The sequence below is a fragment of the Eleginops maclovinus genome, chromosome 15 (genome assembly GCF_036324505.1).
Source record: "Eleginops maclovinus isolate JMC-PN-2008 ecotype Puerto Natales chromosome 15, JC_Emac_rtc_rv5, whole genome shotgun sequence".
Taxonomy (NCBI): Eukaryota; Metazoa; Chordata; class Actinopteri; order Perciformes; family Eleginopidae; genus Eleginops; species Eleginops maclovinus.
The window spans coordinates 10,023,176-10,311,533 of NC_086363.1; the positions used below are offsets into that span (position 1 = coordinate 10,023,176).

Here is a 288,358-nt window from a genome sequence, read left to right on the forward strand (position 1 = left end):
GTATTTTATTTCTCACCACTAACTTATACTAAATTCATTGGATTTCTTCTAAACAGGCAAACAAAAAGGAACTGCATTCATTTAACAAATTAAATCTGTTAAAAAAATGTAATCCTTCAGATAAATGAAGATGAGTTATCGATGAATCTAAATCGATGAATCAAATAAATTGAAGTTTGATTAACAGTATCCTTATATTAAGAATTTTCTGAACAGGATGCATATGTGCTTCAGCCTCTTTGAACTGGGCAAGGGTAATCTGCACTCTGGACATCCATGGGATCAGGATGCTGTTATTGGATGCTCATTTGCCAATACCTGCCTGCAACTCCAGATCCCTAATGGCCCCAATTCACCCTCGAGTGACCACTCATCTTTGGACCAAACCCCTATACATTTCACAATCCTGACGTCCCGCTGACAGGGTCCAAACCTCTCTGTTGCCAGATGTATTGACAGCCATCAATGTTAGACTTGATCAAATGCTACCGCACCAGTCAGAGGCCATCAATGGTCAAGGCATCCTCATCGGCAGGATCTATCGTCTCTGTTTACACAGTCCATCCTCTTTAAACTGTGCTATTGATCTTGGCCTAGGTCACGGAGGTCTGGCATCAAGGTAGTGGAGAGGTGGAGGGGTGGTGGATGGGAGAGTAAGGACAGAGCAGGAGGAAAATAAGGACACAGAGAAAGAGGTTTCCCCTGGGTGTCTCCTGTGCCAGTTTTTTCTTATTTAGCATTTGACCCTGCTCTTGGCTTTACTGCTCAATGCGGCTGCCTTATTTTCAGCATATAGTCAATGGCTGCCAATATTTAGAATGAAGACTTGTCAGTGCTCTTCTACAAAAGCTTAAAAATACTCTACACAAATAGACTTGATGTATCTGAGGTCAAAGGTTTCATTTCATTTCCCTCCAAACTCCTATTCTGTATTGTTGTCAGGTAAATATCTGAGTGAAAGACAATATCAGATACAAGATATATTGCTTTTCACAGTGTGACAGGTGCTGTGTACACTTACTGCTCAGTTATGGGCATTTGTCGTGGTCGCCTGTTGCTGTCATTATTTTACTGCTCCGCCGCGCTCCAGTCCATTAGCAACACCGCTGCCAGAGAGAGCCGATAAACCATCTGGCCAGGCTCCTGAAACAGATAGCAGCCTCTTAATGGAGTGAAAAAGTAAAAGCAATTAATGTCACATTAGCACATCACTAATAAGGCCTGCCCTACAGAATGCTGCGGAGAGAATAATCGGTTGGTTCAGAACGAGATGCATCCCAAAAACCTGTCACTGTTAGCACTGGAACGGACTCATGAGCAAGGCCATGATAGAAAAAGTAATTCCACAAACAAATTAAACACTTTAAGGTGAGCTGATCCCACAATTGAAACAATGTAAACAATATTATTTAAAATTAAGATGTACTTATTTTGGCCACTTTGGGGCTGTGCAAAAAGCACTTATCTGATCTCTTCATAAAGCTGGGGCTGATCCAATGGTTGCAAAAAGTAGTTTGATTGTATAGAAGTCTATGAAAAAATGATTGTGGCAGCGGGGTGTGGTTAGGGTGCCGGCTACTGGAGTGGCAGGAGTGGCTCAGCCGGAGGCCAGACAGCTGATCAGAATCAGGTAATGAGGGGCGGATTAAAATCATGGTCGTAACCTGGTTCTGGGCTCTTTTGCAGTAGACGGGGGCCTGAGTGAGGACTGTTTCCCCTCGCCCGCAGGACGAGAGCCACTAACCGCCAGTACCATCGTTAAAGTACTGTTCCAGAATAAAGATTTCATTTTGTTTCAAAGTACCGAGTGGTCCTTCCATCATTGGGAATGTAGGTGTGAGACCGAAAGCTCACAATGATCATACCATACTAATGACATGTTTAACGCCTGATGTTCACTAGCCAAAATTAGCATCCTAATAACTATCACAATCAACAATAATTACAGATGCACATTGCTGACCAAGCTAGCTCTGTGCCAGTGTTTGTTATGCTAACAGTATCTGCCCCAGCTAGGATTCTCATTCTAAGCTCCGACCTCAAATGGTCACCTTTGGCTCCAAAAAACAAAATGTTGAAAGCCAAAATGCCAAACCAGGAGCTTCAAAACAGTTGTTCACAAATTACTGAAGATGGCCAGGTCCATTTTGTTTATACATTTGATGATTCGCACTTATGGGTCTGACCACATGACATATGTAAGTCCAACATTCAACTCCCTTGAATCCCTGTTTTTGTTCACCAACAACTGCTTAGGGAAATATTTGTCTCTTTTCCTGCTAAATGCTTCACTATGTTCACCAGCTAACTGCTCTTGGTATGTCTGCTGCTGTGTATGAGTTTTGCAGCCTCCGTGATTCTGTCACATTGTTGTCATGACCTCCCTCACTTTCAGCTCTTGTCTTTGAACTGTAATTCAAACTTCCGACAAACAGCGTCTCAAGAGCTTTTGCAAAAACAATGTATGTCCTCTCCGGCTTAAATCAGGCTGGGGTATTAAGATCTGGCTTTAATTGTTGTTTTTTCCCTGTGTTTAATTATGAAAAGACCAAAGCACTGTCATTGCTGCTCTCTAATTCCACCATGTTCCGCTAATTATGTTGTGTAAGAGGTTTTTTTGTTACTGTGTCACACTCATTAACTTAGCCATGCGCTGCCCTTAATTGGATAAGAGGCCATTAAGTCAATTTGCTTTGATAACAATTATTTCTTCCTTATAAACATCAACCATGAACCATGTAACAACACAACACATAGCTTTCACCACAGCCTGTATAACAATGCTAAAGTTGTGTTGCTTCTTCCTTTCTTAAAAGAAAATGCAAATGTATCGCATTTCTAAATGTAACATCACAGTTTTAAGTCTACATTAGAACATTTTCTCCTCACATCTGCACATAAAAACCCAAAGAAATGTGCACACATGGACTTCTTCTAAATCAGGAGGAGATGTGTCACTTGCTGCTGCATCCTCTGGTTGCAGATACAGTACAACGCAGCTCTATGGGTTTAATAAGGGTCAGTCTTGAAAGAGAAGCTCTACAAAACTCCAAAATGTCAGACACTGCAGTATCATCACTCACAGTAAATGGGCTTCTTTTCCCAGCATCTCCCTTTTGTCTTTTTCTTTGTGATCCTCCTGGGTCCGGTGCATGGCGGGGATGCTGTGAACTGATATGCAATTATTTAAAGCAGCATGTAAAATACAAAGTTTGAGGTCGACTGATGAAGCAACACAGTGTCGTGTCAGTGATGCATTTAATTTATGTAGAATTCAAGTTGTCCTACTTAAGACTAAAGCAAAACTCACTGCCATGTTCGTATTACATTGCCTTCCACCGTGTTTTAACATCTCAGAGTTAATATCAAGCAGACCTCCATTTAACACAAGGCCCGGTATAGACAGAAAACACACTGACACCAGCACTGCTTTCCAATCCCCAGTACCCCTGTTCCCATACCCACACATGCCCTCAATTACCCTATGAGCACCACATGTGCAACATCATTAATAAGATTCACTAATAATGGTGGCGAGCTCCATTGGCTGTGAGTGAGATTTGACTAATTACTGTAATTGTATTGGAGTCATGCTCATTAAATATGAAAATTGTGTTCTATGAAATGAATGGGTTTTCATGATCACTCTTGTATGGACAGGCAAGAAATAAATTAGAGAACAGTTTCTCGTTGCGCAATTAACTACAGCACACACAGCTATCTGCCACACCCCACGGTCTGCTAATATAATGTGTTTGTGTGTGTGTGTGTATTTTGAGGATGTTTTGCCATTACTTGTTGCTTATGATTTTCTTTACACACACTGTACGCATGACCTGCTTGCCCATGAAACGTTGAAATGTTAATATTGCTCAGAGCATATAATTGCAATTGTAATGATGTTTTTCTTTATCTTTTAAAGAGAAGTTTATAGAGTTTTTTTGATTTGATTTCATATTACATGTATTTTATATCAAGTGTTTTCTCTTTTTCTGGTATGGTTGTACAAATGTATTAAGGAGAGTAAGAAATGACAAACATTTTCATCGACTTAAATGCCCTGAACACAATTTGTATCTTTTATTTTTCAACCACATTTGTAAACCTTGAACTGCTGAATGTTTAACCAAAATGTATGATAACTGCCATACATGAATAAAAGCAATGTACTATCTCACACATAAAATCCATGTTGTATAGGGATTTCAAGACATTTATTGCCATAAGCAATTAGTTGGGAAAAAATGTTCCTATCCAAACACAACAGGATGTGCCGGTGACTCTTCACTGTAATTTTTGTTCATACTTCTTTCGATCATCTCTGGGGATTTCAGCAGCTGTCAGGACTCGAGAGCCTAGACGATAGTGTCTGGGAGTGGCTACGTCCCAAAGGAGCAGAGAATCTTTTTTCCCCCTCCCTTGTTTCTGCATGCTCAAGTTGTTTGAGAAATCTTGCAATGCAAATGTGGTGCTTACCTTTACCGCCCAGTAACAAAACTGTGTCACACTCTCAGTGTTCTGTGAAAGCCCTGATTTTGTCTAAGGAGATATAGAGGTGAGGAGAGGCAGGTAAACAAAGCATAATGTGGAGGTCAAATGCTAATGAGCGCTCCATTTGTTACATCTGGCTCCCTGCAAAGGCAAAGTAACAACGTCAGAGGCGCCCAGACATAATAAATCATCCCAATAAATAATAAACTTTAAGATTCATAGAAGACTTCATGGTATTCATAGTGCCACCTCGAATTAATTTACAACCAAGCGCTGATTTTTCTCGTGTGTCCATATTTAAATTGTCCCATTTTGAACCACATGCTTAAAACAGCAAGATGCTTGCAAGTCCATTTTGAGGCCCAACACCCTACCATATAATTTCCATCTGCTCACTGGTTAATAGGGTAAGACCAGAGAGAACCCCACTCTGAACTGTAATGTAACTTGCTTTACTTGAGATACAGGCCATAATGCTGCAAGACTTGAACAGATGCAATGCCATGCGGGGTTTGCAGCTGTTGCGAGGCCTTAGAAAAACCCACAGCTGTCCCCTAACTGTCTGAGTCCCCAAAGTGAAAGGAGACTAAAATACATACGTGACTGATGAGGTGATGAAAAAAACAAAGAGGCAGGTGGATATTGAGTATAACAGGTAGTAAAGCGCACCATTTGAAAGCATATTTTCCCCTTCACCATCTGAACAGCAGAGGTACTGTCACTCAGTCAATGTGGCTGCCTATAGATGGCGCTCAACTCATTTTGAAAACAACAGCCTTTTCTCAGGGATGTCCATCACAAAGTGCCACAGACTGCACGATAGTGGGGATGAGCTGCGGAGAAAGGCACCCTTACCTGTCCTTGAGCCAGGCGACAGAGGGAGAGAAAAAAAAAAGGAGATTCAGCATGTATAGATGCTGTAGCCGGCAGCCATAAATCATGACCTTCTTCAATTTACACAGGGAGCATATTGATGGTTTCCTATCTCCTTCACTCACTTTCAGCTAGTTACATTGTCTAAGACAACACCACTCCGGGTAACCATGACTGACACTCTACAGCCTATTCTCAGTGGACTCTCACCTCCGCCACTGAATAATCCTCACAAGGCAAAAGGAAAGAGTGTAGGTGTACGGTGGTGGTGACAGTACAAGGTTGCACTAACAGTGTGATCATAGATTTTCTGAAAGAGGAAGGCAACAAGGTTGGCTGATTAACAGACCGCAGGGTGACAGTGTCAATGCCCTTTCTTAAGCACAGGCAGGCCTTACGACTGGTGACGATTTAAGGAGAATAAAACATGGTTTACAAGATGGAAAGTCACTCTGAGGACAGTGGGCCATGCCCTAATTCCCTCCAACAAGACGGAAAACAGAGAAAAAATGCTCACAATTCTGAGAGGGTGGAGCTGCGAATATGAGAAGATCAGTGACCAGTGTTTTCTTTAAGTGTTTTTTCTATTTCAGTTAAACCACAAGTTAATACACAATTGTTATTTTCAGCAATAACATGGAGTGGCGGGCGTATCCGCGCCAAGAGAATGAATAAAAAAGGAAAAAGTGACAATCCCATTTATTTGTTTAATTCAATCTTCTGTTGAGAGATCTTTTGCTGGACATCGTAGCTGATTCTGTTTAAGGGAATGGTTTGTGGCAGGCTGATTAAACACAGACCTACTCCCCCAACCCCCATATTGGCTGAAGTTGAAAGCCCAGTAAATGAAATGACTTCCACAGGATTGCACCACAAAGGAAGGGAGTGTGTCAGATGTGCATTCAGCCAGTGTTGTAGCCAACGCAAGGTCAAACGGGACATTGTGTAGACAGCTAACCAACTGACAGTCGGGGCAGGAGGATGCCGTTACACCCCAAGGCACCGTCTCGCTAAATGTACAAGTACACAGACAGATGCGCACACACATGAGGGGTCAGGTTAGGCACCGTTTGACTGTACATTACTTACGCTGATATCAGGACGATGCTGTACTCTAGCACTCAATAAATATGTCTGATAAAAGCATTATATCAGTAGTCACTATTATTTTGTTGATGAAAATGTTTGCCAGAAAATGTAGATGATCTGGAGTACCTAAAAGCAACAACGCATTACAGGAAACAATTTAAAAGTATCTTTATATAACATAAAGCCTGTGCTGCTTTGAAGGAACCTTGATTGTATACAGACATTTTATTATTTAGTTTTATTTCTTTGTTGAGGTGTTCATGTGTGTGTAAGTGTGACTGAAAATGTAATGTTGTAATGTTATAGCCTTTCCTATTTTAATATGTTGGGAGAAACTAGTAATGCTAAAGCAGCAAAAACTATATATTCTACATTGTGTAGTGGTAGTAAAATCATTACTGTAGGAGGAAAGGATGTATCTTTTAATTGTATCTATTTGTTAAATACTGAAACCAGCACTATTGCTCTTTAAAATATTCCTAATTCCAGCTATGGTAGTGACAATCAGCACAAAAAACACAAACATTTTTATACAAATGCAACATACACGGCCGGTCTAGAAACATGGTTTCTTCTTTCTCCGTTTTAAGGGTATCGATAAAGGACTTCATAACCTCAAAAATGATATTAAGGGAACCCTGTCGGCAAATATGTTACAAATTTGTTTTAGAAAATTATTCTCTTCCCATGTCCATCACCTAGTAAGAAATAATTTGCAGTGATTACATAAACCATGTGATTTTATTGTCACTGTACATTCAGTGCAGTTAGATCTGACTCACTCCAAAAAAAGCATATATTTACACATGGGTACATTAGGCATGAACACAACAAACAAAACACAAAAGAATGCCACACAATACTGTCCAGTAAAACCCAGCTGTGGTTGACTTTTTGCTTCTTCATCCCAACATTGTTTTTGTCTCCAGGACTCTGTGTGTGCATAGTTACCCTGTCTTTTTCCAAACATAGGGTACATTTATAATTACAATGAACCACAGCTCCCTTTTAACTTGATTCATATATCACAATTGCTAACATATTGCTTTTGAGGGGAGTAAACCTCTTGGGTAATCATATGTCTACGGTACACACACCTAAGCAGGGTCCTTTTATACACCGCGGAGAAGAACGGCCAGGGAGGTTCCTCCATGTTTTATGCAAATCTCGTCATCTCAGAGTGCATGGAGATACGATAAGTCCGCAAATGGAACAGCGAATAAGCAGCTTTCTCCTCCGAGGAATGTGTTCCCCAATTGCAGCAGGTTCATCTACATTTTTTTTAATACCCAGTCAGTGATGTCACTTTATTTCTGTGCCACTGATTCCCAGGAGAAACCCATGGCCCGCTTCCAAGCCCAGTGTAATTTTCAAAATATGAATTGAGGTATAGGGTCTAGACTACTACTTCACTCGCTATACGTCCTGCTGTGCTCAGAAACAAAACGGACGGCAATACAGAGTGTTTGTTTCAGCTTTGAGAGACACCAAGACACAGAAAAGAAAAAAAACATCCCACCTTAGACCAAAATAACAGACATACATGACTCAATACAGTGATTTATAGTACACAGCTATTCAGGTGGGCTCTTAATGTGTGTGGAAGTTGCTGATACATTTTGAAAGATTCATTAAATGGGCAAATGAATAAACAATCATGGTAATATCAATGCACAGCAGCTACAGTATAGTATGGTGAAATATGCACAATACATTTCGGCGTACAGCTCTGTACAGTATGCCCACGTTGTAAACAAAGCACAGCTAAATGTCCGTCTGATGCTACACAACACAAGGGAACTTAGGTGGCCATATTTGCCTTGCATAGCCCAGTGATCGCTCTGTTATGAAACTATTACAGACACCCATGAAATCGCCTTTGTAAAGGTTTAGACAAACCCTCCCCGCCGTCAACCGAAATAAAACGTCTCTCGTCCCCAAGGTAGAGCCAAAGCAGAAATTTAATTGCTCCATTTCTATTGAGAATTTCAGCTTAGGAGACAATTAGAATTAATTGGATGTAGTAGAACCGTTTTAGAACTCTGAAAATAAATTAGGCATTTTTCTTTTATTTTCTCGTGTTAATTTGACAAGAAGGGAAAGTTAGGAAACAATTATCTGTCTTGCAAGTGCAAAGAGGAGGTACGTGAAGAAGAGGAGAGAAGGTCAGTTAGGCCAGAAACAGTCTCCTTTAACCATGGTAACATGAAAACATCACTTTTTCACGGTAGTTTCATCTCTTACTTCTTCACACAAGTGACAGATGTTTAATCAATGCATATAAAGAATGAACAAAAAAGAAAAAAGGTTTTCAGCTTGTTTAGCGGTTATCAACACCATCGCAGGTTTAAAGGATGGTACAGAAAATAACAGACGCACAGCTGGATGATAAGCAGAATGAAGGTACAGTACGACCATTATTATACTGTAAATAACCACAATGGTCACTGGCTGGCTCAAAATGCAGTTTTACAATTTGTTTCACTAAGATATTTAAGCTTTGGTTTGCTACTGTACAGCAGAGACTCATCCCTCACTTTATTTGGGGAGGAATTAGAGGGTTACTCATTAGGGAAGTGCATCGTGGGAATGGTATTCTCTACTGTATTGGGTTATATTTATCTATGCATCACATTACAGTGAATCAATATGGTCTGTTCCTATGGGGATCATTTTGAGTGTAGAAAGTGGCGAACGTCTAATTTACTTGGCTTTATGTTTTTCTTCTTGTTTGGGCGGAAGCTAATGGCACTTTAAAACACTTTAGATAAACGACTGCTTCAAAGTGTTCATAAGGGACAATATCTGTTTCACTAAAGTCCTAAAGCAGCTGACTACTGTAATATTTAGATCTTATGATAATAGGTTTATAGCTATCACTTAATTCTGATTGCTTTCTTTTAATAATTTGGCAACTGGATTAAAATTGATATAGTTTACCCTGTGTCAGTGTTTGTAGAAATGAACATAGAGTGCCCATCTGAATGATGAGCACAATCATTTTTTAAGACACCGAATGACAAAGAGCTGTAATCTGAGAGCTGATAAACCTTTAAAAAAAAATGTTTTCAACAGTAATTCAAGTTATTCTCAGTGTCACAAGTATCATTATATTACTTAACAGGCTGCCAGCTTAGATTTTAACAAACAATGAGACAAAGGCCTCAAAACACTCAGGTGATCTTGCCACTCTTAATATAGCTCGAAATTATGAGATAATATAAATGATCTGTAAAGCTTAAGCTATGACAACTGTGTGAAGTTTCACACCAAAACATCTCTATTGAAAGCTTATGTATGGGTGCGTTTGAGCGTCTTTAATATAGATTAAAAAAGTTGTTTCAAATTTGGCATTTGTCATGAAAGGAGAAAGATCATGCCAAATATTTTCCTAGCCTTCATGAAGAAATTATGGTTTTGTCATATTTCAAAGTTTTCACACTCAGGGGCCACAATATTTGACCTATAGTTCACACCAAGAACAAAAATGCAGGATCAAAAATATGTTTTGAAGTTTAGATGAAGCTAACAAGTCGACTTTGGTATCACACGGGACTTTGACTTAAAATGAACAAAACATAACCTATAAAACTAACACCATCAATATAGTGACATTTGTTGTTTGCGCATACAACCTAAACAAAGTGCAAAAGCAAAACCTATACAATATAATGCAATCTAATACCGCCACAAACTACAGCCTCTAAAATTGAGTTGAATCAGCACCTATGTGACACAGAATGAACATTAAATAAACTTCCCAAAGGTAGTATTTATTGCAGGGCTATCAGGTTTCATGACAGAGCGTTTTAGATTGCATTGAATTGCATAGATGTTTCTGTATTTGATTTAAATTAAATACACTTTTCTTTAACAAGCCGTACGGTTTAAAAGCTCTCGGCACAAATATAGCTTATCATGTGTTTTTTTCACAGTATGCTTAGTTTCCAATATTAATGTAGGGCACTGAACACAGAGAATTGAGAAGGGAGTTTAGGGTTAATAAGAAAAAAAACATCGACTGAGGCTGGAGCTTGCTAGTACCCATTATTGCCATTTATTCACTGATGCTCAGTGCAAACTCTTTGTGAACTGTGATCACCGGCCAACCATTGTCCCTCTGAAAGCACCAAGTTGACTAAAACTGCTGAGTCGATGAAGCTACTACGAGGTAAATATATTAGGAGGAAATCGAGAATCCCACAGACCCGTGGTGGGTACCGCTTTCTTTGATGACGAATATAAGAATATGTCTAACAATTCTCGCCCTTGCCCAGTGCAATTTCACACAATATACAGTACACATATTATATGTAGACCAGTTAGAGACTATTGCTTTAACAGCTGAGATTCAAAAATATGAAAGAAACAAAACAAAAACACGTGATGTGGCTACGTGGCCGTACAGTTCTTTAGGACATTTATATTAACACACTTTGTTTTGAGATGAAAATAAGATAAGAAACAAATTCACAGAAGCTTCAGGTGATATAGAGCAACGGGCCTCTGGTTATAACAAGACCTCAGTTGCCTGATTTCTGTACAGAACGTCTTTATATACATCCTCATGATCCCATGTCAATCAAGTTGATATTCACCCCTTTTAAAACCATTTCTAGTCCCTTCTTCTTTAATGTTTATTACCATTTAAAAGTGTTAAAATGACTCAGTAGTCCAAGCTTCATCCTCTCTCTATTGGCACACCACCTTTACATTTTTTATGGACTGTCCCTCGCCTCCCGTTGAGTGATGCAGCTGTCTGTCAAACATCTGGCCTGGGTGTCAAGCCTTGGCCTCCAACATCTCAAGGAATAGTTTGTGCATGGGGACTTTGCCCTGCATTTTGATGCTGTAGAAGTGCTGGACGGCCTTGGTGGCGGTCTGACGGAGCAGCGGCAGGGTCATCAGCAGCTTGCCTGCCCGCCTTGGGTCCTCTGGATGCTGGCCCTCAAAGTCCTGCAGAGCCTCGTGGAGAGAATCCTGGAGCCTTTGGACGGCCTCGATGTTCTCTATGTGCATGGAGTCTGGAGAATGAAACAAGAGAGGACATTTAGTCATCATATTAAAAGCTTTATATTAATAGACAAACAAATGAACATTTTCTATTGACCTGTAGTATGAAGAATGCAACAACAACTTGGTGTTGTGCAGCAGCATCGGCCGGTTTTAAATTCTGCAGCTTGTCTTTGCAAACAAGTAATTTTGGAGAGAGGTTTTCTCTTGGTAGTAGTTAATGACGCTCCTTAAATAAATGCCTACGCGTGGCCAGGACTCTGGGGAGAGAGAGGTAGTGTAGGTCCGTATAAATATACGGCGGGGACAGGAAAAAGATTCATTTCTTTTGGTATCATGGACCACATACATCCCCCCCTGCTAATGAATTCAGATGGCTGCATTACTGGGATATCGTTCAGCTGAATGATGGCGGCAGATGGCCTTCATTTCCATAAGAAAGAGCAGTTGGCCCCCTTATGTATAGGCTCTAAAATAAAACGAGTTGAGACTTATTAAAAACTGCTCCCCATGTATAAGTCTACAAGTCAGGGGAAGGAAAAAAAAAACAGACTTGTCCTCCAAAGGACAGACTGAGAGAGAGCGTTTTAATGGACAAGCAGAAGTATGCTTTCAGCCAATTTCAATGCACAGTCTTCTATCAGGTCTAATCTGTGTATGTATCATATCCACATTTCATGAACTGATACAATTGTGCACAACACAATGGACATTTAATTCAGTATTATAATCATTCGAAAAACATCTCATCTTGGTCTATCTAACAGAATAAGAGTGTCTCGTCTCCTACTAAACACACAGTATCACTGAATTTAAAGTGAACGTGGCTGCTGATTGAAGTGTGTGAGTGAATTAGATCGCCTCAGCTATGTGTCATGAAAGTTGTGGAGTGAAGTAAGACCGTGTATAAACATGTAAATGAGGCATAAAAAAGGAAAGTACAAGGCTAATTATGTTCCTAACTGACTGATTAAGTCTCTTTTACCAGTCGCCTTCTGTGTAAATTGCGTTTCTATCTTGGGAAATTAACTAGGCTATGTGGACCGCACATGTGTTCCAGCTCTCTTCATTTGAAACCTTCATGTTAACACTGATCTGATCCTCGTTTGGCTGTGTGAGCAGATGTGTGTGTGTGTGACTCAGAGAGAGAGGAGGGGAAGAGGGAATATGCTTTTCAAATGTGTGTCAGTGCGTGTAAATGCACAGCGTTTTCACATGTGTTGAAGGAGGTTACGGGCGGAATGCAAAACTAACTTTGAAGAAACAATTTGCATGTAATCCGTCAGCAGCCTGGCGTCAATCCCGTCGATACTCCGCTAATTACAAAATCAATGGCCATGAATTTCCACAGCTGTCACACCCACAGGACCCCTGCCGCCGAAGCTCTCCGAGAACTGTGTTCAAACGAGCCGAAGTTGCCCTCTCGCCCTCCCTGAGCCTCCCTCTCAACCCCTGCCTTCCTCTCTCACACTTCTCCCTTACCTTTACACCCCTGTCTTTCCATCGCCCCCACCCCCCTTTTCCATCAGCTCTCCCCATCCATTTATTCTCCCCTCCCTCCACCCTCCCATGGAGAGTTTGTCATCAGAAGACTAAAGCTCTGGGCTCAGCATTTTTCATTTTTCAGTCAGGCAGGAGAAAAGACTCCTAACAGGCATTGATTAGTGGGGGGACAGGCCCGGCCTCATGAAAAGCAAACTGTCGATACGGGCGCAGCATCTTCACATTGGAACAAACGAGGCCCGTCGCTCCCCAACGCTCATTCCACTCCACTTAACACATTTTATTGACAGCCCCTGTTTTCCTAATGAAATGCTAAATATATCTCCCTCGGCTGTGGCACGCTGGCAGCCACTGTTATGGAGATGGAGAGAATGAGAGCGCAATGTGACAGTCTCTTACACACACACACCCATGTATGTGCACGCAAATAAAAAAATAGATGCACACACACACATTCGCACACATAGAGTGTTGCATTAAGCAAACACGCTGCTGACCTTTTTGTCCCCTCTTATCAGGTACCCTTCAACGAGGAAGTGATCGGCTCACCAGATATAACCAATCACTTGACATTTTTTTGGTTTATTTCATTGTTTGCTTTAATTGAATGCCGACTATCTAGATTTATCAAAGATTTCACATAGAGATGTACCTTCCTGTCAAACTCATCAAGTCTTCTTTTTTGTAAATCAAAATAAGAAGGACATTAGGATACAATTATTTTATATTGAGCTATTTCTTGATGCTACCAAATAAAAAGCTTTTGGTAAATCTGGTGCCTAAACCAAAAGTAACCTAATGTACCTAATGTAATGTCTTTTTTTACAATGAAAGCCCTGCAATATATTTTTTGTGTGTTTCCTCTAATTGCCACCCTTGAAAAAAACAACAAGGTATTCTTGATGTCTTCCCGTATTTTCCAAAAAACAGCCCTGCTAAAACGCATTCATTTGTATGTTTGGAAGTCTCCACTAGAATGTAAAATAAAATGATGTGGGTTTAAATAAATGTTTGGCTGCACTGCATCAGTTGACAGACAGTGGTTTTGAGGAGGTAAACTGTACCTGAGTTGGCGAGTGCGATGGCTTTCAGGGTGACAAACTCCTCTTTCTCCATGCGCAGCTTCTTGTAGCGTCGCACCAGCGGCAGGATGGCGACGTGCAGGTCCAGCAGCCCTGAAATCCTCGCCTGCTCCTCGTCCACCACGTAGTCCTCTGCATACACGATCTCGTCCTCGCAGGGCAGCGAGCGAAACACGATGCTCAGCACCAGGATCTCCATCCAGGCGCTCTGCAGTAGACTCATCTGGTCAGCCAGCGAGAGAGTGGAAAAACCTGCAGAAACAAAAAGAAAATAATGTTATTTTTGGGAGATATTCTTTCCATGTAACTGCTGCACTCTCATGACAAAGCGTGAGATCAACCCATTAACCTCACTGTACTGTAATCGGCCGACTCTAGTCCTCAATGTGTTTTATGGGCTGTGTATACAACCCTGTATAATCCCCGCAGAAGTCCAACATGAAACAGAGGCCAATGGCTGTATGTGGTGGCTTAAGGGAAGAATATAAATCAGTCAAGTATGGACGCCTTTGAAACATGAGCCAGCGCTGCTTCTACCATTAACCGTCCACAGTCAGCCCTCTGCACTCCACCACATACACACGACACACCGCTTAGTGAGGACCACCCTTAAACCTAGTCACCTCTTACTCTCGTCATGGTATAGAAGAGAGAGAACTGAATTAGTTATTCATAGCCAAATATTATGTCTGGATTTCAATATCAACTAAATTAATGGTCTAAAATAAATGTGTTGTCATGAAATCCATCCATCAACAAGTTGCAAGAATATTTTCATTTCTTTCATTTCTCAAATGTTTTGTGACTATAATCAGATTTGTTTAATTATATGACATGAATCAAGTAGTCATATCATTTTCAAAGAGTTTGGGATTCAGGAGAAAGCTCTTTGAGTTTAGTGGATCTTCTTTGTTCTTAAAACTCAAAGGAGAGTTGCAACAACATGATGAAGGCAAGTTGGCGGATTACTTTGGGGAATACAGGTACAGTTTTGGATATTAAGTCCACACTGATCTGTATCTTGTATGTCAGCTCTGAGAGTCATATCAGTCAAAAACATACCTAATGGAAATGTTCTGTAAAATACTCAAGTTTTCATTAACACTTGGTGTCATAATGGTATTCTAATGGGAACGGTTTTCAAACTAAGTGCTGAGACAAAACCAAAACGTGATCGACACCTTCTTGAGCCTTTTGTCTCTCGTGTTCAACCTTCTGCACTCGAGGTAACAATCCATCCAGGATCTCGAGGTCGACCCATCAACTATCTTTGCGACATTCACACCACATCAAACAGACAGACATCTGAAAGGACCTCAAGCGCCACAATACCTTTCACTTCTCTATAGTGAATAGGAAGGTGATTGGGGGTATTGACCAGGGCCTTGAACCCAGCACTCTGCTTACTTAAATCTGCAGTTGTATGGATGGGAATGGGGCAGGTTGACTTAAAAGGAATTCCTCCCGATGGTTCTTATCAAGCAAATAGAGAAACGACAGAGGGAGAGAGAATGAGGGAGAGAGAAAAGAGTGCTGGGGGTGTCATTGATTAGTAGATTGTAATCAGTCCACCAAATGCGAAAGGGGGATCGATCCAAGCCTCAGATCTGACAAACAGACAGTTGATGGAGGACATCCGGTACACGTTTAGTGGGGGTAAAGGAGGGACTACGGGATCCCTGAATGGAGAGACTGCATCAGGAATTCATGAATTTACTTTCCATCCCCAAAGAAAAGCAAATGAATGGCTTCAATCCCATAAGGTGTATTTGGAATAATAAAGGAGGATCAATGACTAACATGTGTGTACAAAGCGAGTTCATAAAAACCATCATAATATATCAAACCTTCCACTTGGTTGTATTCAACTTTTCTTTCTACATTTTCCCCCCTTTTTGAGAGAGTAGTGTCACAATCCTCGGCTGTCTCAATCTTTTTTTCCAGAGTCTATGTTTTTATTCCCTTTCCACTCAATTTACTGAAGCGATGGAGCGACTTCCTGGCTCCCTGGAGGTCGCCCCGGAGCTTCAGGTGAGCCGCCTGGAGGTGGCTGAGTTAAGTGTCGCTGTGGAGGGTGATTCCCCATGATGAAATATCAATATTTTGCCCTACAGATTTACTGCCGTTTGACCAAACATGACACAGTATCGAGCAAGCTGGGAAATGTCTCCGTCTCTGCAGTTTTATCCTCTTGTGATGACAAAAAGAATGAACTGAGACAAGGGATGCCCCAGGTTTCCATAGTTTTAAGAGAAAAATCTATTATTATATATTAATCTACACTACAAAGGAAGAGGGCAGTAAGGGAGAAATGAAAGAAAAATCAAAGGTTTACAGCCTGGCAGGCAAACTGCATATTGAGCGTTGTAATGCGTTCATTTGATATCTTTTAAAGCTAATTATTATACCCAATTATACCCCTTTTAAATAAAGAGTACCCAAAATTCAGATATTTCAGTCTAATCAAACTAAATATACAGATAAATGTACGGTTTTAAATTCAACTTTATTACTCTAAGCCAGATTATGCTAGTTGGTTAGATGTAGCTACTGCCTTTTATTTTGGAGTACAAACTGTCTAGTTGAACGCTCGTAGATAAAGAAGCAAGAGATATATTTTAATTTGGAATAAAAGCATTTTCAATCTAATGAATAAATGTTGTTAATGTACATGTCCCCCAGTTGGCAAATAATACATCATAAATTATTTTAGCTGTTGTAATGATTAGGCACTTAAAGATCTATGGGGAGTAAGGGAAAGATAATGGTCTTGTTTGAATATTGAAAAAGTCAACATTTATATTAAAGCATGAGGCACAACAGTTCTTCAACATTTTTTATCAAAATAACCATCGCCCCCTAACTTTAACCTAAGTGTTCATGTAGCCTAAACCAAACTACATGAGGGACTCGAGACGCTAACGTTGTGCGTTTTCAAAGACTATTTGATCCTTGTAACACGAGATTAAATAATGATGAAACAAGTTTTGGATTCAATTCTGTTTACTAGACAGTACATCTTTAACACCCAATGGTGCTACAGGTCAAACTGAACCACTGTACCATCTGGTTTGAACAGTTTGCAAATCCCCATCATTGTGTAGGATAATTGTTTGCTGAAAAGAAGAGTGCTCTGGCTATGCAACAGTACAGTACAGGGACAAATCAGATAAGTAATTGAATCCCTATTCAGTACACTGAAGAGAGTGAGTGGTTGGCAGTGAAGCTTGAAGCTGTCATTGAGAGCTGGGTCTAAAACAGACAGCAGTTCACTCTCTATTCATTTAGTATCATTACAGGCCTCCTAAGAGCCCTAATGGGCCTAATAAAAAGACAGAGGTAATAATGAGACTAGAGGGCCATATATGAGCCGCAGGAGTAGGAGGGGGAGAGCCATGGGAACGAGAGAACAAGGAAGCCAAAGAGAGTGTGTGAGAGATACGATGGTGTGTGAGAGAGTTAAGGAGAGAAAGAGGGGAAAGAAGAAAGCGATGCTGAGCTGAGAGAAATACCACAGGGCGCTGAATGCAGTTGACTGGAATATAAATCTTCACATGTTGTGCACACTTACATGTCGGAGATGGTGTCTGTGTGTTAACAGCTGCACAAATTAGTGGCCACCCCTGACCCCGTGACAACCGAGTGGTGATTTTGTTTCCATTTTCATGACAGTGTGTTTAACATCCAATCAGTGGATGCCTCATGAGGAGTTACAGCTTTCCATTCAAACACGTTTATTAACTTATGGTATAAAACTCAAAGAAAACCATTTCTCCAAACAGTTTTGTTCTCAAAGGCAAAATATGTTTTGTTTTGAAGTTTACAGTGAGCTTGGCAGCCATTTACCACAAATAATCAAACAAAATGTCAGCATGTAACAGAAAACCTTTCCTGCGCATGTTGTCACCCAGGTCTCTACATCTGGATGTTGAAGGACTTTTACATTAATGGAGCGATCTGCAGTAATCACTCTTATTACCTCATCGTTAAGGCCATTTGCGCAGTGGGCTATGAGTGTAATGGTGGGAGTGGACTGTTAAACTGTAGGGACCCCTTTTGTCTTAATCGTTACTTGGTGACACTCTGACCCAGTGGCCCCGGGTAAAGTGTCCCCAGGGTGTCGCATGGCCCTTTAATAACTCTGTCAGGTATGCATTTAGATCTACATAGCATGCAAGATCAATAGTTATACATAGAAATGCAACAGAGATTGACGATCAAAAATTTGGCGTTATTTCTGTACCCACATTTTAGGAATGTGTGCTTCACTCTCTGATAAATAAACATGATGTGATTTTAAAACTATGAGAGTTCTTAGATGTCTTTTCATTTTTTGGAGCACTCTTTAGATAAAGATTCTGGAATATGAGGAGTTTTTCTTTATTTTATATAAATTATATATCTTGTATTGTTAGCGGGAAGAAGATATTTTGCGCTCTGAGAAATCGCGTTGGTTATTTTATTGATAAATAAAGTAAATGTTAGCCACTAAATTAATAATAAAACGTAATAACTAAAACTATAAAATACATGTGCAATCTTGCACGTACTATACAGTACACCATTGGATCAATAGCATGAATTTACTTTGAATCCAATCTGTGCTCCCTTTAAACACAACGTGTCTGTTTGAACTAAAAGAGATAACAAGAAAAACTGATCCCAGGATATTTGCATAACAAGTTTTATTTAAGAATTTGTCAACAAGGGTCGGGGAAATCCATCAGTATTTCCCTAAATAAATCAATTTTACTGTGTAGTCTCCTTAAGTAAGTAAGAGGATTGCTTTCTTTAAGTCTGGGATTGAAATGGAATACATTGACATAGGGGCGTATCCCCCCCAACAGACTCTCCCACTCCACCCAGTCAAATCAAAGGTTTCAGCTGCTCTTTATTGATTAGATTTTAGAATATGGGACTAGCTTTTCCCTTAGGTGCAGATGAGTAGCAGATGTTAATTATCCTGTGTCTGTCAGTGTGTGTTTGTGGAGGGGGGTTTGTGTGTGCAACAGTCACTGAACTACTTCAGTAATCGCATACTGTATCGTTCCAACAAATTAAAATACTTGCTTGCTTTACCAACAGTATATCAAACCCTAAAAATTAGAATTAGATTTTTATTTAATTCGATGAACCGAAACATCTGATGACATAATCCTAGTTGTATATTTTGTGTTATTTGTCTTTCAATTGGACCTTCCGCAATATTGTTTTGTTTACAGATTTTTTGCCAAAGAAAGACATAAGTATCCAACTTGAAATAGTTAAATAAGGAAATGAATATCATCTTTTAAAAGCATGCCAGACAGCACAGTCATTCATTAGCAGTCATGTCTCTCTACCTGGGATATGTTTGGCCCAGCCGATGATGACCACCAGTTCGCGGTCGGCCAGGTCGCACAGCGTGGTCAGGGCCTTGATGTCTCCGTCGGGCATGGTGGGGTCGGGCATGGCATAGATCTTCTCCGGCTCCACCACCAACAGATGGGAAACGATCTTCGTCACTGAGAAAAAGGAGGACAGACGCAGAGATGAAGAGAGAACAGAGAGGTGCCTTTATTAGACAATTTTAGGTGACAAAACAGTATTCGTTTGAGAAAAAAAAGGAAAAAATTAAGAAAATAAAGAAATAAAACATGTTGGTTGGATTATAGTGGAACACAGGAAATAAAATAAATCATTTCAAAATCAATACAATTAATACATTTATAATAATACTATAAATAAATTCTATAAAGACCCCAAGTTGTGAAATTGTGCTTTGATATAAAAGCAAAATGAAGCCTCTCCATAACACTGAGGTGTCAAACAAGTCTGCTAAATTCAGCTGAGTCAGATAGAAACATCAACAACTGTAACTCACATGGCTTTTTGGCAGGAGGGGGGATGCTGAGGCCGAGGTAGGCGCTGTTCTCTGCGTCCAACCTCCGTTTGTACTTCTGTCTCCCCCCTCTCACCCGGTCCAGACGTACGCCTGCAAAAAAAAATATCAAATATGTATAAATGTAAGCAAACTTTATGCAATAACAGCTACATCTATAGCTATGACTGTGTGATAGAAGATTATTCACAAATGTTTTGATGAGTCATAGATCTCAATCTCAGATTCCTCAGTTTTTATTATTATTACATTCATGACCGATTGATTATCATCAGATCCTGCATACACAATATGCACAGCACAAACAAGCTCAGAGGGCACAATTATTTAGAAAAATAAAATCAACATTTTTGGTCATAGTTGGTGCACCAAAACATTTCAAGATTTTGAACAGAAATTCAAGAGAAACACGAACGATATCATGAATTTTCATAATTCCCTCAACCGGTTCTTCTCCCTGAGATGTCATTTATTTTTGCTGTTTTGTCTTTAATCAACAGACCAGTCATAAAGAGAAACGGGTAAAGACTGATGATTTTTTAAGTCTCATATAAATAACATCATAAACATATTGCTGACTGGAACAACAACACATTTAAGAAATATTATTTTAGTAAGTTATTCCTGTATGAGTAGTTATTCATGCATATTCCACAGTTCGAGAATTCTGAGTTTCTTTCTTTTATATTTGACCTTCAACTGAAAGAGTTAAATACCTCCGTGTTGCAGATGGACCACTGTAAGAATCTAGTTAGTATACAAGCTGACATATCAGGGATTATCTTGAAAGCCATCTCAGAGGACATCAGATGCACCTTATGTGCTGGATTTACACGCTTGTATTAAAAGTTGTTTGAGCATTGAGGGAGAGCAAACAGATTTTACATGGTCAAGTGGAATTGAGTCGTGTGAGATTTCCCAGTGACTCGTATAAATTCCTTTGATTCCCCTGGAAACAAAAGAATCCGATTAGGATGGTCTTTCAATTTCCTGACACCGACTATCCACTAACCTAATTACCCGGCGTGCCCAGAGGGAGCTCATTCTTCCCAGCAAACACAGTGAGATCATTTTATGCCTGGCAGATTGAAGCTAAATCGAGAGCCCCTCTCCTAACACAGCTTTCCATTTGTACGCCTTAAAGTAATCAATAATGCTTGCAAATAGACTTCTTGTTCTTTGAACACATGTGGATGCGGTTTTAATTAGTCAGTTAGGCAGCTAGAAACTGGGTTTGCGATAGATGGAGCTTTTGTTGTAGTTTCTGCCATTACTCTTGGTTAAGGTGAATTTAAAATTATAAATTGTGCTTCAGGAAACCATGCGCATGTACTCCAGATATTCAAATTCAACATCTTCTGTCTATTTAATGATACACATAGGCCTAATGAAGGGATATTGGTTAGTAAAGGCTTTCAAAACAACAGGAATGTGTAATGCAGAAACTTAATAAGCGGGCTAAATATATGTTGACTCGTCAGACTAAGTGACACAAGTTATTGCTGCTTTTGTCCCTGACATCTACCACCATCCTCGCATACACACTCACACAATAGCACACACATGCACAGTGTTCCTGCTGCAGGGTCATGTGGCTGCAACAAGCGACAAGTGACCAAAACAGCCGGAGTTAAAATTCCAAGATCTGCGGGGGCCGTTTGAACTGGAACATCCAACTGGCCCATAATTAATAGACGCTGACAAGAATTAAGAGCTCATCGCTAACCAGTTTCAGTTTACAGCTTAGCGGCACTGCAAACGGCAGAGAACCAAGGCAGGAGGTCAGAGCGAATAACAGAGAGGGGAAAAAAAGGGGAGGATAATGTTGAAGAATGGGAGGGGAGGGGAATAAGACAGAACAAGCTGCTGTTTTTGGCCGTATGTATCAGTTTTCTGCAAGATCTCTGTTTTTCTTTCCCTTCTGTCTGTCTCTTTTTTCACTCTCCCTTTCAGCATCGAGTTCACATCTCCGTCCCTGACAGCCCTGCCTGTCCCGGCCAGCGCTTGATCCGACCAGTGCGGGATTATCTCCTCCCCATGTGATACAGAAGAGTACTGAGAATCTGACCACAACAGGACAGCTGGATGAGGCCCCCTTGTCGAGGGCTTGGGAAGGTGGGGGGGTTCGTGTCATCGTCAGCCGCACATTCAACACCTCGGGCCCAAAACCGCAGCAGCCTTCACGCTTCAGGACAATTGGGACCAGAGCTTGTGTCTCAGCACTGAGAGAGCCTGTGACATGGGTGCCACAGATCATCTTAAAAGCATCCAGATCCATTTTTTACGGTTGCTAAAGTATGGAAGCAGGGGCGAGGCTGCCAGAAGTGTGTGTGCAGAATGTTATGAGCTCGGTAAGATCATACAGTGCAGTATGCTCATAACTTAGACGGCCTGAGACACAAAGATACTGGCTGACAGTCCATCCTCGCTCTGTGTGCGTGAGTGTGTGTGTGCATACACATGTGTATGGAAAGACGATGAGGCATGTTTGCATAGCAGCAATCTTTACGGCCACCTGACCATGGCTTCCCTTTCACATTCAATATCTTTATTGACCAACCTTAAAGCACATTCCCGATTGAAGCGGCTGTTTTCCTTTATGTGGCCGTCGCTGTGAGTATGTATGTGTCAGGTGAATTTATTTCTTTCATTGTGTTTATTTTTATTGGATTCCTATTAATTTCAACACAGCAGTTGCTAGTCCTTTCTTCAATGTCCACATAAAAAAATATTTAAAAATCACACAGCCAGTTTTTCGGTATTCAATTAATTCCCACTGAGCCAAAAATAATGTCATGAGGAATAAGCCACTAAATAGTTGTAACTACTCGGACTTGCATGTTTTATTTATTCTGTTAACTGTGATTACATTTTCTATAAATCCCCCCAAAAAGACACAAATTAATCCAAGGAAATTCTGGTTGGGAAAAAAGGAATCCTTTATCTTCTGGTTGTTTTATTCTAACCTACTGGAATAACCCAATAAAATATCCACCTTGTATAAATGAAAACGTAACATAAAGCTGACTGAATATGTATGCATATTGAAATTGCAAGTAATATAAAACCTAAGTTTAAAGAGAATGATATCCACCTTGTGTAAGGGTTTACAGCATGTATTTCCCCACTGTTGTTAAATTCAAAAAGTACAAACAATATATCTTCAGTTTTCCCGATGTCTACGGGCCTGCACACTAGAAAGATATAAAACAAATCAAACAAAACTAAATTACCTGGAAACTAACCAATTTCTGTCCAGTGCGAAAAAAAAGGTTTTAAAAAAGATTAAAATGAATCAAAATAAAAAAGTATTAAAAGAATATCTGTGTGAGATCTATTCATAATGTGCAGTAGGAAAGTCTATAGAGAGAATCACACCAGCGTTCACGTGGCTCATACAGTGTGTATCAAGCTGTTACTATCTGAACATGTGTGTGTATCCCGTGCAACTATTTTCAGCCGCTCACCTGTCAGAGGCGCTTCTTTCTAGAGAATGTGTCAGAATTGGCTGGCTGGCTAACGCTGCCAAAAGGAGATTAGGAGCTCCCTATTTTAGCTGGGAAAAATCAGAGGGATGCAGGGAGCGCCCCCTCCTACTGTCCCTCAGCCTTTACACGGCACAGGGACCTTGCCCTACAGAGCCGGTTCTGAGGGTCGAGCCTGTGAAGATCTGAAGACATCGGACAGCTTTTGTTTGATAGTTGAGAAAGAGGGAGGGGTAGAGGAAAGAGGGTACGCTACAAGGGGAGGAGGGGGGTGTATCATGATGGTGTCCCACCTGCTCTATCCCCAGACAAAGCAGGAGTTGTTCTCCCATAGCTGTGAACATTGGCATCACTCTCTTTATTATGTTTTACACATTTCATAAATCTGAGTCGGCGTGTCCACAAGGGTATGACTGTGTGTGTTACAGAGCCGCGCTGACCACAAATGTGCCTGTAATCGAAAAAAACCTGCAAGGCTGGAGATGGTCGGGTCGATTCAGGATCCCTGGTCTGTGGTGTTTGCACAAATTGTTGCGTGGAGAGGGTGAAAGAGACAAAAGACATAGAAGGAGAAGAGTGCCAGCGGGAAACACGGACCTCAAGGTCTGATCCCATGTCACTTGTCAGGGGTGATATACATTTGGCATGTCTGTAAATGAATGTGTGCTGTGAGTAGAGTGTGTGTGTGTGTGTGTCGGAGGGTTGTTAAGAGGTCAGCACTTCGCTAAATCCCCTTCTTCAGGGGAACACGTGTTAGCCTCCGTGTCTGATCTATCACCTGCCAGACAGTGAGGACAGGCCAATGCAAAGCCTGTGGGTGGGCGCTCTGCTGAAGCCTGACACCCTAAAAAGCAAACACGGCCCAGTACATATGCTATTAGATAGACAAGTTTGCGGAACAAGAAAAATCAAGTGACAAGGGGTCAAAGGGCAAAACAGAATCTGGCTTTGTATGGGACTTTAAAGGCATCGATACAGTATAGACTTTTGCGATATCTTTATTTTGATGAAGTAATCTTAGTGTATGGATTGGTTTCTGATCTAAGGCTATTGATTGTAAAGCGACCTGACAGTCTGTGATATTGGATATGGCTTTACTAATCTTTTGTGTATGTGGCCGGAGGAAAATAAGGCTGTAATGTTACCCCGGTAGCCACGTTCGCTCAGGAAAGACTGCTGATCCCTATCTGTGGTCGGGAGAGGACGAGACAGTGGTGTAGGTTGCCAAAATAGTCTGGCAGCTTGTATTTATCCGCCACATTACAGCGGTGTCAGAAAATCAAGCAAAAAAGCACCAGAAACACTGAGCTGACACCAAATCTGGCAAGTGTCGACTTCTAAAGGGCCTTTTCATTGTAATTGGTAAAAATGTGCACTCAAGACAGTAGTCCTACAGGGGTTGTACACTTGTGTTTTATTAAGATATATTTTCAAACACACTGATTTGCTAACATGAGGCTGTGTACTGTACTTGATATGCAGCTCTAAAACTACAGGAGGCTAAAAAATAAACCCTCCATCTTCAGCACAAAAAAAACAGGAGTGACTCAAATCCTAACGTCAAGAAGTTCTCATTCAGTCCAGAGAGTTTTGCATCATTTATCACCGTACAGTAATGCTACGTGGTTATTAGCGCTGCTATTAGCTGCAGGCAATGAACCCTGGCAGTAGTGACTGACACCATACCTTCCGCGAGTTGTAATTACGTGAGAATTTTTCCACTGAACCTGTGACCTTTTGTCAGCCTCAGCTGGACATTTAAGGGGTCACTGAGCGAGGCCGGTTCCCTCGAACAGACGCCTGCCGCTACCTTCCAGCCTGATCATCCTGCGCTCTGCTGAGGCACGGCAGTAAAGCCGGGTCTGGAAACAAGCCTGTCACCAACAATATGTTTCCCAAGAATCTTTTTGATATCCCTTCCAGATAGGTCAATTAATTCCTCGATTTCTGGCTACTACAAACTTGTGTATAGGCATACAAACAGAAATCATATAACAGTAAGACCCTCCTCACATTAAGACATTCACATCTGTATGTTTGAGTTACATAAACACATAAATATCTCTGTATTTTTCAAGGAAATCTGTTTATTACTTTATCACTTAATAAAATATCTATCTTAGAAATTGCACCATACTTATATTTAAATTCTGATATTTTATACTATTTCTATAATAAAGTTTTTTATTGAAATGTTCTTCTTGAAAGCCTTTATTTTTATTGTATATGTATTGTACATATTATATATTTTCTTTTTCCATGTTATATTATGTCATATATTTTTGGTTTGTAATTACATTTCCTCTGTGGTTATATTATGGACTGGTTCAACAAAGCTATTCCTTTTATATCAAAACCTTCTTGGCATAAAAAAGATTTTGAATCTTTTTCTAAAGTACTGACTTATTTTCCTCGACTTAATCTTTCCTAAAATATGTTGAGTTACTAAAACTTGAGTGGTTTGGATCTTGAAAGGAATCCGAACACGCATGACGCCACCGGCTGGCCTGAGCACTGAGAGTCAGCTGATGAGCGGCAGGTGTTGCAGGCAGGAGGGGCTTCCCCTGCCCACCGATGGTGGCGGCCTATAACTGTGGCAGCTGGCACTTTATAATTCAGGATGGCATGCTTAGAACGGAGCTTAGAGGCTCCTGGTGGAAATATTAAGACACTTTTAGAACGACTGATCACATAAGTTCTCTCAACATCTTCTGAAGAGCAAAGCATGTCTTATGATACCGCCACAGAGTAACATGCAACAACTTCTGTATTGGGATAATAGCGAGAGATGGTAACGTGTGCAATAGATATAATAATTCAAAAGGGAATTACACCAAAATACCAATATTTTGGTCCTTTTTGTATGCCTATAGCTGTGGAATGGAAAGTTTTAGAATAGAAAAACTGGTTCAAAGGCAACATGTGATGCTAATGGAATGCATATCTTCTTACATGACACCTACATTTATATTAGACTATGCGATTATTCCTTTTCCATGACCAGCTCTTACCCACTTGTTACATGGTGATCTCATTACATGAAGTAGGGCAAGCGGCTGTCCCCCACTGATTTCACGTTCAAAGCCCCCCCACGTTTGTAAGAGGCCATGCCACGGGACTATGCCACGATTAAATCTCCTTTTTCCCTTTAATTGAATACCATCACTTTCAGAGAATCACCTACTGTGCCACATGTCGTGGTGGCTGTGATGCTGCGTCTCAGGACCAGCAGGCGGTGGAGGCTACAGATTCCCCCTCTCTCTCACACACACACACACACAACCCACTGACTGTCCACATCAACGGCTTAGCTCGGACCGCCACAGACAATACCCCACCGTTTTTCCTCTAAGCATGCGCTAATAGCTTCAGCTTTATTTCTGAAGCAACGCTGTTTATTCTGGCTGAGAGTCAAAGCCTCGGTGTGAGATTTTTGTACCAGGATGAAGACATCAAGAGTGGGTGCACGTAAAAATAGCATTGTTATGGCAATACAATGGCCGATCGTTCATTCTGACATGAAGAAACACAGCTACATCAGAGCTGTATTAGTGGAAGTGAACCAAAAGCCTGACATACAATCGGGTGTTACCATGTTAACTACTGCTGGCTTTCATAAGGAGTTGTGTTTGGTGCTGGCAGAACACAACGAGACCGTGTTACCGTGGTTTATTTTAGGACGTTTACGACCGATGTCTCTAACATGAGTCTATAAACACATTCTTTAAACACTCCATTTCATTTTAGGATTTATCTCATACTATAAGTGCAGATGGCAATGGGCTAAAGTCCAGAACTTAACCTGCATTAATTTGTGTTTAAACTGGGATACAACTTTTAAGTAAGTGGAGTCTAAGGCTGGTCCAGCCATTGTTCAGGGATGTAAATGTTAGGCAATAAAAACACACACAGACTACGCCATCATTTGTCAACTACACTATAAACTGATTGCTGGTTAGTTGGATCCAAAGCAGTGATCTACAAAGTCTGACTCTGTGGGAATTCAACAAATAAATTACCCATAATTCACCCATGTTTGTCCTAAACATCTGCATTAGTGCTTAAACTGCCATAATTGAAAAGTGTGCATAGTGTATAAAAAAAGCCCAACTTTTTCTGCGATAAAAGTCTAAACATTATTGACTTTTAACCCAGAACCAATCGAACACAGCAAATGGAAATATATTCTTGATTTATTATAATATTATACTATGATAATTGAATAATCAACTATACCAGAAAACAACAACGTTTTCTTAGTTTTTGTAATTCTGTGAAACTATTCTGTCTCTGTTGTTTCTAACAAAACAAATTAAATCTGTACAAAATTGTTGACTGTCAGTGGGAGCTTATTTTTTAATATATTTGGTGTAAGAGAAAAAATCCTAGATAAAAAGGGGTCCCATTTTCTTCCGCATTTTTAAGAATAACCTCCAATCAACTGTCTGAAAAGGTGTACTGTGAAGTCTCAATTTAGCACCAGGTGTTATACCACTCTCAAAAGCATAACTTAGAACTAAACTCCCATCAGTATGAAATAGCTCTTCTAGCTAAACACACATATGCAAAAAACAAACACAGACTAAAAAACCTCTTTCCTTGGAGAAAAAAAGAAAAATCTATCGGCTAGATTTTCCCTCTGTAATCCCAAAGGTCTTTCTCTGGAGGAGAAACAACACATGCAGGAAGTGAGCTGGGATGTTCGGAAAGCATTTAGCGGATCAATACGCCAGGCAAGAGAGGGGAAGGGAGGCAGACAGACAGAGCGGGAGAGAGAGGGTGAGGCAGAGAGAGACACCCAGAGCCCAGGGGAGAGGGAAGTCTTTGGGGAACAGCCTGTGCTTTTCAAGAGTACTGTTACAATTCTCAGTCCCGGTAAGAACATCCAACTCAGCAGCTTTCTCAACACAGTTAAATGCAGCGAGGCTCTGCGGTGTGAGGAGAGGTGAGTAAAGCTGGTGGGTGATGTCACTGGTGTCTCCCTGAGGCCTCGGCCATCTTTCCTATCTGACCACTGACTCTCCTTCAAACCCCAGGTGAGACTGTGGGGCGTTTTAGATGCACTGGGACGGGACACAGACTATGTCCAACATGTTGATATTTAGTCTTAAAGCTCTCATTCCAATCCACAGAATAAACCCAGCAATAAGCCTTTGATTGTAAGATTTTAGGTTCAAATATTTGTTTATAAACTCTATAAGCCAAAAAAAGCACTCTTCTATTCAGCTTCTTCAGGAAATCTTTAAAGCATCTTTTTTTTTTCTCCAAATTTCACAAATGTTGTTTTTTTTCCATAAAAAGGGAGCTTCATTTTTTATCAAAACACCGAAATTTAAAGATTGTTTTTAAAGATTTTTTCTTGAAAACAACACTCTTTGCCTTTTTAGTGCTACTTGAATCACTAATATTTTTTAGACTAAAGTCTCACCAGGGCTGCAGCTTACAATTATTTGGGTTATTCATTCATTTATTTTAACCATTCAGAAAATGGTGAAAAATTCCCGAACATTGTTGTTTAAATTATATGCTATAACAAAGAGAAAAGAGAAAATAATTCACATTTTAGAACTCAATGTTTTGATGTTTAATTTGCAGTGTGCATTTCTGTAGATATATAAATCAATTATTCAACATTTTAGCCCTATGTCTCTTAAATGATATCTTGAATGGAACGAAGAAAACAAACAGACAGAAAAAGGATCCGATAATAATATCAGTACTCACCCTCTTTCAACATGCCAACTTTAAGACATTTCATGAAGCGGCAGGCCTGGCACGACTTGCGTCTCCTTTTGGTGATCTCACATTCGTTGGTGGCTGGACAGCTGTACTCAATATTCCCTGTAAGAAATAATAGAAAGAACATTTAGTTATTTAACTTGAGCAAAACAGATGCACATCAGCAGTTAGGATCCATTTGTTTTAGAATAATTTCATAGAAAAGAAAACCAAATCATCATGAGTGGTGAACAACAGGAACAAAGAGATAGTTTAAGACCCAACACACACACACACACACACACACACACACACACACACACACACACACACACACACACACACACACACACACACACACACACACACACACACACACACACACACACACACACACACACACACACACACACACACACACACACACACACACACACACACACACACACACACACACACACACACACCTGTCCCAAGGTGACCTCATGTGACACTCCTGAAGAAGAGGAGGGTTTAGTGGCATTTTGATGGGAGATGTAAAAAGCACCTCCCCGCCCCGGAGTCCCACCCCCATTTTGATTCTCAGATAAATTAGCTTCATTAATGCAGAGCGTCCTCTCCGCAACGCTCACCACGACCCCTTGCAGCCCATCCCTCTTCCCCTAAAGGATGATGGGAAAGCTGCCCTCTCCGCACAACACAAGGGCTAAGAGATGGACGCAGAGCCGAGCTTCTGCATAATGCTCTCCGGCAAAGAGCTGCTGTTAGACTCGCCAGTCTAAGGCTCCGATATCATGTAGCAAAGCTCGATGTATTATTCAAGTCTGTCTCGACGTTTGTTGTCTCACTATGGAAATATTTCCTATGCAATTTAATCACTTGGGCCCAAAGAAAAAACAGAAACGCAGACATATTGAGTCTGTTGCCATGTAACTGCTGCCTGTTTTTCTTACCAGGTTCCGGTTAACAGTTTTTTCAGAATCATTACACACCCACCTCAAAAGTGAACGTGACCTCAAGAATCCAATGACAAATCCTCTTTCCCAAGTATCCAAATCCCTTGATTGAGTGTTTAAACAATGTCCCCCAAGTCCAGAGATGTATTAATGGAGCCTAAAAACAGCAAACCAGGTGTTATCTGCTGCAGTTCTGCCAGAGCTGCCCCTTTCTTTCACACACACACACACACACACACACACACACACACACACACACACACACACACACACACACACACACACACACACACACACACACACACACACACACACACACACACACACACACACACACACACACACACACACACACACACACACACACACACACACACACACACACACACACACACACACACACACACACACACACACACACACACACACACACACCCCTGTTGGTCAAGGAGAAGGTGCCAACATTTGTCAGGATCCCTGGCATTGGGGGTTGCCAGCAGGGTCACATGCACAGTGAGGGGCCCGGGGCTCCGTGCCAGCACGTTGGCAGAGGCTGCTGCTGGTTCAGGGCTGGGTAAAGTCTTTAAAACTAAGAGGCTTAGGCTAAGGGAAATACAGTATAGATATCGAGAGAGTACAGTGCAGTGCTGTGTGATACTGCTGGTGAAAGCACAACAATTTGAATAATTCACAATGTATTAATACTATATTTTAGATTTTGTACTACAACAAATTCTGAACCGGTTTGCAGTGACAAAATGAGTTGCATCAAAAGTATGCATACAAAAATGTCAGTAAAGACAAGATAGTATGTACTGCAAAACATTACTATGATCATTCCTGTATAGTAATGGTACTGGTTTAAGATGTATTGGTTAAGATAATTAGTATATATAATGATTTAACAAAAAACAAAGACTTTCCAGTGCTAAATGATGTCAATCTAAAACCCCAATGGTAATTAACTTTTACACGTGAAACATAAATGCGTTTGTAAGGATGTGATGCTTTTTAGTGTTAACAATTTAAAAGTGTACATCATATCTTTTTGAATATACAGAAATGTAGCTCATGTCCACTGAGTGTTAAATGCTTTCACTATATACAGTTTAATGCAATGGAACAGGAAAAGGTAGTGCCATTTTATACCTGAACGGATCAAAACTAACCTGTGTGTGTTTATGATTATGTGTGTACATGAGGGGGGGGGGGGGGGGGTTTGCATTAGGGGTCCACAATAGTCTTAAATTGCCTACCTCTAAAAGCTCACTGTCGGCATACCCTCTTAGTTAATCAGGTCTTGTGTCCACCTTTATTTCTCAAAGGACATTTCAGCCACTCTAATATCCTTCCTTAACCTCTCTTATTTTCCCTCTAAATTTTGATATATTATTATGCCATGCTATTATCCATGCACTCATCTCCACTCAAGCTGGACCTCTCCTTGTCCTCCTCCTTTACCGGGGCCGGGACCCCCCTTCCTGATTACCATTCCATTAAAGCGGCTCCTGCTTTCAGTGAATGACCACGTCCCCTGTCCCTTGTCCCTCTGCCTTTTATTTGGAGGACTCTTCGGCAGCCTTTCTCTCTCTCTCCCTCTCCCCTTCCTCTGTTATTGCCCCGATAACATGTGCCTGCGCTTCTAATTGCCCCCGCCCCCCCATCTCCTCCCCCTTGGGTGTGGGCTGGAGGGGCACGGGGGCAAAGAACAGATCCACACCCCCCACCCTCTTTTTTCTCGACTTTCTCCCAATGAAATACCTGGCTGTTAATTACAGTCACCCAACACTGATTGTTATTGACTGAAACTCCCGTGGCTCAGGACGAATGACGGACAGATTAGGTTCATTATGGGCCTGTCCTCCACGAAGGAGAGCAAGAGGAAGAGTAAGAGGCAGAAGAAGAAGAAGAAGAAGAAGAAGCAGAAGAAGAAGAAGAAGCAGAAGAAGCAGAAGAAGCAGAAGAAGAAGAAGAAGACAAAGGCACGCACAAACACTATTTACAGTCCTCCATGTGATGCTGACATTCATATATCTTTGTTCTACCAATATGATTTTTGAAGTCTGTTTGTCAACACTTTATCAACATATAATAAATGGCTACATTAAGTTATTGCTAATTTTGTACATCAATTCGACATGGTTTTTATCCCTATCGTTTTTATCTTTTTCAGCAAAAGTACAAACCCTTTAGATTTGGGCTCGACAACAGTCACTACTTAATGCGCAATAGCAGAAACAGGAAGATATGTGAAGGACAAGTGTGAGTTGTATTGTTCTTCAGTGAAACACGAAAGAGTAAAGTAACAATCTACATGGCAGTAATGCACTATAACGATTGTTTCAAACCAATAAAATTAATTAATAATATTTCTTTCCTTTGCTTAGTAATTTAGAAAGGTTTAAATAGAATAAATTGACCTTTTGATGTGGCCTGACTAACCTCCTGTCCAGCTCGATGTCAATAGACAACAAATCCTGCAGATACAATTCTAAAAATCTGCATCTCAGTTTGCAGAATATTATCTCTGTCCAAGTGATTATTCTGGATCAGCTCCCACACATGGCAGAGTCGATGCCAGACGTACGTTTCACATGCAAACGCATCAAAACATCACAACACAGAGCAGATTTACAGTCTGGGCCTAATGCCTGCTGTAGGCTCTCGTAATCACTACCTCGTATTAGTCCCATAAGAGCAGACGGTTGGATAGCAGCACAAAGAGGAACATGTGGAACACATAACAATAGATTCATCAGGTCAATATGTTCTCTGCTGAGTCCCAACTGTTGTGATAAAGCTAATAAAATATTTTAAGAACTATTGTGAAAATAGCATGCAGGTGTTACCGTACACCTGGGTTAAAAGGAGAGCACTTTCTTGCAGAATATTCAACCACCTGGGAAATTACAGAAAACTGCTTATTCTAAGGTTAAACTGGGAGCGTAAAGACATTAAAGAGCTCAGGTGAGCCAGTAGAAGAAGAAGTGGGAAATACCTTGTATCGTCCTTTTGAAAAAGGCTTTGCATGCCTCACAGGAGGCCACCCCGTAGTGGTACCCTGAGGCAATGTCACCACACACCAGGCACAGCCTCTTGGGAATGGCGTTGAGCATGTACTCGCACTTGATTGGGGAGTCGTCCACCACACCGGCGCACTCCTCGTAGCGGCGTAGGCAGGCGGCACCACCGCCAAGCATGGCTGGGTTGAACATTGGCGGAGAGTCGAGTGCGTGCGTGTGTCTGCCGTTTATGTAGCCGCCGCTGGCGTCTGAGTTTCCGCTGGGACTGTGGTGACTGCCGGTGTCTACAAGCGAGGAGGAAGGACTGGATGGCTCGGTTTTGACGTAAGAACCACAGCTGGATGATAGGTGTCTGTCCTCAGAGGGCATTCTGGTTAGCAACCTGGATGAAACACACAAGATGAGAGCTGTGGTTAGTTTTGATAACTGAATTTCTTGTAAATAAAGTGCAAACTGGGAAACAAATTCAGGATTTGTCAAAACCATTTTTCAAAATTAAAATGAATTCTGTAATGATCACACTATGCTTCAATTAAGTGAAACAACATCAGTAATATGAAGATGGAGCCTGTCTACTTCACACGAATAAGCACTGATTTTCTAGCGCCACAATGAATCTTACATTAAAGTCAATGTACATTATCACCACTAACAAGTCGCCTTCTTCCATCATCACCTGATCTTTCACCGAGAGATTCGTCAGCTGTGATGGAGCACGCTGGTCCGTCTGAGTTTGATAGATTGTGTTACAGACACAACCATTTATGTGTTGGAATGCCAAGTGATATACTACAGCAACTTATTTCTCTCAGGCAAAATGGTAACTAATGACCATGTCAACAGATGCCCCATACATCTTGAAAACAATGCCCACAATTGGTCGGCTGCCAGAAGTAAATGAATGAATGAAACTTCAGAAGGCTGTTAATGGACAGAGAGAGGTGTTACACTCAGCATATGGAGGATCATGGGTAATATATGACCCAATCAATAGTCCTGGTTAGTTTGCCAAAGGACGGTGCCGGGTTACGGTGGACTTAAGTGAGAGGTTGGAGAGGCTCTGACCTGGGATTGAGTTCCCCGATCCCACATTTCATAATAACATTTGGGAAAAGACTGTTAATAGGACATTTAACTTATACTTCTTTACATATCACAGACAAAAATCATCTGTTGCGTGATAATTACCAAACATGATCAGAAAAAAATGTTCCTGCGTGCTTTTTGCAATGCTGCATGTATAGCATTTTTTCACGGCAAGTTTTGAAGAGCTGAAAGAGGATAACAGTGGTTAGTAACCTCAGAAAAGGGGGTTTTATTTTCAGTTTGGCTTGATTGTCAGCAAGATTACGGAAAAACTACTCGCCTGACCTTGTGAAAATGTAAGGGATTATTTAAGATGAGCCTTGAAAGAGGAGGAGAATCTATATTACGGGTCTTATAAACAAATTAATCTTTACTTTCATTAACATTGCATTACAGGCCACATTGTGGGCAGAGGTCTGCGCTCCTAGTTTTCGATGTAAACTTGTATAAGATTTTAGGTACTATCTGGAAATTGTTGTCTTATTAACCCATGTGGGCTGGGCTCTTGTTTGTACATGACCCAATGAATAACAGCGACTTCTATTGCTATTGTGGTCAGACTATGATTTTTCTTCAAGGCGGTATAGGCTCTGGATGTTATTGTACTTTAAGCACCATTGCTACCGCAGTAGCCTCAATAACAACCTCTTAAACAAAGCATGAAATGAGGCCAGGATGTGTTTAAGAACTGCTGGCTCTGTCTGTCAGAGTCGGTGCTGACTTCACACAACTTGAGCCCTACATGCTTGAGAGTTGTAAACATTGGGTGAGACCATTGAAAAGCCATGCTAAGAATGTCTGAAACTAACAGGAAGCTAATGCTCACCAAATTCCTCTTGAGTTGTAGCCTTGGTGCTGCCAGGGCGGCCCCATTTTTCAAATGTGTATTTGTATGGAATGTATGTTCCCAATTGTTGCCTCTTTGCAAAAGTGTTTAAATAAAGCCATGAAGTCATCAGGCCCTGACAACATGAAACCTCTTTTTTAACTGCGAACCGGTAGAGGGAGGAGGAGGAGGAGATAGCCTCCACCCCTGGGCCCAGATCAGATCTATTGATCCTCTGCTTCCTTCCTGTTCCAGATGAGGCATGAAAAAATAAACCCTCCTCTTACGGGTCCCAGACATTCCTTATGCATTTTTAATCAGTCAGGACTGTTAACATAGTGCGAGATGGAGCGATACAACATTATGTTAGTCTTCATTCTGAGGCTATTGCGGTTTATAAAAGATTCACAGGGCTACCGTTAAACCGTGTTAGCAATCAGCATGCACCTATAGTCAATTGGAAGGTATATTTTCTCCCATCTGAGGGAATTGGAGAGTGCGGCGTGGTAACAGTTAATACATCATCGCAGCCCAATAGGGGGATTCCCAATGGAATAGTACATTGTGGCATATGTAAAAAGTAGTTCATTCCCCACTTAGCACACAGTAACGCTGGGGAGATGTTTTTTTGTTAGGTTTAATGGAAATTTCTAATGGGTCCTTTCAAATCTGTCGAAATGAAATAATGGCACAAACCACCAATCCGTGCAGACAGAAATAGCTTCATAGTTTCATAATTTGGTTTTTTCCTGTTATTATAAAGAGAGACAGAGTTTCCTAAGCGCAGCCTGACTCTCCTCAACCCGGCCCACTCTCTTGGCAACTCACACACACTCTCACCCAAACACGCATTGCACCTAATATCCGATGGGGCAGTGTTTGCTCCGCCGCGCAGAAAAATTTTACAAACTGAGCAGACAAGCAGGACTCATCAGACAGACGTGAAGGTCACCTGCCTCCTCTGCTCTGCTGTTAGAGGCCCAGACGGACCCACAATGGACAACTCGGAGAAGCAGACAGGTTCTGTCTGCCCGCCACACTGAAAGTATATACGTCTGGACACGACTGTAAAAACTACAAAGCTGTACATAGAGTTTAATATGACAGAGACTCTGTCTGAAAGTCAAAACACGCTGAGACCAGTGCCCAGTTTGTATTTACATTTTTATTTGAGAGTCTAAGTGTGATGGGTGTGAAAATGTTTAAAATCTCAATGTTATCTGAATGTGTGTGTGTATTTTGGCATGCCTCTTTGTGCTGGCAGTGTTACAGATCCTCTTTTTCCCTACATAAATCCATCCACCTCTTCTTTAAACCATGAAATATTTTTTCCAGCCTACTGAATTTCTGCGCTATAAAACTTTAGAGGCAGTCAAAAAAAAAAAGGATATTCAGAGCAATTCTCCACAATGACCTCATGCTATCCTTGGCTGGACGAGTTAAGGGTTAAAAATGTGACTCTCCATATTTTACTATGTATTTTCCCAGTGAGGGGAAATATTATTGTTAAGCTTGGGGTTAAGCTTGTAGCAGCGAACACAGCGTAAATCATGGTGCTGAACACACAGTCGAACATGGAAGCGCAGAAGGACAGAGGCAAGGAGCCATGCATGAAATTAGTTCATTAATCTTTCTATGATAGGCTGTCCTTGTTTGGGGCAAACTCTATCAGCTTTAAACTGAGTGCCCCTTCCTGCCTGACACATAGATTACACTGTTAGTCTGCAGCCGGGGTGTCTGGGAAATGAATGGTCATGGGAGCGGGAAAATGGGGTAGCGCGTGTCGCCCAAGTGTTAAGTAGTAACAACAACATGTGCGCGGATAGCTCTGGCACAAATGAAGGTCATCAAAAAATGTGTGCGTTCTGAAATTTAAATGCATTTATGCGCTGCTGTGAATAATGTCAGTTTATGGAGCAAAGACATTAGTCAAAATATATTTTAAAATCAGAAATATAAGGTTAGTTGTTAGACCTGCAACAGCCATTTTAATTCAAATCAGCAAGCTGTGCATGTTTGAACTGTTGCGTCCATACATCTCAAGTTATCCTTTTTCTGTGTCTTAATATCTCACCTCTTTGTCTGCCTTTGGGATATATTTTACAAATGTATTTATGCTTTATTTATTTTGTAAGGCTGAATGTTTATTATGTTTTAATATGTGTGTAAGGCGGGTGAATCCAATATGGAACAATACAACTCATCCCTGAATAATAACTACAATTATTTTGACAGAAAATAATACAAATTCACAAGTTCTCACAGACAATGATGTTGTCTTTATAAGGTTTCTTGCATCAAAACAACTGTCTAATACTCAAATGTAACTCATTTACTATAGTAAACAAAGAAAAAAAATGTAGATGCTCGAACCAGCGGAGCTAGACAGTAAAAATCCTTTATGGATGAATTGTGTTAATGTGTGTTTTGCACCATTTCTTTGGTTTAATTATTGTATACACTCTCACTTAGCTACCTGATCAAGCACCATGGCTGACAAAGACCAGGGTCTGGCTAAAAGAGAATAAGAAAGTGAATTTATTTACAACAGATTTGCGCTGCAACGTTGGAAACACAATTTCATCGCTCGAAATAAATTGTAAAACATTTTTTGTAGATTTTGTTAAACTTATAAAAAATGTATAGTTACAATGTTTGTACTGCATGGCAGAAATGCTTTGTTTCTGTCTCTCTTCAACACACACACACACACACACACACACACACACACACACACACACACACACACACACACACACACACACACACACACACACACACACACACACACACACACACACACACACACACACACACACACACACACACACACACACACACACACACACACACACACACACTGTCTCGTACACAGAACTTTCAGCATATGGCCTCTTCAATGTCACTGCCACGAAGGGAGATTGCATAGATTTCCCACATGGATGATGTCTCCTTACCTGGAGTATCAACCCCCATCTACATACACGTCCACCACCTCCAGGAAATTGCTCTCCCTGCAAAGTCAAACACACCCCTAACTGCCTTTTAAAAAGAGACAGAAGAAGGAGGTTGTGGGGGAGAAAGAATAAACGAGCAGAGACTTAAGCCGTCATTGAGAATCAGAGGGGGACTCATGAGGGACAGTTACGATATTGATTTCATAAATAAACAGAGATGGCCATCGATCCTAATGTTATTTTGCATTTCAATTACTGCCCAGAAACATAACCTTCAAACGTCTGCTTCTCCACAGTAATAACATCCACTGATAATCACAAGCGAGTCTTGTCCGGCGCAAATTGGCTTTTCTCTCTCTCTCTCTCTCTCCCCCTCTCTTTTTTTTCCAAATGTGTAAATGACACAACTTTGCATTTGCCTAATGGTATTAGAGCATGGGCTGAATTTCAAGTGAGACTCAAGCTGATACAGTAAGCGCTCCGGTCAATTGACACAATGCAAATTAACGTGGTGAAGAGGAATTAAGTTCACAATGTGAGACCTCGTGAAGCTACAATGAGGCCCATTAAATTAAACATGCCGGCTGACCCACACTCCATGATTAGACGCACTGTTTCTTCTTCTGGGTGTGTGTGTGTGTGTGTGTTAATTTAATTTGATCAATAAAACAAACTCACTCTAAGAAGTACTCTCTGCTGCTGCTTGCATTTAGCCTGAGGACACAAGAGCCACATTCATGTTCTGATTGAATAGTGGCTGCAAAAAAAGCGGCCATCTACATCCTGATGTATTCAGAGTCCTTGACAGGCTGCCTAAAGGATATATCTATATCAAGAGGGGGGTCATGACATGTAATGAAGTTATTTCTCCTGTCATGCAGTCACACAGAGCTGGGCTCATATGCAGCAGCCATTGCCGGTAATACGAAAAACTAAAACACTTTTGTATTGTTTTTATCTCTGGTCCTGGACTTCTACTTGAAAACTCTAAGATCGTGGTAAAGATTATTTGGAGGGAAGAAGCATTTTTCCTGACAATGTGAACACCACAGAGCCCCACCTGCTCCCTCCACCCACCAGTAAAAACCAAAGAGAGGTTTTAATTTTGGTACAGAAAAACAACCTTGGCTGCCTTACTCAAAGTCCAGTGACCGCTGTTTCCATGTGTTGCAGAAATACTGCAAGCAACAGCCAAACGTGTCCACTCACCAGAGTGACAGAGCAGAAAGTAATACACTGGCCCTCACAAGTAACAATCTATCAAGTAATTAAAACAAAATCGACTATTTCTGATGTTTACTAAATGCTTTTAATACAATTTTCAAGTCAAAACACTCAACCTCGGCGCAAAACAATAAAAATAGTACACAACCTGTCCGTAGTCAAATTCAGAAAATGTACTTAAACTGCTAAGTGTCCAAATATTCTGCCTTAATTTAATTAAGACCAACTTTTCTCTTTTATTTTGCTTTTTTACTTCATGATTTAATGTTAATTATGACGCATATTTGTTGAGACATACAGATACATTAAAATGTCTGTTATATATTACATTTCATAATATTTAATATGTAATCTCTTTCTTACGAAATATGTTGTCATGTTTTGTAAAGACAAATCCTTGGTCTATGGACTTTATATCTTTGTTTTGTTTTGATATTAAGGACAGTGATTGATGCGAACGTTGAATTATAAACGCAACATGACCATGTGCATAACTAGTGTAATAAATCCAGATGCAACGCAGGATAAGATGTGGTTCTCTTAACAGACACAGTCAGGTGTTTTCAATATGGCACCGCTAAAATTAGATCCCAGGTCAGTGTGTGTGATTCTTTGGTCTCATCCGTATGTGTGTGTGTCGCTATGATTGTGTCTTGTTGTGTGTGTGTGTGTGTGTGTGTGTGTGTGTGTGTGTGTGTGTGTGTGTGTGTGTGTGTGTGTGTGTGTGTGTGCATACATATGACCGCTTGTGCTTAAGCATTCCTGTTGGTTTGCTTGTGAAGGGCAACGGTGGGAACAGCAGGTGGAACGAGAGGGAGAAATGGATTTGATTTATTAGAGCAAACTGAACAGAAACACTTAAACTTTGCGTGAGAACAATGCCCCGGACTATCCTACTGAAACCTCAGCTAATCACAGAGGTTTACCATTTTTGTTTGATGTTTTATTAATAGAAAAATATGCGTTTAATTTCAAATATAAAACATTCTATCATGTGTATATGAAAAGGCATGTGTGCCCTTAAAAAAAAAACTATTTATTATATAAAATAAATAATATTTTCTCTCAACAAATTCCCAATCGTGTCATCTGCCTGAAAGAGCATAGATGGAAATAATCAGGGGGATTTTAAAATATTTTACTCAGTTTAATGGGTAACTGACTGTGAAGCTACATTTTAGTTTAACTTAGTTTAAATTTGCCTTTTTTCTTTTGTCAAGAAACAACAACATGGTGTTCTTTATAATATAAATAGTTTGGGAAATAATTGTTAAATGTTTGTTGTGATAATTTAATCCTTGAAAATAGTGAAAACACAGATTAATGGGTGCTTATATATATATATATGCTTCTTATTCAATATTTCTCTAATGTGAGATGCCAGGTAAGCTAACATTGGTTTGTAGAATAACCTGTTTGCCTCCTCAGCAGAGACATGGCGTGAGAGTTGGCCTCAACAGACGTTGGACCTCTCACCTCTGGCCAGTAACTCAGACGTTAGGCCAAATTATTAATAGCATTGCCCGGAGACAGACCTTACTAATCACAGCTTTATGTCACACTAAAAGCAGATTTACTGTATGCAAATAATTGAGCGACAATAACTCGGACAGTTAGACAGTAAGGTTAGCAATACTTCGGTAGAGACGTTTTTAGAAACTGAACTTTATGTCACATATTGTACTTGTGTGATTTATTGAGTCTTAGCTATTTGAATAGGGATGTTTCCTTCAGTTTACAGAACTGACAGGCTCTTTTATTCAATAAGCTGAACTTTCTTTAATACAAACAAACCTACATAGCAACCTAGAAGTAATCTAACTCTTTTAGAAAATGCATTAGTCGCAGGAGAAATTCAGTTTTTATAGAGAACAGAGTTTGTAAAATGTTAGTATTCTTGCCAGACTTTAGTAGTTTTTGAATGATGACAAAAAGATAATAATCAATTGTGAACCAACAATCCTGCAGGTTTCAGAGGAGGCAATCTGAAAGCTTTAAGATATTTATATATTCAGATAAAACGCATACATGTAGATGCACACAGACATACAGTCACAAACACAGCAGCACTCACATTCACACACACATAAATACACAAACATACACACTCTCATACTCACACAGACAAAGACCAGGCCCAGGGTCACTTTAAGTGTTATATTGCATTTGTTATTATTCAAATTTCAGCTTAAACTGTTTTTCTATGTGTAATTAAATACATAATAACTTGTTTAATTTATCGGCTCTGAACTCAATGCTATTTGACATAGTCTGGAAACTGATGATTTAGCAAAAAAAAAAACACAGGGGTTGTGTTTTTTTTTTTCAAATGCTACTGCAATATGCAAAGGAACTACAATAGTGAATGTCAAAGGCTTTAAAGACAAACCTAATATTGAATTCAAACATTTTCAAAACAAATGAAACCTACATCTGTTATTTTGAGATGAGATAACAAAACACCTGTCAAACTAATTTGTGGTTAAACATTAAACAGTTTGATCGTAGTAATTAAGTTAAACTAATGTTGGTCCTATAATGCACTTAACATTATGTTTACTGAACACAGCTTTGAATTGTCAATCTTACACTATTACTTTTCATTTTGTGTGCCAGTACAAAGGTAAAATAAAACATAAATGTTTCTCTCTTTTTTTCTTTAAAATGCAGCAAAAGATACCTGTAAAGATTAAGAAATATACAACCACTGTTAAATAATTCTTACTAATCCCCCCTCACAAAACACTTACATTTGAATGCAAAACTTTGATGTTATGTCAGTTATATAGATATAGATAATTGTCTTCTATTTAATTTGTAGAAAGTCTTGTGAAGAGTTTTGTGAAGAGTTTGAAATAATCCTAATCACACTCCTGCACAAAGTGCTTAGCAGGTGATACCTCTCCAATCCCCTCTACAGTTTAACATTAAGAAGATCCGGGTAAAAGGGTCTCAACATCAAATCGTATTTGCTTGTGACAAGAGCGTCTTGCGCAGCAATGGCATATAGAGAGCTGGTGCTCCATTTGAGCATTGAGTTAAGTTGAGAACTGACGTTTAGAAATAGTCACAAACATTTTATTTACTAAAAAGGAGATCATTAAATTCCTTGTATGAATTAATCATAAGTGGCAAAATTAAGTAAAGCAAATCACAAACAGAAAAGTGATCCAAGCAGTTTTTCTGCCTCCTTTTATCTGTCACTCAAAAACACACACTGTCTCTCAGACTGGGCGACAGTACAGTCACCGTTTTCTTTTCCCTGGTACACCGTCTGCTGCCAGAGGATATCGCCTGGATATCGCCCGCATTAATCTGCCTCTGACTCTTCCCTGTAGCTGAGGCTAAACCCTGGATCCTGATGCAGAGCTGGACAGCTGTAGGGCAGCCTTCCGAGCCGGACTCCCCGCGGGCTTCACTACCGCAGCCTCACTGACACTGCTGAGCTCTGCTGTCCCGTACATGGGGAGCTGAGATACTACTCTGGTTTCGAAATAGTTTACTTTATGGAGGAGATGTTTTTCACTAAGGATTTAAACCCATATTATCCTTATATTTTTCTCTCCTTTTTTGATAAAAATAGGGAAAAGTTAATTGAATTATTTCCTGTGAAATGGAAACAACAGTAGAGATGAACAATAAACAGGGAAGGGGATAAGAAGTGGGAAAAAAAGATGCACCTACTGGTTGTGGTAGCAGAGAGGGTCAGGGATGCACAGTTCGGAAACATCCATCAGTCCACGTTAAGCATTCCAGGTGTTGCAATTAAAAAAGAGATAAACACACAGCTAAAGAAAAGCTGGAGGAGGAGATCAGTTCCTAAGTCTCCACATATCTTGATGCAATGTTGGTCAGGTGTTCCTGGGTGTTGTCTCCCCTCCCTTCCCTCTTTAACTCACACACACACACACACACACACACACAAATATAAAAAAGCCTTCTGCTTCGGCCCGACAAACTCCAGTCTGCACAGGTGCTGCACAATCGGGACTACGTGAGTAGAGAGGAAGAGTAGTGGGGTAATAGAGAGAGGAGGTAAACACTGAGGAAGAGAGGAAATAAGTGTAGAGAAGAGTAGAAAGAATAAAGAACAAGGGAGTGATGGAGAGAGAAAGAAAGAGAGAATGAAAGGCAGACACAGATGGATGGAGAGCAGCCGTGGTGAGAGCGACTCGGGCAGAGTAAGTCAGCGAGGGGATTGAGTCTCCATTGAAGTCATGGGGGCTCTTTAAGAGCAGGAGGGAGTGGTCGCTGCATATGGAGCAGCTGCCATTGGTCCGTTTCAGGAGGGCTGTCCTGAGAGCAGCCAATGAGGAGGAGAGATTACTGAGATGGGAAGGGCTAAAGAGCGGCCAGTAGGTGTCCAGTCATTCACAAGGGAGCGCTGCAAAACACAGGCGGAGCCCCCCATGATATAGGTAAACAGTGGGTGTAGATATATATATATATATATATATATATATATATATATATATATAGATATAGATATAGAGAGATTTATATGAGCAGTTTCTTTGATGTTGGTGCTTCTGAAGTAAACTGGAGTGGACAGCAATAATTGACAAGCAGCAGAAGTAGCAGCATGTTCACTCAAGAAGGTTTTAACAGGTCTGTTTACTGTGCTTTAGAAAGGCTCAGTGCCAGCTTACGGAGCTAAACTGTTCCCTTTACTCTTTTATCCTCTCCACCGTTGATCTGGCTCTCCACAGCCTGGCCCCCCTTTTGAAGTAATGGCAGCTGCTTCCCACAGCATTTCACCAATCACACATTGTGAGGAGAGGGGGTCTGCCACTCCTGAAAGAGGCAGGATGTAAGAAACCGAGAGTGATAATGACCTCGGCAGGAATGATAATAACGATGACGACGACAGACAACTTTGAGTGGATCTTTACCACGTCTGTGTAATGTGGCAACCATCAGAGGAAACCCAAAGCCCCCCCTCCTCCTCCTGCCCCTCCAACCCACTTCATCAACCCACATTTTCCTGATCGATACAAAACCCATCACACGCTCTTATTGATCACAGCGTTGCTGTGTCGCCAGAAGCCTCGGGACAGACTCTGTTTCCCAGTAGTCTTTTAAATAAAAAGGAATTATAATTTTGAACGTTTTTCTTTTCATGTCAGTCCATATCAAAGTCACAGGAGCAAAGGCTGATTGCTTTGATAAAAGGAGCTTTGCATTCTCAATTAACGTTTTGATCAATATTTTGGCATTTAATGTACTTTCCTGCGGAGGAAAACCTGGATTTTCCCACTGATCTGATTAAGACATCCAGACATAATCAATAGAGGAGATATGTTTATGTTTTTAATGAGGCAGAGAGGCAGGATAGAAAAGGAAAGACACTAATGTTTAGTTGACATTACGATTTCACATTACAGTTTGCATGCTGGGGAAGTTAATTACAATAAGAACAATAAATAAGGAAATGTTGATATACAGATTTAAAAAGGAGTGCATGTGGAAATACCTCAGATATATTAAATTGCATTTAAGGATAAGCTTTATATTTGGTTATTCAAGGACATTCTTACTGTGGAATATTACCCTTTTTTAAATCTATTAATTAAAACATTCCCTGCATGTCTTTTTGCAGCTCCACTCTTGGGTTGCCAGTTTCCTGAGGTGGGCCATATTGTAAGTCCAAGGCTCATCTGCCTCCCTCCCTCTCCGCCAGCTTACACAGCGAGGGGACACCGGGCTTCATGGCATCTGACAGGAAATCTATTGAGCGCTCAGTCTGTAATCCCACTATCACGCCATCGCCAAACGAAGAAACAGTAATCCAATCATTAGGTCTGTATTTAAGCAAAACAGATTTTCGGCTTCTTCCAGAGACCAAGAGTGTGTCTCTTTAAGCAGATCAGAGCCAGTCTGGGGTCTAACTAATGTGCATTTTGTGGAAGCTGTTTATCTATTTTTTATTATAAGTTTAGAGCTAATTTGCCCTATTTCATTCTCAGTGATGTACTCCTTATCTTCAGTGCCTCTTAATGCTGAAATATGGCTCAATTATTAAGTTTCAATAAGGCTCGAACAATTGAAAATGTGTGCACATATGAACGAAATGATTCTAAAAGCAGATCAGAGACGCTGAGATTTAACCGTCTGTGTGCAATCTGCAGCTTGTTTCTAAAAAGTGATAGTGGTTTAAAAACAAATCACTACCTGTCAATAAATAGTGATTACATATTGTGGTGAGTTGAGGGACAACATCTCTGTCACACTGGCAGCATGTAATTAGATTCCTGATTCATGAGCAAACTAGTCTTTTATGTTTGACCCCCTGACCTCTCCGAACAGACACTGTATGTGCGGCCGACCGCTCAGCAGGAAGCGTGCTGTGCACTCCGTCCTAACTGTGGATAAAACTTGGTGTGGGTTTCATCTTCGAATATCCGGATTGTTTGTGCATCAATATATTTAACTTTATTTATTAACACAAATAGAGAAATAATTGAATGAACTACGAGACAATAGAACAAATTAAGAAAGAAAAGTGGTTTTAATTAACTGATTACATGACCTCACACTGCTTTAATCAAATTAGTCAAAAATGTACCAATAAAATGGAAAATAATTTAGCCAAAAAGGAAAATTCTTTAAACTGTTAGTCAGTGTTGTTTCAAAAAAAAAATATTGTAATATAATTAGATGTTGGTTTGAAACTAGACGTCTTCTGCTCCACTCTAAAAATAAAAAGGATTAACATATCTTTGGAAATGTGTATTAGATATGTCTCTAAACCTGTGCAAGCCCAGAAACCAAAATATGGCTATTATCAATAGCTTTGGACAGTCATACGTTTTTCTGTTTTCACTACATGAGTAGATGAGGTGCAGAGCTTCACTGCAAATAATAAATATTGTAGAAACATATATATATTTATATACACAGAGTCTGCTAATGTTTCTGTGTTGCATATTTTGTGGAATGAATGTATTTATAGAGCAATATCGCATATCAATCTGATAAAAAATAAGAGGTACTGTCAGAGGTCATTGTGACATCATTTTTGACATTGTACCTATGAATCTGTTTTGCTCTAATTATGTAACGGATTTTCTTTGGTTCACTGTACACTCATACAGTTTTGGTTTTAATATCCTGTCTTATGTTTGTGAATTAACATATTGGGAACAAATAAATGTTGTAACTTAACAATGGAATTCAATTATGTTTTTGAGGATACACATATTTTCATCTTCTTAAACATGCTTGAGCCCTCACTATGAAAGCAAACTTACTTTAAACAGATATTGAAATCCCGCCCAAAATGCTGTAGAGATTAAACTTCTAAAATAGGTGTAAAAGCTTAAACTCTCTTTTAAATCCTCCGGATTCAAACAAACAAATATGTGTCTTTATCCAACGAACACAGAATCTGAATCCCACAGATCCATCATTTGCACATTTCCCTGTCGCTGCTACACACTTGTTTGGCTCGTGTTCTGGAGGAGTGTGGAGAGGGATAATTACTATAGCCACAGGGCTGCATTAATCAGCTGGGTACATTGGTTGGTTTTTATTATGTTCCACTCCCCTCTCTGGGCCACGCTCACCGAGCCACCAGGACTACACAGAGCTGGTGGAGGAGCACCGTCGGCCCGCTGCCCGCTTCACGCTGGGTTAATAAATGCTATTAGCCTCTATCTCTTGCCTCTTAATTTCTCATTTAACTGGGGACGGTTAAAACAAAACTACACGAGCAGTGGTGTTAATCAAGGACTCGTAGCAGGACTCACATATCTTGATTCAGAGAGCTGGACTGGAAGAGGAAATAATTGTGGGATCTCTGGTATAGTTTTTTCTGTGACAATGCTTCACTAAATATCCATGCAGGCAATTCAAATCATTTTCATCTTTATCATTAATTAAAGGGCAGCAGGCAGAGATTGTCAAAGACTTTTTTGTACAATTATGCTTGTTTTTTTATTTTTGTGACAATATTTAAATGTACATTCCTTCTGAACTGTTTGCACTTGCATTGCAGTTCAGATGATGGTTCCTGTACTATAAATATATTAAATATGAGAAGTCCTTTACACTTTACTTAATGGTGCCTGACATTTTTGACATTATTATGATTTTTAAAGAAAAATCAGTTTTTAGAACTTTTAGTTATTTGTTTACTTGCATAGACGCTGTTTTGTCTCATGGCACAAACACTATCAAAGTTGGTCTTACGGCAAAACCCATTATTAAAATGTCTTCAATCTTGGTAAGACACTTCGGTTAAATGCAATCGCCAAATGGCATATATTATCTTGAGGACATTTTTCTAACCTGCGGTGGATCTGTGCGTCAGTGAAAGCCGTGATTGTGATTCCAGCAACAGCAAATGTTCTCCGCTGTGTTTAATCACATTAAATATAAACAAAATCAATTGTGCCGCCATGCTCTAATTTTAAATAGCTCCTTGACACCAGTCGAATCCTCCGCGACTTGTATACGTCACCTGCATAACACAAGAGGGTCTGGATGGAGTCACCTCTAAAGAAGCTTGGTTGTGTCATTGCCATGCAGAAACGGGATCAATACTTTCCTCTCAAGTTCATTTCAATAAGACAGCTGGCAAAAAAACGGCCCTCGTGGCGTCAGCTTTTTACAGCTTTATGACGCTTATGCGTACCAAGCAAGCTTGCTGTGTTTAGACCATGCAGATAAAGCAGCGAGCGCCAGGAGAATTTGGGAACTTCTTGCTTTAAGCGTCTGTTTATTAAAAAGACAGATTAAACAAAACTTAATACAAGTTTTTATCTGTCAAAGATATATAAAACCCCCTATATTTAACCGTTAGCTTGTGTTTGAAAGTGCCTTTAAAGAAAAACGTGTTCAGAAATATGCTGTTAGAGGTATGTGTACGTACGTACTGTTCTGTAGAATAACAGCTGTGAGAAGTCAAACCCAAATTGTCTGAGAGAAGGAAAAAAAATGGCATGTTCATTGAATTCGTGTCACGAAGCTGCCGGTTGGGCTCCTACCGACTTCAACGAACACCCACAGGGCACTAGTAACTCTTCAATTCCAAGCTTTACTCTGAGGAACGGTTAACTTAAGTACAGAACTTTCTGTTTCAAATGACTTATAGTGTGTTTGATAAGCAAATTATCCTCTTTGCTTGTCCCAATCCCGCGACAAAAGAGGCTGTTTTCTGTATAAATTACCACCATTGAGAGGATTGTCAAAATACTTAAGAGTATCCTGTGAAAGAATAATCATCTGAGCATGATTTTAGCTGCTGAGAAATCTAATTATTTCAACAGCGACACGCAAACACTTGAAAGCATCATACATAGTCTTATATTAAAAGCGAGCAGTGGATTTTAAACTGCAAGAGTTGTAGCGTGTTTACACAGTGCTGATGAATATAATACTAAAAACAAACATTTATGTTAAGCAGACTCAGCTGGCACTAAATCTCATTTTGAAGAGAGGCTTGGTATTTCAGATTTGGCTCCCCTAAGATCCAGGGATGACTTTCATTTAGTCTCACCTCTCCATCCAACCGGGGTCACCCCTGTTGGTATAGCAAGCACAGCAGTCACATTGCTCCACCATGCGCGCAGATTGCTTACTAGAACCGCCTGGAACCTTTCATATTTCCCAGTCAGCATTTTTACAGGATAATTTTGGCAGCCTTTAAGGATATCGCTGCCTTAATAGAGGATAAAAATAAACGGGTGGTGGAAGGGCTATATCAGGCCGGTATAATCTTGTATTCTATACTGTGTGGAGCTAAACGTCTGGCTTTGGCTCCATTCAATGAGATTAAACTCCTCCCAGTTGATTCCAAAAGACCATTTGTCCTATTTTTAAAACTAGGAAGAGTGTTTCGAGCCAAGTAAATCTAGAAAGGCCAGTTAAATTGATTAAAATACTACAGTATGGTGTAAATGGCATTATAGGGCAGCTTCTAAGAATGTCTTTGGTCTATATCCCATTGAGTGATTTTGGTCAGCAGATTTCTATAGATAGTTTGTTAGATTCAGTTTGTGTTTGTACGTCTCGATATGTACTGTATGTGTGCATGCATATACAAGGAATTTGTCTGTGTGTGTGTGTGTGTGTGTGTGTGTGTGTGTGTGTGTGTGTGTGTCTGTGTGTGTCTGTGTGTGCGTGTGTCCGTGTGTGTGGGTGTGGGTGTGTGTGTGTTAATGCTGTTTTGGTGTGGCTGTGCGTAGATATAGCAGCGACTGACTTATGTATAAAGAAAGCTTGTCAAAATGTCTCAAAGAAGGCAACAGCTTAATTCAATCAGCGCTGCCACTTTCAAGACCACAAGGGAGCCAGCTAATGGTGTTAGAAACTTGAAAAGTAGGGAAAAAAATAAGCTTGAGGAAGTTCTCACTACCTGGGAAAGAAGTCTGTTCCTTGAGGCTTTCCTATACTGTATGATAGTAAAAGCTCCACTCTTCTGGGCCTTGTTGCTTCTCTGTGAGCTCAAATGCTGGATTTTAGTTTGTGCTCCTCCCATGAGGGGAAAAGCTTTTGCAGAAGTTGGAGGAGGGTTATATGAAGTTCAGTGGAAATGTTTTTTTTTCCAGTACTCAGCCAACTTTTTAATAAAAGACAAGAATATGGATCGGGATGTTCTGCAGAAGCATGTTTGGAAGTGAGTGGATGGGGAGTTGGAGAATATACAGGTTTAGTTAAATGGGAAAAAAGTAACCAATCTTCTAAATAGGCATCCTGTGGGCATTGCCTTTCAGGATTACGAGAAAGAGACAAATGTTATGGTGGAATCTGGATAAACATGACTGTGTGTCTACGACTGTGTTGTGCAGTGAAAAACTGTGAGTCTATAAGGCATGCACCTCGTGCGCCCTTCCCCCCTTCTCCGACATTCACCCCCATTAATTCCATGATTGTGTCTTCCTCTCATTTTCTCCCTCGTTATGCATTTAATGTTTCCAATTTGCCGTCATCACAGAAAAACGCCACAAGAAGCTATAAATTCTTTTCTAATTCCAAATAATTAGGATTACACGGACCAGTGGTTTTCAATCAGTGAGATCATCTCGATGATAGATGGTAGGATAACTGGTCATTGCCGAGACATAAATATTGTGTCGTTCAATTAATCTGGTCTAATGAGGTGTCAAAGCTGCCACTCATCCATCAAATACAATTAGGAATAAACACATATGCATGGAGATGGGTAATTAATAATTAGCAAAGCAAAGAAAACAGTATTGGTTTCAGCAGCCACATTCACAGAGCAATTTACCACAGCTCTTTCTGCATTCGATTTTTCAAGTGAGTGAGACAATGCCACATCGGAGGAATTTCAATCAATTTTTTACCCCTTTTTCATGTCTGATGTTAGCTTGGCTCACTGATTCAGTCACTTCAGAAAACTGCTCTGAACCTTAAGGATGCTGCTGTGAATCACATTATATACAGTTTAACCTTAAAAAAACTAATCTAGGTGCCTTTCATCTAAATGAACCACACCTGGATGCCAAGAGTGCTCCTAAAACGTGATGGATCGAGTTATTTTCTGGACCATGTAAGAGGAAAACATTTATTCTAGATCTTGGGAATTGGGGACTGTCATCAACCGTTTGTCTTCATCTCTCTCTCCTAAGCCCACAAGGCTCATTGTCCTAAAAAAGACATTTCATGCAGTGTTCATTGTCCTCCATTTTCAGAAAGCATTCAAGCATCCTGACTGAATTAAAGTGCAGGAAGACCTCCAGTGTGAACATCATAATTTATTCTGCCAAGTTTAAAACTGATGTTCTAGCTGTCAAAAGCTCTCATCAGAAAAGGTAGAAATCTTCCATCAACTCTCAGCCAAAGAACCGACTTATTAAAGCCCTCTGCGGCACCCACGATGACACCTGTCAAACAGGAGCAGGGGGGCAGTTTACCTTTGACACAGTAAACAATTGTTGGTCAAGTTTGTAAACCTGTGAGAAACACTGGTTTCTTCCATCGCTGCGGTGACTAGGAGCTGCTCACGTTACAGCAGCTCCTAGTCGACACTAAGTCATTTTATTGATGTTTGGGATTTAGATTCTGATGGTGAAAACCTTACTCAATTAATCACTAGTTTACCAATTGAAATACGTTTTGCAGGACCTTTCTATAAACATATTGAGCACTTTTATTACTTTTGTTAGTTAACGTAAAAACACAGGTTGCATAAACTGTATGATGATACTAAACGTGTCAGTAAAATGTCAATTGTTTTATATGCAGTATAGTGTATTTAAAACACATACGTTTTCTGAAGGACATTCCAGGTATCTGCTGCAAATTTTGCTCCATATTGTTCACAAAGTGTTTTCTATTGCTAGGATTTCAGGGTCAAATCTCCAACCAATAACAGGGCACATGTGAGTACATGTTTAGCACTACTCCTTTGTATTCACACCTTTCAGCAAGTTATTTCTTCTATTGGTTGACTTTCATTTGCGCACAGAACCAGAAAAAAGAAAAGAAAATGGCTTGTCTTGTAAAAGGTAAAAGTTCCTGAGGCAGCTTTGAGAGTGGCCCCTGATTTGTGATTATTTTGCCAATTAAGCTCAGACTATCTGTATCACTTGTATAATGAATATAAATGAGAGGATAAAGTAGAGGGAATTCATATTCGTATTAAATATACTTTTTATTCCAGTGATACAGAACAGAGCCTTAGCAGGGTCCAATGCTGTGTCCTAAAGAAGTTAGCGTACAGTGTTGCCTCATGGTGGAGTCACGTAATTCAACACAAGTCTGTGGTGTTGTTTTACTGATGTAAGAGTCTAAATAACAGGACAGAGACACCCCAATGGTTCAGTTCAGCTGCAGCAGCCGCAGCAGCCGCAGCAGCCGCAGCAGCAGCAGCAGCAGCAGCAGCAGCAGCAGCAGCAGCAGCAGCAGCAGCAGCAGCAGCAGCAGCCGCTGCCGCCGCAGCAGCAGCAAAGAGGCAATTACCCAGAGGCATCGGGGCGAAAGACAGGTGGAAAATCAATACATAATTTCAGCTTTTCAGACGGTGTTTCCTTCAACTGAGTCAATGTCTCAATTTACTGGTGTGAGTTGCCTTTTGAGTTAATCTCCTTTTGTATTTCATAGTGTGCCAAAATGTTAATAGAATATACTTTATGAATCCTTACCTACACTGGGTTATTTAAAAGTGGATGAATGCAAATGCAATTGGATTTTGAATGCATTGAATGTGAGGTGTAGCATTAATGAGAATTGACAGCATACTGCCATGAATTCTGAGTCTGAAAAAGCTGATTCTAAATTCAAAGAAAAAGGTTATGCAGACACCTCTGTGCATCCTGTGAGTGGCATTAACCCCTGGGGTTAAGTGTCTGAGCGGAATCTCCTCTCGTCCAAATGGCACAGGAGTGTGGTCTAAGTTCACACAAAGTTTAAGCCTTCCACACAATACCTCCCAGTCGCACTCCATTATGGGGGAGGGCAGATGGGCAACCCCTGTTTACCCCACATGAGATGCCATGGGTAAGTGACAGCAGCCAGACACAAAAATGAAACAAATCAATAGTAGCGTCTCTTATGGAGAAGACTAAACCACAGCTCAACATGATAATGACCACAAGTCCACTGAAGCGTTGAGGCTACCCCCAGAGAGGCGCTTCTTTAAACAAATGTAGGTTGGTGTGATTGACTAATCACTTTCTAAATTAGAAAGGACACTATCATATGGCTTTGTGCAGCTTTGTCTGTTCTGACTCGCAGGAGCACCTATTGCCCATGATGATTGTTAAACATAATAGTACACCTTCTTCCATAACCTGGCAATTATACCGCCTGCAAAAACTTCAGGCATTATCTCCTTAAAAAATAGTAAAAGCCCCATTTTTGGGATTAGATATAGCTAACTTTTATGTTGTGGATTTGAATATGAAAAGGAGGCTGTTGGGAAGTGCAGGGAGCCCAGGGGACCCAAACACAGACTTCCTCTAAAATGTTAATCGTTTGGCTAATTGAAGGTATGTTCTTTGTCGGCTCGGCGTTTTGGAGGGTCTCTTCTATGGACCGAGCGAGCACAAGGTAGCAGAGCCCTCAGATGTTATTGTATTTGACTGCTGCTGCACCGGGGTGCCAGTGGATTTAGGTGCTTTTAAGATAAGTTACGGGGACATACACACACACCCACAGACGTGCGTGGGGACACACTCAAACCTGCATGTATACACACACACCCACACGGCAATACATGCACACACACACGCACTCTGACACATGTACATGCCATCTATTTGCATTTCAAAAGAGCATAATTGCCCGGGGCGGTGGCAGGGGGAGTGTGGCCCCAGGATTCCCCAAGAGTGCCTGTGAAGTTAACGAATCACGAGTCTAGACTCAACCGCAGCTCCTCTTTCATACAAGCATATTCACACCAACATCCTCCTGAGTAATAGGCAGGTAGAGTAGTCACACGCCGTCACACATACAACCCGTTTACTCCTTGCAGTTTAGGTGTGGATTTTTCAAGGATAGTTTGAAATTGTTTAATACGCTCAGGCATTAGTCACTTTACTTTAAGGCTGACCCTCACTATCACAAAAACAAAAACATCTGGTTGAAGCGTTTACATGCACTGAAGCCGAGTTACAGTACATGCAGTTGGTCATTGATCAGACTTTAAGGTCCATCTGTAATGACAATCAAAACAAGCCCATGGATGGAGGCTATGGCTTACTAGATAATGATAACAAGTTTGTATGGATTCTGAATGTTACATTTAATAGCCCCAGATACAGACTCGTATGTTTTTGGTTATACTTCATAAGTAATTTTTCCAGAAACAGCGACAATGTAAGCAATGTTCTTCCCTTTTCATCAAAGCCAAGAAATCAATTTAATCCATCAAAACTCTGTTAACCAGTTTTCTCTTAATCCTCAGAGACCGAATACAAGACGTTTCTTATTAACCGAAGTGCAACAGGTCAAGCAGCTAAATCGACGACTTCTGAACAAGAGATATTTTTGGACGACGGAGGAAACTGTAATGTGAATCCGCAGACGTTGGACAAAAACAGTAATGACATTTATTGATTCATTTTTATTCCTGGCCAAAAATATAATACATTTTGTAAATTTTGTCAGGTTACTTTAGTTCGTTTTATCTCCTTTTAGTCATTTAAAAAAGTCAGCAAATATTTGAATTGTAGTTTCTGTTCAATGAAATGAACACTGCATTATTATAGATGGTGAATATGACACATATGAGATACTACAGCCTTTGCAAATATTGCAGGTAGAAACTACCAGAAATAGTCAGAATGTTAAGCTTTGCCTCACTTTTTAAAAGATGTTTGTTACACATCAGATATCCAGCCTCATGGCAGTCCGGTGGGGACGGTCAGGGAGTGAAGGAGGAGGCGGAGGCGATGCTGAGTCTGGTACTACACGGACCACAGTCAACTGAAAGGTAAGCTGCTGCCTCGTTGCTGGAAAGACTGATGGCCTGGCAGAAGGGTTATTTGTCTTGTATTGCTGGGCGAGCCCTCACGTCCACTCAGGAAGAGATGAAAGAGGGACGGACGGTCTGTCTGGGGGAAGTGCTAGCAGTGTGGTGGAGGACAATCTGTCACCAGCAGTCATCACTTAACTGCGCCCAGAGCTGCACCACTCACTCAATGAGAAACTCACCAGACTTAAATGGGAGCGCTGGGCAGAGCCAGAAAAAGACATGATTAAAAATATGCATGAAAATGAAATGAAATGCAAATCCTTCACCTTTTTACTTTAGCATTGAGCTCAAAAATATGAATGCGGGAAACAATTTGACCAAAAAGGAATCCCTGGAGAACAAAATTAGAACAAGGAATATTCAAGAGGTTAAACTACACATGGCTCTACCTTTTCCACACATAGCTGTATTTTCTAAGTTTTTCATCCCGCGTCACACCCGCTTGTTTCACAAAATAACACAATACGCACTTTAGCACTAATAGGAGCTGGCAGTGTACGTGGAGGTGAAGGACGTGCAGAGGGGCCGCCCTGTCTCATGACACAATAAATGACTGTGATCCGGGTTCCAGCAAAAACAAGGACTGCTTTTCAATTCCACCTCTTTTACCCGGATGAATGATGAACCCTGGGTAAGAGGTGCAATGTTGTGGTATTAATATACATCAGAGGCCAGAGCGCCATACTAAATCAGGAGCCTTCGGTGCATTTGTTATTCTAATGACAAGCAATATTCACGTTCGGACTGTGTGGCGTCGGGAAATCCTAAACTGTGAGAGAACTTCAAATTAAAATGAAAAGTAAAAACATGGAGAGTTTTTTTTAGGGGAATTGTATGGGTATATAGATAGATAGATATTTTATCCATCCCAAATTGGGGTAAAAAAAATCCCAATTATTATCATTACACAAGTTGTAAATACTAAAAGATAGAATAATTAATTTAAATTAGCAGCAAATATATCTTTACTATATATTACTTGGAACAATGACACTTACTTATGTATAGGAGTTTACTTTACTTAAAGTATCAACACAGTGAACTAAAAATGTGCCGTGCTGGAAAACAATGCTACACTAATCTACACAAATAATACACAAAAGCAATCTCTTAGAGTGCTAACATTTAAAATACAATCTAGATGAAGCCACATTTCAATCAATGCAAGTCTCTTTTTAAAATCACATTAAAGGCTCTCTACTTCAAATCACCTTTTATTCATCTCTGAGGTGTTTTAACCAACAGCTGCTCATCTGACCCGATGGATCATAAATCAGCTTTCAGGAGAAGATCGAGTGAAAAGGAGAAGAGAAGACGGACGATTCTGGTGAACTCTCCCGATTGAATAATCAATACTGACAAAAATAAATGGCTTGACTATTTATCAAAGTCTGTGGTCAGCGCTATAGCGGGATTCCTGTAATGTATATTTCATACACTTTTATGCTCATTGATTACCTGCCCTGTAGTTTGTAAATTACGTGTATATTGATCCGCTCATCATACAGTTGTGGCTTTTACTGTCGGCCATTTGTGCCACTGATAAAGAGATCAGGATTGAACTGTAATATAAATCTTGAGTCATTTTCTGCCAATAGCCTAAGGTAATATCAGGTAGAATAGGATATTTATACACTATATATAAAGTAACATTGCAGTGTATTGCGTTGAATATTTGAACAGCACCTTAAATTGTTGATTGCACAAAACAGTTATTGACAAGAAAAACCGATAGAAACTCAAGATTGTTTCATGTGATGCGGTCCATTTAAGCTTTATCGTACCAATGTGTAAAAATTGGTTGTCTCTAAATATTACAGATTTGAAACCGTGCTAAAGTACATTTTCCTTCAGCATCACAAGGTGAAATGTGCTTCTGATACCCAAAATATTGATTAAAAAGGTGATAAATCAAACTCAAAGTAGAGAAATACCAGTCAGAACTGCAATTTATTCTCATTATGTGTGGTTATGCATATATTCCATAGGGAGATACAAGTCAAAAGATGACCAGGAGTGAGGGAGGGGAATTATTGTGGGAGGGAAACAGGGAAGGTTTGGATCGATGGCGCCAGATCAATGATCAATAGGCCGCTCTCACCAATACACTTCCTGCTGACGCTCAGCTCTGGTTACACAGATGAAAATGGGTGGGCAGGGCCAGAGTGTGATGATGATTTATGTGAGCAGGGCAGATGTTTCATTTTGGAGAGAGACTGTCTGATAGAGATGCCTGAATGTCACCGCCTGGACAGTGAGTGAGTATTTTAATGTGTACACCAATGCACTGGTGCTGGTCTGCAGAACATGATCAAACCCACTGGTACAAATCCCGACGTCCAGGAAGGGAATCAAACTCTTTCAAAAACGTAAACAACTAAGTAAAAAAAGGAACAAACCTTAAGAGACTTTAGTGCAGCTGCATAAGTATTGTTGACTTTAAACTCAATGCCAAAATTAAATAAACAAAACTTCCCATCTGACAATTCATCGTTTACGGTAAGTGTGGAATTGGGCACTAGAGATGTTGAAAGTTTGACAAAAGGAAGAAAAATAAACATTTAAAGGCATAGTTTGGTATATCTAATGTAATGGCACATCATTTTTCATATTTAAGCTATTTGCAGGGTAACATGTCTTCTCTAAGGAAACCCAACTCAGTAGAGTATGCAGTTACTGAAAGGGGGAAATGGCAAAAATATCAAAATCAATCTCAAACTAGCTGGGCAGGCAAGAAAGACCCTTTTCCCTGCAGTAACATGCATGCTATTTATAATTAGATTATAAAAATACTGTCTTCACATTTGTTATCGAATCTCCACACTGAAGAAGTGTTTGTCTTGGAGGAAGTGAAAAGTATTGGACAAGATTTAAGATTGATCTTATTCTATGAAATCATTTTTCATCCGTCAAACTTTAACCGAAGGCCCATTTTAACCTCAGCGTAAGGCACAGAGTCTGAGCACCAATATCGAAGTCTTTTTACAAACTAAATGTTGACTGGAAGAAATACAGCCAGATAAGGTTCGCTTTAACATTTTCTTTGCTATAATGAGCCATAAGCCTTCACATTTCACAGGTTCATTGGTGGCTTTAATGAACATATCCTTTTAAACCAAATGGTAATTTCACTTCATAATAAAATACTTTTCCTGGTTTACAAGCTTTAAGAAAGCAAGAGGGACAACATTTTCAAACCACACTTCCTTTTTATCAGTCGTAACTAATGCATAAAAGCTGAACATGCATTACATGGGCGCACACACCGATACACACACCCACATCCATACACACACACACACACACACACAAGGTCCTCGTTACGACCTGTCAGTCACCCATGCCTCTCAAAGCCGAGGTCTAGTGACAAGTGTTAAATCAGGGCATGCCTTCATCGCTGCCATATCTAATGTTGTTAACCATAGAGTAGCATCTCCGCTAACACATCTTGGGTTCCTCTAATTACCTCGAATGAGTCTCGCTCCTGCTTCTGCCCACATGGTGCCCAACTCCAGGAAAAGGTGGGGGAAAATAGGACAGGACCACACACTATTACTGAACAGTTTATATTTCTTGTCAATTTCAAATGACCATGTTTAACTCTCCTCTTGAGCTATAGTCAAAGTCTCTAAAGTCTGTGCTTGAAGCTTAATAAAAACTTGACCCCCCCCCTCCTCCAGATCCCCCCTTAAGTTACCCCTTGCAACTGTGTCCACCCGCCTCTTAGCTGTGGCAAATTGGGTTAACGCTCACTAAGTGTCCCATCGTTAGCGTTGTTAATTGACTACTGCGTGTGATAATTAACAGGGAGCGGACTGCCTACCTCGCTAATCTTATTTAGGTCATTTGCATTTAAAATGGTTTTGGTCTCTCTGGCAAGTTGTAAAGAAGAAAAAAAAAGCTCTTGGAAATCATGCTTGATAGGCGAGCCGGACTGAACAGCCACTTAACATGAATGCCTGTGAAATTGGGGTTGATGCATTCTGTGTGAGATGTCGTAGTCCAAAACTGTATTTCCTGAACAATGTTCCACGTAGAAATTATAAGTTTAGTTTCTCTCTTTATATCTTATTTAAGGACAGACACAAAACATAAATCATACAGTTCATCCTTCCATTCATTGAACAACACATAAGCAGTATTCAATATCATTATTCGTTGGGTTAAATCGTAAAATGTATATACATTTAAGGGCATTATTTGCCTCTCTCATCTCTGTTGGTAAACATGTAGTTATGAAGCACATTCCCCACATCCCTGAGCCACAGACCTCTTATTTTGACATAAAAAAGGCAAAACCTTTCGGCTGATTTGAGAATCAAAACACAAAGACTAATATGAAGTTCTGTAAACTCGGCCTGTGTTTACCTATAGGCATGTTGTCTCATAAAAGTTCACCCCATCCCATTTCTCTTACCAACTTGTGTTGTGAACTCTTAATGTATGAAGGTTGATTTTGTTGTCGTGCTGTGATACCTCCAGATGAATGTTTCCTTTGTTGAAGCACCTTCTGTCCTATTTTGGCAATGACACGAGCGCTCGGTAGCTACAGGGGAGACACACGACTGAGCACTCCTCCTGACTCACAGAAGCATTAACACAGCACATTAGCTCTGCGGAGTAGTGGGAATGAAAGATGGGCTAACACCGCTGCCCCAGGCAAAGTGAAGACGTACACTAAAGCCAGCTGCCATCTATTATGGATAGCCGGTGCCGACCCCCACTGTTGGTGTTACTGGGGTGACAGTGCTGTCCTTGCCGAGGCGTTGACCTTCCTCGGTGGGGAGAGGGCGCTGGGCAGATTAAAAGTGGACTGGCTCACCGTGCAGTCCAGGCGTGCCCCTGATGTTCTGCCCAGATGGTAACCACACACACTCTTGAACACACACAAGTAAATACATACACACATGCTGCTGCATCCTGGGCTGGCAGATGTGGGGTACGAACACAGCCGCTCCTCAGGGCGCCCAGCCTTCAGAGCCTATACACTTTACGTCTACATCTTTTTTTCCACCCACACACTCACAGCGCAACACGTGTACACACACACACACACAGTTCTCAGAGGTCTAACCAACCCTCACCTCCTCCACCCGCCTTCTGAGTGTTTCTCCATCACTTAATTCTGGCTGTATGTATGTGAATCATCCATCACTCACTCAATCAGTCCATTGAATTTCATTTAGTGCGGTGTTACACAGGGCATGTGATTGATTCACTGGTACCTTTTCACTGAAGCTTGAATGACACACAATGCTGGTTTGTAGATGCTCTCCTACACACACACACACACACACACACACACACACACACACACACACACACACACACACACACACACACACACACACACACACACACACACACACACACACACACACACACACACACACACACACACACACACACACACACACACACACACACACACACACACACACACACACACACACACACACACACACACACACACACACACACACACACACACACACACAGCTTGCTTATACGCTACTGCACTGGGTCTCCATTGCCAGGGGGGAGAGTTGGGTGCCCATGCTGCCAAAGAAGACCCCTCTGAGATTTACTCAAGGTCGCCATGTCCAGCTGGCGGTGCCAACATCTGTTCAGAATGGCCTCAAGACTGGCATGAGAGAAGCCGGCCGACGCTGCTTGACCTTGGATCAACAGCCACATTTGGAAAAATAGACGTTACAGCATTGACTAATATCCTAAAAGCCTTCTTCCTTTTTGATACATCTGACCGGCTGATACATGGACTGAGCTTATTGCATATACAATACCTCTGTATCAGTGTTAACTGTTTACTGGTTGATGAGTAACAATTTCAGAATTGGACAAAAAGGTTTGAGGTGATTTAAAAAAGGTGTGCCTTACATAGTTTGTCCACCAAAAAGCACCTCCTACAAAGAAATTTGATATTTCTGAATTAAAGGAAATATCAGTATGAGCCTCAAATACTGTAGAATATAGGCGATCATTTAAAGAGCAAAGTGGTAAAATGCAAGTTAAATTTAATTGGGCAAGGCAAAATAAGAGAAATGTGCAACTGACAGAACAATACATTTATGAATCAAAGCATGGATATCATTTTCGAAACGTGGACAACTATCAACCCTCATTTTTGATGCAATTCTGTTGTTACTACTGTGCACTAAAGCCTAAAACAAAAATAAGGTAAAAATCAGAGGGGTGGGGGTTTCCCATTAAGGAAGAAAGAGTACTCTCTGAGGAAAAGAGTCGGACAGAAGTGAAAAGGAAAACATCTGTAACATCCTGAATAATGTGTCACCAAAGGTCTTCTTAAAAGGAGCTAATATTTCCAGTATCGTTATCTGAACATTTGAGTTTCGTTTCTTGTTATGCTTCACGATGACAGCGAGTTTCTGAAAGGTGAAAACCATTTATTCATGGCATCATTGGTAAGTGCAGTGTTGGTGGACAGAAAAATGATTGACCGCTACCAACACTTTCCTGTTTTAATTCTTCATGGAGGTTGTTCTCTGCCAGCAAGGCTATCGATTTTTCTATCAAATACGAAAACAGGCATTGTGGAGAGGCCGCAGAGGTCAGTGTGAATTAGAGCAGGTGTGTGTGTGTGTGTGTGTGTGTGTGTGTTGTATGAAGCGTCCCCTCCTCCTCCCCCTACATCCTCATTGTCACTCCCCAAAGGCCTCTCTGTTAAATTGGCTGACAGATAATAAGATCATACAGGAGAGTACAGACACAGAGACCTTTGTCCCACAATCCAACAGTCTTACTTCTGGTAGACCTGCAACATATTCAATGGAAACTTCCCTGCATTCAACAATAGAAAATAAGTGGTTGTCTGTTGAACTAACAAATAACTCACTCAGCTAACAAAAACAGTAACTCATCAAACCTGACACTTACAATGTTTTTCACAGATGTTCAATTGTTATATTAATTATCATTCATGTATCATATCTGATATTTATTTTGATTTCCTTTGGGATAGGATAGCCAAAACACTATTAGATAATCACTAGGAACTTTTCTATCATATCTGAAAGATCCCTTCACCTTTCCATGTTGCTTTGAGGACAGATACATAAAGAGGGACAGAAAACATAATTTAGGGACTGAATAATCTCACATCTAGGAAAATAAAGGGCTTTTTTCAGATATAAACAAGACCAATCAAGACTGGCCTCTTGCTTTAACTACAGTCAATAACATTTAAGTTTCTCCACCCACACACCCCAATGGAAAAAAGCAGCACTAAACTGAACTAAAAGCCATTGATTGATGTGAATACAGTGTTCTCCCATACAGTGTACAATGTAAGTGCAGAACAAAATGTAATCCTTTTGACAGATGCGGTTTGGAAATGTTTTCACCACATGGTAAATATGACACTTTGCAAAAATGAAATGTGTTAAGCTGTATGTTCGAGCTTTCAAATAAAAGCCAGCCAGCATTAAATTGAAAGGACAATTTTCCGTTGTGTTGACATGGTGTTCAGTGTGGAAAAACAACATTTTTCAATGTGTCTGCATTAGTGAAACTCATACAGCACCTCATCTGTTTGTTTATTTATACTAGCTGCTCTTTCTCATTATCTCTAAATCTCTTTGCTAAAATCCCAATTGGGCCAATTCTATTCAACTGCTATCTGCTTTACATTTATCTATAGTATTCCTATTAGGATGTGCAACAATCCTCTCCCCCACAACACCCCTCAATACATCCCCATAGCATGTCCTCGGGCCTCCTGCCCCAAGGGCTCATGGGATACGAATACTCCCTGGGGCTGCTGTTTTCACAGCCTGAGAGAGAAGCTCGAGAGAGAAGGAGAGAGAACAGCAGAAAGGCGGCAGCAGCATTTCTAAGTTTGCTTGATGTCACTATAATGGAAATATGCATAAGTGAAAAAAGGCATAGTGGGCCTTTGGGGCCCAGGAAGTACAAATATTTTAATAACAAACACTTTCAGTGCTTGCCTCCTGTAACGGCACCTGGGTATTATTTCACATTGAGTGCCGTCAGCCAGTGCTGAATTCTGTATGCATAAAGATATAGATGTTTTTTTCCTTTTACTGGAAGTGATTTTTATGCTGTGGAAAGTTTTCCTGGTGATATGTCCTTTGGAGAACTGTCATTAATCAAAAGTCAAAGTCACCTCAGATCTCACATTAGAATAGACCAGTTTAGCTACGGCTGAAATTGCAGCTGACCCCTCGTGCCCTGAGCACTTATTCAAAATCAGCAACACGGCCATAGGGGGCCGAAACAACTAAATTGAGTGAGGTTGCAAAAAGCTAGTAAGACTACTGAGGGAAAATACCCAATAAAGAAATGCCAACGGGAGATCTCAAGGGTTTCCTTGAGCTTTCTAATGTCATGATGGGTGACTTATGGCTCTCAATACTCTATAAATGTAAATAAGGTTATACTGAAGAGAATAACAAAAACATGAACAGAAATAGTTGTGTCCAAGCCAAAATAGCAACCATGTCCAGTGTAAAGGTGCCTGTGGTCAAAACTATAGTGAAAGTCTGTGGCAACCTAGAGCTGTTCTAGGTAAAATGACAAAACTGTGCTGCATACCATCATTTCAAACGTATCTACTCTTCTCTACTGAAATTCTGAGTTAATTATGCGGGCTGTTTGATATTATTTATAAATGTAATATATAAATATGACTTCATAATTTGTAGGAGAGAAAAAGTTTAGCCGATGTCTCCAGTGATATATAGAATCAATGTTTTTGCTTTTTAAAATAGCAGATCACACTGAAAACAACGCAGAGAATGCTAGGGATGACAGCTTTAAATGACCCTCTCACCCACCCCAAGTTTTCATATTTATTAGCGTTTCCTTTTTTGTTATCATCCTCTTGAATCTGGTTGAATATTCTCCTTATTCTAGCATTATTCTCTCACTTTCAATAGCTGCAACACACTGCCCACAGACAATTAAAGGCCTCAATATGAGTGGACAGTTGTGTCTATTCAGTGTATTTGAGACTGATAAAAACAAAAGAAAACACAGACGGTGCGGCTGAACAAGTCAGACTCCCTCCTCGGATTTTCATAATGAGCTGTCAGTCATTTCTCAGTGCCCAACAACTTTCATCTGCCCTGATTCCTCCCAACCTCCCCCATTTATCACTCCTTTCTCTCTTCTGCCACGCACTCCACCGACGCCCCGTGTCGTTTATCACGTCCGGTGGAATAGAGTTTCTCCAGCTGTCAATTTAGGAAATGGAGTGACGAGCGGGACCCCTGGGACCCCGCACTAATCTCAGACTGCAATGTTACGGAAAATGATGTACATCTCCGGCAGCCGGGAGCACATGTGTACATCAATTGCCTGTCCTCGCCCAAAATTCATCCCGGCAGTAAACAAACAACTAATCAAATGCTGCAGCAGGGCAGAAGTCACCTAAAGCTATTTATCTCCTTTACAATGAGGCCCAACACGGTTGCGCTTTTACCACCTGTGTAGAACCATTAAATTAAACAGAGGCTTGAAAAACCTACTCAACTCTCCTCCTCTTCTACCCAGCTGCTCTTTCACCTAAATGGCGTTCGATAAACTGCTACCTGCCCCGGACTTTAACGGTCAGTGCGGCTGTTGCTGTCAGAGCCTGAGGTGAAAAAATGCAAGTGTCACATGGTTATGCGTCCCATGGGGAACAGATATCATAGTCTGTTACCTGACAGGTGGGACGGATGAGCAGTAAGTGAGATCTCTGCCCATCCTAAGCTGACCGGGGAAAACGGCAGCAGACCAAACAAGATGTATGCTACGCTTAAACACCTCGGGCACACAGATATTAGAAATCAAGCCTTGTTATGTGTGAAGTAGGAGGTCTACAAAAAATGACAAAGATTCTCTTTTCATCAACATTTTTCATGGAATTTATGGATGTATTTGATGCATCCATATATTGCTTTCTGATATTTTCATTTTCTTTCTGGTTTATGTTCCTATAAAACAAATACCCTCATACTGCATGAAGTAGTTACTGGCTCCATCACTGTGAGAGGTTGGGTGAAACAGTAGTATTGTAGTAATTTCACTGGCCGGCCACTTGTAATCACCCTTGTGGTTTAAAAGGTCGAGGGGTCAGGGGTTATGGGAGATAAGGACCCCTGGGACCGTCATAAAACACTTGCGACACTTCAGCCCTCATTTGTCATGCCAGAGCTCGATATCACTCATTCATCTTGGTTAGGAAAGTCTTTTCCTTAAATAGACATCTTACGTCATAACCCTGCATTGGGAGCATGGTCGGCGCTATTTAAGACTGGTCCGTTTTATTTTTACGTTTATATTCAGAGTCCTATAGAGTATCTTTAAAAAAACCACAGGGTCAAGGTCCTTGACCACAGTTACATGTGTTTTTGTGTCAAGACAGATCCTGTATTAAACCATAGATGCTTTATTTAAATTGCTTTTCATCCTCCGTGTCTGACATCAACTCAAGTTTGAGGTTTTCAAAGTCACGACACTCTTCCTCAGATTGGGTGGTAACAGCGACTGATCGCCCTCATCCACATCTGCATTGTATTTTCCTGAATTTGCCAGCGCAGAACGGAACAATCAAATGGCCAACAAAACAAATGAGATTTCCTTACATTAGGCAACCGTGTAATCACATTTCCCATGTTGTCTCTTTCCCTATATGCTATGCCTGTGGAAATAGGAGTCAGAAAGTAGGAGCTGCATCAGGAGGGTCACAGTGCAGCCCGGTGCAGGCCTCCACCCGTTAGCTCTGCATAGAGACGCTCGCTCCCGCTGAGACATCTCATTTAGTGCATCTGCAAACAACATTACAGGTGGAAACGCTTTAGGAGATGTCTTGCAAGCATTAATCCCATTTGTGTCCTAACCCATTTCAAATGTGCATGCCGCTGCACTCATGAAATGAGAGAGATGCTGCGGCGATCAAATGGATGCAACACTAAACATTTCCAAGGACTTCAGTGGACACACAAAGGAAATGTCATCACTAAGAGGATCTGCATTCAACAACAGAAAGGACGCTGGGGCTTTTAAATGTTGAGCAATGAGTGGTTGATTTGATAAATGAAATGTTAAGTTAATTCAAAAGGGCTTGTGTAAGAAGACAGAAATAATGTATTTATAATTAATCAAAGTATGGAATATTTTGTGCAGAAATACTTAGAATATTAGGAAATACAAAATATAAAAAAGGAATAAGATTTTTCCAAAAGTGTAAACAGATCATGTGAAAAAAAATCTTACAACTAAACAGTAGTCTATAATGCTTATTCAAACCCTTTAAAATAAACGCCTCGTCTGGATCTTTCCAAATCCATGCAGATCATTTGAAATGACAGACATCGACTGATATTCAGCAACACAACATTTTTTAATTGGTATGTTTACGTAGGAGATAAACAAGAATCGTCACAATCAGGAGAAGAAAACATCCCTATCCTTTGGCTTGGTTTGAGGAACAAAATAAATACTTTAAGCTCAATCCTTGAGTACGGACATGATTTTGAGTGCTAAAAGTCACTACGATCTAAACATCAGACATGAGCAAAGACAAAACAGTGTATTTATTAATCATATACTTGGAATCAACAGATTATGAGTGTATATCCAGTTGTGAATGCTTGAGATGATTTATGGAGACAAATCAAAACCATTAAGAATTGCGAGCAATGGATACAGCTTGCTAAGCAGATGCATGAATAAATATTAAATGCTGCCTGTAGTTAAATACTACCCTCTAGTGGGTGTTACACCATTGCTGGATGTCTCGTCACGAATGAGCCACTGGAAGCAGAGGCTGTGTTTTATGACCTGAGGAGGACTGGTCTTTGCTTGACTTCTATCTTATCTTAATTCCAAAATATTATGCAAAACAAACTGATATCTGATCATTGTTAGAGTTTTTGAGTCAGTTTTTTAAATCAGAATTTCCAGGAGAGCAGACAACAAATGATGCTGATCAGCTGTATTTTAATAATTCAAATACGCCACACAAAGTACATTATAGTGAATAGGAGGGGGCCAGGTGTGAGTTGCAGCAAAAACACCTGTAGTCCTGCAATCAACACAATTATTCAACTTGTGAACAACTATTTTGATAACCAAATAATTGTTTGTATATTTCTTCTTTTTTAGGAACAAAATGCAGTCTTCCCATATTTGATGATTTGCTGTTTGTATATGAAAGCATTTTAATCATCCTTAAGTTATTCAGTCAAAACTAGTAAACTATAGACTTTTATATATAGATAACCGTGGCCTATAGTCATTGTTTAAACCACTTTCATAGACTTCATAATTTAATTGAGAAAAATAATTATAAGCTGCAGCTAATACACACCTGAACTCGTCTTCACTCCCACTGCTCACCTCACTGTTTTACTTCCACTCTCTGAGTTGAACTACCATCAGCTGAATGACATACGCTACCCAATCCCAATGGCCTTTCTCTTAGCATTCTCCTCCTTGGTCACGTCCAATTAGCTGTCTCCTAAACACTCTTTGTCATTAGGCTAGCCATAATCCACTCATCGTGCCTTGATTTGGCAAATAAATCACACTGAGTTTTTTCAGACTGTTTTCTTAAGCTCCGTCTCTCCCTCAGCCTCGTTAACCCTGTCCTGAGTTTCTACGGTGACAATCTCTGGCAGGCCTCCTCATTGGACATGGCAGCCGGCAATTTGCATGCCAGACTATTTCTCTTCATCATTGGGCCTCTTTCTCGCTCCCTCTCATCCTGCCCCTCTCTCTCTTCCCTCTCTATGCTAGAAGAATAGAGAATAACTCAGCAACTGACGGCAGACGGCATGCACGTCCTTGTCCTACAAGGTTACGAATCCATTTCATCTGTGCGAGAGGGGAGTGAATTAAAATAAATGATGGCCGGACATTTATTGCATTCTGGGGGTGAAGGAGGGATTGGGGAGGCACAAGTTGCGGAGTAAAACTTGTGTCTCGTACTGAGGCAGACTGGCAGACACTTTGATATTGACTGGCATACAGCGCTGGCATAGGGAATGAAGACACAGAAAGTCTGTGCAATTATCCGCCACAAAGCTGAGTTTGAATCTGTTTGTCTCTGAGCCGACCGTGCTTCAGTCTAATCTGTCGCTCTGACATCATCCAACTCTTCACATGTCAATGTTTCCAGCACTGCACATATGTTAGCTGTCTAAGCTGGGACACGTCCAAGCTGACCTGAGCTCCACACGCCAACTCTCTGGTCTCTGAAGAAGCCAAATCCAAGTTTTACAGTGGATTAATGTTGATGTTTTCACTTTATTAGCTTCTTCTCTTCAGATATCGCAGAAATTATATTTATACTTATTCATTTTTGTTTATTGCACTTATAAATAATGCATGTCCCTTTGAGGCAATTTTTCAACATTTAACAATCACCTTGAGTTTGAGTTTTTTTCCATTTTAAAATCATGTTTACTTTTGTGATGAGGGACAGTGGATTAATTAATTCCTCCGTGTTATTTAAAACCATGTCAACTTTAGGCTTACACTCACGACCAAGATTTAGATCCTACATAATCTGTTGATATTTGAAGTACGAAAAATAAATGCTTAGCCCTCCTGTTTTATTTCTGATCTGAAAGGAAAAATGGATCTTGGATCTGGGTTTCGTTATTTTGAAGCTTGATGAATCAGTGTAGAAGCCAAAAAGTATTAATTCCCCACATGTCCATCAGCTTGTATCCTGCTTCAGCGTTTTGGCATGTAAAATGACTGAATGACTCATTGGTTCTCTAGGTTTTTTTGTTGATCGATTATTTGTTACAGATCTCAAAGGGGGTCTTAAGTCTTTTTTGTTCACATTCTGGCTGTTTCCGTTCATAATATTTCCTACCTTGGAATCGCTGCTGTCGTTTAGGATTCAGCACTTAGATGCTGTTAAAGGATGGGGATAGTGTTTATAGATGTCACTGGAGAAGCAGTGTGCATCACTCCAAACTGCTCCTTGTTTCCGTCTGCATGTTCCAGAAATACATTCTTGGACCCAAAGGATCCCTCGCTAAGTGACTTTTTTTCCTGTTGACCACAAAGCTATCAATATGTCTGCCTCTTGACACCGCCCTATCCCTCTCTGGACACGGAGGCCGGACTCTGAATGCTGACTACTGCTCACTGCACAACGCTCCTGGACCTCATCCAGGACACTCCATTGTAATACAGTTATTTTTAGACAAGCCGACGCAAATAAATATTTATAGTTGTTTGCAGGTCAGGGGTCTCAATGAACCGCAGGGTGGATGGCAGTGAATAAACTACAATATGTAACTATGTAAGCAGGAATAAAGGTTCAACACAGCAGGGCAGGAATAAACTGCAGGGAGATATTTATGGCTTGGCACTTGCTCATACTTGAAAACGGAGAATTTCAAACTATGAAGCAAAATGAAGGCTGAGCCCATATCTATCAATGCTAATAATGGTTAATCTTCACAATAACTTAAGTGGAGAGCTCCCCGATGCTTTATGGGGTTATTCATTGCGTGTGGTGTTTTTTTTGTGGTTTTTACTCACACTTTCCCTAAATGAAGCTTTCTCATTTTCCCTGACATCTGGATGCCTGTGATAATAGCTCTGGCGCTGATCACTTCTACATTAAACTTCAGTCTGAATGGAGATGTGTGTCACTGGAAATGATTACACTTGTCAATTTCACTTCACTTCCTTTCAAATTTATACTTAAGAAAGGATATTTCTATGCTAAGAGACTGGAATGACCCAGACGAGGCTTGAGTGATGAAGGAGCAGCACAAGAAGGGAAACTTTAAGGTTAAAGGAAATTAAGAAATGCTGAGGAAGCCAAAATGGTGATTTGAATGGTAAAACTTTCCTATGGTGTCTCCCCTGACCAGAATTTGAACAGAATACAGGGGAATATTTTGTTTCTTAGCATAACTTTCAGTCTAAATATAGGTCATGCAAGAGATGCTCGGGCGTGCACACACAACACAGTGAGCGAGTCAGTGTGAACCTTTGCTTTGTAATGTTTTAATAATTCTACATCTACAAATTCTTCAGATATTACCAATAGATTCTGAATTATTTAAAAAAGTGATGTAATAATTTGTTTGTATTTTCTGTTATGTAATATTTAAATTGAATGACTAATCAATACATTAAAATTACTGATAGCTACCTTAACACTTAGGAACACGCTGCTTTATTGTAACTTGGATTTAATAATGTTAACAGTTCAGTGTCTGAATATAAATTAAGTATAAATGACTCTAAAAGATTAAATGAAGATACGCGTGTTAAAAACATGACCAGATTATTCTATTGACACAAATCAATCTTCTGCAACAATGTCCAAAAGTTGAGTAGATATTTTTCTCTCTCAGTTATTCATCATGTGAGAGACTGTCGTCAGCCTGCATGCGGTCAGACGATACAGAGAATACAAACAAGTCGATTGTAATTTGGGAAAGTGATGGTACACCTCCGTCTGGGAGCACATGTACCCATAATGGATCAGATTCCACCAGAACATTTTGTCCTGTGCTTTTCTCGATTTTCTGACCGTCTCAATAAAGAAAAAAAAAATACATAGATATATGGTGGAGCACCCAATCTGCTTTTCAGAATTCCTCACAACAATTAGCAATCTCTTATTTCAGAAGCCCAAACAGAGGCACATGTGACCTTCCCACCGACCCGCGACCAGGCGTCTGTCAGTCAAGGCCGCACAAATAACGGAGCTACTAAAACACTTGTCATCATCGCTCATCAGCATCTTGATTGTCGAGGAGGACAGATTAGTGGGAATGTCCACATACATCCAGCGGCCTCTGATGTGACAGCAAGGGTTTATGGGATAGCAACGCGAGAGCCCGGCCCGCTTCACCTTGACCCCGCCGCCCCTCTTCCGCCGCCACCACTCCTCTCGTATCAGGCTCTCCGGTCTGACCTCGTCATCCCGGGGCCTCTGGCCTCGCCTCCGACGGTTGAGTTATTACCATAATTACCCAAGAGGCATTGCAGGGAGCGGCCACATGGCAGAGGCCGTCCATGTTTAACAGAATATTTGGGTGTTTTATCGACTTTAACTCAGCCCCTGGGGCAGGCGAGAGGGGGCCTGGATGATAAGAAAACCATTCATGTGGGAAATGAAGAGGACCATTTCACAGACGGAACCAAGCAGTGGATGAAATATAACGTAATGCAGCAGTGGCCAGTGCACATATGTCATATATTCCCCAAGACAAGGTGTAAATATGCTCATATATTCAGGTGGTGTCCAACAGAGGACATCTTTCTAAAAATAGCACTTGAGCCTTAAGTAAAAAAAGAAAAAGTATTTGGATGGCTTTTCGTCATCATCAAATATTTCATGTGCTAGGTGGAATAAAAGTGGATACGAAAATAAGATATACTGTATTTCTTTTTTTCTTTCTCCTGACAACAAAGATCTGCCGAACTGACTGCCTGAAGGGTTTCAATTTTTTCAGTTTTGTTTATTACTAATATAATTTTTTTATGTCGGTGTGAATTTGCTCTTTTGAATTCATAGACGTATATGAGATCAAACTTAGTTCACATAAGCTCAGCACTAGGTCCTAAAAATGTATCTGGTAGAAACAAATGAATCTCAAACTGAACTGTTCCTTAGAGAGAAAGAAAAAGTATTTTTCACTTGACAAAGTTGCAAATTTAAACAATTTTTGGAGGACAGGTGTATTTTTCTCAAAACTTTTTCCGCTTTATGTAGCATTTTAAGATAGCTCTTTATAATCCATGTATATACTGCTTGTCTAACTAGCCAGGAGGCCATGCATATTCATACAGTTGGAGTGAAAAGTACAGCCCAGCCTGCCATACACAGGGCACAGGGGCCATTGGACTCAGGCCAACAACGCACAGTGGGACAAAGATTGTAAATAGTAGGCACATACTTCTTTAGGTATCTGTATTTACGCTTATAAGCTCAGTCAAACCCACACAGAGAAATATAGAAACAAACACACACGCCCTCACCTGCCCAGAAAGGTCATCACATTAGCATTCCAGTACGGACAGTATTCAGACTGCCCTGGTTGTATATAGCTACCCATCAAACATGTCCAAGATGGCACTTAGCCGTGTGTGCCCATGTCTTATTATGCAGGCCCATCTGTGTGGGTTCAGAGGTCATGGCCGGGCCTGGCAGGGGCTACAGGTGAGCAGATGAGAACAGTAGGGGCTCAGTTTAATTTAGCTAAGCACTACAGGATGCAGAGCGCCGCTGTACCTGGGAAGGACAAGTTGAACTTTTCACACTGCGCCTCAGACTCATTCAATGGGTGGAAAGTTGAGGAAAAATGAGATTATACAAAAATAAAGCGTTTGACAAGAAATATGTTTCTTTTTAGCTAAGTGGTTTTTTTTATACTGTGTTAGAATTGCTCAAACAAAGATTGACACACACACACACACACACACACACACACACACACACACACACACACACACACACACACACACACACACACACACACACACACACACACACACACACACACACACACACACACACACACACACACACACACACACACACACACACACACACACACACACACACACACACACACACACACACACACACACACACACACACACCTCTGTCACCAAGTCTCTGTTTTTCCCTCCCTCTCTTTCTTTCTCACTCAAACACACGGACATATTGAAAGAAGCCATGTAACAGTGTGTGTGTATGTGTGTGCGTGTGTGTGTGTGTGTGTGTGTTGGTGTGAGGGAGAAAATCCCTAATCTGGCATGGACCAGCTTCCTGTCTAGACTCTGCATGAGGAGGCCAGCGCTGCACTGGCCAGTGCTGTGAGTGTGTGTAGGAGAGTGAATACATGCACATTACCATTGTGTTTGTGTGCATGCTACCAAATAATGTGCGAGCGCGAACCGACATTACGCCTGTGTCTTACAGAGAAAGAATGTTTGCACACTATCACTGTGCTTTTCCAAAAATATAAAACAGACATTAACCTTTGCCCTCCTATATCTACCGTCCAATACTTATGTTTTTTTAAATGGACTGTTTCCAGTAATGGACTCCTCCTAAAGCTCCTTTTAATTTATTTTATTTAGACAACTTCTTTGCCACATGTGCCAATGCTACCGGGATTCCAAAAGTCAATTTTCTCATTATAAAACTTACGGGAATAGAGAGGTGGGGGAGTGGAGGGTTAAAGTTGGAGAGAAAGGGAAAAAGGCCTGAGGTTTTTTTCTCTGAAATTCCATGCAGAGAGCAAAGATGAGCAAGAGATCGACTAAAAGGTTCTAATTTCTTTTCCTCATTCTCCGTCCTTCCTTAAACAGCTGTTAACAACAGCACATATGGTTGATGTATGCTCTAGACCAGCAGTATAAATACAACACTGACAGTAAAAAAAGTGTAGTCACTGAAAAAGAATCCCTCACAGTTTGGTAACACGATTAAACTGAGCTGAATCATAACTGGAATTGCTGACAGCTTCTTGCCATCAATCATTTCCACAAACCCTGTCATTAGTAATCACAACACCTGACACTGAGCACAGCAACTTTCTGCCGTTTGACTCACACTGAGTGCTAATCAAAAAATGCTAAGTGTGTTTAGCCTTAGCTTTGACAGTATTTGTCTGGAGTGTGAATCAACATCATGAGCGTCGCTATTTCATATTCATGCAGAGGCCCAATGACACCCTGTCCTCTGCTTTCCAAAAGGCCTTAACTCAGCAGATCACCTCCGTCGCAGACCCAGATGCAAAGTGAACAGTCTTCACCTCTGTGACATCAGACCGCCACAATATGCTGTCTTATGGGAGCAAGCCGTCACTGAGACCTGCCAAAGTACCCGACTACAACTATAGCAGCCAAAAAGCAAAAAAAAAAACCCTGCAAATTACAACAACTGAGCAAAAAGTGTTTTTCTTAAAAAATCTGTTAATAGATTTGGTATAATCTAATGATATGAGATGTGAAAGGATCTCATATAGTATTGGGAATGATCTTGTAGATCTACATAGCTTTATTATTATTGTCATACAGCCAACTCATTTGGTCTATATTTTGAGCTCAACCTCCCATTTACTTTTTTAAGCAAACAACTGCTGGAGAAGACAGTTAAAACAAATGCTTAGATCCTGATGTTTTCCATAGGAGTGGGTGGTAACCAAAACAAATAAAACTAAAACAGAAAAGTAGACTTACATTTATTTGGAAGCCAACTCAAATTGGATAATGGTGTGTCTTCATGTCTCCAACAGGTAAGCCGCCATGTTGATGTTCCTCTCGGATGGTTTGAAGGTCTTCAGCCTCCTTGTGGTAAAAAAAAGAAGTTTAAATTGATTTGTCAACACTGGATTACCACACATGTCAAATAAAAGCAATTAATATGGTTTACTTAGCAGATGCAGAGTTACTTTCAATAATTGTAATAAACTTCTTTTAAAACACAAGAGCTAAATGCAAACAGAATGTTTTCAGAATCATCAAAAGATGATGTTATTTTTCCCAGGGGATATTAGGTTTTGGACAGTTGCACAATATATAGTAACAATATATATATATTATAAAAATAAGCAGTTAAAGTTTTGAATGATTCGTTGATTCAGCGCAATGACTTACAGAAGGCAACTTTTGTTTAACAGTAAATACTGTTGCCATAAGTACAGGTTGTTCATGCTACAACGTGCAGAATCATAAAGTCAATAAACCACAACAATATCAAAGATTGCCAACATTTCACCAAGCATACCTGTTCAAATGTTTCAGTTGTGGTGGATGTGTTTTTATCGATTCTAAATTCAACTTTTTACCCTGCATGTTTTTTTCAATAGTTACATAGCCTTGCTCTACTGTGGTTACCCAGTTATTACAGTATCAGAAGTACACAAACTAAAGGAAAAGCCATTTGTCTAGAGAGCACAAAGGTCATGCTGGAGTTCAAGGTTTGAACAGAACATGAAGGTAGCACCAGAGTCTTGCTACCAGGAGCCAGAGTGGTCAAATGAGAAACACGAGCACACCTTTGAGCAGACCAGCATCCAAATGTTGCCCACTGCCTCACAACACAGAGATAAGCTTTTTACTCAAAAGAGAATTTCAGTGTAATCAATTTAAGCATTGTACTTATTGGATGGAAGACTGCAACAAGATAGAGTTATAAACCTCAGCCACAACAAAGACGGACAAGCTCTCGCTGACCTCACCGTAAGTCATCGTCTAGCCGGTGTGGTATTCCTTTCCTATGTACATGTATTAAGAAAACCGATGACTAACAGATGGTGGACCAATCAAATGAGTCATTTGAGTTGTAAAGCTATGACATATACACATCATTGTCTCCGCTGGTGTATGTTTAAGGGGTCTCCTGTTGGCATTACCATCCAACTGACTCCCCAAGTATGACTCACAGGCTTCTGACCCCAAAACGGAGCAGACTTGACTGCGCTGGCTTGTCTTTATGCTGTAGCAGGGAAATCTGGCACGATGCTGCTTAGTTTTTGGGGGTTGTCCGACTCGTCTAGCCAGTACTAAGCAGTTGGATTCTGTGTGTACATGTGTGTATGTGGTCAAATGGTCAACTGTCTACTTAGAGGAACCATGATAACATCTTGAATAAACAGAAAGGGTGTTTTGTAAAAACAACAGTTTCCCAATCCCTGCTCTGCTAGAAGAGGTTAACCACTACAAATGCAGTTTCTACTGTGACAAGAACATCCGGCAGGAATGTTAACCACATAACCGGACAAAGAGGACATATTCCACCAGATTGCTACCAGCATGTGTTTTTGTTTTCATCCTTTGGTCTGTAGTCGCATTCCTTTCCTGTGTGTTGTGCGAGACGGAGAGATTGCCGGAGAGTGACTCACTAAAACCTGACCCAGCAGTGAGCTAACCACTGGAGGACGCTTGGAGTAAAAGTGAACTTTGATGGTGATGGTTGGGATCATGTCTAGGAATCCCCAGACAGTGTGGAATAGTACGATAAGTATGCCTGGGATGACATAATTTCTGTTCACCAGTCCAGTCCATGTGGTGGTTTGTGTTCGGCCTCCTCATAAAGACCCACAACCCATTACAGACTCTCTCCACACAACCTTGATAGGACAAATGGAAATAGATGCTCAACCCTAAAACATTCATTCATTTTGTAGAAATAATACTCCAACTAAATGTGACATCTCACCCGAAAAAAGAAAAGAAAAAAAGAATGATGAATTAACGATTAGTAAATTAATTCAAAACTTCCAGAACTTTCCTTGAGAATTAAATATACAAGGCCTGGTCACTTTATTTTGTACAACCATAAGACCTGTTCAAAATGATTGCAAGCTACGACATCAATGACAGTTAAATGTATAATTATCTAAGTACTTTAATCCACAGAACACACTCTGTCATTGGATTGCAAATGTGTCTCTTATAATGTGGCCACTGAGAGTACATTTGTATTTACCATGATCCTCTGGATAAGTATAAGTTGTTGAGTGTTGCTGCTTGTGTTGATATTCAGTCACGGTGAGCAGACATTGTTTGTTATGCAGCATCACCTGCTGGCTTAATGGAGAACTGCCAATATTACAGTAATTACCAAAGCATAAGAAGAGTGAAGCGGCAGCAACATAGAAACAGAACGTGGACCCTCCTTGATTATAAGAGAACAACCAAACCACTTGAAAATGGAAAGTGAACCTAAATAAACCAAATTAAGTTAAAGTTGTATTCACTAAGTTGTGACACACACACACTGGAAAATAATCTGCTAAAATATCATTCTTAGAAAAAAAGAAACAGAGGTGATGAGTCACTTGGTAAAAGAAAAACAAATGAGTGTTTTATCTCAGTTTTGAGATAAGCTAGAATGCAATGCAACAGTCAGTAGGAAGGAGTGTGGGAAAGTGTGTGACGACTCAAGGACTAGCACTTGTCCTGAAATAGTTTCACAATACAGTAGCTATAAAGACATCTCATTGCCTTATTGGATCATAGAGCAGCCAAACAGCCATTTAGGGTTTGCTCAAACATCACTATGACAAGTTATGAATGAAGACATTTCAGCCAGAACTTGGATCTGCTTGGACAACAGAAACCGAGGAACTCTATCATTAACCAACTTCCGCCTGTTTAAACAGCACAATGGAGCTTTAATGCAACTAATATTTACAACAGGGGGGGTTAAATATTGCTGCATCAAGCCCATTTATAAGTAAGAAACCAAAATAATTTTCTCTATCACAGATAAAGTGACGTTTAAATGTATTGATCCCACTTTTCCAGAGCAACAACTTAATATAAGAGGAAAAGAAAAGAAAGACAGTACATGAGAGCATGAGAAGGTGCATCAATGAGGTTTTCATTCAAGTATCATGGTGAGTATCGGCAGGGATGACATTATTCTAACTTAATGTGTAAAAACGTCATATTCATCTCCAGCTAAATGAATCAAGAAAGTTTGCATAAGTAAACACAGTCACCTGGTCGTCTGACTTAAAGCCAAATATTTACCAAATTTGGACATTGTACAAAATTATTCTAGCTATGCAAACTGGTGGGCAAAAGAAACATAGTGAAATACCAGATCCCATGTTTGGGTACGGGGCCTCCAGCAGTTGAGTGAGCTTTGACCTAAAATAGGTCTGAGAATGTGGATATGCTCTAGGAATAGAGATAAAACAGACTACTGGAGGGAGAAAAAATAAAAAAAGATAAAATGGGCCTGCAAATAAACTTTCAGACATCAGAGCATGAAAATGAATGGTGTGCGGTTTGCAGAGGGCATGGGAAAATCTGCAGGTTTACTATTATTCTGAATGGTAATGCAATGATGTTACCAGAATGAATCAGAAAATTTGACAGAATGTCTGGTATTGTGCGGGTCTTTTTAAGATTTTGTACAATGTATCTTCATGGCATGTTTATGTGTAACGTCTAAAAAACACAGTTATTTTTGAAATGTTATGGTTGTTGTCACGATGCTTGTTTTTCAATTTTCTTTTGTCCCAGGGAAGGGCAAGGCACAATTTCAAGATTGATAAACAAAGCAATTACGTATAAACAACACACTTGTCTATTGTGTTGGTCTTTATATGACTTTAAACAATTGTCTTTGAATCAGTCTGCCTGTGTGAGGGCAATCACATGCAAACATGGACATTTTAGGTTTATCAGAAGTTAGATTATTTCATTTATAAGGGGATACATATGTTAATATTATGTGACACTAAGAGAGGAAGTTAAGAGAGGAAAACGAGATTTTTTTTCAATTTAGATTCTGTCAGTGACTGTAGACACCTGCTAGTACTGGACTTCGCCACTAGAGGGTGCACGACGCAGGCTGCTGTAACTCAAAAGACCAACTGATTTCAGATCTCTAAAATCACTAATACTCCCCATCTGATGTATAAAACTCATGTTTCAACAAAAGCCAACAAATACACCATACCAGCTATTTCTCAACATTAGATGTCTTAATAAAGGAATAATTGGCGAGAATATTAAATCCAAGTCTTTCCAACCTCATAGAAGTGCTCATCTGATTGACGCGATCAGGAAACACAACTAGTATACATGTTTATTGTTTCACAGCTGATGAGTGGTGCATCCCACTGAGCGCAGTTATGATTTGGGCTCTCCCTGCAGTCCCTCCTTCGCCAAACGTCAGAAAGTAGCGGTATAAAATACGAGAGGCCACAGCGAGAGCTCAGAGTCGCTTTACCTCGTGAACCTGACAGACTGCTGTCTACCTCCGCACAGGCTATAACGCGGTACTACATTTTAATGAGAAAGAAAAGAGGAGAAATATGCCAAGCCGTGGGACGACTTAAATCTAGTGGATTGAGCAGAAGAAAGCAAATAAAACGTTGTGTGTTTCTACAGACATATTTGTGCCGGATACATTCATACATGCGGGATAGTTTCTGTTGTTCGGGACTTTGAATTGAGTAAAGCCCAATGGGCGAACACACACACTTGGATTTCTGCTTATAACAAAAGGAACTGCCGCAAGAAAACGAATTAAGTAAGGAACTTTTCATCAGTACTTCCAAAGGAAGTTGAAACTAACATCAAAAGGGCATTTAGTTTGACTTTACGATTTATTTACACTGATAGTGGCAGCTCTCGTCTGTTTATCTGCATATTTTGATTACCAGGAAAACCAAATGCAGACAGAAAGATGCATTTGGGTAAGGCTTTACTGTTTGTCCTCCTCCTCAACTGCGCAACTTTGAGCTCATCTCTTTCAACTTGTGCCACTGTGGATATCGACCACGTAAAAAGGAAGAGGGTCGAGGCGATACGAGGTCAGATTTTGAGCAAACTCCGACTGACAAGTCCTCCACACTCCCTCGGACCGAGTGAGATCCCTTATCAGATACAAGCGTTATACAACAGCACCAAGGAGCTACTGGAGGAGCTCCGGAGGGACCGGCAGCAGAGTTGCGGTCAGGACAACACAGAGACAGAGTACTATGCCAAGGAGATATACAAATTCAACATGGTCTACGGACCGCCAGAAAGCAGTAAGTACGACGATATAAGTATGAGGAAGCTGTGATTGTATCTCTTTCTTTTTTAATAACAGTAATCAACGTGAATGTAGTGCGTAATTATGCACCAAATCAGGAAAGCTTGGGCAAATCTCAAAAAGTTCCTGTCAAGCATTATTATGAATGTGTGTGTTTTTTTAGTCTACTGCACATTAAAGACCCCCCCCCCCAAAGATCCACAAAAAAATGGAACATAATTATTTGTGTGTATACGTTTTTTCCACATAAAGTTCAATTATCCATTTAAAATCATAAAAGTATATGATCAATCCAGAATCCACACAAGGTGCAAAGCAGTCTTCATTTAAGAAGTTTAAACTCTCGACAGGAGTTTTTTTTTTTACTAAAGGTAAAGTCTATTTTCAATATAATGTAGACTTCAAGGTTCCACATCACAGGCGTGGGAGTTGCAGAGTAGACCTTTCCAGACTAGTTGTGATGTCACACATCTTGTAGTTACACGTGTTCAACTCAGACTTGATGAAGGTGAAGTTGAATGTTATCTTCAAACTCTGTACATCATCCTGCAGCGCAGATATCCAAGTGAGGAAACAATAGGAAATGGGACCTAATATAAATATGAATAATAAACCTACATTCTCTTTAAAATAACAGAAGGTTTTTAATACTGAAAGTTGAACTTGTGCTTGGAGGATATGCATTGTTACTGCAGTGCGCACCAACCTGTTTTAACTCCACTGTTCCAGGAAAGTGGCTCTCCTCCTCCTCCTCCTCACTCCCCTCTGCCTCCACTTTTTTTTTTTTCCTCCATGGATTCTGTCCTTCTCCCCATATGTTCCCACTTCCTTTCCAGTCAGGCCCAAATGAGAGGGACATCTGCCCAGTCTGATGGGGAAGCCTGTAGGAGAAGGAGTAGGAAAAGTTAACAGAGATGGACAGGAAAGAAAAGTGAGATGATGGAAGGACCTCCCCATTTGTCTGGAGTCTCTCTGTACGGGAGGAAAGGGGTCCCATACTCTGACACGTCACTACCAACCACCTCCCAATAGAGATGGAGATTGAAGTGACCCCTCTTCCTGTCTTGGCCAGTGAATAACCCACATGGGTGGCCCATGAGCATGAGATCACTTACTACACTGCTCAGGTCTAACTTTGCTAAATTGAGTGTGAAACTGACGGGCATCCATCCTCACTAAACCTGAATAATTCCACTGTGCTGTCATTTCATTGCCTCTAGGTAAAATTTCACTGCTTGGTTAAAAATTTGATTTATTTTGTATGTGAACTATTTAGCAAAGGCCTCACATTCTTGTGATTTGTGCTAAACTTTATTTGGCACAACTATTTCCTCCTATAGAAATAAAAGCCAGGAACTGGAAGTGGAAAACCTTTGCCGAGGGGGACATGTGTCAGCACTTGAAGCAGATTCATACAGCATGTGGTCCGACTGAGTTTGGATTACGGAGAAAATAGAATAGGATAAATTCTGTGCGTGAGTAAAAGCCAAAGAGGGCCTCTTGGTTCAGAGCAAAGCCAAGACCATTGCATCACAGTCCCTTTGAAATCAACAGGTGCTTCTCAAAAGACCCATTTTCCCTCAGCAATGTTCTGTTTTGAATCTCACAAAATAGTGCTGACAAAAATGGCAGGCAGAAGATGCCCAGAGTTGATGTGGTGGTTTCATTGCTGGATTCAGAGCCACAGATGGGTTTTATAATGCAAAAAATATCTACATCCAAGTACTTTTTCCTGCAGTTACGTAGGATTGTACTTTTTTACATTCATGTTAAGTTCTTCATGCTGAACTGACATAGTGTGCATTACTCACTGTATACCTCTCAGATACTTCAAATAATATTATCCAATTTGTACTTAATCCTCAAACTGTGGTATTAGCATGGCAGTGTGTCTTATATGATCTCATACTAGGAAATATACATTTTGTCAATACTTTGTACTGTATATCTACATGCATACACTAAAACTATTCTCTGATGTGATTTTCATGTGCAGGAAAGATGAACAGTTTAGAGTATAAGAGTGTTTTAGTTTAACTGCTGTGTTACCCTGGTGGTTTTTTTAAACAACATTTTTTGAAATGCTGCTTTCAGAACTTTGGTTCGCATCAGCAGCCCCACATCACATAATGCTGTTCAGATATCACTTTTCACATTTTGTTAAATCAGTTTGGTGGATTACATCACAGTTGTTTTACAGCACTATTGTTAAAGTTTGGTTAGAATTAGGGAAATATCTCGGTTTGGGTTTAAATATGGACTTCTTTGATTATGTGAATTGTGACATAATCAATAATGCCTACTTCTTTAAGGTTAGTAAAGCTTGTTTGTCACAGTGACAATAATTAACACATTGGTCAAGAGAATGATTCGTTTCATGCCTTAGAAGAAACACTGTCTTTACAAGTAGGGATCAAACTCTCTTTAAATGTCTCTGTGTTAAAGATGTAGGATTTATTGACACATCCTTTCACACCAACCATTTCTCCTCCCATTTTGCTCCCATCATAATTACCATGGCTGATGGGTTTAAGGTTAGGGTAAGGGTCACTCCTTGAAATGAGCTTAGGCTAACAGGTTTATGGTTAGGTCAAGAGTCACTTTTTGCACTGAGCTTAGGCTAACAGGCTGATGGCTCTAGCTTTATATTTATTGGACTGAAATTACAACTATCAATGTTTTTGTCTAACTCTACAAGAAAGTTTTGAACTATTCCTTTAAGATCTGGTAGAAACAGTAGTCTGGAAGTGTTATGAAGACACAGACAGTTTAGTGTGTTTTCCCTTGTGGTATGACAGGACCTTAAGTCTGGCTCTGTGGGATAAGTTTGACTTTAGGCCAGTGACATCTTTCCCTTTGTTATTGTGTGCAAACACATACTCACTTTCTGATGGTTTCATAGTAAACTGTTGACCTATAGTGGATATTGAGGCAGTTCTGTAGACCAACATAAATCTGTGACAGGTGCAAATGAAGCAGAAAGCTGTTGGAAGACCAGCAAATTACTACATTGAGAAGCTGGACTGCAATCATCGGAAAGATTTCCTTTTATAGCATGGCACGCATACAGAATCTGGCATATGTCAATGACGGAGGTTGGGTTGTGGAGAAGTCATCATGGTCAGAAAAGGGGTTTGGGGCCAAAAAGTTGTCAGTGGCCCAGAGGATAGCAGGGTTTTTGATATGCAGATACCAGGAACGTGAAGTCATACTCAGCTCAAAAATATTGCTATTTCAATTACAACCTTTATATTTCCACCAAAGATAGACAAAATGTTTTAAAGAAACCCTGAGAAAGTTTGATAAGGCAGGCAACCACGCTAACCATTCATTATGGGCTGATAAACTTTGTGCCAGCCCTTAAAGAGTCCCAAAATCATATTAAGGTGTGAAGGAGTATATCAATCCTGAAGCTTTACTTGAAATCTGTGCCATTACTATTCATTCTAAAGAAGCACTTAGATAAGTCAAAGGAGGATAAACCAACCATTGCCAAAAACATTCAAGTGTTATTCAATTGTGTGTTGTGGATGGAGGCAGGCTTTAATGAGAGTTATTAAATTAAGCTTAAACTAGTGGTAAATCAAAAAATAACCAAATATTTGTTCAAGTTTGAGCTTCTCAATTTTGAGGAATGCTCTATGTTGCTATGTATGTTTGCGATTGATATTTTTCAATAAAGACAGTGTCAATAAAGACAGAACAATTGAAAAACTTAAGTACATTTGGTTAGGGATTGTATCTCTACTTTCTTACATATAACAGACATAATGATAAGTCTTTTAATAGAACAAAAAAACTGGCAGATTAATTGATAATGAAAGGTATCGTCAGGCTGCATTATTCACTTTTTTAATGTTTTACACTTACAGTTTCTATTGCCAACAACACATGAGTGCTGAGAAATACAACTTTGTGTTTTATGGGAGGAGAACTTACATTTAAACCAAAAATTGAAGAGGGCTGAATTGCTTAGGTTTCAGGGTTCTAGTTTGGTGCATGCTGGCTCATTATTACAGCTTACTGGCACACCAATCCATTGTTAGTGTTTTTGGAAAATATGCCTCTCAAAATGTCTGCTATGCTGTTCTCCTACATAACAACTTTTCATTCAAGCTGTTACTCATTATGCAAAAATGTGATTATGCTGTCCAGACGTCATATAGCATTTGGGGTCTTTGTTTCAGACATCAACTGCTTTTATTGCATCAGGCCTGGATGATAATTGACAAGCTTGATCTCTGACAAACCTTTTAATTTATTCTCTTTGTTCTAGACGATCTGCTTTATTGCCCAAAAGGCATCACCTCTAAGGTTTTCCGCTTCAACGTCTCTGCCATGGAAAGGAACTCTACCAACCTCTTTAGAGCGGAGTTTCGAGCTCTGAGAGTGCCAAACTCAAGCTCCAAGAGGAATGAACAGCGGATTGAGCTCTACCAGGTGCGTAAAGGTACCGTTTCCTTGTCCTTCTAACAAGATAAAAGGCCAAGCTCAGTCAAGGCAACAAGGAGCTTCAAAGTTACTAATTAGTTGATATTTTGGCTGTTACATATATTATTTAAGCTGGTTAGTTGTTCACCACGATTTCAGGCCCCTAAAACCAAGAGAGACCAAAAGCCAAAAAGCTCAACAGGCCTGCACAATGTTAGTAGAACCGAGACGGGGGTACTGTTAATTCTGCACTGGCAGCCCAGATCTTAAACAGTTCTCATTTTGGTTATGTAGAGGTCTTTACCATCAAACCTCAAAACCATTTCAAACATTTATTAAGCTGTTAAAGGCTCTGGTCTGCTGAGTGATAGAATGAAGCAGCACTGTTCTACAACTTGTAGCCAACATCCTCAGGTCCCTGTTCTTTAATAGTAATATCATCTGCATTAAGTATCAAATTCAAAGAAAAATACTGAGATAAAATACAACCAGGCACCACTTACAGACACTCTGGTCAGGAGTGATATCAGGATGCCAAACACATACAAATACTAAAGGCAACTGCCAACATTAACTTCCACAGCATCATTTGTACCAAGCAAAAGACTAAATCACATTTCAGAGAACACACAGAACAACCACGATTACAATATGTGATATTTTTTTGTAATGTGATTTTGTAATGCTTTTAGCTTCAGGCTTTTTCTTACGTGACAGAAATTTACTGTGCAATTAAATATTGCTGTTTTCAACAAACTTGGTTCAACCAACAGAAGGCAGCTATTAATTTGTTCAAGCATGCTTTGAAAAACGTACAATGCCCTTCCTGCAAAAGAAACAGCACTAAACAGAGACAAGGCTAGCAACTAGTTAGCTAGCTAGTGAAGAAAGGAGCTAGTAGGCTAAAGAGCCAGATACAGTATTCCCCCAAGGAGAGAAAAACAGAGCGAAAAGCAAAGTGAACATTGGACTGGCATTAATCAGGTGGATACAAACATTACTCCAATTAAATGTTAAGGATGCTTCATTTCTGCAGAATGTGAATGTAGGCAGTAGTTTCCTAACATGCTAACATGCAAGGCAGGCAGTCTCACTTGCTGTGATGTTCTTCCAAGGAGATGTCAATCAAGCTCTGTCTGAAACATTTAATATAAGAGAAATCACCTGTGGTGGTGTTTCCAGAAACAATGTATCTACAAACCCTAATTATGTATTGTAATAAAAGCACTATATGAAATAATCGATTCTTAATAGAAACAAAATGCCTCATTGTCCGAGGTATAAGCTTAAGATCTGTCTGTCTGTCGGTCAGGTTCCAACATGCACACAGTACGTTAGCATTATAATTATGAGCATATTAGCAGGCTGACGTTAGCATCCACCCAAAAGCAAAGTTAAAATATTTGCTTAATAATTGCTTTACAGATCGTGAGGCCAAACGAGCACATCAGGAAACAACGCTACATTGCAGCCAAGAACGTGCTGACCAAAGGTACCCCAGAGTGGGTCTCCTTTGATGTGACTGAAACAGTGCGGGAGTGGTTGACAAACAGAGGTGAGACTGAGGTCACGATCATGTGATGTTTCTTAAAACCATCAGTAATCCTAATAACTGACCCATGTAAAATAGTGATTTTTTGTTTTGTTTTAAAGAGGGAGACTTGACTTTACTTGTTTGCCATCAGGAAGTAATCTGGGTTTGGAAATCAGTGTGCACTGTCCCTGCCACACCTTCAACCCAAATGGAGACATCATTGACAATGAGAATGAGGTGCTGGAGGTGAAGTTCAAAGGTGAGCTTCAACAATTGTTCATGTAATTATTTAAATGCGTGTTGTTTGTCGTCTTTTGATCCAATGACTGTTAATGTGTTCTTGCCATTTTACCATCCGAAAGAAGTAATGGATATTTATTTGGTTCTTAGTCTTAAGATTTACACGTTTTCTTTTTTAAATATGCACTTACTCTGGTAAATAATCTAATTTTCTCACTTTGGGGATTTTAGTACAGTATAGTATAATTAGAGGTAAGGTAATGATTGTCTTTATGTTGTTGCCTTGTTCAACTCTCCCCTCTGTGGCCTAAGAATAAACTTGCAATGAAAATATATTGGAAAAAAGGCAGTTCTTTTCTCAATGTTTTCATTTCTGCATTGTGTAAAAGAATGACAGCTTTATAATCAATCATTTTGCGAAATTGTATGCTCGGATTCAGGGAAATGACGAAGGAAAAAAAGCCACTACAGTACATGTGTTATTTTAAGTACATGATATCTATAATTAAGGCGTGGATGGAGATGACGAGCAGAGTCGTTTGGATCTGGATCACCTGAAGAAGAAAAAGGACCGGTACCTGCCTCACCTTATCCTCATGATGATCCCACCCCACCGCCTGGAAACACAGTCCACACGCCGACGCAAGAGAGCGCTGGACACAAACTACTGCTTCTCGTAAGGATATGTACATCTTTCTAAGCAACAGTGTGCATTTAGTCTGAAGCCTGTTCCTTTTCCTATTCGAAGTTGTTAATAGGAATAGCTTGTGCTAATAGTTTTTTAAAACTTATTTGTGACATAAATGGTTTATCACATGTGTGAACTTAACACGTTATACATCCAAATATATGCTGACACATACTGTTACTGGTAGCCCCCCCAAAAAAGCCATAAATGTGCACCATTAATACATTTTGTGACTAATTACACTATTGCTGTGCAACCTTTTCACAGAAACACAGAGGAGAATTGCTGTGTTCGTAAACTCTACATTGATTTCCGGCGTGACTTGGACTGGAAGTGGATCCATGAACCGAGTGGTTACGATGCCAACTACTGCTCCGGGCCCTGCCCATACCTGAGGAGCTCAGATACAACACACAGCTCGGTACGAAACATCGATCAGGGATGATAAAAATAGGAAACATTATATTTATATTATATTTAATTATAGCTGTGAGTAGCCATGCAGTTGTTGTAGTTTATCTGCCCATCCATTTCCAACAAGCACTTTCAGGATTTTCAAGACGCAATCTCCCAAAAATGTTTAAAAATAATGACATTAAAACGAGCAAGATTGTTTATTTGGTGATTATAAAGTCTCCTTGGTGATGTGTCTCAGTATTTACAGATACTCAGAGTTGAGCTTAACTAGCCAATGCTTAAGACTCCATTACTCATGAGATAGTTAATGTAGTACAATCTCTCCTTTGGTCTTTCCAATAGATGCTGAGCCTGTACAACACTCTTAACCCAGAGGCATCGGCCTCCCCATGCTGTGTCCCTCAGGACCTGGAGCCCCTAACAATACTCTACTACTCTGGACGGACCCCCAAAGTGGAGCAGCTTTCCAACATGATCGTCAAGTCTTGCAAGTGTAGCTGAGAAGGCGTGAAAGGCGAGGTAGTTTGGCAGGATTTTACCAGGAACTGATTTTTGGACTCTTAGCTGTGACAAATACTTAAACTGACCCTGTGGCATCATGGCTTAGATCTGAACACCACTGGAGGTCACACAGGATTCAGATATTCCTAAAAACTTGAGGTCATCACTTTTTTTCTTGTTTTTTTGGCAAGTGATGGGAGGTGAAGTAGATATTTTTATCATAAGAACTCCAAAACAAATGATAACTTGCAATTAATGATTTCTTTAGTCAGAATAACAAAAATCCTCTTTTTGTTTTGTCTGGCAGCACCTATGATATTTAGTGGTATTGTTTTTGATCATTTAAAGAAATTGCAAGTAGTTATTTTTCCCAGAAATGTAGCCATAAAACCAAGACTCTGCAAATGCAAGGGCTAGATCACTATTGGGTAACTTCCTTTGGGATAAATAGTCAAAATTAAAATCTTTAAAATGAATACTTCAAATATGTTCTTCTAGAGGGTTGAGGGTGGACAACATAATCCTAAAGGGAACTGCTTCGTAGACAATGGATGAAAACGATTTGTTTTGTGGTATATTTTCTGCTTCAGAGTTCAAGCACACAGTTTTAGTCTCTACATTGTCAGTAAAGCAGCTTCCATGTCTTTAGACTTTGGATGATATAGTTTATAGTCATAGATAAAGATTGTGCTCTACTGAACGGTTGAAAAGTCCTTTCAAGCTGGATTTTACCTTGACTTGGCCTTGAGTTCCCTTCCCTTCAAACAGTGAACATTATCTTCAAACACAAAAGGAGAAAGGACAGACTTGCTGCTGTTTCCAAAGCCATAGCTGTGGTCAGGGAAAAGGAGAGCTGAGAGAATGCCTGCTGGATTTGCAATGGAAAGTGAATGAACAAAGAAGTTGAGCCAAGCTTTTCTTATTTTGGCCAGCCAGCAGCAATGGCCTTTTTTTTTTTTTTTTTTTGCGGTGCATTTATTAGAATGGATGGAAGAAGAGGAGGAGGAGGAGGAGACCTGTGAGGAAGAGAAGAACTGTGATGGAAACAAGCAATGAGCACTCTGCCATTCACTGGAAGTCCTCATCTCTAACAGGTTCAAATTATTTATGGGACATCAAAGAATATACTGGAAAGGAACATGTGTTATGCAACAGGTTTTTATGGGATTTCTTTTTCATTAATAGCAGATTTGGTCTGTAATTTCACTTGTCAAATAATGATTGTTTCACTAACTGGGGCAACAATTGGCATGTATCTCCATTAGTGGAAATACTTTTATGATAGGGTATTTTTACATTTCCTTTTGATTTAAAGCCTTTTTGTCAATGTACAAATTAGTTTGACCCGTTGTCTTGGATCCGGTATATATCTGCCCAAAGTCTCTGTGACTAACGCCAGAAAGTTAAATAGGAGTGCTTTTCTCCGGCAATAGTAGGAAATGTCATGCAGCTGTTTACTTTAAAAAAAAATGATACTCAACTATCAACTCACCTGTCAACCGTCACTCCAGCCAGCCAACAAGGAATCGCATGTGAAGTCAGGACCAGAAACACTGCAGTCTTTCATTCCCTCTGCTCCGTCTCTGTTTGTTTTGGTGCTCTTTAACAGTGTAAAGCCCTAATGGAACAAAAAATGAAGAAGGAGGGGAAAAAAGTATTTACAAGGCTTGTTGTACAGTTGATTTTTCTCAGAGGCAGGAAGACGATCCTGTACTGTTTGTTATTTGCCCACTTCAGTCATCTTACCTTTAGATGACATTTAAGTGACATTTTGGACGGTAATATTGTTTGATTGACTTGTTGATCACGATTGTAATTAAAAACACAACATGCATAACCTGTTTCAGCCATTTTTAAAATCATAGGAATCTCCCCAGCTTTACATCCCATTTATGATATAATTAAATGGATCTGTTAAAACATTTAACAAATTGGGAACTGATGCATTTACCCACTGGTCCTGTCTGCCATGTTGAAACGCCATTTAAAATGCTATTTTCTCATAATGTTTTGGTTCCAACGAACATAATTCTTCTTGCTTGAATCTCACCAGTCCCACCTGTTTCCTGCAGGCGCATGCAGAGGCTTTTTTTTTTTTTTTTACCAGAGCAATAAATTACAACTTCTCTTTCTATGGGATTGTTACTTAACTGCTTTCCCAGGCAAAAAGCAATTACTCTTATTTACAGTGCATATTAAGGCGCAGAAGTCTCCTTCGTTCCTGATTGTTCATTAATTGGTTATTGCTATCAATCTTACATAAAACTGAGAAACATATCATATCAGGACCAATTAAATGCATTATTTTGAAACTGAATTGGGTTAAAAAACCCATGTAGCTTAACTCAAAACTTGCTAACAAAAACACCTATCTTGAAAGTTAAAAACTCATGACCCTTTGTGATTTAATTAATACTTGTGACTGCAGAAATGATGTTGTATGTTGGATGCATTACTTTTTTACTAAAGTGAAAAATTGTCTGACCCTGCCAAACCGTCAACCAAATATTTCTCTTAGTAATGGCTTATTATAGATCTATTTAGCATTGTTAAATGTTTTATCAGCCATTAATAAAGCCTTAAAAAGCCTTTATTAAGGGTGGATGATTGAACACATTTTAATATCATCTTCTCTAGTGGACTGGCAATCAGTTGCACAGATGTTTGGGTGGCGCTGGTTTGAGCTAATGTGGACTGACAGTTAGCCAGAGAGAATTCCCTTTCTCTGTGTGCCCGTTATTGTTCCCTGTCACAATCAATCAGAGATGAACCATGATGAAAATACAAAGACCAGAGGGCATGACAAGGTCTAAAAACAGGGGTCGGGGTTTTAATGGCTTTGCAGACAGCCCTGTACAAACAAACACATTACTGGTAAAGAGCAGCCGTAGCTCATGCATGACTGACTTTTAACCTTCAGAAAAAGTCAGCAGAAGTCATCCCACTTACTTAAATCTAAGTCCTTAAATGCACAGTAATAAAACCAAGGAACGATTTCTCAAGATTAGTATTACATAACTGCTCTGAGTTCATTTAGCTGGTTGCATTTACTGACCATATCATTGATTAGGTCCGTAAAGGCAACCAAAACTCGGTTTCAGTGGGTAGAATACCAGTAAGAGTACAGTGATGAATCAAATACTTCCAGAGTATATTTTCTGATGTCAATGCTGAGGGGTTAACATTTGCTTTGGTCTTTCTATTCTTGCAAGGAGTAATTTTTCGCTCACATTGTTCAGCAAAACACAACACAGTCAGTGAAACACTAACAGTGAGGGGCAGTCTAGCTGATGCCTCCCTGATGGGATGCGCTCATTAAATGTGAGATGGAGGTCTTGTCCTAGTTGCCTTTATAGAGGAGGAACACTTTGAAACATGCAACAAAGGTGGTTCTCCTCATTCTTAAAATTGTGAAACCTTAAATTAAACTTAGCAAGTAATTGTATCTCCTCTTGCCTCACTTCTTTAATTGTACATTTCGTTCTTGGTCTGGGCTTTGATTGATAGCAAAAAGACACTCAAGGATTGTTTGAGGATCCAGCCACAGTTTGCTCCTTCTGGGGGGAAGTTGACCACCTCAACCTCCAACCTGCTATAAAGCTATTTCCAGCTCCGGGCTACTGGAAGAGCCATAATCTGATCTGAGTTCAGGGTCCGTTTCTGGGTTGGACTCAGACTTTCTCAGAACTTGCGCTCTTCCAAGACTTACCAATGATGAATTGCATGACACGTAAATGCACAGAGGTTTGGAAAACTGCGTCTGCTGCTATTCCCTGAGCAGATTAACAGATGTGGAGGGGGGAAAAAAATTGAGAGGGGGAATTGAGAGACAGACACAGACTGGGAAAGTGTGTGTGTGTGTGTGTGTGTGTGTGTGTGTGTGTGTGTGTGTGTGTGTGTGTGTGTGTGTGTAAGAGGGAGAGAGGGACTGTTGCTGCAATAAAATCATCAGGTCACATAAGAGCAGTTCTCAGGCCCCAGGGTGGAAAGATTTGTGTAATTTAGCAATAGGGAGAGCATGTACATTCTCACACACACACACACACACACACACACACACACACACACACACACACACACACACACACACACACACACACACACACACACACACACACACACACACACACACACACACACACACACACACACACACACACACACACACACACACACACACACACACACACACACACACACACACACACACACACACACACACACACACACACACACACACACACACACACACACACACACACACACAAGCCGGTGGCCATAGTTACTGGAAAAGAGTGAAGGGGTGAACAAATATGTAAACACATATCAACTTCATAGACCTTTCGCTAAACAAATGAATGGGAGGTCTGGATCAAACTACAGCATTATATTACAGCAGAGTGTGTGTTTCCGTTACAGAGGGATGGTGTGCGTGATGAGCGAGGGGGGAAGAATAGACCCTCGGGGAGAAAGGGAGAGAGACAGAGACAGTGTAAGATCTGTGCACCGTTTAAATCGGAATAGGGCATTGAGTAAAATGTATTCAATTGGAAGGAAACGATTCAAGCTTGCAAGTCTGAATTGCATTGTGTTACCAGTCAAATGCCAAACAATAGTTATCTATTGAGAGGCTGGCATTCACTATTCATTTGGCCAGTGGACTGAACATTTTATTTGTACCCTTCATAAATGCCAGAAACTTTTGAAAGAATAGAAAATTCATCCCAAGAAATGAAAAGTCAACTCCAAATGTATTGGCAACAGGAGTTTTGCTCAATTCAATTCAAGGTGCTTTGGTCACGATAGGTCTGACTTAAGCCCTGTTAGGAAAATCTTTAATTTGAATTGAGAAAGTCCAGTGACATATTGGGGCTGCCAACACAGGGGACTCCGCCCAGAAAAACGCAGGACTGTCCACCCAAGAAGTTGAACATTGCTCAATCAAATACATGCAAACCCACATGTACATACAAGTTTGCACTGTTTTCCTTTTTACCGTCTGATGTGTCTTGAATTGAAACATTTAATGAACTGTATTTATCTGTTAATTACTGATTTTTTCACATTTAGTTTATCCTTACTGTGGTTTGAACAGCTGCTGATGGCAATGGGTAAAGTTATGTTAAGACAGTCAGCACTTTGTTAAGGTCAGATAAACATTGTGATTTTGAGAGACTGAATGAAATCTGTTTACTTTTTCAATATATAAACAACACCATCATTTTCTAAACTTTGCAAATCATTTGTGTGGCCCCAACCTAACCACACATGTGATACATAGCCTGTATTTTGTAAGTTTAGTATTATATAAGTGTACTTTCTGGCAGGCAGGGTTGTGTGACCTCTCAGCATAAAGTACATCAAGTGGTATTGCTTCAAGTTTGATCTATGACATTACATAAAACACAAAAAACTGCACTTAAACAGCTTTAATATCAAAAGAAAGATCTCAAGAATGTTGGTATTCACTCATGTGACACAGAGGAAGACAGTTACATACACAAACAGTCAAACTGCACAATAAAACAATAAAAAGGACTCCTTTGTTTAAAGAACCTGTGTAACTCTGCCAGCAGTACGGTTTAGGTTACCTCTCACTCCTTTATTTTGTCTCTCTGTAGCTGTAAACACCTTCTCCATTTACATCAAGTTACAGGCCCTGATGCTTTACCTACTGCTTTATAAACCCTCAGAGAAACATGAGGAGCGTCGATAAAGCATCAAGGGTGTGTGTGTTCAGCTGGGCGTCTCTGTCTCTGTGCTCATACACGCACATATGGCCTATAGGTTGTGAGAAGGACAGAATCTTAAATCACATGGACACCTGGGCGGTGGTTGTCATCAGATTACCCTCCAGGTAATGATAACACCGGCTTTCTGCTCCATCTTCATCCCAGAAGTACAAATCAGATTGATGAGGGAAGTCATATCCTTAACAGCCTCTTATACAGCTGCCTTCACTCAGACGGGTAATGGAGACCCAGTCAGCAGGGCGCTTTCTACTGCAAAAAGCCAGGACATGAGCGGGTTCGATACGTTTATTATCTTTCTGCCTGTCTGGGCATACTGTACAGTATGTTCTTATAGATAATGGGGATAAAATCGTTGAGATTTTGGTGAAAAATCTCCAAGAAACTAACGAGCACATCTCTGGTAAACACAAGATTTAGAGCGGGGCTTTATCTCTTGATTCAGTTTTACAGATTTGTTGAAAAAGCAACAAGTTCTCTAAATCAAATGAGTGATAGTCGAAATGTCTTTATTCAAATCAGCCCGAGATTTAAACCACTTGGTTAAAGGCTAACGAATATAAAAAGCAAAGGCCATCAAGTCAATGAGCTATAAGAGGCCCCAGCACATCTACTTTAATCATGCTACCTTCCCTAAAAAACATACTGGAAATAACAACAAGCCAAACACAGGTACATTGTAGTGCTGCACTTTGTGAGGGTCATTAAAATGGAGTGCACTTAATATTGGTTCCATGCAGGTGTTTCATATACTGTAGGGTTTGGATATAACAGAACAAATGAAAACCATGTATTCTCTAAAAATATATGATATAATATGCAGTTAAAATTGGTATAAAATGCTTTTTCCAGGCGGACTGTATTTAAATTTGGACCATGTGCATTTAAAACTTGGGCTGTAGTAGCGCTATGTCACAGTTAGAGTTTAACATCCGCTAAGGATATGGCCTTTAAACAACCCAGTGAACAATAACAGGTTGTTCAGGCATCAGGCTCCCAGTGATGACGAGCCATCAGAAAGTGTTTATGGTGTTTTACACTTTAAAAAAGTATTTCAGTTTAAACAATAACTTAGCTGTTCAAATGTTCAGATTGTGGATACAGAACACTGCACTGTTAGAGTTGTGTCCATTAACATGCTCAATCTAATGCCAACATTACTCAATAATGTGGAAAAAGCCACATTTTTACATCTCTAATAGCGCTGTAATTACTCTCCTATTAGTAACAAGATATTTCAGCCTTGGTGTTGCCGAGTAACCAGCAGAAGCAAAGACATGCTGTTCGTCCACAAAGTCAATGAAAACATGTTTGGTTTGTGCCTCCCCATTAATCTGCACAAGACCTCATGACTCCTTTGGCTGGCAATGCTCCATAGGCGACAGGCTGTCTCACACAATGTGTGTGCGTGTTTGTGTGTTGTAATGTACAGCAGGCCTAAAATTCTCCATGGAGGTTTGTAGGCTATATTAGGGTTTAGGCCTTCATAAATAAAAGCTTCGGTTTCATTTATAGGGCCCACATCCCAAACTAAGGCAGACCTCTTTGCTACAATAACTCTATTCTTCATGTCAAAAGCTACTTGTATTGGTAACATGCATGTTTCAAAATGCTGGTCTGAAATGAATTATGGCACAGGCTTGGGGAAAACATTAACATACCGCTTCTGTACGACCTCCACAGTGTGATGTGGAGAAGCTAATTAAACCGAAAGTAGCAGGAATTACTTGCTAGCCTGTGATTTACGCTAATCATAAAAATCCATGATTGCTTGCATTATAATCAGAAGAAAAGCCTCATTTAATAAATAAATTGTAAACACATGATATTGTAAAAGCTGAATTTCAGAGAAGAAACATATTACCAAACCAGCACCAGATCAGCCCGATGGCAGCTCACAATGACTACCAATGCTTGTTTTTTTGTTGGGTGTATATTCCAAAAGGTTTTAGATTATTGTACTGTCAGAAAGAACCTCCGGGTTGTCTTTACATGGAATAAAACATTTAGTTTGGTAGTTTACGGCCTTTACTCTAATGGCATTTGCTCTCTATATTTTCAGCTGGGTTGTGTTTCTGGTTAAGGCCCTCAAAAAGCGAAACACTCAACATACATAACAGTATTCTACGCAGGTTTACGGTGCCACAGCAGTATCTGCTTGTCTCCTTCTGCTCAGATTACACTATCATTTATGCTTTGACACCAGAACAGTAGGCCCACTGGATGTTTCTGTACATCATGTGGGAGCAAAAAAATCTGATAAAATCGCCAGGGTGGGAGTGGCCTTTTGACTTACTCCTGTAGGATTTATAATCTGTAACTTACATTGATATTTAAACAAACATTGCATGGTTTTCAAGCCACATCCTGTCGTCACTGTAAACATAAACTAATATGGGCAGTCCCCTCTCACATTCCCACTACATGCTCCAACACACCACAATAAGATTTGGACTTGGCAGGTTGCCCTCTTAAATGCAGTCACTGTTGTCCTGATGGGAATGGCCTCACAAGGAGTGTTTCTATGTCCTATGAAGGTGTGTCCTTTAAAATGAAATGCCTCTCAAATGTCCTCTGTTCTCTAATGCACAGATAAGTTAATTTGTCATGATGGCCAAATGGAATCTGTAAACACACAAAATAAGATGTATTTTTCCTCTGTCACTGCTCTTAACCCCTCCATCTGCAGACCCCAATGCCATTCCTCTTTGTTTTTCCTTCCAAATAAAATAGCGGTTTCCTTGTGGCTGTAAACGGAGCTGATCAGCTGTGTTCTGTTATGTTTGCAAAATGGCAAATAACAAACATCCTTGTAGTCAGGCTGCGGTCCATCCAACCGTCCGCTTCTCCAGCACAGTGACGAACATGTTTCTTTTATTACACGGATTACATTTAAATTTATTTTTATCTATTCAGCACCGCAAACATAATCAGTGTAATGGGAAACAGAAACCCACCCTGCATTATGAAAAAATCATTTAACTATCAACATTTCCAAAGATAGAATAACAAATCACTTTTTCATTTGAGAAACATATTGAATTATTCAGCTATTTTAATAAATTTCACAAGTAAGTAATTCTTTTTTTGCTGCAAAATGTTTTCACTTACTCTTTGGCATATTTAAATAGTATCCATTAACCTCAAGAGTCAGCCACAAACACTGCAAACCTGCTCAGCAAATTGATGATTAAGTATTTCTTCTCACAGCAACATTATGCTCATATTGATCTTTGACAGTATATCAATACAGTAGATTTGTCTAGCAGCAGGACGTGTTTTGTTTTTTTTTCAGCAAGGATGGCTAAATACTACCTTTTTATTTCCGATGCCGATACATTACACTTGAGTATAACTCAATGCAAACATCATTTGAACCGTTTTTTTCTCCTTTCCCGTAACTGTCTGTTAAAAATATGTATGAATAAACTTCACCATCCTCCATCCAATCCAACGGTTATGTCCAATTTCAGATCAGTACTTTCCAGTTGGACTTCATTTTGTAACTAGCTTGTTATTTATTTTGGATTTGTTTGCTGTTGTTGGATATCGTTCTAATACCATTCAGAGGTTGGTTAATGCATAGGTCTAGAACTATACCCAATCACATGAATCTCTGTGAGCTAACCTACCGTATGATAACCCAAAACTGCTCTCTCCTCCTCTCTGTCTCTTCATGTTAAAGGTGCCATAGAATGCATCTATCTGGTATTTTAAATTGCTCTCTGATGTCTACAAAGAAGTTTTTTAACTTTGGTTAATCCAAAAAATATCCAGATGTGATTTTACAGACCCATTTACAACCCTAAGATTTGGTCCTAGAATGAAACAAGCTGCATTGCCTTATTTGGGGGCTCATTTAAATAATTATGACGAGTTCTGCTCTGATTGGCTGGTTTACAAGGAGCAATCCATTGCGTCCTCAGAGCCCACAGAAGTAAGTGAAGTTTGCGAAACTGTGAGAAAATGAACTATGGAGGCTATTGGCATACAACCTTACATGTTTGAGCCTTTATCGGAGGAGGATGAATTTGAAGAACAGCCAGTTGGTCGGAGATTGGAGAGCAACGTTACGGAGTGGTAAGTGTTAGCGTTAGTGTTTCCAGCAGCTGGTGTATGCAAATGTTGGGGCTGGACTACCGTGTGTGACGTAACACACAGGGATTGTTGTAATTCGCCCGTTTTACCGCTGTGATGTGCATATTCATGATTTGCACTTGAAGGAGGAAACAATGGTGTTTGAGGTTCACGGTATGTCAGTTCAATTTACCGAACTGTCCTTATTCAACTATGCCAAGGTAAATACAGTTTTCCATTCTATGGCACTTTTAACACAGTTGGGAGGGCCTGCACACCCATCAGAAAATCACTGAGAGTTATTGATGCAACAAAGATCCAGTGTTGCAAAGGCCTCAACACAAATTTGAACCCTTTTTTTTGTGATAGGCACCAACTGAGTATACCTCCCTCAAAATCGATAAGTGTTATATATTTTTCCAGGATGTTTTGACTTTCAACCTGCCTCATCACTGTGACCACGGTAATGAATCCCTATGAAAATATTGTGTCTCTTTTATGCATGACGAAAGCAGGGTACGCTAATGATTTCTTCAGCACTGTAAGAAAGTATACAAGACATATTTGGTTAAACATGATTCATCTTATTCAAACTTGTAAAATTTAAGGAGGTTATTTAATAGGGGAAGGCTTTCAAGGTACAAGTTCATTTTTCCTATCCATGTCTCTTTTATTTAAATGTCACGAATACACCCAATGACAGATTGCTATTTTAAAAAGAAATGTGGATCAGAAACAATATAAACTACATTTCCAAAGCGGTATATCTTGCCAAGCCAGGCAGACACAGTATTAGTGGTCTGCTGTGACCTTAGCATTTTGTTTTTTTAGGTATATTAGTTTGTTTTATACCAAATTTCCAGTATGATTCACCAAACTGTCTCACAAGGCTCCCGAGTACATTCAGTTGTAACTACAGAAGTCACTCGGCTTTTTCCCTCTAATCCTCTACAGTATATTTATGATGTAGGCGGTGCAAATTTTAGGTTGTTCATGAGGCGTCAAAGAGAAAATATATGCCGTCACGTACACCGCTGAAGATAAGCAACACTTTGTCACAGAAAGTCAAACAGCAGAGTGAGCTTGTCTACAATGAATTTAGTTTGGAGAGACTGCATTGTAGCCACTGGTAGTTTGTTGTCACAGCATGCTAATGTAAAGATGCATTAGGTATATTAAAAATCGTTTATTTGCAAACTTGGTATGACTCACACCATTAAAAAAAATCACTTTGGAGGCAGAGAGGCACAGACTTACTGATGAAATTATGAATGGGAAATCTGAGAATATTTTTTCTCAAACTTCCTCAGCACCCTCTACAACCATTTCCAAATATGCTGCATTCAGTCAGTAATGATGGGAGTTCACGGTAGTTCAAGATGACACTTAAATCTCTGTAATCTCCAAACATCTTAAAACCTACCATTACACAGCACAGTTTTACATGGCCTCTGTTTTTGTTTAACCAGCAATATACATGGTTTACTGTACACTTTCAATTAACTTTGCCCAAAGCTTCCACTTCTTGGATTGTTTTTCAGTTTGGGTAATTATATCCATGAATACAGTGTAAGGACACCGCTACTTTTCATTCTCTAGCAACATTTCAGTAACAAATATTTGCTTGACGAGCATTTGGTTTTCTTTTCAGCCTTGACAATTGCACCTCGTCTCTCTTGATTACGTGAAATTGGTCATAAGGGCTCAGCTCTTTCATCATGCTTTAAACGAAGGAAGAAACTACAGCGTCGGACTATTTGCAATTCCCAAGACAGCTATCATCTCTACTTCTGGCTTAGATTTTCCTCCATCCATTACCATCTGATAAGAAATCAGGGCTACTAAACAAAAGATTGAGATCTAAGAGCAATCCTCCCTCTTTTCAGGAAATAAAACTATCCAGAGACCCCTGAGTTGACTGTGAAATGTATCAGGGAATTTCCAGAGAAGAATACCGCCTTCCCCCTTTAGCTTATCCTAAAATCATCAGTCCTTTGCCAGGAAATGCTTTAAGATAAGATGTTCACATCTTGCCACCGAAGTCTGCTATTCCTTAGAATAAGTGTTGGGACTTTATAGCTAAAATGATTTCTCCGTTTGAACTATTTCACCAGCCTGTATTATTGTAAGATGTACAGTGTTCAGTGCCGCTGTCTTTGGGGGTTTTCAAGAACATCTGTTATCATTTTTTACTTTTAATGACATAATGTTTTAATGTGGGTTTCAGGGCTCCGCAAATAGCCCCCAACACACACTGTGCTGAGCCTTTTTAAATGAACAATTGAGCCAGCAGGTCAACCATCAAACAGCAAGAAAATTACCGTCTTACTGTACAGTCCAAGAAACTGGTACCTCATTTAAAATTGATTTTTCAAGCTGACTGGCAACCTTAAATCAATCTGGTATTACAAGAAAGATAGACCCAGGCCCCTCTTAAAGAAAACCAGTTTATTTTAACTCTATAATCTATAGCCCTAAAGTCAACCAAATTCAGAGTGCACCCCACCCCACATTATAAAGCATGAGTCAGAAAATAAACAATATCTGTGATGAAGTTCCCAGCAGTGGTTGGTGTCACGTACATTCTGGGTGGCAGTGACATTCAGGCGTCTGCTGGGTAACTGATAGTTTGCTTACTGTTGCTATCAAACAACATTTATCAGATGTATTTGATAAATTGATCCCAAGGCACGACCCCCCCTTCCGAAAGCTCGGCCTCACACAGAGAGTGCTGTGCTTGGAAGCAATCAAAAGCAAACATGTTGTGGTTTTACTGATATGTTCGAGTCAAAAATGTGTCATCACACTAATACGATCTAAAGTATCAAAGAAAATAAAACCATGGTCTTACATAATCACAGCCCCTCAGCATTGATCAATCACAGCTATTCAAATGTGACTGGGAGTGAATCCCACATAAAGATTGCAAATTCAGACAGACATTGACAATTACGGAGCACAGCGCCAGAGCTGCTGGGAAGAGAATTTGGTAAGGAATATATTCTGGCAAAAGTTGATGCCAAGCCCAAAAGACAGTGAATGTGCAGGTTTATGTCCGCCTGGAATAATGGACCCTGGAGGCTAACTAGCGGTGTCACTGGACTCTCATTAGCATGTAGCTGCTAACCCTGAGCCGAGCAGTCTTACCTCAGGGGATCAGGGGTGCATGGCCCCTCATCTGGCTCTGATTTACACTTACGAAGCTTAAAGAGAGGTTTTTTCTTGACCCCTTTTTTAAGGAGGAAAAAAAAGAAACCTTCTCATTTTAGTTTTAAATTAGCCTTTTTGGACTGTCAGCATTTTGGACGCTTTTACTTAAAAGGAGGTTGCATGAACTCAACCATGCAATTGCCAATTTAATCACCACTTAAAGCCAAGAATTTACAACAAAGAAAAAGGAAAAGGAATTAAATTACATGTCCTCCTTTCATCTTCTCAAAGATCTATTACTGTATATTAGAGTCAACTGTACAGGATTATATGACAGGACACATGATGAATGTATTGCTTTAAAGTACTTAAAACAACCTTATGAGATATTATCCAATGTTCTTCTTATTCCAGCATAATCTGAGCCCCTCACTCGGTATCTTTATTCCTTTAAGGTTTTTTTTTACATAAGAACCTTTGATGTATGTGAAAACAGAGAGAAAACAGCAACTAAAAGTATGTTATACTACAGACAATATTTTGTGTTTGCTCTCTGATTTTAAAACTGATCTGGTGATTCCACTTTTAAGATGTACCATATGTTGCAAAATTACTCATTTGCAAAAGCACATCCAGCAAGCGCTAAGGTTAAAAATAGACACCGGGGAAATTTGGAGGTTGATCAGGTATGTTGTTGGTTAGCTTCATATGGTAAATCCATTTAAGCCTCTCTATTATGATCAAGTATATCTACAGGTGTGTTTGCAGAACAGACTTGTGTTGGGATTCTTTGGCTCAAATCAGATCAGATGTTAATCTCAGCACTAAAAGAAAGAGATGCTTTAAAAATAAATGATTATGAAACTCTGAAAATATGGGAGGACTAAGTCAAAGTGGGTGTTTAAAGCTTTATATGTATGAATAAATCATGCAGGCTTTACCATATTAGAGCAAACCATGTTTGTGCAGTAACGGAAACATTGCTAGAAGAGTCAGTTAGCTTAGCATAGAGACTGGAAGCAGGGGAAACAGCTGACCTGACTCCAAATTGTTAAAAGAAACATTGCCTACCAATAACTTTAAAGCTCCATTATTAACACCTTTAGTCTTATTTGTTTAATCTGTATGAAACAGTAATGTTAAAACTATAGTATAAGTCTTGCTGGCAGGAGTTGGAAATTTGGACGTAGCCAGGACAGCTGTTTCTCTCCTCTTCGAAGCTAGCTTGGCTATCTTTCATAGAGTACAAACACAAGAGCAATTCTGTTCACCAAACTCTCAGCAAGAAAGCTAATAAGTGCATATCAAGAAACAGTCATACTATTATTTTAAGACTAACCTGCCTAACTTAATTTTTTTCTGTGGTGCTAGCCTTTTACTTTAAAGGGACTGCTCATAAGTATCTACAGGTTCATTGGAGAGCTTGGTCTGCAAAAGCATTCATTGCTGTACAGTAGATGAATAGCAGGAATATTGCCAAAACGGCAGATTTGTTATGGGTGTAACAGTTTTGTAAGTTCAACCTGAACTCATTTTGAGTCATACCTTTTCCTACTACTCGGTAAAAGTGAAGGTTATAAATTCAATCAAGGCCCTGAGAGAAAAGTGGTTTGAAAATGTTAACATTTTTACATACACAGGTACTCGTTAAGAAAAGAAACAAATGCATTTGTTAATGGGTTTCCATTTCAATGGGCGAACTGAACTTGTTCAATCCGACATCTTCTACTGGATTTACTAAACTAATCTAATACAATAATGGTTGTACTGTCATAATATTACCCACAAATACATGCCAAAGTCACATCCCACATTTTCCGTTTTTTCTGTCTTTTTGCTCTGATTGTTATTCCTTCCATTCTAATATTCATTCCTAGAACCACGTAATATGTTTTACATCTATTATGGGCTCTGTGCACTGCATGCCATTTACTGCGTGTAATACTTTACAATCTGCAATTTTAAGCTTATTCTGCTCGTTGCAATTTGTGGTAGATAGAATGACCAGATAAATACCTGAAATGCAGATGTAAATAGGGGTTCAGAATCCAGATATTGAAGAGCTTTTTTGAGGGAAAGCTCATGAAAGAAACAAACAGAACCAAGAAGCTGTGCAACATTTTAAAAATGTTTCTTTTCCAGTGATTATATCAGTTTTTTCCCTTCACTAAAGACCGCTCTGGGACAATTACACTTACTTTTAAGTTTTACTAACTTGAACCAATACCCCAAGGTAAATGCCCATAAAAATGCCACAGAAATTAATTAGAAAGAAAGTTGATCTTCCCAATGTTAATTTGCCAGTTAAATGTTGGCGTCCCTACTGGGGTATAGAAATCTCCAAACAGGCTCACAGGGAGAGGTCATTATTGTGGCTAACTCTGTAAAGATACAATTTCAGTCCAGGAAGCTGCAGGGTTGTGGCCATAACCACAAACACACCGAAAAACACACCGCTTTCAACTTTATTCCACATGGAGAGGATACAAGCGAGAGAGGCTTTATGCTTTGATGCTCAGTCTGTCTTTTCTCAAGAATGAATCCCATTATACAAGGTCATTAAGATGCCTGCCTAGCAACTCGCTGGCATTGGACTACATTATGTTGGCTGCCAGCCTCAGAAGCAAAGAAAACATTGGCCCAAGTGATGATCCGTGCTTGGCTCAAAGAGCAGAGAAGACATATTTTCAGTAACATGACATCAATAAGAGCAGTGTGCCCGTTTGTTGAATCATATCTTATCGTGGATGTCAGCCCAAAGTACTTTTTCATTTCACAACATCAGAGCAGAGCAGAGTTTGTCTTTACCACTACTGCCCTCACTATCAGCATAATCAGCAAACTGGATTATAATACTTTGGCATTGCAATTCTGCTGTAGCTACGAGTCTGCATTTCTCATAGCTGGCTTTGAGATTTAAGAAATATCTTGAAGCTAATCCAAAGAGGATACAGCACTCTGGGAATGGCTTGCCATTGTAGACTTTTGCGTATAAGATTAGGAGACATGCTTCTTAAAATGTCTTAGTAAAGGCAATCTTCTCTGAACAGCCGTAAAATTGTCTCTGTCTCTCTAACCCTTTCTTCCCTGTTGGCTTCAGAAGTGAGTTTCCATGAGATCGCAATGCCTTCCTCGCTCTCGAGAGCCTCCAAGATACCACACAGTAAATGTAAAGCAATAATTCACCGGGGGAAAAAATGACTCCATGGATAACTGGTAAAGACACGGTTGCTGGAGGACAATGAAAGGTGGATGACAGATTGATAACGGAAGAGATGGAGCATGTACTTCTGTTCTCTCCATTATCGTTTTACTGCAAATAAATGCTTTGTATGTCTAAAGCTATACTATATTTTGATAGAGGACATTCAAACCGCAGACTTTAACAGAAGCTTTAGGAGTTTAGTGTCTAGCCGGTATGCATTCATTGTGCTTCTGAGGATCAATGGCTTAAATTGAAGCCTATTCACTGCTCCCTTGTCCAACATTTACATTTTTATAGAGCCAATAGTGCAGGTTGAAAATATAAAAAGACATAGTTTGTGCAGATATTACTGTGAAAATGGTGAACAGTTATTTTATATATCAAGCATCAAAACAAAACCAGTAGTACAATGAATATTGCTGCTGTTTTCTGCTATGTGTTCACCACATAAAAATCTACTTAAGACTCAAGACTCTCATTGGCAACAACTAAGCTGTAGCTATTTTTCTTGTGACAATAAAGCGTTTCAATCTGGAATCCCATTTTTTTCAAGAGATATTATATAACTCTGTCTACATGAGAACTACTCACTGGTGAATTGGTAGTCATCAAACAAGTGCAAGCAGTCATCTTCAAGGTAACGGAGATTTTGTTATTTTCTCTTTCATAGACCAAGTTAGGTTACGTGAATTGGCCCCATTATAATGAATGAATTTGTGTTGGTGCTGCTAAGGCTACACGGCTAAGTTTCCTTCTTGGGATGGATGAGGACAAAACATCTTATTATCATTTTAGCAAAATAAAGGTTAAATGCTATACATGTCTTTAAAAGTGTGCACACATTTAGAATTTAGGCACTCAAAGAAAATGGTGTAATGGGAATATATTGCATCACTGTAGGTGGCAAAGGGGTAGTGATTTTAGATGCAGCACTGTTAGTACATACCCAAACCCTACAAACCCATCAACATAAGATTAGAAAAAGTTGCACATTGTCCATTTTAATCAATATAGTGTACAGGGATGTCCAAGGGGAAAAGATTTTATCGTACATTTTGTCAAAGTCTGAAAAAATCCAATGTGTATCATTAAAAAGGTAGTTCATTAGGCCAGACTCCAGAGGGGCACATACAACCCACATTACAGCCAAGAGACCTACAATCTAGCACATTTACAAAATGAGTAGTTCCTAAGACAAATTAAAAGACACTGTATACTCGAGCCACTAACAATGAGGGGAGATAGATTTCCATTCTCCCTTAAAAACCTTTAAAGTTGTAACTGAAGACAATGTTAAAGCCAGCTGGTTCTCATATGGCAGTTTCAGCGAGCAATTGAAGTGGTGTAAAATCTTTAACCTGTGATATAACTATAATAATATCATAACCATGGGGACTTAAATAGTTTTTCTTCTGTTGCTTTTAGGACCTCGGTATGCTTAAATTCAGTGTATGACTCCGTCTGACCCAGCAATGCAATGTTTTAACAGAGTCGACCCTTTACAAAGAGCCTGTTTTATTGGCAAACCACCCCTGAAAGCACCTCCCCCTTCAATTTCGTGAAAATGAGATTTCAGTTTTTTGCAATTTTCCAAAACAGGAAATGACTCCCACTTTTCCTGCGCACATTAGTGCACCCAAAAAAGAAATTGCCCAAAAGTATCGGCCATTATCCCAAATTGTACGATTCATTGTATCGAGACTACAAAGAAGAAGAAGTGTTTGCCATCCGGAGCAGGTGTGAACACCTCTTTAGACTTCGGCTGACACCATGTTGACATTTCGAGCATACTGAACCCTTAAGTCTTTCATTAGAGATGTGTTCTATATGTTTGACATGTTGATACATTATGTGTTGGAGAAATGTCTGTTCAGTGATTTTTTTTTACCCACAGAAAGTCTTCAGTGTGTTGATGCACTCGGGCTATTGTCTTTCAGATGAGGCTTTATTAAACACTAGGGATGACTGCCATAATCAATCTGGTCTAATTCTAACAACATCCACGAACAATTACTTTCCCACCATCTTATCTACAACCAAAACTGAACAAACAAGAATTGCATGCCCGTCAGGACTGTGAGAGTCTGTCTTTGTGTTATTTGGCATCACTAACACTACCTTGGGACTTATTATTGAGCTGACATTTTGCAGTTAGGGGACACTTATCCGGCCCCTTTGGCCTGTGAGGATGATGTAATTAATTGCCACTTTGTCCTTGCGTCCGACTGAGAGGCAAGCTGTAGCATATTTTGGTCACGGACACATATTGTAGGAATGGGCAATAAATACAGAAGACGGTTGGAAAGGTATTGAAAAGGTAATAGCTGGTTTTCACAGATTAAATGACCTTGAGGACCACTAATGTCAGGGTTGCAGTGTTCATAAGAATGTGGAAAATGTGGAAAAAACATCCTCCCGCAACCATTGTTTTGTTTTTGCACCTGTGTGCAGAGAACAAACATAAAATGTTGGTTGGATGCCACGGTGGAGATACGATCGCATCAGGATTCGGGAAAGCCTCAGTAAATCACTGCTTCATGATCCGAGAGGAAATACCTCCATACAGGCATACCTGTAGCGCAGTTTGATAGCGTATTGAATATAAATTAAACGTATAATGTAATTTTGTTTTTATCTGAACATTGAAATATATACTTGTACTTTTCCGACAGTTATGATATACTAAGTTAAGCCTTTTTATGGGCCAAGGTCATTTGAAAATAGAAAGTTTATGCTCAAAAAACAGTCATGTTGACCCTCATAAGATTTGTGGCTGCTGAAGTGTCAGTTAGTGAGGCTCCCTATAAAAAAAAAAACATTTTACAGAAAAGATTTACATTTACTGCAGCACTGTTCTAGGCAATTACTTCTACCCCGACTTGTGTCCATATAACTGGGGAAGCAATTATTCAAGTTGAGTAAAATATGATGGTGCTTTTTCTTTTTTCCATCAATGCTTGCATTACTAGAACCAAATCTTCACATAAAGGGCTATCCACTCACATTAAAGTGTCAAACATATTTTAAGTCACCCCCAACCGCAAAGAACACTAAAAGGCAGTTTCCAGCGTAGGTTTTATGATCAGAAATGAGTGAGTTGCTAAACTGATGTCCGTCCAGTAACTGATTTGATTTTGTACGTGAGGATTTATTTTGCTTCTCCATTCATCCCGGTTTCGACTATCATCCCTGTTATGTACGCACACAATCTGTGCTTTGCAAGACATGAACACCTGACAATGGGGGGCTAAATAAAACACGGTGTGCTGCGTTCATCCAGATGTTCACTGTCCTGAGTTGGAATGTGCTGCCATGTGAAGCCCAAGCAGATGACATTCATTAAAGGATTAGGGCGCACACTTTGTACTGACACAAGAATGAGGGCAGCTGAAAGGAGAAGAATGAAATGATCAAGATGATATTCAAGCACCATTTTGCGCATGAGAGGAGATGCGGGCGGTGTAAGTAGCGGCAATCAAAACAAAATGCAAAGATCCTCCTATTTCAGAGGCAAAGATAACAGCTGAGGTGGAATCCTGCCGTGGCTAAGCCTCTTTTGTGTTCTTTTTCATGCCGTGTTTTAAGGTGTCAAAGAGGCTGAGATGACAGAAGCCGTGGCAACTTTAACTTTTCTTTAAATGGAGCAATGATCAACAAATTCTCAATGGCTAGGGAAGACACTTAGAGCAGCAGCAGCAGCAGAATGTAATTCAGAGGGGGCTTTTCATGGGAATGCTACAAATATTCAAGGGACTTCCAGAAAGAGCTCATATGTTCAATTTGAGAGGTCTTTGTTCTCAAATACTTCATTCTTTGGTGTCCTTTAAACGGCTCCTAAAGTGTTTCAACTGTAGCTCCAAACCAAACAAAGGCATTACATTTCTTTGCTTGTTTATTGAAAGTTTCAATAATAGGCAATTTGGCAGCGAAAGTAGGAATCCTCAGCCGAAAAAACCATAAAAGTGGCAGTATGTGTGGTCTGGTGCTGCCATTGCTGTGAACTCCAAAGAAGCAGGAGGACCACGGCCAGAGTATTTCCCGTAGCATAACACAGGCCGACAGCAGGCAGACATGGCACACTGGACTCCCCTTGTTCTCACACTCTCTGCCAAATTGGGGGAAATTCTTCGAGTGGCAAGTATCAATTACTCACTTAAAACAAACATCCAAGCCTTTTGAATATCAACAGGGTGCGTGCATGTCTCTCTATAGGGCATCTGATAGGAGAAGACCACACACACAGTCATCTTTCAGCATCACCTTTTTCCTTGCACTGACTTTTTGGCTCATTTGCATGCACCCTACGTCCTCCTATGCTCTCTAAGACTGAGTTTTCTTAAATTAGATATAACCACGTGGGAGGTGACAGCATAAACCTAAAGACTACATTCTTCTGTAAATCCATTTAGTGAAGAGAGATTCTGCCTGACAGAATGAAGTGTCACATGAAGCATCAGCAGGGAAAACACATCCATCATTTTCATTTTGAAATGGCTCACTAGCAAATCACATGCAAGTGAAGTTGACAGCCATGAAGTCTGCATCGCCTAGCTCGGTCCCATCTGGTTCAGATATACAGGAATCTTCAAATGGTCAGCTTTAACTGCAACACACATATCACACAGCATCCGCCATGTGGTCCTTGTGAAGCTGAGAAGCTGTACAGATTACATACAGAAGTGTGTAGTAGATGTGGGTGGATGACACCATTCATGCTAAGGAGGGAGCAACTTGAACCTAATAGGTTGAGTCTGCATGAGGCAAAACCACAAGTTTTGTTGGCTCTTGCTGTGTGCGTTTGCATGCGTGTGCACAAAAGACAAAAAGCACTAAACTTGTACTAAAGGTAATTCCCTGATGAATAAGTAAATACAAGTGTAAAACGTATAGCAAATATTGTGTTTGTGTTTGCATTCCTGCAGATTGTTGGACAAAACAAAAAACAAAAAAATATGTACTATTCCGCTAACACCTACAATCGACCACTTTTCTTTTAAAAGAATGGATGGTAAGAGATTCAGCCGTTGGCACCAACCCTTAATAATCTATCAGAAGAAGATACTGATTTATTTCTGACGGTAGCATTAATGGACCACAATGCAATGCAGTTTGCATCAGGAGTTGCTAAAGCTGTCATATGTTCAAACTTAGCCTTGTTTATTAAATGGAAATGTATGCACCAATAAAAGAAATTGCGCCACAGAAAAAATGCGATAACTAAATGTTTACGCTCAACTAAACTCAGCATCAGCAAAAAAATCCTTATTGAACATTTAACCAACATTCTGTCGTAAATATTGCGTAAACAACAGAAGATAATTAAACAATCTTCCCACCCGTGCCAACAGCCAGCAGCAATCCTTAGCAAAACAGCATATTATGTTTCACTTTCTGTCATTTCCAGGCGGCCCTTGACCTCTTTGCAAGCACATTGCTCCGAGAGAGGATGAAACTACGCCCCCTGTTGACTTAAGTCACCTACAGCAGGTCTGATGCAGCCTGTATTTATTTTGATTTAGGCATTTTCTACCTGATTAATCATGTAAAAATAAAACAAGGGCATAACCACATTTACAAAAGATTGCAGAAGGTTTACACTTCTTTGCCCTCTGATTTTCATGGAGCGATAGAAAATAACTGGATTGAGACTATAGCTAAAAGTACTGGGTACTTAGGGATGAATTTTCACACAAATGAATGCAACATTTTCTGTTTCAAAAACACCCCACAGTGACATTTTGGTCCATTCAAATTTTTCTCTACAGGAACTTCATCGAGCGAAGTGAATACCATGCTTCACAAAAGAGAACTCCACATTCCCATCCACCACCAAAATCAAAACCACTTTCTTTGGTTACTCGACAATAACTATTTATACAGGAAAAAATGTTTGCTGTCCTCAATAATTTGATACTTAAAAAAAACACCACCAGCCTCTAATTACCGGCAGATAACATACTGCAGCAATGCTCCCACAGTGGTGTTTTAACCCCCGCTGCTAAAAAAATGACTAGCCATAGCGGGATGACGTTAGCTGTGAAAGCTGACACACATGTCAGCAGCTCCAGCTTCAAAACACCGCATGAGACTCCTACATTGGGGCCTTTTTTTAAGTGTGAAAAGTATTGTGAAAAAGAGTCAAAGGTCCACCACTTGCTGGGAAACTGAAAACATGAGTTTTCACACAGGAAAGGTTGAGGAGGCTTTTATTTCTCAAAGTGTTGACAGTGCAAAGACACCTTACTCAGAAAACTCCCTACCAATGGCTCCTTGAGCAGCTCCTTATTCAACAACTACATAGCTACATAACAGTTTGAATATAGGCCATATGATGTCATTCTTTCATTGATACTTAGCTGTATAACAATTGTAATATTGACCTAGAACAAAATGGGCAATGGCTTGAATGTAAATAACTTCTAAAATGTCCATTTCCTGTTGCAATGGTAACATAAACGTAATCCAGGAGTGTAATCATGAAGCAGGCGTTATTTAATCTTCAGGGTTGTGCAAAAAAAAGCTCTCTACCATAAATCCAAAACAAATACGTATTTCAGTGGCCTGCTGGTCAGGGACTGATTTGAGGAAGCAGATGGGAAGTTGAAAATCACAGAGTGTGAGAAAGTCTCTCGAACATTGAGAATAAAGATGAAGCCGGGTTTCATATCAAGCTAATAAGAGTCATATGGGGAGTAAAAGGCATCAGCAGTCCACACTAGGGATAGATGTGGAGAGTAGAGTGAGAGATCACTACAGGACTGTGTTATTTTGTGTAAAACCAGACACTAGGACTCTGCAAGTAGCAGCCACTCCATAATGCCTGGTTTTGGAAACAAATGAGCAATATAACCACTTGTGGCTCCACGCTGACACCATATATCAACAGAAAGTCACAGCAATCTGCACTGTGACACATCTAACTTGTTGATATACTCCATAAAGAATTTTGGTTTTAACATCAATCATAATCTGATCTTCAGAACAAAGAAGAAACCTTCTTAAATGTATCCTTACAAACTAGCAATCTCCTTTTTAAGGAAAGCGAACTGCAAGTCATCATAAAGCTGATTGGAGCCTCCGTCAGATCACTTTTCACTGGGAACAGCTTGCCGAAGGGCCCTTTAGGCTTCAAGCAAAACCCTAATTTCCTTGCAAATCCCATACAACAATATTAGTTTTTAGCCAGCAAAGCATTTGACACTACGTCATCTCAAGAGAGCAATGGTGGCCGACTGTAGGAAATGGAGTCACAGGAAGGATTTAATACTTGTGCCAAAATAACCATATAAATTTGAGTTTGTTATATTAGAGGCTCAGAAAAACCTGTCCGAGGGAGCTTTAAATTGGGTTATGTGTAATCACTATACTATACTATACTATGTTATTGATTATACTCAGTAGAAAATCATATTTCTTTAACACTGTTTTTTTATAGTTGGAAAAGCAATTGAATGACTTGAACATAAACTCAGTATAACACCAACCCAATATAAATAGTTGTAGTTTATGACATTGTGTATTCAAATAGGCACATTGTGTATGTGGTTTTAGCAGCCGGGACAGGGACGCTGGAATGGTTTTCCCCTTGTGAGTCTGTGTTTGTCATCATGGCTAAATGTATTCCTGGAGACACCTACTGTAGCGGGAACAACCACAGATGCTGTTTTGAGTAATCTACCAGGTGTTTATTTTTCTGACTGTGGGGGACAGATTTTTATCACTGCAATCGTTTTGCGCAGCTGCAAAACTTTACAGGTGTGTTGTTGCAGTCAAAATGAAGACCGAGTTCCAAGATTGGTGTGGTCTAAGCAAGGTGGGGGGAAGTAAGGGTGCATGAAGTCAGGTAAACGCCATTGATGCCCCTGATTGCCCCCCCTGGCCTGATTAGGTGTTGTAAAGTGTGTGATCACTGAACAATATGGTCTTTAGTTTCAAAGTGAACCAAATAGACTCACTATACTGTATTTCAAGACTCACATTTCTTGCTTGCTTGCCTTATTCATCTTTTGTTGGGGGGTACATTTCATAGAATTACATGGATTGACTATAGTTAATATTCAACCACGATATTAGTTCCTTTGTCCTGCTAGAAATAAGTGCAGTCCATTCACATTTACTTTTTTTTGTCTTTCATATCCTTTTGCTACTTGCTGATAGAGCAACCAAAGTTTCCCTCATGGATCATTAAAGCTTCATTTTGGCTTGTGATTAACTCCAGTTTAGCTTCCAGCGGATTTATCATCAGCCTGCATTTCTTTAAAAAGGATATCTGTTGCATCACTTTTCATTTTTGTGTGATGACTGATGTTTTGAAGAGAATACAGAAAGCCAAGACAAAAAGAGCTAATTGCTGCGTGGGATTAAGAAAAATAACTTCAGTAACTTCCCTTATGGTGAGGCGGTGAATTGGGATAAAGGGGAAATTCAAGAGCCTTTCAGCTGCCAGGAGCCTGTTTGACCCTGTAAACTCCTATTCTGAATTTATTGGTAAATTTAACAAAAACAAGAATGATGTATCAACCCACAAAAAGAAGATATTCACTAAACCAAAGTGTAATGCAGTTAAGTGAAACATAGATCCCTCTGTGCATGCGAGCGAGCTAACACTGGGTGTGTTTGAAATGTGTCTTTCTTGATAAATTCTTTGAGTAAATTCAAGGCTGTTGATGCGGTGGGTTCAGTAGTTGACCTAAACAAGCCAAAACCAGCTTTTGCTGTTGCTACACATTCATTGGGCTTTGTAGAAGTCTTTGACTGTGACTGATCATAATTCACTAACCTGGCTTTGCAGAGGGCTGATGTAACTTTCCCTTTCACTCTCAGTGATCACATTCACAGTTGACCTTCTTCCTGCCAAGGGACTTATTCCAGAGGAATGGCGGTTTTTTACCTCACTAAAAACCAAACATGAAGAATTTACAAGATTTTCAGCCAGAAGGGTAAAAAGGCAAAACAGACAGACAGCTGATGCAGCAAATCAGAGATGTGTTTGGTGATTCACACACCTGCTTTGTCCAACAGTGAGATGAACAAATGAGAGTCGGCCAAAGGATCCTGGAGCAAGTTTAGTCTGAGGGGGCCAAACAATGACTCAACAGCAGGTTTTTGACGCAGAGTAAATCAAAGAGGACAACGATTATGCACCGTGGACCATAAAAGCAGGTGCCTTAAAATGTTGGAATCTTCCTTGTTCTTCTTCATACTTGTTACCAGCGAATGAAATAAGTAAGCAGAAATAAAGTGCGATAAATAAGTATAGATAACAGTAACCCTTTGAAGTGACTGATCTCTACTTCAAACTGTTGGCTCCTGATTTACAAAAATATGCATATTTTGATTTACGTGTTGGGATGATGTAATTGTTTTCAATAACCACTACCATTAGTTTTTTTTAAAAATCATTTTGAATTCAGTAAGAAAAGCACATATGTAACAAATAAGATTAACACCAGATCTGTTTTATTCAAATACGCCACTGTCCGTGTGATCGTGTCCCAGCTTGAACTACAGCAGGACCCTAAAACTGAAGCATCCATCATACATTTTATGAATTTCTTACAATTTACCTAACCTGCAAAATCAGAATACACATTACTTGATTTCTTGAGTCACTTTGGGGCAGCTTTACGAACTATAAAACCTAAAACTGATATTTTATGACCTAATAAAGTTTTTAAAGAGCACATATTAGCAAATTATTGACACAGCTTTCAATAGTTTGCTTAACTCCAAAGAATAAATCTGGAGGTGTTTTTCTGCATTGTTTTTGATGCTACAAGAGTCTCTAAGTACTAAATGTAAGCCAGTTATGTAAGAAAAACCCATTTAAAGTATGATATCATTGAAAAACCGACACGGCAATACACTTAATTGTGATAGGTTATTAATATCTTGGTTTATTGGCTTTAAAATGACATAGGAAAAGTTGATATAAATAAATATATTGTGCCTTTTCAGTGGGGAACATACTGTACTTGCAGCAGTGTTAAGGCTGGACTGATGCCTGGACACTATCGGCCAACAGCAGCTGTGTTTGTTTGGTGAATCACAAACAGGGTGTGCTTAACTCTCTGCCTTCACTGACATCTTTATCCAGATGATTGTCAGTTAAAAGAATTCTCTTTCCTTGTGATCTCAGAACATGTTAGATGGATCAAAGTGGATGTGGAAATGATGTAGCGAGATTTTCCCTTTTTATGGCACATGATTGATCTCAGCATTTGACTTAGAAGAGTTGCTCTTTAAACACATGTTGGTGGACGTCCGTGTCCAGCAGGGCTTTGGAACAGTGAATGATGTAGTATGATGTAGTTATACTGAGTATTAAATAAATATGGGATAGGGTTATTATAGATGTTTTTGGAAGCTAATTTAACAAAGAGGGCAGCGATGCAAAGCTCCGTAAGGACACCAGTAATACCCAGAAAAGATGACTGCCCATGGCTCAACAAATGACCAACATCTCTGAAACAGGTATGTCAGCTTTAAAGAAAGTCTTTTTCTGGTTTAATACAACCGTGATCTTATTTTGGTATTATCAATCATCCTGGCTTTACAAACAGGTTAGGTCCTCAGTATGTTCCCCACCAACGTCACAAACCTCTTTACTGTCAATCAGAGCATTTAACCTCCTCTTTTCTTTTTCGACCTGACACTTTGGAGAGTTTTTCATTTTCGATTTTAACCACAAAGCAAAAACACAGAGACTTCAAAAAAGTCTTCCCGTCTGCTGGACTACCATTTGCAACCGGTTGGGCTGATGTTGGTTGTACTCTATCTCTAGTTGGCTACTAACTAAGGGCGGTGGTGGCAAAGTCCATAGGGGCTTGGCCTGGGAACTGGAAGGTCACCAGTTCAAGTCCCCGAAAGACCAAGTGCCACCGTGGTGTCCCTGAGCAAGACAGTGGTTACCTATACTGCTCCCCGGGCGCCGTACATAATGACAGCCCACTGCTCCTAACACTAGGATGGGTCAAATGCAGAGACCGCATTTCGTTGTCCTAGTACTTGTACTCTGTGCAATGACAATAAAGTTGAATTTTCTTCTTCTAACTATTGACACTAATGCCTGCTTCAGACTACCAACAGTCTTGTCTGTTACAATGGTCACCGTGTCAGATAAGGCTATTACAGAATGACATGCTGTCACTTGCTGAGAGTCATGACAAACTACATGTTGGTACCTGACCATTAAATCTTGCACTCCATCATGAGGCATGTTATGTAAACAGTAAGGAGGTGCTAGGAACTGTCTTCAAGGAACTATCTTTAAAGAGAGGAAATCCTTTAGGAAATCCTAAAAAACCTGGCTGTGAAAGTTCCTTTGTTTCACCACTCCATGATTAGCTAAGGTTCTTCCTCTTTAGCCTTGCCATATTAACAGCTGTGCATTAAAGAGCATCTGTCAAAGTCAACAGTGAAACAAGAGCAAAAACCATTGTCTGTTTAGCAAAGATGTGCGCAGATGTTCCAGGACACATTACCACTCTACTTGCAGGCAAAGTAAAATAAATCAAATTATGATGGGTGTGTGATACATTTGGCAATGGATATACCCAGGCACTCGCTGGTCCTCATTAGGTCTGAGGTCATCATCTTTGGCTTGTAGTCAGGGAGGCAGGCAACCTTTTCTTTTCTGGGCAGAAGACTGAAGGTGGATTATTTGGAGCAGATAGGATTTTGCATGTGGGCAGGGTGTGAGAGGATGCAGGAGAACAACTAAAACAGCAGAGGGGACTTTGTGGATTTCCTCTGTAAGGCCCCACATTTGTCCCCATATTTTTCTTCTTAAAAATGTTAAGGTATGATGCAATAAAGAAGGAAAGTTAGTGCCTGATGAAGTAGTTGTCAACCCAGGTAGAGCTTAATGGTTGGTAAAAAGGACCAAACCTATATCTAATCTACATTTGACACTTCTTGGATTTTATTTCCCCCACTTTTTCATGTTTATTGTTGGACTTTCGAGGTGGATGGATTAGAGTTGTCAGATGAAAACTGAAAGCAGTGTCGGTCTGATGGTGTTAAAATTTCCATGGTTCAACAAACCCATAACCCCAAACAAACGCTATGGATATGGCTTGATGCCACACATCAATTAATTGACCATTTTTAAGTACTGTACATCACCATTGTGTATTGAATTTTATAAAATAAATGCCTAAAGGTTTCTGTGTACAACTGAGTGATTTGGCTCTAAGTCAATGTTCCGCTATTGGACTTTTCTAAAAGCAAATGGGACCAGTGACAGATCCAGTGAGCCTGACAGCGTAGTCCTTCTGGGTCACAACAGTTCAAAATAATGTCAAAGTTCTGCTGCTGTATTTCGAAAGAAAAAAAAGGAGAGAATAACTCATTAATGAACATCAAGATTGTTTGGCTGAACTTAAGATAATGTATGAACTACATGTGGCATGACATATGTTTGCAATTTACAATTCATCATTCAGTATTCAAAATATTATGTCATTATTATGTCATTATGGGTATCAATGGTATGAGGTACAACATTTTGTAAGAAATAATTTTCCTGTTTCTATTGACAGACAGTTATTTCTGAAGTCCAGAATCTAAATTAAGGGATACTCACTTAGTCAAAATGTGTCTTTCTGATAGGATTGCTGGTGGAGGGATTGAGGGCCACATTAATGTAGATTGATTGTAGCTTTCTTTCTATAGACTGTGGATAAATGCTGCAGTTGGTGATTAAATCCAGGCCCTTTGCTTGGACGCTTCTAGGGCGGATTTTCCAAGAGCAGGGGACTTGGCGCCGGGGATCCTGTGTATTTTCCACCCTGATCTCTGCTTGGCAGACGCCTAAATAATAAAGCTCTTTTTACTGAGCAGCCCGGGGTTCCCTGTGTACAAACACAAGCCCTGCGTTCCCTCCGGCCTCTGCTGTTTTAACACGACCCGTCGCCATGGGGGTTTACCTCACACCTCACTAAGCTCCCGTCCTTCAGTTGTCTGCAAGTCAGCCCCGACTCTGCCACAGACTCACACTGGGGTCAAGCCAATTTGGTCTTGACGTAATGTTATTGGGACCAAAGTGCACAATGCAAGGCTTTATCAGTGAACACAGGAATCAACTTACAACTGACAAGCATCTAAACAAGATCCTGAGATCAAAATCTTGGAGAAATGCTGCAAAAGTCAAGGGGTTCATTTGGGGAGGTTTTTTTTCACTGGAGTGCCCACTACACTAACACTCCTCTGCCAGTCAAACTCCACATATGTTTTAATGTTTTGAGTGTTATTTTTAATTGCATCATGGAGTGCAGTAGGGTGTGACACCAGTACGATCACGGAAATGTAGAAGGCTGTGATGAAACGTCCATTCATGCGGCCACGCATGGATGTGTGTTTATTTTACTACTGTGCAGGTTAATCTGGGCCCTCAAAGCCTGGTACTGTGTGCGAGTGCCAAGGCTCACAAACCCTCTGCGCTTTGATCAGCGTGCCAGCTTTGAAATCTGAAGCGGCCAGAGAAACCTCCTCCAAAATCTATGGCCCAGGACTTTCATAATTTTAGAAGAAACAATTAAAAAAGGTAAATCAAGTAACGTTTATTCTGCTAAATTATTGCATGAATACCCTGCTTGACATTAAGTGTTTTTACAGTATAAACATTTTCCTAGAGTACTGTTGGTAATTGGATAGTGTCACTGACAGGATTTGGTGGCACCTTTACCTCTACATGCCCATATAAACCATTTAATGGAGACCCAGTTTCTGAACAGCTGCAGACGGAGGCGGAGTAGTTCGCTATAAAGCCAAAACAGTAGCTGGGCAATGGAGGGAAAATTAGGGATTTTCCATTTTTACCAGCTGAGACATTTTCCCCATGAACAATAAAATTAAAACAACACATAAGCCTTGGGGAACACTGGAAGAAATGAGTCCCCAACTGCAGTAGCTAATTAACACAGCCACAACCCACACCACAACGCCCATGTGTGACCCTGTTGAAGGCAAATACAAGTGTGGCACCCAAAGTTTGTGTGATGTTAACATGGTAAACCACACTTTACATGACATCAAGTTATTTTAACTTGTATATAATTAAAGAGGCGGGATATTTTATGACATTGTTCAAAGCTGACGAAAAAGAACTGATTTAATGAATTTCAAAAGTAGTTTTGACAAGGGAAGTGTGCATAAGATCTAAATCATCTTCATGAGACTGTGATGTATTATTACAACAAGCACAAGATATATTGACTCTTCATGTTCACTACTGCTGTTTTTGTTTCTTCATTTCCTGCCCTACCTAGAATCTGCATCATTAACAAACACCAAGAAGATGCAACAGACAAATTCTGTGTGTTTTCCTATAATCAGAATTTAAAAAACAAACACAAATGTAATGGATTTGTTTAGTATTTCAAACATTATTTAGCAATTAAAGGAGGCCACACACAAACACAAACAAAAAGGAAAGAGTAACTACACTTAGAAGATAATAAGTCTTCATATCCTCTGTGGAGTGAGGAAGAAAAAAATAAAACTGGTACCAAGCACAGCTCCTCTGGCACCTCGCCACCGCCGAATATCAAGAATCAGTTTACAGTTTGAGCACCTCCCTTCTCCGCAGTCCATCTGTGAGTTATATTTCTCCAGAATGTGCATGGATGAGGTGCTCGTTTAGCCATCTGTGTGTGACACAGTCTTCACTGCACTGTTTTTCATCTTCAGCACTGTGAATATTTTTATCTCCCCATTCTGGAAGTATCTTTACATTTACAAGTACCTGTTTCTGGTTTTATAATGTATAATTCATGTAAAGGCTTTACCTATAATCCCTTTTTCCTCATTAGAGGCTCTCTCTTTACTACTTGTACTGTACAGAGCCAGCACCATCCATTTCTGTGGCCGTTTAAAACAGGCAACACAAACAAGAGGCACTGCATCATGCTCCATCAGCTTCCCTCCTTCACATTTCTCCCTCCAGCTCATGGTTCATGAGTCTGAGGGCTATATCTGCACTACCACACCAACTAGCTGCATTGTTGGCAGCGATGGTTTAATTCTAGTTTCTAACTAGTTGTTAGAAGGACTTCAATCTAGTCCACAAACCTAAATTGACATAAACAACATACAAGTGAAGCACAATGCTGTTTTCCTCTGACTCCTCTAAACAAACTTAAAATAGTGTTTGTAATTTTCGGTGTATTTTAGGTCTTGGGTTTGCGGGTGCAGAATGGATCATGGTGAGAATTGATAATATCTGTGAAGCGCTAGAAGCAGGCAGATAGGATCAGCCACCATCAGGGCAATGACGTACTTTACCATCATGCAACACCACTGCAGAATGAACCGTCGTGCCACGGGTTCTCACAGAAGAGTATTCAATATCGCGTGCCATGAGAGTGAGGTACACCATCGCCCATGCAGTGGTGATGCTGGTAATATGGTACATTAACATTTCTTCAAGACCAAAAGTAAGCTATCCTTTAAAATTAGTCATTTCTTAATATGCCCCTATTCTCGTTCTTGCCAAGAGTAAGATGAGAAGATTGATAGCACTTTCATGCCTGTGTGCTAAGTCAATAACGTGAGCCAGGAGGCGAATAGCTTAGCGTAGCATAAAAACTGAAGGGAGAGCCATCTAGCCTGCCTCTGTTCGCAGATAAACACTGTATCTAAAAGCTCTTAACCTCACTAATAATAAAGACTGTTTAATCTGTATACACACAGGAGTGTAGAGATGACAATTTGTGGTTTTGAAATACAAGTCTTTCTTCAAGTGAACTAACATCAGTTAAAACTATTTTGGGATCTTCCTTCTTACCCAAAGTCACTTTCTAGGTTTCAAAGCACCCAAATCAACCAACCAAGGAACTGTTAATGAATAAACAAGTGTTTATAACTGTAAATAGGAACTGTCGCATGTACAATAATTCTTCCAGGCACTTAAATGCCAAATGCATACAAGGAGCCTTATTCAAATATCTATCTCTACATGTGGGGGTTTCCCCAGCGAGGCTGAGCTCACCCCCTGCTCGTCCTTCTGTGACCTCACTGTTTACAGTTCATTTATTCCACATTAATTAATGTCCTAAAAAGAAAGAAACTCTGCAGTATGGCATGCTGTTTGAATAGTGTTGAAACAATAAAAGTCTGTGCCTGGGTATGATGTCAGCCCATGCCTCCTAATACAATCAAAACAACTATTCTGTTGCATCTTTCTTCTTGTCAGAACTTAAGAGTAAAACAATAAAAGTAACATATATCATTCAATTCAAAACTGGAAGCTGCTGGAAAACGAATTTGTTAGAATCGAGTTAGATATGAGTGCAGAGAATGGTACATTTATGCAATCCTCACAGCTGGATTTTGTTTAAATGGATGGAATTTTCACAGATCCACGTGCAAAGGAAGCTGTAGTACCAGAAAAAGTCATGACAGGAGCTTTACAACAACCAATCTATGCCAAGGATCGGTCATTACAGGAGAACAATGAGATCATCAGAGAATCAGACAAATGGGAGCTGCACTCAGTACTGGCCTCAAGTCAGGATGATCTCATATCAGAGCTGCTCCGAGGCCACTGTATCTCTATGCCAATAGGAAGCTAAATGTAGTCATTTATTCTAACCGGCACTTTTTAGCAGGGAATGAATTCTCAGGTTGGTTGAATGAAAACATGAGACAACAAATGATATCAACATGGAATTAGATTATGATTTTTGCCTCCTTTGCCACTCTCTTGAATCCTGCTGGGTCTTCTTGATTATACTAGATGTCGGTTCTGTTATACTGAACAATGCTACCATCCCGTGGCCAATAGTGGTACTTACAATTGTGCAATTATTTATCCAATTTAAATAACAGCGCTCCTCACTATAGCCTCAAAAGTAAACTAATATGAGCCGACAATGAAATAACACGTAAAAGACACCATGAAGGGTGCAACAAGCAATCTTAAGACACAAATGGAATAACATGTCACGTGTTAAAAACATCACCAAGGCAGACAACATGGATGTATCAACCAATGATAACTCGTGTGCTGTAGGTACTCACCTGGTAACAGCACTTCGAGCTTCATGCACCAAGAAGTCTTCTCCAATCTGCTAAAGATTTGACCTTCACTGATCATTCATTTTTAACTTAATCGCAAAAACAATCGCTAGAGACCCCTTCACGACGATGTTATTGTAGCTGGGTGCTGGGAAAAGCAGCTCAGGGCCTGACTCCTCCCCGAACCACTCCCCCTAATTAGAGAGTATAAATGGCACCTGCTGCAATCATCCTTCCCCATGGCCCTGTCCTCGTGGTCGGTGGTGCAGGTAGGCTGTCTTTGACCACATGTTTACAACAAGTTATTGTCTCTTTGCCACATTATCATAGCATAACCACACCCAGAATGCACCTGTTGGTCACTTAACGTCGTAGGTGTGTTTGATTTGCGTCACTTGGCGTGCTCTTCGGGTGGGGCATTTAGTGACAGATGGGAAAATGCCACTTCATTACTTTTTAAACTATGCCAAGGAACAAAAAAAGCTGAACCTCAATCTATAATTATTATTTTTTATTGCATATTGCATGAGCTGTTTTTAAACTAAGCTTGAAATATAGTCTCTGCGAAGTCTCCTACGATACATACCTTGCCATAGCCTAGTGAAATATGAATAAATAAATAGAAGACGACCTTCTTAGAAAAACGTATTTGTAAGAGTAACAAAAGTAAATGTAATTTGATAATTCAACCCCAATAAAGACTTTACTATATCAAATGTAGGTCAGAGGTTGCTAAGCTGGGTCAGGCACATAAGGGTCGGGCCCCTCTCAAGTTGAAAAGATCATTTCAGAGGGGTCACAACATAATAAGTGGGGGAACAATGAAGAACCACTTTGAGACCGAGGGGAAATGTCTACCCCCAAGAACTTATACACATCTAAATTGTAAGGGATTTGTATTGCTTCCTGTGTTCTTTTACATTTTAACACTCTATTTTGAAAAGTGTAAATGCTGCTGTCAAATAAAGGTAATGACAAAGTGATTTCGCTTTGAAATGAAGTGGATTAGAAGTATTTTGTAAAACACGATATGACTACAATAACCTTGATGTACTTAAATAAACAAAACAACTCCTTCTTTCTTCACAATATTAATAAGAGAAGGAGCTGCTGTGTGTGCGTCTGTGGTTTTCAGTCAGGTAGTTTCACCTTGAGATACAGTTTATACACTGTGACACAAAGCATCACACCAAATAACAAAAAGTCATTTTCATAAAACTATTTTATTTCATGTGATACAAGTAAACATACATGGTTTTACAAATAATGTTATCCAACTATCATTAATTGTGTCCCTTATTGGACTGTATGCATTATTTCATCACAAAGATCTTCAACCAAAATCACTGATGAATACCTGGATACTGTATTTACATGATTCATTGTTGTTGCAATAATGAAATTAGTTACTTCTACACACATTGAAAAACACCTTTTAAAATACTGACAAGGTAAAATTGTTGAGGCACAAACCAACAATTCAGATTTGTCTGGCAGATTTAGTGAGAGCATTCAAATAACACTTAAAAACAACAATAACAGTGAATTTGATATGCTGAAATTGAGCAGTTTTTAATTTATAAATAGTTAATACAACATATTATATCTAACTCTTCTTAGAAGGGAAGTGGGATTCAAACATTCCTTATTGAGTTGTTCTATCTCAGTATGTTACACTGTAACAGGAAGGAGATCATGGTCATTTTCAAGGCTTGTACTGTGTGTGTGTGTGTGTGTGTGTGTGTGTGTGTGTGTGTGTGTGTGTGTGTGTGTGTGTGTGTGTGTGTGTGTGTGTGTGTGTGTGTGTGTGTGTGTGTGTGTGTGTGTGTGTGTGGCCTCTAAAGCTTGGCTTCTTCGATGATAGACGATGATGCCACGCTCCCATTGAGATAGTCGGAAGGTCCCTATCAATCAAAACAGGCTTGTTAAGTCAACAGTGTTACGGATTCAATAAAGACGTTTTCTTTCTTTCACTCGAGATTTTAGGTAGGAGAGGTAAGTTCACCCCTTAACAAAGAAAACAGTAATTTATCAATTTAGATTGTGTTGATGTGAGCCATTTGTCTCGAATGCTGAGCGTTGGTTCTCCAAGCACCAAAAGATATTTCATTTATTTCCGTTGGACTATACCTCCAAAGGAATCACTGTGAAGAAGTAGGCGTGAATCTACTCATGGAAAAAAACACGAGTAAAATGTAAATATTATTGGCGTCCTTCTCTGCTGGAATGTAATCTTAGCTCTCAGAAAGACTCTCGTCCATGAGTATATTCCAGTTCCTTCTGTACGGTGATATGGTAGAATAAAGTACTCACAACATGTTCTGTGCATTATCCTAAGTAACCAAATCACAAGGTGCAAATATTACTACAGTGAGTAAAGAACAACTTGTTTTGTTATATTTTTGGGGTAAATTGTCCCTTTAGGTCGGATTCCGTGCAAAATGACTTAAATTTGAAAGATACACTCGTAAAAAAGAACAGAACAATGTAAACTACTTCAGCAGCTTCAGAAATAGGATTGCTTCCATGTAGTTATTTGAACTACGCTTTAATTGAATTTAACTCTGTATTCAGACCTTGATGAAAACAGCTCAAGTTACAGAAAACATGCCAGATGAAAACACACAGATGCACAAATAAAGAACATCAATTGGACTTTTTCACAGTAGACATTTGGCATGTCGTAGCATGCACCGTCATTAACATTAATGTAATAACATTGCAATGTCTTCAATGGAATGGCTTTACACACACACACAGTAAAAGTCCATTGTTCCTGTAGTTTCACTGAGAGCCTTCCACACACTGTATTAAATATATTAGATCTGACTGGCTCACTGGAGTTAATCCTGCAATCTGTGCTAGCTGAGATATTTCCTTCTCAGAGAGTTTTTTAAGGCACAAAAACAACTCCAATTGTTGATTTTCTCATATGCTTTTAATCCCTACCATTTGTTTTATACCCCTGAATGACAACACAACTCACTCTGTCTATACCAGAAACCCCAGCTGATTCAGCTAAATGGAATTCAGCCAATAACAATTAAATAACTAACACCTGTGCTTTACATGCCAACATGTCTTTTTTGAAAAATGCCTGTATATTAATACATAATAAAATCACACATGAATAAATAAGGCCTTCATTTCATAAACAAAGCTATCATAAATTAGCGAACATGGTTTTGTACTCACATGCATGTCTCCTTGCTAACAATAAATAACATAATCTAGAACAGGATTAGTAAGAAAACAAGTTTCATATTTACATGATTTTGTGAATTTGATCTACTGTAAAGTAGTTAGAAACAAGAGGACAGAACAAGCAGGTTGAACAGGTGGACAGATGTGCAGCAGGTTCTTGATTGCCGGCAGTGTGTGCGGATTTCTGAGCTCCTACCTTTGTGCATCTGCATGTCGAGCTAAGATTTGAGGAGATTGTTTTTGTGGAAGCAGAAAGGTGAATTGATCAGGGTTGTGAAGGAGGGGGCTGTTGATTGGAGATTAGCGTTGTGGTTCCGTTGTCTTGTCCTGACATCTGCTTCGCCGCCTAGAAAAACAGCTGCTAATCACTTCCTTTTCAGAGTTATAGAGTGAGTCTCCAGTCCAGGAGGACGTTTCTGCGACATGGTCTGATCTAACGAGGGGTCAATCCTTGCTTGTCACAAACTACTGATTGAGTTTGTTACACGATTTAAGGTTTTAATGCTTCCATTATTTTATGGCTGAAGCCTGAGAGGTATTGAACATGCTAAAGTTTTGGAAGAAGTAATTGTTCATTAACTTTTACGACAGAGGAGATATCTCTTTCACATACTGTACCTTGTCTGTCTGTTGTCACATGTCTGTTAACTGTAAAACACTTAGCTTAGCCTAACTTAGATTAAGCAAGCTTCAAGACACAAAATAGTTTTGGCATGTGAACTAACATAAAACATTGAATTGAACAAACAAGTTGTAATTGGTTAAGTAGTTGGTTGGTAGGTACAAACACAAACCTGTTTCCTGACTTTGTGCTTGTGGCTAAACTAATCATCTCGTGGCTTCAGCTTTGTATTTAACAGAATGGAGCATTTTGTCGATTGTCTCGTGGCTCTCCACCATTAATTGAATTTCTAATCCAATTTTCAGCTTTTTCTGTTCACTGCATGTTTGCATCATTTGTGAGGAATCTGACTTATTTCCTGTCACAAGTAACTTCACCATGGAGCTTGGAGACTCACTTAGACATCAAAAACGATTCGGTTTGTAGTCCCTTCACCTCATTAGAGTAGCATTGCTTTGGTTGCTTTTAGGTCATATTCAAACATTTTCAAAAAGTTACTCTTGTTTTATTGGAGGTAATCTGCAGGTTTTCAAACCTTGTTAGTCTTTTTTAAAATCAGGTTCTTACCCAAACAACATACTCAAAGCAACACTAGAAGAAAGACATTAGTTATGACAGACATAGACATAAATAGAGAGACAGTAATCACGTATCAATATTTTTAAAACAGAAACAAACATGCAGACCAACTCAAGACAACCACAGAAGTAGACACAATAGGGAGGACATGGTAAGTTATTTCTGGAGCAACACAAGACACACATGTGAGTTTTGACTGCATGCTTTCCATGCAAACTTATGGCAAGCAAACAGAAAAGATAGGTCTTTTTTTCACGGCAGATATTTTGAATTTAATTTGGTTCTTTACGTCTGTGCTTCTTCTTTCAAAACATCTTCCATGAAAAAAAGGATTATTCCTAATCACATAACAACCACCTGTTGTTCCTCTACAGTATATCCCCAACAAACTTTTTTATATCTTTAACACTTACTGCTGCTTTGGCCAACAGGTTTGCATTTTGTCTCCGCAGATCAGACTTGATTAGGCCTACAGACAAAAAAAATCACAGGGCAGATAAACCTGCATGAGACAGTTATAGCACAAAAAGTGTGGTTGAATGACACAATGTAATAACAGTATGCATCCAATAGGGGGCTCTTGTGAACAGACATATTTCAACAGCTCTTTTCAGGTTTAGATTTTACAAGAATGTGGGCAGCAAATCTGAAGAAAATGCAGTATGACTAACTCTAAGTCATGCACCCTAACCTACCCTCAAACTTTGTATTACCAAATTATGGAAATGGTTTCATTGCAACCTATTCATCATCCTCAATATTCACTTTAGGAAATGTTTCCCAAACATGATTTTTTAGTCTGGTATAAGTATCAGTTTAAATGTAGCTTCGTTTAAGGGCGTACAGTATATCACGAAGTGGGAGTTCCTTGTGTGATGACACAACAAGAAGGCCACTCATGTCTGAATGCCGAGAAAGTTGCAATGAGTAACTTGGATGACCTTTGTTAGCAGAAATGTCTCATTAAATAGTCTTGCAGTGTTTTTCTAGTGTGTGAAATGTTAAGCGCTTCAGTAGCCTTCCCATTTCAAAAAGTTACATATTGCCCCTCAATTAGAAAAAAATGGCTTTGTATTTACTGAGCCATGATGTCTCACATTTAATAACTGAAAATAAAGTGCAACTGTTTGTATGTATTGCAGTATGCATGTGAAGCGTTTCTCACACTACGTTAACAACCTTCAGAGTGAGAGTTTTCCATTACTTAGTCAATGAACAACAACATGTTTACGGTTCCATCCTCTGACTTTTTTTAAGAAACATCTGCTCTGGGCTTTACTTAATTAAAAACATATATTTTGGAGTTAGGAGGACTGAGCGAAAAACAAAAAACAAGTGGTGACACACTCCCTCTGCCCAAGTATTTACTCTCTGTTTTATTCAACTTGATTTAAGTAAGGAAGTTCAAGTTGCATTCTTGTAAGTAATATTTTGTGTGTCCAATTCTATAAACACATTTGCCTTTCTGTTCTTTGTGCATCCTAACTTTGAACCCTGAAACAGATACACCGTAAATATCATTTGCATTCTTAGAATTCAACACATGTAGTAACAAACAAATACATTCCTAGCATTGCTGTGCGTGATATGAAATATGTACTTTCACTTTACATAGCATATGTTTCACAGTCAGGAAGGTCTTACCAGTCATCACTGTGCCGATTAGAAGAAAAACACAGAGGAAGATGTTTCCTGCCAGAGTGCCGAAGCTGTCGATGATCTTCCCCTGGCTGATGGTGAAAATAATGCCAAACACCTGGGCATGCAGAACACGCAGGAGTAAGAAATAAAGTGGGTGCTTACATGCAAACAAGCACCCTCACAACCGTAACAGATACTAAACAAATGCTTATCACTTATCACTCAGCAACACAGGTCTATTAGAAGTTGTATTGATATCTAATGGCAAAAAAAACCCCCCAAAAAATCAAGGAAGATCTAAATATTACAAAGGCAAGGCAAAAACTAGCCCACAGCACATTTTTGTAATGTTTTCACATGGTGATACTTAGTTTGCAAGAATGACTTTTTGTGTTGTTTGTAGCACGTCTGGTAGAACAGCCATTTCTCCCACACTCTGGAACAGTCTACCACTCCACGTCCGCTCTGCCCAATCCCTGCCCATGTTCAAATAGCGCCTCAAAACATTTCTCTGCACTAAGTCCTTTGATCCCTAACCCCCACTCCCCTTTTCCCCTCCCTATTTGTAAAGCGACCTTGGGTACCATGAAAGGTGCTATATAAGTTTAAGTTATTATTATTATTATTATTATTATTATTATTATTATTATTATTATTATTATTATTATTATTATTATTATTAACAGTTCCCAGGACTGCAAAGACCAAATTACTTTGCATACTTTCAAATGCAAGGTCCAATCAGGATTCTAGAAAATTCCAGGTTGAGATGTTTTCAGTTTGGTTGGTTTCTCTGTTTGTCAGCTGGATTATGAAAAAATACTGGCTCGTTTCATGAAACCTGGGGAAAGTGTGTAGCATGGGCCAAGGAAGAAATCATACTATTTATGAGCTGATCTGATTTTTCACTTATAGAAACGGCCTTGGTGGGAGTATGCAGTCCCTGAAAGCCCTTCTAGTTAACTGTATTATTTTGTTTAAACATTTGTATCCAGTTCTCCTTGTGTTGAAAGAAGCGTCTTACTCACTTTCATTTTGTACAACCACAAAAAACATAATCAGCTGTTGTATCTCTTTGGGCTTTGTCGATCTATTATGTATTATATTCTAAGCCACACCTGGACTGAAGCATTCTTTTGTGCACCAGTCAATCCACTAATTAAAGAGTTAGATTCCAGGTCTCGAGTATGTTTCTCTTCAGTGATCGTGATGTTGTGTTAAATGTAAAGTGTTTCCTTGTTTCTTCTCTTTGTCCGTGCTGATGTTGCAAATTGAGTTGCTTTGATGCAAGAACATTTTACAATTGATCTGACTGTAAAGTATTATCGTATCGTACCTGTGCTGAACAGTTGAGGAGTCCGGATGAGGTTCCCTCGGACTCTGGGTATGTCAGCTCGACCGCAAACTCAAAGCCCAGCGGCAGGTAGCCAGTCATGAAGAACCTTGGACACACACGAACACACACACAGAGAAGCATACAGACATAAAGTAAACATAGAGAATCACAAGTTGATCTAACTGTAGCTTAAATATGATTAATTCTGGCATTTATTTGACATTAATTCCATTTATATAGCTTGGATATTGTATTTACGGGTAATGCGAAAACACAGCTTTTACAGGCTTTATACAGTGGCAGGTTTTTGCCTCTCCTCTTTGTTAAGAACTGTCAACACCCTTGTGTGTGACTTGGAAGTGGTGACGTTATACAGGAACAACAAGATGTGACAGTTTTTAGGTTTCTTACTAGCACCACCACCGTCGAGGACAATTGAAACTAGTATATTTAGGGATAAGCTTATGGTACAGAGAAATCTGTTCTACATTTTTAATTCTTAGATACTGCGTGGCTTAAAACACTTGGGACAACGGTTGTACACACTAGGGGGAAAAAACGAGTTAATTTGATCAATAGAATACCAGGAATCCAAGCAGGAATTTAAAGCTAGCTTGAGCTTATTTAATCTTCATTAACAAATGCAGCTTTCTGTGAGTTATTCGACCAGTCAGCCTGAGTCACATTAACAAGGTCCACTGGCTGGCATGTACACTATGTGCGCACGTATGGTATGTGTACGATGTATGCGTGCCTCCACAGAGAGGGCGAGCCCAAGCTGGAGGATCAATCTGTGCTGCTGAAGAGGTGAGATCAGATAAGATAAGATAAGAGGTACTTTATTAATCCCAAACTGGGAAATCTTTTGATGATTTCACATAGGTTAAAGGTTAAAACTGGATGCAAAAGTACTGCAGGCTACTACATCTGGTTTTATTTACAAAAACAAAATACATATTGTGAAGATATAACTCATAGTGGCTCCAAAAGATTTATTTTAAGCACTGTTACAGTGATATTTTAAAATCGGAGACCATCTTGAATATAATTAAGTATTTTTGAAATGTTTTGATTTTGTTGGTTTTGGATTAACACCATGTTGTAGGACTCCCTACAAAGCAGATTTAATAGAAATTGAATTATCATGATGCAGTAAAGGCATTTATACTAACTATAAAAGAGGATCAGCACAACCGTAGCCTGTATCCCTACATTTGTCTTTTCCTAGCAACAGGATCACCTCTGCTCTATATCCTGAGTTAGAGCACTGTTTCTGTGTAGAGGAACATTTTGCCCTAGATCCTACTGTGTGTGGATTTGCAAAGACTCATCAATCTAAAGTTGACTTCTGAATAAACACGGCTGTAAATTATTGTTGCAAATGTCAACAGAAAAATAGTACTTGGACAACTTGTCCAACCCTGTTGCACAAGTTTTCGGCAGGTATTTTTTAACGATTTAGCCTTTAGAATAATTCTACAGTATATACATTTAATTTCAAGTTGTTTTATCCTTTGACTGAACCATTTAAATTTAGAAAAAACAAAACTATACTCGAAAAACAAAAGAATACCCGAGAGCTCCAGCAGTGATGAAGACCACCCAGAGGTGTCCCAGACTGAGTGTAGCAGCATAGATGATCATCCCCACCAGAGACATGAAGTACACAGCAAAGGTTGTCTGTCTGGAAAAACACAGCAAAATAAACACCCTTGAACCATATAATCAACATTATATTTTTACATTTTAGTAGTGCTGCTGCATTAATTATGTGTTTTGGTTATATAGAAAAAACTATCCTCTGAAGTATCATGTTTAACAACTCATTAAGCGGTGCATTTTAGGATCCCAAAATATATTTTAAATGAGTAAAAAGTTCAAACTAACAGATGAACTGCAAAGGGCATTTAGATTATAATTAAATAAGTATGAGATATCTTTGGGACTGAAAGTGTCCCTGCATGTGTGCAACAAACACACTAACATTTCCCCCATTTGGGAAACAAATCTCTAAAACAACGGGGGTTGACCATAACACCCCACAGGGAGGACACTGCTGTCACTACATAGCCAAAAGGCCCACGAGGTCAGTAAGATGACTGTGAGAGCACCATGCAGCACCTGGATAAACAGACACAGAGCAACACATAAACACTTAACAAGATGTGCAGCGACATGAGAAGCGGAATGACAAGAAACAAAACTGAAAAAAAGCTGGTTAAAGTTGTATTTGATTCCCAACTCTTGGAACAAACTGTAATGTTTTTGTTTTTTTTATGCCTTACTTGTAGGTTTTAGTTTTGTCCAGCCAAATGCCACAAATCAGGGAGCCAACCATCCCCGCAATGACAATGGTGAGGCCTATTCTCCCAGCATTCACCTCTTCTCCCTACAGGGCCAAGCAAGATAGAACATAGATGAGTGACCTTACATACCAAAGGAAAAGTGAGGCAGTCGAAAAGCCGACATTATTACAAGGGAGTTAAGGGGAATTGGAGTGAGATCTACATTCATCTGGTGTTGCATCATTAGTAAAAACTGAAAATCAGAAATGTAACATCCTTCCAGTATATAAATATCTAAGCAGCAGCCTGTTGATATGCTTTAAACAAAAACACTTCCTCTTTATGAAAGGGATATTTAATTATGGACATTACTACACCCTCTACAGGAAATGATATATTCAAACTTAAGAGTAAAACTTTTGCTGCAATATTTCAGGGTATTACAGATGATGCAAGATGTCTGAAGTGTTCTTGCAATGCTCAATATAACAGCTGAATCAGCTTCTCAAATCCTGGCATATCAAACTATGGGAAGTGTAAAAGAGTTTGAGTGGAGACCAGACACAGAAGGCAGGACTTACAGGGTAATGCTCAATGATCATGCGGTTTAGCAGGGTGCCGACAGCATAGAAACATCCAACATTCAAACCTGTTTAGGAGAAACATTGTCAAAAAAAATCAAACAAAGACATTTTTTATGAAACCCAAAAATGTGAGCATTGAACTAACTTCCTTAAGTAACTATAAAGGAGTTTAATGTGAACAGTGGAAGGGTTTGCATTTGTGTCCAATGAACCTGATAAGGCAAGTTTCCAAAACAGAGAGCCCTTCCAAACCAAGGATTTCTATAAATGGAAAAGTTGTGTCGAGTGTTTTTTCATGAACAAACCTTTTAGATTTTAATCACTAGCTCTGACATAAACTGTAAAGGAAGAACATACACCCCAATACATTCTAAACTCTAATAACATTTAAAAAAGGAAACAATGATTATATATATATATATTTCTATGCTCTTTGCAAATAGTACTGTTTACATAAGCCTGTCACTTAAATATAACTCTTTATTTAGGATCACAGCTCAGTATAGCAGACAGGGACAGAGAGTGACAATGTCAGGTAAATCTGAGAACATGTGAACTCTGCATAGTTATCTGGCAACCTAAGGGCCATATGCAAAAAGTCAAAAGGACAACAGAGACACTAATAATAGTCGCATGAATTGTGGAAATAAAACGTGGAAGTCACAGCTGTTGGACGTGCTGTAACTTGACAAGCTTGAAATATCTGACAGACAGGAAAGAAAATAGTTCCTATCTCAGAGGCTTTGAACTTAGGTCACATCGATCACTTGTTAAATATTGTCAGATTTTGACCAAACTTTGAACTTCAATAGTGCACAATAAATGTCTTGTATGTGATTATCTGATGATGTGTTCATTTTTATGACACAAGAAAAGATAAACCTAGCTAGTATCTATAGTTTAAAATCAGGGAGAGGATTCTGAGCAATTATAAGCAGAATTAGGAACCCACGTGGGGCAGGGTATGTGATGTGTCTGGGGAATATCTGAATCTGGTAGGAAATTTCAGTTGGATTGGTCAATTTAACTCAACATGTTTTTAAAACTAGCTTATTAGCAGCTCAAGATACAGATATTTCCAATTGAAGATGGTGGAGACCAAAACAGAGCTCAAAGGGAGTAGATATTAGACTGACAGTCATCAAATGACCATGAACATTACTCCAATTAAATTATAATGTGTATCTTTAACTGCTGGTTGTGTAATGTGTTGGCTAACAGGTTAGCCATATTGATTCTGAACGGTGATTATATGTCAAGGAAACCAGTTCTTAGAGCTTAATGATTAGAGTGAGAGATAATAATGACAGCATCAATATGTTTTTCCCATATTTTCAGTTGAACGAATACAAAAAGCCCTGCCTGTGGTTGTTTCTCTTGTCTTGCACTGGTATAAAATATTGAATACGGACCGTATGTGATGATGAGGAGGATGAAGGGCCGGTTGCGGAGCAGCCTGAGGACAGAAGCCGTGTACGAGTACTGCTCAGGTGGGATGCTTCGAGCTGTGGCCTGGGCCTGAGTCGGAGGAAGTTTAGGACGCTCCTGGAAGACTGAGAGATCAAAATCAATATTAAACACAGTGAACTCAGAGAACAGCAGCAGACTCTCAGGCACACAGATTACAATGCAGGTCACAGGTGATCAGGGAGATTCAGTCAAGAACACAGACTGTAATTCATAGATGTGATATAACATATATTCTATATTCTGGAGCATTAATGTCAAACATGATTCATACAGTATATAAAACTTTAAAATTATGTTGATGTTGTCCTAATCATTTCTCAAACCAACACATGGTACACACAACAAGGAGTATCCAAAGAGACCCACTACCATAATTATGATACAGCAACAATTAAAACCTTTCCTCTGGATGTGAATTTCACAATTTGGGATCAATAAAGTACTTCTATTCTATAGTTTAGACAACCCTTTCCATACAAAATGTTCAATGTTTTAAATGTCCCTCTGAAAATGTCTCTCACTATATTTTTTCTACATTAAAGCTGCTTAAGTGGTAGCTCTTTTACATGAATGTTCACGTGCTTAAAGCCAACGAAAGGTTACCATTGGACATTATTATTTCCTCTTTACTTGAGGAACAAGGGCTCCACACATTCAAAAACAATTGGACAGGTCCACACACGCACACTAAGCTCAACACACCCCCACACTTCCTTCAACTGAGCCTTTTACAGCCCAAAAAAAACTGTCAGCAAGTCTCTGACCACGTGAGGGCAGACGCTGAAAGGGCGACTGTGTCTGTCTTTTCTTTTAAGTAAAAGTATGTGCCTGAAGGCTTTTTGGAAAAATCACAGATGTCTTTATTATCTTTGTTGTTCTTGAAGTTGAGTCAGCGTTTTCTCCCCTGCAGTCAATAAGACCAGAGGGTGTGTGTTCAGTACTACTGTACTAATCCTGTGAAACGGATCGTGTCTTGGAAACTGCCGCTCTGTTGCAACATTGTCATTGTAAATCTAGAAATCGAAAGCTTCTTTAAAACTGCATATTTTTTAAATGATTTGCCAAAGCCTATTTTCCCTTTCACTGTGGTGACCTTTGGCTGTCAATTCGCTCAGAGGAAGGCACCAGCCAAACTCTTTCTCTCACCTCTCTTTGCACAGAGTTTATGCAAATCTCTAAATCCTGGGACACTGTCTGCCCTGCTGACTCACCGGCCTGTTGCAGGGCTACAGATGGCCCGCCAGCAGGACAGCCCTCACACATGGCATCTTGCATGTATGTGTGAGGGTGTGCTATGTGTGTGAGTTTATGTGTCATATCATGAAACTACTGTAGCCAACTGGTGTGACTTATCTTGCTGGAATGACCAAGAGTCACATCCACTGCCCAAAAGAATCAGTCACACGGAGGAAAGCCTGCACCTCCTATAAAAAAAATCACTGGTCGATCTTAAGACAGTAAAACCTTGTCCTCAGCATTTCTCCTCTATATCTTTCTTTCTCTACAAACCAACAACACTGACCGTCAGTCTGAATGTTGAACATGGTGGCACTATGGAATGCCTTCACAAGCATCCTTTTGTGTTTCTGAATGCAGAATGCTTACGAGCACCCCCGCCCTCCCCTGTCCTCACAGGACAACAGCTTTTTCATGCAACTTTTTCCTCGTCTCTTACCAGTACTCAACCTAATGCTCTCTATAGAAGGTAATACATATTTACACCCTCATTTGTTACTCTATTCTGACTAATTACTTCAGATATAAAACTATCGCGATGTCTTCATATGAGAGTAAGAAAGATTCAGATAAAATGCTTACAGATGAGCATTTTTCCAACCAACTCATATCCTGTATGTCACATGAAGTCACGACCACTTCCCATTACAGAAATCTGTTTTTTTGGGGTGATACATCCTCTAGTTATCTATTACAAATATACACTTAAACAAACAATATTGTTCCCTTTGTTCAAGTACTTCTCTGCCTGTTCAACATTTCTCCTGACCTTTCCTGAATTGTAACACAAAAGCTTCTAAGTTTATAAATCTCCCCTTAAGGGATGGTTTTGTGTTAGTTCAAACATGCATGTCAGCACTTTTCTTGTCTACCGAATGATGCTTCTTTTCAGAGTAGAAGTCCGCTGCAAATTAAAACCATCATCACATGGATCCACTGAATGAGAAAATCCCACCGGCCTGAGCGAGAAATGGCCCGAACAAAACACATGAAAAAGTCTGTGTGTGTTTCTGAGGGAAATGGACAAGATGAGAGACGGGGGTGATGTCACCTTAGACCACTTCAACTGTATTTATTCCCAACAAAATCATTTCTTACAGGGTAAGACATTTTGTTTTAAAATAGCATTTTAGTTTACATTGTATTTTTTAATATTTGCAAACAGATATGGATACACTTCCGGGATGTCTAGACATGCAGAATGTTTCCATTAAATATCTGATGATGTTTAAAGATAAGTGAATGTCTGCATGGCGAGATAACACCAGATAGGAATACAAACAGCAGACTAACCCTTAATGTGCTACATGACAACTCTTACCAATGATCACGAGGATGAAGAGTAAGGTAGCCACTGCTGCTGTGATGTAGAACATAATGCTGATATGGTGAGCCAGCTCGTCCATGTCGTCCACATTCGGAACCAGGATAGGAGGCACAAGGAACCCGATGGCAATACCCAGCTATAAGACAGTGGACAAAATGAAATCCATTTTTTAAACAATGAATAAGTTAACACACATTATTGTTTGCTCGATAATTTCAATCCAAAAACACTTTAAAAACAGAAGAGTTTTGCTTTGCTATTTGCCCTTTGTTGCTACTCAATTTCAATATCTCATACATACTTAATGGTACCACCACATAGTGGTTTAGGGGTGACTATTGATGTTTGATACCACTTAAAATGTTTATTTTGTTAATTAATATGAATAACTTGTTAAATGTAAATACATAACCTTAATTTCTCTCTAAAAGTTGATAGGGACGGCATTATCAACAGTTAAAATATTTCCATCCTTTTTTTGTTGTTGTCAATGTCGCTCATGTCAAAAGGTACATGAAACCCCTTGCAACGAACAGAAAACAATATGAGACAACCATGGTATTTGAATATTACCACCATGTGCTATATCAACATGTATTACCAAGATTTATGTCATGTAACTAATTCCACCCAGAAGATTGTTTTGACGTTACAAAAGCTAAAAAGACAGAGTACAATGTGGATGTTTCAGCAAACAGTTCACTCAATTTCTCAGGACTCTCACACCAAGACACTAAAAGTCCTATGTGGCTCTGGAATCCAGTGCAGCTGCATTATCTACAGACAGCTGCCACACTATGTGGTCCGTGACTTTAGATAAGATATTAAGACAAACCTGGTTTCCCAGGACTCCTATGGAACAAGCAGTGGAAACCTCTCTCTCACCGAACCACACTGAGGCAAGGTAAGAGGGAATACCAAGGAGGAAGACAGTGGATACCGAGCACATGAACTGGCCAAAAAATGTGACTAGGAACAGATTGGGACTGGCACTACTCGTTTTTATCCAAGCACCAATGCAGTTAAAAGCTGATCCAACCAAGACGACTTCCCGGATTCCCCTATTTTTCAGGAGCCACAGGACGGGTAGAATGAGAGGAATGTAAGTGAGCAAGTAGATCATGGCCAACCAGTCAATGGCAAATGAGTCAATGCTGTAGAAGCGCATGAAAATGTTGCTTATAATGCCGTACTGAAGCCACGTGAAGGCATTGCTGGCTGACACAGCGCTGAAGAGAAACAGCATGATCCAGCGACGTTTACAAAGTTTGGGCTCAGTCTTGGGGACCAGCTCAGCGAGTTCACTGTGTAAAGCCTGGATGTCTAACCGTGACCCGCTGGAGATGGCACTGCCCAAAGGTCCTGGAGTGCACTGCAGAGAAGTGAGGCCAAAAGCGCAGTCTTTTGCAGCATTGGAAAGCAGCCATTCTTCAAGACCAAGTTCAGAATTTGCATGGTTGTCTTTCGAATTCATCTTTTGCGGCATTTTAAATGTCCTAAAGTAGCCCCTGGAGCGTGAGAGGTGAGAGTTCTTCAGGTTTCGGAGCTTGTGTGCTAACAGCTTGCTGTCCTGTGTGCAAACTGGCTGTAGTCGAAAAATGCTTTCCTCAAAGAACCCAGAGAGTGACCCTAGCCTAGAGTGACTATTGTCTTTACTAGTGTCCTAATTTTCAATTCATTGTATTGAGCCACTATACAGCATGCCTGCATAATCATTACCATTAGGTCATGTGATGTTGATATAGGAAATCGTCCAAATCTTGTTAAACCACCTCCTTACAAAATCTGTACTCCCTGTGTCCAAATAACAGTGAAAACAAAAGAACAGACTTGTTTTCCTGTCTTTTATTTTAATTGACCCAAATTAAGGATTTTGCTGTTGGTACAACAGATTTATGTTTTCAAGTCTTTGTTGTTAATCACCTATGGATCCATGTACTATTAAACATAAGACCAAGAATATTCTTTTCCTCAAACCTTTCTGTAAGCAGGCAGTTTACATGTAGATTTTATATGTTGTTCATAGAGATATAACGTTTTAGGGCTGTTGTCATGGCAGGTTTGGACAGGAACTTTTCTGACGAAAGCCTCAAATGGTAAAACACAAGAGGCTCATCAGTTTCTGCTCTGGGTTACACACCGCTAATTTTTCCAGCACTAAGGGATGACAGTGACATTTTACTTGAAGTTGATGTTTTGTTGACTCAAGTGGTGTTTGTTGTTATAAAGTGTTAAATCTATTGCTGAGATCTTACATTACTAGTGGCACAATGCTGATCTTTTCAACTTTCTTTGGTTATTTTGCTGCTGCTGTGGATTTTAAAATGTGCTTGCTGCCTCTCATTTAGACAAACACAATACAATAGTAGCACATTTGTTAGCATTAACAGTTATTGAACAGTGGATAGACTTGCATCAAAGTCAAATGACCATCATATGTGGGTTTTCTTTATGTGAAGTGACAATCAAAGGTCCCAGTAAAAAGATTAAGACAACAATTTCCATGGATGATGTCATACTGTACCGCAGTTTCAAAAAGTAATAAAGTGTTAATCACATTTAACACAATGTATTTCTGTATTTAAAATAACTGCTGTTATGCTCCTTTTACGTGAAGAATCTTCAGAATGTACTGTGCAAAGTCCAGGCATTAACCACTGGTAAGTCTATAGAGAGATTTGAAGTTCCTGCCATTGTTTCCTCACACAATATTTGAAGACATACTCAATATGCTGGTATTTTATGTCCCTATTTAGGTACCACTGTTTACCAAATCGCTTAGTATTCCTTTATCCAAGACCAACATTTGAGTAACAACTTCGCCAGACAACATGGAAGCATCCACATCTGCTTATAGATTCAAAACAAACATTTTTCAGTGTAGTTTAACTATAAATTGTTAATTTCCTAAATCTAAACTACAATATCTCTTTGATAAGCTGATTAAGACGAATGTGGATCCTTTATTATTTTAGATTATACTACTGGATTATCATTAGTATTGCATAAATGAGTTACGGAATGTTGCAGTTGGAAAAAGGAGATCTAATTTTACTAAACAAATAACGTGGATTTACCCTACATTTTGATACATTTCCCTTTTTTACAAAACAACTTTATAAATACAAGTGCTGTCAGGACGTTACAAAGCAGTTAGTGGTTCATATTAAGTACAAAAAACTTCAAAATGTTGACATGAATGGAAGTCATACAAACATCCAAAAGCATAATGCTTGTTAGCTGCTTTAACAGCTGTAGCTACATTTGTTAAACATCAAATAATAACCTCGTAGGGTCGAAGTAGATATAGCCGAAAAGGGACAGTAAGTATTATTTTAAAACTGTAAATGTGCTACATACTACCAGTGACTATATGAAACAAAAAGGTACATATAGTGGTTGTTAAATATGTCTCTCCTGGCATGCTGGTTCCCACTATTGTTGTAATCTATTCTCAGCAACATACAGCTGTTGCACTGTGGTCGCCTGAACGTGCGTAATTACGCAAACCTGCCCAAACAGATGTTGGGAATGTGTCCGCATGATCGGTACTTAAATTAGTGATTAAGTAGGTGAATAGCTACTTGATATGCTAACTGACCAGGGGCCAGTCAGTGTCGTCACAGCCTACCTGATTCCCGAAGACTCCGATGGAGCAGGCCGTGGACACTTCCTCTGAGCCGAACCACACAGAAGCGATCCTCGACGGCATACCGAGGATAAACACCTGCGCAAACGAGCAGCAGAACTGTCCCAGAAAGGTGACGGGGAACAGGTTGGGTTTGACGCTGGCCACTTTGATCCACGTGCCTGCACAGTTAAGCGCGGTGGCCACCAGCGCGATGACCCGGAGCCCCTTTTTGTCCAGGAGCCAGGTCACCGGGAAGATGAAGGGAATGTATGTCAGCATGTAGATCATGGACATCCAGTCTATGGTGAAGGCATCCACGCTGTAGAACTTCATAAAGATGTTGTTGATGATGCCGTACTGTATCCATTGAAAAGAGTTGCACAGTGAATATGAGCTGAACAGAAGGACGATCATCCAGCGTCGTTTGTACAGACCGGTGGGTTGCACGGCTCCATGACCGTCCAGCTGACCTGGGTCTTCGGCTTGCAGCACCGCGTCACCCCCCTCCTGTTTGACAAGGTCTCCCTTGGTATCATCGTCGTTTGGTTTGGTGTCTCCTAAAGGTTGTTTCTCGGTCATATTAAAGTAGTCTGCTAAATATACTCATGGAGTATAACGTTGGCAGTCAACGCTGTGGGTTAAACCACTGTAAACTAAGCTGAAAGTGGCTGAATTCGACCTGTTTCATGGGCGAACACTAAACATCTAGGACTTTTCGATCTGTGAACGACAGATAGGTCTCTCACTTCCTAATTTCACTGAAAAAAAGTTGTAGTCTAAAATCCACAAACGGGTCAACAATGGGATGGTGTAGGCTCTACAATTTCCAGTTTGAGCGGCATTTCCTCAGCCGGGATTCGAGTTAGTTCAGTAGTCGAGTTTACGCTTAATACTTTCATGAATGAATATGAGTCTTTCAGGAAGAGGTTTACCGTGTTGTCACACGTGTGGGAGCGCCTGCTGTGACCCTCTACCCGGACTTAAACCGCCTCGCGATCTTGTAACAAGTCAACATTGAAACAAGGGCGGAGTTTAAAAACGACTATGTGGTGCAACCTTCCACACTGGAATATCTCACATTTACCGCTTGCAACGATCGTTAATGTCAGCTCCTTCGTCTGTGATATAATGTCTGTCCAGGAGTTTGTGAAACATTCCCATTATCACACTTTCTTAAAAGGCTTTTAAGTTTAAAAACATTATCAGTTTTTAATTTAGTCCACTTGCCTTGTAACAATAACCACAAAAGGGAAAATAGCTTGAAACTGTTAGTTGTGTTCAAGGACAAATCCTCATTCATACCCACACAGGGCATGTTTTAAAATATACTTTTGTACTTTAGATCGTGAGATAATGTATCTACTGGTGAACACTGCCATCTAGAGACTCCTTCATCACATAAATAACATGTTGGTGGTTTGGTCACGAGTTGCATTATTATCAGCACCAGTGCAGACTTCACACACCCTGCTGTTTGAAAAGAAAAACACTGCATGTAGGCAATAAAAACAAACCTGTAGAGGTCAGAATTGTTAACCTAGAATTTCACATTTAATAAATATATTTTGCTGGGTCTTCTCCCACATCAGCATTATCAGCAATACATATGTCGAGACCCTATGAATGTCTATTCCTTACTACCAGACCTTTTTTTTGGTACATTTTGGCCTTTTTTTAGGATCTCGACTTTACATTCTCTTTGTCCACAATCAAATCTGTCAAAATCTCCTGAGCATTAACGATCTACATTTACAGACATTATAAAAACACGAGAAACTCAAAACATGACAGGATGACACAAAATATTTACAAAAATACTCTGTTGTCTAATTCACCTGAGCATACAGTAGGTACTCCCAATGTAAACATATATTTCTACACATCGAGCCGTTTCAATTCACATACAAATCACTGATATTTATCAGGTTTTAGCAAAGAGATGAGCACAAGCAAAATAAATATTATTGAACACGGCTTTTTACAGCTTGGGATCCGCTCTGTCATTGTTTGTCAGACATATTTATGGCCTGCCATGGTAATGTTCATGTTTTAAACAATGAATAACACTTAAAGACATTTCTCCAGTCAGTCTCTCTCTCTCCATTGAGGTCAGTCTTCTGTTGGCAGCACATCCTCCGTCAGGTCAGTGCTGGTAGTGTGGTACGGTGATGTGCTGGTGGTGGTAGCTGCTGTGGTGAGGAGGGTAGAGGAGCTCGGGGGTCTGAGGGGCAAGGCCGGTGCACAGAGGCTCATGGCTGCTCAACACTGAGGACAGATACTTGGCCTCCTCCGTCAGCTGCTTCACCTCCTTCTTCAGGGCAGCGTTCTCCTTCTCCAGGTTCTCACTCTCCTGTAACCACACAAGGGACAGCATGTTTGAGCAGACATGATTATAACGGATATACATGGTTTTAATATGTGGTTTGAACAAGTCAGATAGGATGACATAAAAGCATCATCTGCTGCATTGCTTCCTGTTTTAACACAATTATTTGTCTTTTTTGGCCTTAACCACTGATTACAAATATTTGACCTCTCATAATTTTCCAAATATTTTAAAGCTGTATAGAAGGCAAAGTCTGATTGTCTGTCTTTAGGTTGATCCACATTGACATAAAAACTATTAGATTATTTCCCATGATCAATTGTTCAGACTGAGCTGTACTGTATGTTCTGTAGATAAACAAGTGTGAAAATGCTAATAAACACTATGCCAGGTAAGCATTAACATCTTAGCATGGCCAATGTAAGCATGTAAGCAAGCTGGCTTTAGTCCTTCACATGAAGCACTGCTGTAGTGTCGGCCTCACAGAGCTGCTAGCATTCCTGTGGTTTCTACTCTACAGTATCATTCATAAAAAACTAAATGTAGACATGATGTGTACTGTCAAAGACCATTTTTTGTATGGCCTAATGCAAACATTCTACTGGAAGAAAGGACATTATAGGGAAAATGTATAACAAAATGTTGAAAGTTGGCAGTAATGTAGGCTAAAATGTACTTTTAAATGGTCTGAGACAATCCCAAAGAATGGCATACTTTAAATATTGTACTTCTTAAAACCAGGTGAGCACAACACAGTGCAAATCATGGATTGTTGTTTTTGCATTACCAGAGAACAATACCATAACTCAAGTAATACAAGTATTTTCGTAGTGGTAGAAAAACACATTTAATTCAATTTAATCATTTTTTCCTATTCTTAAATTAATGAATACCAAATCTACAGCAGGCCTTAGCTGCTTTACCGTAAAGCATTACTAATTATTATTATAAGTGTTAAAGTGGATTGTCCATCAACAACTTATGAATACCTATTCATTCACACACTTTGCAACTCCCTAAGCACCATAATCTTATCTCAGTCTGAAATTATTGTTACGCGCAAACAATTTCCAAAACAAGCTCAGTAAAGTGTCTTTCAGTCTGATCATCATCTTCAAAGAGCAAATAAGTAGAGCAAACTATATGAGAGCGATTGAAAAAAAAAAAAAAAGTTAGGTGTGGGAAAAGCAGGGGAGAAAATCTTCCACTTGGTAAATGAAAAGGTCATCACACCATGGCCGAAAGATGATAATACCGAGCTGTGGGTCCTTACTGTCAGAGCACACTTGGGCAAACCCCTGTTCTTTCGTCACTTAGCCAAATACAGCCCACTGCTGTTAGCGCTTTACAAGAAGTGACAGCCTTTTTCTCCCCTCCTGCCCACGACACACGATTTACACAGAAGAAAAAAATACTACTGAAGAAACAGGAAATAAGCCACTGTGTCATAGAGAGGGAACATTTGTCTTCCTGTTTATCTAGTTAGACGATGACAGAAAAACCACAAAATATACTCTGTGGTCCCCGTGTTTTCTCTGTGACTGACATACTTTAAAGAGATTGATGATATACTTCAGGGGAAGGTTTCTCATACATTTAAATCTATGGATCTACTACTGCCTACAGTTTGGGGTTTTCTGAAGGTTAGAAGCTCTCTGATAAAGTTCACAGAAAAAGTGGCTGCTAAAACATCATGGTGACAGAGCCCAGTACAGCACAAAATGACCTAGACTTGAACGAGGAATTCACACAGGTGGATGATATGGGATAAGCATGGCGAAATGTGTGCAGATGTAGGATGTGATAACATAACACGAAAGTTATAAAAGATCCATGTGAGTTGCCTCATTAGTTGAAGAGTAATATGGTTCACACCAGTATCTGAAGATTGAAATATAGGTGAGAAATATGGCTTTTGAGCGTAGCACTAATATTTCCAATTTGGCCAAAAATCGTGACATAGCAAACCCTTAACAGCTCACACTTACTGCCAAGAACCACACACAATGAACTTCATCAAAGGATAATGGGGGCAATAAACAAAGCACACCTTTCTGTCATCTTATTCAGCGCTTCAATGCGATTTCTGCTGCCTGATTCTGTCAGTGATTGCCCACACGTGCTAATTTATTCCTTAAGCTTCTGCAAACACACAGTACAGTGTCCAAGTGTGCTGCCCAAAAGAAGCCATGACACATTGCCACATGGTCAGGTAGCGGTTCGTAAATATAGTACAAACCAGCACTGTTGGAAGAGCCCTCATGCTGCACAAACATACAGTATCTTAGACGGATACCCTAACCGAAGCTGTATCTGGTAAATATCTTTCAGAGTGTTTGATCTATTAATCTTGCTATTACAAAATGTTGGCTTTTGGGCTAGAAAGTAAGCTTATGTATCCATCCATGCCATCTTGTGTATCAAGAATCAGTCAATTTACAGTAATACAGTGTTCTGTCTTCTCAATTTCTCTTGGTGTCTCTGAGACATGTCTTTAGAAGTGTTAAATTATGTTGAGTATAAAGCATCTCCTCACCAAGTGCAGGCTGTCAGCTTTCTGAGTTTGCCTCATCCTGCTCTTCTGAGCAGCGATCCGGTTCTTCTCTCTCCGCATCACCTTCTTCGCGTCATCTGAGGAACTCTGACCAAATACAACATGTGAATGTGTTAATGTGTGGGCAACAGCATGAAATCAAGTGGCAAACTGAAAGGCACAGAGATGTTTTAAAACCTAAAAAAGTGAAGACGTTCAGGGCTCTCGCTGGTGGGTTAAAGCGGGAAATGTCGTCAGTTTAAATGACAGTTTGACAGAAGACGGGCTCAACTTCACACATAAAGTGAAGGGCAGGGTTGGGGAGTGGCTGAGTCATCGGTTGAGTATAACGCACACCCTGTTTCAGGTCCTGAACACTCGATTTTTTTAGTATCGTAATAACTAATCTTTTTCAAATATGCTGAGTCACTTGAGATAACTTATTCATTGTTTAACGTCTACTGGAAAGTCAGTTACTCAAAATGCTGAAAACCCACAACAATGGATTGATTTATCAACATAAAGGGGGTCCCAGCAAGGAAATACATCTTAATGTGTAAGAGACTGGCCCATGTGAAACAAGTGTCAGGTGCAGAGAAACGTACAGCACACACTGTATGTAACACGCTGTCTGTTCCTGAGAGCTCTCCCAACATTCACAGTTTGAGAGATGTGTTAAAAAAAAGGATTCCCACGACTTGTTCCAGTGATGCATTTTGCAATTCAGAAAAGCCTACACTTGAAGCGAGTCATGCCTGCAGCCCATGTGTGCCTGCGAAACACTTCTGGGAAACTGTGAAAACAGCCTAAAAAGACAGAACAAGTATCTCTTTGATAGGCTGTGTTGCTGTTCGAAATATATAGTGTTGAATTCACAGGATTTGTTTAGTTAGGATCTAAAGTTTGATATAACCAAGTATGAGAAAGTACAAAGAGCACACTTACCGGCCTGCTTCCAGGTGATGGGGACTTGTAACTTGTGTCATTGCTGTCAGAGCCCTGAGCCATAGCCAACCGTGGCGCCTGAAACCCTGTCTTCGTGTCCACTTCTGCTTTAGGTTTTACAGCTAGTGTGTGTGGTGTGTGTGTGTGTAAGAGAGAGAAAGAGAGAGAGTCTGTGTTGCAGAACGACTGCTGAGAACAACTTGATTTAATGAGTATTTTCTTCCCTCTTTCTTTCCCTTTCTGTCACTCCTCCTCTGTCACTCTCTCGCTAACACTATCTTGCTTTATCTCTCTCTCACTACCCCCCCTTTTCTCTCTTTCTCGCTCTCTCTCGCTCTCTCTCTCTCTCTCTCTCTCTCTCTCTCTCTCTCTCTCTCGCTCTCTCTCTCTGACACACTTATACACCGAGAGGTTAGCTGTCTACCTAATTAGCTGCATCTGATGTGGCTTCTGGTAAGAATCTGGGTAAGTTGCATTAGACTGGAAATCACATGTCTGATGGAAAGTTAAAGCACACATGGTAAGGTTGTAAACTCCAGAAAAATAACACATTGGGGGCTTTAAATACAGTTTGAATAAATATTGGTTGATATATTACCAGTTTCAGAAACAAAAATCAGATAGCCAACTACATGTTAAAAAAATGAAAAGCAACCTACCTGTTAACATGTGTACAAAGATGTCATGTACAAAAGAAAAGCACAATAACAAAATTATATATATAATATATATCTCTTAAAATACAATATAATAACCTTAATAAGAAATATTTTGAGGTGTGTGTGTGTGTGTGTGTGTGTGTGTGTGTGTGTGTGTGTGTGTGTGTGTGTGTGTGTGTGTGTGTCTGGTTGCAAACGGCATCCTGGGCATTCCCTCTTCCTCTTTTTTTAGTGACTGCTTATAATATGTTTCGACCAAATCCTCCAGAGAGAGCACATCCTAAAACTCCTCATGGATGACTGAGTTGTGAATATTTACACAATCTTTATGGTAATTTCCAGAGGTGTGCCACGCTTTTTTGAACGCCAGCTGCAATGAGGTGAGGCTCGGGGGTCCCAAAAACCCCACATTGAATTCCCTCATTGTCTCTTACTATAAATGACTCTCTGTGAAGATGTTGAAGTGTGGGGAATATTTTAGAAAACGTATAGCTTCAGTGGGTAAAATATTCACAGACTGTACAAAGCATAGTTGTAAGACACCATTTTAAACATCTAACAAACTTGGCGGTTGAAAGTCATGGTGGACTGTGGAGCCACATATGTAAATTATTGTATTATTTTCTTGTTTACCCCCATCACGAGGTAGCATTTGGTGATACAAGAACAAGATTTTCTTGTGATAAAAAAAAAAAAAAAGATCAGGACCAAAACAGCTTTGCTTGGCAGAACAGCCCTCCCACACAAAAACATGTTCCACCATCACAGGAATTTTGAAGAGCTTGGGCAAGGCCAGACATCTCTAGTACTTGGCATTTAACGCTGTCCACAAGAGTTGAGACTGTTAGAAAGAAAGAGGAGGGATGTGATGAGTGAAAATCTGCTTTACAAAAGGCCACAGACCAAATAAATATAGAAAAACAAAACAAGTTACGGATTTGACTAGTGATTGAATATCTGTTGTGAGTTTATTTCTAAACCTTAATGACCTAATGGTGCAAGGGAGTTAACGTCTGAGGCACCTCAGAAACTGCATTTACTCATATTAAAGTCTTTAAAATGTTGATCATTCAAAATGCGTACAAATAATTGTTTTTTGACATTTTTATTCTGATATTTTTCAGTGACCAAATAGTAAGCTTTTCCATGTGGAGATTATTCAAACAAAGACAGCTTGTGTTGTTGTGCAATTTCAAGCTCTTAGAAACAGGAAGACCTAACAATAAAAGTTGTGTAAAGTTTAGTACAAGGGAGATCTAGTAAGTAGTTTCAATTATTGTTAGCAACTGCTGTGAACATTAGTGTCTCTCTTCAGGTCTCACTTACTTGGAAAAACCCCTAAAGGGCAACTTATTTAGATTACAAACAGAGATACCCTCATCTGTGGTTTACCTTCCTTGGAAATGACTGTGGGAGGATTCTAATAAGCAGCGATTAATCTAGGGGAAAGTGAAAAATTGCGTTGATGACCTTAAAAATAACAGTGATAACGTATTGACAGCTTAATTACTGAACACAGTATTTACTTGAGAACAAAGGCCATTTATGAGTCATAGTAATGTTCATGTGCAAGTGTGAAGTCCATTCTGTCCATTCTCTTTTTTGTCTTTTGCCCAATCTTGAAGTCAGAATTGCATGATATGATCATAAGGTATACATGTACTGCCAACGTTTTTTTATAATTATATTATTTGTCATACAAATATTACAATAATGACCATTGTGTTATATAGTTTGTGGTTGACCAACCACATTGACCAAAAGAATATGACCCTGTGTTAATGTGGAAAACAACACAGGGGTACATTTCCACTTTTATTTAGTTCACAAAATCAACTGAAAGTTTTTCAAAATACGTTGAGAAAGGACTTCTGACTTTTAAGCAACTTAAGATACTCCAAAATGTTGTATCAGTTTCTGTCAACACAACCACATCAACTAAGAACATCTCTGAATCGTTGGTCCACAAATGATACATTTTATAATCTGTACTAATTTTACAACTCTGGATCACCATGAGAATATAAATCCTTAAGTAATTTATCAAGATTATAGCTGATTTTACTTATTCTTATCATGAATAATCATATTTCTATTCCAGGCAATGCAGCAGGGAAAACAAGAATTTTGTTTCAGTATAACTGTTTAAACACAAGGGCATTTTTTTGTGGTTGACCTTGATCAGAAAACAAGCAGGCTTATTTAAATAAACAACCTCCATCTGAATATCTACATCAATGGCTAGAATGGCTTTTTTGAGTAGGTAGTTGAGTAGGTTTTTCTGCTTCAAAAAAAAAGTGCTCAAATTGAGGCTGTGAAGGTTTAAGTCACTGGGATTACATACACTGTGTAGCAACACTAGCTTTAATTCAATATACATAAACTTAAATACAAAAAAGAGGGATTTACATAGAATGATATGAACAGCAAAAATAGTAAGTCAATTCACAAGCAGACTGTTTAACTTACTATCTAAAAATAGTAATATAGCCTATAATAAAATAACACTTCTAATAACATCACAACCAACATTATAGTAACTTCTCTCTGACCTGTCATTCAACACAGTGCTGCTCACCTCTTCGTTCACTTGGGAGTAGGCCTGATTCATTGGTATGGGTATTTTGTAGTATGGGACATGAGCCTGCGTCATATGAGGCTGCCTCAGGAAAATACTTATGTGTACAAGGCAGGGAAAACGTGTTTAGCATGCTCTGGCTAACAGGCTAACAGTGTTTCTATATTGCTTAGATGTCTGCGAAAAGAAGGAAGAAAGAAACTGAAACATACTGTAAACATTAGGTAGCTAATGTTAGGGGGGCACACGTTGCCTATGTCACTGAGTCGTGAGTTTACAGGTGGTTTGAACCACTATAAGGGACTGCCATTAACTTTCTATGAGAAAATTGGAAAACATCTATCGCCATTTCTTCTCTCTTTCAAGTTTCCTCCCTCTGTTTCAAATACCTTTCACCTGGGATTTGGGTAGGACCGAACCATTTCATGTATAGAGAGTGGGTGGTTAGGCAATAACTCTCTGGATGTTTACTTTATGCCAAAACAAGAAAAATAAAAAAACATTTTAAATGAAAATAAGTAATGATGAATCAAACCCCCCCCCCCCCCCTTGCTGGTACCCATAGACTGGGCTCAAGTTTTTTTTGTAATGGTGCTTTTTAAATGTGTACAGCAGTATTGCAAGATTCCAGTATAATAAACCCATTTAAACTCTGATCAAATCTCAAGTACGTCATGCTCCAGCACATTTCAACTTGCAGTTGTGTTTTAATACTCTTATTAGTTTGTGTTATGTTGTTGATGTAGTTACAGCTGTGCTCCAGGTGGAGGCGGTGTAGGACACGCAGATCAGCTGCTTCCTGGGGGTTTTTCATGACAATAGGAGGATAAAAAAGCAGTGATGAAGCTGCTGTGTGGTGAAAACATATAATGTTTGAGTGTCTTTGTTGTTGTAGTATTTTAATTTTTAGTTAAAAAGACTGGGTCCCGCTGTATTACTCAGGCTGCACTACAGCGTCTATTCACAGGCGCGATCCCACTACTGAGCGGCACGGGGGCTTTGGCCTGCTCCGTTCCCGGCCTGGGCCGTTGCACCCCTCCTTAGACGACCTGGTGGTCCCGAGCTCCCCCAGGAGCACCATATCGATACCGAACTTAGTGCGGACACCCGATCGGCATAGTCCGCTGCAGCTCAGATCTCCTGAGCTCAAACGCTCCGCCAGACTCAGCCTCCCAGTAACTTGGATTACAGGCGCGCGCCACCGCACCCGGCAAGAAACAGTCTCGCTCATAGGGCTTTTGACTTCAACAAACGTGACGTCATCAAGCAGCACGCGAGCACCTAGTGGGGATAAATAATACTGCAGCTGCCAAAGAGATTAGAACTGAGTTAATGTAAAAATTCTTCATTTCATCTGTTCATTAGTGTGTCCATTTGTATGTATTTTTGTTTGTCTTAATGTTATTACATTTTTTTCTTGCAGCACAACCTCAGTGTTCCCTGAACTTTATCTAAAGGTTCATTTAAACACTCTATAAAGTTTAAGATAAAGAAACCACATTCAGAGATCCTTTAAAGAAAATACTCTTTGAATGTTTATAAAAAGTGTATTCAATTACTTTAGCTAGTGTTTGCCTATATTGATTTATCCATGCAAAGAAAATATCAGGCGTTTATGGATTCATATTGAAATGACAGTAAATGTTATATTGAAGAAAAATGTGAAGTTTCACATTCAGCTCTATTAACAATTTTCAAACAAAATGCTGTATGTGTATGGTCCCACACAGTTCATATCTGGCTTGTGTTTTTATGATGTTTTGTTATAAGACTAATCAATTGTGATCAATAGATAAATAATTACTAGTGCTGAGTTAATATGACTAAGGTACTGTATGCTGATTAAGATTCTTGGCATAGTACATGTCTGAGAACCAAAGCTGCTGCTGATGATAATGATGAAGAATGCTAAAAAATTATGACTAAAGTGGACCATTGTAAGACAAATGAACACCACAAGATCACCTAAAGAGTTTATTTTTAGCATCATGACAGTTGTTACTGACCACTAAAATCTAAATGAAAAGTAGTGGATTGAATCAAGTCAATACAATCATCAGGAAATATGACATGTTCTGTAAAAGTGATGCTGATGATAAATGCACTACATTTGGCACCTACAGTTATTAACACCCAGGAGCTTCTTGTACATGATAGACAGAAATAAAGAATTTAAAAATGAATAAAGCTGACCACATCCACTTTCAGTAAACTGAAGACAGAGAAGAAGCACAGCAGTGAAGAACAAGACAGTTATATTTAGAACATTGTTTTTTTTTTTACAGTTCTTGCTACCAGTGAGAGTAAAGCTCTTGATTTACATTTAGAGGCTTCAAAACACATTTTTCTGCAGCTTTATGGACGCTAAAAGCAATAAAACTGGAATGGCGTTTTATAAAACAACTGTTCATTTTGTTTCCTGCTCTGGAAGAACTTTGTTCGCTCAAGCAATTGTGATCACATTAGCCACTTTTCTACTAGAGCCACTGAGATGATTGGCACAATGTACAGACAGATTACGATGAACTGAAGCCCGAAAGAATGCTCCCCACAAAAGCGGCACTCGCCAATAAAGAACAAGATGAAGTAAATCAGGTGAAAAATTGTAAACACTTTACATATTAACTAACAAAGTCCCCTAAACATTATGTAAACAATGATGTTAGTCCATTTGTTCTATACAGCGTAGATTACATTTAATCTATTTGATTACAATAGGCTATTGAAGATGAAGAATATTAGTAAATGTTCAGAATACTTAATTTCATGTACATAATATAAAAAGTGACATTGTCATAATTTTTTATGTTTATTTTGTGCAAAATGCTTTAGTAAACTATAATTTGGCATTTATGAGAAACCTTTAAAAAATGGTTTAAAAAAAAAAAGAAAATCATGTATGGATTTACAGAGAGAAATCTCCACACAATGTTTGAAGTCGTGCTCAAGCTTCCACTCAAACATTCCTCTCCACCTGTAATACTGTGCAAAAGTGATGGGTTCAGCAAGTGCAAGCAGCTCGGCCAAATCAACCATCTATCAAGTTCTGCAAGATTCCATGTAACACCGGCTGACAATATCTATGTCGAGTTAACCCACGAGGCTAAAAAAGTAAAAGTTAAGGCATCAGACTATTTCTGAAGGCAGTATGAGCGACTGTGCCTCAAACGGAAGGTGAAAACACCGCTGGCATCCTGCTAAGATATTTACTGACTTGGCACATGAGTAGCATGAAACACAGAGGATCACTATAACAGTATAAAAACATGACATTTTGGTATCTAGCCAAGCCTAACATTGATAATCATCATCATATAAGTAAGCAGTTGAATAGTCTATAGGTCAAATTCAACACATTCACTGGTATCCCGGTCATTTTGAGAACTATCCATGTCCAGTTCTGCTGTATTATTATCACTAGTGCCAGGTCTAACTAAACATTTGGCTCTCGGGTTGGAAAGGAACATGCAGCCACCCAGGGAAATGATTTAAAATCGAGCAGGTTTTTCTTCATGTAGTTTATAATATATTAATTTACGTTGTACCTCATGAATTAAACTGCATTGTAGAACTGTACACACACTGTCGATGAAGCAGTAATCCATGTGAATGAAAGATAATCGGTCAGTAACATACGAAAAATCATACCTATTTGCGTACCTGTAGCTTCACATGCTATTTACTCTATGTTGCCACAAGTTTAATAGATAGCGACAGAGCGCAATTGAATATGTTGATGTAACTAAAAATACAAATCAAGATTTAAGAGTCTAAAAGAGAAGGACACGGTCAAAGATTAAATGAGAGCTTAAGGCGGCAATTTTCCCCAGGAAGAAGCTACAATCTTGCAGATTCGGAGGCGTGTGTGGCCCGCTTGGCTCGGCTCAGCTCAGCTTGTAATCTTTGTCCTCCCGGTCGCTGACGGTGGAGCGACGAGGGGGAGTCAGGGGTTACAGGTCGTCATCCCCGATTCCCTCGAAAGCATAGTTGCCATGGAAATCATTGCCGCTGATATCATTTGCCGAGTTTGAGGCGCTGATCCCCCGGAGAGACACAGAGTTCAGCTTGGTCTAAATGGAGGAATAAAAGTATACTTAACAGTGGTCTGATATTCATTTATTAGAAAAGGTTTAAGGTTGTGGGAATACATTAGGGAATACATTATAGCTGCATGTTCTATGGTATACTTCACAACAGAAGAAAGAGAAATACTCACTGAGAGTTTGACGATTTGTTCTCGGTTTGGGTCAGGGGAGTCCTGCAGATAAAAAAACATCATAAACAATTATATTGAAATCTACACAAGGTCCAAATCAAATTCAAACTCATGGCCTGCTATCCCAGTCCTCACCAGTAGAGGGGGAGATTTCACAGTTTGCTGACTCTCTGACCGGTGGATGGAGCCGTTGTGTCGTTTCCTCAGCATCTAGATGGACAGCAGAAGGGAAAAATACTGACATTTTAATTGACGTCTAAGGTTTGCTTTCCTTTTCACGTGTTATGAATCCAACACTGCAAGGAAAGGTGAGTTTACATCCTTTGGAAATCTGTGTGTTCATTAATGTTAACAAATTCAAAATGATGTGGTCATGATTTATAAGGATGCCAGTGCAGTTGTGTGGTACAGTATATTATAATCTCAACAAAAACCTTTTTAATACTGCCGCCTGACTTCTTCACCATTAACTCGTCCACCATAGACTGAAGGCAGATACTCATCATGATAGCCTGAAAACACAAACTAAAATTAAAACAATCTGGAATATTGAACCAAGTTAAAAAGGGACAGAGAGAAGTCAAACTGATATCTTCAGCACTCCCACCAAAACAGTTATAATGATAAATAGCAGTGAAAAAGATCACACCAATTTAATGCTTCACTTGATGGTTGTTGCCTCCTCATTGACCCCGTCAGTTCATACCTGCTGACTGGTGATGGTGACCCACTGCAGGCGGTCCTTGCTCATCAGATACTCGAAGGCGAGCTCCAGCTTGACGTCACATTTGGACGAGCTGCAGGGAGTGGTGGTGCCATTAGCTATCGGGACTTGCTGCAGATTTGAACAGAGAGACAGAGGGTTATGACTCTGTGTTTGTGTGGTATCATCCTCCTCTAAATACATGTATTTTAACAGAACTTTTCCCCCTTCAGTATTCAAGTTAGATATGTCTTCTTGAATTTAAAAGGCAGGAAAGGGAAAAAATACTCATAAACAGCTAAATCGCATTTTCTATCCTCCATCTCTTCTTGTTAAAAGCCTTTTTTTCGTTCGTGTCATTACCAAAGGCAGTCAGCCAAATCTTAAGAAAACCAACGCTAAATTAGTGCAGAGAAAGAAAGAAAGATGAACAAAAACACCACATTTTTAATCCTAAAAGAGTATGTTAAGCATACAGTTTCCCTGGAGGCGAGCCTTCATTCCTCCTTCATGGAGCCTGTGCTTTTACTGACAATATTCCCTGTGGGCCAGAAAACTAGTTCCCATACTATACACACACACACTAACTGTTTATAGATGCTCTTCCGGATGAACAATCAACTGCGAGGGGGGGTTGCGGTGCTGAACCAAATGAGATGTTTTGAATAGTTTGTTGGAAAGGAAAGAGCTCATTAAAATGACTGTGACACGAACCACGATGTTTTTTAATTTGAAATGTGTTGCATGATCTCTGAGCAAATGAACTTTCGAAGAATCATAAACGCTTCTGTGATAAATGTAATGACTGTGCTGCTCCGACAGTAATACAATACAAAAGCGAACTGTTTTCCCCATCTCCAATGAGCCTTTTCTTGCGTCTGCAAAAGCTTTTCTTTCAATTGCTGGCTGAAATTATGTGTAGAGCTGCATGTTACGCTTTCCTCAGCGATTTACAGAACTCAAAATACATTCTTCAGACTTTAAGGAACTGTCTGTTTCCAAGACGACTTGTCTGGGTGAAAGCAAAAAAAAACCTCAAGACGGATCAAATCAGTGGTGCATGATAGTTTGAATTTTAGCTGATTTATTTGAAGATTATGCATGTTTTGTCTGTAGACATACAGTATAAAACTGCAATTGTAGAGTTGAATATACTCTGTCATTTTAATCATTATCCATTTAAAAGGGTAATCCAGTGATTCAGTGACACTTCTGTAAAGTTCAGGGACTTATTAAAGGCCTAGTTAAAGTGTGTGTGTGTGTGTGTGTGTGTGTGTGTGTGTGTGTGTGTGTATGTGCATATATATATACATATATATATACACACTTCAAAATCCACATTACCGGTGTTAACACTGCCTTTGTACTCCCCATGATGAGTGAAATGATCTGAAACATCTGAAATTGGTGAAATGTGTTCATTTTAAAATCTCCTTAGTTTTTGCAAACAAATGCCTGGCTGACTAACTAATTAAGTCTCCTGTTTACAACATTGTTCTGAAATAAATAACGCTGCATTTGTTAATAACCTATGATGTGTAGACCCCTTCAATCAATCACTGTCATCTGCTGAGCCGAGCCTGACAGGTGCAGACATCATCTGTTGTTTACTAATCATTACACTTACTAGGTGAATCTTAAGTAGCCTAATGCGTCAAACCTTAAGCCTTCTCGTGTAAACAACTATATTTTCTTTCCCTAAAAATCTTTATTTGACATTTTTAATGAATGTACAGCTGTTTAAATGTATAGGTGCTTCCTCCTCCTGCATGCCACCGCATTCCCTTCTCTCAATGGACTGCTATCAGGTAGAATGAAGGATGCTGCTCTGTGTGTGAGGCTGCCGATCGATGCAGCGCTATCCTTGTGTGGGCTGTGTGTTCGGGTAATTGGACTGATGAAGATGAATGGTGTGGAGGTCAGCACTTTTAGAGAGTCGTAGCAGTAAAAACTAATGCTTGGCAGGACTAAAGACATTTGTTTCTGCTGCAGCGGAGAGAAAAGGTTTGTAAACACAGGAGCCGCTTGTTGGTTTGAAATGGACTTCAGCCAAGGCTGCTGTTTCTCTACTCTGCCAGTCTCCTAATAAAATGGATAGGTTCCAATTCGCTAATTTCACAGGTTCGGTGACACAGGCATGCTTGAAGGTGAATTCCCTCCTCCGCACTGTCACGCACAGACAATGCCACTTACAGAAGACGTGACTCGCCAACACCTCATGCGCGTGACCTTGAAGCTTCCCTCCTTCATCTGTTCGTTGGGCAGCTTGACGTGGAAGTTGAGCTCGTTGTTGCCGGCACTGACGATGACTTGGCAGCCCTTCTCCGGGAAGTCTGTGATGCAGGGGTCAAACTTGATATAGCCGTAATATTTGAGAGTCTGGCCTAGATGGATGAACTGCGGGAAAAGAAACATAGAAAAAATATGTTAGCTGAGTAACTTTTACTTGAGAAACTGAGTTTGAATTATCTGGATGGGTGTGATTAAACTTTCATTTTAGGGGAAGAACTGAGCTAACTGCATCACAGAATGACTAGACGCATTATCGACGGTCTACAGATTTATCCTTGGATGACCATATTTCAGAGTATCAGCCGGACTCAAGTGAGGCAGAACCACGATGAGGAGATGCCCTTTGCTTACTTCTTTCTTGGATCCTTTTTCCTGCAGTGATTTCAGCTGCCTGTGCTGATCCTTGTTGACAAGTATCCAGCCTCGCTCAATGTCAGACACTGTCTGGTGAAGCAAAAACAAAGACCTAGAGTTAATCTTTCTGTACAGACGCACTAAACATAGCAGGGTTTTGTGTTTCTTTTTCATACACATGGGAGAAACCAAACCCTAATCCTTTCCTGTACACAGCGCAGGTAAGCAAACAGTTACAGAGAAACAGACTGCAAACACTATTTATGTCTCTTTGATTTCGTCGGTTTCACAGAGCAAACACTCAGCCTAAAAAATGCAGGGAATTCGCTCTTGAAAGGATCAGGGAAAAGCATGAAGAGGTACAGGACTCAAGGTTTTTAGCAAAGTCAAAACAAGCTGACATCACAATCAGATAATTGACGGACCCGGGGGATGGACAAGAGCTTTTTTCCGCCCGGAGATGAAGCAGTGGATTGATGTCATGCTAGCAACACACATGCTCAATAAAACACAACAGATGAAATGTGTAAACAAATCCAATCACATCTCATTTAAATGTTCTGTTTGGTTTCTCATCTCAAAGGGAAATTGAATTGAAACCGTAATTTATTTTGCCTTTTTGCAGCTGGAAATAAACAAGTGTCTAGTTTACAGACATTATGAAACCTCTTACCTGGGCATATAGCAAATTCAATCCGACGCTGTTGTCCATGACGTCAGCGTCGTACGACATGTCCCAGTAGCTGCAGGAAGAAAAGGCACCGTCACGCATTGCAAATCCTTTCCTAATTTAAATTAGTAATTACAAAGTGGAAGAGGGAAAATTGCAGATTTATTAGACTGACTGAAAGAGTCTGACTATCTATCACAAGTTTATATACCTCCTATGACACTGTCTGCACACGTGGCTGTCCTGTGAGAACAACACATTTCACCTCTTTTGAGTTAATAGGAAAAGGTCTGCTTTCAACTTTGTGACAAATAATTTTCACATATTTTTTGTATTGTTTATTTAGTTAATGTAATAATCCTGTAGCGTATCTTGAAATTAAAAATCATATCATTTAATCTGTAAAATGAGTGACTTGTAGACTAAAATCAAGTCACTTAATGTCAGGGACATACTGTGGCATTGTAAGATTACATTCAAAGGCTATTTCCTGTAGAGGTTGAAGGACAGTATGTCCGCCAGTGAGATTGTTGCACCGGAGGGCAGCCTGATGATTAGAGCATGACGTTAAAAGAAATGCATGAATTTAGTTCATGGAGGGGGCTTAGAACTGAGAACCATGTCTGTAAATGACCCAAATCTGATCGGAAGAAAAAAAAATATAGGCTATATTTTGCAATTCAAGATACTTTGGCTTTGGATACTGGTGCTTTTTATATCTTTACCCCTGTAAGGGAAATGTTTTTATTTGACTCACACTGGTTTCATACACCAATTTAAAGTGATTATTGTCTAAGTTAGCACAGCACTGAAAGTTGTTTTTCTGCATTTGCTCGCTTGCAAGAATGTCATTGCATTCACCAATTTACCTTGTGGTAATTGCATGACTAGGGGGGTGTAAGGGGATGGAGAACTTATTCAAGTGGATGTGAATCATGCTGCCTGGCAACATCAGCAATTCAAAGTAGGTAACAAGAGAGAAAGGTTATTCAGAGAAAGGATCTGGAAAGGAGGGCGTAGAACTGGAAGATGTGTTGGAGATAAGTGCTTTTATTTTACTGCTTTAGTTTCAGTTAAGCCCCTGCTGAGACATATGGTCTTTGTTTTAAATTCCCTTAATGTCCATTATTAATATACAAGTACATACGACTCCTGATCTTAAAATAAAAAATGTCCACTACTTTTCATATGCCTGCTTTTGTTTCAATACTGTGAGGTACTCTGTACCACATGCACACACACGTTATGTAAATTCCCTGGAAAATTCATTTCAAGCATGCACTTTTAGCCAAGAAGGGCTTTTTAATTCATTTTGACATGATCCTCCCCTGGACCTCATACACTGGGGGTCTGTTTTTCCTCCACCTCCACTTGTTAGTTCTACATTCATTCTTTTCCCGGCTGCAGAAACTAGGTCAGGAGTACTAAGACTTTCCTTGAGGCAGAAAGAAAGTAAACATCCTGTGTACCTCATCAGTAGGAGGCAGGATGACGAAAGAACAGACAACGGAGGAAGTAGAAAAATGTTATGTTGAGGAAGGGAGCAGCCACTAACTTCAAGCTACATTACCATGCAGTGTTTGTGTGGGTGGCCCACCCAAAAAAATGTGATCCAACCTAGGAACAGTGTTCATATCCTGTATTTTGTGTGACATGGAGCTCTTGATGACAGAAGCACAAAGAGGTGCATTTTTCCTCTGTTATTGCTAACCTTTTCCCAAAATAAACAAATGAACCATAAAAAAAACACAAGGGGATTTTACTGTAAAACTTAAGGAGCGGTTGTTTAAATACACCATGTGTGATCTGCTGGTGGCGAGTTGGTTAGCTTAATACTGAAGCTTAAAGAATGGATGAAGGGATGCTTGAGTTTAAAACAGTCCTCAAGCCTTGATGGAACCCTAACCCACCCTCCTCGCTCTATTACCACCCACATTTCCAACACTGAGCATTCATCTTTGTTGAGACACTGTCACAGGTTGACTTTCATCGGAATTGTTGAGACCGTTAATTTGTCTTCATTCTTTCAAGCTAGCTCTATGTCGAGTCATCAAACATATCTGAAATGTCTTTCGGCTAATGTGTCAAAGATCATTGAAGAAAAGATCAAATATAATTGGAGTAAATTAGTTAACTAATAAAAGGATGACAAATAAAGAGGCTAAAACTCACAAAGAGAGTTGAACGATATGATCTGAAATCTCTAGCTGGATAAATGAAATCTCAATAAATGTAAGTACAAAAACCAGTTTTACATCAGTAAGTAAAAATAAACCTTCACTTATAAATGTTTGCCTTTTGTCTTGTTTTTTACAGTTTGACCGGTTCAAGATACTTGGCAGATAGCTTTTTTTTCTCCGCTGGTTAAACTTCTGATTGTTATAGGCTAGTCAGTTTACAGACAGTAGTTGAAGATTGCAATAAGGCTTAAAATAAGGATTAACAATTGTGTTTATTGTCAAGCACTTTCCTGCAGTAACAGCAGATTTATGTCTGATTTTGTCAAAGCACCGCCTCTCTAAATCATTCTGACTATTATCCTTGGCAAAATATATTGTAAACTCCAGTTTCTTTTCCAAATTAACTGCCGCTTTGTAGAAGATGGTGAAGTTAGATAAGCTCCCTGTGGTTGCTGCAGATAAGGCCTGAAATAAGAAACACCCAGAATAAAAAAAAAGGGCCTTACTGGTTCACTGATTCAAATTACACCAAGTAAGCAGATGCAGTAATGTGCTGCTTACCAAAACAGAAATATCTGCCCTGCTTCTTTTCAGGATTAAATAAATAACCCATGAGTACTGTGGTCAATGAATCACCGCTATAATTACAAGTTAGGGACAGCTTTTTGGGACGAACATGCGAGCAGGTGGTGGGTACCTTTTCCGTAGGAGTATGTGAAACTCAGAGCTCCGCAAGCTGGTAATGGATACATACGGCAGCTCAAACTCCTGCAGCTTCCGCACGACTAAGAGAGGGAACAAAACAGAAAGAAAGGAAGAGAGTAAGGAAGTGGAGCTCCAAGGACATTCTGATAATGATGGTAACAACAAACAATGAGGGATTGTAGAACTCCATCTGGACAGGTCCCTGAGGGAGAGAACGTTGTGTGCCAGTGTGTGTTTGAGTATTCAAATGTGAAGGAAAACAGGCTGTACTGTGTGTGTGTGTGTGTGTGTGTGTGTGTGTGTGTGTGTGTGTGTGTGTGTCCCCAATCTGCAGCTGTTTTAGTGCGGCCTGTTCCCGGAGGAGGGTGAAGGAGATCTCAGGGATCAATAAATGTGCAAAACACCACACATCTGATCACTAAACAGCACTTTAACTTTAACATCTGCCATTAGTTTGGAAAAGTGTGTTTACTCATCTATGGGCAGAGATGTGTACAGGAACAGAAACATATGCTGGTTGGTTTGATGTTGGATATCTCTACAGCAATAAAAAAAAAAAACTGATGCAAGCGGAATGCTTAAAATGTTTTTGGAACATTTGCAGGCGGACTAAAACGTCAAAACAACCCTAAAATGCAGATAAGAAGACCGGCACTGTGATTTCAGACCTCATGCTGGTTCTTCTTGACATGTCTATGCATATTTTACAGCACACATTGATTTGCCCACAGATGTCTGGAGAATTAATGCCTCTCAGAGAGGAATTGAATTCTTCTCGCCATCCTGTTATGTCAATACACCCACTGGCAGTTTTGTTTGATCCGCAGCCTGCTGTGCCGGATTTATTCTGGTGGTCTCTGTCGTATTCAACACATGGGCCTTCGTTTTTTTATACCACTCAAGAGTTTTGGATTTATAGTGTGCCAAGACTATACAACGGGCCTGCAATATTTACAGATTCTTCCAAGTTCACCCGGCACCATTTCTCAGCCTGGAATGGATTTGGCGTGAGGAGAGGGGAAGGATTTGGCAGATGACGGACGGGAGAGGAGACTCTTTGGGACTGAGGGGGGATTTGACCTGACAGGGTTTTGATGAAATGGAAAAAAAGGGATTGGAAACTGAAATATTTGGATGTGGAGAGCTTTGTGCTTTTAGCCTGTGCTACTGTGATGCTGCTTTTGACAACAAATACAGATGCAAATATACTACAATGATTTGCATTCAAAGTTAGGAGGTGTGATTAAATTGGCACAAAAGATGAAAAGATAGAAAGTGATTTTAGCCATTGAAGTGATTATATGATAATAACAAGCACAAGTGGCTACATTTAGTTCATGTTTTCAAGAAAATTAAGACCACTAACAGTGCTTGTATATGGTAAGTATTCCTTACCTTTCTAGCTGGGACAATGGCCAGAAAAAGAGCAGAGTCTACCTAAGTCAGGAAGTGAGGAACAAGCTAAAGCTCATGGTAAGACTTGGCAAACTGGACTGCATTCCCGAAAACAAGCTACTTCAAAGGTTGTATAAAATGGGCATTAAACTACATTTAAAGAGTAAGCAAATACAGATGGGTGTCAAACAACCCAATAGTATTCATTTTTCATCAACCTATTTGAGTCTCCCTAGGCTTCTTTGGTTTCGATTCTGCTGCTGTAGCATTGAAGTTAGATGCTTTGTTAATGCCATTGGCTAACCATATATTTTTCCTGTCCCCCTCTATGTTTTCAAGTAAGACTTACATTATTAATGGCAAAGAACCGTGGTAGCACACGTTTTGGTGGAAATAAATCAAGGATAACAATTGGTTCTTACATTTGAATGTTAAAAGTGCAAATAACCGTGGGAAGTCCGCTAAAATTCTGACTCCTCCTACAGTCTTTTTGTTAAAATGACTTGATCTATCTGAAGTAAGCCTGCAAACACTGCACACAGTATGTATGCTACACAACTGTTTTGCATGAACAAGCCAACAAACACCAAGGATGGCTCTCACTGATGTTCTGAGCGGTTAATAAATAAATGATGAATTCAAGTAAGAGATACAGAAGGAACTCAGGGCAAAGCCGCTTCCTTTTTTAATTAAACTACAGTATAAATCCAAACAGTGAGGCGGATAAACAGAGCTGCTGGATTCTTGTCAGAGCTAAATCTTAACGTCTTATTTTGAAGAATTTAGAGAGAAAGAACTAAATCAACAGCACGACATTACAGTTTTCATTTCAGTGCACCTTAACAAATGAAACAGCTATTTATTCTAACTCCCAGTTCCTGTTTGTAAGAACACTACTGTATGTTTGGTGAGTCTTCTGAGAGTGGTCCTTGGCTCGACTGATAAGGTAGGTAGTCCTCAATATTTGATAAAAAACCTTGCGTACAGCACATTTACTTTACTCCGATAAGCAAGACTGTGTATCTTATGGTTTCCAGCTGAAGTGTGTCAAAAAAGCAAAAAGCCTGAAGCCCTTGAGATGCCTTTTCAGTCATTTGTTAAAAAATACAGTCCAGGGTGACTCTAAATAATCAGCACATGATTAAATGTGTCCTTTAATTCCTCTGATTATTTTTAAAACCTTTGTTGAGACTTACATGTTAACCCTCCATCCACACCCTCACGGACGAGGAAGAGACTGAAGTAACCAACAAGGTCATCTGGAAGGTCGAGTTTTGTTGCAACAGCCTGCAGAAAGATATGACAGAGAGAGGGAATAGAAGGAATTAAAACAGGAAGGTGAATGAGTTGGAAGACAGATAGGATTTAAGCTCAGTGATATCTAGTAGATCAACAACTGAAATATAACGATCATAATTTGCAAGCTTCAAAACATATCAAGTCATCTCCCTCATACTCTTCTACACCCCCTGTGTGTTGTGTGACATGTTTTAGCCCTTAATCATTAAATTATGATAATAAGTGTTTAAATTCAAGGTCCTACTCCAACAATTCCTTTTTTAGCCAATCAGATTCATCCTTTCAGAGCAGTCAAATAGCAGCATATGTTCTTCTATTATACAACCAAGCAACTCTATAGTCAATGATTTGAAATGAATGACGATTACGGGAACAGTGTGTTGCAATGAAGTCCATTCATAAAGAGCCTTTTGTTTAAAACAAATTCACAACAAATAACCTATTACAAACATGTGTTGAGTTTTCTGATGTGGAGTTGTAATTTCACTGTACTGACTGTACTATTTATGCTTTGACCAGTTTTTCAACTTCTCCATTTCAACCACAAACAGAAGCAAATGTTGCAAAGAAAGAGTGAAATTGTTGCAAGAAAACACACAATGCAAAAACCTGGTTATCAAACACACACACATACACATTGAGAAACTCTACACAACTCTGTTAAGAGCCTTGCTGTGGTAAACATAGTTAAACTGTGGTTAAACTTTCACAAGAGCCTTTTAAAAACACACTGGATTTAAAGCCAGGAGCAGAAAAAGGACATCCTGATAAAACAGCAGCGTGTTTACCCTGAGTGCCTGCAGTTGTGTGTGTGTGTGTGTGTGTGTGTGTGTGTGTGTGTGTGTGTGTGTGTGTGTGTGTGTGTGTGTGTGTGTGTGTGTGTGTGTGTGTGTGTGTGTGTGTGTGTGTGTGTGTGTGTGTGTGTGTGTGTGTGTGTGTGTGTGTGTGTTTTTTTCCAATAAAGAGCAGAGCAGAAGTGAAAGTACTAAAACCTAATCATAGTCACAATCTGACCTAAAAAGAAAAAAATGTAAGAGGACCTGGTGTCTGATTCTTTTTGGTTTGTATGCTTTACTTTATGTTGTGAACATTTTTGGTGTGTCCAATCAAAGAACCCCTGCCTTTGTTAAAATCCTTTAATGGTTGCTTTAGTGGAGAGGGTTTATATGAATAAGTATGTCCTAATTTGAGTACTGTATGCTGTATCTGTCCAACATCAGATCTTACAGAAGAGTCTAGAGCAATATTGCTCGCCTGAAGGCATTCCTATCTGTCTGTCAGCACTGCTATGAAACAGCAGAGATCAAACTGCAAAGGTAGATAACACACAGCGTTTAAAGTCCCACAAGATGTTCCCTTATCAAGATGTCTGGCTACCTGCAGAGTAAATCAGCACGCAATAATATCTATGGTATCTCCATGTACTAAACATGATTCTTTACTATATACACCTTCCTCTTTTATATTAAAGGGACGGTTCAGATGTTTTTGAAGAGGGGCTGCAAGAGGGATTTATCCATAGTCAGTGCCTTCTCTACTGTAGGTGTTGGTTTGCTAGCCCCCTGTTTTGGGAAACAGACAGGAGTTACTGATACCTCTATCAGTACATCAGCAAACACCGGGTTTTCCCCACGGTGTTTGGTTAATTTGGCAATAGCTTAAATAGTAGATTCCTACTCATCGGAAAGAGCTGTCTATCTTAAATCTAAAGCAGTACAAATAATTAGAGATACTGTACACTACCTATATAATTATTTTAGGCGGCTAAAACACCTTTGGCTGATGTCACTATCCACAGCAGTACATTTCTTGGCATCTGTGCAGTATTTCCTATTTACCTCCAAACCGGCGCCATGCTAACTCATTTCATGTAAATAGTTCACAAACTATACCTAGCTACATAATATTACTGCACCTGAACTATCTGTTTAAGTGCTTAATCTGTTTATAGAACATTATCCCGCTGGTTTTATTATTTATTATCAATCTCTACAAATGATAAACCGTGTGGAGTGCTGGCTGAAAACAGTTTTCGTGAACAGAGTACACTTACATCCAGGACGTCCTCCGTCTGATCCGAGGTCAGAATGTTGACCGTGACCTTCTGACTGTTGGAGTGGCAGATGTCTAGAGCGACTTCTTCTGTGGGAATCTGCTGCGTCTCCTGTGGGAACGACACAAAACCAAACAGGCTTTCCTTCAGCTTCACGGGTCATCTCTGTGTTTTCATTCCTATCGGTCGACAACAAAATCACGCTGAGTCGGAAGAAATACTAGCTGTGCAAAGACGAGACAATTTTTGCAGTGGAGATAAAAACAAGAGAGCTCAGCTACATTGAACTTCATTCAAGCGCAAAACAAGAATATAAAAGTATGTTTGATTTCAGTCAGGCGGAGAGACACCAAATAAGAGATGGTCTATTTGATAAAAACCCTTGTTTGCAGCACACAAATTAAGTCAGACTGGTGATTTAAAGCATGCCCAAGTAAAACACCAGATATGCTTTTGTGCTAAGACATTTGCAATTGCAACTTTTGTATTCCCTTACTCATAGTGTTATCCCCGGAGCTGGAACTACTATCATTTCATTGTTGATTATTTTTGTTGATTAATTATCTAAAGCCGGAAACTGAAAAACAGAAAGAGAGCTAAAGCAATTTGTCATGATTGTTGCAGATTCATTTTAGGTCAATTAACTAATTCTACTAATTATTGTGACTCTTATTTCACTCCTCTCAGCTCACACAGAAATGAGTGAGTGTATTATTAAGTGCTGATGTGTTTGTGTTCATCCTTTAACTGAAAAAGGCCGGCAATGGAAGACAAAACCACAAAATCAATGAACAATAAAGCGAGGGGAATAAGCAGGCACACCCTATGAATATTTCAAGACTCTAAATAATTGCTTCTGAGCTGATAATAAGAAATCTAAAATATTAAACTAGATGACCCCAGCTTTTGTCCCCAGGCAATGTCCCCCCCACTGCTGCAAGATCATCTCTCATCTTCCCTGTTCCCTCAGCAGGGGTTCTTCCAAGTACATCCCTGCCTCTAAAGGTGAGGATGAAACGACAACACCGGGAGGTAACTCATCTACTCATCTATTATTCTGCACCTGCTGTACATGAGGCTGGGGGGGTTGCAGAGAGTCAAACACAGACTCTAATGAGAGAGGAACACAGAGGAGGAAGAGCAGAGAGGGTGTGATTTGGCTGCTGACGGATGAGTGTGTCCGTGAAGGTTATTGGATTAAAATCCTCCCGGCGACGCAGGTCACAGCCTGACTGATGACGAACTCACCTCAATGACACACTGTTTGAAATAATCCTTCCATCAGACAGCCAGAGTCCTATTGTGAACCCAGAAATGTTGAGTACTCCATGTCTTTTATTTTTATTTGATGTAGAGTAGGGGTCCCCGGCACATAGAAACTGCCCGGTGCTAACTTGCATATCTTGGGCAATTTGCACAACTAGTATACGATGCATTCATTAGCATTAATGAGCATACGCAGACAATAGTTTAAAAATGGCTTGGCTGATTTGGACCATTTTAGAGTGGCTTTGGAGGTTATATTCAGGATGTTGAAACTATTTCTGACATTTTAAGGATTATAAATGGCAGTTTCACCAGAAAGTGGCCCTTTTGTTCTCCAAGTGGGCTGATTTTGATGAATTTTGGGTCGCTTCTACAGTTTTAAAAAACAGCCATTTTTGATCCTAAAAATGTCAGAAATTAATTCAACATTCTCAATATACCTCAAAAACAACCCCAAAATTGCCCAACTCGGCCAAGCAATTTACTAGCTATCCACATATGCCTGTTAATGCTAATTAATGCAATTTATGCCAATTGTGCAAATTGCTTAAGATATGCGAGTTAGCATCCGGTGGTTTCTTTTTGTTGTTGACCCGTACTATACATTTCCATCATAAAGCTTTAGGGTACTCAAATCTCAATTTCCGGGTTCACAATGCTGGCTAGTAGACTTACAAAGCTTGTATTCTTACAGCATCGTTTACTTTAGTCTTGTTAGTACTGCAGAAAGAGCTTTTTGGCAAATCTGGGGGGCTGACTCATTAAGTGGCTTAGTTTTTATTTTTATGATATAATCACTCAAAAGGATCCAGCGCCCACACACTATGTTTATATTTTGGCCCTCATTTTCCTGTCTGTCGCCATCACTTCAAAAGCCAAACTGAATCTGACACATCGAACCAACTGCTTCAGAAGATCTTACACAACTCGAGATAAGAGTACAATGTGCTGCGGTAAGGACACAGCTACCTCACCCCACCGCATTACCAGAAGCAATTACTAGTCATGTAGAAATAACTGCATCATCCTTTTGGTTTAGGCAGCACGCCCTGACAGGCCTGGTGACCACGTTGAAGCAACTCTAATGCAAGTAGAGTAGATTGAAGGACCACTACCAACCTGCTGTGCTTTCCTTAAGAAGCTGTTGAACAATTCACTGGCTCCGAGCAAGGGATCCTGACGGACTGTAGAAAAACACACACAACATATAATTATTATGAAGGGATATTTATGTTTTTAATTGATAATGCAGATTTGTTATCATGAATCTCCTCAGGGGAAGTCATTTCCCAATTCTTATCACACAACTTTATTTTGTTCCTTTATAATGGGTTTTACAATTCAAGACACCTATCAAGGCAATTTAGCTTAACCTGACATAGATTATGTTCTTTTATCTAGCTCAGGTTGAATTAACTGTTAATTATTACATTATTATTAAGTTACATCATAATGTAGTCTTCAGATTTGGTAAACAAAAGAGGAATTTATCTGAACTCATGCTCATGTATTTAGTTTTCGAACGGAGGAAGCATTAAATTATCTCTATGACACTGTATGACTACAATATGACTAAGTGTGTGTGTGCGTGTGGGTGTGTGTGTGTGTCTTTGTTTGTGTGCTATTGTTTTTGTTTTTTTTGACAAATTAGTCCAACCCTTTGACAAAATGTCAGATCTGAGCCATCTGCGTCACAGCAGATTGTGTTTGTGGCAGTTCATTTTCCATAACTATGTTAGACGCCATGATGTAACCAAGTGCAGTTGTGGCCAAGAACACCCTGTGTGCGTCTGCTCCCAGACTATGAGCAAATACACACTTGAACAACGCTTCCTTGTTCTGCTGTAACGGCCAGCGCTTGAGAGGATTAAAACTAACCCTCCACGCTGCTGCCAGTTCCACTTATTTGTGTGTGTTTATGCAGAAAGTTCACCCTTTGACCCGTTTACAAAATGTTGGAAATATGCAGAGAAACCTCACAGATTAGGATAAAAATAACTCCAATTGGGCTCTTGAACGTTTAAGGAAAGCTTAAAAGCTGTCGAAAGGAATGTTTACAAAACATAATAACCGGTCTCAGGATAAAATGATTCTTTATGGACTACAATTCACAGAGAAGCTAAGTATGTATCCCTGGAGGTGGCACATCAACACTAGAGAATCCAAACCCATTAAACTTTTAAAAAGGTCTGAAATCCTGAGTGGATTTCAGGTGTGTCAGCATAACTCTGTCTGGCTCAGACTATCAGCTCTTTAGTGAAACACGTTTATGCTTTCATGTGGTGTTAAAGAACCACTGTACGGCTGGATTCCCCGCAACTACAGAGCTAACCTATTCTTTCTTTTACAAAAATTTCAAGGAAATTGTGTTTGTGCTGTGAATCTAAATTGTCAGAACAAACAAAGTTTGAGTCTAGTTTGTAGGTGTGCTGCAATAAAGAAAAGAATGGTAGCTAAATTAAAAACTGACGAAAACAACCACATTGTAGCTGGAATTTAAATTCCGACCAGAAATGAAGTGAAATGCAATACAAGCCATCTGTAAGGAGTCCATTCGGCATGAATAACTTACCAGCCTGCATGTATTTCTCCAGCTGCTCTCGTCTCTGTTCGACCTCAGCAGGAGTCAGAGTGAAGATCTTCTTTGGAGGGAAAGCAGGCACCACGTTGCTGCCATATTCTTTCTTTATCTGTTGACACAAAAGTTATCTTATTACTGTACTGCCATTTGCACTATACGTATTGTTGTATATTGTATATACCTACGTAGTTACTGTAACTATTTCACCATTTCATATTTGCAAAGCTGCTCTTATTGTTGATACATTTAGTTTATATATAGTTATACTTAGTTTATACTTAGTTATTTTAGTTTATATTTAGTAATATTTGATGTATATTTAGTAGTTTAGTTATATTGAGTGTATATTTCTCCTTCCTTCTTTGTATTGAACTGTTGCACCTCAATTTCCCTCGGGATAAATAAAGCTTCTTGAATCTTGAAAACACAAGTTAGGAGGTGAGGATGCAGGACGGCTGGCAACCTGAGTTTTAAGTTCATTTTTATTTGAATTGAGACCATGTGTGAAGTGTTTATGATTAAGCTTCAGTGGAGGGCAGCAGTGTCTTAAATTAAAGAGTTGTGGATCCATTTTTCCAGGAGGTACATTCATGCTGTTTGATATGAATCACATGTTTATTTTAAGCCCTGTTTCAATGAGTAGCTGGTGGAGTTTCCGTGCAATACACACTCACAAACACACACAGAGACACATCTGGAACCCTGAGCGTCTAGTCATTCCAAGTTTACTTTGTCTTCCAGCTTCTTGACTCATTTCTTCCTATTTAAAAAAAAATCATCTTAGGGCTGGTACCTTTGAACCGTGGAAGTCTTAAACTGAGGCCTCACAGTCAGATCTTCAAATCACAAATTCAGTGAGGTTTCAATTTAACCTGTACATCACTGCAGGCAAAAGCTGTACATCCACTCAGCGTTAAGAATTCACTAAGACATATTTTTCTCTCGCTATAAAACCTTCAGGTCCTGCACTTATGCGATGATGGGGGGTGCTGCGCAGCGGGTGCTGGAGGAGGGGAGGTGATTTTGATCCCTTCTTACTGCCCTTTGGTATTTTCAGTACACCAGACTACACTGGTCACACATACAAATCAGCTCTCGTCGCCACAGAAACAAAGTCACAGACGAGTCAGGTTACCCAAAATCGGAAATTAATAAGCATTCATTTAGCTTCTTTTCAGCAGCACTCTTCCTGTTTTCACTGTTTAGAAGTGTGACCTAGTTACAGATCTTTATATAACAGAAAACAGGATCTACAGCAATCAAAATGTACATTATCTGGGTAATCACCACAGAGTTTTGCGTCAGGAAGCCACCCGGGGTCGGTTGTTGAAGATTCAAGTGTGTCTTCTAACACCCTGTTGCCAAGCAACGGGAACTGTCAAACCAGATAAGCGGCGACTTGAGGACGGAGGTACCAAAGTTTGGCCTCTGCTCGCTTATTTATTAATGTATGAAAACAGGACCCTGGGCACTTCTATAAGGCAGTATATGCTAAGAGCTTCAAGTCAGCTAGAAATCCGGCGAATAAACACATCTCTTACAGAAAATGCATCTCTGTGATTATTTCTCTCTTAAAGAATGTCAAGTAAATCCATTTTCAATTAAACCACTACAGACAACAAGTAGACACTGAAGTAATTGATTGATAACCGCACCGACAGACGGCGCCGGCCCTGTGTGAAGCTTCTCTAAGGCAAGAGACTAGAAAGCGCTTCAGAGCAGGCAACTCAACGCTGTCCAACAACATTTCTCTTTCAGATAAAGTTGCTTTTCCGAGCAGGTGAACCAAGAGAAAGGCCAGGGGACATTCCTTCCATGTCTCCCGCCCCCTCTAACCTCCTCCACAGTGCGGCCTATTTACATGCAATAGTTTGGACTCAAGTAATAACAGCACAGGACTTCAAGCCACCGTGGTCGTGATTCAAAGTGACGGGAGGCCAGTGTATCGACCGGGCGCTACAAAGGCGAGAGAGGTCACACAGGGAGGATGTGTTGGCATTTAAACAGCGTCCACACAAGCAGACCACTCACTTCTGGTCTGAAGCACACTAACAGCACTGGGTTTGCTGTGATGGCTGAAGCCTTACCTGTTCATGGAGGCCGAGAAGCTGACTGTAGCGTACCCGACAGTGCAGCACGCCGTTCACATGGATGTTGTAGGCCTGTGGGGAAAAAGTAAAATGTGAGAGACTGGACAAAGGCTTGTATCAGCCGTCTGAAAAGCTTGGCCAAATAATACTATATATATATATATATATAGATAGCTAGGCCAAGATTGACTTAAAAGGAGATATAGAGAAGTATAAATATTACATTTTTCTTTGAATATGGGGTTAAATAAATAAAAAGCTTGTCATTGCATCAGTCGACAGCTGACTGTACTTTATTCAGAGCGATCCCAGGTTATAAAGTCTTGCGGAAATAAAAATAACCATAAAACAGATAACATCCTGTACCTGGAACATAAAATAAGTCTCACTAATTTCCTCACAACTCAATCTCAATCCATTTCATCTCTCTGACAAGCGTCCCCTTTCAATTTATCATTTCATTGAGCGAATAAATGAAGTGTAAATTGGATTATATTAAACCCTACTGACTTTACAATCAGAACAGCTTCTCTTTATACTACAGAAAAAGGAAACCCTTGAAAGTCCTCCGAAAAACCCTCTTCGGAGTCAAATATCGGCTCGCCATTGTGTTTTTAATATCCGATGCCTCAATAAGCTTTGAAAATGATACTATGCCACAAAAATAACAAGGTGATACTTCAGCTATGTCTTCAGGAAGCGAGAAATATCCTTTAAGTCTGCCCAAACACAGGCTCGCTTAGAGAACAGAACTCTTGAACTCTAAAAGAATGTTGTGTTTTTCACAAGGTACCACAAGCCAGTTTAACTTATTCCTCTCCCTTTTTTCTGATAAAATTCCTAAAAAACCTGAAACAGAAACTCTTCCACCACAGAATCTATTGACGATAACTCATGTACAAAGCCTGCCAAGAGAGCTTTGGCAAATATTGGGATTGAAAACAATCAGCGGCTGCCATCGCTTCCCCAAAAAAAATTATATGACATGAGGATGATTAATCCTCTTTCCGTCTCTTTTATTGTTATAAGTTCATATTGCTAATGTTATGATATTTTAATGGAAAACATAGAAAGAAACTAATATTGTCTTGCAGTTTTAAGCCTCTGACAAGCATTCATTTGCAGTTTACATCCATGTCCGACCAAAAACATGTGCCAGATGTAATGAAATTCCCACAAGGCACTTCTGATATATTGTCTTCACAAGAATGAGATGGATGTGAGGTCGCAGTGACCCTGGTCTAATACCACTCAGGCTCCTCCTCAAGTCCAACTGGATGTTAGTAAAGAATGTGAAGAAATTCCCTCCATGTGTTCCTACGTGATAGCGTTCACAAGAATGGGAAGTACGTACGGACAATAAGAAAACATAGGGCCTCCGGCTATAGCTAAACTAAAACTGCTATTTTGTTATTTACAATAATACTTGCTTCTCCATTTTTGCAGAAATCAGCTTCCTGAAAAACAACTTACAGTTTCCTGAACAACCTGTTGCTGTCAGTTGACCTACAAAACCAATCAGCAGCAAAACAAAGTGCAAAGTAAAACTTGTAGAGGGAAAGAGGATAGCTAAAAAAGCTGGAAAGAGGCCAACAAATTAACTGAAAGATGCGCGCGTGTGTGTGTGTGTGTGTGTGTGTGTGTGTGTGTGTGTGTGTGTGTGTGTGTGTGTGTGTGTGTGTGTGTGTGTGTGTGTAGGCAGTATCCAGGCAGGAAGGAAGAATGAGTATGCAGAATGTTTTGGCTCCGTTTGATAACAGAACAAAATATCCCAACCTTTTTTGTGAATCGCAAGCAGTTTAGCTCAGGGACAAGGACCATACAAACTATGATCTATTGCTCTTTCCAACACATTTTGATCCCAGTCTAATCTCTTTTTGAGGCCAAAGACATTTTTGATTGAAAAAAACAAAACTAGGACTTAACAAGGCTTTACGTTTTTGACCTGATAAAGATTATTTAATATGTCTACTTCTAGCTTTGTAGTCTGGAGATGGGGATTCTTCTACACTACTGCCTTTCACATAATATAACAACATGTGTGTGGGGGAAATCTATTTCAGTAAAAGGAATTATAATACATGTTGTTTATTTGACACTTTTTAAGAATAACCTCTGCGTCACGTCATGCCATTTATATTGCTCATTGGCAGACTCAGGCTCAAGCAGGCATGCTGTTGAGTATAAATTAAAAACATTACAAACATTAAAAGGAATCAGATAAACCCGTTACTCCGAGTCCTGACCTGCTCTTCGTCCAAAGTAAATGAGTCACCATCACTTCAAGCTGCACCAATCTGTATTTTAGACACCCACAAACACTAATATCATTTTAACCATCAGGAAGATAAAGTGTGAGCACTCAAATATGAAAAAGATATGTCTGTGCTTGCACCATATTTAAAAATCTGCAGCACTTGTTATTGCAAGAGGCAGTGTGCAAACTCAGCAGATTCTGTGGCTTACTGGTTCCAAGGTACATATCCCATCTCTCAGCATTATAATCAAGCAAAGTCCCTTCCTGTCCACTGGTTACAGGAAGGTCACGGTGACAGTCACAGGACTGCCAGCTGAGGTGAAAAGAAATGTCGCTTTTAAGTTCCCACTGCGGCACAGGGTCAACAGGTGCTCAGCCAGGTACAAAAAAGTCAGAGATGGCACCGAAAACAATTATTTTTCAAACCATTATTTGATTTTTGCAGAACAATACAGATGAAACATAAATTATATAACTCCAAAATTATGTTTTGGGATATAAAACACTGTTTTTAATACTTCGATAGACAATGGATGTAACTTTGTTTTTATCCAAAGCTAATTTGGACTTTCGTGAGGCAGCAGGGACACTGAACGCACTGACATAATAATTCCAAAATGTTTCCTCCACATGGAGTCAAGATGGACAACAGCCCTTCACAGGTGTGTGCAAACCGAGAGCAGCCTGTGTGATGTCACATGGAAGTCAGATGCTGCAGATGTTATTTCAAGCATCTGTTGAATATCAGAGTGTCTGCATTCTAGAAAACATCTGATACAATTCCCTTTTTATAATGTTATTTTGGATCTTATATTCTGAAAAAGGATCTAAGATGATTTATTTTTGTAGTAGTTGTTCACATCAATAATTGACAAGAAATACAGTTGAACTCAAGCCGTCCAAGCTGTTTCCTGGCAACATAATGACTTTTGTTCAGCTCCAGTTTAAGGGAATACACATTCACACCAATAACGTGTAAAACTCTCTTCTTTTAGCGTCACATACCCGGATTTGATAAAAATTAAGCTTTAGAGACCGCCATCTGAAAAGGCTTTGTTTGTTAGATATTTTTAAGACCAGAGTTTTATATTTAGCCTAACTTGCTTGATCAGCATTAACTACATTTGAGGAAGTCAAACCTATGACCAGAAGAGCCACCCTCCTCACTTCTAGGGCATTAAATAGAGAAAATCAATGATTGTCTATTTTCTAGGGACCCCTGGAACTCTTCAAAGGAGTCATGGGGGTCCTCTGACCTAAGGACTAGAACAACACCTCTAACATTCAAGCAAAAGAAGAAAATAAGAAAAAACATTTTGAGTTGTGAATAATAACTTTAAATGATAATGCCAGGCATGAGCACAGTGTATCCTGACTGCATTTGACTAGTATTAAAGTTGTATATCTAAAACTGTTAGAAACAAACACAACTTTACACTGTTTTAGATCTATAATGCTTTACAACAGCAATCATTACACAACCTTAATGAGTCATACTCTCTGAACAATACAAAGATGCCCAAGGCAGGACCTTTTAAACACAATGGCAATAGAGTCAAAGGACAAGCCACACACATTGAGGATTTTGCTGTGTATTTAATTCTGCTTAAGCTGTTAGTTTGTGGAGTTGAATATAATGTTACAAACATGTGGCAGTAAAAGAAAAGGAGGATGTGATATAAAAAGGTGGAAGATTTCAGAAAGAATTCATCATCATCATCATCAAAAAAAAAAAAAAAGGACTCAGAGGTGATGAAGCAGAGATTGGGGCCAGCCTCAGGTCTCTTCAGGTGGTTTTGAAACTAAATTACAACATGTCGATTGGGGCCAACACCATAACAATGAGACAATGTGGAGGGCACATCACAAGATCAACCAGATAAATGCCATAATAGTGTTGGAATCATAATGAAGACCAGGGGTTACTGTCCTAATGATGCATTTAATGGCCTCAAAGAATCACATTTCATATAGGCAGAATGTATAGGACGTGAAAACAACTTTAACTCAACTTATTTTAAATCCCTTCCCGTTTAAATCTCTAAACCAAGTATCTGGGTAGTATTCGTATGAAACACAGTTATTGCATTTATGAAACAGATAAGCATTTCGAAGTGTAATTATAGATGATATAAAAGGGGAGTCTGATTTGTTTTACTGCATTAGGTTAGCAATTAGGTTAGTTGTGTGGCCTATGCTGATGCACCAGTGTTCATATTATCAGATATTGAGTAAACATCATCACTCTTGCTGCATTGACATTAGCCCAACCTGTGGCCAGCTGAGGCCAACGTTTACAGCTAGGTGAAAGCAGGTAAAACAAAACCACACAGTATCATACTCACCACATAGGTTGATCCATTTTCTCCCGAACGAACCTCCGTTTCGGGTATGGAAAAATGCATTTTAGCTCGATACACAGCCTGCTGCCTTAGTCCTTGAACGCCACTGCAGCTTTCCGATGCAGAAGAAGACACCACAGTTCCCCACAAAGTCTCTGCAGTGACTGTCGGCAGTGACTACAGAGGAGGAGGAGGCTTCACACGGTTTATCCACTTGTTTGTAAGTCCGTAAAGAGCTGCCAGGCTGGAGGAGGCTGCTGACGACTTCAATATCTATCCAACAACTCATGTACCAACTAGCATTCGCATAAAACTTCTCCCACGTCAGTGTCAAACTTTTCCCACTACCGTCCCCGCAGCAGCCATGTTGCAAGTGTTAAGTAATTGCACCTTCGTTCTTGGCTTTAAAATATCCTCTTCCCTTAGTTTTAAAACATGTGTGCTAACTTAAAACCACCTACTATAATATTTGAGTTTCAACGTGTACCGGTTACTGTTTTCATGAGCGTACCCAGATGAAGTTTCGGGATAAAAGGTGCAGTTGCTTCCTGCAAACCCAACAGCGTCGCAGAGCCGATGGTAAAACCTCTCCAAATATGAGGCGAGACAGTTGCACTTTTGTGGTTTGGCTTGTTTTTTCTGACTCCTTTATTTACTGATGAAAAATCTATGCGGCGACGGAGGAAACTCATAGATAAAATGTGATAAAATAGCAGAGAAAGCAGATGTACCAGGGCCGTCAAGCCAATCTATGTTTAGTGTATCTAGTGGCCCATCAAGAGGCATTGCAACAATCCTAATGGACAAAACCATCTCGGTTGCAGCCGGGGGTGGTCAATATTACGCAAGCAAAATATAAAGGGCTTACTAGCATCTTTTTCGTCACAGATTTTACACCTGAGTTAATATAAATACAAAATGACATTTAAAGTATGCAAAAACATGTTTTCTTTTGTATTTTGAACCTCACAAGATATTATTACTAGAAGTCCCCATTGTAATTGGTGCACCCCAAAGTGACAGTGAAAGCGCAGTCAAAATTCATTAGACAGAAAAAAATGCATCTACATTTTGTCAACAATATTAGAAATGTAACGAAATAGGTTTATATAATATGTTAATCTATATGGACTTGTTAGTATGTTGCAACCCACAACACATTTACTTTAAATGAGGGGAAAATGGTCGAATGATTAAAAGGTTGCAATAAATGAAAGAAAAGCCTTTTTGACCTACACATTTTTATTTTATTTTAATACATTTAAAATGTTCAACAAAATCCCCAAAGTCAGATGATTCCTCTATGTATTCTCTAGCTGCTGTTTATTCTGTTATTTTTCATGAAATGCTCCAAATTGAGTGTATGCGCAATTATAGCGCAAAATTAAGTTCGATTTGTGGATAAGTGTTGGACCAGCTTCCTGTCACGTGTCCGCTACAGTAGGATCATATGACTTCAGTCGATGAAAATGAAAGCTGGGTGCAGCCAGCTTAAACCTGCAGTGCTTATTTTGGTCTTTAATTTATGTTTTTACGGAAGTTATCAGGTGACCGATCTGCAGGTAAGACTTGGATTTGTCATGCTGTTTATCACCGGTATCCACATATTACAAAACAGCGTGTTTTATGTAACTTAGCTGTTGGTGCCAGGTAGGGTGACCGGGAATGTTGTTGTTTACAACCTGTTTTCTCATTCGTCATCATCTGTAACTGCAGGTATGTGAACTCTGCAGCGGGACTATCCAAAATGGCACTGCAGTGGGCCGGTTCTGCTCCTCATCCGCTGGTCGGATAGAAGGACGCTGCTGCTTGAGAAATGAAAACACAAGCGACCCTGAACACATCATCGGGTAGGACATTTATGTCGCCTTCAGGGTCTATCGGAAATATGACATTTCAGTTAAAATGACGTATGGTAAAATGGAAGTTAACAATTATTGCACAGGACATCGGTACAAATAAAAACAAGTTAAAATGTGTTAACTACAGTCTTTAATAAAAGCTGCCATTGCTAATGATGTAGCCTTTTCCCAAATGAGATCTTCAAAATGATTTTTGTATTGTAAATGTTTCAACCATCTTTTTTGTTTTTGTCAGGTTGGATCTGTCCAACTGTTCACTAACTCATGTGGAGGATCTTCAGAGAGCATCAACAGCATTAATGATGTATGTACAGTAACTACAGTTCCATACAATACAGTATACACTGTACCTGTTGTTTCTGCATGACCATTTTCACACCATAGATTGTATGATGCACTTGTTCTCCATTACACATGTTCATTTACAATTGCCACACACAAAGAATATTAGAACCAAACTCAACTAATGTATGCACGTCTCGTATTTATGTCTTTGAAACTTTCTTTCACCTTACAACCTATTGCTTTACAGAGACCTCTCACTCAATCCCATTGTCAACATCAGTGACACAGCCTTTCAAGGATTTGTTGAGTTAAATTACATGTAAGTATTCTGTTACAGAAACTAAAATATGATAGCAGCTCACGATGATAACATTTTAATTCTTTGCAATTTTAATTTTGTACGTCTATAGGATTTTACCACAAGACTTATCTTGTCCAGGAGGCAACACTTCTTGGGTAAAGGTGGAGATCAAAGAGGGAAATCGCTTCTGTGAAGGCCAACAAGATATGTGCAACCAGATCGGACAGCTGTGTAAGTTCCATCTAATACACCTCACATCATAAACCTGCAGTAGCTTATTATGACAACTGTTTATCTTATCATTATTTCGAATCCTCAGCCATGAACTGCCCGGAGAACTCCCTCTGCGCTCCCTACGGCCCGAGCTTCTTCGAGTGCAGTTGCGCTGACAACTATCATGGATACAAGTGTCTCAGAGAGGTCAGTTCTGGGAGCTCTTTTATCGGAATCATTTAATTCGGTTATTCATTATTTAAATCTAAGTATTTATTTATTATTGTCTATAGGGGGAGTTCCCAGTTCTGCAGGTGTTCGGGCCTCTTGGAGCATCAACATTTGTGATCTCTCTCCTGCTGTGGCTCACCCAGAGACGTAAGGCCGAGCCACTCTGAACTGCACAATGAGTTATATTCGAAAGGGAAAATGCTGACACAAAGTCTGAGGTGACTCCAGGCTTTTTTCTAAACTACATTTTGTATTACTTTTGCGTCAGCTTTATTTCATTTAGGTACATTTTTAAAACTGACAGACATTTTTTAAGCACCATCAGTGCAATTTTAGGGGGAAAGCAAGTTGAACATTTTAAATAGTTTTACATTTTGGCAATAATACCACTGTTACCACTTTAATTATATTTTTTAAATGACAAGATACTAATGAGCAAGTTATATTAAGGGAATTCTGAGGCTTTGCTCGCTCTTATCTGTGCTAAACATGCACTGAATGTGTGTGCGTTTACATGATGGAACTACTTGGAGAATTTCACAAAGTGTTGCTGCATGTTGAACATGTTCTTCACTCACAGCAAAACCAAGTCCTGATCAAAGAGATGACATTTATTTTTACTGTATAAAGTTACATTTTAAAAGAGAGTCGTTGAGATGAACTACTACAGCACATTATCTAGTCTTCACCTGCTTTTCTGATCTTAATCTGAACACATCTGAACTGATCTGATAAAATGCGTTTAGTCACATGTCAAATGTCTTGCTGTTGATTGGAAAGCAGTTTTGATGCTTCTACCCAATGAGATTGAGAGTTTTAATAAAGTATTGTAATAAAAAATGAAAAACAAAACATATTGCTTTGCTTGGATTTGTTCATTTCAACACACTTGATTATGTCGAGAAATGTCCGCTGCAAAGACATGCAGGGCCATAAGCACTCCTAAAGGGCTAGAAAATGACTGAATACAAACTGAGGGGGAAACTATTCTACTAATTATAGTAGAAAACAACCGTGTTAGTTGGGAATAAAATATTGCTTATTATAACCTTTGATCCCCCCCTCTGACAAGATTAAAATGTTAAACCAATATGAGATTTGACACACGCTAGCGTCATGCATAAAATAAACAAACTGAGTTTCTCTGGCCTGAAATCCTAGTTTGTCTCACTCTTTTTTTATTTTGTTCAGTGAATCAATGGTCATTAAAAACTAGGCCGAGGGATTTTATGGCTCACAAACTCTAAACAGATACTGCATCTCCGACTGTAATTAGGGGAACATTTCTGGCTAGTTTGAAATAGCGTGCTGCGGTTGACAACAAGTTCGGGTTGTCAACCGCATTGGAACCGTTAAGCTCCAAATACTGGCAATTAAATGTTCTGTTGTAAATAAACCATTCTCAATATGGATCCATTTAAACATCTTGCCTATACCAAATGTATAACAAAAACAGAACTACCCTCCCCACCCATAAGGGAAACAAACCCTGGTCATTATCTAATTCATCTATAAAAACACACATGGACTCGGTTTAAAAAGCATATGCCATTTCAGATATATATTTATTGCATGCTCAAAGCATGGTGTTTTGTGTTGTGTGCAAGCATTCAGGCTCAAACTCCCCCCTGGAGAACACAGAGGAACGACCTCTAAGCTCAGACAGATGTGAGCAGACGGTCGTTCACTGGTCCACGTTTTTCACTCGCAGCACCACAGGGACCGAGGTGCACGGGATCATTCCCAGATCTGTGATGACCAAGTCCACAAAATCAGGCGGCGTCACATCATACACCAAGTTCAGCAGGCCGAGACCTGGGCACTTCCTGCCAGTTCTCCAGCTGGGTCCTCCCTTTACGCGTCACAATGAGGTCGTCAGGGTCATCTGGAAAGCACAGAAGAAAAGATAAATGGTCTAATCTTATGTTTGGAAGGAATTTCAATCAATGAGACAAGGTAGCTATTTAAGTAGGAGTATCAATATCCAGCGATCTATCAATATTGATTCAATGATCAGAGAGGAAATATCATCCACATTCCTCTTTTTTATTATACAAAATTAGAACTGGGGCACTTTATAGTAAATAAGGTGTTTTTCTTTGTCTATTAAAATGAATTTCTGAAAGAGCCCAGCAACAGAATTATAAAATCTTATTTTATAAGTTGTTAGTTGGTTTGAATGTAAAATGGTCATATGACGTGTCGTATCAATTGCGATCCTATGAGTTAACTTTAATGGCTTCAAAGTAGACTTTTGATATCAGCAAATGTGGTATAATTATCCAAACAATTGATTTAGTATTATATTATGATGGCATTTATGATTAAAACCTCAAATCTGAAGTGACAGTAACACAAATCAAATAACTTTAAAGAAACAAATGCTTATACTTGTGGTACATTCATCAATCCACTGGCTTCCGTACCTAGTTCATTGGACACGAAGGAATCCGTCTGCACCCGCTCACAGAACTTGTAGGTCTCACAACACACCAGCACAGGCACGTTGAAGGCTTTGGCCACCAGAGCGATCTGGGACGTTCCCACGCGAGACATGACGTAACCGTTGGCCAGCAGAGCGTGAGCACCGAGGAACACCTTCGATACCTGTAGAGGTCCAAGGCCAAGGCATCATTTTGCCATAAAAACATTACATTACATGCTTTGGCTTCTCCCTGATTTCATATCTAAGGATGCTTGGAATGTGTCAATGTACCTCAGGGAGAATGTATGAGACAGCGGAGATAAGGACGTAGGTGCAGCTGATGCCCCTCTTGACGAGGCGCCTCAGAGCCTCCCGGCCCTCCAGTCGAGGCCTGCTGTCCACCACAATCACACGGAACTTCCTCTTCTTGTCAAAGGCCTCGCACAAGATGTGGTTGACCAGCGATGAGCTGAGCGAGGAAATAAGTCATTTTCGAGGGAAAATGCGGAAGGAAGTCAGGAGTTTAATGGGCAAGACAGAAAAAAGGAAGAGAAAGTGTAAAGGGTGGTTTATAATTTGGATTTAGCATCTGGAATAATGGGTGTTGCTACCATTTTGCATGACCAACAATTAAGCAATGCTTGGAAACAGGAAACAGTAGATTCTTAAACTGAACCACACACCTAATTTTTTTTCTTGCAAGTTAGCATTGAGAGGCTTACCATCCATAAACTAGGATGACGTCTCCATCACTGATCTTTTCTATGGAGGACTTGGCGATAGCTTTAGCAGCAAGGTTGATCTTCTCGTCGATGTAGCGCTCGATACAGCTCAGCAGCTTGCTCTTTGCCTATAGAGTGAATGTGGAAAAGATGGATAACTGTAAATCAGTCACATGAACTCTTCTGTATTTGTGGAATATGTTTGCTACAAGAGAAACATGTAATGTGATACATACCTCTTCTTCTTTGCATTGACTAGGAATATTGGAGATCTCTTTCTTGATGTATTTGATTGCATTACCCATGCTGGCGGACAGAGGGCGACACTGATTCAAAAAACTGCAAGAAAAATAAGGAAGGAGCATTATATATATGTGTAAAGCTGTACTTTTGAATTCAACAAAATTAGGAAAACAGTTAGTAATCAAACATATACTGAGTGATTATGCATAAAGCCTGACATGTTTCATACCTGATATAAGGTTTCAGCTTGTTGACCAAGTCTCTAGATAGCTCTTCATTTGGAGGCGTAGAGTAGTCCATTATAACCTGAAGCAGGAAAAGAGATTGCTTTTATTTGTTTGATAAGATGGAAAATGAACTCCATCGCTGGCTTAGCTTTGTATGAAGGGTCAGTGGAATGAGTATGAATCAGTTACAGCATCAAAAGCGAGGAGGAGTATGTCTAAACCAACAGAAGCAAGTGAGTGTAGCCTTGCTGTTTTGTTCTAAATACTGCACGGGAACAGCAATGGGATGGTAAAGACCACATAGAGTGTGCTCTGTACCTGTTTGAAAGCATGCAGTAGAGCCACAGAGCGAGCGTTGGATCCTGCCACAATGCCCTGTGAGTACTGAAGACCCAGGCGAACAATAGCAGGATGAATCACTGTGGAGGGAATGCTGCAACAGATTTAAAGTAATTGCCACGATTAAAATCAAACAACTTCCTGTACTTAAAGGTATTTTGTCCGCTTACCCAAGTTGCTGTGTTAGAGGGGCTTTGCGACTGTACTGGTGGAGATGAGAAAACAGGCTGACTTTGTGTCCGTAGTCTGACCGGAGTGGGATCTGAAACAGATTCAAAAGCTTTGTCTTTATCCTCCAGTTATTTAGATGTTAAAACTGAGATCATAAGATTACAACACAGCACAGAGTCACAGCACAGCCTACACATAAAAAACAATCAAATTCAGTCGACCAGAGAAGAAAATTAAGTTGCTTTAGAGCAAAATTCCTTTAATATTAATGGAAGGTTACTTTTAAATAAAATGTCCTGAGACGTTTAACTTCGTCAACACAGAAAAACTTCTTTGTAGTATGCATGTTTTATTAAAATGCTCTCCAAACAAACAGAGCAGCGCAACTTTAAGCACAGCGAACAGCTCAGTGAGGAGGTAAACGCACTGAAGGACAAAAAGGTACATTAACAACTTCTCAAACAAACGTATCCCACAGCACCTCTGTATCAACGGACCAAACAATACGTTTTCATCCTTTCATTTCTGAGCGGTGCCGGCGTACGAAAACGATTACAGGTTAGCAAACAAAACTAGACAAATGTCAATGGCACGTATTCACACGTAAGGAAGGCAGACCTCGACATTTGAAGCAGCATTGCACCCTGGCATCTGAAAGAAAAGTTAGGTATGATCACATGCAGTTATGAGTGTGGTTATTATCTCATGCAACGAATGAAGAAACATGATTAGACATGAGTATTTTAGGATTGTTGGTGACACTCCGAAAAATGTTATTGTTGTTAAATATCCTAACATGAGACAATGTGCAACGACAAGTTACTCAGAAATAATGAACTGTAACTGGATATAGCACAGTCCTTCTTGATCACCTGCAGCAGACCTCATATTGTATTTTACTTTTCTTCTTTTTTGCATTTTAGGAGTTCCTCTGTGAAGTTTAGATACCGCTGATAGTGCAACACTGAGTGCAGAGACACCCCAAACAGTTTCTCTGACATATGTAAATCCCTGACGTGCTTTTTCTGTTGTTAACGTACATGATCTTCTTATTATACAATTGGAGTCTCATAAAGACTGTGGTATTTAAAGACCTATTGGTGGACAAACTGGACCAAACCATCATAAAATCCAGAATAAGCAATATTCAGTTTATTTATACTATATAAAAAAGGGAATATGCTTGTTATTGTTGATCAGTCAAAAGAAATAACCCCATGCTGCACATTAAATAATAAACTAAATACATTTTATTTTCAAAAGGTGGCTGTTCTTTTTTCCAACTCATATATTTAGCAGATACTTAGATTTAACTCAAAAGCCAACACATATTGTCATTATTTCAAGGCAAGCTGATGATTCATGGTTTTTAGAGGTGAAACATAAGTTTTCTAACCTGTTGTCTCTCCAATTTCTTTGCCAGTTTCTTTAAGACATCTGGGTTGTCCACTTGGACATGTTCTGGCAGCCTCTTCACCACTGGAAAACATAAAAAGCATGACATTTGTATCAAATGAGATTGTCACCACATATGCTGACCTCCTGGCCGCTACAGTACCTGGCTGCAGCTCACTGGGTGCTGCTTTAAGTTTGCCTGTGGCAGCCGGCTGACCCGCGTCTCCCTTCTTTTTGGAGGCTCTCTCAGCCTCTTGCCGGGCTCTCCTCTCAGCTTTCAAGTCGGCTTTACTCTTAGCTGGCTGAGGTTCTGAGGCAGGCCCAGGAAGTGATGCAGGAGCGGGCACTGCTGAAGGAGCTGAGGGAGAAACAGTGGGTTCAGGAGGAGATTAAGTATAGATCCCAGTTTGAATTTCCTTCACAAATATCACAGATGTTATCCACTGGTAGCTGCTAGGAATAGATTCACAATGTAATACAAACACGCCTCATGTAACATAATGATCCCTTCAACTACAAAAATCATTGGTGTGGTCTTCATTATGTTTACCTTTCTGTGAGGGTTGTGTTGGAGTTGGAGCAGCCGCAACTTCTCTTTCCTTTGAAGCCTTCTCATCATTTTTCTCTTTGTTTTTCTTCTGCTGTTTCTTCTCTTTCCTCAGCCGTTGCTTCTCCTCTTTGGTCAGCTCTTTGCCTTCAATCTGTTAAGCGAACATTACGTCAAGCCAAATATGAAGCCTTCAACTAGACTGTGACACATGTTAAGGACATACTAACCTTTGCTTGTTGTACACCATCTTTTCCGACAGGTCCACCTGTAAAAAGAAAAAACCATGATGACCTTAAATCAGTTCATCAGACCGAACCAGCCTTCATTAAGTTACCACCTCTTTAGTTTTAGTGATGCTGTTAGCAGACACTCGCTTTATGCTAACGACCTCATTCATAGAACTGGTTGGCTTTTATTTCCTGCAACAGCGACAACTTAAAACAGCCCTTTCAGTTGTTGTATTCATAAAAAATGAACAAGTCGAGAGGCTGATGCAATGTCATCACAACACCGTTAAACTGGCTTGCTTGAAATGCTAACGTTAGCAGCACTAGCATTGAGGGAAATTAACTTTGCTACAAGCCAAACCAAAATACCTCAAAACAAGGAATGTTAGTGTAAGACATGTTTTCGTCGCACCCACAGTAAAGTCATACAAATACCTGGGAACAGTTATAAAGTCCAGCTGTTACACACTCACGAACTCACCTGTCACTCCACTGTCAGCCATGTTTACTCTCCTGCTGAACTTCCTCCGCTGCTGCACAAACTACCGCCTGGAAATATAATACCGCCCCCTGGTGGAGAAACATTACACTGCTATCTACTCTTTAACTAAAGGTGTTTTCCTGTAAATGTTTATGTCATGATAATTTTCTTTTTCGGTTTCTTTTCATTCATTATTTTGTTATAAAGACTTTTTATTTGTACATTTTGACGACTATTATATCTCAGTCTGAGATTAAAGGAGAAGTGGAAGAAGTACAGTTGCTTAGGAGTATTTTATTATCAGAGTAGCAATACTACAGTGAAAAAATATTGTGTTACAAATAACTCCAGCATTCAAAACTGTTCTTAAGTATTAGCACAGAAGTATTAGCATCAAAACATACTTAAAGTACCAAAAGTAAAAGTACTCTTTATACGGAATGGCTCATTTTAAGCGCCATATACTTTAAATTATTGTATATTTGATATAACATGTGTTCATCATTTCAATGATACAATTGGTTAAAGTGGGATTTATTTGAATTACTTAATATACTAATGAGTAGCTTAATTAATAATAATCTATGATAATGAATGAGTTGATTGTGCATTAATAATCTAAATCTGCAAAGGTACTATAGTAGATACATCTTTAGAATAAATGTAGTGGAGAAAAAAGTATTGAAGTAGCATAATGTAAAAATACTCAATTAAATTCCTCAATTGTTTACCAGTATTTAGTAAATGTACTTAGTCACATTCCACCACTGGAGGAAAGCATCACTTTTAATGACTTCCTGATCAAAGATCAGCCCCTTATGTTTATTTATAATATGGCCATAAATATATCTATTAATCTTTCCACAATATTATAGTATATTACTATACAGTATATTTTAATGAGATGACCTTGAATCCATCTGATTCTTATTGTGATTTAATTGAGTTTGTTTTGTTATTACAAGAATCCCTTCAGCATTAAATGTATAAATGTTAATATTTTATAAATGTTTGGGGAACCTTTTAGAACTAAGAGAAAGGGGTCCTAACTAAATATATTAAATCAAACTAAATATGCATTTACTCTCTGTTTTAATAACCATTTTGAAATGACAGGCAGTATTTAAAAAAAACACACTCAGAACCATAAGGTATTTTAAAGAATCTGTGTCACAAGTGTTTCGTGTTTTCGACTATCAATGGGTTATGGAAATTAGTGCACAATTAACTAAAAGTAAAGTAACATTTATAATCAGACCACCAATTATTCTTATTCCTATAAATGATACAATGCTCTGTTCCATAATAGCCAATTCCATTTACACACACTCACACACACATTTTACTGAAGAACAAATAACAAAGACTAATCTGCTCACAAAAATATCCTTTAAAGTATGTTGGAAAATAAATAATTAAAACATTATATTGTTCAACATATTCTTATTATTATAATTGTTATTATTATTACTACAGTAAGTATCATTGAGTGTCATTCATAGAGTAAGTTAAACTTTTGATGGAGGCTTTTTAAACTGAACAATGAATTGCAAATACTGTATGAATCACGTTTTTATTTGAGACAACGCAGAATGTTATATCAGACATTGAGTGTACATAATGACTTCTCATTATACTAGTAACACTTGGACAAATGCTACACATTTTATACAACTATAAATAATAAATGGAAGAAAACCCCTACAAACATACACAAAAATATTTTTAAATGGGCTTGTATAGGGAAAGTTGACTCTACAAAACATATTTCACATTTGGTTATCACTTTATACATTCAGAATACATTTAATTTAACACTTGATGTTGTAAGAAATAATTCATTTGCTTTTTCAAACATAAATTACCATGCAGGAAACCAAAACTACAAAAGAAAATAAATAACATCACTTTCAATAAACTAACACCTCTTTAAAACATACAACACAATGCCACTGTGTCCTTGATTCCACGCTGAATGAATTCACGACGCAGTAGCTGGTTGAAGGGGACCAAACCTCACAGAAACACCTGACTTGGTTCCGTTTGACCAGCCACAGCAAGGTGTGTTGCTTCGGCTGCAAAGGGCAGTGACAGCAGGAGGAAGGAGGGCAGGGTACAGGAGGTAAAGGACGTAGAAATAGAAGGATATGGGAGAGTAGAAAGAGAGGAAATGGAAGGTGGACATCTTCTGTGTGGCCTTCATGTCCTCTTCAGCCTTACCTGATGAAACAGAGAGAAAATGAATGTCATTAGCACTGACATATCCTGCAGAAACAAGTCTCCATGTTACCGAGCAGATAGGTGCTATTTAAAGGTTTGGGAACCCTGACAGCCCATGGCATCGCCCCATTTCCTTCCAAATCCAGCCTGCCGAAGCAAACCTTCACTCTCAGTGACATCCCTTCCCTCCCCTCTTCCTTTTTTGAGAGTCCTGTGGTTGCTATAATGGGTGACAGCTGTGGCCTGTCAATCCTCCTTGACTGTCAGCCGTTGAGGCAGGGCAGGAATTTTTCAAGAAGTCCCTGAGACCCGATCATCAGCACTGAGAGTAATTCTAACTGTGCATGTGTCTGAGCTGAAGGAGGGAAAAGGCCTTTCACCTGTTGCGCTGCCACACACACACATGCTCATGAACTCTGACACCCCCCCCCCCTGCCCCCATCTCATAAAACAGACAAAGGCACACTCATGCTGAATGAAAATGGAAATGTTCTAGCATTCACTTAAATAAATATATACTAAACGAAATCAGCGTGGCTCTTCTTGGGTTGGCGCTCATGACCCATTGAAACCACACACTTCCTTACATTCCATAAGTGGTGAATTAATATGGCGATATAAGGAAGCATGTCCTCACAAGGGGCAACAACTGGATTCTCCTCGGACACAAAGCACCCTTCATATAGTCACAGACAGTTGCAGAGTAGCAGGAACAACCGGCTTAACAATGGTTAACTGTGACAGAGCGAGCAAGGAAGGACAGGGCTACGGACACGTGACTGCGGCTCGATCATCTGCGCCACAGATTTATCAGACATTCAAAGTGTGGTTAGACGAAATAGATCTTTCACATTTTGGTAAATCGTTGCCTATTCAAGGTTAATTTTTCAAACATTACCTACTTTGTTTGTATCTGACAAAATGTTAGATTGATACTACTAAATACCACACATCTCCTTTATGGCAATGCCAAAAGGATGATGCTGAACTCCCTTGTGTTTAAATAACTCTGGAGGGTGAAGCAATTTCTGACTTCAAGCATGCAAAGGTCAAAATCTGTGCTATCTCCTAAAACATTATGCCCTGCCAAGTTATGTTGGTCCCAACAACATTTGAAATACATTAATAACATATGTACTCACCTTTATTTAATGCTCCTGCATCTCCTCTTGTGGTTTTCTGAAGCTGGAGTTGAGCTTGAGGCAACATTGGGTTCAGCCAGCCTCTCCTACTCTGTCTACTGGTGACTTCCCCAATATATCTACATGCTGCTATTTTAACCAGATCTGAACAACATGGCCATGAGAAACTCAACCTTCTACTCTAATTAAACTGTGAAGATAATTCCCTGATTCTTTCCTGTATCACACCTCATCTTCCCCTAACCTGACAGAGGTGTCAGGCTCTGCCACAGCGTGTCTATCGTAAATCTAAACATCTAACATTTGCTTTGACGCCTGATTTCACTCACATGGTGCTGCAGGTCATGGAAAAGTCTACGACATCTGAATCTGGAAGACTATTGATTCAGATTACCACATCACTGCACTGTCCACATGTGGATGTCAAATATTAATTGTTTTACACTAAACCAAAAAAAGTGAAGCTTTCTACAAAAAGTTGGCAAAAAACAGAGTTTTTTTTTAAAGACTGAACTCTGAGACAAACCTTACTGAAGCTGCCCTTTCCACCCTTTGACGCCAAAACTCATCTCAAACTCTCCCTGAGCTTCCTCCTGCCCCTCGCCTCTCTTCACCTTCTGCGATCAACCATCCTCCTCCATATCTGGCCCGGTGGATTGTGCTCACTACAGGCCTTGCAGACCGGCCTTTTCTATCCCGCCAGGAGCGCCCCCCTCCTAAGCGGCCTCCCACCTGTTGGTGTCCTTTAGAAGCCCGGGCCTCTCCTGCGCCTCCTGTCCGGCCCAATCAGGGCCCTGACAGGGGGGAGCCAGCCTGTGAAATCACACCTCTCAGCTGTTCGCACTGGGCTCGAGACACCCTACACCCCTGCCGTTCCTCTGTTCAGCCCCCACTTCACCCAGCCTCGATTTTTACACCGAATGTCAATGGCTCCTTTTTGGAGAAAAAAAAGGGGAGAAAGAGGGATACAGAGAAACAAGGAAGCAACTGCACGATGGGCGTGTTTTATTGGTTTTGGGGGTACAGTCAGAACAGCAGTTACAGCAGGCCACAGGTCACAGCTGAAGACTAGCTTGAGTTTCATCCCAGTTTGGTTTCTGCGCTCTCTCTAGTTTCATTATATAATTGTCAGACAGGGAAAAGTGACTGTTGTCGAAGCATCTCTTAAATGTTTCATGTGATGACCTTAGTGAGGCAGCTACACGACAAATCAACCAAATGTGTTGTATCCTTTGATAAACTGTAACGTAAGCCTCTGGTAATGAAGCACACTTAATGATATGTGAGGAGTGTGAATATGTTATATGGGTGCTCTTGTGGCACCATAAAAACAAGTAATAAATTCTCCGGTGGCCCCAAGGTGACCATCTTGCCGCCATGACACTTAGAAGGAAACACTGATGTCATAAGATGTATTTGTGGAGAGGCCAAATCCAGGGATTGTTAAAAAATATCAACTAAAAGAATACACTTTAAATTAAAGGGCAACACTTTCTCATCAGCCATTATGAACCACTTAGTTACGCATTTTTTTTGTTCATCACACTTGCTAATTATTGTCTGAAAGATCGTATAGAATGTGTAGATCCTTATATGTGTGGCCACACGGTGATTACAGATACTGCAGAGGGAAACAGGCCGAGCTCAGGGGTTCATTTTCTTCTGCTGCAAGCACAAGCCGCTCACTAAGGTCAACACCTGTGTTCTAAAATCAGTGCAGGGGTTGGGTGTGATAGGAACCTGGGCCTCATTCACAGAAAGCTCCAGCTCAGAGAGGGGGGCTTATATTGAAACTTAAAACTCTCGCTATATTCGAGGCACTCGCCATCCACAAATAGCCACCCCATTGCATCTTTGTAGCTCCCGTTTTTCTCTACGCCACAGGATGTTGTCTAAATTCGACAGTTGCTTAATATTTCCCATGGCCCATAGCCAGGGTGTATCACAAATGCGACATTTCCACTAATGTCAGCTATGCACCAAGGCCCTGCCAGATATATCTGGGGAGCTAGGAATATCCGAGCACTTTCGTTGTTGAGTGGATTCTTGCTCGCTCACACCGGACACAATGGTTAAGACTTAAATCTTAATCCTGCTGTTCCTCTTCACTGGACAGCTGATCACTGTCACATACTGGCTCACAGGCCGACAAACAAAGTCTAATCATCTGTTTCTCTTTCATCATGTGTCATGCAAAAGACCTCCTCTTACTCTGTGATTTTTCCCCTATCTGTCAACACCCTCCTCCTTTAATGTATTTAAGCGACCATCATCAGGATCTGGTTGTCCTTTATAGATCGATTGAGTCCCGTTAAAACTCTCACAAAACACATCTGGAGTATAAATGGGATTCACTGTTACCATTGCAAGTTGACTTTCAAGAACAATTAAGCCAAATTGAGAAGAAGAGTTAGCGGTTGTGTTCTATGTTATCTACAAATTGGGTCAGTGAGGTTATTTTTAACCCGTGTTCACATACCGGGGCCCCCGTTTGCTAATCACTTTGTTCCCCTCTGCCATAGCCATCTACCCCGCTGCCAATGTCCCACTGCTTCTGGGGAGGTCACAATACACTTTTCTTGGCAGAAGGATATAATTTCCCTCGGGACAGCAGGTAGGAGTTGGACTGACTAACCCCAGAGCAGTTCCTTCAGCAGTGGATAGCATCGACGTCTATTGGTATAAATAAACCGGCAGCTGACACCAGATCAGGTCCTGCACATGCACAGGATGGGACAACCTCGCAGATTAACCCTTGTTCTCCAGAGGAAACTCCCTGTGGGGAGCGGAGAGTTAACCTTACGTTTCACTTGAAATTTGACTGAAATCATCCATTATAGAACATATCCTGTTTGATTGACGTTGATTGTTCAGTAAAGAATGACTGAAAGATATGTTTTGAAATGTTAGAGAGTAAGGTTATGTTCCCAGTGATGAATAATAACTAAGTCTATATACGCAATCATTGATATTTTCACTTTACTCTAGTATACAATTCACAGCCAATTTTATATTCCACTACATATATCTAAATACCTCCAGTGTGCTATAGCTGGTTTCACTTGAGTAAAAACTTCAATTACTTGTCCGCCATTGAAAATATATTCTCAAAGTTTTTGAAAAAGTTGTTCAACATTGAATATGATAAAAAAAAAACAATATAAGAGATACTGTAGATTGTAAGGTATAAGGTGTATTTTTTGAAGTAAACTTTGAAATGTTAAATGATAGCAATGCTTCAATTAAAAAAACCAACATGTGAAAGTAAACTGCTTGATCCTGACAAAGACAATACCATGATGCTGACTCATTACGTGATCTGACATTAATGCCACTCTCTGTCCTTCCCTGGGCACGCCAGTTGCCGGGGCTGAGGTTGACACAGCTGCTGCAGAGAGCCTGGTCCCGTGTTGTGAAGCAGCAGAGCACAAAGGTCAAAGGTCATTTAGGCTAAAAGAGAGAACAGGTGATGGAGAGGTGAAGGCGACTTACTCCCATGACTCACAGAGGAGTCAGAGGGGGTTTAGATGGAGGAATTGAGGTCATTACATTTAAGAATGAAAGTCAGTTAAAAATGAATAATTGTAATATAAAGTGCAAATATGATTACGTTGTTTTCATGTTTTGTAACTATTTAGTATATAATCAGGATGTAAGGACAATATGCAAAAACATTGTAGAAAAATCACAAAAACAATATTACTTGCGAGAAATAAATAGATTTAAAGTGTACTCATTGCTGCCAAATGTAGTATAAATACAACAAACTACTTAAAAAGATTAGGGAAACTATTCCCAACATTACTTTTGGACAATTTAAACATGGAACTGAATTCAAAATGCACTAATAAGAATAAAAGAAATATGTTTACATTCTTTGGATCAGTGTCCTGCTGATACTCTCTTTCAATCAACTCAAACAAATCTATATACGTGTATACATGTATGTTTGTAAGTTGATATTACAAATATAAACATTGTGAAGGCTTTTTTGCCATGCAGTTGAACAAAAGGTAACCCCCCTTGATTACATTTAAGGTTCATTTATATAGATTTCCTGTAACACGGCACCCTCATTAGGCTCTGATCTGTCACTTTGCTTCAAAAGGTGTTATGACAGGAAACACATCCCTGACTTTTCTCACCAACCAAACAATTAAGGACATAAAAGAGTTCTGGGTGTGACACTGGGGCCTGTGTCCCCCTTTAAATGGCCCTGTTGTAATAGTCAGGCGGCCCCTGGGTGACCGGTTGACAGGTGAGATGCAATGTGGGGGATCCCTGTTTACCGGAGAACACAGTTCAAATAAGAGCGTGTTTTTTCCTCATACATTTTAAGACTTTGTATAAAATCTATGACAGAGAAAGATAATGTCCCTTAATTGATCAAAGGGTGCCACAGACCCGTACACAAGGACAACAGCTTGAATTTTCAATTATGAAGTCAGTTTAATGTCTTTGGTTTTAATATTTTATTTAAAGTACTGGTGGTGTGTTCATAAATGTCTTTCAATCCTTATAAAAACTTAACTCAGCATTAATAATTGATGTATACTTATACACCACTTTGCAAATTGTAAAACTACTTTAATATTTCATATTATTGTAACTTTTTAGTTTGTATAAATCATTTAACTTTAAATAATGATTATATGAATATTTTTATTCTATTTGTTTTATTTAGCTTTTATTTAAATTCTGTCCCGAAACCGTATTTTCTCTGGGATAAATAAAGTATTATTTTTCTGAATATATGCTCACAGTAGTTTGAAATGAATAATAATAATAATAATAATAATAATAATAATAATAATAATAATAATAATAATAATAATAATAATAATAATGTGTGGTAAACTGAATACCTCTAAGTCTCACAGTGTAAGATCATATACAACAATATATAATAACACTTTACTCACAGGTCAGTATTTCCCTCATTATTTCTTAAACATTTTTGTAGAAATAATTTGTATTTGATATTATTTAAAGAAAATATTGTCAAAGTTTAGTGGCTTTCGGGTCACTTCTCACCTACCCTTGGCAAGTTTGTGAGAAAGGGATTTCTCTTATACTTTATTAACAATTACAGCTAAATAAAGTTTTATATCACACAACCTTTTTCTAATCTTTAATCGTTTTTTAAATGTTCTCCCTTGTACTAAATGGAACATCTTTTCACATGATCCTTTACCATGGCTCCTGCTCGATGGATGAATGTGTAGCAGCCTGCGGACACCCATGTGGGGGTCGTCAGTCAGCTGCCCGACTCCCACCAAAAGGGAACGACAACTGCAGGGGAGGCAGCGCTAACAGCAGCAGCAGCAGTGACAGCGATATAAAACAAGAGATGGGGTTTATGGTAGGCAGAGAGCGGGGGATCAGCTGAATCAGCTGAAGATGTTTGAAGAAAGAGTCAGCCGTGATGAACAGTGGTCTCTGTTCCATCCTGAAACCTGTTCAGCCAAATTCAACAATGGCTTTAATCTCTTAGGACTCTAAAACTCAGTCCCTCATCCTTTATCTACATTCAATTCAAAAAGCATTGGAGCTTTTGAATACTTATAAGCGTCTAAATGAAGCTCTATATGGCGTATATATATCTACTAAACTCTCTCAAATGTTTTCATTTAAATAACTGTTTAAAACGAATACATATATTTTGTGTGATATCTTTTGGCTCTTTATTTGTCCCTGTACTTGTCCTCACTTGTTTTGTTATCAATATATTATGCAAAAAAAGATCATCTTAAATAATAATAAATGAGTAATACTTCTACTACTACTACTACTACTACTACTACTACTACTAATAATAATAATAATAGGTATTTGAGTTGTACTTTTATTTCCATATTGTGCTATTGCTACTTTAACTTAAGTAAATAAACTGAGTACTTCCTCTAATGATAATATTTGTCCATGTCTTTTATTATTAAAAATAATAATAAAAGACATTATTAAGTAGAAAGTTTGTATATAGATTTGAATGCTATATCCACTCAACCCCTCTCCCGCCCAACACCTCCTCTTGTCCTGTCCTCCCCCTCATGGGCGGTAACAGCTGTGGTGTCACCCCAAGTCACATGACATGGGCAGGTGGGAGAAACCTATGTGGGACATGCATCCCCCCTTTCTTCCCCCCTATTCTCTCTCTGTCTGAATGTCAAACCCCACACGCACTCACAACCTCCTCTCTTCAAGGGTGTGGCCATTTTGCATTGCTGGAATGTGCTCCCTGTTTGTAACTCATACTGTATGTCTGATCTCCCACATTGATCACATTCCCGGCTTGTAGCTGTCGTGTTGCGGTCTCTCCCAAGAGACTGTCAGCTTAGAGAGTAACAATTCATCAGTGGTTCAGCCATTATCCACATTTACATTTCACTATACTTAGTTTTATTGTTTGAAATGTGAAGCTTTTAGGGAACTTCCCTTTAATGCCCTTAATGAGGCAATCTAAGGGACATTCAAGATTTAAATTCACTGTACTTGATATTAAAAGAGACATTGAAACAGGACAATTCCATTCACTTTTTTGAAGATTCATAGTTCATCCACAGAGAGCACTTGTTCAAATTAAAGGACGAATCCATTGCATATGAAATGGCCAAAAAAAACCCAAAACGTATTATTTAGTAAAATTATCATTTAAACAGTTTAAAGGACATAATATGTTTAGTGTTGTGTTGTAATAATGATTAGTTTTTATTTTATCTTTGTCTTAAAACTGCACTGAACTCTTAAATGGATGCAAAACAAACACAGCATATTTATAGGAACCAGATGGACATCAACTGATAATTGTTTATGAGTTTGTATACAGTAGGAACATTGTGTGTTGATTTAGTTTCCGGGGACACTAATACGGGGCGGACTGACCGGTGCATGGAGTCATTTATTGGAAATAACATTATTATATCTTAACGCATTTACGTTAAAAACACGTAAATATTTCAGCACGTATTGTAAAAAGACATTTCGAAAGTATTTGCATTTACAGCCAGCGAGTTTAGACTGAATATTGAAGTGACGAGTTTATATTTGCTCCAATATGGCGGCTGGTCTGTTCTCTTCAAACTGACTGTTTTGGACAAAAAGCTGGTAACTATCACATTATCTGCAAGTATGGAAGGGGGCAATATTTATACTTTAACTGTTTTATTGTGGTTAATCAGCATGAGCATAAATTCAAAAAGAAATACGTAGTTGCTTATGTTGTTTACATAGCATGTCTTGGTTTCATTTTGAACATTTGAAGCTGCAACCTCGTGAGGTAATGCTTAATTTCCTCAGCTAGACAAAATGTACTCACTAATGTTTTAGGGAATCTATGATATCTATCGTTTCTGCAGACGATGTTCCTCACAGCTCGCCGCCTGTCCAAAGTGCTGCAGCTCACCCTGGCGGTCATCAAACCAGATGCTGTGGCTCATCCTGTGATGTTGGAGGTGAGAGTCTGTTAGTGGTGTTTTAACTTTTATTTAATTGTCTCAAATGTTATACAATGGTCACCCCTACTTAAGCAGTTTTATCCATATCTTTACTTGAAAGGGCTATTGCTGTCATGTTAGTCTTCGAGAGTGAACCGAGATAGCATATGAACATTAAGGCCTCTGCATATTATTTTAGCTCCCTCCTCCTCAAAATAAATAGCTGTAACGTTCCCCCCCCCCCTACAAAATATGGACACAACATAATCAAAACATGCATATGTCACAACTGTCCAATTGAGTGTCTACAAAATTGTGTAAAAAAGTAATACTGTGAGGTTATTTTATGTGGCTTATTTAGTTTTTCCCTAAGATTTAGACATTGGAAGAAGCTCCATTGGCTTCTTGATAGGTTCACAAGCCCGGAGGCCTCAAAGCAATGAAAGTGGAAGTTCCCTATTTAACGTTCTAGAAATTAGACCACTTGTTGTCATCCTAATTATAAGGAGGAAAAGGAGGAGAAGGAACTCTTGTATCAGAATAGTTGGGTATTTTTTTAAGTATCACCCCCTACCAGCTCTAATACCTGCAGATAATATGCAACTCAAGTCCTTCAAGCTTGTTTACAGTTTTGATCCAGAAAAATGTAGGTGTAGGATATTGTCTTCATCAGCTACAGTATGGTACAACAAGATATAAACAACATTTTATCCTTCAGGCTCTCCATCAGAGAATCCTGGACAACAACTTTGTCATTGTTCAACGCAAAGACCTCTCGTGGAGGAGACAGGACTCTGAGAGGTTTTACGCTGAACATTCAGGTGTGCATACGACGATACAAATGAGCAAAATACTGTTGTTGTGATTCCATCCGACCACACAATTTAGCCAGCAGTGTTTTTTGGCAGACCTATTATCTAAATACCTTTTAAATCCCAATCAAGATATATTCTTCAAAGTTTTAATATATAAAGCAATTAAAATGTTCTGTTCCTGCACATATTAATGCATCTCTAATAAGAACCTGGTAATGTAAAAAAAAAAAAAGAAGAAAGTATTTGAGCACTTCTCCCAGCACTGCATCTAGGTCAAAACAAGTGATTCATTGTATGCTGTTTCGCCCACACACTGAGAAGTAAAAACTGAAACAACCTCTTCTCTAAAAGATGATAACTGTACAATATCTTTCATTAAAGTCAGACAGCGAAGAATGGTTTTGCACAGTTAAATAGTTTTATAAAGAGTTGAAAATTGATAAAGCTCTGTTTTACTTCATAGAGCGATTCTTCTACCAAAGACTGGTTGAATTCATGTCCAGGTAAGCCATTATGTGTGTATTTCTAAACCATGACAGGGATGACTTACTTTGTTTAAGACGAGTCTGTTGCATTTCAAACGGAATAATAGCGACTTATAAATCCCATACCAATTAACCCGCTCTAATTTTATGCTCAGCAATGAATCATTTACTGAAACTTCACAACAGGAGTTTAAATTATCAGCAGATAACAGCCCTGGAGCAATATTCATGAAAGTCACCATGTAGCCCGCTGGCAAAAGATCCACGTGAGCTCCTCTGATTTGCAAATGGTCCCTCGTAAACACATTGTCATTATTGTGCCCTCGCAGCAGTCAATTGGTAGTTGCCAAAGCAACCTTTCTCTGGATGCTGTCAGTGTTATTGAAGACATTAGAACGCATCCGGAGCCCAGGTCCAGTCGGCATTGTTGAGCTAAAATTAAAACACCAATATGAATTCATGGACATGCTCCTCCCAGGAGGTTTTTGGAGTGGATAGATTGGATTTGTGCCAGGAGTCAATTTTTGCCCCCTCTGTTGAAGCATGGAAAGCATTCAGTGTTCAAATTGTATGTCTACACAGAGCAGGGTATGGTTTGGCGTGATAATTGCCTTTGATTCATGACTTCTCAAAGTTGGTGTTTTGATTTCCCACAGCGGTCCGATGCGAGCGTACCTTTTAGCCAGAGAGGATGCCATACGTCACTGGAGGGAACTGATGGGACCAACCAGAGTTTTCAGAGCCAGATACACTGCGCCCGAGTCTATCAGGGGCCAGTTTGGACTCACAGACACACGAAACACAACTCATGGCTCAGGTAGGAGGAATAAGGAGTGTCATGCATTTACATACAGTATGCAAAGCCCATTTCCCGTAAGCAACAAAACACACACACACACACGCTTTTGGTGTTATCACAAGCTGTCAAATCACATATACTGATTACGGAGTTCTTAAATGGCTTTGTTTTCTTATCATTCCTCTTCAGATTCCATTGAGTCGGCACGAAGAGAAATCAGTTTCTTCTTCCCAGACTTCTGCATGGAAGAGTGGATGGAGAAAGAGGAGCCTTTGTTCAGATCCGGACAAATAAATTATGACCATCAAAAACAGATACACACACTTTCAACCCAAAGCTGACCTCAGAGCTGCTCAGAATCCCCAAAGACTGCGTAGACACTGAAATCGCAAATGTTTGTGGATTTGCTCGCAAAAATGCCATCTGCCAGAGAGTATGCTTCAATCCCACAGGCTGTATATAAAGTTTATTCTGTGGCCAACCCAAAACATGCATATGTAAAGTGCCAATATGCTTATCCCTTGCTTTAGTATTTTCCTTGAATATATAAAGATTATAAGTCATATAAATCAAGGACCATCAATGTTTTCCTTTAATTTATTTAACAAGAAATTACAAGATAAGAAAATCTAACACCTTTCTGTACAAAACGACTCAATGGAGAGGACAATGTTTCCCACTGTCCTCAAAGCATCCTAAAATGTTGATGAGAAGGCTTTTTTAGATTGTAGGTCACTTGAGAAATTCCAACATTTGCCCAAAAAATATTTCCTGTCCCTCTCTTTTTTTTTTGGGTCTGATACAGTATGTACTGTCATGTTTTGTGTTTTCTATGACTAACCTACAGTTTTACATGTCAATGTTGTAACCATAGCATAACATGATACAGTGTATACTTTTAAAGAAGAAAATCCGCCATCAGATTTGAAACAAAGTCTCCATCCGTTCACACTGTCACTTCCGTGCTTTTTGTTGGGCTTCTTCCAGTCCCCCCCGCTCTCAGGTGTTTTCTGTGTTCACCTGTTTGAGGCTTTCCGAGGGTTTCATAACCTCGTAGGTGGTGAGGGACTTCTTCACCTTCCCGTTCTTGTCCACCTGATGGATGCTCTGCGTCACTGTGATGGTCACCTGCTTGGTTGACATCCGATTGTCCTGCCATTTAGTCTGATGATGAACCACGAAGGAAGAACAAAACATGATATATTAAAATACTACACCAAGTTTGCTGTAAAGATTGTGAATTTGTTTGGATCGGAGATTGCGTAAGTAAGAGACTCTAAAATGTAATCTGATCATTTATGGACTCAGCACAGAGACGGGACCACATTCTGACATAGTTACTAAGTTACTGTTATGTTAACTTATGTAAAATATGTATCAATTAATCAGGCTTGATCAAGAGAAGCATCAACAGTTCCATATTTGAGAAACTGAAACCAGGAAATGTTTCCTTTTTAAAATACTAAAAAGATTGCTGCTGAATTTCTAATTTGATCACTCACTGTTTCAGCTCCAGCAAAAAGCAGGACATAAAGTGGTATACAACACCTTGGATGGTTGTATTCTTCACACCTGTTGAATACTAGTCTCCCACAATGCAATACTTTGATACACAAGGAAAAGTGCATTGACATATTCTACATTTGTGGAGAGTCTTACAATCTCTTCAGTGTGTAGCACGCTTCTGCGCTGCACTGTGGTGCCGGACGACAGTATCACCCCCTCTTTGGGTGGAGAGCCCAGTATAGCAGGTGGGCTGCCGGGCTTCACGTCGCTCAGACTGGCTTCAGACACGGCCGAGCAGACCTTTAGATACGCCTGAGCAGGAAGAGGGAGGCCCTCCTCGAAGAAATCTGGAACTGGAACAAAACAAAACCTCAGCTTGCTTTACAATCCAGGATATGTGGGTTAATCAGTAACCTTCACACTGGATTTCCTGTTTCCTGATAGGACTTATTAACACAAATATTAACATCCATTTAATGGCATGGATATTATAATATGGAAGAGGGATTCAAATTAAAAAGCAAACAGAAGGGAGCTTATACTTTTCAACATGATAAATAATGCTGACATAACATTAACAATTTCTGAGACATTATCTGGAATATGTAGAAATTCAAGAGCTGAAACAGTGCCATGTTTGTAAATTAGATAAATAACAAAGCTGATTAATTGTTACTGGATCTCTTATACAGTAATCAGGGGATTGTGCTCCATGATAACTGTTATTTATAAATCTGAAACGCCCACTTTCAGCTTTTTTTTTCAAAATATCCAGGGAATGGTATATTTCAGTTTTGCCAATATAACTGTTATGATATCCCACTACTTATAATTCCTGTAGTGTAGAAATGTGTAGTTTGTAAATCTCACTGCATTAGTCACAGGTCTGAGCTTTCTGATGGCTTACAGGTGCATTACTGCCACCACTGAACTAATCTGACTACAGTGTGAAGTGTCATGAATAATGGAAATGCTCTGAATATCACTCAGGAGCGGTATTGGGTGTGCATGTCAAGCGTGTGTTAAATGATCTGGATGACGGCATTTTATGGATGTACAGCTTCCTTAGCTATGTGTGAACTTCAGTAAATATTCAGGCTGTTTAGGGACTGCGAACACAAACAGAACAAAGACTTTTTAAAGAAAATGTACAGTTAATGTTCAATATAACCACTTCATACTACAAATTCATATTTATGTTACATTATAGTGACACAACTGTTTAATATAAGCTTTGTTGCTGATTTATTTGGCCAATTCTGGATCTGTTTTATCTCCTCTGAGTGGACCTTGACTGAATTGCCTTCACAATTACATCAAGGCTCCTCGGCCTTCATTCAACAACAGCTGTATCTGTTGCCATGAGAGCCAAGTCCTGTCTCAGCATGGTTGCTTTTGATGTAGCCTATTATGTGCATTTACTGATTAATTACCTCCCTGCCTCAAAAAAAGCGCACCCGCAATTTACTGAATAACAAGAAGAAGAAGAACAGCAGAATGATAGTGGGATGCATTTGTTTCTGAGCTGTATGTGGGGACTAACTGAGCCCCAAGAGAAAGAAGGTTTATAAATGGTTTGCTGCGCCTCCTTGGGTCGTACATAATCCTGAGCTACAGCATGAGGGGCACTACAACAGTTTTTCAATTTCCTTTTCCATTTTACGTGTGCACAGTGGCTTGTTGTTTGTAACAGCCGTGAAAAACCTTGAAAAATGTTTGACGTCACGAGGAAAAAACATTTTCCGTATGGATAAAAGTGTATAGATAACACATAAGTGTCATACTTCACTTTGATGTTTAGAGTGTTAGGAAGCCCATTCATTCAGAATCCAGTCCAATTACTAGCCTAGTGCCTAGTGTTAAAATAAACACAAGCACATTTTCAGCCCAACAAAATAAAAACCACTGCTTCTTTTAACAAACATTCAAAATTAAACAGAAACATTGGATTGGTATATTACATATACCATACTCTGCAGTGGGAGCCTAACTAAGCACTTATTCATACAACTCAAATAGTATTATTCCTTTGTTCAGCAGTTTAATGACCGCCTGTTCTACGTTACGAGACCAATTAAGTATTCATGTATCCAACCACTCAACTCTAATTCCTTTTCCTTACCAGGGGTGATTGTTTTCTCCGAAGCAAAGCCAGCCTCTGAGTTTTCGGAGGGGATGCTCTGGATGGAGGACAGGGGGATGTCAGTGTCGGTGCTGGTCAGCCATGTGGACTCTGTCTCCTTGGTCCAGCTCTCCAGGTACCGAGGCTCCAGAGCATCGGTCCTGCTCCCCCCGCAGCCCATAGCTCTGCCTCTGGGTGGCTTAGGCTTCCCACCTGGACCTTTCTTCAGAGGGAATTAAAGGAAACAGCAGAGATTTACACTGGATTGTGTTGTAGGAAGCTGTGATATCGACTGAGTGACACTTTTTCCTTCTAGACATAAAAGATTCATGATGATTCAGAAACTAGAAATGAAGCTATTGGATGATAAGATAATCAGTCAAATAAAAACAAGAACATTTGTATTTTGAAAATACATTAGCCATGTCTCGCTTGTGATGTGCTGACATTTAAATGGTTTACAATAATAATAATAACAATAATGTATTGTGTGCTAAGTAGAGCCCAGTTTAAAATACAATTACTCTGGTTTATGGAGGAGTAATTCTACACCAAAATCAATCATAGATACAGATCATAATGAAAATTAATTGTATTGTATTTTACCATGTGTTACAGCTGTGGCCTCTGGGTTCTGGGAAATTTTCAAAGGCATGGTATATAGAAGGTTTAAAAAAAATCGAGAAACTAATGGGCAGATGAATCGATGAAGAAACTAGTGATCAGTTGCATGCCAAAACTAAATAGTGTACAGTTAAATTGTGTGCATTTTACCAGAAAATATCTCATATAATACTTACAGAACAGCACACAGCTGTGTTAAAAACCCAGTGTCCTCATAAGTTCAGCCTTTAGTGACTTCTTTCCTTTAAATAGTAGGCTGAGAGGTCCCTTCTCTGTTAACTCAATCTTGTTTACAGCTCTCCATGAGCATCCGAAGGCACCATTGATCAGCAAATCCAGCTAGTCACCTGATAAAGAAAGAATCCATTTATTTAGCAAATCTGGCACACTGTTATTAAAACTTTGCTCTGTTGATCCACAATGGCATGAATGACTCTGCCCTAGAAACAAATATCTAACTCTTTCTTGGGATTTGTCCTTACAGTGTAGCCTATTGAATGCTGTATTTGATCTACTGTTACCAAATACATATGGTTGTTAATAGAACACTTCTATCTATCTATCTATCTATCTATCTATCTATCTATCTATCTATCTATCTATCTATCTATCTATCTATCTATCTATCTATCTATCTATCTATCTATCTATCTATCTATCTATCTATCTATCTATCTATCTATCTATCTATCTATCTATCTATCTATCTATCTATCTATCTATCTATCTATCTATCTATCTATCTATCTATCTATCTATCTATCTATCTATCTATCTATCTATCTATCTATCTATCTATCTATTCATCAATACCTACCATAAATTAGACACTGATGTAATTGTATTGATGGACTAACACTAAATATGATGTCCACAATTGCATCTCCTATAGATCCATAGATCGCCTGGTTCAATAACGACAATTAGGTTCAGATAAGGGAATCCAGATAGTCACTACAGACTGTAGGGTAAAGGCTGTGGTAAATACGCAGGACATTAATACCGATATGAGTCCGTATTGCATCTTACACAGCTATCATCGCTACAGGCGAACACAAAATAGCAACGACAGCGTAAAATGAAACAACAAATAAAACCCTGAATGATGTTAGGCTGAAACGCGAAATACGCCAGTTTTCTGTTGGGTTTATGTGTAAAAACACGTTATATATGATAAAGCCTTACTGGTGTTATTGTATCGCCCCGGACTGCTCCTGCGTCTCGTCGCTTCACACACGCGTGACATGTTGCCAATAATCAAAATCCCCCGGTCGATAACAGGCTGCACGTCCGTGCACATCACGCGCTCCAATTCCCCAGAGGAAAAGTGGATTTACCGACAGAGAGACTGTTAAATGATTCAGACTATTCTAATGCAGAAACGCAGGTACATGTGTGGGGCGATTGCCTCTACTGTTACCAGGTAAACTTTAAAATAATAGTGGTCCTCTACTAAGAATTTCTGCTTTGTATCATTAGCTTACTGTAGTTGCATATGAACACTTACTGGTAAATACATGGTGAACGAAATGGTGTATGAAATGTAGGGCTGCAACGATGAATCATCAATAATTAATCAGTCAAGTGGTTTTTAATGCAAGAAAATAGAAGTTTGTGTTCCATAGAAAAATACTTTTCAGCCTCTTCAAGTAAAGTGATTTCTATTCTATTCTGTTTTATAGGAATAAAGACATAACCTTGGCCTGAGAGAAACTAGGATGCATGTTCTTCAATATCTGACTGAACAGAGTAATAATTAAGCAGGTTCATTGATAATGAAAATAAGAGTCAATTGCAGCACTATTAAAATCACAAAGGCCATTATTATTATTCTAGTAATGACATTTTCAGAATTAATAATAATTCATCAGGCTTGAATATGGGGGTAGGTTGAATAATTGTCAGGTGAGTTGTTTAGCCTTCAAAAAAACCAACACAATTTGACTCAGCAGTGAGAACCTGTGACCCAACACATTATGCCCCTAACACACCAATAAGATGTTCACTTCTCTGCCCACAAGGGGACAGTCACTGCCCACTCCTGTACTAAAAGCACTGGGCTTGTAAATAAATGGCAAAGTAGTTCCCAGATTAACAATAAACCCTTTAACAATGTGTTAGAAGGCTAATGATGTTTGTGTTATTGGTGGTTGTTTGGTTGGTATCTATAAATCTTAGTCTAACATTTCAGTCTCACCACACAATATGGCAAGCTTCTGTTTGCAAAAGTTAAGTGAATGGACATCAGAACTCTTGATTTCTTTGAATATTGTTATATGTGAAATCAGAACTGGTATATCTATTACGTTCAAATGTGACATTTTCAAATCCAGGCTTTCTTTAAGGAAAAGTCTCAGGGACATGAAAGAAAGATAAACAGTTCTATAATTGGAAAAAATATCTTCACACGGGTTGTAGGAAAAGTGCAGGTGTTACTAATAACATTTCAAGTACTCAAGTGTACGAGTGAGTCATGGCTGTGTGGCATTGATCCAGCATTCACAACAGAAGGACCCTGAGATGGAAGCAGCTTGATTGAAGTTAGCCTTCATTCATTTGATTATTTGCACCTAAGTCATTATTACGGTGAATAGGTGTAACAGGCCTATGGAGTGCTGCCAATATGTGGTATCATTCACTTCCCCGTGTAAAGTTAGTTATTTCCTAAAACTGCATTTCATTGATTGCTTGTGAAACTTCTTCCAGCAAAGTGCTAATTCATCACAGCTTTTTGATCCCCACAATGAACCATATAGAGACAGTAAACAATATTTCTCCCTGTTTTATAGAAGTGGTAATATTTGAAAAATACAGCCGCTGTGAAGGAGAGGTCTGCTCCTGTGAATGAAGTTCATTTATTTTTGATGTATCAGCTGCCAATAAAGCTTATTACCAAAAACAGATGAAGAATGGCGCTTCAACTGTAAGATCAATTCAGTAATGGGGCAGCGGACCACTTGTTCCCGTCACACAGCGGAAGATTTAATGGGCAGCAGTGTACAGCATACTTGATGCACAAAACACTTCAAAATACAGGCACGATAATCTGATTTACAACTCTTGGGAAGGTCTGCTGATGCTGTGAGCATTACCGGTGTGTAAACTCTGGCCTGTACATTACATTTTTCTTCACTACTGGACAGTTCGTAATGGAGACTGGCAAGAAAGACAGAAGAGCACATTTATTCCCAAACCATCAACAAGTCAACACTGCAGACACCTTCATCACTTACCCGCTGCACCACTGAACCTCCACCCTGTAAATATATGCATGAGTGAAAAAGCACTCAGTGGAAAAGTAGAAACACAGACACCACATTTATTTAGACACTGTGGGGGATTATCTAAAGGATTAAACTACCAATTGGAGTCCTGCCCTTTTCATACATATTCAAGCTTTATTTTGGTCTGAGCTGAATCAAATCCCTGTAACTTTTTTCACTCAACCCCCGTCACACAACAAAATGAATCTTGCTTCCTGGGGACAGTTTGGTCAATATGAGGCTTGACAGCTTTGATTTGTATGTCCTGCACCTCTGTCCTATTGGTCTACTGGTCAATAGGCCTGTCTTCCCATTACCCTGGCGATTAATGTGGCGCGCTGCCAGACGCTACACTGTCGTGAATCATGGGTGAGAGTTCAACTGGTTCAGCTGCAAACAGGGACGCCTGCCACTGAATCTTATAGAGAAATGTAAGTTAGGATTAATGCCTTGTTTTCAGTCTGGTACACTGAGCACTACTGGTTTAAAGACGTGTTGTGCGTGTCTAGATATTTATATGTCTCGACCATTAAATCGGAAATACACAGTTTTTATTTCTTTCAGGAGTTACATGAGAGCAGCTCTAAACTCACAAATTGAATCAAATATGTGAACACTGCAACAGTGAGGTGTTATTATGTTGGTTTATTTCTACTTTCGTAGATAGTATCTGTACATAACATCCAAACTTCACAAGAGGGCTGTACTGCAAGGTGTTTGGTATTTTCAAGGTGACTCTCCTTTAACCCAGAGTTTCAACCTGAAATCTGCTTAAAATGACCTTTCACTAACTAATTCCTATGGATATAGCATCGCATTTAAGCCAGTAGTCAATCTATCAGCGATACAGATTTTTAGCTAAGGTAAAGCATTATATATACACATTTGTAACATAACATTATTACAGCAAACAAAGCCACGCAGTTATAGTATAGTTAAATAGTATACTTGCACCTGTTGTAAGAATGTACATTTGTTCTTGTACATGACTGTTTTTAGCTTATTGTATGAAGTTAAAACACTATTTGGTTTATTTGCATGGTTGTTTTTGATCTTACTGAACGAATGAATGAATACGGTCATAATGCTTCTTGGCCAATTTTATTACACTGACTCTAAAGAAAAGCCTTCAATAAAATCACAGCAGCATACATTAATAGTCCTCTAAAGCCTATTATTCATCAGTTCGACGTTTACTTGCATATTAAATGTGGTATTATTCCTTCAAACCACAGTGTTGCCATTTTGGATGATGTCTTTATGCTTGGTTGTAAGTCCAGTTTATACCACTGCTTTATTGCACCAATAGAACAGCAATTAGAAAATTGGTCTTTTAGTAGGGGATTCATCATAAAAAAAATGTTCAATCACTAAAAATCTGCAAGACTGCAAGTATTGTGAGTCAAGCCTTGCCACATAGTTGTGAAAGGAAGGTCCTGTGTCCTATTTTTTTGTGAATTACAGGAAAGTCTTGAAAGACTTGTGTGAGTCCAAGTCTCCAGTCTCAGGCTCTGACACCAACATGGCTTCACTGATAACAAATCAGAAACTAATTAACTTTATAATTAGGTAGGTATGTTTTCCATTTAAGTGACATTTGCCCATTTTCCTGAAAATTCTCTCAGGTTCATTGTGTCCTCAGCTTTGGCCTTCATGATTCTTCAACAGAAATGTTTCACTCATGTTCATGAATAGAAGCACATTTTTATATAGAGGGTTGTTAAACCAAACTCTGCCATCCAGTCAGCCTTCGCATTCATCCCCCACTGCTTCATCTTTAACAGCTGTTCAAGGTTGATAGCGAATAATATGCACTCTCCATTGATTTGCAAAGTTTTGCGGGGAGAAAATAACTATTTTCTGGTAAGTTCTGTCAGGAGGGGGAGTGAATGAGCTAATTTGCTGCAGTGAGGCAGCCAAATCCAAACTTTCACTGGGATTTCAGTGAGTCAGCCGGTTGGTTACTGCTCTGGAAAACTAATTAGGATGCTTTTAGAGAGAGCAGAGGGGGGAAAGTTGACTCCCATCACAAAGGACCAAGAAATGTTGCAGTTATGCCATATTGTTCCCGACGTGATTGAATGTAATGTGAAGTCATTAAATGTTTTGGGGGAATTGGTCTTTATTTTCTCTCAGTTAATGCCAAAAACTATATATTTCTAATCAAATATGTAATTTTCCTGACATTGATTCACCTTGGAAAACAACGAAACACTCTGCGAATGACACAGAGATATTATCATGTTCACTTGTCCAGATTCTATCAGCAAATTATTGATATTGGAGCTTCCAGCGGGACAACGAGCAGCTTATCCAGATTGAGCTTTGCCTGGTGATTGTGGTTCAGTGGCATCAATCACATCTCTGGGGCTTTTTATTTTTCTGGCAGGGACGTGCCTCTTCTCCTCTGACTGGCAACAGCAGTCTCCCCCCGATGTAGAGACGTGCCAGAGATGTCTAAAGAGGTGCTGTTCTTTCAATCCATCATCTCGTCACAGCTAACATAACACCTTTTCATTAATGCAGAGTGCTTCAGAGGAGAGGCACCGCTACTAAGAAAGGGAGGAGAACAACAGTACTTTCATACTAGGCAAAAGTGGTAATGATATGTGATGTTGTTTATTGCTCCTAAGTTTTTATGCTTTTAAGGAACAATAAGAGCGGCTTAGAACCATGTAGTCTTTCATTCACTATTTCGCCTTGCTTTCTTGCAGATAGTCGACTTATAAAACCTTGGAAAGAGCCTTGGCTGTACAATTCATAAAAATCATTACCATTCCACTTGCCGCTATATATAAATAAATATATGGATGTAGGATGTCTGCGTTAATGGAAACTGGAGTAAGTAACTGCATAGCACAGCAATATTAAGTATATATATCTTCAGGCCTTAATTTAATTAATATATTTCATCTTATCCTGATGAATCAACCTTTTATCTCTTTAAGAAAAGAAGTCAAAAGTTGTGCTGCCCTAGAATTGATGTCTGATCTAAAAATGATTAATATGGCCACCATAACAGAGTCATTCTCCATGACTGATTTATGTAATTTTCCCTACTGTCATTTAAATTATCAGGGGAAGTGCTAAAATCGATCTTTAGCCTCAATTGATATTTCCGCCTTTTAAATTCTGGTAAAGGCTGGCCCGTTAATGCAGCCTTTGCACTTCGTGGGCTTCATTCGTTTTATCCTGCTAAACACACAACTCTAATCCTATCAAAGGCAGGGAATATTCCAGAAAGGGCATTAGTGGGGGCTTACGAAGCACAGAACGGAGAATTAGTATTCATGGAATTTCTTGGGACAGACTCTTTTTTTAGTTTTAGGGAAATTATCTTGGGAAACTCTGATGAAGCCAAAATGCAAAGACAGACAATATGCAGCCCCTCTTTCTGGGATCCTCAAAAGCTACGTGGATATACTTCCTAGTAAAATCAAAAAACTTAGTAGAGCATAGAAGATTTACCATTGAAGCATTTAAAGACCCTAAGTAAGGACACCTCAAAATGCCTTATCACAAGAACACCTGAGCTACAATCTTTTATACTACGTTGAGTTGTATTTTCGAGAGAGGTAGTATGAGTCAGCTCTTCTGTATTTCTGACTCAAGGTTTAAATTGACCAAGTTCAGCTTTTTAAAATAGTTTATCAAAAGGCCTAGAGGGTGATTGAGTGTACAATAGTGTTAAAGACTACACATCACTGTCATTTCAGGGCTAAACTATAAAGACTTCAATCCTGTTCTCAGAATGACATCACACAAGGGAAACAATCCCCTACATGTAAATGAGTGGGGTTTTCTTGCAGTGAGCAATAACAGGCTTAACAAATGTCATGGTAATAACCGTATTATATGTAATATCTGCCTTAGGAACAACAAAATCAATAGGTATGCTTTAACCTTTAGTTATATAATCCCTGAGAAGATGATTGGCCTTTGGAGTGGCAATAAAATAAATGCTAATGCTAAGTGAGAAACACGTCCTTGGGGGAACATTAAGTTGTTCATTAAATGTCATGGTCATTTTACATTTCAAATCTTTGTGTAAGTGAGAATTTGAGCCTGAAGGAGAGGTCACCACAATCAGTACTTGAGTGCTTTGATTAGGGACCAATCCTATCTGACAGAACTGATGTTAGCATTTAGCTTAAAGAGGACTGCGCCTATGTATTATCCATTTTTCATAAAACAAAGCTTTGTTGGATAGATTATTTTCTTTTAAAATTCTTAATTTAGTAGATTAAGAGTATTATTTTTCAGTTTACAATAATCTTTGACTAGTAAATAATTAATTGTTGTTGAAATAATGCTTTTAGTGGACGTATATTGTAGGTATTGTTGTTAACAGATGCTGATTAACACAAATACTTTATACACTGAAATCATTTAGATTTATTCTATTTTTTACTGTGATTAATTACAGACAGCATGAGTGACATTTTGACAGCATCATTTCTGTCATTGGTTGACAGTGTTGACAGCCATCAGGAGCTAATGAGCCAAAGAGATAATTTGGGTAATTATTCGCTCTGTACTCCTTGAGCAATGATAATGTTCTCACAGTGAGACATTTATAAAGTCAATAACATCAATCAAAGAGCTAATTTAGATTCATTTTTTCACATTTGTTTTTAAATAAGAAAGGCATACAATTAGCTGTGGATCCTCAAACAACATAAGTGCAGTCAATTTGTAGAATATGGTTCAAATATTCATAAAAGATACTGTCCTGTAAAAATACTCATCATCAGATGAGGCTGTTAAATTATTTTTCCATCAGAATATCTATTTAAAAGGTCATTTGTTAATTGATTTATCTTATGGAACAATGTCACTTATGGTGAGTAAAACGGATAACTGACAAAAAGCAATAGCAGCTGAATTAAACCCTCCATATCTTTCGGTCATTGATTGGGGATACATCAAATATTGATTCATGAAGTTATACAGAGACGCAAAACAACCACGAGTGCCCTAATATTACCATCCGACTCCAGGCTGATATCTAGTCGCTGTAATTAAACTCTGAGTGCTGTCGCTTGGTGACAGTGATGATTTGTTGCTGAGGCAGGGGACCATCCACGAACACTGGTTTGGCAAATCCTTGTAGGCAGTTTTTTTATTTAAATCCCTTTGCTGGCAACACTTGCTGATTTTGAAATATTGCTTTTCAATCGACTGATTTTTGAGCGAAAGATCTATTGCAACCCAAAAACCCCCTCTCTCATACTGAATCAATACACACCAAAATGAATCCCGGTTAAAGGGATAGAAGTGTATGTAACAATGAAAAGGTGCAGGCGGTGCAGCAGATGGGATACACTGCTGATTCACCCTAATGGGAAAAGGGAACATCCACAGCTTGCATCCTGATGTATGCTCCTCACAACTCAAAGCGACAGGACAGGTAAGGCCTAAAAGCGAACCCAATTCAGAAAATAATGGCACATCATTAGTACAATTCCTTATGGTTAGGATGTCCCCATTTATAAAATGCTGTTTGCTACGGTCTTGCATCATTGGACCCATTTACGACAGGTCCAAACATGTTTTGGTGCTCAAAATGATGAGAGTTAAATAAGGTTATAAGCAGGCAGAGGCTGGAGACACGTTTGTCAGGAAAGGGTGTGCCTGAGCTGATGTCCCCTCTAATCATGAAGCTGTCGGAAATGATTTAAAGTGCGAGCAGACGAACGGGTCCGCTGCTCTTATGTCTCTGAATGTACGGTATATCAGCCGTGGTGAGGTGAAATGTCATAGTATAAAAAGTGACACACATCAGTGTGTGTTGCCGAGGTCAGAAAGTATGTGTTTTTGGTGACAGGGGACATTGCTGCTTATGCTATTTGTGAGATTTTATCGGATAATAAATATAAATGTGTGCATTTGTGAGAGAATAACTGCCTGATATGGCGGTGTGCGCTGTAAGTTGGTTGTGTGGTTGCAGGCTTTTTCCTGTGTAGGAGGAACACTGAAACAAACGATATTGTGGGAAGTACTTTGTTTTAAGAAATAGATTATAAGTAGGAAGAGGATGTAGTCAGTGTCATGTCACCCATTGTTTTTTGAGCAACGTTTTTTTTTTTTAACCCTAAATGTTGGCATCTTGGCCATCGTCACCTACAACAGAGGGCAGGGGGGTGGAGATAAGAACAACCAAATGCTGATAAAAGATCATTTTAGGCTGCAAATAATGCAATTCGTTTCTATGAACTGAAATTTCACTTTAAAGTGTCAACTATCAACTTCTAACACAAAACTTAAAGCTGCCATAGAAGGCATCTACCTGGTATTTTAAATGGCTCTCTGATGTCTACAAAGAAGGCATATCACTTTGGTTGATCCAAAAAAATGTCCAGATGTGGTTTTACAGGCCCATTTACAACCCTATGATTTGGTCCTAGAATGAAACAAGCTGAATTGCCTTATTTGGGGCTCATTTAAATAATTATGATGAGTTCTGCTCTGATTGGCTGGTTTACAAGGAGCAATTCATGGCTGCCTCAGAAGTAAGTGAAGTTTGCGAAACTGTGAGAGATGAACCATGGAGGCTATTGGCATCCAACCTTACATGTTTGAGCCTTTATTGGAGGAGGAAACCGATGAATTTGAAGAACAGCCAGTTGGTCGGAGATTGGAGAGCAACGTTACGGAGTCTTAGCGTTAGTGTTTCCAGCAGCTGGTGTATGCAAATGTTGGGGCTGGACTACCTACTATTTGCATGTGAAGGAGGTAACAATGGTGTTTGAGGTTCCCGGTATGTCAGTTCAATTTACCGAATTGTCCTTATTGAAATATGCCAAGGTAAATACAGTTTTCTATTCTATGGCACCTTTAAGACAGTACTTGCCAATCTGAAGGCAAGCACGCCCTTAAAAGAATTTGCAGCTTCATTTTCTATTTTACTCTAAATGGAGCCATCATTTTTTCCGTTGAATATCACTCTGTATTAAAGAAGACTTAAAACTGTCATTTATTAACATAAAACTTATAAGGAAAATGTTTATGTAGATAATTAATAAAGTAATTTACTCATAGACGTTTACATCATCTGACCTTATATTGCGACCAGTGGAATCCCCACTGTTCGCCAATAGAAAGAATACACATTTGAGCAACTATTTTTACTTCTCAGGCAAAGAAGTTGCATCCTGTCCCCCCCAATAAAAACCCTGCCAACTTTCCCTATAGCTGTTCACATTCAACATTTATCTGATGTGACATAACTGTCAACCTTCAGCTGCTGCCGCCGTGTTATTGAATGACTTTGTCAGTCATTTTGGCAGCAGCCTCTGCTGATTCATGTCTCTCCCTCTCCAGAGCACTTGGCACCTGCTGACAAAATCAAGTTTCACACATCAGGTCAATGTCAACTACCACTGCCTCGACGCTTGATTTTAATGATGATCCTAACTGCAGTTGAGGATGATAACCGGCCTCATGCTGACATTACGTTGGTCAAATGTGATGAATTGATTGATTATGACACCTTTTTTTAAAATTAGATGACCATTTCCAATCTTATTTTCATAAAGATTTCAAGAGAGAATACTACCTTTTATACTTCAGTGTGCTCAAATGATAATAGCTCACATGCTTACAACCTTACCAATCTGAAGAGATTAAACTAATAAATCATTAAACTACAGTTAAAGCCTGACAACCAAAGATCAGATGAAACTACACTCTTGGACATTAAATACCACTTAAGAGTCTATAGTCTGCACAGCTACGCTTTAAATACAATACAGCTGGAAAGGTTATTCACCCAATCAAGCAAAGTAAAAATGATCTACATTTTAGTCACTTTGAGTGCAAAAAAGACTCTTTACTGCCTCCAATATATGGAGATTTGCTTATTTTCACCATTTTATATTATATGTATGTGACTATCATTGGGTTTTATAAGGAAAAAACAAGAGACTTAAAGACTACAATTCTAATAATTTCTGACATTTTATAGAATAAAAATGCAATCTATTTATCTAAATATAATCAGTAGTTTAATTGAGAATGAAATTAAGCCAGTAGCCAGTACAGTCTTTACATGATGCAGCTGCCCACAATGTTCTCATTGTAAATGTGACTCCATGGAGCACTTCCCTTCAGCCAGTGATGTAATATTTTTAACTGCACATCAGACATTATAATGTGCGCCTGGCACAGGCGAGGGAACACTGTGAGGACATGAGGACGATAATTTGAGGATATCATGTTGATCGGGGACCTCGCAGTCTGGGTGAGATATTAGTTTATTCAGCGTAGCAGATGTTGAATTTGACCCACTAGTCTGTTAGTGCTGATTAGATTCAATCCGTCTTCTCTGATTAGGACAGGATTTAAGTACAGCTTTTAAGCTTTTTAAACTCCATCCTGGCTTTATATTTGTTATTTCCTGTGTGTGGTGAAGATTTTAAATTAGTGGCTGCATGCAGTGCCATTTCAATAATAATAACAAAGATAATATGGGAGATAATGTAAATGCATTGACCTGTTGCAGCTATTTTTGTTTTAGGTTTGGCTGATAAGACAGGATGGGTTTGCTCCAAAAGAAGGAAGTAAACCCCAGAAGCTGACGTGTTCATTAAATCAGCAACAAGTCGGTCGATAATTAACAGAGATGCATGACGCAGTCTCCATTTCTCGACCTCTTCTCTGAGGGCAGACAGTGACGAGCGAGAGGGAGAAGCAATGCAGCATGGGATGAGAAAGATGGATGATCTGTCAAGGCTGAGGATGTGATTAGTGTGAGCGTGGAACACAGGGGGGAGGAACAGTGAGGACGACCTTCAGACCTCACCCCAAACTCCCCTGTCAATCATACTGCTCAAACCATGGAAACGCTTCAGTGAGGGGTCATCAGGTGCCTCAGGCTGAATCGTCCCATGTAAGGTAACCAGTGGGCCTCATCCATGCTAATTACATGGATGAAAAAATGATTTATGAAACCGGCATTCGTAACAACTTTTAAAACATTAAAAGTTGTTATTCAAGTAAAACTGCCCAAAAAATGTACCTCTTCTTGCAACTGTAAGTTGAATATGATCTGAAGCCTTTTTAATAACCAGCTCTATAGTAAGGGGAAGCTTTGAAAGCAGATAGAAGTGCATCAATAGAGAGCTGTACGTTTGAACAGTATACTGCAGTAAGAGATGTTCACTTCTGATGACTGCTCTTGGTTTTCTGTTCTGTTGGAGCACAATCTTACTCCCCTCTGCTCCATCAGTACGCAACAGATGCATGGATTTACACATGGACAACTCTGACCTTGTGTTTTCCTCTGAAGCCTGGGATTAAAATCATTTTCTGATTTTTTTGTATATCACCAGTCCGGACACATGGAGACAACACCGTCCTTGTATTTAATCATTCTGCTCTTGAAAATGTCACTTTACATGACCAGCATAAAACATAGTGTACAAAAGAGATTTCAGCTGGCAGGCTATTTCATCTCCTCCACATTTTCTTGCAACTTCCTTTTTTTCCTGACCACTTGGTGGCAACAGTGGTTCATGTTGTTAAGGTAGATTTGAATAGAAATAGAATTGAATAGAAGTAATTCAATAAGATAAGATACATCAGCTAAAGTTAACTGCTGCCAAAAAACCTCTGTCATTAATAAAGATGGTGGGAACAGAGAAAAATATTTAAATCACATGAATTTCTATTTTAAATAACCCGTTTAAAGTTCTGTATCATATAGCACATTGCAGTACATGTATGCACGATTCACACAATAGGCAGCATTGATCGTGACAACAGTAAGAGAGTGTTACAATAGAAATATAAGAGTTGAGTTTAAGGGGTTTAAACTTTTGCAATACCCTGGCGAGCTTAGAAATAGATTTTCTTTCTAAGGTCTGAAAATACTAAAACGAAAATGTGCTGAAAACTTCTGAACTATAAGAACACATTGCTTGTTGTGGTGATTGGTCACATTTCGTAACATTTTCCCATTTCAGTTCCTGGTTTTGCTTTCCTGGGTTGGCTGTGTAAGTGGTTTTGGAAACAATAAGCCTTTACAAATACAATTCTGTGGTAATGGCACTGAATCTACAATCCGTTTCTTTGCTTTGTTGCTTTTTTTTTGTCAGATACTCTAAGACGACATTCATTTTCCACATAAAGTTGTGGGATTTGGGTTTTTTAATAATGTGGAAGTACAATGTTGTGATTGGAACTAGCTGAGTCAGCACACGGGACATTATAGTTTTGCAGAAAAACACAGCCAATGGTTTGAACATGTGTGACTTTTTTAAACTGGGTCAAAAGGTCTCTCAGGACACAGAAATGCAACACACACACATTTATAAACAATTCATCTTCCAAAAAGAGGCATGAGATCATTTTATAGGATTTTCTTCATCTCTTTGCTGAACCATGGCAATTTTCCGCTGAGAAAAACATCAATCTATTAATAGAGCTCATCAGAGCAACAGACTCCCAAGAAGAGTATAATTAACAGCCTGTGGATACAAACAATTCAATTATCCCCGTTTCAATTAATGCTTTACCTGATCCAACCTCTCTGTCCCAGTTCACAGAAACATCACTGTCATATTTTGACAGCTTCATGAGATTGTTTTAATCTTTGACTGAGACACTAAAAGGAATATGGATACCATGTGTAATATATGCAGTTTAACTTGATTGTGTTTAATATTCAGTCTACTATTTATTTTCTATCTTTTAGAAGTTTTATGTTTTTCTCATGCTGCTGATCTTCACTGTCCATGCCGTTGTACATTTTGATTTTAAATGATGCTGCTTTGTCGAAATCCTCAAGAGACACTGACACATATTTTAAGATTTGCCGCTAGATGTGTTTTTCAGTTGCTAATATGGAAGCAAGTTGAATCCACAGTGAACAGTGTTAATCCTGCTGTTGTAGAAACATAATAAGTCGTCAACAGAAAGGGGACAACAGGAAATGCTTGAAGATACAACAGAAATGGTGATGAGGATAATTATTGAACAGTTGCCTATCTTTTTGGGGATTAAACAGCGGACAGGAAAGCAAAAGTAAAGAGTACAATATTGTTCTTTGTCTTATTTGTCCTGTGACTCCTACCTTTCATCGTCTCTGTATCTGTTGAACTCAGACAAGCAAACCAACCCTGTGATGTCACAGCTTATGGGACTGCCAGTATGTGGTGCCCTTGCCAGGAAAAACATTAAGGGCTTCCTTTACTTTTAGATGCTTACTCTTAATAAAGAGAAATGATGTATTGAAACCATTAGCATTATACCTCGTCGTGTGCACTTCTTTTTAAAATCAAAGGAAATCTCTCTTCCTTACAGCGAACTATACTAAAACAGAGATATTTCTTTTTCCATTTAATTTACGCATCAGCGCATAGAGTGAGGAGAGCGATAGGATGTGGGGGAGTGAATAGAAGATAAAAGGAAGGGTTGAATGAGGTGATTTAGCAAACTTATTAAATAACATCCGGATCTATTGCAATGAGCCAACTTGGCCTCTGTCTCAGCCACCTCATATCTATAAACTATCACCTGATGTTAGATTCTTGGCATTTACTAATGCGAATTCAGGAATACGCACACTCCTGTACTTTGTCCTGCGATAGAGCAGCCGTTCTGCTTTCAGAATCTTTCTCCTAACAGTTCTTGCTTATCTGCACGGCCTGTTTGAACAGTGAAGTAGATGAGAATTGAAAACGCTGCTAGTAATTACAAGAGACCTCGATGTGAGTTAAAGTTCACTTGTCTCGTCGGAGATTATAACTTTTTTTAAGTTGTAGCTACGTAGTGAGGGAAAATGGCTCTTGTTAAAATTCAAACCCTGTTGCAGGAGATTGTCTTCCTCCGTCAGCTCTATCGATTAAACTTGAATCAGGCAGCGGCCCCGTTAGATCTTTTTCTCTGGGGATGCTAAGGTGGATCACTCAAACAAGGACGGACATGCATAGATACTGAACCTGTTGGCAGCCGTGGAAGATCCCTTCAGATCTCCTAACTAAGTAATAGTAATCTGTTAAAAGAACTGAACATTTTCATTCAAAATCCAAAGAAAAGGTACATTTTGTAGTATTATCAGTCAGTACTTCATGTACTTCATTTGATACATTACAAAGGACATACTATTGATACTGATTCAACCTTGTGTAAGCAGCATTTTCCTGCTGTAGCTGGACGAGTTGGAGTTAGTTTGAACTACTTTATATAAAGTTTGTTAACCAAGTTCAGTGATTTCTAACCTAGAGGTCAGAAGTTCTCCAAAGCATCAAAAACAAAGTCTTGGATTATGAACGGGAGAACAAAGTCATGCTACACAAATTGACATTAACTTTCTAGATCTTTTTTTTTTCTCTTATTGGTGGCTTTTTTGTGCAATAAATGCTTTGACATTTTTTAGACAACTGAAAGGTGACAAAAAGCCCAACAATACAGTCCTATTTTAAGTTCAACCAGTAGTTCTAGTGCAGCCACACATGTACAAACCATAGATATAAAAGGTACAAACATACAAACGTTTACGTATTTCAACAACCTTACAAACAATGCTTGCATGCTAAACATCCGCCTCCCATGGCGAGGATCATAGATGCCAAAGGCTCCACAAAATCTAAGCGGACATCTTCTGGTCTGAGCTAAAAGTCAAGAATTTAAAATGGTCAAAATATAAAGAGGGATGAAATGGAAGCTACCCTTTTTTAAAACCTAAGAGTTTTTCATTTGTGTATGGATTTAGCACTGTACTGTTCATAGTAAATATGAGCTGATAAAAAGTGCACATATAAACTTTTGTAAGACAACTGTGTCACTTTTGGTTTTTCATACCTAATCTACCTAAAATTTGCAATCGAAGATGAAATCCACAAACCAGGTTTCATCATATTGGCAAAGAATGACTAACGGCTAATTACATATTATAAAACAGGGCTGAAATACTGCAGGCGGGTTCAGAAAACTTTGGAAGGAAGTATAAAGCATGCTAATTTCTCCAGAGTCTAATACATTCCTTTAATAATACATTTCCTTCTTTAAGATCAGCAGATAGTGTCTGATGTCAGAGACATGTTCCTGTTATGGTTTAATGAGGCTGCTTTGGATGACTATGAAGATAATTCACTTTAACTACTCACTGACTCTAATAGATATGAATTATGTCCGAGGCTTGTTGAACTTGTTTTGTTATTAATGTCAGCATAGCAAAAGTAGCCTTTGTAGCACACACACCCAGAAACACAGTGAAGCAGCACCCTGACACCACATCTACTCATCATTCATGTGATATTCTGCCTAAAAAGGGCCTTATTTTGCATATCAAAAAGGTGGAGAAAATGTCACACTGTATTTGAACATACACATTGAAGTAAACCAATTTCAACCTGTTGAAATACAGGTGCTGTAGATGTGACGCTTGTCTCAGAGTGATTTTGGACAACTAGTATTGAACTGTGAACTCTGGGGATTCTTGGTACATCCCTGGACATCTATCTCTGCATCTGGTATATAAAAGCTCAAATTCTAACTTGCTAGACATTCACAGCTCCTGTCTTTTTAAGGCAAAAACACTTTAAATGTATCGAAAGGTTTCAATTTGGTTCATCAATAGTTCTGCTTTTCTTTCAGAGAATATAAAATTAAAGCATAGAAATAGTTTAATCAATTGGAACTCTGCCAAATGTTACCTTCCTCAGACCTTTTCAAACTGCACCTCTCGCCCCACTGATTATATTATCTTTAAACAGCCATGAAAAAAACATTAGTCATATGGCAGACAGAGGATGTTCACCTCAACTGTGTTATAGATTTCAGTCTAAATGGCTTTGACTTTAAGGCAGGTAAGTGCAGAGGATTTCGTTCAAAAGCAAAGAGCAAAACAAATAAAACAAATTGTAATGCTTGATTTGATTTTAAAACGTTTGAACACGGGGAATAGAATCAAAATAGGAAAGTGAAATGTTGAAGCAGTGCTTACTTGTTTTGTTATTCTAGAGGCAATTTTGTGAAAATATATAACAATATTGCATTTTCGATAGTAGCTAGCTGATTACAATATAACACTTATAATATATGTTAAAATAAACATAATTTAGTTGCACTAATTGCATGGAAAAGGATCACAAATCAATCATAAAGAAGGTAATCCACTTTAAATGTCCAAGTTTAATGTTCAGTGCTTTTTGCTAAAGTGGACCAAGATGATCAAATAAATAACCTTACTTGAGTTATGTGTGTAAATAAATATTGTCCACATGTACTCAGAGGAAAGTGTTTAACTGAGAAACATGCTGCTTCAGTAAGAGGGAATAAATAAATGTAGGTGTCATGATGATTTATGAAGTTTATCCAGTTGTACCTGGACATAGATTACGGCTGCTTCTCATGACATGGCACATTTTTCTGCGTCAGTGTTGTAATATTTGTTACGCTATAGCTGTGTCCAAGTGCCTGTCTTCCACTGTGAAACACTGCTATCACATGATCATGATTTTTGAATATTCCGTATATTAATCAAGCTGCCATAGAGGGATGTGATTCACACGGGGAGCAGGGATAGTTTATCTTTAGAAAGCATGTTAAGGGGAAACATCCTAGAGAATCAGGGAAGAAAACACTGATACCCTACAACTACACGCTGCTGTACATCACTGTGACCTAATCATGAGAGGCGGGTTGAACTACAAGATCTGCACCAATTGCAATAGTCCCTTTTTTTTACGTTCATCATTTACCCTTAATTTGGCTTTAGGTACCGTGCATTCACAATGATATACAACAGGAAATCTTTGTGGAAGCATTGCATTCAGCCCAAAGGTGAGATACCACCAAGAGCCACCGATGTACCGTTTTATACAAATTGAAAACACAATGTCTGTAAATCGAATATATAATAATTCACAACAACCCAGACGCCAGGAATATCCTTTGCTTTTCTCTTCTGCCTGCACTGCCAAAGTTTTGAAGAATAAACTAATAAACAGAATCATTTCTCGTGCTCTTCTGCTCCTTTGGTGTATAAGACATACAGATTCACCTTGCTTTTATCACAAAGCAACACTGCAAATGAATTCTAATGAAGAGAAACGGCCACAGTGCTGCCAATAACAAAATGTGGAGAGCTCGACAATATTTCAGTTAACATCCGTTTGTACCCATATAAGAAGGTAGTACTTTGTTCAAATGACCTATCAGACATTTACTGCAGAAAACTATTTGCAAAAGAAAGGGAAGAAATTAATATCTCCAGCAAGATCTATCTTTATCACAAACTGAAACTTTGTTTTTAAGACTAAAGTTGATACATTACACATAACTCCACACAGTTTCAAGATCTTCACCCAATATGTGTTAGAAATAAAACCTCTAAAATTCAACAAATTGAAGATTGTTTTACAGATTCATGCTATTTTGTAATATTTCCTAAACTACGCACACAAATTAACATCTCATAATTTAAAAATGTAGTAAATACTTACATCTGTGATTACAGATTGTTTGAGAGATGTCTTTAGCAAGTTTACCGTCAACTTATTTAATAGTTATGGCTCCCACTCAGACCATAACAGCTATTGAAGACATCTTTCCTTTATCTCCAGTACTCTTTATTCCTGTAATATTGAAGGTAACTCGTCATTCTCGATAAGAAAGATAAAGTAAATGTTGGGGAAGGTTTTCACACTGCTCTGCTCATAGATACGTCATTGACCTTTTTCCAAGGATAACAGGCTTTACTGCAGTCCAATTTCTCTTTGGTGAAAAGTACAGATTGTAGAAAGGTCACCAAGAAACATCTCTTTTAGTATCATTCAGACAGAATTTTAAATGAACACTTTATCTCCGTATTTGCAGTGTGCAAAGTTAACTTGAAATGGCAACTTTATTCCTCGTGTCACCTCAATGAACAAGCACTGCCAAATGTCAAAGAAACAAAACTAACTTTTGCTCATTGTCGCAGCAAAACATTTGTTTTCTCTTCTCATTCAAACATCTTGTGGTTATCATTTCCGTAACACAACAGGCCAGAGGACATATTGTGTTTGTGATACACTGGCTCTCTGTAGGCTTGCATGTTTGTATGGTTACACAGACAATTCTGTTTGGGAAAGAGCAGCTTTCAGACCGAAAGACTACTGTTGCAGTCACACACTGTGCTGAGAGAGCGACCTAAATTGAACTTCAGAGAGTGAAACTACACAATTTAGTCTTAAAATGAAGCCTGAATATGTTGCAAGACTAAAAGGTTATTGTTTAGGTAAATAGATAACATTCTTTTTACAGTACATTATGTTTAAACAATTTCTAGTTGTCAAAACATCACACATTTTTCGTGTTATTAAAGAAAGCCCACTGATAACCGATGACAGTTTTCAACTTTTCAGTTTAAGGAAGGAATTTTGAAGGCATTGTAAGACAGTGTCTATGTTACTACTCAGGAGACTGCTATGGGATATGTTCTGATACATATACTGTACATAATTGTTCAGCTGTCTGTTACATAGCTTGTTTATGTGTAAGCAAAAGAGCAGTGGCCCCAAAATGGAGCCTTGTGGTATGCCATTTTGTAATCGTAGGGGTTTGAGTCCTACCTTTAATTTGCCACATTTTTCTCTTGAGAAGTACTTCCCCATTCAAAGGCCTTTTTTCAGTAAAAAACTGCTCCAACTCCAAAGAAAAACAGTGTCTTACACAAATATATCTTAAGCTTTAGCAATTTAGTTGAAACATTATTTGTTGAATTTTACCTTGATCAATTGTGAGATATAAAAGGAATTTGCTGCATCTTTTTCGGAAGTCTCTGACAGCCCCTATGGTTTGCAATTACCATGCTCTGAAAGGCTCCATTTACAGTCAAATGGGTTATTCCCTTTCTCTGATTGGATTGTTTGGTGTTTTGAGTCTATTGATCAGACAGATGACCAAGTTCCCCGCAACTGTGCAATCAACAGCGACAAGTCTGTTTTTGCCCTGCAATTGATTTACGACTACAGTCATTTCAAAATACAGAGTATGTGTGTGTTTTGTGGTCAGTGATTTTACACAAGATTCTTCTTTTTATTTTGAAAAATATTAAAAAAGAATATCTCCATTATCCAGAGGCACTTTAAAACTCCTTTAAAACGTGTTTTAACTAAATGTGAATGGTTTTATAATTAATATTTTTTTACTGTATTTACAGGTGTATCCACAAACATTGTACATCATATTGCAGAACTGAATCCTAATTTCTATTCTCTACTTGGCTCTCAAACTGAGGGGACTATGTTCTTCTGAAACCCAGTGTTTTGATTATTGACATTTGGTCTCAGTAAAACTCTGCAAACTTGTAAGACTTGAAAGGTGCCGGTTCATGCATGAGTGAAAAGGGAAAAAATGGTTCAGAAGGAGGTGAAGGGTTCGCTGAAGAGATGGATTTTCATGCTTTAGCAGGGAATAAGTGAAAGCTGTTGGAAGGTTATTCCATCTCCTGTGAGAAGTGGGGAGGAAAGTCAAATCTCAACGTAACAGTGACCAGTTCACTTGGCTCTTAGCAGGAGTGCTGTAGGGCCAGGACGCAGGCTGCGGTGTAAGGTTAGATTAAGTATTGCAGAAGCCTTGTAGTAAATGGTAAATGGTGTGCACTTACTGTATAGCATTTTTCTGCCTTTAACAAAAAAAGTGCCTTAAAATTGGCCTCTCATATATCCATGCACACATACTCACTGATTCAAGTGGCTTTCTTCCCTATTGGGCACAACCTGGGGTTCAGTGTGTTGCCCAAGGACTCGTGGTTAAACAAACTACTCCTGATAGCGGTGATTTCCTAGAGAGTCTCTACTGGTTGTCTGATTGGAGTGGCGCCCTGGGCAAATTGTGACATTGACCTGTGACACCGCAATTTGCACTGAAAATTGAAAAATATTTAATAATTCTTTATTTTCAGCATTTGTTGAAACTATTGCCGTTTGGTTTATGAACATGAATGCCTCAAATAGATCCTTTTTTTTTGGGGGGATATTTATTATCAAAATATGAGGGATGAGCACAATGTCATTTTCCTTCTAGATCCTTTACTGACCTTTACTGCTTGACTTTCGCAACATAAAGCAAAGAGATATGGGGCTCACTGTGCTAATGTCTGGTCATTACACCTGACAAGAGCTTTATATGTTATCCACAAAATATTCCCACCGTCTTTATACTGTAGGCTCTTTGTAATGGACACCTAAAGCACTGGGTGGGAAGAAAAGGCCCCACTTAGTCATTAAACCTGGAATGAAAGCACTTGACTGTGCATAAATAAATCCTGCTCGTCTGGCTGGCGGCATGGTGTGGTACACAAGCCAAGAGTGACTTTTTTCAGTAATGAACAAAGGTGCGGCAGACACAAGCTCCGTCCTCGGCTGTGCCAAGAAGTGTCCGCACATTTGTTGCCTTTCTGATGGCACTACTTCAACGAAATGCAGAGTCATTTCAGACAGATGTCTCTAAAAATAGCTCCTGTAGGCTCCTGAAAGAGAAAATGCTTAACATTGCAGCTCCTCGGGACAAAGCAATAAATCTGAGGACATGACAAAAATTCAGATTCAGACACCAATAAGACGTGAGGGGCCAATATCATTAATATAATTCTGTTTTACATAAAGACTGACAAGCCTGCTATTAAAGGCAGAAATTAAAATGACCTTTTAGTGGCAGCAGAGATGGAGGACAGGCACAAATGACGGTGCATTGAAAACTTGATGACTGACGTCGATTAAGGGTTGAAAACAAACTTTTCCACTCAGAAAAGCTCAAACTTGATATATTAAACCTCACAAAGCATCAAACAGACTTCATAATGGATTCTGATGAACAGACAATGAACACTATAATGGCCAGCGGTTTCTTTATGTATTAAGAAACACTATTAGCCAAAGGCGATTCCTTTAACTTCTATCTCTTTGAGCTTTGATGTGTCAAGAGGACCAATACTCAGCCTCTAATCATATCCTGCTGCCATCTATTTACTGTAATTGCTTTAAAAATTGCTCTCATTACATCATTTTTTTTTCTGCCATCCCTGTTCTCCTTTCTTTGATCATTTTAGAGCGACCAAATTTTAACCATTGGACATTTTATGAAGGTAGATTATGGGTTAGGTAATTAAATCTTAATCTAGGGTATGTTATTTATACATACTGCATATATACATACTCTGTAGCCATAATTCACCCTCTCCATAAAAACCTTTTTTCCACAGCAGCACAATCATTTTAATACAAGATACTCCTTATACTGTACAGGTTAGGTGCACCAAAAAACACAATTCTTGAATTTTGATATGACTGGGTTCTTAAAGTGTTCCAATATATGTAGAAACAACACATGCAAAATATTTTTCCGTCTTCATTCCACATGACATCCTTAGCCGACCAAGTGTCGTGTCACTGGCTACTAGCTCTTACCATTAGGCCCTGTTAGTTGCCAGTGAGTTAGCCACCAGAGAGGGTTTGTTCTTTTAAGTGTGTCAGTATCGGCCCTTGTGTTTAACAATAAAGTCAATTAAACCTTATATGTGTGTCCGACATCCATCACTGCTGTACAAAACTCAGGGTATGGCCACGTGAACATGTCCCATTGACCTCCATTCATTTTGTCTATAGGACAAATGAATGGAGAATCTTGAAAGTTGAATTCTGAGAAATGCCCAAGTTGCCCAAAAGGCAAACAAACAACTTTTACTTTGATAACCCTATAGAACATGTTACTGTATAAAAGTTCACTGTACTCAACATTTCCAGGTCAACTTTTTGGCAATTAGACTAAAAATTGCAAATTTTTCGAAATTTCACAAAGGTTCATGTCTTAGGTGGCACCCCTAAATCTCGATGGAATTCCACAAAACATTGCAAAAGTCATTTCTATCTTAATTGGAACAAAATGCAATGCCAGCCAAATTGATATCTTGAAAGTAAAATTTCCCATTCAAATTTGATGTACCCTAATACAGGTATAGTATACAAACTATATATTTAGCTAGGTATAGCTCTAGTTTAGTTTGAAATGCCATGTGTAAAACACTACCAGAATTCCTCGATACTCAGCATCATTAAATCAATGAAAACGCTCCCTTTCCATGAACAGCTGTCTACAATCTGTGGGGTCAAAACGATTTTGCGGGGCATGTATTCTGTCTTGAAGCAGACATGTTTAAATGGTCCCTTGTGGAATTTATACGATGTCCTCGTTTTATCACCATTAATAGACTGATAAGTGGTTTGATTGATTCTTCAACAGAGAATAGCTGGTGAAACAGCAGCTTGCACTGCATTATACACTGAAAATGTAAAGTGTGTGTACAATGTCACTTCCATATTTCTGGTTGAAAAAACACACATTTAAAAACGTGTAAAAACATTTCAGCATTGACAATAATGTTTAGCTGTTATTTCATTTCTGCAGTGGCTTGAAAAAGCAGTTTGATCACTCCAAATCTCTTCAATAGTTTTACAGAAAATATGTCTGTAAATTAATTGTTGCGGCTCTCTAAAGAACGGTGGAAATGCTTCATAAATTAAATTGACTGCGAGGCTAAAGATTGTCACTTCATTGGTTAACTATCCCACAATTACAAAGCTCTATAAAAAACAGGGTTCATCTACCTGTGACATGATTGCTCTTATAAAGTTGCCATGTGATGGTGAAATACGGCCCATTTTCGTGCAGATGCTAGAAGAGCCATCACTCTGCGTGGTTCAATTAACCTACGCATGGAGGGGAATGTGCCAGGGGAGACGTGCAAAGGGCACATCGAGCCGGAGTTCAATTAACCAGGCATGTCTGCATGGGAGAAGTGCTGTTGCCTTGCTCTCCATTTAATCCATTACATCAACAGTGATCTATATTTATCTTCAAAAAGATAATTGGTTATTGTGCAAATGTCAACATAAGCCTTCCAGTGTTGCAGAATTCACAGGGCACAGCATCTATGAGTTTACTCCAAAATATGCAGAGTACTATTTTCTTGCCTTAAAAACACTGATATGAGTTTTGAAGATGAATACAAAACAAGTCATTTGTAGATGTGTACTGTGTTCTTGAAGCATTTCAAGTGAAATAATCTGTTTACTTTTGAAGTTTCCCCTACTAATCACAACAATTTGAGGGATGTTATTCGACCCTTTTGCCCTTCAGTCGACAGACTACAAGGATGTATAACTGTACTTCCATCAATATATGAATTCCACAGACACATAAAGAGTCATTTTTGAAAATAATATGGCAGATTACCGCTCTCCATTTTTTTTCAGATCAGCTGCTAAAATCAGGGTACGTAGACACTCTAATCCCAAATCGTCTCTGTCAGAAATGCTTGTGGAGAGCTTCAGCAGCTCCTCATCTGACAGTGCTGTATAATGTTCCCCTCCAGCGTTTCCTGGAGTGACAAAATGTAACAGCTACGTCCAGATTCAAGTCACTGATAGCAGGATGAGACATGACTTGTAGCGGGAAATCATCACTCAGAACTTCTCCTTCTTTCCTGCATGATTTATTCGGTACACCTTTACTATTCTAAAAGTGACAGACGTGAGGGAGAGACGAGCTCTTTACTAGAAGCCAATGGACAAAAAAAAGTGGGTGGTGTTTCCTTTAAAAAATAAAGCATGACATTTCAGGTCAGAGAGGTCATTTTGGATGTGCAATGTCAGTTGGGTTTAGCGAATTTCATCTGTAATGTATTAGTATGTATAGATGTACCCCTCTCTAATTATGTTACTTATTTCAGTACCAATCGATTGCAAATAAATACATAATTTTAACCCAAAAAATCTACAGCAAGACAACTAAATGAAAGTAAGACTGATCTTTGCGGTATACCATTTGCAGTCCTTTATTTTAAACGTATGCATCCTGTTTTTAATCCAGAAAAAGTAAAAGAGTAAAAACACAAGCACCAACCCAATTTGTGTCCGTTTAAAATTTGGAATCTCTTTGGTCGAGTACAGAATTACTTTTTGCCTAACTAACTTAATAGCAGTGTGTGTGCACTATTGAGCAATCAGTGTGATGCAATCAGGAGGAAAATCAGGGTCATTGAAGCTCATCATGTCTCGCCCGAAAACTGAAATTACAGACCGTCTGTTTGCAAGGATCAGGGTTTAACCATGGTAGCTCATAATCACACCTTTCTGTCTGGATTTCGGTCTGGATATATTTTGATGAATTCTCCCACAGTGTGGAAACGTCCATAGTGGAAATGTATACCACACAACGTCTGTTAAGTGTGTTAAAGGAACGTGAGCATTGTAAAGTATCACCGGTGCTGAATTGTTAAGAGTTATTTCTGGTTCTATAAATATTTCTGAGGCATCGTATGGCTTGCAGCTTCATTATGAAGGTAAGTAATACCTATGCTTGAGAAACCAAATGTTTCAAACTACTTTGATGAATAATTCATAGTACTCCTATCAAACCATAATCAAAAACATACTTTAAAGCTGAATAATTCAAAATGGGCCTCCCAACAGGGGCTTCATACCTCAAACTGAGGTAGAGATAATTATGGGAACACTCAAAGACTGCAACCTGAATCAAATCAAACATTTAATTCTGACTTTAATATGTGAGCTGGAGGGTTTTAAAATCAGAATCCTGATGTGTTTCTCTTATCTTACTGAATGCTAAAATGACTTCTAGGTTCAATAGCTGCCATGTGAGCTGAATTACTGAGTGTTGGTTGGTGGGGTTTTCAAAGGTTTGATTATGTGAGGAGAGGAGATGTCCAATAATGTCTTCCCGTCTTCATCTATAAACATGAACGTCCAGCAGATGTTAAGGTTATAGATTCCACTTCTGTCAGTAGATGCTGTAGTCGTCTTATCCTTAAAAAGTAATCAATGTCCCAGAGTGGTTGGATAATAATCTTTCATCATCTCAATTGTTAGACCATGATATTGACAATATCTAATAACCATCATACGTTTTTGCAACACTGTGTTAAAGTGGGAGATGTACAACATATATTCTGTACCCACAACTGATGTAATAGATTTTCCACATGCCAACAAAAAATATCACCATATTATTTAGTACCTCTTATGGAACTGTCAAAAAACATGCATACCAATATGCTTACATTGAAAGGCTGACTTCTTTCCTATAAATTCACACAAATATTTGAGATGCCTGACTGATTTCTTTTTGTATTATTCTCAAAATAGAAGCTTTTGAAAAGAATAAAATAGCTCTTGCAGGGTCACTTAGAAAACTTAAGTGCTGAAGTAATTGCCTGATGACAGTGAATGGCCCAAAATTGAATCTGCTCCTTGTGGTTGTTGTCGAACTTTTTGAATGACTGTTACATTGTAGCATTTTTATGTCACTGTAGAAATCAATTTAGACTTCAAGATAAGATTTTCTAGTCAGATAAAAAAAATGTGGTTGTGGATGATTTGCCGGTTACAGCATGCCTTCAAATCAACTTTCTCGCAACAATTTGGAACGGTGAAGATGCTGACTTCTATTAACACAATATCATGTTTCTCTAAGTGTGTATGAAAGACTACCGATAATGCTATCTAATTAACTAGCTACAAATAGCTACCCTTAATGCTATCTAAATAGATAGCTACCTTTAGCTACCGTGGATGCTATCTAATTAGCAAGCTTGATTTCAAGCGATAATCCAGCCACTGTAAATGTGCCAAGCCATTAGAAAAAACTTGCCAATTGTAGTAACAGTGACTATAGGATATTTTTCTGAAGGACTCGTATGTATTTTACAGATATAGCAGTGTATTCAGTACAAATATACTGACACACCAATCAGATTCCTCGAACAAAGATAGTGTGGTCAATGTCAGCCATTTGATTCAGCAATCATAGCATGTTTCTAAGACGCACCCTGTAGCGGAAGATACTCTGCATCATTCAGCTTCACGCTGATACATCACAAAGCCTGTTATATATTGCATCCACCGCCAAAACAATGTGTGTTACAGCAGCTTTATCACACCATAATCCCCATTGTGGAAAGGGGAACTCCATTCAGTGCTGCAGCCGATTTTACTGTTTGGCCACAAAGCTTTAACTCTCAAAAACAGGCAGGTTTGATTTCAGAGAAAAAGAATGACATCTAATTCCCCTCGATTGCCCACCGGGGGAAAACTAAAGCTGCTTTGAAAGGGCACTGATCTTAAGAGCCTCTCTGATAAACATGCTCGGGCTTATTTTTCTGGTTTTGATCTATCTATTGGTCACAGTGGGTCTCTGGAAAGGGATTCTGTACATTGTTTGAACTGACCGACCAAACACTGCCCTTGGAGTGTTACACTGTGGCATGCTGTGCTGGAGATGGAGAAGCACATATTTTCTAATTCGAGCTAAAGAATGTCACACTTAGCATGTCTGCTTTTCTTGAATAAACATTTTATTTTGAGTATTTCACTAAGGCAAATTTAAACCCATAGTTGTATTGACAGTAGGCTGAATATAAGTGGACTTCACTGTGATTTCACCCACTATCGCCTTTAAAACTATCTCTATAAATCAGGGCAGTGTGTCTCATTCTGAACTCAGGCATCATTGAGACTAAATCACTTCAACACTAATGCATTGGCAATGGATATAGTTAAAGCTGTAAAACTCTGACAGATTTCCTTCATTACCTAAACACTTTAGATCAGTTGTGTGTTAAAAAGGCCCATGTTGCCGCTCATCTTACAACTTCCAAGCGCTCTATCCTAAGGGACGGTCGTCGTCGTCGTAATTCAATGGCTCAGTCGTCAGTCTGACTCCTGACTTGGATCCTAAACTGTGGGCAGCGTCAGGCTTCATCAAAGACATGTTAATATGTCTTGCAACATTCAAGTTGCAGTAAAGTAAAACTCATTAGGAAAGATGGTTACACATTTGGTGAGAATATTGCACCAGACATTAGAGGAAGTCTACATTTCCAGTTAAGTTTTCCTCCCACTTAATATTTTAGTTGTGACATTATACAGTGGAATTGAGCTTACATGCTTCACATCCTGACAAACCAGCTATAGGGTAGACCCTAAATTTGATAAATCTGACCCATTTTTCAGAAGATACAGAATACTGTGGGGATCGGTCCATAAAAAAGGATTTTCTTATCAGTCAGAGTCTCCGCTCGGACTTTGCTCTCCACTTTTACCTGAGCCAGTGAAAACTCAAAACAAGCTCGTCCGTATGTTTTCTAAAGATAAAGTGGGCTCTGCATCTGACAATCTCAATCTGACAAAAGGACAAAAGACGTCATTATCTGCCGAGCCTGTGTACTTTCAGAGAGAGGCTTAAGTCACAAACTCTCAGACACTTCAAAAGTTATATGACGGCCAGACTTATTGTGACACTGTCAGACTTTTTCAGATTAGCTCCTCGACTGATTGGCAAATGATCCGAGTCTTATTTCTTATTAACTCTCACTTTTTTTTAGTGGTGTACATATTAAATTAGAACATTTAAAATATACAAATCCAGATCTAAAACTGTACACCTGCTTTGTTTTATTTTCCACTATGTACGTTTAAACAGAAATTGGGACTCCGGGAAAAAACTTTCTTTGATAAATAATATTTACCTACCAATGGTTTATAATACCCAATAGTTTACTTGCAGTACCGTAATACTATTGTATTATGTTTTTGGACACCTCACTAGAAAAGTGTGACAATGACTTTAACAGAAACAAAGCGTGTTTTTCTTTGATAAACATTTCAACAAAGAAATAATGAAATAAATAACTAGCAGCCATATTTTATTTCACATGCTGTGCTTTGAAGCCAACAGATTTTATCACAGGGCCTCGCTTTTTATTACAACCGATACATTTCACACTCCCCGTTTGATTTATATCCAAACGTTGGCTGACTTTAAACAGCAACAAAGGAGATGAATTGCATTCTTCTGGTCTTTACAGCTGCTATGAGGGCAGTTGTGTACTTCACTCCTCTAAGAGTACATCTTAAAGACAAAGTTATACTTCTCCTGTCGATCTTGTACATGCATCAATAATGCTTAGTGTTAGTTTTGTTGTGGTTCTCAGTCTGTCTCTCTTTTAAAGATGTTTGATAAGATACAGATTTGCAGTCCGGCATTTTGTCTATATTTCAAATATTGTATGAGACAGACCAGAGGTTTATCTGCTTCCTGCCTCTTAACTTCCCAGAAGTAGGAGCAAGAAACACAGATCTGAAATTTGGCAGTTCATGGTTAATTAGGTTAATGCTCACTGCTTCACATCCACTGCAACAGGCAAGGGATGGCGGATGACTTAGAAGTGTGGCAAAGTCTGTCAACCTGTAAAATGTTTATAGTTTATAAGCCACTCCAAGACAATGCATTGTTTTAACAGGTCCAAAGGATGAATTATGTTTCTTCCCACGGTGTAGGAAGTGGGCATATGTACCCAGCATGTGGCAGGACAGTGTGAGAGGGAGCTAAAAACATAGGAGGGTCTGAAGTATCGTCCACAATCAACCCTCATCCGCAGAAAGAGAAGAGGCTTGATCTCCCTACTGATAACTTCAAACTGTGTGTTTGATTGGTGCCTATCTGACAATGGGAATGATCACCCAAAAGGTACACATAATATTCGGCACTGTGAAGGTTTGTTATTTAATTTCTTGTTGAAATAGGTAGCTGGTGTGCCTTCAGGAAAGGATCAAAGACGAAGCCCATCACAGGCCAATTAGAGTATCCTGTGCAAACACTGAGTACAGATCAAAGACAGGGCTGCATTACATGACAGCCACAAGACTAGGAAGTAACTGGAGCCCATTACGAGTGGGAGCACATCCACTAATGGGGCTCCATTATTATTGCAATGATTTGGCTGGAGTCTGTGAGGTGTTGTTGCTTTTCTCTAACAATACTTTAAGGCCTTGTTTTATCACTATGAAGGGTGCTTGAATCAAACAAGGCAGAGTTTAGATGCAAACATTTTGAATTCTGCGACTACATTGAAAGTCACAGCAGATTTCACAGTGACACCACCTGTCCCATCTTATCTAGACACGTGCTATTTGATGGACGAAGAAAATTGTAGTAAAAAAATATGCAACGTTTTGCATGGGTATGATGTAAGACGGAAGAAAATACAATAAAGGAAAAGTGGATTACAGGCTGAGCCTCCTGTTCCACACAAACCAGTCATGTGACATTGATGCCACCTTGTCTTTCTGTTTCCTCAGAACCAGGTGTGCAGGTGAGATATCAAGAAGGTCACACATATTGGGGCGACTGTGGCTGCGAGGAAGTGTGGCTGTCTTTGAACCAGAAGGCTGTGGGTTTGATCCAAGCCTGTGCAATCACAATGTCAATGTATGCTTGGTTAAGATAGTTAATCCCGAGTTGCTCCCGATGGCATGGCCAACGGTGAATGAATGTCTATGAATGTTAGTTCCTAGAGCAAGGCGCACTGCTCTGTATGAATGGGTGAATGACTTGTAGTATGTAAAGCACTTTGAGGGTGCATAAAGAGTAAACAAAGCGCTATACAAGTACAGTCCATTTACTATTTATTGCAAATAGGTCAAACTAAAGTAAAATTCCAATATGGTGCTTTACCCTCAAGTGATATCATTGGATTAATAGTTATTTTGAGCACGAGTTTGCAAAAAGGCATGGACTTCATTTTATAATAACATATAAACTTCCATGTTCCCTATAAGAACATTTGGTGAAAGTGGGTAGCCAATTTTGATATTGACATTTGCAGTGGTGACACCATATGGATTTTCCTCACCAGATGGTAATTATCGCAATAGCTGCTGCTCTGATGCTACTCACTGGAACTTCCAAATTAACATCTGCCTTCATCATTAGGTTGTATACAGAAGTGACAGAGGAACAAAATGAGTGAGCAAAACATGTCATGTATTAATTCAAAAGGTCTGTGTTGGCCTCAAAGGCAAAACATACGTTCATAATTAACAGCATGACCACAAAAACAGGGATGATGACTCACCCCCTAAAACACTCATGTATCGTCAGCTGGTGTATTCATAGCTGGAAAACGCAAATTATTTATATGATTGATAATGGTACACAAATACAATTATGCTTAACCATTAACATCCCTCAAAAGCATGCAGTGTGTATCGCTTTGGTCGTACAAATGTAATGTAATGCATTTATTTGAAACCTGGATAATTTATATAGGTTTGCCGTCAGACTTTACTTGTATTTTTTGGTGCATTGTTACCCTAATACAGGCGTGTCCAAACTCTATTTAAACATACAGAAAGATATACAAAGGGCTGGGCCCCTCCCTCGACGTGAGGTATATTGCCTTATATGTTAAGTTAAGTTATAAGTTACCAAAATCAATCAAATGTAAGTAAATCATTCTTAGGGATAACTTTATTTTGTCAGCAGCTCATTCCTTACAACAGAAGCCTCAGAAAAGTAGGCTTATTACCACATGAACACTACTGTGTAATATAGACTTACAGATATCATAAAGAAGTACAATATAAGACAAGCACTACTTCCAGGTGTGGGCCATATTCCATTAGACTTCAGAATTAGCTGAGGGCCAATTAAAAATTGGACCCCACTTCTCTAATATATCAGCTCTAGGGTTATGTTTTGGCTCTCTTGAGTTAATTAATTTAGTTTTCATGGAAATACTTAGCCAGGGTTAGCGAGGGATCTTCATCATGTTTAAAACTAATTAATGCACCAAGAGTCACTTGTCAGGAAAACAAAAACATTTGAAAAGTATAATGTCATCCCCATTTTGTGATTAGCATTTGCAGCCTCTTGCTAGAGTAAGCACAACGAGAGATAAAAAACATCATGGTCATTATTGGGTACAAAGCAAAAAAACAAATAGGCGTCTTTAATTAAACTTGTGACAGAAAAAAATTCTACTGGTCAATGCATAATAAATTACAGAGAGACAAATGATATTACCATGCGTTTTCCATATGAGAAAAGATATTATGGGCTGTGTTCGGCATAATTAGACTCTTTGTAGAAAAGATAATGACATGACTTTCAAATAATGTGCTTCATAATTGGCTCTCTGTCACCATGAATGAAAGAATCCATAATAAGTCTACAGGACAATAACCATGTTTCTTTAGGCTGTGCACTGTATTTCTACTGTGATGGTGAGACAGCTATGACTAATGGTTGTCGAGTGTGTCTGCACAGGTGCTCTACCAGCGCCTGTGACAAGTCTTTACCCAGAGCACATCAACTGGCATGAAACCCACCGGCCACACTTAACACACCGGCAAACAGTCGTCATCAGCCAGCCGCCAATCAGCCTGCGGTGTCACAGGAAACTATGAAATCTGAACCCTTCAAAGTTTTCCAGACAGACGATAATTAATAATTGGATCCCCGAGGAGATTGCTACTTCAATCAACCTCATTTATTGTGTGGGTTCGGCCATCAACTCACCGTGACTGATCATGCAGGGAGCATAATTACTGTCAAGGGAAAACAACTGCTTGTTTTGCCCACCTCCTAACCTCCAATATGCAGAAGAGAGGATACCTCCAGAAATTCCTGCATCTTATTTTTATTAAAAGTTAACTAAAAATATAATAAAGATTTAAAAGTGTAAGCTGGTAAATGGCACAAATGGCAGTTCTTAAATAAAGAAATGAGCCTGCATGATCCACTTTTGCTTTTTTGTTGACATTTGTTCTAAAATGACCCCCTAATAAGAGTAGTGGGAAAAAATCTCTGTGCTCACCTTGACTTTTAAGTACAAGCATCATTCCTTAGTTCATGATTCGTAGTTTAGAAAACCCTCCTTGTCCAATATGCAACTTACAAAAATGTTATGGGGAAACTTTAAGCCTTCAGTGCACAATGTACACAAAGAGAATGGACTTTTCAGTGAATTATACAATATTTGCATAAGCTTAGATTCTGGATTTGTTAATGCACAAGATGTAGTTGTAATTTAAGGAAGGTACCTAGATAGTTTAACTTTGATTTTAAAACACGCCTGGAAAGGATCTTTCGTGTCCTTGGTAATGCAGGTTTGACCAAACAAACACAAATAAATCTCAATTCAAGGTCCACTTGATATAATGTTTATGGCTGGAGATCCTAACACTGTTTAAATACAGTTTTTATATATACTTATGGAAATGTATTGTAATGCAACCTTTAAAACCAGGCAAAGCAATACTGAAAAAGTAGACATCTTGTCTCATATCACAACGCTGATATAATACTGTTTTATATCTACATGTCTGTAACTTGCAAGCTTAATGTATGTTCAAGTGTCACCCAACACTCCAGGCTACAACATTGCTGCCACCAAGGGAACAATACATTTTAGCAATGGCTCCAGTGACCCCATTCCCTTAAAATAGCTGCAAAATGGAAGTAAGAGTGAATTCCGACTGCATCCAATCCATTCTGCACACTCTGATAACCATGGAGGATGGTTGGACCTCAGCTGTGCAATAAAAGTGCTGAATTCAGTTAGACTCTTCTTCGTTGTACTTCTATCAAGCAGTCTCGGAAACAATTGCCTCTCTCGTACACTTACAGTCTATCAAGAGGTGAAAGGATCATTCTTATTTAACCGAGCAAAGTGTGAATGAATGACTACGGTTGCTAATAAAAATGTTGTATCCATAATGAGATATCAGTTCTAAAAGATGCCTGATTGTAGGGCTAAGTCTGAACATGTTAAATATGCAGGGATCAAATTAATTAAAGTGTTCATTAGCTTTGCACGCCAGATGTCTCCCAAAGCAAGCACCTATTACACTTTATTCAAACCAATTACTATCCTATAACCAATAATATGATGATGCATTTTTAGTAAAACGACTCCCTGGACTTGGTTTGAAAGAGAATGGTTTCTGGAAAAAGCCCATAAAGACAACAGCGAGCCAAATCTGACAAATGAAGGAATATTCCATAATGATTGTCATTAAGATTTTACACATTTAGGTTCAATACAATGCCAGAAATGTTAGAATAAAGTGGTGAAATCAAGTCTGAAAATAACATATATTATCCAATATACTCTGATTCGTATACGTACAGTAAATTGTATATTTTACATGGTCTGTCCCTGAAATATTGCTTGAAACTGTACTGGGCAGCCTACTCAAATTAATTCTTTTAATACTGCAGTGGCAGCCTATTTTATGAGTGAGCTCTGAATGATTATTAACAGCTCAGCAGCCTTTGCTTTTGCTCCACGGAACAATTTTCATTCAACAACAGTGAAAGCTATATCATCCTGTGGGTAGCAATCTAATTCAATTCAGGTAATTTAATTCAAATGGTGTTATTACCTAATTCAGGGGAAGGATGATATCGCGTAATTTGTTTGGGAAATTGGCCTCCGCTGGCTTCTTAACAGCTCAGTGGCATTGAAATGAGAATAGAAACACTTCCTTTTGAGGCTGTCAAGAAAAAATAAAGACCATATTGGAAGCTCACTCTCGAGGAAACAGTTTCTTTGTTCCAGCAGAGTCGCTGAATTTAAATGAATTTTTATATTGAGGGAAACCGTCATTTTTACAAATCTGCAATTATAATACATCTACAAAACATTTCTTATAGTAAGTCTTATGTGGACAATATAAGATCAAGGATAAGAATTATCTTAATGTTTCATTCTCACAGAGATCTGTGTTTAGTTAAAACTTGCACATATTTCTCTACAGGTTCAGGTATATATTCTGTATATTCTTTTTACACTAATGCTGGTTTATCCTATTTCTATTTTTATTATGTGCAATGCCTTGTTTAGTTTTATGCTGCTGCAACACAAACATTTCCCAGTTTGGGATCAAAGACGTTTATTTTCTTATCTTTAAAACTCATTCTGTGATTCAGCCTGAAAATCTTTCATCATACAGTTCAGAAACTACAACAACAGAATCAGTCTTGTCCCAGTTTTAATAATTGAACAAGTAGATGAATGACACAGTGTAAAGTCGACACCATTAAGAAATCCTTCAGTGGAATGTCATTATTGACCTTGAACTCCCATGTATAGGCTTACAACATTCATCAAGTAGCAGAGAGATCAATACATAGATTCCCTTCAGAAACACTAAACTGAGCGACACATGACAAGGTCAAGCTATTTATACTAGTATGTTAGAGGACATACAGGACTGGGTTAGAATGACATGTTAGATTCTCCTTATATTTATGTAAATGTTACATTAGTAGTATACTCTTCTAATGATGAGTATGATCACTGCTGAAGGTTCTGAATAGAAGAAATAATTGTGAGGGACAGGAGTGGGATACTCAGGTCGGGGAGTGAAGACACAGCTTCAGAGAAAAAAATACGCTTTGGTTCCAATCTGTCATCCAATCAGGGGCCTCTGCTGTTTGAGCCCAGCCTCATTTGCCAGTGGCCAGTTCAATCCAAGCATAGCCGCTGCATTCAGAGACAGGCAAGCAGGTTGTCACCTTGAATATGTTTATTTATTCTCATTTAAACATGCCTGCTGGAACATGAAGACGGCTGGTTCAAATTGATTCTCCACAACCAATAAGTTGGGAGACAGAATAGGAATGAACCGTCAACAATAAGTGTGAGTAAGTGTGGCGGCTGCATGCACTGTGCTTTTCCGCTGCTCCTAACAAAATGCACCCTGCTGTGTAAAATAATGTAACTTTGAGAGAGTCTGGTTCCATCTTGTTTTGCAACTAAAAATAAAATACTAAAGGGTATAGGTCAACCAATACTGGATAATTGAGCCTCATACTGATATTGACGTTTGAGACTTAAACAAATCAGATAATAATAGTTAATGAAACAATTTAAACTTTGACCAATTTTTAAAAATGTTATATCGTTTACTATTGTTTGATATCAAAGTAGCATCTTTTCCTTCTTACCTGTAGTGCTATTTATCAATCTCGATGGATTTGGATTATCAGCCGTATGAGGTCTGCTAGCTCTTGAATTAAACAGAACTAGATGGCATCCAGTTGTTTGGTGTTCAAAACACCAACAAATCCTTTTTGATAAGGAGCATTGTTTCTACATGAAGCTGCTCTAAAGACATCGCTGTTGAGTTTTTCCAATTAGATTTTTTTGGCACTTTGAGAAACCACAAGCTGAGTGCACTCTAGTTCAATTAAACTGGAGCAAAGGCAAAGACATCTCTACAGCCGATATCTCCAATACACTCTAATTCATAACAACAAAATCCAAATTTATCAATAGCAGTGCAGGTAGGAGGAACAATATGTTGTTTTTTGGGGGGGTGAACAGTCCTGTTATATTAAGTTCTTAAAGACAAACCGCAGCAGATTTGCTAGTAAAGTATATGTTTAATTAATATGCAATCAGTATATTTAGCAGTGGAGAAAATCAGTACTTGTGTACAAACAATATGAGCTAAAGTTAAAAAAAAAAGACCTTCAAGAGACCCTTTTAATAGGTACTTTAAATAAAATACAGTTTTGTGTCTCTCAAATGTAAAAAAAGAAATACAAAACTTCCCAGTGTAGCTTTTTTCGGATGATGATGGATGGATTTGTAATTTAGCCGTCCAGAAGATAGTTTTGTTGAATTCAGCAAAACAAAACTGTACAATTTGAACCTCCACTTTCTATAACAAGGTAAAGTGAAAACAAATAGACTCTTCAGCAAGAAGCTAAAATAGCTAAATGAGAAACTCTTTAGAATATGATTAAATGAGAGCAACACTCCACTTCTTTCCCTATTTGACATTGTCGACTTTGCAGGCCTAATAGACTTCAGGAAAGATTGCCATGTCAAATGACTCAGCATGGTGGTTCCTGCTTAAGTAAAGTGTGCTCTGTGTGTGTGTGTGTGTGTGTGTGTGTGTGTGTGTGTGTGTGTGTGTGTGTGTGTGTGTGTGTGTGTGTGTGTGTGTGTGTGTGTGTGTGTGTGTGTGTGTGTGTGTGTTTGAGGGGGAGGTTATTAGAGTGAAGGGAATATGCATCCATAAAGAGAAAGGAAAAACAATAAATCAATGGCAGGTATTGATGTAGATCCTTAACAAAAGCCTCCCATTTTTATTCAGGTGCACTCAGTCTGCTGAAAGGCTGCTGTAGCTGAAGGCAACCATCGATCACATTCAGTAATCAGCGATTGAGGACAAATTAGAGCCTGTCAATAGATTCAGACCAGCACAGTGACCTCAAATGTGAGTTTGTTGTAGTACGAGAGAAACAATGTTGTTGCTGGAGGAAACCAAAACAGAGCTAAAAGGGGAGCCAATATTGAACTTCCATTCAGCAGGTAAATTATGGATGTTAGATTAGGTTTATAAAACTTTATAGGTTCTAAAAAAAACAACTTATTTTTTAGTTTACATGTAACTCTTTGTGGTAGACATTGGTTCAGATTTCACTGAAGCTACTGCTTTAATGATGGATGTTACAGGAAGGGACACCTGTGTTGTGTTTTGCATAAAACATTTTGTCAGATTTTATGCACAGTATGCAAGTATGTTACCATATTTTTCCTTTTACTAACCTGCAAATGCTTTTCCTTTTTAAAATTGCATGTACTTAAGCTAAACGCTGCTATGTGTTGATTATTTGATTACAGGTTAGTTTCTGTGAGGAAGGACTTTCAATTAGCTATTTATTTTTTCCTGACCGCAACCATTTGAATAACTGATGCTTAAAGGGGCTTTCAGTAAAATATTTGATGTGATCCAGGGATGTACAAGGGGATAAGCTTCACACTAACAGGTGATGACTGGCTGCTGTCAGGGTTACAAGGCTGCTAATTTATCTTCATAGACATCGTGAGACATGCAGGTCACGGAAAAGGCCGTGCAAACGTGCGTGCCCACCAAGACACAAGCCATCTTCATCATCGTTATTTCAGGTCATCATTAAAACAGGCACAACTGTTCTAAATAAATGGTCAATAGTATTCTGTTTAGTTTCTACACTTTTTTTTTTACTGTACCCAACACCACAGACCTCCATCTCCTGTGGTCATAAGTATTCCCGGCACTTTTCTGAATTGCAGTGACAGTTTGGTCTTAAATCATGGCCTCTGGCAGAAGAATTATATGTGTTAGATGGGGGGTCTGCAGAGGTGACTCAAGGCTGGGGCCTGACCTTGGCGCTAAACAGCCCTCTTCTGTTCATGTCACCGTGGCATTACTGATGTGATGGGCTGTCGGTGAGTTGGTTGTGGAGACAGTTGGTTAAGCCTATTTTTCAACCTGTTACAGAGATAAACTGTACATACAAATAAAGTATTGTGTGGTGCCAGCTTTCTGTTTTCAAGACTTCTTATCCAGATAAAATGGAAATATGTTCAACAAATATACAGGAATGGAAATCACTTAAATCTCTGAATGACATCCTTTTATAAAAATATGAAACAATCTAAAAAAATCTTCGTCCCTAGTGGTATTCAAGTTAATAGGATTGTTTATCAGTTTATCCTCAGCCCCATATCCTCAGATTGTATTTGACAGACTTCAGGATACTTCCAGCATGTGTTGATATTACAATCCCTTTGGCAAGGTTATAGTTGCTCAACTGTCTGTATTAAATTACATATGGGCTGATGCTTTTGAAAAGGCAGTAGAGAATACAGATGACTTCTCTCTCTGTCGACCTGGGCTTCTGATTAATACTGACTATAGCAATGCCAGGATGTTGGGCTGGGCTCTGTTTCATCTGTTAAGTGAATGACGGAGTAGAAGCCAACTAGTGTAGCCGTCATCGCCTTGAGAGCACTTGAATGTTAGACATGTATACTAAAAACCTGTGTTTTAAAGGGAAATCAAATCATGTGATTAAAGGAGACAATAACAGTCTTATTTTGGTATAACCAAAAAATCACGGCCATTAGCATGTTGTTTAACTATCTCTTTAAAATAATTATTTCTATGATACTGATTGAGGATACACACCATATTTATAGCCCTTATTTAAATCATTAGGTCGTTAAAGTTGAAAAATGCAGTAAAAAGTAAATCCGGATTTATTTTCTCTCTCACATACGGGTACTTCTGCTCTGACAGCCAGGCATGATGGGTAATTTGTGACATTTTGCTCTCGAGAATCTCAGGCCATTTTCTCTTCATGCGCCAATAAGCAGATCTCATAGGAATGAACGAGGCCCCGCCTCCGACGCTGTATCCAGTTCGTATACAGCCATGGTACACACCCATTGATTGACCTGTTATATATGACTCCTCTGGTTAAGCCATTGATTACTGTCTCAGAAGAAATGTGGGCGGGGATAAAATATGCAATCATCAACATATTAATTATACTTCCTCCTGAATGGCTTTTCTCCGATTCAAGAGGTAAGTTATGTCAAAGCCACGAGACATTACACAACGTCACACGGCTGATCAATAACAGAAAATAGCTGCTGCAGGGGAGATTGAGTGAAATGAGTGTGATCAAAAAGCATATTGCTGATTCTTTGTTGCATAATTATTGTTTTTTTAAGGTCTCTATTGCCAGTTTTCCAGCCAAGAGCTACAAAAACATTTTAAAAAGGGCTTGCAATAAACTGCTTCTAAATAGCTTTGACAGGACTGCTTAAATTGATGTCAGGATTGCATCCCGGATGAATAAAGGCAAGAGTTTTGTTTGGCAAAGGTTCAGTGTATTAAGCCGCTTAATTTCCCCTTGGTAAATTGCATTTCCCTTGCCAGCAGTACAAACAAAATGACAGCTAAGCATCTCACATACCTACAGCAAACTGCAAACAGCAGCATTTTTTCAAACAGCCTTTAGACAGGAGGCAGTTTTGATGTGTTGCGAATACACCAGTCACCTCACTGATCGACTGTGATGTGGTCCTGATGACAAGCCTGCTGGTCAATATCAAACTCGACTCCCTCACACATTTCAAAAATAAGCAATTACCTCTAATTGTAATCACAGGCGTCCGCATGTCAGAGGGAAGAAATGGTGTCCATCAACTGGCCGTTCTCCAATTTAACAGCAGCCTCAAAGTTAGAGCGATGAAGATTACAAACAAGTTGAATAAATTATTCAGATCAAGAGTAATCCTGGCCCCAGGTGAGGAGGAAAGGTGGACTGTACATCAATCGTGTCCGTGCCGTGGTAAAAAATGTGTTTAGGCCTTGATTCAAGATGTCCACGGTAGTCGTTGTTTGGCAGTGTTTAAGGCAAGTAGCCACATCATAAAACAGGTGTAGGTGGGAGGGAAGAATAATTGACATGTCACTCATGAAATAGAACCTAATCCTCCTCCCACCCCCCCCTCTGAAGCTAGGAGATTTATGATGCAGTGATTCACAGACATTTACAGGTCTGCCATCATGTGATTATTCTGCAGGAGATTGCCTCTCTCAAGGCTCTGCAGTCCAAAACAATATTTGGCATTCCTCAGCACAGCAGAGTACATGCCCTGTCATCCCTGAGAGGATGGCCCTAACTTACAGGAGTGCAATGTGTTTCAGAAGGAGATAACCTTCCCATGTCCGTCTATTACTTTCCAACAAAGTCATGGATTTCATGTCACCTCGGCGAAAAAAAAACTGGACGAACTTCAAGTTGATTGCAAACTTTGGGTTCAGCAACGCGAGTCCAAGCAAGTACTCCCATAGACCTCCTGATGTTTCATTATTTGAGCTTTGAAATGTGTCCTCTACAATCACATCTGCTGACATTCTGTCCTTGTTTAAGATGCAAATCAGTTATCGATTAACGGTACAAGATTTATCTGTACGGGCTAATGTCCTGTGCTCTGTAAAGCACAAAGTCCATTTAATAAACGCTATTATGACTTTCATGCCCGACAAATATGGCCGTCAGAATAATGGATAAACTCTTCAGTGTTGACTGCAGCCATAAAAATCAATTAGGAAATGTAATTTGCCCATATGACTGGAAAATATGACCCCTTTAATAGCTCTGAATATTACAAGGAAGAGAGAGTAGACGTTATATTTTTAACTGGATTTGTTTCAGAGAAATAACCTTTATAATTAAGAGCAGATTGGTGATTGGAGATTGGAGACCTTAATCAGGATGAAGTCAAATTAGCTTTATGTCATTTGAACTTGTCAAATTAAAAAAGGTTAAAGTATTTTCTGTCATCAAGCCTTAGTCATGATTACTAGTGTTACAAGAAAGATGGAAAACTGTTCTTTCTCTTGAATTAAAAGAAGAGTACAACATGTTTTTGATTGTTACAGAAGTGACAGATACTAAAATGAACACCTTTTATTTAATCGGGAACACACATGAGAAACGATGTAACAAGAGTCTCACATTATGACATGTTTATATCGCATAGGGAGGTACAAATCTTACCTGTACTTTGAGAAACATTTTGGGACTTCATACACCTCGCAAATCCTACACTGAAAAAAGTTGTGCGCAATAAATACTGTATAGTGCACTATATAGTAAGCTGGGAGTCACTCTGAACACCTTGCCTTCTTTTACAGTAAAAAGTCATTGAACCCCCTCCCCCCCCCCCCTGGACCATGCAGTGAATGTATATGAATGAGTGAAAGAGAGGCAAATTGTAAAGAAATGTGTCGGTCAATGAAGAAAGGGGATATTAAAGTCAATTTTCCAATTGGTTATAACTGCATCTGTTGCTGAATGATGATTCTCATTCATCAGCCTTGAATCAAAGACCTTATGTCATAATGTATGTAATAATGTTATACTGAATTTCAAAATGATAAGGAAATTTGAGGTAAATTATGTCCTTGAAAATCTTAGCAGAAACTAGCAGACGTGCTGTACTATATTAAAGTGAGGTTTCTTATAGAAAATTAATACTTTGATGTTTTAATTTATTCATTTTGTTTTTCCATGTTTTTCCCTTTTGCTTACTGCTCACCTGGTAGAGCCGCTGCCTATGTACTAAGGCTGAGTCATTGCAGACACGGACACTATTAATTTATGTCCTGCAATATTAAACCATGGTGCACTGGCAAACAGAGATATGATATTGAGAAAACACATTTTAATTTCAGCTTCTGATTATTATTGTATATTGTATTTTTTTCACTCCGCAGTGTTCCTTATTTACATACCCACTGAGGGCGGAAAAGACACCTAGCTAATGAGAAACCGTGCTCGCTATTTTCCATCTCCACTGCTTCAGGCCAGGTTTAGATTGGCTGTTCCCAACATAACGTACATATTGTGGCTTTCCTTTTCTTTCCAATTCTATGCTTTCACCCCAGACTACTTCCTTATCACTGACCTGCTCCATCTTTTTTTCTGGGACTTTTAATTCACTATTATATAAATAAAATGCATTCACATAATTCCATAAATATTTTTTTTAAACACACATCACCTGCCAGTAAATTAAAGTACCAGCCTAATGGCTGTTCAGAGTTAGTTTTCAGTGTTTCACAAGAATTCATTTTATTAACCTCCATCAGCTGCTAGAAAATGAAAAAGCAGTCCATAGAACCTAACCATTTATCAACACAACAAGTAATAAACATTGCTGCTACACGACGCAAAGACTTTGCATCGATGTTTGTGTAAAAGAGACAACTGAAATATAGAATTTTATCTGAAATTGAATTAGATTTCCATTTATAGCGTAAAAATAGAAGATTGGACGCAAGTATTTTCCTCAAATCGATTAATTGATTCCTCGGCAGCAGGTGTACCAATACCTCACCTGATTAGCAACCAGCTGCTCCGGTACAAATAATGAAAAGGATAAGTGTCCAGGACAGCAAAGTGGGTTTTAATGGTGCCGACTCTGCCTCAGCAGGAGAGAGCTCAGTTTGTGTTTGTTGACTGAATGACGGCAAATAAATCCCCACCTGTGATGAACTGTGAGCACACATGGCTCCGATGTGCACCTGAGGTACAACAAATGTGTTGCCATGCTGTTCAGGAAACAGCTGTCAAGATAACTGCAAAAATCTATGATAACATCTGTGTTGTGCTATCCATTGCGTCGCAGAGCCAAATATAGCATCTCAAAATACAGGTGAGGCAGTTCGTCACACATGTTTTCTTTTTAGAAATGTTCTGCAAGCCCTGTGAACACATTAGCGGTGCATCAGGTGAAACTACATCAGGAGTGTTGCACTGCCTTCACCTGAGGCTAGCGCTGTGTGAGTGCACTACAAACTGGGATTTTTTTCAAGCTATCCTCTTAGAGAAGGGGCTTAGACTCCTGGTTATGGTCTGTGTCATTTTACAGATAATGATGACATACATCTGCAATGTAAGATTCTTATTGAGCACTTCCTTTTAGAAACTACAACATCTGTGGCATCAGTAAAACCACTAATAGTCTCATCACTGTATAATGTACAATAGACTGAAATTATAAGGCCCGCTATGTGCTGGGTGTTAGGATCAATATGGCTCACATCACTCCACATGCCTCTTAATGTCTAGAAAACACTTCACCAGCTCCACAAACATACTTATGGTGTTTTGGACCATTTTTGCAGGCTGGACAAAAGCTGTTACATTGTCATTTATGAAACCCAATCAGAAAAGTATTTGATGGCGTTGATTTTCAATCTGAGGGGCAGTTAGAAAGTGAAGACAGATTACTGCAGCGGACTGTAAAGCTCCTCTTCTCATCAGATGGCCATCAACACCGGTTCGTTTCAGATGTCCTGACAGTTGGACAGGCCACGCCAATGTGCTCCTCCACTATAGAGAGGTAATACAAAGTGGCATCTTCACTCACAGGGCACAGGAGGAAATGTGAAATTACCCATACCACCTGCCCATGGTTTTTGCCACGCTTGCTTTCAAGGTAATGAATTTCTGTAGGCTGAGTCATTGAAGGGAGCGCGACTTCACCGCTCTGCACAGCTGCAGCACTTCAACAATTCTAAAAAGGCTCATTTGGCATAGGTACCAAAGGAAATACAATTTTGCCCCCCTGCAAAAGAGTCCCGAGTCATCTCGCAAAACTAAATTTGAAGATTAAAAAAAAGTCAAACAATGTTCTGTTCGATATTTAGTGGGCCATCTTTTTATCGTGTCCTCTTCACTCATCTCGTTTAAATCACAATTAATGGAAGTAGTAACTGTTGGAGTAAATCACCATTAGTGCAGCGATATTAAATATATCCTTCAAGCTCTGAAATAAAGTAGCACTTATTAGAGGCTATATACATAATGTAGGCTATGAAAAACCCTCTACAGCCATGCCAGAAGCTGTGTAAAGCAGTACATAGAGACAGGACTTTGAGCTAAATGCTAACATCAGCATTCTAACATGCTATCTATGTAGCATCTTAACTTGCTAGCGTTTGAGAATAATCCCAAAACACAAATTGCGCTCAGGCTGGTCAACATTTTATTTCTTTGGTTTTGTATGAGACGTTTTTAACTAAAGTAATAGCAACCCTACTTGACTGCCAGTACAAATCGAGGCCACAGAAAATGACAATAAAGACTGTAGTGCCTCGGTTAGTCAGTCTGAGAGTTTTCTTAGGCCTCAAACAGAGAAACTGAGGCTTCAAAAGCCTGCTTAGTTATTCAATTTGTGAAACCGAAACACAACCAAAACATTGTTTTTGGGGCCCTTTGTATGTTTAATTCATTTGTCAGTCTCTGGATGTATTACCTCTGGGGTGTGGTGAAACATTCCTATTGATGATGAACACCGGAGGCAATCAAAACTGTCAGTCACGAGCGAGGCTTAAGGGCTAAAAACATTATTAGTCAAGCCCCCTGTGCCTCATCGCAGCGAAAGTACATCTTTCACTCTGTCACTGCTTTCCATCACCTTAATACATGCCTAATTAGCACTTAATAGGTCCATTTGTCACACTACAGGAGCATGGAGACCTCTGATTGACTGTGATTAATGCATGTTAAAAAAGCAGTTTGTACTTTGTCGTCTACATTTGATCGGAGCTTTGATAGAATGATGAATTATTTAATTTCCAACTTGCATATTTATAAATAACATTATGGTCTGTGTCATTTTTGTAATGTTAGGTCATGCATTTGTCACTGGTTAATATATTTTACAGTGGGTACTGTTTAAGAAACTCAGACCGAGCCGACAACACACCACGGTTGACTCTATTTTGGCTTTTTGGTGTGGATACCGCCTGCAAAAACAAATCAGTGGTGATGTTTCTGCTTTCAGGTGGAACAAATGTTGAGAAAATAACTTCTGATGATAACATCCTCTGTTTTTGGAGCTCTGATGACCAAATCTTAAGATATTTTGGCCTCTATTTCTTACATTTTTACCTTTTTTCCCCCTAATTTGTAACACTGCATGCATTTTAGTAGACGTCTACCAAGCGAAGTCAACAGCTTAACACCTGTGAGAATTTTCCTAACTCTAATTTACTCTAGTTGTCATATTAAAATATTGAGCTCCATGATATTTTCCACTTGTTTTTTCAGGACTTACTCTACAATTAGTGTATCAATTGTGCAATGTCTATAAGAGAATATAGAATACAATCTGAAACTGTAACAGCTGTAATTAGTTGGTCTACATTAGACAAGCCTCATACGTAACATAGTTCATTTGTCAGATTGATTTGGACATATTAGATATCATCACTATGTTTTTCTTAGCCAAAAGGTTAATTAAATTGATGGTTTATATCTATTCTGATATTGAAACGGTTTCATAAATCTATGTTTTATGGTGTCATAAGCTGTTTTAAGCAAGGATTGCAGGATTGACAAAGTGCTGCTGAAGCACTTTTGATAAAACATTTAGACATAATTAAAATAAGTTGTGAAATTGGTGTCAAATGGGAAGCAGAAATTGTATTTTTAGCAAACAATAAATCAGTGGGGATTCCTCCATTGACTTTCCCCCTAAGGGACTCAAATGTCCACTGACTTTCACTTACTGTGATGAGAGTGAATTAGGGAATTGCAAAGAGCCGCGGACTGCTCGAAGGAAGTCCTTTAAATTGTGTGACAGCGTACATGTAATATGTATAGGATCTTCAAAGGAGGCCGAAATATATTACTGCTAAGCCAGAAGAAATGTATGAAAAGAACAGACCCACATGTCCGCGTATTTGAGCTCACTTCTTGTGAAATGTTATACAAATACAATTTCTGCTGTTAAGCATTTTTCAAAAGCACCGTAGCTCTGACGAATGAATCAGTGTTTTCCTGCACACAGTAACAATACATATTGGAAATTACAAATAAAACATAGGCTGCTTGCTTTTTACTTTTAGGAAAATAAGCCCCATTATTTATTTGTCTGGTTAAGTTTTAAAAATCAATATCCTGATTAATTACTACTATCATCAATTCCAACACAATGTTCTGAAGCTATAGTTTTTGTTACCAAATGTGTTGTCCAAAGAGACCTTAACTTAAATATACTTATTTCATTATTTGACACCATAAAAAGCTGTGTTTGGTGAAAAGCAACAGAGAATGTGCTGATTGTAGATAGTTTGTATTCTTTTTAAGCTCATAGATTAGGACCACCCTACTGCTTATGTGAAAATGAAGAGGTGAGAAGTGTCCTGAGTCCCAGCACCAAAAACATCCAGACACATTTGAGTGCTCACCTCTAAAAACCCTTTGACAGTAATAGCCTCATCTTTTTTTTAAACCAACCTTCATTCGCCTGTTCCCTTTCCCCATCATTCCTATACACCCATTTAAATGCATTTTTAAAGTGTAGGGAATACTTAGAGAGCTAATTTAATTGTAAGCTTAAAAGAGTGGGGACATATTTCTTTGAGACTCTGGTGAAGTAGTATTGACTCATTTTTTGTTTTTAAATGTCCCTCTCGTCACCAGTGCATTGTTTGTGTATTTGACATTCTACAAACAAACCCAGATCATACCCTTCAAAACTAATAAGCCGTGGAGCATATTTGCATAATTGGAACGTTTTCAGTGACTTTAACATGGGGCTCAAAGCAATGAAAACATTTTGGTAAACAGACATGACACTGGAACAAAGTACTGTAACCTTGCCGGGCTAAGCACAAATCAGCCCAGATGAAGGTGAATTTAAACAACTCCTGCCACGCTTCCTGTACACGTTTAAGGCCTCATTCACTTGTTATTCTTGAAAAGTATACCGTTTGTGCCCTTTAGTGTCTATCCTGCTGCCGTCTGACATAGCCATTTATGTTAACTATTAAAAAGACATTTCTGGGCTGGGTCAGGCTTTTGGAAATACATTTTAATGACATACCCCTCGACATCTACTTAAGGAGGGTTATTTTGGATCTCTTCACCAAAACCGGAGAGTGGATTTTTGCACTCCATTATTCAGGGAAACGCAGAGCAGAATTAATTATGAGTGATGATGAAAAATCAGCATGTGCACATCGCGGGCACTTGGTAAAATCATTAATAAATAGCTAGCAGCTCTGTGAAAATCTAGTCCACAAACTAATGGGCGACACCTTATATGGTCTATATGGCAGTTTGAACCTTTGTGTTGGACCGACTAACTGCCTATGCCGCTAATGTGGCTGCAATATTATACAGCCATTGCTACTTCCCTTAGGAAAATGGAGGTAACAATACAGAAAATGATCAGTCCCAGAGTCAGCACAGAAACACCCCTAAAAGAAATGCTTTAGACCATTTTGCAGAGAAAATGAGAATAATTTCTAAAGTGACCAAATATGGCTAACGAAATCTGATATGCCATTTACCAGACCAAAGCCTGCCAGTAGCCTCGGTCCCAATAATCACTCTAATAGAGAACGGGGCCCCGGGCTCGGAGCATCCAGCAGGCGCTATTATTATAGCCACTAATCTGCCACTGTGGGGAGTGTAAGCAGAGAGTCCTGACAAATACAAACCAACATATTGCCTCTTCACATACCAGCAAGCGTTACTACACAAAGAGATATACTGAGACCCAGTTGACACACTGACTTGTCCTTTATTTTCAATTCTCCCCGAAACGTGAGCACAATCATTTTCACAACTTCCATCTTTCGAGGTAGAAAAGGAGATATATCCGATGATGATCACTGACTGTTGAGCAGTTTTGGACCAATGCCTTGTACTGTACATCTATTGTCCGCCAGCATTGAGGCGCAATGAGAGCTAAATCATAGTTCTCTGCATCAACATGGAATTTGATATATAGAGATGGACGACAGTGTTTGACCCTGACTAAAGCCATGCCATCAGCTTGTTTTGTAACTAAGCACAGTAATGTGAGAGGAGCACGACAGCATTGTCCTGAACTGAGCCCTTGACCCAGAACAGTGGAGACAGACAGATGGGCTGTTGACCACACTGTTTAGGAAATGTGTTGTATAACTGTCACCACTGGACAAGGGTATTAAGGAGAACCGCAGTTCATACAAAAAGTGTAACGTGGGGGAGGGCAGTCCTTGGATAGCAGAAGTGTATTTGCAAACACGTTCCTTTTGGCACATTTCTTTGGGCAGAATGGTAGCTACAAAGAAAAATATATAGGCAGTGGGAGAGAAATCCTTCAAGGTTCAAGAGCATTTGCCCTCCAAGGCAAAACAATCTTTGTGTATGTTGACTTAATAGTGCACAGCCAATTCAAAATATACCTTTTTGAAACGGGATCACTTGGCCTCCGGAATCGCTGCCTGCGGCTCTCTCTCTCTCTCTCTCTCTCTCTCGCGTTCATCCAGAAACTTCAAGCTCGACACTGTGCTTACTAAGGTCCTGGGCAACAACCCGACATGACGTGTGGATAAATATAGTGTTAACTGAAGTAAAATAATCAAAAAATAAGAATAATCCTCATCAGTAAATCCACTTTTTCGTGGTATTATATACCCAACATGTCTCTGGTTTCTCTTAATCGACGAACGGGTTGGAAAAATCTAAGTAGACCTGGAGCAAAACAAGCTTTCTGTTGACTAATTAACAAATCGGTCATAACTTTTAGCTCAGATTTTACTGTTCAATTCTCTTTTGATATCGTCCACATGATGCAAGAGACCTCACTACACCAACCAGAAAATAAACGAACCCTGACAAGGCTAACAAGTGAAGTTTCTGCCTTTTTTATTTATTTGTTCACTTCCTCTATTAGACCACATGTCTTTACAATGCTACAATATATCATGTATTCAACTAGGCATATATGGCTGCAGTGCTCCAACTCAATTACCAAACATACCATAAAAATGTGTCCAATCTTTGAAGCTGGTTTAACAGCAGGCCTAAGAGAGGCGGTTAACTTTGAGAGGATAACCAAGTGATTCAACGCAAACAGGGCTTCTGTGTGTTATTGAGACACAACTGAGGCGATAAGAGCAAACAACGAGTCAATGAATGACTATGTTAAGTGTTATTTGTATTTATACTTAGTACATGCAACAAATAACTTCCTGTTAACTTTTTGGACTCAACCACAGAGAACCTTGCAGTGTGTTGTCATTGAAAGCTAGTAGCTTTACGCATTAACTGAGAAAGCCCTCAGAGCTGAAGCCAAACATACTAAACGTGACATGTCTAAAGAATGTCTAAGCTGTGCTAGATGCCCATTGAAGCAGTCCTGTTGAGCCACAGAAGGCACATCTTGACTGTGTAACAATAATTCTGAACAAACTTTTATTTGTGAGAGATGTCTTTTGTCACCATTGAACGCCTGAAATCCGCTTGCAGGTTGACCTCGGTAAAGAGATTGCAGAAGACAAGTTGTAGACGGCTCTGGAAAATGAATATCTCTTTAGTGTGTGCAAGACATGGTCTCCTCCAATTCAAGTTAGTACAACACACACATTGGTCTAAACAAAAGCTCAGTGGGATATGATTACAAATGATTGTTCATGCACCATAGACTGTGACCATAGCATATAAATGAGGGTTGTTATCCTTTTCATGTCACCCATAGGTGTCTGAGGAACTGTTGGTAAGCTCAATGTTGAAGGGTCAGGGTGTCGCCAACGTGGCAGTGCTGACACCCCCAAACTCCAAACCTTTCAACCCAAAACATTGTTATAGAGATGTATCATTGGTGGAGCTGAGGTAAGCAGAGCGCTAGCAGCTAGCCACATGTGTCCACAAAGACTCAGGCCACAGGTCCCCATACAGATCTGTGAAAACTGCTTAAGAATCATAGGTGTCTCTCTTTCTGTAATAGCGGACATCTTCTTAGCCACTGCCCAACTTGAATGTCTTTTCCATTCTGAAACATCTTTTAAGCATATGGAAATATGGATACAAGTGCTGAGAGGAATATCAGAAGGGGCCAAATGTATAGAATCATCCTTTGAGGACCATGGTTTACATTACATTCACATTAATATTCACTAAAGCATCCAGACTACACACCATTCAATGTTATTTTCAATATGAGAGTAATGCTAATATTCGTGCTTAAATCATTAACTGACACTATATCCAAGTACAAATATGTTGTGTCCATGCTGAATTGGGATTGACGGTCCTGCTACAAACTCTATAAAGGACATTTCATTGATTTGCTGATGTTGAAATGCTTATTTACAAGATGACTAAAAATGTACTGATGCGAAAAAAGCATTTACAGTAACTTTTTTAGCAGAATCTAAATTATTACCGGCAGTGACGGCGTCTCATCGTCCAGTAATGGTCTGCAGAGTGATCGCTCAGCAGTTCAGGACACACACACACACACACACACACACACACACACACACACACACGCACACACACACACACACAGTCTCTGTTTAGCCCATAAAATACATTTTAGATGACAAACTCCTTTTCTTGTCTACTGTTTCCTCCTCTCTTCTTTTTTGCCTTTTGAAATTGGAATGTAAAATCCTAATAATGATCTAAATCTCCTCAGTGTGGTTTTCTGCCCAAACAAAGAGGAGGTGGTGGTGTCTTTACACCATCAGCCCATCTGCTCAGCATGTATGACTCTAGCAGGAGCGCTTCACTGGAATCCACAGCTACAACATGAAAGATGCATGAGTGACACATACCCTTGATCACAGATATTTGTTTGGACAATGCTTTATTTGCAATTTGAATCAAGCTATTTCTATGCAGATAGGTTTCACACTCAACAATTATTTGGATCGTGCCTTTCACCTTGAGGGATCAAGTATATCATCAAAATGCAACAGATGTCTTTTATGCAAATGCATCTGAGCCACGCTTTAGACGGAGCTTTGTGGACAGACAATGTCCGTGTGTTAATGCGATCACTGAGCAAATTCAACTGTTGTCAAATTTCATGAAATATTTTGTCAATGATGATTGTGTAATTATGTGTGTGTGTGCTTGTGTGTGTTTCAGTGCAAAGGCGAAAGAACAGGTAACCCAAAGGAACTGATGAGTGGGAAGCCAAAACATCAGATAATTCAGCTTGTAGATAACAGTTTAAAGTGTTCAACCACAACCTAATTACAGTAAGCTTATCTGCTCAAGTCCATTTGAATGTTTGAACAGGACTAAGAGTTTATTAGTGTGGCAAAACCAGGGAAGCACCAGCGTTTAACCCTCCGCTTTGCTACTCAGTGGAGCGGACTTCTATTTCCTGGGCATTACACGTGCCACAGCGCCTTTTTAAAGTCAATGTGACGTAGTAAATTCAATTTGGTACTCGAGTGCACTTTTCTCCTGGAAATATTATTCCCCCACATTAGCACCCAGTGAGTTTGTATGTAATGTTTGGAAATCCCATTATTAAAAGGCAGACTGGCGAGAGCCTGAAGGACGGCCTGATTCCCTCTGTGCTATCTTGAGTGCATTCAGCACCGGTGTGATCTGAATGCCAATGGCAGGAAGCAGAGCAGTGTGCCCATCTGAAAAGCAACACCAAGAACATTGAATGAAGGGTTGAATAGAGAGGTGCAGGAATGAGTCCTTAATGCAGATTTGAGTTCATCTCAAAGTCGATGTTTGCTTTAATTTTGGTGAGATGCCTGAAATAAGGTTAATATATTATAATTGTATTTTTAGCAAACAATAAATCAGTGGGGATTCCTCCATTGACTTTCCCTCTAAGGGACTCAAATGTCCACTGACTTTCACCTTACTGTGATGAGAGTGAATTAGGAAATTGCAAAGAGCCGCGGATTGCTCGAAGGAAGTCCTATAAATTGTGTGACAGCGTACATGTAATATGTATAGGATCTTCAAACGAGGCCCAATATAAATCTGCTAAGCCAGAAGAAATGTATGAAAAGAACAAACCCACATGGTTGCTAAAAAAGTGGCTAAATGAGAATGCTACATCACGCCGAACACGAGTCCACCTATAGCTCAGCAGGGGTGAAGTGAAATCATAGCATACCCCGAACTGGTGTTAAGATGTGGATATGATCCTGCTGAACAAAAACTGAAGGTATCATAAATTTGTTCTGCCACGGATCAAATGTTGTGCAATACCCCAAAATCCAATGGAAAATTCCCATTGTTTTTTGTGGGAGGAGTCATTGCGATGCTAATTTTCGGGTCAGCCAACAAAAATAATTCCAAAATAACTTTATGTGTTATTATGTGTGCTATTTTCAATCAAATTTCACATTTGAAGAATAAAAAACAAATACTTTGGCAGAGAATAAAAAAGTACAAAAGTTCTTTGATAACTCCCTTCTGCTGAAACTTGAAGCCCAATCTCGTTGAGCTGTCATGGGGAAATAAATATATTGTTTCTATTCGTTGTCTTCATTCAGGTGAATCTGCACCCAAAGACCCTCTGCACCCCCAGAATCCCAGTATTCAATTTGGCACAGAAGGCTGGCTTGATATTTGTGACCCTGACCCTCGCTATTTCTCCACGTGCCTCCTTTGGCTGCCTGGTATTGATTAAGAGTTCCTGCTTGGATGAGGACACAGCTGGGGTCTCGATTCTCACTTTTCTCCTGCTGACCTCCCTCCATTACCAACTACGGAGGCTGCGAGCGAGAGCGCATGCAGAGGATACAAGAGGGAATCACCTCAGCTGACTCGCTAACTCCATTTCCTATTTCTCCTTCTTGCTGTGGATTAGAAATGTCCGCCTTTTGGGGATTACATACTACTACTTCCAACGAAAATCTATTTTCTTTTACATATTTAACAAAGTAATACATTGAAAAGGTTTCATTTTTATTTTATACAGCAGCAAACACTCATTTGTAAAATACTCAGTAACTCAGTCTGCTGGAAACACTTTGAACCTATATTTTACATTTGTAACTAGAATTTCTTTAGCATTTTAATGAAATTAGGCTTTGAAATTTAAATAACAGACAGAAAATACTTGATGTAATATAGATTTTTCTCAATCATTATCAAAAGGGTATAGGAAAAGACATTTTTTTCTTGGACAACACTAGATATCTCACCTCTACAGGCAACTAAAATACTTCAAATAAAACAATCTAGGAAGCACGTTGCTCACAAAAAAACATATCATGATGCACAACGGCAATTTTTTTATCAAAACATTGAGTCGACTTTTGACTTTGAATCATGATCTCTGACAGCTCCTTAAATTCAATTCATGTACAGTACATGTATGGAAAAGATCAAAGTATCATAATGGTGAAAAAGATAAACGTGTCGGACCTAATCAAACATCCTCAGCAAGTGAATCTCCAACTGTGACTTACATGGTATAACAGACTCAGTTCTTTTCTTGCTATATTGAGTAAATTGTTGCCTAAAGGTCCCTTATCGCTTTTCTAACAATATTCTTAACTTCATGGATATTTGCAAGAAAAGGGAAAGCTGGGGGAGAAAATTGAATGACAAAAAATAGGACCAAAAATAGGGATAGGCGTGTAGGAGACTGCAGGAAACTTAAAAAAGCAAGAAAGAAGAAAAAACATTGGCAAAGCATAAAGAATGACTTTCTTTAAACTCGAGCTACACCGTGGCCAATGATCTCCAAGAGTTCTTAAATGTTGTTTTCTTAAAGTTGTTACTATCCTGCTGGGATTTCTCCTATTTACTTCAAGGGCTACAGCAGGCTACAGTAGGTGGCCAGAGGCTGGTTTCCTGACACTATCACATCAAACAACCAGCGCCAAAAAGGTCAGACTGAGCACTAAACATCTGCCAGTGGGGGGGATAAAGGGGGTCTCATGAAGACAAACAAGGACTTCAGTAACAGCTCATCTTTCACTGTTAAGCTGGTGGAAGCTGTTTTCTTTTTTAGTATTGCTGTGTTCTGTTGCTTAGTACTGCTTTGCAATGTGACATTTACTGAAGAGCAGATCTCACTGTATTTTTTGACTGCTTATTAAGTTCAATTAACTGTAATTGTCTCATGTTCTGTATTTCTTTTGATACCTATAGTATACAGAACAACCTATATGACTCAGGTGCAGGCTTTCATTGTTTTCATTCCCAGAAAAATAAATATTCATCAGAGAAATCCCTTTAATCACCAGTGCTTTAATCATTGCTGCCACAGCTAATTCAAATTGACAAAACATGCAAGGTGTGCATTTACATGCACAGCTCCAGGCTAATTCCATGACAGGAAGTCCTTCTGAAACCACCAACCATAAAGTGATCACACACTGTGCATGAGGCAGACACAGCGAAAAATCTCTATCATCAGAGAGCAATCCAACACAATGCTGTCTTTGTGATGTTTAGGCAACTTTATGGTAATTTCTCAGAACGTATTTCCATGCTGCATTACACGTATTTCAATGTTGTCCAACTCCTGTGATAACATTTGCAAATTTCCTTGCTTTATACATATTGCCCCAGGCACCAGTGGGGGTAATTCTGTTACTGAACATCAAACCATTAATATTAACTGGAACCTCCTGCATTGCGACCCAGCAGTACAGTATGATGGGGCATGAAATCAAAATTCAAACGTAAAAAAAAAAAAAGAAGCTTCCTCCACTTTGTTGTATTTTTTCAACCTTGAAAGGGGAAGTAGTACTCAATGCTGTTTGTGAGAGCAGACAAACAAACACAGCTCTACATGCTTGTGGAAATACAGTTGTTCGTAAATGAAAAATAATATTGCTGTGTAGGGCTGCAATGACCCATTATTTTCTCAATTAATGGACTTTTCAGATGTGTCATCAGGTAGTTTGTATATATAATTTGTATTTCAATTACATTTTTTGTTTATCAATTTGATACTGCTTTAGTTTGTATAGTATAATAATTCTCTTGTTTCATTTCATTAGTATTTTTGTATTACTGCTTTACATGATCGAAATAAATCAAATCAAAATGAAATGGTTGATGAAGAAATACAATTGTGCTCGTGCATCCCAGTTTCTCAAAATCCAATCTAATGTAGGCTGAAATCTGAATCAGTTCTCTCATTCATGGTGATTCTCTGAATAGGTGTCATGTCTTCTAACTTTTACCATTTTAATGCATCATTCTTGTCCAACACTCTGCCGCTTTAGTCTGATAAAAAGGTCAGTAAATCTGCAGACAATACCTCGATATCAATAATGTGGACTAGACCCACTAAGATTTACCAACATGGAAAACAAGTTCTTTTGAAATTAGTTATCTGTAACATCCGTCACTCCATTTACTTTACACCTCTCTGTTGAGGAGGTGATCAAAGCGTCTTCAGGATTGTATTCCCCTCCTGCTGGTACAACACGACTCTCCTTAGCCACAACAATCAATAGAATAACCACAGGAAAACGGTGAGCCAGGATTCAAGAGTGCGTTATTCCTCTTGAATTTAATGACCAACGCTGTGGAAGACGTCCAAGTTTTAAATGATATTGCCGTTTAATAGTCAACAGCACTTTGGACAGAGTTGTCTTGCTTAAGAGCACAATCTCAGTGTTGAATCAGTTCCAAATATATGTATAGGTTGCATATAGGAAACAAACATCAGACAGGAAGTAAATATTTAAGCTTAATATCTTTTTGTAGTGCTGTGCTTTGTTTTCTCATAATACAATACTCGTATCCATCATAGAATTTACATGGAATATTGTTTGGTTGCCTTTCGGGTAAGTGGTGACATAACTGTAAGAGTCCTGCAGTCACTTCCATTATGCAGTCATCTATTCTGTCCTCATGGTCTCCAGGAACCATACAAACTGGGTAATTATGTTTGCCTGATTACATTTTCACTTGCCTTCAAACCATTTATCTTATATTCATCCAGGGATGTTTAATCACATTACACCTAAGCTGGGATGTAAAAGAACACTGCCTTTAATATGTGCCGATACTTGTGTGTCCATTGGTCCAAATCAGTGCCATTCTGATTGATCAGTCTTCACAATATCCTCAGGCCGTCTCATTTCCTGCTGCTTGACTTATATAACGAGGTCTGGAGGGAGGTCTGCTTTTTCTTTTTTCGCGGGTGGCATCTGTTGTGAAACACTTAACAGAGCCCAGACAGTTTGTGCAGAACCACGCGCCCTTTGGCTGCCCCAGGATGCGACTTATAGCCTTTCTGTTTCTCCCCCTTAATCGCCATTGAGGGTTCACGGTCCTGTTCTTTTGTGGAGCGAGATATGCGGCATTAAGTGCGGTCAAGTGCCCCGTTTGCAGAGGGCGGGATAGCACTTTTGGTGTCTTTGTGACCTGTGGCTCTCTTGGTAATGGTGAGAGATTTGAAGAGACCAATATCACATGGTAGCAGTGGGTGAGTTGAAGCTTACATCCATCACAGCCAATCACAGCTCTATCCTGCTTCTGTGAAAGCACTGCTCTTGCTACCATAACACACCGACAGTTTTGGTTATGCAGCATCAGCAGAGTCCTGGCCAACATTTTTCTAAAGAGATAATATTTTGTTCAAAATGTGCAGTGTAATCACACAGCAGCTCAAAGTCTATATATGTAATTAAAAACATACTTGTCTCATTATCTTTTTTCAAGCTCACGCCCAAATGTGCTTATTAGGCCAAATTATACGCCATTTATTTTAAGATCACAACAATCCTCATTATAGTCAACACTGGGGCATCTCGACAATATCAGCATCTCAGTCAGAAAATAGCAAAAACTGAGAATTCCAAAAGTTAGTTTGGTTTGTTTTGCAACTTGCTGACGCTGGCTGCACTAGATTTAATCAGGGCAAGGCACTGGAACTGGCTTTCCGGAGTCAATCCACTGAAGTCTTTAAAAGCCAACAAGCTGCTGTAGCAATATGTCGGTAAGAATTACTAAACAAACTACAGTGTGATTTACTGGCAAAGAACATATTGTTGGGGTAAGTTGCATTTTGCAGGCTCTCCATCTAGATATGCCCACTGTTTGAACACATTAAAGTCAGAGTGAAACAGGTATACCATTTGTGAGTATTTTAAAGATTAAATTAGAAGTTCAATATCATCTCTATTCCTTTTGTGGCCACAATGAGCATGTGTGAATCCACTTGTTTTCAACCCAAAATATGCAGCCTTTTAGATGACTGCACCAGCTACCAAGTTGTCACTATTTTTCTTTGTTTGCTTTTGATTTTTGGATTCAACTTTTGCTTAGTCGCATACTGTATTTCCTCTGAGTGTGCATGGCATAATCGGAATGTATGTCAGATGGCCGTCGGCTGCATCCTGGTGTGTTCAAGTGTAACTTTATAAGTGTTTCTTGCTGGTGCTTGTCAGGGTCCTAAAAAAACACAATGTCCCTGTTGCACAATATCAAATGGCAACAGCCCAAATATCAAAGCACATCTACATTGACAGATTTGTTAATTATTTCACTAAATTTGACGTGCTAGATTTAAAAAGTGAACGTAAGCACAAATCCCTGCCTGTTACTTGCAAAGCCTCGCTATCTGTAGAAGGGGAACATGGGTAAAGTGGCAGAGCACACTGGTTGTGAGCTGTAAGAGAAGCCTGGACTGTGTCAGGTTCCCAGAGTGGATTAGCAGAGTTTATCAGCAGCTGCACACTGAGGCACTCATTGCTCGCACACTGCTGGGTATAAGTGGCTGCACAGAGGACTGAGTCCATGGCCTTGGTCAATAACAGCCCTCAGGATACACAAGGTGCTGGGCAATCAGAAAACGCTGAAACAGTTTCTTGGTCAATATTTTCACGGTCACAGTCTGATGTACTACGAATTTTGTAAACGCTCCAGTGGAACGTTACGTGAATTCACATTCTGCATCATTAAGACATCAAAGAACGTGTACGTTTGCTTTCAAAGACAAATCGGATCAACATACCATAAAACTCATTTAATAATCACTTACAATGTTTCGCCTTTCTTAAAAAGATATGATTATCAATATTTAACCATCAGAACATGACTGAATGAATTCATCCTCGTATCCTGAAAGCAAATCAAACAGGTGTTAAAGGATGTTTGTTTTGTTTAATAATCCATTTCCCTTGCACAGTTGTGAATACCGTGACTTTCTATCTATTGTAAAAAAAAGAGCTATCTCTTAAACATTTTTTCCAAACCACGTAATGGAAGCTGCTACATTTCACATGACATTCAGCACAGATGTCAAGGATTTCGCAGTCAGTTATGTGACATGGTTTACATTGAGAATGAAAAGCAGCTCCCATATGGAGCCCGATCCCGGAGAAAACGGAGCATGCTTGTCTAAACATGGCCGAGTGCTTTTAACACTGTGATGTTTGACAGGAGCATCTGGTCTGCTGCAACACCAGGGGTACATGTGTGACTCAAATATGTTGCCGTTATGTCTTTTTCAAGATTACCTGAAATACTTAGAAATGAAAATACTAATAACAATACTTAGAAATAATGAAATAATACACCATGGGTAGGAAATGATGCATGAAGATCGGGAAACTGTAAATGATGACTACTTTTGAAGAAAACGGGTTATTCTTCTTATGAGTAATGAGCTTATAAAACCTAAATAAGTACTAGTGAAAATAACAAAGTTCCACAATTGCAATAATATGTAGATCATTAAGTTGATTTAGATGATTATGGATGGATGGATTTCACACCCAATGTGTTTTTTCAGCTTAATTTGGGTGTTTGCCTAATTTGTATGGTTCATTTTGTCTAGTGTAAAAACTCTGGAGCAGACCAAGAGAAAATACAGATCGAGACCATCTGGAATAATGAGTCTGTATCCAGCTAGACCCCGGTGCACTTTATGATGTGGAAGCAAAACGCATATGCGATTTGAGCATGAAAATACCGTGAACTCTTAAGGAAACAATCTTACTTTACAAGAGGCATATACATTTATGCAAATGATTGGACCACCATGGTAACACGTGTGTCAGCGCAAGTGCAGTGAGTTTTCAAATGGTATACTCTTTCAAACCCATATCTTTACATCAATGCAGCATCAGAGGTTTTTCTATTCACTTGTCAAGCTAATTTTAGGTGAACTAGGTGAGTAGTTTTGTCACAAAGTCGCGCTATTAGCGATGCATGGCTGAAATCACCAATAAACAGTAGAATATGTAGAAGGTGTACACCGGAAATCAAACGGCTTGGTCATCCAACCAATCTATGAGAGAAAAGCAGTATGGATAAAACTGAAGAAAGGCAAAAGAAACTGCTCAAGATAGCCTAAAGACTTTATAATTATATGTGAATGGAAACCCGGCTTATATCCTTAGATCTCTAATAGACAGATCCAGAATCAGCGATAGACTGATGATTGTGTTACACTGATAGATAACAGCTAAGTGCTGCGTGACTCGCTGATGGTCATGTGAGTGGGCTCCACGTGGGTACAATCAGCCCTGATTATAAAATCATCCTAAATACAACCATGCAACCCAAAATAGAAAAGCATATAATCATGTCTACATCAGATTATCCGTGACTTGAAATGATTAATCCTCTTCTCAGATAGAGAAATGCTCCTGAGAACTGTCTATGTTGATATGCCTCAGTGGTCGATAAGAGTTTGATGTAAATCATGGATCTCTTCGATGCCCTTTTAAAATCCAGCCTCTGGTGAAACATTGTTCTGCAGTCGGTTTCGTGAAACATTTAAATGGTTTCTGATCGGGATTACTGGTAGCCATCAGCATCTGTCATGGATTTGTACCTCCAAGATTAAGAATTGAATTTCCTTTTTTTCCCTTGTCAGTGAACCCACCTGCCGTTGCCGTTGCTCCAAAAACATGTGCATTATCGTTTCCTGCAGTTTTTGCTCTCTATTATTCTGCATCGAAGAGACAAAAACATCTGTGTAAGGAGGCGGGGGAGGAAATGATGCCATTTATACCTGGTGTTAAAAAGCATTATGCGGATGTAGCGTCAACAAAACAAACAGATTGGTCATTAGATGAGAAACTGTTCCATCTCTCTATTTTATTCTGAATGGTAGCATTGTCTTTTGTGGCTTTTCTGAAAATCAGGGGCCTTTACCAAATTGTAGCTGTTTTGGGTTGAGAAGCGAGTCGTAGAAGAAGATTCCATTGATGAAGCAGCTAAATACAAATCCAATACATTTTACAATCGCAAGCTCAGCAAAAACGTAACGGGAATACATTTGTTGACAATATCGCTGCTTTTTAATGTTAAATACCAACGTTTGTTTTAATTCTTGCCCATTGTCTCTATAAGATGGTGACAGACAGGGATAGTTTAGGGTTATAGCTAAACTATGGGAAGGTATGCTTAACATTACAATGGAAAGAATGGTCTATAAATCAAACGCAAAACTAAGAAAATGTAAAGAATCAGATTGTTGTGTCATAAAATATAAATAAAAAGTCAAAATTAGATATCCGTTGAGAACTTCACCCCCATTTCAAACGCTGTTTCTTTAAGAATGCATGTTATAAAAGCACATACAATCAAATCACAGTATCGGAGATTAAGCAACCCTGCCAACTTTACTTTACAGTGCATTGTTAACCCGTCACTACTGTACTCTGTCATGAGATCAGCTGGGAAAAGAGCTTGGTGTTGCACTTTCACATTTTAAATTACCTAAAGTACATACTTAAGACATATTTTAATGCGACCACTCCTCAAACAAATAGGAAATGTATATACGGCGTGGCCATAAAAAGTCATTTCCCCCATTCTGAGGAACCCTGATGCTTCTTCTGTCCCCCACCAGAGCCCACAGATGTGAAGTACATTACTACCCCCCCCCCCCCCCCCCGCCCCTCTTTCCACCGCAAAGAAAGAAATCATTCACTTCCAGCCATTTCTACCAGCATCCCCCTCCCCTACCTTCCCCTCCCGGCAGCAGACGGGGGCACTCTACAGCCACACTCCACAGCCAAACCCTAATTGTGTGTGCGTGTGTCTGCATTTTTTTCCCCTGACATGAAGAAGGAAACCAAGTGAGTATTTGCACTCTGTGCCTGTGAACGGTGGTCCTGAGCCTTTTCAATCGTTTCACTTCAATGAGAAAGTGGAGAGTTTAGCTGTGAGAAATATACTGGACTTTGGTAAGTTTGTTTTATAGATTTATATAAACTTACTTTGAGTGTGTAAACGGGACACTGGGGGTTTCTTACCTGACATTCTGATGGTAAAACCTAGCAAAACCGCCTTTTGTTTGATCTTTATGGTAATCAAACGTATTAAACAATGAAATGTTTGTAGAATACTGTTATTGATGTGGATAGTTGCTTTTGAGTTGAATAGAAAAGCACCTTTTTTCTGTACAGTACTTATGAACAGTACAGTTGTGTTTATATGGTGTGTGTGTCACATTACTATGCTGCCAAGTATTTCCAATTCGCACAATAACCTATTATTGAACTGTGTGTCATAACTGAACCTGTGCAGCCTCTGTATGTTGTACTGGCGTGTTGCCAAAGAGCATGTTCTCATAACAACAGTGAGGCTATTGAGTGTTGTGACACCTGTGAGACACACCTGTTCAGACACGACAAGAAGGGCCACAAGGTTGAGCCGCAGCGACAACGCAAAACACTCAGATTAGCTCCGGCCCCCGCAGACAGGACGCTGCCAGGGAGGAGTCTCAAACTCAAAGGTGCGATTTGACAACCAACAGCTTTCCTCTGTAGATATATGACAACCATGCAACTGTGCAAAGGCCTTAATTCATAATGTCATACTATTCATTATAAAATCTGCATCATTCAGTCAAACTGTTGATTAATTGAGCGGAATAAAAAGAATATGGTAACTATTTATGATAATTGAAATACTTTATTCATTTCTTTCGGGCAAATATGCCAGACATCTCCTTGTTTGAAATCCTTAATGTGCTTCTTTCTATTTTACATCAAATAATGGCATTTAGTTTTGGATAGTTGATCAACAAAAAAGCAATTTCAAGACGTCTGCTTGAGGTTGAGGATATTAGAGTGGTTAATTCAGGGCAATAAGCATTTTTCTCCCAGCATTATTTGTATTTTTTAACGATTAGTTTAAAAAGTTATCTTTATTTCTAATCCTTAATGATTAACACAATCCAAGTGGGATAATAATCCTGATTTCTTCTTAATTTTGCAGCTTACACTCACGCTCCTGTACATAAATGCCACAGTCAAAGTAATATGAAAAACTTGTTATAGACTTCCAATTGACAGCAAGATTGGAAGAATTAGTTTGAATTATACCTATTGTATAGCAATCAATCAATAATCACCTTAATGGTACTGACACCAGAACCATTACATAAAAGTGCTTTAAACACTCAAACAAGAGCTGAAATATCTCTTTAGGGTTTGAGCTTTTGGCGGCACATTTGTTCCACTCTGCAGGCGAGCTTCTGCTATTTTAAGCCAAAAGAAAAGTCAGCCTGTAAAAGCCTCTTCACAATGACAGATCCTTCACAGCGAAGCCAAAGAAGGTCATTAGGGGCTCAGAGCATCTAACACAAACACTGCTTCAACTCAACCAGAAGACGCCAGCGTGGAAACTGTGCCGTCACTTTCTGAAGACAAAGGCCACTGCTCCTGCCAATCTGTGACAGAGAGGAGCGTGTGTGTTTCTAGTTATCAGAGACTGAGTTAATGTCAATAAATGTCCTTTGACTGCTGGGATAGTAAAGGAACACACAGGGAATAAAGCTGGATTTTAGGATGAATTACATTTGGCTGTCATTGAGCTGAGAGTGTTGTCATTCTCTGCCATGAGGTTTTGATTTACACACACCCAAACAAGTGTAGTTAAACTCCAGAGTAATGCAAGCTTTGGACATGCTGCTCTGCCGCTCTCTAATGAGAAGACTGAGACGGAAAGCTTCAAATTAAGAAGCACATACAAAGTTACATAAAATGTGTTTTTTAAAGGCTGCATAACATTCACAAATGATACAAGGAGTGTAACAAATGTGAGGTGACCATTTAAAGTGATCAGAAACAGAGGGAGGGGGAGCAGCCAACAGTTGGTTGTTTTATAGGTTTTGGCCTCACCACGACTCATCTTAAAATAAATAGACGATTTTACTGTGTCCCTTTTAGCAAGCACGACTGGGCTTTAATTCAGCATTACTCAACATAGCAAAGGGTGAAAGCCAACCACAGCTGTAAAAGTAAAACTGCAGCTGAAACCTTAAGGTGCTCTGGCAGCAGAAACAGCTCTGCAATTCCTCCATCTCACAGTCCAGGTTCTAAATGTATTTCCAGATGCCCAGGAGAGGAAAAATAAAGGCAGCAAATTGATAACGTGATACTGGTGCTGTGTGACGGTAACAAATGCAGAGAGGAGGGGAGAAAACAAACCCAATTCATGAAATGTTGTAGGAGCAGCCTCCTCACTGTACTCTTAAAGATTTACAAGGTGAAGAGGTGATATGAAAGAACCCCAGAAAGCCGCTAGTTTCCAAGAACAACACTTTTGCAAAGGGGCTATGTCAGCGTTTACAGGGCTAGCTAAACACAATACAAGCTATTGCTGTGCCAGGGCTAACCACAGAGTCTGAGACCATGTCTGATGGAAACATAACACAGGAAGCACACAACATTTTTACAGAGTGGTGTTGGAAAATTACGAGAAAAGCATCGGAAAAATTGATTTTTCCAGGAAAGGCTTGTCTTGTATCCTTAAAAGCACAATTTGAGATGTTATGTGGATTTCTAGCGAAGTCATTGATATAACATTTAGAATCCTATGAAGTGAATATTTAGTTGTGATATTAAACATCACCGAAGACGTAAATGTTGACATTTAAATACCACTGCCAAGTCCTTCTTATATACATTTTTCAATCTCACTCAATCATTAGAGCAGCCTGTTTTATTGACTGAATATTACATACTGTGTGGCATTCATACAACTTTAAGTGTCAGTGAAATATTATAAAAGTTCAAGAAATAGGAATTGGAAGCTCATAAACTATACATTAGTTTAAAATGATCAACACTAATATGCAGTGTGACGTTCAGCATCACATTTTTCTAGTCAATACAATATTAAAGATTAAACATTTCTATATTACTGTAAGGTCCAGTGACGGCTGGGAAAGCACACAATGAATGTCTCAGGGTTAAAGGTCAGAATGATGTCCCCTTACTACGCATTACACTTTAAAGCGAGCAGTGCATCTTTATAAATATCCATAATATCTGCGTGATTTAATTAAAGCGATTTTGAATATGAAGATGCAGAATGTAAAACTGAAAACGCAGGTTATACTTTTTGCTTACGTTTCTTATAAACAGCTGGTGTTTTTTTGCATTTAAAGCTCAATTGGGTAATAACATTTTTTTATCCTTGATTACTGATCAGAGGGGAGAAGTTCGGATTAAAAACGATATGTTGGCCAAATGAGGGTCCGCACTTAATATTCCCTCAGTGCGCCAAAGTTATGCAGACATGTAGATTTTTTGGAAGATGCCTTAAAACACAATTTTACATTTATTTATCTTGGCATCGGGACTTATCTGGTAAATTGGTATCTTAAGACATTAAATGAATGAACTCATTCACCTTGTGGGTAGAATTAGATTGCATACCAGCATGTGAAAGGAAATCCTACCAGAACTCCAACTTCTACATTATCTGGGCTGAACAAGGCCCATTAAATGTGTGTTTTACGTCACTCTCCTTTTCCTTTAATTGTTTCCACTCCAAGTCAAATAAGTTTATTTCCCAAAAGTAAAGTGTTACCACGTTTTTTAAGTTCATCTTTCACCTGTGACTCAAGTTATGCACAGTCACTCACCTCATCTTGTCTTTGCAGGTCACAATGTGGCGTGGTTGGATGCCCTTCATCTTGGCCTGGGTGTCCATGGCAACCCTGACTCTCTGCCAAAGTGGAGATTGGGGTTCAGGCTTTGACATCTTCCCCGCGTTAATGGCCACCAACGACACGTCTCAGGCAGTTGGCGATGAGCCTGTGAGGGTGAGAAACAATCAAGACTGGATCACATCAGCAGCTTCCCCACCACCACCACCCTCCCCCACACTGCATTATGAGCCCCAACCGGACAAATGCTCGGTCCACTTCAGTACTAACGCCGCTGCGGCTCGAAGGCTGAAGGCCCAGAAAGAGGAGCTGGCATACCTGCAGGCCATCCAGCATGGGAACAAGGCAGTGATGGAGAGCTTGGTGCAGTTTGTGGGGGCAGAGCTGGGGGAACAGAGCTACGAAGATGTGATTAAGGAAAATGTCATCGGCATCCAAGGGGAACACAAGAGCTGCCATGAGGTGGTGGAGAAAGCGGAAGAAGACATGGCGAAGCAGCTGGAGGGAGAAGTGTTGAGCGCCGGGCTGCAGAAGTGAGTGCAATACATTGGTTTTTCAAAGTTAAGAAGAAGTTGTTTGTGCTGAGCTTACCAAAAGTTCAAGGTTTAAACGTAAAGAGAGCGCCTTATAAAAGCCAAGTGCTTGTTTGTTGGCTTACCCGAGAGGTAAACAAACCCATGCTGGTAACAGAAATTGGAAAAATTGTGAGCAAAGACCTGTATTCAATTATGCCAAAGAGAGGCAATCTTTTGCCTTTTATCGGAGAATAGGCGACTGCGGCGATGACTGCGGTTGGTCCCCTCCTTTCACAATGCACATGTCAATCACAAGAACTGAGAAGTGGAATTATTATCATGATGCAAGGCTCCTGCATTGGGTCTCTGCTTGCAGTCTAGATTGGCACTAAGGTTTCCGTTTACTCCTTGAATACTAAAGGGCATTCACATCTCAACTACAGTTATTAAACACGGTATGGTGCACCTCTAAATTGAGTCTTTATAAATGCAAAACAACCCTGTTGTTGTCTCTGCTATGCTTTGCATCATATATCTATATCAAAGCTCCTGGTTGCTTTCGATAAAAGCATTAGCTGAATGCAATGTAGTGTAATGTTCTGGCCTCAATATGTATTTAATATCCTCAGCCACTCTTTTACTTACCGTTTCTCACTTGGATTGTTTCTCTTTCTGGAGCAGAATCAGGGAAGAGTCCACAGCTTTTGAAGACATGCTCCGTGCTGCAGTGGACATCGCCAACCGGCTGGAGATCTCATCGCAGGGCCTGCATGCTTCGCTCACCAAGCAGCTGAAAGACATTGGCAAAATTCGTAGCTAAGAAAATGTTGAAAAAAAGACTTTCTGCCCTCATGTCATCCTTCAACATGGTGAAGAGGTTTTGGTAACCTTTGTGAGATTCAAAACAATGATAAAAACTTTCCAGCGTCCTATATCTGTTATTGAATCAAACTATATGTGCTTTACACAGATGCAACAATGCGTCAAGGTCAGCCCTCACTCTAGGAATTTGATGGTTAAAAGATGACGGGAAAGTTGAAGGGTGGACGAGAGAACACAGCAGAGAAGGATTGTTGGGGGAAAAAAAATAGTTTCCCCTTCAATGAAATTAAGACCCCATAACCCATAAAATATAATTCTCCACCCAGGCTTTATTTGTGGAATTGGTTGAGGTCAAATGTGGTAACAGTATGCGGTACAGGTTTTAGCCAAGTTGAGTGTTTATAGCTCAAATTAGATTGGCCATCGGAGACAAAACATAATTGCTCTGTTAGTCTTTTCCAGAAAAAAAAACTATGGATCAGCCATCTGGTTCCAGGGCGAGGATGGAGGCCAGGACACGTTTAGAAGGATGGGTGCGTTCCAATGAACAATTTGTTTTGCAATAAAAAGGATAAACAGCAACTGGAACTGTATCGTTATTAAGTATTGTTTCTGAAAAAAAAACCTACTGCAATAATCTGTGGATGATGGACGAGATGTTGTATCAACAATTAGACGACTCCTTACTGTCAAAAGGAAGAAATAACAGGAAAAACACCATAAAAAACATGATAAAGCTCTCTAAACAAAGCACCTCTGAATCTGCATATTGTTTTAAAGGACAGCTTGTGAGATTTTACATAAGATGTTACCTTTAGGATCCGGGGGAGGACATTTTTTGTGGGTCTCTTAGCTGGAATAAGATGTTGCAAAGTGAGAAACACACCTCTGTAGTGTATCCAGCTTTACTGTGCTATGTTGTCTTTGACCCTGCTTTCAAATCATGTTTTAAGTCATAAAAAAGGTGTAATATGAATGTGAGAAATGTATGATAGAAGTATACCAGTAAAGATCGGCAAGCAATGAATCAGCCTTGTTTTTTGTTTTTGTTTAATTGCTGCCACTCTTTCACCTCCTCTACTCATAATAATAATAATTAGGGGGGACTTCACTATTCATTCACCTAGTGTGCCCTCTAGCTGTGTCTTACAGAAATATGCCATGGACGTTTCAGTTGCACATGTCACTCATTTACATATTTTATAATGTTTTATAAAATAAATAAACGATTAGTCATTTGGAGCAGATGGGATGTTATTTGAGTTATTGGTCAGCCATTTCATATAATGCCAATTTCAAGGGATTCCTGTCTCTGTGTCAGGGAGTGTGTGTGTGTGTGTGTGTGTGTGTGTGTGTGTGTGTGTGTGTGTGTGTGTGTGTGTGTGTGTGTGTGTGTGTGTGTGTGTGTGTGTGTGAGGAGGAGGAGGAGGGACTGTTATAGGTACCAGATGAAAGACGCTAAGTACTCAGATGTGTCCTTTCTTCCCAGAGTGGATGTTGCAATTTTGCGGACCTTATAGACCTAACTGACCATTAACAACGCTAAAGAGGAAAAGAGGATAATAAAATTAAATTAAATGGATATCGAAAGCTTAGATAAGGGCACCAAGGACGCGTAAATTATTGGCACTGTGCGTAAATGGGTAGATGTGTTTGGATGTTATATACTCGGCATAAAATAGGGATTTTTTTTTAACTTAGAAGTGATATATAGAAGCAGTATAATGAACTGGAACTAACATCTACAATTACAACAGAGGTAAGCTACAGTGCCGCTCCCTGCATCAGCACCGGATGGCTCCCAGACCTCGCGCGCGGACACGCTGTTGGATCGCTGAAACAACATGCACATTACTCTCTCTCGGGGCTAACGTGTGGATAGTGATCGATTAATGGAAGAGGCAGTGAAGTTTTTCAGTCAGAGTATCGTGATCGTCACTCCCCACCCACAGATGTAAACGCAGAATACCAACAGTAGTGTTGAAGTTGTACTGACATGCCTCCCGGATGCGAAGATGACAGATTTCGCTCACAATTCACGATTTCAAGCTAACGTTTTGACAGCGTACAGATTCACCTCCATGCTCTCCAGTGAAGTTGGACTTCTTACCAGCAGAGTACAAAATGGGACAAAACCACCTGTTCTCTGTGGGGACGGCTTTTCTCTGCTCGCTACTGTTGTGTGAGTCAGGTAAGCACTTTTTAAAACAGATAGGGCTTTCCATAAACGGGAAGTATCGTTATTACCTTTTGTCGAAACGGCATTGCCACATTGACAAGCCAAATGTTAAGTTAAAGTCGACATTTTACTTACATTACGCAAACTATTTGACAGACTTGAGTGCTAAAAAACGTTTAATTTCACCTTAGAGCAAAAAATTAAAATAATAATAAGCTTCTAACCGGCGTGAAAGTAGCAACACGTAAGTTTACCTTTCAGTCTCCACACTTGTGCGTGTTCATTTAATTTCCCACAATGCATTTCTCACATTTAGTAAATTGCACTAAATTAATTCTTCACCTCGCCCCAGTTTGCTTAAGTTACAGTAACTGCAACTAACCTCAACTCGTGTATTTTAAATGTGACTTTAGACACGACTTTTAGATTTAGGCAGCCTTCCATGTTCCACGTATCTTTCGCAATGAAAAATAATAAAAAGCTAGTGTAAGCAAAATCCAAAAAGATGAATGAACTAGCTAGTTTCTCTCTATAGGTTTCCGTAAAAGACTTTGTATCCTTAACCATGCACATTAAGAAGTTGTCAGAGATGAAGTGCACCAAAACTGTACAAATCCTCTAAAAGTGGAAAAAACGTTCCACCTCAGTTATAGTTATATCTTTAAGTGGGTGTAAATGGTGCAGGATTAAAGAAAAAAACAACGGACAAGATTCATATTTATAGTCAGGATTTGGAGCAGGTTACCTGATTTTATTAAATATGAGCTAAAATTCCCTATTTATTATACTGCATCCATTCATTCAATTGGATAACTCCTTTTTTATTTACCTGTTTGTGAAAACAGTGTCTAAATGAACAGTTAATTTCAGTTTGACTTTAATCCATCAGTCTTCACATTAGAACTCTATTTATTGATTGATTTAGGAGCTTCTGCTTTGGCATTTATGAGTTCTGAAACGCAAGTAAGAGTTTTACAGTTTTGTATTAGGAAGTCTCCTCCCTCCATTTCAACATGCTACAGCATCAGGTGTGCAGGTTCTTGATCTCGTGCCAGTATACATCTCATTATGTCACTGAGTTCTCCTCACAGAGAGTAGTCACATTTCGTTATTTTAGTGAACTTTTTACTCTTTAATATTTGACAGTCCAATTTCACGAAAGCGCCTCTGGCTTGAGAAGCTGCTGACTCTGTCATCTGAACTGGTCCGTGTTTCATAAACCTGGCCAAGGGGCCTGGCATCGGTCCAGCATGCAGAGCCCATTGTGCAGGATGTTGGAGGTGTCATCAAGACTTCGCTGGCAGGAATCTTTGATCTATGGCCCCCAGGAGCTTTTTTTTTTGTTGTTACGCCTCACATCTGGTCCATCCCAGATGCACAGCCAGATGAACGTGCACTGACCTGGCTGTCAAAAGAGCAGAGTCTCTGGTGCATGCTTGTTTGCCAGAATGAAATTAGTTCATGATTGCAAGAGATAAGCCCAATTGCACCATGGACAAATTAACGCTGACACCTCCTTTCTGTTTTTGTTGTTTTACATACTATTGCTAAAATAATTATGCCTTGCCAAAAGTGTCACTTCACAGGATATCCACAGCCCATGCTAAGACAGCAGTGTTACATAGAGACTTAATTTGCATATTTGTCCAGGCCTTCCCTGTCAAAGACGCTCAGGCCAAGGAATTAGCATAGGCAATAAATCATTTAAACAGATTTCCATGCATCCCTGAAGGTTAGCATAAGCACAGCACCTGGTGATCTTCAACTGGACTATCCTACAGTTATTGGTTGTGAATACTTGTCAATGTGCAACTCACCCATGGTCATGTAATGATGTGGCATCGGCTGAGCAACCATGACTCCTGCCAGATGCTAGGGGTCTAAGGTCTGGTTTTAGGGTCTTTGATAGAAGCACACTTCATTAGGCTGTGATTCTACCTTACAGAGTCTAACCGAGATCCAGAGGGAGTGGGTGTTAATGGCTTGTAAACCCACTGCCGACTCTATTGATTTGCTCTTAATATTGATTCTTGAGGTTATGCTTTGGTGTGATGCTTTACTTCAACATTTCCTTACATACCTCTCTGGAGAGGAGCTACCGTGAGATATTTGTTTATGAGATATGTTCTCTTTCTGTCCAAGATTGAATACATTTCATGCCATTGCACAAAAAGACAAATTAACCTATAGGAGAATGAATGGCACAGGCCTGTTTACACATAGTACTAAAGCTGGATGGATAAACTGGAGTTATTGCAGTTAACAGCCATGAGTCAGTGTAAAGGTTACGAGAAAGGCCAATACAGTAAGGCCAATTATATGTTTTAGGTAGTTTATAAACAGTGGAGCCATCACTTGGTTTAGTTATTTGTAAGGTATCCCACTTAGGACGTATATAAGTCACAATTCTTTCAAAAAACACATTAAAGTGTTCATTAAATGTCTGACTCTGTACATCAAAACATGAATATTAGTGCTAGACTATCGTTAAAAAAAAATGTATGTGCTTAAATATCATATTGGTTAGGTCAGGATATTCCTACATGTAAACACGCCGTAGTCACACTCTGCTTCTGAGTGAAAACTGTGAGTTAATTGTTTCATGCATCAGCTGTAACACAGAGTGACAGACAGCTCTGCAATAAACACCCTTCTCTCGAGAAGTGAAATTAGCTCACCTCTACTAAACACAAGCAAGCAATGATGTGTGTAATTGACTCTGACTACATTGATGAAGGTGAAGGCGGTAATCCCCAAGGAGCGGGATTCCTGTCCATACCCATGCTATTCATGCTGCAGAAAAACAATACAGTGAGCTGAGTCAGTCTGAACTCAAAGGCAAATCTGTCTAGACTGAAAATTTAATTTGATTAAGCCGCCCCCTGTTCTGAAAAAACACATACATTATAACACCATTTGAGAGATAAAATGGTGTTGATGCAAGGCGAAATACTTCCCATCTCCACCTGCTCAACCCCAAGAGTTTTCATCAGAGGACCCACATGGGGAGCTCAGATCATCAGATCAAAAGATTAGCTAAGATGTGGAAAGGTCGATAAGACTTTACCAAGAAAGGTCTTAGATGTTTAGCGCTGAAACACAACACTCACCTTCACTCCCAAAAGCCACACTATCATGCCAGCCGGATTTACTGCAGTTTGTTAAGTGGGGATTAGAGGAGACACGGATGAGAGAACAAGGATATGATCCCTATAGTGTGCAACTTCCACAAACCCACTCTTCATAGAGCTGTTATCAAACCATCAAACGTTAGCTGCTAAATGCCAACTTGACAAATGTAAAACTGTCCGAATGACATTGATGTCAAAGGACATTTGCACTAACATAGCCTACTTTAGTTTTAAAAGCTTATTTAAATGTTAAAAACTCAATTTTGCAGTTCCAAGTGAAGTTTCAGGAAGTATTTAACAGATCTATTACATGAGTACTCCAATTAAAACAAAGATAGGAGTGAAATGTTATCTTTTATTTACTTGTAAAGTGTATGTTCTCTATGAAGGTTTATTGCTTGAAAAGAGAAGTCGCTCTTATCTAAAATAAATCATGTTTTTGCAGTTCTTTGTTTCGAGAAGACACACTCTCACGCTGAGGATGAGCTCTTCAAGACGCTGTTCGCTGGCTACAACAAGTGGTCGAGACCCGTGCCCAACATCTCCGATGTGGTCATCGTCAAGTTCGGGCTGTCCATAGCACAGCTCATTGATGTGGTGAGTTGTTAATCTTCTATTTCATATAAAAGTGGGGCAGATACTTAAACACAATCTTTTTTGGTGACGTGGAAGTGGCTGCTTTTAACCAAAGACTTCACAATGGGGGTTTAATATCTGTCATCTTTAATATCTGAATTTGTTGAACTAAAGATGTGGATTTTTTTAACTAAAATTCTTTACTTTTGAACAAAATACTTTTGAACACTTAGTAAAAGGCATTTAAGAGCAAAAATGTTCCCTTAGTGCTATAATAAGTATGATTTACTTATGGCATTTTGATGAGGCTACAAGAACGAGAGAAGATTTTACTTTGGAATCAATAAGTCATCACCAAAGAAAAAGTAAAACCTTTTTGATAAATGGTCTGCTTCTTCAGGGCATGTAACGACAAGTGACAGCTCACAGGCAACACAAGCAGCACAGGGTTCTTAAAGTCAATAGAGTGGGTGTGTAACTAATAGGGTCAATTTATAACAAGGCATCAATATCTTGAATATTTGCAAGTCCATCTTAAATAATCAGTAAGATGGGAAATCCAAAAATGATTTCCAATTCATATTCAAAAAATAGGTTGAAAATGTAAACATTATATATCCTTTAGCATTGGTCACAATACGTAACTGAAGTTGGAGTTGAAACACAGAGGTGCTAAGTCCATTTTTTGAAGGCTTTTTGGATTTTTTGCAAAGCAGTGTGCCTTTAGTAATGTCATGTTTTTGAATTATTGATCACAAAGCAAAGTCTAACCTCTGTTTTTTGGTCTCATGATGAGTCAATGGATCCAAAGGGCTCCTTTTTTTTATATTTGTGTTGTAGCACTCCCTCTCACTATCATGACACTGCAGCTTCTAACCATCTTTCCCCCGTGTGTTTTGGAATAGTATGTTCTGGCATTTTTTAATACAGTAGCAAAATCAAATTTAGGAAAACTAGATTATGCACCTCCCTCTTCCCTGTCACAGCACTCTTCACATCCATCACCTTATTGAAGTAAAGTTGCTACAAGCTATATTTGGGTCCTGCTTTGATAAAACTCCAAGACTTTCTCTCATATATTCCCCTGGCCTGAGTTTACAGCCTTAACTCCGTCTCTCTGTCTGTCTTTCAGGATGAGAAGAACCAAATGATGACAACCAACGTGTGGCTTAAACAGGTCAGAAAAATGTGTCAGTGTTGAGTTATTAATAAGATTCCTTTTTCTACAACATATCTCGTCATGTTAAATATTACGAATATACAAACCTACATGTACAGTGCTCATTTTACAACATTTTGGAGGAATTGACTTGCTTATACCCTTCATGTGTGTATGTTCCAGGAGTGGAATGACTACAAACTTCGCTGGAAACCGTCCGACTACGACAATGTGACATCCATCAGAGTGCCGTCAGAGCTCATATGGGTGCCAGATATTGTCCTCTACAACAAGTAAGTGTGATATGAGACTATTGTTATTTTTGATTAACTGTAATTGTGTCTTTAATATCAGAAAATATTAAAAAATATAAAATCGCTCAGAGCTTAGGATGACACATTCAAGTTTTTCAGTTTTCTCCAACCAACAGTCCCAACCCTAAAGTCATAAATATTCACATCTGATGAGTTTAAATGTACATTTCATCTATCATTTTAGATGTTTGAATGATCAAATTGATTATTTAAATAGTTGCTAATCAATTTTCTGACCAAATAATGACAAATCTATTCAAATCAACTTAAAAAAGGAGTTATATTAAATCTGTGATCATGTCAAGACATGGTTTGACCGCAAGGATAATAGAAAATGATGAATTTATACTAAAACTGTTTACATAATGGGCAGTGAATGTTGGTAACAGAGTTGCAGAAACATTGTAAAGAAGAGTAACAGCTTACTCACACAACGAATTCATGATTTAAATGAAGGCCTCTTTGCTGGATGGTGTCTGGTATGAGAACGGTGCCATCTAGTGATACAAAAAAAACCATCTCCTCTTAACATTTCTAAACCTACCTTGAACAGCTCTCTCCGTCTCAAATTGTAAGCTGTTTCTATTAATTATATATTGTGAATCTCTGGTAATATTTGTTGACTCATGTTATTTATTTTTAATGAAGACAGCCTTGAGATGGGAATTGCCTCAGTGAGAATCTATTGTTGTATAAATCTCCTAAATCCACCTCTCTGAGATTAAACCGGGTGAGTTGATGATTGGGTTCTGCTCCATTAAGCCAGTCTAATCACAACCTGTAAGTGAAATTAAAAAAGGGTGTGAAGCCGATGAAATGATAACGGCTCATCATTAGGTTTTCAGCAGAAGCTATTAACACCTTTAAAGGGATGAATGAAGGGGAGATTACTGGGGAAGATTATTATTGGGATTTTTTTTCTGCATACTTCTAAATTAAGAATATATCATTTCTCAGCACAGGGTATGGTAGAAGAGGATAAGATTGTTGATTTGCCTTTGGTCCCAGATATTGCAAACTGATATGTTTTATGACAACTTCTGCTTTTCCAGCGCTGATGGCGAGTTTGCTGTGACCCACATGACCAAAGCTCACCTATTCCACAACGGTAAAGTCCGCTGGGTGCCTCCGGCCATCTACAAAAGCTCCTGCAGCATCGACGTCACCTTCTTCCCCTTCGACCAACAGAACTGCAAAATGAAATTTGGCTCGTGGACCTACGACAAGGCCAAGATCGACCTGGAGAAAACCGAAAACGCAGTGGACCTCAACAACTACTGGGAGAGCGGCGAGTGGGCCATCATCAATGCCGTTGGGACGTACAACACCAAGAAATACGACTGCTGCCACGAAATCTACCCAGACATCACCTACTTCTTCATCATACGAAGGCTCCCCCTGTTTTACACCATCAACCTCATCATCCCCTGCCTGCTCATCTCCTGCCTTACTGTTCTGGTTTTCTATCTCCCCTCTGACTGCGGGGAGAAGATCACCCTGTGCATCTCCGTGCTGCTGTCCCTCACTGTTTTCCTTCTCCTCATCACCGAGATCATTCCCTCCACCTCCCTCGTCATCCCGCTCATCGGGGAGTACCTCCTTTTCACCATGATCTTCGTCACCCTCTCCATCGTCATCACTGTGTTCGTGCTCAACGTGCACCATCGCTCTCCGAGCACTCACAAGATGCCCCGCTGGGTCCACTCTGTGTTCTTGGACCTGATTCCACGCTGGCTTTTCATGCGGCGGCCTGCACCAGATGGCCGGCGTCGCAGGCTGTTGCTGCTGCAGCAGGAAGCGGCCGCCGATCGGAGGCAGGCCAGAATGGCCGGGTACAAACCTGGCAACTGCCTCAGCACCTCGGCCAACTGGTTAAGGGACGGGACAACCTTAGAGGACCCTGAGAGAAGCTCTTATGAGGACTTAGAGCTGGGGACCCTAACGTCATATTTCTCCTTCCGCCCTCCTTCGCCCAGGCCTCCGGGGTCGACTCCCCCGACACAACAGAAAAACCAACAGAACAGCCAGAACCAGCAGGAGGGGGCCACTGGGGCAAACAGACATTTAACAGGGGCCAGACTCAATCCCATTCAGAGGGCAATTAAAGCAGATAACACAGACTCAACATTCCTGCTCTCACCGAGTGTTATACGCGCTCTGGAAGGGGTGCACTACATTGCAGACCACCTGAGGGCTGAGGATGCTGACTTCAGTGTGAGTATCAGTCAAATACTGCATCAACTATTATCAGAATGGCACTTAAATGCCACACTGTTTGTATAGTTTGTATAAAAATCCTAACAATATACGGATTATCTGCCTATGGGAATGTATTGTAAGCCCAAATACACTTTTTTATAGCACTAATACAAATTTTAATTCTCCACCCAAGTGAATATGATGTCCTGTTAAAGATTTATTTGACAGGACACAACCCCATGACAGGGTAAGGCTGAGGGCCTACAGTTGAAACAAAGACAGATTTAAGACATCATAATAATATTTTTTAGGTGTAAATTTGTTTTTTAATTTCTTGTTTTCTCTCTTTCTCAATTGTTTTGCTTTTATTCTACACAGGTGAAAGAGGATTGGAAGTATGTCGCCATGGTGATTGACCGCATCTTCCTGTGGATGTTCATTATTGTGTGCTTGCTTGGGACCATCGGCCTCTTCCTACCCCCTTGGCTAGCTGGCATGATCTAGCTCCTGTTACAATGTCTGAAAAACCCATATCCGCCCCTAGTTAGTGAATTCGACATTGAAAATGTAGCTGAACTCCACTTCACGTATATACTGCGTTAAAGGCCTCATGAGACTATAACGCTCTTTATGCAGCACCAAAGCAAAAGTGGGGAAAAACTGAACGGTAAAATCTTCTGTACAGCAGCCACTTAAGGACATCTCAGACTCAGCCCGTCACTTGGTTTGACTTTTGTCCCTATAAGCTGCACTTTGCCTCAGGTGTAATGGTACTTAGGTTTCTAATGCTAACATTAGCATGTTAACAGGCCCAGAGTTGGCAATTGGTGTGCTCATGGTTAGCACAACCTGAGATTTGGCATGTTAGCATACCATAGCAATATGCTAACGTGCCACTGTTTAGTACAATGTATCTTTTAGCATGTAAGTTAGGTGTGACTTGCTTGTAAATGAGGTGCCACCAGCATCAGTGTTGGGTAAGATGTAACTGTTGTTTGTGGAATGACACGTTTAAATTGACTTTGTAATGATTTTCTAGGCTCAATTCTTTAAATAGTTAGGACCCAACCGAGAAACAGACCATGGTGAATTATTGTTTCAACAGTTTTTACAATGAGATGTCTTTCAATCAAAGTAATGCCTTAATTTCCCTCAAAATCACAAACTTTAAAGTGTAACTTACAGCTATTGTTAATTTACTAGTAAAATAGTGTGATTACTTTTTCAATTTTCAACAAGAAATGTCTTTGACAAGTAACTCACCCGTATACACACAAACAGATGATTCTAGCAGGAATGACTAAATTCAGAGGTCTATAGTCGCACCCTGAAGGTGAGACCTGTTGCTCATAGGATTGCTCTTCCGGGTTTCATCAATTAACCTTATTACGTGGTCATCCATGTTGTCAGTCATTCAAATGTTGGATAACATAGATGTATAAACAGCTGTTGACCCTCATTGGCATGCTTTACTTGGAATCCAGAATATACTGGACACACTAACGTGTAATTTGTCCTGGTTTGGAAAGAATTCCCCTTTTTTCCATAGGTTTTTTTTGGCCATATTGTCATGATTTCATTGTTTTTATTATGATCATACCATGTAATAAATAAGCTCATGAAACCTTTACAAAGCTGTCTGTTTAGCATTTATTGAGTGGTGTGAAAAGGACCTTTCCAGCAGTGTCAGGATGTGACTCCTACAGCTGTCCTTCCGAATTTGGAAAATCTAGATTCAATAAACAGACCTTTACAGTAGTGTACATCTTGATATTTATTTTTGCGTCACTTGATTTACGTGGTAGAAATTCATATTTTAAAATGCATCACAGTCAAACGTGAGATACATGCTGTATATATAAAACACTTTTGAACAGTTGAATGGCCGACTCACTTTTTGGTTGTCAACTTTACATTTCACTTTTTTGATTTCCTCTGCTGTAAAAACCAATAGTACTCGCCATAAGGCACATTTTATATTTACATTATTCAATTTCTGAGCAGATAATGAAATCATTAAAACGTTTACATTAACAAGAAGTGTGAAATGTTGGCATCTTAGATATGATGCCAATGGACCATCATACAACTTGGCATACAGAAGTTAGCTTTATTCCAAGTTGTCCATATCCTCTGAGTTGTAGCAAAATATTTAAGCATAGCAACACCTATAGGTATGATGACATCCTGCCACAGCCTGAATGAAAGCAGTTTGATGACATTTGAAATGCTCAACGGTGTGCAAATGTTAATTCTGACTGACGTGAACCATTAGCTTGACGTGTAAACTGAATAAAGAGTCCACTAGGGGGCCACGGGCTTGGCTAAGTTGGCCCTGACTCTGGCTTGGTCCACAGCGTCCAACATGTTCTTGCTGTCCATAGCCAGAGTGTGTGCTGCAGTGAGCAGCTGTTTCTTACACTCGTCCTTCAAAGAGGTGATGGAGTTCTGCTGGGCCAGTCGCATTTTGCTGATCAGCTCCGCCATGTCGTTGTTCAGCAGCTTCTGGGTGCCCTCGATCTGTGGGGGGGGGCAGTCAAACAAACTGTTGGCCTTATTCTTGGAAGACATTTTTACATGTGGTAGAAGGAAAAGCACAGGTGTAAATAATAAAGTTAACGATGGCTGAATTTGATTAGGCTGCTTGAGTTTCTGCTGGTTCTCTGCCATCATTAGCATCATTAGGAACACCTGTGTACCCACATTACAGTGACTTACAGTCACGTCATTTTACCGGAGCAATTTGGGGTCAAGTATCTTACACACCTGTACAATATTATGTAATCAAAACAAATAGACATAGCTACAAAATGCAACAGGTGTGTAATGATTTAACTCAACTGCATTATATTATCAACCGTTACTGTAATTGTGTCTATACATTTTGCATAAACAGCACATATATGGTCCTTTCTGTGCATTTTTTTGACCCTGTGTGCATATAAACGGCTGCTTTTCCAAGCAACCAATACATTGAAAAATCGATAAATATGGCTTTGTAGAAACTGCAGCTTATAACAAATGGTTAACTTCCGATTGTCATTGTCACTTTTTGTTTTAAGGGACAAATGGCAGGAAGGAGAAAATCAATAAAGACAGGGTACAAAGGCGCTGAGGAAAAACAATATGGTGTACCTCTGTCCTCACAGACTCGTGTAAGGTGGGCAGTATGTCATCCACACTGCGGATCAGATCTCGTAGAGCCATCCCGACAGACTGTGGGCGGGGTTCAATGCAGAGAATTAATGAGCTGTATGACTCGAGAGATTTGTTTCCATTACCATACATACACCTTGCCTCAAAAGCGGAAAAAAAATCTGAATGAACTTTAGATTATTTGTTTTGTGTACCTTAACAATAGTGATATATTTCTCCGGTGGAGATTCAGTGATGTCATTCTTGAGTTGGACGACTACTTTGACCAGGTCCATGACGTAGAGGTACACTTTGTCATCAGAGCGGTCCAGCTCAGCTGTGGGTGCAGGCTGAGTCAGAGGGAATAAAGTGTTTTAATATATTAATAATTACTCGGCATCAATCCCTTTTCCATTGAAGAGCAATTTCACTTTCTTAAGATGATTGATTTCATTATACATTTCATCTAAACAAGCTAATACATTTAAATGATCTCTTTCAGAATGCTAAAAGACATTACAATCCCAAAGATGAATTAATATAAATACCTGTGCTGTGAGCCGAGGGGGCTTCTCTGGGGGTGCTGCAGGGCAGAAATATGAACAATGTGAGACACAGAGAACAACCAGAGGGTTTAGAAAGACATTCTTAGATCTAAATACTCAGAACGACTAATATGTGAATAAATAGTGTGAATGTATACATTTTCTTTGAGCACTTACCATGCTCAGTGTCGGCTTCAGGGGACTAAAAAGAATAGAAAAATATTAATTTCATCAGGACTAGAAAACCAAACAATATGCTTATATATCACTTATTTCCCTGGGATATACACCAATATTTATTTTGGTGTGTCCACTTTCACCTTAGTGTTCAAACCCTTAAAAAGCAATGTATGAATTGTGTATCTTGTGTTTTTATCTGACAAGAATGAAGGTTGTATTGCATATTTTTACATCATATTAGAATTTGATCACTGGATGAGACAAACTAAATTGACATTTTTGTTTCTTTTTAGTATTTTTGAAGCTTAAAAAAGGTGCATGCTTTGTTTAGTTTTATCTTTTCAGTGATCAAAAACTCTCCCCAGTGCTTTTTTATTGGTTTTATTTCCAATTTTAACAATATAGCTTACTCTACTATCCCTAAAGAAGTTTTAAATAACTGAAAAAAGTTTTCTAAATCCATTATAGCTGCACTGGAAATATCATATAGACTACACAAACTGCCAGAAGTTGTGTGGCTTTGAACAAACTGTATATTCCCTCACTCCAAACAAAACATACTGAAATCACAGTTTGAATGGGGGGGGACACCTACCGCTGGGCCTGCAGTGTCCTCTGGTCCCATGGGGTCCTGCAAAAGAACAGGCAGGTTCATTTTATAGAACAAGGACATGGACCCCCTCTTTGGAACTGTGATCAGGGGGACATTCAATTTAAAGCCATTGTGGCTTCGAGAGTGAACGAGTGGGTCGATTTTGTTTAATGATGCCTCATTCCACGTAGCCTCCAGGGCCACAGTGAATTGAGTTGGGGGACACTGAGACACAGAGAGGGGGTTGACAAATTTGAATGATGCTCTGCTTCCCACCAGGAGTTTCTCCTCCTTTTCCAGCCACTTCTCATCCTCCATCATCTGCTGTTTCTGCCGGCGGAGGGTGTGCTGCATGTCCTGCCGCTCCCTCTGCCAGGACTCCATGCTGTTTGGTTCCACTCGGAAAAACTCACCCTCCTACAAATAATGGAAATATAACAGAAAAATTATGAATAACGGACACACAGAGCCTTTTGTTGGTTTCTTAATGCATTCATTTGTAACTGTAGAGTTTAACACATGACTTTAAGACTTTATTGACAAAGCGCTGGGTTTCTTACCGCCATGCTGCGACGGCGAGGGGACCTGCCCGGCAGCGTGAGAGTGTTCATGGAGTCGATGGGGGTCTGGTATTCACTTGGGCTGGCCAGGTCAGGCGAGCTGGCACATAACGCCTCGTTCAGCTGCACACACACACTCACACACATTAACACACAGATACATTACTGGAGTATAGCCTGTAATACTGGAGGAAACGGGCGAGAGGTGACTGTACCTGAATGTGCAGACCGATACTGACCGTGTTCCCGAACCGCCCTGGTTTCATCCTTGAAGGCTACAGAGAATATTTAGGGTGATGTATTAAAACATGCACTCCTTTTATAAATTAAGTTTGAATATTTTTTTGTAACATATAACATTGGCTGACTTCGACAGTACCTTGGGAGGAGGCTCATTGAAGTTGAATTTTGTGTCAAAAATCTTTGTGGAGCGTGCTCTGTCCCTCTCTCTCTCCACTTCCTGTTCCTTCACCATTTTGTGGACGTCACTGACACATTTAAGACAACACATTACTGAATATCATGTCTTAAGATATTAAACAAAACACATCTTATAGTACTTATAATATTTCATACAGCACTAAATCATAAACAAATGTATAGATCTAAATAAATTGAACGGCCGATCTCTCATTTATTTTATTATTATGATATCACATTATGTTTTACGGTTCTAACTTCTGTATTGAAAATAATCTGAAAAGGTTTGAAAAGTTTTTCATCTTTGCAAAAGCTACAATAAAACAACCTTAACTTGAGTAACTTTGTCCTTGTTTTTCACGGTTCAACACAAATTACCAATTGAGAATCTCTAACTATTAAGCAACACACCTCAAATGTGATAATAATATTTTATATAATATACTAAAAATGTAGTGGCTTATCAAACTGAACCAACCTTAATACATTTCATTCATTGGGAGTTCTTTTCAAATTGAGTAAAGAGGTACCTGATCTTGACCACCAGCTCGGTGAAATTGGGTCTCTCTCTGGGGTCGTAGGACCAGCAGCGGGTCATGAGTGAGTAGAGGGCGGGGGGGCAGTTGTCTGGCTTGGGCAGCCGGATCCCCTGCTCCAGTTGGTTGATCACGTCTCGGTTCTCCAGCCAGAAAAACGGCTGCTGTCCAACACTCATGATCTCCCAGATGCAAACAGCTACCAGGAAATGCCAAAAAGGAGAAATTGTGTTATGTTCCTCATTGTGGTTTTAAACCCTTTGCTATATTTGGGTCCCTCAACGTGGTTGTGGTAGGCCATTGGTTTTGGTTCTTCCGTTTATACAGTACTTTGAGCATTTCCTATTTTATTTTGTTATCCTAATGTTTTCTAATACAAAGACAATATATTCAGATTTTCATGCCTTTACTCGCCTTGAATAAAACAATGAAGATGTGGTTAGATATAGGATGTTTATTTTAAATTATTTGATTGTGATGAATCTATTTGTATGAAACGGACCAGAGAAGACCATCACGGTGTGGCTACGTATTACATCAAAACATAGTTCTGATGAAGTGGAGACATGTAGAGATTCATTGAATAACAAAATAATACAGTAACTTCATTTTCCCTCCGCCATGGAGGTAATGTTTTTGGCCCACTGTTTGTCTGTCAGCGTCCATGTTCACACATTAGCTCATCAACACACCTACCTACTACTCCTCTGTGTAGTTCTGACGTCGGTTCATGTAATGCTGTTTGGATTAAAGATTAACCAGCTGCCCTGCCATTAGCCATCTGTGTATGTGTGTGTGTGAGTGCGTGTGTTTCCTGGCTGCTGCCTTCTGTACACTGTGTGTTTATGTATCACACACTCACCAAACATCCAGACGTCGCTGGATGTGGTGAAACGTCTGAAGTTGATGGATTCTGGGGCCATCCATTTGATTGGTAACCGAGTAACAGACGCTGCAAGGAAAAAGGAGATGGAATTGAATGTTTCTCTTTTTTTGACAAGTACATATGTGTTAACCCTCTGGTATCACTCTGGACATTTTTGTCCCGAATGACCAATTAGGGTAGTCCATTTGAATGATACCAGAGGGTTAAAATTGAGACAATTAGGAGACTGAGAAGATACAGTTTTATTTCTCTGATTGCGCTTTTCACCTTTGTAGTATTCCTCATCCTCAATGTATCTCGACAAACCAAAGTCCCCGAGCTTCACACAGTCCGGAGTGGCAACTAACACGTTACGCACAGCAATGTCTCTGTGACAAAATACAATTGAAACAGAAACCAAAGTTTACAGAGGGACATGGTGGAAATGCAAATGAATCCAGAGGGTCTTTACTGGACCTGAGCCGTCTCTGATTAACCTGACTTTGCTTCTCAACCGCTGTTGTACCTCCAACACTGCAGCAGAAAATAATAAAAAAAGGAAGCTTTGCATTTTCCACACAGGCAGAAAGTAATTTCCTTTGTCTGTGTTTCCCTTCACAGGAGATTGAATCCAGAGTGGCTGAAATCTGCTGACAGGATTCTGCAGAAATGCAACATAGTTTTTTTCATCTAACACCAACTTTCTGTAATGTTTGGTGTTCGTCTGAATGATTCAAGTAAAAAAAAAAAAAATCTACTTTCACTACCATGACTCCAGATGCTTCCTTTTTCGTGCTCCCTAGCTGTATTCAACTATTGGGCTGTCACCTTGCCTTTGTCCTATGAATCAACACTGTGCACTAATCAGGCTCAGATTGGGGAAATAAGTCCAGGAAAATACTGTAACCCCAAAACATTGCAATATCTTATATATAGAATGTATACGTTTCTATACAGGATTTGTGAAGACATTGGAAAATGACCTTGAATCATGAAATGTAAATGTGCATACTGATCCCTGAGGAAAACAAAGCCAGTCTAAAGCATACAGCAGTTTCTCCTCCTCCTGGATAACAACACCAATATAAGAAGTGGAGCCCCCCACCTGTGTACCATGTTGACCCCTTCCAGGTAGACGAGTGCTTTGCAGATCTGCAGGCTGAACAACACCAGTGTAATATTTGTCAGCGTACGCTGGTTCTGCGTCAGGTAGTTCCCCAGCTGCAACGTTCAGGCAAGACAGGAATTTACTTTCACTCAAAAACACAGGAAGCATAGGGAACTATATACTAGAATTTTGATGCGTTTGGCTAAAATGTTTGTTAAAAGGATTGTTGTTTCTCTCCTGTACTTGAATGTTACAATGAGATGAGCTGTCACAAAGCAGAGGGATCTTGAGCATCATGAAGGGTGTTCTTTTTTCCAATAATGACCGACTTGCTGCACATTATCCCGCTTATTACGCGGCCACATACTAAACACACTAACGACTTGACTCCCAATAGTGATTGAAATGATTTTATTGACTTGAAAATGATCGTATTGCTTTCGCTAAGAAAATAAAACTACTTTCCATGGCGCACCAACGGCTGGAACAGCGATAACAACAACATCATTTCAAATGAAGGCAGCTCTGAGGTTTTCTTTGACTGTCCAAGTCTGTTCACATCTTCTGATCCACCTACAAGTCCTTAAACACTGCAGAGCCGATACCGTGTTGCTGTTAGTGTTTACTTCCTGTTTGTCTGCTTCTGATGATTTATCTGGCGTCCAGCGCTGTGTTTTTTAACCTCTTTTGCTTTCCTGCTCTTGATCCTCCTAAGCAACGGTCATTATAGTGCCCAACAGTGGTCTGTTCTATTATATCAATCTCTTAATGTCCCAATTGACCACTCAGAATCAAGTATTCAACTAAGCCATGTAATAAAGTGTTTTACTGTATGTGGTCCTCAGGAAGCTAATATGTATAGCTAATCCTGCAGCTATGCTAATGGGGGTTTTTAATAAAGAAAAAAAGTGTCTGAGACATTCTGTCTTTTTTTCACATGAATCCAGCTGCAGCACAATGACTCATGCCAGAACTATGCAATGTGTCAGTGTAATAACACAATATATACTGATATCAACATGGCATTACCTCTCCATGCTCGTACAGCTCCATGACGATCCACACAGGGTCCTCCTCTATGATGCCGATCAGTTTAACGATGTGCTGGTGATCCAGGTTCTTCATAATTACTGGCAAACACACAAGGTTCACAGAGTTATAGTTGTGGATATCATATTTATGTCATTATTATATTATATTCCACACATTTGTTTAATTACCTGCTTCACTCATGAACTTCTCCATCACATCAGGTGTACAGTCTTTGCAGGTCTTCACAGCCACATTGGTCCTCTCCCCATTCTGTTACATCAATAACACAACAAAAGACCGTTTAAATGGGAAGTAGCACTTACACAAGTAGATATTGTGGGACTTATTTTAATAGTTAACTGACATTTAAAGTCATTTTTTCAAGCAAAAACATGTAATATTTTCAGCTTGCAGCCATTCACTTGTCACAAATGTACCGTTTTTCTATGTCTTATGTGACAACTTAGCTTTTATTCATTTTTGGTCTTGAGATGACAGCAGCAGAATCATCCATAATGAATAAAGTATTTCATAACAGCCCTACTTTACATGTAATGCACAAAGTATTCTATAATCATAGGTGTCACTTTGTTAGAAAAAGTGAATACACTTTCAGATTCAATGAAAACACTACTACATTAAACTCCCCCACAAACAATACAAACATATTCACTATACAGTAATTATGCTACACTGCTCCAAAGCGGGAGCAACAATTGCTTTATAGTCTCTATTTAATTATTACTAATATTAAATGTGTCGCTGGTCCAAATTGCACCGCTTGGGTTACCGGAAATATTTCCAAAAAGTGTCACCACTCTTCAGGATTGTACATGTTCTCTTGTGCAAATAAACAAAGTGTACAATTCTTTGTGCACGCTATTTTTGAGAATATGTTCAACAAATGTAAAGTGGTGGGGTCCCCAGCGTCCCCAGTATAAATGACACCTACAGTATGTCTATAACTACATATTAATGCAGCAACTGTGTCTCCTGGTAAGTATTTTAATTGATCCTTTATAGTTAGTTTATAGATTGTTTTATTATTTTTAACATTTTTGCTTGTGGTATTTACTTCAACTAGGAAGATACACTTACTTGTTTTTTGTAAACTCCATCGTAGACTTCGCCGAAAAAACCCTCCCCAAGGATTCGGCCAAGAACAATGTCACTTCGGTCGATCCCGTACTTAACAACTACCAACAAAGACGTACATTAATGGAAGCTCAAAACAGATAGTTATTATTCAGCAAAATATATGAATACAAACATTCAACGGACCTGATCTGGGCCTTTCATCCATAATCTCACAGTAGATATCAGACCCTGATGAAACAAAGAAAGACCAATATGTTTTTCTTAATGACAAAAGGTTTTGACCCCCCTGCATATTGTATTGAACATGGAAGTTATGTAGAACTTTAAAAACTGTTCGGCTCACCCATGCTGTGTCTGATGGAGCTGGTGTCTCTGCTGCTCCGGAGAAAAGACAGAATGAGAGAAAACCCCGCTCGTAAATTTTCAGCTTATAGCTCCTCAGAGCGCTGACAGAATTTAATAAAACAGCCCTTCTCATCAATAACTCTCATAACTCAATATCTTCTCATTTCCTATAACAAGCACAGTACAGAGTGGACTCTGCAGCTTCACTGAGGGACGGCACAAATCATTCAAAGTTGTAAAACATCCACTCACTCTGTGGGAATCTCAGGCAGGGCGCTCCGTGTATTGGCATCTATGATGGAAATGAAATCAGATAAATGAGATGATTCCAGTTTATTATGCAATTTCATACTTTTTTACAGCTTTTAAAGCCTCCGGCTATGCTCCATCCTGAATGTGGTAAGGTTGAATCCTGGTGATGTTGCAACAGGGGAAGTGGCTGAGGCGTACACACCTTTATTTGGCCGGTAGATGATAGAATCATCTGTGTCATGTTCCAAGCGGCTGTACCCGTCAATAAGGTCCATCATGTTCTCTGCCATAGGGACGTTGGCCACGTTGATTGACAGACGCTGAAAGATAACGGGGGAATGTAAGCACATGTCAAATTTCCTGTGCAGACACTCTCTTTAGATATTTACTTATTTAGCTTTTCTGATTCTGTCCAGAGAAATATTGTATCATAGGTAGATAGTGTGCTTACTTGTCTGGCCCCCTCTATGAAGAGGTCTAGGAGAGCCTTGCCGTCGCTCTGAGATAAGCATTGTATTTTCTTGATCTGTTTGTAGTCTGCTAGAAAAACAGGCTGAGGAACAAAACAAAAAAAAGATGATCAGTCTATACGAAACAATATGCTATAAGGATTGCTTTAAATGAACAGTTTGACATCTTTGGAAATATGCTTATTTGCTTTAAATGAGAGGATTGAAACCACCCAGGTAATAGGTTGAGTCTTGTTTTGTTTCATCAGTACATAAACTAAAATTTCCAAATAAAATGTTGTGGTTTAACGGGGGGGGGGGGGGGGGGGGGGGCATTGCAGTGCTTCTTGGCCTTGAGGCAATTGCTAAGCAGCGCAAACCTCAGGAAGTTACTGTTAATTATTCAATTGTAGAGATGCTGATAAGTACATTTTGTTTATATTGGACAGAGCCAGGCTGCCTGTATCCCCCTGTTTACAGTATTTGTGCTAAGCTAAGCTAACCAGCTGCTGACTCTGTCAAATTATGTTACAGAATAGTGAAGAAATATCATTCCTCTCATTTCAATAAGTGAATTAGCATTTACTAAAATATCCAACTATTCAATAAAAAATCTAGAACTAAGCTGGATAGATAAGGTAAATTAACCAAATGCATAACCCTCTCTAGCTAGGCCTGCTATGCTTACCGCTGAATCCTTGTGTGTGCGTTGGCGAATCCCCCTCCCACCGATGACGAGCTCCACCGCTAGACTCCATCCTTGCTGTTGACAAATGAGTGTGCTTGAATGTTTTTAATATGAATGTGAAACAGAGCAGATTAAGGCTTGGACAACATGCTGTTTACAACCATAGGATTAAGGGGCCACTCACCACGAGTTCACACGGGAAAACCTCT

The 288,358-nt window shown here is 39.4% G+C and overlaps 13 protein-coding genes and 2 long non-coding RNA genes across 26 annotated transcripts in view; 6 read left to right on the plus strand and 9 right to left on the minus strand.

Annotated features, from left to right (window-relative positions):
* Nucleotides 1–7,175: 7,175 nt before the first annotated feature.
* On the minus strand, nucleotides 7,176–120,340 carry esrrgb (estrogen-related receptor gamma b). 3 transcript variants are annotated; one of them, XM_063901993.1, is made up of 10 exons: nucleotides 120,203–120,340; nucleotides 88,491–88,616; nucleotides 79,894–80,068; nucleotides 73,868–73,975; nucleotides 33,090–33,496; nucleotides 29,142–29,258; nucleotides 19,915–20,025; nucleotides 19,394–19,555; nucleotides 14,034–14,303; nucleotides 7,176–11,477 (listed from the first exon to the last, which is right to left on the minus strand). In XM_063901993.1, coding segments are annotated over exons 4-10 (1,311 nt in total). In that variant the 5' UTR covers nucleotides 73,870–73,975; nucleotides 79,894–80,068; nucleotides 88,491–88,616; nucleotides 120,203–120,340; the 3' UTR covers nucleotides 7,176–11,235. The 3 variants fall into 3 exon arrangements, with proteins under 3 accessions (XP_063758063.1, XP_063758064.1, XP_063758062.1); XM_063901994.1 differs by lacking the exon at nucleotides 79,894–80,068; XM_063901992.1 differs by lacking the exons at nucleotides 73,868–73,975; nucleotides 79,894–80,068; nucleotides 88,491–88,616; nucleotides 120,203–120,340 and adding an exon at nucleotides 42,892–43,361.
* LOC134876728 (uncharacterized) lies at nucleotides 54,087–56,022 on the plus strand. Its single transcript, XR_010167492.1, has 3 exons — nucleotides 54,087–54,214; nucleotides 54,506–54,607; nucleotides 55,895–56,022. It is a non-coding gene; the product is annotated as an uncharacterized LOC134876728 (long non-coding RNA).
* Nucleotides 78,358–88,835, plus strand: LOC134876823 (transforming growth factor beta-3 proprotein-like). Its single transcript, XM_063901995.1, has 7 exons — nucleotides 78,358–79,182; nucleotides 83,464–83,627; nucleotides 85,044–85,173; nucleotides 85,304–85,411; nucleotides 85,903–86,068; nucleotides 86,348–86,501; nucleotides 86,840–88,835. The coding sequence occupies exons 1-7, from the start codon at nucleotides 78,837–78,839 to the stop codon at nucleotides 86,996–86,998; spliced, it is 1,227 nt and encodes a 408-aa protein (XP_063758065.1). The 5' UTR covers nucleotides 78,358–78,836; the 3' UTR covers nucleotides 86,999–88,835.
* A 1,063-nt stretch (nucleotides 120,341–121,403) lies between the features above and the next one.
* On the minus strand, nucleotides 121,404–139,107 carry LOC134876594 (heme transporter FLVCR2-like). 3 transcript variants are annotated; one of them, XR_010167475.1, is made up of 11 exons: nucleotides 138,115–139,106; nucleotides 134,478–134,619; nucleotides 131,863–132,003; nucleotides 130,448–130,515; nucleotides 129,867–129,970; nucleotides 129,155–129,265; nucleotides 127,582–127,687; nucleotides 126,249–126,360; nucleotides 125,018–125,073; nucleotides 123,600–123,749; nucleotides 121,404–122,103 (listed from the first exon to the last, which is right to left on the minus strand). XR_010167475.1 is itself a non-coding variant. In XM_063901606.1 (10 exons), the coding sequence occupies exons 1-10, from the start codon at nucleotides 138,691–138,693 to the stop codon at nucleotides 122,038–122,040; spliced, it is 1,485 nt and encodes a 494-aa protein (XP_063757676.1). In that variant the 5' UTR covers nucleotides 138,694–139,107; the 3' UTR covers nucleotides 121,404–122,037. The 3 variants fall into 3 exon arrangements, 2 of the variants coding, with proteins under 2 accessions (XP_063757676.1, XP_063757675.1); XM_063901606.1 differs by lacking the exon at nucleotides 123,600–123,749 and having other exon boundaries at nucleotides 138,115–139,107; XM_063901605.1 differs by having other exon boundaries at nucleotides 121,404–123,749.
* LOC134876771 (heme transporter FLVCR2-like) lies at nucleotides 135,226–136,099 on the minus strand. Its single transcript, XM_063901900.1, has one exon. The coding sequence runs from the start codon at nucleotides 135,967–135,969 to the stop codon at nucleotides 135,226–135,228; it is 744 nt and encodes a 247-aa protein (XP_063757970.1). The 5' UTR covers nucleotides 135,970–136,099.
* A 536-nt stretch (nucleotides 139,108–139,643) lies between the features above and the next one.
* batf (basic leucine zipper transcription factor, ATF-like) lies at nucleotides 139,644–144,189 on the minus strand. Its single transcript, XM_063901608.1, has 3 exons — nucleotides 143,919–144,189; nucleotides 142,977–143,081; nucleotides 139,644–140,464 (listed from the first exon to the last, which is right to left on the minus strand). The coding sequence occupies exons 1-3, from the start codon at nucleotides 143,979–143,981 to the stop codon at nucleotides 140,258–140,260; spliced, it is 375 nt and encodes a 124-aa protein (XP_063757678.1). The 5' UTR covers nucleotides 143,982–144,189; the 3' UTR covers nucleotides 139,644–140,257.
* A 4,927-nt stretch (nucleotides 144,190–149,116) lies between these two features.
* snx17 (sorting nexin 17) lies at nucleotides 149,117–174,330 on the minus strand. Of its 2 annotated transcripts, XM_063901982.1 has the most exons (15): nucleotides 173,562–174,330; nucleotides 168,957–169,031; nucleotides 166,861–166,978; nucleotides 165,408–165,472; nucleotides 163,023–163,133; nucleotides 160,867–160,957; nucleotides 158,268–158,355; nucleotides 155,394–155,463; nucleotides 154,718–154,810; nucleotides 154,268–154,471; nucleotides 152,078–152,206; nucleotides 151,806–151,883; nucleotides 151,507–151,581; nucleotides 151,372–151,413; nucleotides 149,117–151,225 (listed from the first exon to the last, which is right to left on the minus strand). In XM_063901982.1, the coding sequence occupies exons 1-15, from the start codon at nucleotides 173,619–173,621 to the stop codon at nucleotides 151,106–151,108; spliced, it is 1,419 nt and encodes a 472-aa protein (XP_063758052.1). In that variant the 5' UTR covers nucleotides 173,622–174,330; the 3' UTR covers nucleotides 149,117–151,105. The 2 variants fall into 2 exon arrangements, with proteins under 2 accessions (XP_063758052.1, XP_063758053.1); XM_063901983.1 differs by lacking the exon at nucleotides 151,806–151,883.
* A 651-nt stretch (nucleotides 174,331–174,981) lies between these two features.
* atraid (all-trans retinoic acid-induced differentiation factor) lies at nucleotides 174,982–177,302 on the plus strand. The gene is made up of 7 exons (XM_063902171.1): nucleotides 174,982–175,120; nucleotides 175,275–175,408; nucleotides 175,656–175,724; nucleotides 175,953–176,024; nucleotides 176,116–176,237; nucleotides 176,326–176,426; nucleotides 176,513–177,302. Exons 1-7 carry the CDS (start codon nucleotides 175,022–175,024, stop codon nucleotides 176,615–176,617), a joined length of 702 nt encoding a protein of 233 aa, XP_063758241.1. The 5' UTR covers nucleotides 174,982–175,021; the 3' UTR covers nucleotides 176,618–177,302.
* A 681-nt stretch (nucleotides 177,303–177,983) lies between these two features.
* On the minus strand, nucleotides 177,984–183,316 carry eif2b4 (eukaryotic translation initiation factor 2B, subunit 4 delta). The gene is given in 15 exon segments (XM_063902170.1): nucleotides 177,984–178,269; nucleotides 178,271–178,335; nucleotides 178,877–179,057; nucleotides 179,167–179,344; nucleotides 179,598–179,725; nucleotides 179,834–179,936; nucleotides 180,070–180,146; nucleotides 180,386–180,500; nucleotides 180,577–180,668; nucleotides 181,196–181,228; nucleotides 181,974–182,056; nucleotides 182,136–182,330; nucleotides 182,523–182,673; nucleotides 182,750–182,787; nucleotides 183,231–183,316. Coding segments are annotated over 15 exon segments (1,596 nt in total). The 5' UTR covers nucleotides 183,253–183,316; the 3' UTR covers nucleotides 177,984–178,134.
* A 1,471-nt stretch (nucleotides 183,317–184,787) lies between these two features.
* LOC134877103 (uncharacterized) lies at nucleotides 184,788–187,369 on the minus strand. The gene is made up of 2 exons (XR_010167529.1): nucleotides 186,593–187,369; nucleotides 184,788–185,450 (listed from the first exon to the last, which is right to left on the minus strand). It is a non-coding gene; the product is annotated as an uncharacterized LOC134877103 (long non-coding RNA).
* A 6,068-nt stretch (nucleotides 187,370–193,437) lies between these two features.
* nme6 (NME/NM23 nucleoside diphosphate kinase 6) lies at nucleotides 193,438–197,345 on the plus strand. Of its 2 annotated transcripts, none has more exons than XM_063901689.1 (6): nucleotides 193,438–193,696; nucleotides 193,919–194,043; nucleotides 194,744–194,846; nucleotides 195,304–195,343; nucleotides 195,982–196,142; nucleotides 196,314–197,345. In XM_063901689.1, the coding sequence occupies exons 2-6, from the start codon at nucleotides 193,951–193,953 to the stop codon at nucleotides 196,463–196,465; spliced, it is 549 nt and encodes a 182-aa protein (XP_063757759.1). In that variant the 5' UTR covers nucleotides 193,438–193,696; nucleotides 193,919–193,950; the 3' UTR covers nucleotides 196,466–197,345. The 2 variants fall into 2 exon arrangements, with proteins under 2 accessions (XP_063757759.1, XP_063757758.1); XM_063901688.1 differs by having other exon boundaries at nucleotides 193,948–194,043.
* baalcb (BAALC binder of MAP3K1 and KLF4 b) lies at nucleotides 196,600–269,255 on the minus strand. Of its 2 annotated transcripts, XM_063901690.1 has the most exons (7): nucleotides 269,220–269,255; nucleotides 266,610–266,754; nucleotides 265,426–265,597; nucleotides 200,553–200,723; nucleotides 199,753–199,975; nucleotides 197,784–197,983; nucleotides 196,600–197,288 (listed from the first exon to the last, which is right to left on the minus strand). In XM_063901690.1, the coding sequence occupies exons 5-7, from the start codon at nucleotides 199,931–199,933 to the stop codon at nucleotides 197,124–197,126; spliced, it is 546 nt and encodes a 181-aa protein (XP_063757760.1). In that variant the 5' UTR covers nucleotides 199,934–199,975; nucleotides 200,553–200,723; nucleotides 265,426–265,597; nucleotides 266,610–266,754; nucleotides 269,220–269,255; the 3' UTR covers nucleotides 196,600–197,123. The 2 variants fall into 2 exon arrangements, with proteins under 2 accessions (XP_063757760.1, XP_063757761.1); XM_063901691.1 differs by lacking the exons at nucleotides 265,426–265,597; nucleotides 266,610–266,754; nucleotides 269,220–269,255 and adding an exon at nucleotides 201,562–201,790.
* si:ch211-142k18.1 (uncharacterized) lies at nucleotides 261,563–268,028 on the plus strand. 2 transcript variants are annotated; one of them, XM_063901687.1, is made up of 3 exons: nucleotides 261,563–261,625; nucleotides 265,444–265,982; nucleotides 266,646–268,028. In XM_063901687.1, exons 2-3 carry the CDS (start codon nucleotides 265,450–265,452, stop codon nucleotides 266,782–266,784), a joined length of 672 nt encoding a protein of 223 aa, XP_063757757.1. In that variant the 5' UTR covers nucleotides 261,563–261,625; nucleotides 265,444–265,449; the 3' UTR covers nucleotides 266,785–268,028. The 2 variants fall into 2 exon arrangements, with proteins under 2 accessions (XP_063757757.1, XP_063757756.1); XM_063901686.1 differs by having other exon boundaries at nucleotides 261,572–261,733.
* chrna2b (cholinergic receptor, nicotinic, alpha 2b (neuronal)) lies at nucleotides 268,277–277,899 on the plus strand. The gene is made up of 6 exons (XM_063901685.1): nucleotides 268,277–268,977; nucleotides 272,542–272,693; nucleotides 273,805–273,849; nucleotides 274,015–274,124; nucleotides 275,198–276,359; nucleotides 276,723–277,899. The coding sequence occupies exons 1-6, from the start codon at nucleotides 268,911–268,913 to the stop codon at nucleotides 276,846–276,848; spliced, it is 1,662 nt and encodes a 553-aa protein (XP_063757755.1). The 5' UTR covers nucleotides 268,277–268,910; the 3' UTR covers nucleotides 276,849–277,899.
* A 201-nt stretch (nucleotides 277,900–278,100) lies between these two features.
* ptk2bb (protein tyrosine kinase 2 beta, b) overlaps nucleotides 278,101–288,358 on the minus strand; it is a 17,296-nt gene continuing 7,038 nt past the window's right edge. For 2 of the 4 annotated variants that reach the window (XM_063901680.1, XM_063901681.1), the window contains exons 8-30: nucleotides 288,334–288,358; nucleotides 288,150–288,224; nucleotides 287,464–287,565; nucleotides 287,215–287,332; nucleotides 287,013–287,052; nucleotides 286,759–286,790; nucleotides 286,599–286,643; nucleotides 286,416–286,513; nucleotides 285,506–285,587; nucleotides 285,315–285,415; nucleotides 284,283–284,398; nucleotides 283,466–283,566; nucleotides 283,175–283,264; nucleotides 282,307–282,511; nucleotides 281,736–281,844; nucleotides 281,572–281,631; nucleotides 281,357–281,479; nucleotides 280,800–281,213; nucleotides 280,202–280,226; nucleotides 280,028–280,062; nucleotides 279,695–279,829; nucleotides 279,480–279,560; nucleotides 278,101–278,864 (exon numbers count right to left, since the gene is read on the minus strand). The exon at nucleotides 288,334–288,358 is cut by the window's right edge and continues 116 nt beyond it. In XM_063901680.1, coding sequence (XP_063757750.1) covers nucleotides 278,649–278,864; nucleotides 279,480–279,560; nucleotides 279,695–279,829; nucleotides 280,028–280,062; nucleotides 280,202–280,226; nucleotides 280,800–281,213; nucleotides 281,357–281,479; nucleotides 281,572–281,631; nucleotides 281,736–281,844; nucleotides 282,307–282,511; nucleotides 283,175–283,264; nucleotides 283,466–283,566; nucleotides 284,283–284,398; nucleotides 285,315–285,415; nucleotides 285,506–285,587; nucleotides 286,416–286,513; nucleotides 286,599–286,643; nucleotides 286,759–286,790; nucleotides 287,013–287,052; nucleotides 287,215–287,332; nucleotides 287,464–287,565; nucleotides 288,150–288,224; nucleotides 288,334–288,358 — 2,428 coding nt within the window. In that variant the 3' untranslated portion in view covers nucleotides 278,101–278,648. The remainder of the gene's footprint in view (nucleotides 278,865–279,479; nucleotides 279,561–279,694; nucleotides 279,830–280,027; nucleotides 280,063–280,201; nucleotides 280,227–280,799; nucleotides 281,214–281,356; nucleotides 281,480–281,571; nucleotides 281,632–281,735; nucleotides 281,845–282,306; nucleotides 282,512–283,174; nucleotides 283,265–283,465; nucleotides 283,567–284,282; nucleotides 284,399–285,314; nucleotides 285,416–285,505; nucleotides 285,588–286,415; nucleotides 286,514–286,598; nucleotides 286,644–286,758; nucleotides 286,791–287,012; nucleotides 287,053–287,214; nucleotides 287,333–287,463; nucleotides 287,566–288,149; nucleotides 288,225–288,333) is intronic. The other 2 variants (XM_063901683.1, XM_063901682.1) reach the window with 2 other exon arrangements.

Coding starts and splice junctions, on each gene's coding strand:
- esrrgb (XM_063901992.1), bottom strand. CDS start 42,941: ATGGATGTTTCCGAACTGTGCATCCCTGACCCTCTCTGCTACCACAAC. Junction 33,497..42,891: donor CCTCTCTGCTACCACAACCA/GTAGGTGCATCT, acceptor TGTTTCATCCAG/GTTGCTAACCAGAATGCCCT. Junction 11,478..14,033: donor CATCGCACTCGCCAACTCAG/GTACAGTTTACC, acceptor TTCATTCTCCAG/ACTCCATGCACATAGAGAAC.
- LOC134876823 (XM_063901995.1), top strand. CDS start 78,837: ATGCATTTGGGTAAGGCTTTACTGTTTGTCCTCCTCCTCAACTGCGCA. Junction 83,628..85,043: donor AGCGGATTGAGCTCTACCAG/GTGCGTAAAGGT, acceptor ATTGCTTTACAG/ATCGTGAGGCCAAACGAGCA. Junction 85,412..85,902: donor GCTGGAGGTGAAGTTCAAAG/GTGAGCTTCAAC, acceptor TCTATAATTAAG/GCGTGGATGGAGATGACGAG.
- LOC134876771 (XM_063901900.1), bottom strand. CDS start 135,969: ATGCCGCAAAAGATGAATTCGAAAGACAACCATGCAAATTCTGAACTT.
- LOC134876594 (XM_063901605.1), bottom strand. CDS start 138,693: ATGACCGAGAAACAACCTTTAGGAGACACCAAACCAAACGACGATGAT. Junction 130,516..131,862: donor CCTCCTCATCATCACATACG/GTCCGTATTCAA, acceptor TCTCCTAAACAG/GTTTGAATGTTGGATGTTTC. Junction 125,074..126,248: donor AATCGGCACAGTGATGACTG/GTAAGACCTTCC, acceptor TTTTGTCTGTAG/GCCTAATCAAGTCTGATCTG.
- batf (XM_063901608.1), bottom strand. CDS start 143,981: ATGGCTCAGGGCTCTGACAGCAATGACACAAGTTACAAGTCCCCATCA. Junction 143,082..143,918: donor CATCACCTGGAAGCAGGCCG/GTAAGTGTGCTC, acceptor GTATTTGGTCAG/AGTTCCTCAGATGACGCGAA. Junction 140,465..142,976: donor AAGCTGACAGCCTGCACTTG/GTGAGGAGATGC, acceptor GTGTGGTTACAG/GAGAGTGAGAACCTGGAGAA.
- snx17 (XM_063901982.1), bottom strand. CDS start 173,621: ATGCATTTTTCCATACCCGAAACGGAGGTTCGTTCGGGAGAAAATGGA. Junction 155,464..158,267: donor CACATACTCCTACGGAAAAG/GTACCCACCACC, acceptor TTCTTCCTGCAG/CTACTGGGACATGTCGTACG. Junction 151,226..151,371: donor AACAAATCGTCAAACTCTCA/GTGAGTATTTCT, acceptor TCCTCCATTTAG/ACCAAGCTGAACTCTGTGTC.
- atraid (XM_063902171.1), top strand. CDS start 175,022: ATGAAAATGAAAGCTGGGTGCAGCCAGCTTAAACCTGCAGTGCTTATT. Junction 175,121..175,274: donor ATCAGGTGACCGATCTGCAG/GTAAGACTTGGA, acceptor CTGTAACTGCAG/GTATGTGAACTCTGCAGCGG. Junction 175,725..175,952: donor GCATCAACAGCATTAATGAT/GTATGTACAGTA, acceptor ATTGCTTTACAG/AGACCTCTCACTCAATCCCA.
- nme6 (XM_063901689.1), top strand. CDS start 193,951: ATGTTCCTCACAGCTCGCCGCCTGTCCAAAGTGCTGCAGCTCACCCTG. Junction 194,847..195,303: donor GTTTTACGCTGAACATTCAG/GTGTGCATACGA, acceptor TTTACTTCATAG/AGCGATTCTTCTACCAAAGA. Junction 195,344..195,981: donor CTGGTTGAATTCATGTCCAG/GTAAGCCATTAT, acceptor GATTTCCCACAG/CGGTCCGATGCGAGCGTACC.
- baalcb (XM_063901690.1), bottom strand. CDS start 199,933: ATGGGCTGCGGGGGGAGCAGGACCGATGCTCTGGAGCCTCGGTACCTG. Junction 197,984..199,752: donor GGAGAAAACAATCACCCCTG/GTAAGGAAAAGG, acceptor GTTTTGTTCCAG/TTCCAGATTTCTTCGAGGAG. Junction 197,289..197,783: donor TGCTACACACTGAAGAGATT/GTAAGACTCTCC, acceptor GTTCATCATCAG/ACTAAATGGCAGGACAATCG.
- si:ch211-142k18.1 (XM_063901687.1), top strand. CDS start 265,450: ATGTGGCGTGGTTGGATGCCCTTCATCTTGGCCTGGGTGTCCATGGCA. Junction 265,983..266,645: donor TTGAGCGCCGGGCTGCAGAA/GTGAGTGCAATA, acceptor TTTCTGGAGCAG/AATCAGGGAAGAGTCCACAG.
- chrna2b (XM_063901685.1), top strand. CDS start 268,911: ATGGGACAAAACCACCTGTTCTCTGTGGGGACGGCTTTTCTCTGCTCG. Junction 273,850..274,014: donor CCAACGTGTGGCTTAAACAG/GTCAGAAAAATG, acceptor TGTATGTTCCAG/GAGTGGAATGACTACAAACT. Junction 274,125..275,197: donor GATATTGTCCTCTACAACAA/GTAAGTGTGATA, acceptor CTGCTTTTCCAG/CGCTGATGGCGAGTTTGCTG.